Genomic DNA, 266282 nt, shown 5'->3' on the forward strand with positions numbered 1-266282 from the left:
GCAGAGCTGGCAGAGAGCAGAGTGAAAATGGTGGGATGGGTGCAGAAGTGAGCTATCTATCAATTTATCCATCTATCCGTCTATCAATCTATCATCTATCCATCCATCCATCCATCCATCCATCATCCATGCTGGCTGGGGAATTCTGGGAGTTGAAGTCCACCCATCTTAAAGTTGACAAGGTTGACAAACACTTCCTCTCTCTCTCTCTTCCCCCCCCCCCTATTGTTTTTGTACAGTGGTATTCTACTTTCTCCCTACTGAATTAAAACATCCCCATTTCTGAATGTTGTAATCAATTATCCACAACTCCCAGGCGGACCCTTCCCCTCCACTCCCTCCATGAGATCATCGTGATGAATGGTGAATAACAAGTGCATTGTCACCTGAGGCACCAGGATAAGAATGGAAGAGAAAACACATTGAGCAGCATCCCATAAATATTCAGAGATTTTTAAATATATCGTCCTATCTTTTGGTTACTGGAATTTATTACCATAAATCTCCCTTCAAAGGGCATTGCATGCATCCTTCTATCCTACAAAGCAAAAGTGAGAGACATTCAAAAGGCTGATCATATTTCAGAGCCTTGGGGAAGGGGTGTGTGTGCATCCTCAAGGGCTTCAGGATTACAATTCCCGGGAGCCCCCCAATCTATATGTTGGTGACCTCAGGTCAGGGAGGAGGATCTGAAAAAGTTCTGGGTGCAGATTCCCTTTTTTCACACACACAATGGCGCATCTTGAAGCAGAGGGCACTTTGTTTGAATTTCAGAAGCAAAGCTAGAACTGTGCTCGCTCCAATCTGGGCGGGGGTTCGCCTGCTGAATGTACCCCAATTTTCTCTCTTCATCTCTGATGCTCTTCACAGAACCCTTGTTGTACAACCAGCTGCATTTACGCCCAGGGCTCATGGCCTCATCTGGAAAAATCCCCAGTAAAAGAGGAGATGCAGGAAACATACAACCTTAGCAACTTTTAGAGATCTCGACTTCAACTCCCAGAATTCCCCAGCCAGCGTAGCCTGCCTGATGGAGGGGGGCAGGGCAGGAGAAAGCAGGAAGACCTGGGGCTCATTTCACTTCCCTGGAAAGCTGGGATATCTGTCCTGGGGGCTCTGAGTGATTCCTCTCCCCTTTCCGCTTGTTCTGCCTGCTGCAGGATACACCAAGTCTCCCTAAACTCAGTGGGGTGATTTATGACTCCCCATCAGGAGTCTGTGATAAGAGCATTCACCAAAGTCAAGTCACCTGGGCTGGTTTTCCTCCTCGCCTTGATTGATGTCCACCCCCCACAAATCTAGCTTCTTCCAGGGGGGAACTGAAAGGGTGGCTTGAAAGGGGAGGGGCTGTGAGATAAGTTGATGAGGAAGGGAGGGAGGGACGGAATTTGTTTAGGACTTATGTAAAAACTTTTGCTGATTTTGAGCATTTCAGAATCAGCCAATTTGATTTTCCACCTAAATCTACACATAAATCAGAATAAAATTATTCTGACCACGCAGTTTGGCAGTGCAATTTTCATCTAAAACACACAGAAAAAATACACATAATTTCCAATTGTTTGGAGAATGTTTTACTGGGATAAGTCCGACTGAGGTTATGGAATAGAAATCTCTCCCTAAATCCCCAAAGGAAAGTCACTGAAAGCAGCAAGTGCTTTTCCAGTGACGAAAAAGAGGTAACCAGTCGGGGTAACCGCAGAGGCCCCTCAGTCTGACTTTGGGGGCCTTTAAAGCTGGGGCTGGCGGGGTTCCTTGGCCAATGGTTTCACATTCACATAACCCATGCAATTAAAAATACAATTAGGTCTAGCTACAAGCTCCACATTCACACAATCAAATTCCCAAGAGATCCTCACAAAAAAACCTCCCCCAAGACAAAAAAGGAACAAAAGCAAAAGCTCACACCAATTCCTGTTGTGCTTTTCCCATCTCCCCTGGCAAGAAGCAAAGGCAGTAATTTTAGGTGATTTAATTAGGTTTTTCTCTGCTTTATGCCCCGTGACACAAAGATGTAATGAAATTTCAAAATGCGGTAATTTTACACTCAGACAATAGTAATACTGCAACTGGGTTGCTGGTAGCCAAACATCAAATTACCTCGTTTGCAGACACGTTCAGGATTCTCCCCTCCCTTCCTGTCCTTTTCCGAGGTTGATTAACAAGGATTCATGCTCTGGGTGGTGAAACGTGGCTTTGATCGTGAGGATTAGGGTTTGAGAAAGAGGCTGGGGGATTTCTCTGCCTCCCCTGCTCTCTTTTTTGCACAGGTGGAGGGGGGGGAATCTGGAGAAGGGGCATTACAAAGCATCCAGGACTGTGAATTTGGTGTCACTGTGCATTGGTGAATCTTCTTAGAAATTAAATCTGCACGGTGTTTCTCAACTCATCCACCTTAAGATGGGTGGACTTCAACTCCCCAGAATTTCCCAGCCAGCTTCCCCAGTTCAGCACTTCACACACAACTTTAAGGTTCTCTGTTCAAATCCTGACATCCTGAGAAGCAAATTATTGATGGTTGGATGAGAGGGTGTAATTCTTTGGCGTCACATACTGCATGCGATTCTGGAGGATTCGGTAACTGGAAAGTCTGTACAAATCAATAGAGCTAAATTGGAAAGCCTGGGCAGAACGCCAGATCAATCCAGCAGCCTCTCTGCAGTGAGGGCTCCTTTGCTTTTAGGAAAGGCTCGTTCAGCCTGGCTGAGGCCAGGGCAAGCCCCTTCCTCCCATATCCAAAACCTTCTGTGGATTATGGGTCCCAAGATCATTTCCAGATTGTCTACCCCAACAGTTGTCTTAAAACAATTAGGCTAAGATTTAGCATTTTGCACGACAAGCTTGGTAAGCATAACTAACCGGATCAAGAGTCAGCTTGGTGTCATGGAGAAAGCATCAGGCTAGAAAATAGGAGGCCCTGAGTTCTAGTCCTGCTTGCCTCAGACTCTTGCCCCTTTCCTCATTTTCTAAAAGGGCCGCCGTGGTTCCCGTAGTCTCCAAGGCCAGGGCGATGGGCCACAAAGAGAAACAAATGTTTGACCTGATATGGTTTAACTGAGTTTTGAAAAATAAAAAAATATCAGGATGTGGAGGGTCAAGCCCTCATTTACGCCTGTTGGGTAGATCCATTTGTCTGAATTCTTTAGCTCTGGGGGAAGGGAGACTTTTAAAAAGCGATTCAAGAGTTAAATGTGCGATTGGACCCAGAAATTATGCCTTGCACTCTGGTGTAATTAACGGACGGTTTCATCATAGATAAATAGAGGGTGTGGGTGTTGATGAGCTAATTTGCTAATTAGTAGAAGCCTCATAGCGACATTCCTCCCCTGCAGCCTCCTTCACCCAGAGCCAAGAGGGAAGTTTGGGCAAACAAACAAACAAACACTTCTGGAAAGAAATGAAGTTTCTGGAATCTAGGCCAGACCTTCCTCAGTGTGACTTTCAAGGTTGGGGGGGGGGAATATTCACAGCTGGGGGTGCATATTAGATGCTTTTGGTCAAGGGGGAACCAGCTGGTCCAGGACCATCTGTGTGAAAGGTCAAAAAGGCCACAAGTAAAGACATTGCTCCCCTGCAGCGGTTGCTGTTCTTTGAGGTAGACTGCCCCTGGAACCTGGAGGCTCTATCATAACTAAGCGTTAATGACTTGGATCAGGAGGAAAGGCACTTCCACTGTTGGGCAAACCTGATATATCTTCGTGCCCATTGAATAAACCAGCAGGATCTTCCTTTAAAATGCAGATTAAACAGATGTTGAAGGTTTTTTTTCCTTGCTGACAAAAGAGAAGCACAACAGCTGATGTCTTCTTTTAGCAAAAAGTTATCCACTTATCTGGTCTGAGTGCCCTACAGCTCTCTCAAGACTTACCTTGAAGTCTCATCAATGGATCAAAAAAAGGCCAGATGTTCACCTGGCAGTTCCTCATCTGAGGCTGTCAAGAGTCCTGGCGCAGATTGATGACTTGGACAGATCAGACTGGCTGAAGTTGCAAGGGCTTGAGAAGGGGCCAGGGAGATTGAAAAGCAGGAGATACCCGAGTGATTTGGAGGGGGGCAGAGAAGAAAGCCCCTCCCCAGAAGCTATGAAGACCACACATAGCAGCGAGAAGCTCTGTGTCATGTACAAAGTGTGTATCTCGTCATTAAAAACAAGACCTCCTCAAGTTTTAGCATAGGCCTGAACTGCATTCCCCCCAGCCCTTAATTCACACACTAGACCCAGCCCAGAATGGTCTTACAACTCAGCTCAGCCCAATTTTCCTAAAAGAGGAGAGAACATATGCCAAAATATTTCCAAGCTCCACCCTCCAGCTGCATTATAATATCAGAACATATTCTTTTAAACTGAACCGGCTTGCCAGTGCTGATCTAGATGGGCTGATCTCCTCTGACACCAGCAATGTGGACTAGAACCTTGATTGATTTTTTTAAAGAGGAGAGTTTAAAATCTCAAACCCCTGAGTCTGTGTGCTGGGAATTTCTGCCACTGCAAACGTGAATATCTCAAAGAAGAATCCTTGCCCAGGACAGAATCTCTTGCTGCAATGGATTAATAACAGAAGCAGAAAAAAGGTCTGCTCCCCTCTCATAAAAAGAAAAGAGGAAAAATTAGGCAGCATCAAGCAACGTCCTTCACTCTGCCCCCCCTTCTCTCTCTCTCTCTCTCTGTCCCTTCCTCCCTTCCTTTTGGCTGCCATGGAAACCTGGGGAGGGGGAGTGAGAAATATATAGGGTAACTCACTTTAAACTCACTTGCGTCTATTTTTAACCCCACCAGAAGAAGGAGAAGGTGGGTGGGTGGCAGGTCTTTGCCAGCCTGGTTGGGAAAAGAGACAGGTTCCGTTGGTGTGAATGCACCACCCAGGGGAAGCACAGACTTTGATGAGAAAAACAGAAGCTTTTTTTTAAAAAACAAATTTTATTGGTTTTTTTACTTTTACAACAGAATGCTCAAGACACACCGTGGTGGTTAGGGGATCAATCATCCAAAAACAAAATCATATAATAGCTCAGTAAATAATATAACCTATTTAACATAATCCATTTCTACATTACATATCTATAAATCCTAATCCTGTTTTGAACTTTATTAATTTACAGTTACCATAGTCCAATTTAATCTTAGATCAACGTATTATCACTTCGGGTATCCCTTCTAAAATACTAATCCAAATATATTCTAATTCATAATCTCATAGATCATTGATTTTACCACACATCTCTCTTATTTCTTCAGATAGCATTTAAATCTCATTCAAATAATTATCATGTCTAAAAAAAAAACCACACATATTACACAAAACATCGTCTTACTAACTTAATACACTCAATTAGTTGCTAAAGCAATCAAAATTTCTAAAAACCTCTTTCATATTCTTATTCTCATTCCATCACAAAATAATTTTCATACAAATAAACATATTATTCCAAAAAGTACATTCTTACTCTGTTTAACATATATATTCTAATAATCACAAATTTTCAACTCTAAAACTTAGTCCTTAAATCAATCCATATTTCTCAAAACCTTTTTAATCCATTACATATAATTTTAAATTTCTTTTTTTGATCTTATTTTGGCTTTCTTTTTATGTCAAGCAGGTTTCCATAACAAAGCTTCTATTTCAGCAAATAGATCTCCCGTTATTGCTTGTAATGTCATTTGGGTCAGTAAAAGACCTCCCATCCTCTGTTAGAAAAACAGAAGCTTTTAAACCACACAGAAATAACATGAAAGCAAGATTTGGTTTTCCCCTGAGCTCATCCCCCTCCTTATTGCTGGCAGGATTGACCCAAAGAGAACACCCTGGGCCAGAGCTTAGTCCCGACAGACTGGCTGCGCAGAATACATGGTAACTGAACAAACCATGATTTGTTTGCTCGTCTTCTGTCGTCAAAGTGGGCCAGATAGAGGTGGCAAAGACTGGAGCCCTCCCTGCCCTTGTTTCTGCAAGCCACTCTGCCCAGTCACCACACCCCACTCCCACGTGGGCTCATTTTTAGTGAGAGGTTTCTGGGGGGGGGGGCTTTGCCTCTGCCACAGCCCTGGGGCCAAGGAGACTTTCCGCAGCTCGCCATTTGACCCGAAGCTCCTCCAAGGCTTTCTTTGCTGAAAAGGGGTGATCCAGACAGGGAAAGTGTTGTGGCTGAACCCCCAAAGGCTCCCATATGGAGAGGAGAAAGCAGAGCCCTCCGAGGCGCTTGCTGCGAAAGCAGCCCTCCAACACTTTGTAGAGAAACGACAGTGACAAGAGATGCCGGGGAACAACAGATGGTCTTGGAAATGAAGAGAAAAGAGGGGGCTATTTAACACCCCCACTCTTTCTCCTTCTCCCTTCACTGGTTTTGGCAAAGCTTCTGGTGATACCGAGCATCATAAATCCATCAGGTCCTCTCACAGCTGCAACTGCAACAAAAGAGTAATTTATAATGACATAAAAGTTCTACAAATTTTCTGCAATAAACTGTACGATCCTTCTGTAAAGCTGCCATTATATCCTGGAGGATTGGGGAGAATGGAAGGGCCAGAGTGACCACAGCCAAATGCCACGGCTGCTTGCCAATTGCCAGGTTTTGTTGGCCACAATCCCTGTCCAAGGTACTGAAACCCCTTTTGCCAACCTCGGATCAGACGTTCTTCTCTGGAACATCTCGTGGATCAACGCTCAATTGAGCAATTCTATATTTTGCAGTGTGTCCGTCTCTCCCCATTTTGCTGAGCTCCAGATTTTCAGGCCTAAGCCTGATTTGTACTCCTAAAAATCTCACAGCAATATTTTTTCCTGCTTTCTGATGGATAGCTGTGGGAACTGATACGGTCTGTTGATGCAGAACATTTCCAGTACGGTAGTTAGTAAGCTGTAACTCAAGAGCCTGGCAGGGCAGCTCTCCCGGCTAAGGACATTTTCTGCACTGGGCCTCTCATAGAATCTTAGGTCTGAAAGGGACCTTGGAGGTCTTCTAGTCCAACCCCATGCTCAAGGCAGGTCAACTGGCCCTCCTTCCCTAACATCTGGAAGAAAGAGCAGAATGCCTCTCCCCCTGCAGAATCCCTGGAGGTCTCCCGAATTTCAGTTCCCACAAGTAATCCACCTGTCAATAGACCTCATTATTCATAATTCCCTCTCCTGGACAGCCGGCTGCAAAGCTCCGTTCTGGTGGTGACCAGCAGAGAAGCTGCCTCGTCTCTCGTCATCCCTTTCCGCTCTTATGGCAACGTCAGGATCCATGACTGGCTAAGTCAAGAGAGGGTTCAGGAAGCGGCTCAGCGAAGACCAATCTCAGCTGCCCTCTCTTGGCAGAAGACTCCACTGCCCCCCCCCCCCCGCAGCACCACTTTTGCTCTGCTCAATCCGCAGATGCAGAGGAAAACTTTGCCAACCAGCAATTGTGGGAATCCCTGAGTTTTAGCTATTTAAATATAATTAGTATTGGAAGGTTTTCCACTTAGTCTCACAATTGCCCCAGCGTTACTCAGGAATTTAAAAGAGCCAAAGAAACTCCTGAGCTGAGGTTTCAACAAAGATTACAACTTTATTTTGATCAAAATAGAGAGGGGCCGCCCTATTCCTCTTCGTGGCTGGTAGAGGAATGAAAGCAACAACCAGAAAAGATGTCTTCCACCTTTTATACCTTTCCAGAACAAAAAGATCAGGTCTTGGTACCAGGCATAAGATGGCACAAAAAAACCAATTCTTAGATGATGACTCATACACAGCAACCCAGGCTCCATCCCTAACTCCTTTCCCCCCTCCCCATACTGTGCTCTTTTCATATAAGCAATCACCTGTACCTAAAGCATGAAGCCCTTACTTTTCCAATATATATATAAAGCATCTGATCAAGCAATTAACTACAAAATAATGATTACCAAATAACAAAACAATGATTACATGATAACACCATAAGTATCAATATAAAATGGTTACTATATATAAAATAAATGCTAATGTCTAACTTAAACATACTAAAATCAGAAGCACAATAAAATCCCTTCACTATCATCAAGCCATTTGCAACTCCTACCAGCTACATGGATTTTTCTTTCTATATATATTTATTTAGAAAGAAATGCACGTGAAATATAGAACCGGTACATTCACTATGATACATGGATGTCACATATCAAATTATAACACACATAGGGGGCTGGACTAGAAGACCTGTCAGATCCCTTCCAGCTCTATTCTATTCTATTCTATTCTATTCTATTCTATTCTATTCTGTTCTGTTCTGTTCTGTTCTGTTCTGTTCTGTTCTGTTCTGTTCTGTTCTATTCTATTCTTGTTTCTGTCTCTACTCTATTCTAAATTATTGCAATGGTTTCATTTAATAATCAGTCCTGCCAAGGGCTCTCCTTAAAAAGAAATTTTAAAGAAGGCCACAAAAACCGAATCTCTAGTAAAAGAAGCGCGTCTTCTTGCAATTCCGATATTGGGCATCGTAAAGTCTGGGGAAATGACGTCATAATATTTTCAGGTTGCCGGATCTGACAAAGCGCTTCGCTTCTTTGCCCAAAACAAACATGGCCGCGCCGGCTTTCTGCACCGGAAGTTTTCCTATTCGGAGTGAGCGGCGCTAGGCAGATAAGGCAGCCAAAGGGGGGAAGGCGGTCTTCCTCCCGCGCCCCTTCTTTGTTTCCCCCCCCCAGAGATAAGAGGAGCAATTTGCGCCGCCAAAGCGAGGCTCACCCTCGGCTTCCCTCGCGCCCGTCTCCTTGACAACACATTGGCCGTCTTATTTTTTTAATCCGAGCGTCCCGCCTCCCTCCCCTTCCTTCCCCATTGGCCCAAAGACGACTTTTCCGATGGACATGGAAATAAGCCAATCGCGTTCCTCCACGAAGACAAGCCTCTCGGGCCTTGTGTATTCCCCTCCTCCCTCTCCCTCCCCGAAAGGAGGCGGGACTCAAAGGGAGATCGATAAGTGAGAGCAGCCAATGGAAGAAGAGGGGGCCGTCAGTGGAGGCGGGGCTACGGAAGCGAGCCCTACAGCGACCAATCAGAGGACGAGGAAAGAAGGACGGGCGCGTTGAGGGGCGGAGCCGGAAGGGAAACTGCTGTAGATGATGGAGTGGGGCACAGAGCGAGCCGGGTAAGGGGAGGGGGGCAGTTGTGGGGAGAGAAAGGGGGTCTTTTAGGGGAGGGGGGAGATAGTTGGGAGGACGAAAAGAAGGAATACGGGGGGGCAGATCCGGGGAGGGGGCAGATTGGGGAAGAACCGGGGGGGGGGAAGAGAGAGGAAGGGGGGCAGATAGAGCACTCTGGAATTAGGGGAGGGGGGAGGAGGGAGGGTCTGGCTGGGGGGGGGGTTCTCACAGCCCCCCATGGGCGAAGGGGGTGCTTCTGCCAGAGCCTAGCTAGGGGTGGCTCCCCAGCCAGACCCGGGTTTGTTGGGTTGTGCAAAAGGGGCGAGGAGAGTCACCTGGGGATGCCCTGCTAATCCCCCCCTTCTTTTCCCAGGTGAGACCCACCCCAAAAGGAGGAGGATGCGACCCTGGCTGTTCCTGGCTTGCAGATGAACCTGGTCTCCATGGCAGCCGCGGTGACGGTGGTGGAGCCAGAGCTGAAATGGGTCTCCCTCTGGCTCCGGTCCCGTTGGGCGGCGGTGCTGGCGGCAGTGCTGGCGGCTCTCCTGGTGGTGCTCCTTCCAGTGCTGCTGGTGGAGGAGCAGTGCCAGGCCGCCCTCCAGGGCTGGGCCTTCCTCAGGAGCAAGCTGGGGCTGGGCTACATGGGCATCGCCACCTACACGGGGCAGACCACCGAGCTCAGTGTGACCTCTGGCGGGTTGGAGCTGATGGTGCTGAAGCCCAAAGCCTCCCCAGGTGCGTCCCTGGACCCTTGCATGCACTCCGGATTTGCTCTCCAAAGAGGCACCAATAAAAGAGAATAATTGTGGGTTGAAGTGAGGGCGTCCTTGCTGATGATGCTTGCAGATTATAAATAAACAGTCTCACTAATATCTCTGTCCTGTTATCTCTCTGCTGACGTGTTGGGACTTCAGTTCCCAGAATTCTGACTGAGAATGTTAGGAGCTCCTCCTAAATACACGCAGAGGCACCCAGTGGAGGAAGTTAAGCCTAACCAGACACCACCCTTTCTTTTGTGTGTGTAGACTGCATTTTGAGAAGTCCTGTTTCCTTTAGTTGTTCCTGAATTTCTTAAGTCGGTTGATTTCAAACTTACCTTAACTTTGGGTTTTCTGAAGGTGCCCCAAGAAGCTGCTGGAAAGAATCCATATGCGCTTCAATACAAGGCACAAAATAACCAAAGCTAACTGAACCAGCATGAAATTCACCATCCAGCTGAGGTTAGGCTGAGTTGTCTAACAACGGAGGGTAGAAATGGTTTACCTCTACATCAGGGGTGTCCCAGCATGGCTGGCTGAGGAATTCTGAGAGTTGAAGTCTTAAAGTTGCCAAGGTTGGACACCCCTGATCTAGATGTCCTGCAAAATACATTGCTGAAGAAAATGCACTCTTTCATTTCAGAGGTCAGACTAGAAGCCAAAGCTGCGCTGCATCAGGCGTTGGAGATGAAAAGACAAGGGAAGCGTGAAAAAGCTCAAAAGCTCTTCCTGCACGCCCTCAAGATGGACCCAGACTACGTGGATGCCTTGACCGAGTTCGGCCTCTTCTCCGAGGAGGAGAAGGACATCATCCAGGCCGACTATCTGTACTCGAAAGCCTTGACCATCTCCCCACACAACGAGAAGGCTCTGGTCAGCCGGGACCGGACGCTGCCTCTTGTGGAAGAAATCGACCAGAGGTACTTCAGCATCATCGACAGCAAAGTCCGGAAGGTCCTGTCCATCCCCAAAGGCAACTCTGCCCTGCGGAGGGTGATGGAGGAGTCCTACTATCACCACATCTACCACACGGTGGCCATCGAGGGCAACACTCTGACGCTTGCCGAGATCCGGCACATCATCGAGACCCGATACGCCGTTCCCGGGAAAAGCCTGGAGGAGCAGAACGAGGTCATTGGCATGCACGCCGCCATGAAGTACGTCAACACCACCCTTGTCTCTAGGATTGGCTCCGTCACCCTCCCGGACCTCCTGGAGATCCATCGGAGAGTGCTGGGCTACGTGGACCCCATTGAGGCTGGCCGATTTAGGACTACCCAGGTCTTCGTTGGCCACCACGTCCCGCCCCACCCTCGTGACGTGGAGAAGCAGATGCTGGAGTTTGTGCAGTGGATCAACTCCGAGGACGCCATGAGCCTGCACCCGGTTGAGTTTGCCGCTCTGGCCCATTACAAACTGGTGTACATCCACCCGTTTGTAGATGGCAACGGGAGGACATCGCGGCTCCTGATGAACCTGATTCTCATGCAGGCCGGCTACCCCCCAATCACCATCCGGAAGGAGCAGCGGGCCGAGTACTACAACGCCTTGGAGGTGGCCAACGAAGGGGATGTCCGGCCCTTCATCCGCCTGATTGCCAAGTGCACCGAGACCACCCTTGACATGCTGCTCTTCGCTACCACGGAGCATTCCGTGGGCCTACCTGAAGCCCAGGACGGCAGCAGCACGGACTGCAAACAGACCATCTCGCTCAAAACTCGGACCTGAACCTTGGTAGCGAAGGACGCCCCCTACGGGAGAAGAGCTGGGAAAGCACTTTCTGTAAAACATTTCATTTATTTAATTATGTCTTCTAAGTTAAGTTGTTTAATGCAGTGACCTCTCCATATTTATTACCCTCAATAGGCCCAAAGTTAACTTTTGTCTAATTATATTGCAAAAGGGAGCAGGCCAGTCTTAGCGGCTCAGAACTGTTTGGGCTGGTTAAGTGTCAAGCGGGACTACTTTAGTTGGGAAAAATTCCTACCCACAGTCAGCTTTCTAGCCAAAGATGGTCAGATATGGAAAACGTGGCGGTTACTTTACCCAGCCAAGCCTGGCTGAGGAGTTTATTGCTGTGCTTAGTGAATTGATGCTGTTTTGGTATTGTTCAGTTTGCTAACCACGGGGAGGCCCAAACTCCACCTATTTAGGAAAGGAAGCTTGTGTGAATCCCACAAAGCTGTAATTTCACCTGCCCTCCTTTATGCTTGTAGCCGTTTCAAACCTAAAACTGAACCAGCTTCCTGCCTGCCAGTGCCTTAGTAGGGACATGTATTTGTACTGAATTGTGCCTTAGCTTTTCCCCAGCCACTTTTCCAGTAGAACCACTCCAGAAAGAGGTCTCCGTTCAGGCCAGAACCTAAAGCAAAATCTGTGGACTCTTTAAAAAGAAACAAAAAACCGTGAATAGACAATACCAGAGCAGAGTCCACTCTTTGGAAGTTGGAGATCTCTCACCATCCTATAATCCACGTTTGCTTGTTTGGCTCTGGTGTGATGTTGTCTGTGCAAAAAGCCTATCAAGCATCAAATACTCAAAGTCAAAGGGCTTCCTGAAAGCCCTTCTGTTAGCACTTTACTTCTGTTCTACTCGGAACGTGCAAAGGTTGCCTGATTTCAAAGGAGAAAAGGTTGAGATGGGGGCGGGCTTTTTGTTAAGCTGCAAACCTGGCATCCCCACACACAATCTGCCACTGAAGGAGTCCCTGTCCCTCTCCTGCTCACGTCCTCGGCTCGCCCTCTCGGTTGCCCCATGGAAGGACTCGCAGGAACAACGCAATCTTAGTCCAGACTTGAGGGAGAGGCCCCCTGCCCATCTCGGTCCATTTCTAAGGCAAGCCGGGCAGGCACAACCACGATGCAGTGTGTGAAATATGAGCAGCGCCTAACAAAGTGCATTTGCACAACCGTCTGTGCATATTTGGTTGGTTACAATAAAGAGATTGCCCGACTCTGGCTCTTTTTTAAAAAAACAGGATTGCATCTTCTGCCTCACAACTCCCAGGTACACAAAATTAGGGCCATTCTACAAGCGTGCAGAAAAGTTCACTCAAATAAGATGGGCAGCCTTGAAGTGCTGGAATTTCCTTTGTGACATTGTTTAGTTTTCAAGTAAGGGAGCAGAATTGACTACTGCTGCGAGTTGCTTTTGTGAACAAGGAATTAGGTGTTCTTTCATGCCCACCTTGCGTCCTGCTCCTTATTGACAGCAGCCCTCAGCATGCCTGCATGTTGCAGATGTGGCTGGGGGGGGGGGGTTGTTCCTTAACCAGCCCTTAACCCAGGTGCCCAGGGAGGAACCATGCAAAGGGGGGGGGGAAACTAGCAGCCCAGTTAACCCCTTCCAGCACCCAGGGCCTGCTTATCTACAAAACAGGATTATTGGATTTGAAGTCAACCACCGGGCGAGGGAGGGTCCCCCTAAGAAAAAAGATTGAAAATGCAGTTTTTTAAAAAATACCCCGGCATCTTCTCCCCATTTCTGCAAACAACAGCACCCACCACCCTCATCTTGTTTCGGCAGGTCAAATAAGCAGCAACGCTCGCTCAACTTGAAAGAACAACTTTAATGAACCCCAAGAGGGAAACGCCGCAGGCTCACACTTCACATTGTATACAACTTTTTTTTTTTAAAAAAACATTGCAAGCCAAACATCTCAAGGACCCAAACGGGTCTGGCTAGAGACCATTATAGGAACCTGGCAAAGGGAAACACGGAAGCTGCGCAGAGGGTCTGTCTCTCTAGTGCTGGGTCAATGAAAGCTCAAAAATGACCACCATGTGCTTTTCACATCCGCAAAGAGGTGTGCAGGTTGGGTCTGTGTATAAAAAGACACTCAACTCTGAGCAAAACGGTCAGTAGAAACACCTGCCCTTCTACCCCAATACTAAATTAGGCCATTATGGTGAAGTTCCTCGCATCTGCTATTTATACTCATTTTGTACATGAGAAGGAGCTGGACCGGCTCAAGGCTCCTGCGCACACGGAGGCAGTGTCACAAAGCTGCCTAGCTCAGCTCAGCGCCTGTGGTGGGATTTGTATAAACTAGATCGAGACTCAATTCACATTAAACTCTTCATTTGGAGAACAGCTGAAAAAAACCCAACTATTAAAACATACCGTGTTCAGCTTTGAAGTAAGCTCTTGTCACATGAAACCCCCAACATGAGGGAGCATTTAAAGCCATTTTTAACAAATTCCTCGCACGCACCCCAACTCAATAAATTTGCCCTCTGATAATTCAAGGTGGTGGGGAATCGACCCCTCCCCGTTCGGGCTTTCGGTGGACATAAAGTCCAAACTGGAACCGGAGGGGAGCCACGATCAGCCACAGCATCTGCTTCGGGGAAAGACCAGCTGATGACTTCCAGGGGGCTTGGCAGCCCCCCGCTTTGCTGGTCAAGGGCAGCAGTTCACTTTTTCTGCAGCAGCTTGACAAAGTCCGCGTTGGACATCATCTTGGGCTTTTCCGCAGACGGGGAGGGCGTTGTGGGTGGGTTCTCCACCATGCTGTTCGTCTCCTTGGCTGCTGGCTTGCTGGGACGCTGCAAGGCACGAGGGACCATCGACAGCTGGGTTCTTCCCTTGCGACGGCTGTGGAAGGAACAGACCACGAGGCAGCACCATTAGGGCCCTTCGTGCGCTTGGAAGATAAAGGCCTCAACGCCACGGAGTGACGGAACCCAGGCAGCCAGCCAGAACTCCGTTTCCTCCAAACAATTCTAGACCACAATCCCAATTTTAGGGTTCCTTTGGCTGCAGGGTGCTCCTTTCTGAGTAATCCACACAGGGCCTTGCTAATTTCTCAGTTTCCAAAGACACGTTGATAGCTGTGTGCCACGTGATTTCCATCTAGCTGATGCTGATAATAAATCTAAAAACTTAAAATACATAAAGCCCAACTGATTTCCGAAATGAGAAACCCCAGAGGCTTAGGTTAAATAAAAACCCTCTGCTTAAATAAGGTTCAAAGAAAACCCTTTTCCATTCTGGAGCCCTGGGCTAAAAACACTCACGCGCCCGAAGCCGGCTGAAAATCCTGACTTTGGGACGGTTTCCCCACAGCTTCCGGCCCCTCAGGAACTCTCCGAGCCGGAGGGTCGCTGATGGCAACTTTAATGATGTGGTCCATAATGGCCAGCCCATCCATCTTCAGGACCGCCTGGGAGGCCTGTGTTTCGGTCTCAAACTCCACGTAGGCCAAGCCCTAAGGGGTGAAACAAACCTGCTCTGGATTCCTTTTTCCAAACACAGCTCCCCAGCCGGATCTTAGGAAGACCAACATCCCCCTCCCCTAATTCCTGCTGGCTGGGCAAGGCAGGGCAGGGCAGCACCCCGAAAGCACACCTTGGGTTTGCCAGCTCTGTTGGTGACCAGCCGGATATCCTTCACGTTCCCGTGAGCTTTGCAGACCTGTTCCAGCTCCTTTTTTGTGCATGAAAAGGGCAGGCCGGAGATGAACAGCTTGTGCTTCTCAAGAGCGGTGCTGTACTTGAACACCTGCAGGAGGGCAAAGGAAGGAAGCTCGAGCATAGGCCCGCAGGGTGTGTAAGTGTTTGTGTGTTTGGAGGGATGGGTTCTATATTCAACTTGGTGTTTATTTTAACAAGTTTCACACTTCCCATGCTAGGCTCAAGCTTCTGATCTCCAGCCTTGTTTCTAAAGCTGGGGTCTCCTAACTTGGCAACTTTAAGACTTGTGGACTTCAGCTCCCAGAATTCCCTGGCCAGCTTTGCTGGCTGAGGAATTCTGGGAGCTGAAGTCCACAAGTCTTTAAGTTGCCAAGTTTGGAGCCCCTTGGTCTAAAGGGAAATTCCACATCTCTTCTCTATACACGGGGACAGCCTTACCACCGGCGCGCCCTGCAGTGGCTCTTTGGCTCTCCTGCTTCTGCGCAGCTCAGGAGCCGTTCCCTCCCCTACAAGCTGATCCTGCCCCCCTCCCCCCGACTCCCTCGAGCGACGGCAGGAGGGCTACCTTGAAATCCGGATTCTTGCTTTTGTCCACGTACGGAGAGACAAACATCGGCCTGCCTTCCACCACTCTCCGGTCCAGACCGAAGGCCTGCAGAGCTGACCTCTTCTCCTTGAATTCCACGTAACAGTAGCCGCGGAATGCCCCTTTGTTGCTGAAGATGGGGCGGACTTCGGCCACTTCCCCGCAGCTGGCAAAAAGGTCTCGGAGTTTTGCCTCTGGCTCGGCCATGCTGTACGGGAGGTTGCTGACAAAGACTGTGAAGCCCTCCTTCTCGCTGTCGTGAAAGACTTTGGGGGTGTCTTTCCACTTGGAAGCTGCTGCTCCTTCTCCCTCTTGCTGGAAGTCGAAGGTCTCTGCAAAGAGCGCCATCGCTTCGTCTTCCACTTCCATCGACATAACCCCGCTGCCACCTTTCGGCCTCTTGACAGCTAGTTCGGCTGCTCAGGGAACATGAAGGGATTCAGAGGTTGCTAAGGACGTGTGTGCGTCCGTGTGTTAGGGTTAAAGACGCAGAGCTTGCCCGGGTTCCAGACCTGAGTGCTGTGCAACAGGGTGAGCCCCCGTTATCTGCCCCACCTCCTGCCCACCTAGCAGTACGAAAACATGCAAAGGTGAGTAGATAAATAGGTACCACTTCAGAGGGAAGGTAACAGGAACGTGATCCCTTATGACACGATGGCTTATGGGACTCTCAGTATCTTTTGCTAAAAGGCCAGGTCAAATCAAATCAGAATTCTCCCCTCCCCTTAATTCCAGTTTCCTGGTCACCCCGAAGAATCCCAAGCACCAAAGCCCAGAAGCAGAGCGTGGCCAAAGTGATGCTGCCGCTACCTTCCTCCTCCTCCCATTTGCCATCATTGTCTGCCTTCCGCTTGACTCCGGCTTTGGGCTTCTTGGACTGCTTGACGGCTTTTTTCTTCTCCCGACTTTGCTTGCGCTGCTCCTCTTTCTTTTCCTCCTCTTGCTTTGCCAGAGCGGCCTCCTTTTCTGCCTCCTAAAAGGACAAGCAGCCTCATGAGCAGAAGCTCCAGTCTGGGCTTTTCTCTCCACACAAGACGTTCACAGCCCTTCTGGGCTGCAACTGCTGAGCCTGGCAACAGGGGTGCTCACTCAGAGGCATCGCTTTGGAGTAACGCAGGAAGGGAATACGGGAGGTCTTTGGACTGCGCCCCTCTTCCACAAGGGGAAGAGAATTAGGGTGAAAAACCCTCTGAATCCCTCCAAAGGCTAAAAGCCGCTGTTCTCATCCACGGCGTCCTCCACTCTGCAGCAGCAAAGTCCATGCGTCACCGTGAAGACTTAGGCCATCTTTCTGCTCATAACCCTAGGAGACCTCCAGAAAGCAGGTCAGACACTCACACAGAGACCCCAGCCCACTTTTACTTGCAAGAGGAGAGTTTTTTTTAAAAAATCTTCACCTTTGCCCTCTGCTCTTTAAGTCGAGCCAGTCGTTTATCTGTCTTCTCAACTGCCAGATCCCAGTCCTCTAAAGTGCCTGTGAGATGACAGGAAAGGAGGTTGAGTCTCTTGCCCGTCCTCTGAAGTTCCATCAAGGCTCAACCAGTCCTGCTGAATGACCGGGGGGGGGGGCTCCTTGAACTAAGCCGCTCTTGGGATAATCTCAGGACTCCGCCCAACCTGGCGCTTTAAGAGTTTGCTTAAGGCAAAACAGTGACCCACCAGCTTCTGGCTTCAGAAGGACTCTTCGCTGTAAGCTGGGGATGCTTCTGCGTGTGGAGCATCCACCTCAGCCTACTTGTGGGAGGGGAAATTCTAAAAGGAGCAACTTTCTCTTTGCATTAAGGCATTGTGAGAACCTGAAGAGAAGCTGCCGGGGGGGGGGGGAAGAGTGAGGAACACAGGCTTCCAAAGGATGAATTTACACAGGACGATGAGCTCCCCAAGATCAGCCCTAGCAGGAAGTGGGAGCTGCTCACCTTCAATTCTCATCGTCGTGAGCAGCACCTCACATACATGCTCTGGGTAGTCCTGTGTGCACTGCACGGCCCGGAACAACGCTCTCTTGGAGTAATAGGGATCCCCATGTGCCCTGCAGCCAGGGAGGAGAGAGAGGGAGATGCAGCCAAAGAGACACAACTGAGCCAGACTTTGACTCCTGTAGGAAGGAAAGCTGGGGAGGCCCTGGTGGGAAAACAGCAGGCGTGCAGCACCCCAACACCACTTCAGGAGGGCACTTCTTCCTCCCAGCTGGGGCCAGCAAGCAAAACATGGCTACTTTGCAGTCACAGTTTGGGAATGAACGAGGAATTCTTTCTGGCTGCCTGATGGGGACATGAAAGGAGCCCCCCCCCCCGGGCAACGGTGATGTCACCAGCTCACCCTTTCAACCGGGAAGACTTAAACAGTGCCCCCGACACAAACAGGACAGGGTCTCCACACGCCCCCTCCTGACCACTCGCAAGCCATGGAGCGCAGCAAGTGCAAAAAGCTGTTCACGTGGGCTGGAAGGAAGACTCCCTCTTACCGCTCCAGGTTGTGATACTCCAACCACATGTTGCCATATTTTGCGTTCCCGCTGACCATAATAATATCCCATAGTTCCCTAGTCTTTCTCATGTTGCGGCAGTAGACAGCCTAGGGAGGAGGAGGCCCCTATTAATATAATCTGAACGTATTCATGGGTGCCCCCCCCCCCGAGATGAGAAAATAAAAGCTAACAACAGCGTAAGTTAAGGTCACCTCAACCCTGGCCCAGGTCCGCAAAAGAACACAGGAAGGGTCTCCCTTGTCAACAAACTCTGCAGGAACACAGAATTAAGCCACAATTATTTCTGCTTGTAAACACTAATACACGTGGCAGAAAAACATTGCTTTTTAAAAAAAATAGTAATAAAAGGCAACTTACTCCGCTCAACATCTTCGTTTAAATATTTGTTGGCACGGGCAAAGGCTGACCGAAGCTCTTCCAGCTCCCGACTCAAGACTGAAAAACAGCAAGGAAATAGCACAGCCATTCAGAAGCCACCCCGGGGTACCAGCTTTGTGGAAGCAAGGTGTGTTTCTTAAACGGGGGAGCATTCAGGCCATGTTGCCCTGGGACAAAAATGACTACTTGCTGGGATTTGGAAGAATGAAGCCAAAACTAGGGGCTGTGTCAGAGGGATTGTGATTAGCACCTTCCTCAACCAGTAGTCACCTAGGGCAAAGTCAACTCTTCTCCGAAGGTAATCCAGATACGCCTGCCAAATTTCCAAGTAATCAGCGGCCTGAATGAAGCCAGCTTTCAAAGCCTCTTCGAAGGTTTCTAACAGGGGGAGACAAAAAATAAATAAGGGCAAACAGAACTTCAGCAGCCCAAGTTCTTCCCTTGCTCCAGTCTTGAATACCCCGCCTGAGCCAGGAGTAGCCCTCAAAGAAAGAGGGAGACAGCCAGCACTGTCTCCCTTCCCAGCACAGGACTTGGAGAGCAGGCAGAGTTGATCCAGGTTAAAAAAAAGTAAAACCAGCCAGCGTCTCCTGAGAAAGCCTACAGCTTGAAGAAAATCACGCAAACAGGACTGGAGCATTGTGTGACTTCCGAGGCTGTGAAGCCCCCGTTGGCCTCGGAAAAGAGAAGCCTCTCTTAGTCCTAGCAGATCTCTTGGTCCTACCTGAGATGATCTGGTGCTCAACGTTATGCCTCTCCATGGACAGTAGGTACTGGCTCCACAGCTTGACAGCCCACGGGCAATTTCTGACCGCTCGCTTGCAAGTGGAAAGTACCACCTCCTTCACCTTCAGCTTCCTGTCCTATAAAAGGAAGCAGGCAATCTTGGTTGTCTGCTCAGAGACCCCCCCCCCAGCACTTCACAGAGAAAGGATTAAAATCTCAGAAGCCAGAGAAAAGGCCAGAGACTACATTGAGTGGACAGTTATCCCTCTACAGAGCTAGCAATATCAAATAATCGGCAATAAAGCATTTCTGCAGATCTATTACTCCATGTACCCCCACAGACCTCAATTTCCCGAGGGTCTGAAATTCTTTTAACAAGAATTGCTCTGGTTAACCTGAACAACTGAAGCTCCTTCTCAGAAGGACATGAGACTGGAGAGAGTTTGCTGATGGAGGCACTTACCAAGTACTGAACGTAAGGAACCCAGAGATCTGGCACAAGGCAGTTCTCAACCAGGGCACGCTCATATATCAGCTGAATGCGAGTTGGATCCCCAATCTTCACTTCAAAGTCAATGTAAGCTTGATATTCGGCCAGCTTTGGGGTTTTAGCTATCAGCTGGAAGAACAAGAAAGGAAGAATGCTCTTTCAGGAAAGTAGAACAGTGAAAATAAACCATTAGGAACAACAACAACAACAAAAAGGTTACATTCAATTGCTCAGCATAAAACTCCCCAAAAAGGGGGGGAGGGCAGACAATCCCAGAAAGTTCTAAAAAAATATCATTTAGATACAATGAATTTGACACAGACTTAGAAGCAATTTTGTTCCTCCTCCCCTGACGAGCCTCAGGAGAAGATGCCAATGCCCAATCGCTGTCCTTTGGAAGTGAGCGCCTTCAAAGGGGACCCGCGACATTGGCCAGGGGAAGGAAGCCACCGCCGGCCTACGGACCGTGAGGGGAGCCACCTACCAGGGCCTCTTCGTAAGGCTTGTACTTCTGCAACTGCTGAACAGCCTTGATGTAGCTCTGCAGCACTGGCCCCGGGATCGGCTCCTCGGTCCAGTTTTCGTATTCCAAAAATGCCGACTCCATATCTCCAAAAAGAGAGACGAGCCCATTTCAGCCAGGAAGCGGAGCACAGACTCCGAATCCCTTCCCTCGCCTTAAGCCACCCTGAGGCTGCTTTGGCTTTTGGTGTCCCATGCCAAACTCAGCCACCAATTCCTGCTGGAACCGAGGAACAAGAAGCCAAAGCATTTTGGGGCAGGCCTGGGATGGAGAGGCAAGCCACAAAGTCTGCAGCTGACCCTTACCTATGAGGGGAACTGCCAGTTCCCGACGATAGAGCGCATGGATCCTCTCAAGTTGCACTCTGGTGGTCCGCTGCTCCTCAGGGGTTGGGATCCAGCCTGGGGGTTGCTGTCAGGGGAGGAACAAAGCACAGGCATCAGCGTTTCTCCTAAGCAGCAGAAGAGGACCGGAGTCCCAACAGCAGCTAAAGGACGCGCATGCATGGAAAAAAAAGTCTTCCAGCCCTATAGAGCACTATGAGATGGTATAAAAGCCTAAAGGCCAAAAGGCCATTGCCATCGTTGATCTTGACTTCCTACAAAACACGCCCACCCTTTGGGGAACCATCTCCAGACCAGGCAGCAGAGCAGAGCACGCTGGGGCTTACCTTCATGGTCGCCAGCAACATATTTTCAAACTCCCGATAGGCCTCCCAAATAGCAGCTCCTTTGGTCATATGGAGGCCGACAGCAGTGAGCGCCCGTTCCATGATTGAGCGAATTCTATCTGCCCCTATCGGGCCCAGGTCCCTAATGGAGAACTGGGTGTACTCCAGCCAGATTTCCGGACCTGGAAAACATCCCCAAGATGGTAGACAATCACTTTTGCCCGCTTTTGGGGAAAGAAGCTAAAGTTAACTCTGAATGTTTCATTTCCTCCAACAAGGTAAGTTCTTTGCAGAACCTGTTGTCTTGAGTCTGTCTGTTTTGGTGTTGTTAATCTTGGTTTGTTATTCCCTGGCAGTTTGTGTCTGAAAGAACATCCATTTAAAACTAAACTTACATATGTAGTCCTTTATTGCTCTCTCAAAAAGTTCATAAACTCCGTCTGTTGGAGCATCTTCTTTAGCTTGTGATATCTCATCCTTCAGCCACTCTAGCCACAGCCCTGGTAAAATGGAAGAAGCCATATCCAAAGGGGGTTAGAACGCTAACCCAGTTTAACCCGGAAAAACATATTGCTAAATAATGTATTACTAAGGCAGGTCCAAATAAGTATTTGTCTATACTTAGGTTCTACTAAATTCAACAGCTTTACGTCTGAACAGATGTTCATACAGCTACGTTACACTTACATCTCAAGAAACTAAAATCTTCACTGAAACAAATTTAATCTAAATAATTATCTAAAGTAAATGCTCTGGACTTTTGCTTGGTTTCCATCATGATGGCGTCAAACATCTGGCGGCAATTTAGTGGTGCCACAAGTAAATCACTAGTAATTTTAACTAAAATTACAGCAAAGCTGCCATTTTTAATCCAACCCAGAGAACAGAAGATAAAACATGCAACATAATTAAGAAACTTTAGCTTTCATTTAAAACCCGCACAAAATGTTTGCCAGAAAGCTTCTACTTTCTGGGGCTTTGGCGACTGAGCCAAATGTTGAATATTGCTCCCCCCTTTAAATTGCCTAATTTCTTCCCTCCCTCCCTGATCTGGGGAACGAGCAAAAGCCCAGGCACAGGAACCTTCTTTGTTTAAAAAACAGCAGCTCTTGCACATTTAACAGGAGTCACAGCAGTATAAATCACTGTCCATTTTCACCTAGGAATATATTCTCTGATGCTGTCAAAACTGGACTTGGTGTGAATGCAACACAAAACGAACAAGCCAGCTGCCTTTCTGCTAAGGTTTTCAAGCAATTCTACCCCACAGTCAGTTCAGACTGAGCCTGTACAATACAAAATTTAGATAAATGTAGTGTATGTACCCCAACCCCTAATACGTCAGTGGGATCGCACATTGCCCCAAAACAAAGTATTCTGGGAGTCTCTGGAGGTAGGAATGCAAAGTCTGGTTATTTTTACTGGTGACAGGGTCACTAAGATAAACAGGACAGTATTTTTTAAAACTCTGCCACATCAAGGGAGGTAGGGAAACACAACCACCCAACTTTTTACTCTTACTAAGTGCTCCAGTTGAAAATGCGTATTAAAAGTCTTCACTCTACATGCAAACTTTACATACAACTCTAACAATTTCATTTATGGAGGAAATCTTTCTGTGATCACTCAGTGTCCAATTTCCATTTATGTTTTACAAAATAGAACAAAACAAGACCAAAAGATTTTGCCTACCTTCAGTGAGAGGAAAATGCCGACTCATGCACTCGCGGGCTGACCGGAGCTCAGAGATCTTATATCCTTTCTCACGGAGCAGTTTTATCAGTTTTAGGTGACCGTCATAATCACAGGGATTGGTCTTCAGCTAAAAAAACATTATCAAAACATAATTTTATTTATGCGGCCCTACAGAAGCCTAGCTAAAAGCTCCTAACAAATGCCACCCAGGGATTTGGGCGGATTTTACTTATGGAATAAACAGGAACCAAGATCAGAAGGGGCCTCCTATGCAGTACATTAATTATCCTGGGTCAGGCATAATAGGCCGCTGCTTGGGAACATCTCAGAGTCAAGGCAACAAAGCACCAGATCGGGAACTGCAGATTGCACTAGAAATCCCTAATCTGGTGTTAGACCAAGAAACATGTGCAGTTTATGGACTGTTTACAGTGGAACCAAGATGGAAAGAAATCCTTTTTAGGCTGCCGAGCTAATTTAAGGTTCAATGGAATCTTGACACGCTGGAAATTGAATCTGCAAGATAACATGGTATAAACCCAAAACTCACACCAGTTAATGCAGAATATCACGGCTAGCAATGTACGCATGCCCAGCTCCCCCGGGCAGAACGTGCTCATGCAGGGAGGGCCTCCCCAGAGGGTAATAAGATGAAAGAACAGATTCACCTTCATGTTAAATTCTCTGCATGAGTCCCTGTTCTGGGGAATACACCTTCCAAAAGGGGAGGGGGGAGGGAAGCAATTCTCTTTAGTGACGGGAGCCACCTCTGTCGTGGGCTGCCCTGGAAATCCTGAGAGGAGACCGGCATCCCCGATTGATGCTCTGCATCATCAGGGCAATCTGCAGGGAGTCCTCTACTGACCATCATTCGTTTAGTGGCCGTGCGAAGCGGCAACGGCTTTTCACACTTAACGACCGTTGCAGCCTCCCCCACAGTTGCATGGTCAAAATTCAACCACTTGGCAATTGACTCGTATTTATGACGGTCAGTCTCTCTCTCTCTCTCTCTGTGTGTGTGTGTGTGTGTGTGTGAGTGAGGGTGGGGGTCACGTGATTCTGCCCTTGCAACTTTCTCACCAGCAAAGTCAATGGGGAAGCTGGATTCGCTTAACAACTATGTCATTAACTTAACCACTCTGCAGGGATTCGCTTAACCTCTGTGGCACAAAAGGTCGCGAAAAACGGTGGCAAAACGCACCTGAACAACCGTCTCGCTTAGCAACGGAAATGCCGAGCTCGATTGCAGTCGTAAGTCGAGGACTACCCGTACTAGAGACGCGGGAGGGTCCCTGCTCGCCCCCCCGTGCAATCCCCCCCAGGCAGCCACGCCGCCTTCCATCGACCCCCACCCCACCCGCTCCTCCCTCCAGGCGGCCCATCGAGCCCGCGGGGCAGGAAAGGGGGGGGCGTCGCCGGCCTGCCCGAAGCCCCGCCCCCTCGCCCCTCACCTTCAGCTTTAGGCGATCGACCTCCATGTCAATCTTGCAGTTGGAGCAGGGCGAGTCAAAGTAATCTTCATCGAGGCTGCTGTAGTCCGGGGTCGGGTCATAGTCGTTCGTGTTCACCGTCGGGCGATCGCCCCAGTCCACCCAGTCGTCCTCGTCCATCTTGCCTAGAGCCCGCTCTGACTGCGCCGCAAGGCCCCCTGCGTCGGCACGTTCGCGCGCCAAGCTCTCGGGCTGTCCGAACCGCTGCCTGAATGGAGAACACCCCGCGAGGGGAGAGCCGGCCTCGTAAACCTTTCAACGGGCGGTTTTGAGCCCCCGGGGGATTTTAGACTCCGGGCCAAATGGGTCGGAAAGAGCGACGAGGAATGAGTTGTGGGTCCCGCTTCAGACAGGCAATTGTGAGGGACAGGCGCGGGGAAGGGGCCTCAAGATGATCAGGCCATCGCTCGCTGCCGCAAAGACCCCTGGGAGGAACGAGCGTTTCCCCCCCCCCCGTGCAGGGGCATGGACTTGCCCATGCGCCAGGAGGGGGAAATGGGGAATGAGACCGAACTAAAAATGAAATAAAATCTATATAAAACACCCGAGTTGCCTCATTTGGGGGCGAGTCGGCTTCGTCCCGCGGCCAGGCTAAAGAGAACGCGAGAAATACCTGGCAACCCGCGAGCGGCTCAACCTCCGTCCTCGAAGGCGAAGGGGGCGTGGCTTGGCGGCTCGGCGCTTTTGCCTTGGCGCGACTTGATGGCGTCACGGGCGCGTCGCCCGCCCTCTATTGACGCTCTGTGCGGCGGCAGCAACGCAGCGCCTGCAAAACAGACAAGATGGCGGCGCTGCGGGCGTGTGGCGTACGGGCCGCGGTGCTCCTCAGGCCCGGCCTGGCCCGACCTCCGCCGGCCGCGGCCTACCACGAGAAGGTGGGCTAGGCCGGAGAGAGGAGGCGGGAGACGGTCCGGCGTTCCCGATGGACTACAACTCCATCAGTCCCGATAACGGGAGTCGCAGCCCCGCCCCTCGAGAGCGCCGAGCCTGCCCAGGCTGTCAAAGGACGGGCTGCAGAACGCGGGTCCCGGCAAAGCGGACACGCGTCAAGCCCGGGGATGGTGGGAAGGGAGCGAGGATCACAGGCTGGGGCTTATGGAGCGGGCGGGAGGAGGCCGGGCCGGGCGCGGTGATGTGTTTCCCTGACGGGCGGAGGAGGAAGGGAGGGAGCGCCCGGGGCTGTGCGTTTTCCTCCTCCCTCCTGGGCCCTTTTCCCTCTTGCGCCGCCTGTTCCTGGAAAGCAGCAAAGCGCGTTTGGCGAAATCGAAGCGCTTCGGGATTGGCTGGGGCTGATAGCGGGGAGCTGGGCGGAAAGGGGTGAGCCCAAGAGCCCCGATGCCCTGCAGTCACTGTCCTTGGCCTCCTCTCATAGCGATTTGGGGGCGAATAAGCCTCCCAGCCCCAGTTTTAGGGTGCTCAAAGGTCACATTTTGCATCCTCCAAACAAGCTGGAAGGTGGTAGAGAGGAGCCCTGTGTTATTTGGGGAGGCTTCTCTGCCTCTCTTCTCTATTAGGAGAATTCTCTCAGCTGCTCAGGGATCATCATCTTGGTTTTGCCCCGAATTTTCTCTTTCAGGTCGTGGATCACTACGAGAACCCCAGGAATGTCGGTTCCCTGGACAAGAAGGCAAAGAATGTGGGGACTGGCCTTGTGGGGGCTCCAGCCTGTGGGGATGTCATGAAATTACAAGTAAGCAAAGGCCCTGCTTTTCCCAGGAAGCTCAGCCTTCCCGGCCTGTCCCATCCCTTTCTGTTAGCTTTGTATGGACGGGCAATTGGTGTCTTTTAACTACCCTCAGGTCGAGGTGGACGAAAACGGGAAAATCGTTGACGCCAGGTTTAAGACGTTTGGCTGCGGGTCAGCAATCGCTTCAAGTTCTCTGGCGACTGAGTGGGTGAAAGGGAAGACGGTATGTCCTGCCCATTTCAAATCCTTGGCCCTATTTAATTGGAGTTACGTCCCGTCTTCCATCATCTTTGAGGACATTTGTGAGCCTTCAGCCTTGATGGGGCAGTCTCATGTAAAATATCGTGAGAACCTTCTTATCAGTGAGATCCTTGGGAAAGAGTTACCAAGAGCTACCCAGGCCTTGCTAAACTATCAATTTGGGTCAATTTCAGGTTGATGAAGCTTTGAAGATAAAAAACACGGATATTGCAAAAGAGCTCTGCCTGCCACCAGTAAAACTGCACTGCTCGAGTGAGTAGGATTTTCACTGTGGTTGTTGATTGCGTTCCTGGAGATCTTTGTTTCCCCTGCTGGAAGCAGCAACATCACGTGTTTGCAGGCTTTGGCAGCTTCTCTCTCTCTCTCCTTCTCCCCAGTGCTTGCAGAAGACGCCATCAAGGCTGCCTTGGCGGATTACAAGCTGAAGCAAGGGTCAAACACCTCTGGACCCGAGAAGAATGCAGCCAGTATGTAGGGCTCCTTTGCACCGCAAGACCTGGAATCCAGCTTCCCTTCATTCCACTTGTAGCCTCAGCACAACATCTAGGCACTGACCCATCAACATCTGCATTTTGGAAACACGCACAACTCATACGCACAATATTAAGACTGTACTACAGCCAACAGGATGCCGCAGCTTTTTGCCCTTGGCTTCTTTTCCTTTATGTGTGTGAATAATCTTCCTCTGAGATTTGATTTGTAGCCTTAGGATGGCCCCTGAAGGGGGATTAAAGCTGTCTCTTAGTTACAAAGAAAATTCCCAGGGCCATTTCAAGTATGATTCTTGAGTCCACAGGAACAAGCAGTGATGTATGATATCCGAAGGTTCTCCCTCCAGGGGTAGATTTAGAGCAGTACGGAAGCTCTTTGAGCTTATAACTACATTTCTGGTCCTTGATTTGGATGTAACAGCGGGGTAATTTTATGCTGCTGGCCTCACATTCCCCTGACACGAGGGAAAAACCTGATAAGTACAGTAAAGCTGTCTCTGTTTTGTTATTTTCTAGCTTGGAATTCTAAAGAAAGGAATATATATTTTATTTCACCTGATTGTTAATGCACAAATTTCAGAATTGTTTGCTGTTCAGCCTGTGGTACGCATGCAGAGATAATATATGTTTGTTCTATAGAACAATGAGTTCTTTTAGTTTGTGTTTATTTATATCCCATCTCTACTATTTTTATAAATAACTCAAGGCGGAGAACATACCTAATACTCCTTCCTCCTCCTCGTTTCCCGATAACAACACCCCTGGGAGGTTGGCTGGGCTGAGACAGGGACTGACCCAAAGTCACCCAGCCAGCTTTCGTGCTTAAGCAGGACTAGAATTCACATCTGGCTTCTAGCAACATAAAACACAAGGCCAAACTACCCATCTGCCGGCAAAAAGTTGCTTGTTGGCTGGGGAATTCTGGGAGTTGAAGTCCATACATCTTCAAGCTGCCAAGCTTGAGAAATACTGTACCAGGCCTGGAGACCACTTTATTTTTTATGTCCGTCCTAATGACTTTGGAAGTCTGGCGCTTTCCCCCCTGTTGCGTGGTGGTATCTATAAGCTTGTGATCTTTTCATTCCCCAAATCTGGTAGCTCTGGACAGTCTGGAGAACCGGCCTGAGAGAGCAGCAGAATGTACAGCAGGCTTTCATTTCTTAGCACGTGCAAAACAGCAGCTGCTGCTCTTGGTGATTTTATTAAAAAAAGTCTGCCTCATTGGAATAGGATCTATTGAAGGCGCCAGAGGGGACTGTTTTTGAATTAGGGATCAATTGACATGTCCAGGCTGGCTGATCAGATGCCTACGGCCCCAACGTGGCCATTCACTTCTGCAAAGGCTACCCAGGCAGCAAAATCTGCCGCTGCATTCTTCAGAGGCCAGGGAGAAGAGCAAGCCGGCAGATAGTGGGCGGCGGGAAGGTTTTTCACCCCTGTCAAGTGCCAGCTGCCACCCTGTGTTTGGGATAATTTATTGGCAGCTCAGGTTTCCAGCCAAAACAGTCCTCAGCTGCCGAAGCATCATCTGCTTGCAGTTGATCCCAGCAACTGGATAATCCACTCGGAAGCCATCCCAGTCAACAGTAGGCCTCCTCATTCAAAGGCAAAAAGGAGGAGATGCTTAAAAATAAACCATCCTGAGATGTTTTGGATCTGAAGAGTGCCTTCTGCTGAACAGGAGATTTGGTCAAAAGGGCCGAATCGACCCATTTTAGTCTGCCCATTTTCACCAGTGTTTTAGAATCAAAAGTTTTCCGTAGCAGATGATTTTCTAGTCCCCATTTTAAAAGCTCTCCAAGAAACAGCTTAGATAGCGACAGTATTGCTTTTTCTCTTTTAAATCTCCCTTTAGGCACCACAAAGGCATCCCTGCTCCCCTGAGCTCTCTAGTACAATTCGTTCTGAGGGCCTGTCGTGCCAGCTGGGGTAACAAAATGCAAGCCCAATTTAAACAACGCAGACCTTGCAGCAGAGAGCCAGGAAGGAGCCAGAGGCATTGCTGCTTTCAACAGCCCTGGAGGGGGGGGGGCTTTGAATAAGGGGCCACCTCAAGTCAGGCGGGCAGGGAAGGGAGGCAGAGAGGCTTCGGCTGAAGCTCTCCTTGAAGTGGGAAGAAGAAATGAAAGTAGATGTTCTCTCCAACTCCTTCTTTGCCTGTCATAAATATTGGACAGATTTCTCTAAATCTGGCCCATGTTGGTCACAGACAACCCGCAGCAACAGCTAAATTACAGCCTCCCTTTGTTCCAGGAAGCAGCCCGATCTTTAGTGCTCCAAGAAGCCTTTTTTTAGTCCTCCTGAGGTTTCTCCCAAATTCAAGATCAGCATTTTCACTTTTTTTTCACAAGCTCTGCCTTGTCGAACAGCCGCTTTGCCACGGGGTTGTTGCTTCTGCTTCTGAGAAATTAGGCAAATGGCAAATTAAGGCTTTCTCTGAAGGGGGACCTTGACATAAAGTGGAGAAAGGCTGTACAAGCAGATCAAGAATTGGGTTTTTTAAAGCAGGGCTGTGCTGGGAGTTGAGCACATGCAGAGAGGGAAGAGATGCACCCCATCCTCTTGCTAATGAAAAGGGCCCAAAGTGGCATCCGGGTTGCCCATTACAAGCCAAGGGTGGGAAGAAGGTTGCAGTTTCCCTCAGCTCACTCCACCTGGCCACCTGTTCCAAGGAAAGGGAGGCTGGTCAACTTTCAGCTAGGCTGAGGATGCCCACATCCAAACAAGGAGAGAAGCAACCTAGAACCAGCTGCCTTTTGAAAAGCACCTTTGGGACAATCCCGAAGGACAGGGCCCCAAACCTTTGGCAACTTGCTGAGGGCCACCCTTGTCCAGCAGGGGCCTGGACCACACGAACACCATCCTCAAGGCCTGTTTTCCTCCACCCCAATTCTCTCCTTTGCTGAGCTTCTTTCAGCCTTCAAAGCAGGCAGAATCTAGCCCGCCCAGTGGAAGGCAGGGGGAAAATCTCCATCTGGAGGCCTCTATGATGCTCTCCTTCTGGCCCAAGAATGCCGGCTATTTCCTCTTTTAATCCCCAGAGAGAAAGTCGTTTCACGACAGCGTTTGCTCCCCCCTTCCATCAAAAGACAGCCCACCCGAAGGAGGGCTGGAGAACCTTTTGGGACTGTTTAGGAAACGTCCAAGGACAATGACCAGCATCCCAAGAAAGCTTAAATCAAAGACCAGCATGGCGAGGTAGGACAACAGAGTTTAGCTGGCCCCTCTCCGAATAATTCAGTGAGTCGAAGAGCACGGCGCAAATCCTGTAATTCAGATTTTGAAGGGTGGTTTGGGTGTAATCTGAGACTGAAGGAACCATTTCCCAAAAAAAAAAAAAAAAACCCAGAGTTTATGAGCTGCATATTAAGCAAGAAATCTCTTTTGGCGGGGGGAGAGACCCTCTCCCACTTGTATGACAACAAGTCTTTTGCTATTTCAGATACTTCATAGGCTGTCTGGGGAATTCAGTGCACGAAAACCACCCAGTCCTCATCCACACATACACAGAAGCCTGCTTTATTATTTCTTTTTAATGGAACATACATCTATAATGGAGAAGAATACATGTGGGGTTATTGTAGGCTTATGAGGGGTCAGACAAGGGAAAGGAACATTACAGTTATGGCATTTTATTGAATTTGGGTGATTTTTTGAAATCATTGGCCATATTAACCAATTAGTTGTGCTGGCTGGGGTATTCTGGGAGTTGAAGTGCACACATCTTAAAGCTTAAGAAACCACAGTTCTAGGTGTTTGGACATATAGCTTCTGCCACACATGGACTTTAGCCACCCATGGGCTGGGTTGAAAAAGTGGTCTAAAACATCTGGAAAGCGGAGAAAGGCTGTAATGTTGCGTTTTTATCAACACGGTGCCCTTCCTCACGTTTTAAGGTTTAGGAAGCCCTAGAAAAAGATGCTGAGAGTTTCACAAAACCCTCTTCATGCTAACCCAGTTGGGGTTTAGCTTGTTGCAAAGTTCCCAGTTATTGTCATTTCCAGCCCCGTTAGAGACGCTCATTCAAAAATGGCCTTGAAGTGTAGGACTGCAGAGAATCCCAGAGAGGGTCCGAGTCTAACCCAGATAAGTCTTCAATACTACAATAAATGTTTCAGTCTGCTAAATTTATAGATGTTTTTACTAGGATTACAAGGATCACCCTGGGAGAAGCCCAGTGGGAGGAAAAGTCATAAATATCAGCTTTGCAAAGAGGCTGGGAAAAACCAAGAAGGAATTTTTGTTGCAAATAGTTTTCCTGACACACAGCTTCTTCAAGGCTTGTCATAAACCAGGTCAATCTTATTCACCTCAGCTGTAAGGCTTACCGAAATGTTTTTCTAGTTGACCCAGAAAGAGATTAGCACTTGGAAATCTGAAATCCAATGTCCTCCGTCAAATATAAAAACATTTTTTAAAAAAATGATCAAAAGTCTCCCCCCCCCAATAATTGAATTTTAAAAAGCCCCAAAATATTTTCAATATGTTTGAATGCTCAAAAATATGAGCCCTCCCTCCTCCAAAGGTTAACAACCATTTCGACAAGTGAAGAACTTTGGCGTTGAACATAGATAAAAACCCAGCTCTGTTGGGCTTCATTCACTCATGAAAGTCCTCAGTATCTTCTCCTCCACACACAGAAGTCTGAGTGTTTGAAGATCTTTAAGAGGAATAATTATAAGAAATGTCATCAGATTCTTCTCAAGGTTGGTTGTGTTGAGCGATCAGATCTCCTAAAGTGTCTGGAGAACTTGGAGTTAAGCATTCTCAGAACGTGGGGGGGGAGGAATCTTGGGTTGAGTGGTGGGATCCATTGCATATTGTTGCCATTGCTCAGATGGAAACTGTACTTAAAATCTCAAATCAGACTGGCCATTTTGAAAACATGTGGCTGTTAGTTCAGCTTTCAAAGCTGACACTAAGGAAAGTAAATGAATTAATCATCGATATAAGGGACAACTAAACAGAGTTGAGCCAAGATTTGCTTTAAAAGAAATACAGTATTGGTGTGAAATAACTTCAAGTTTGGCCCAAAGAGGATCTCGTCAGCAGTGGAGAAAGAAAGATCTGGACGACTTCGTGGTTGATAAGAAGGGGAACCAATTAGCTCTGCACACAACCTTGCTGCAAAATTGAGGGTTGATATAAATAAAGGTTGACCCAAAGAGCCCACCTCAAAAATTATGTATGTCGGTGCAGATATGCTCTCCCTGAGAGTGGGAAAGTCCTTGAGGTCTGTATTAGGATGGTTCCTCCAGAATAGTCCCAGAACCACATTGAAGAATATGCATCTTCAGCAGGTCTTCAAGATAAGTTCTATCTTACTTGCTCAGTGATATCTGGCTACATCATGACATTACGGTCACTCAGCTTCCCCCTCCCCCCTCAAGATGTGTTAAACAATTCTCATCACCTCCCGGGGCATGTTGGCAGGGAATGATGGGAGTCTGGGTTTCCCACAGCTGGAGGGCGCCAAGTTGGGTAAGTCTGCATAATTGAAGAAGGTCCATTAAAGCAAAACCACAACAATGTAGAACTTTGGGGTGTTTCCTAGCATGGGAGGTGGCTAACTTGTCTTCTTTACAGGTAATGTAAAGATCTGCTCCCTTCTATTTGATAAACAGATCCCTGTAGATTTTTATATTATAAACTGTCCCCCCACTGATGGGAACAGACCCCCTTCAGTTTTGGGACTCTTCTGTGGGGTCAAGAGTCAGTGGGATGCTGAGCGCCTCCTTCTCCTTCTCACCTTCTGAGATGGGCAGGGCAGAATTCTCGGTGGATGGGGGTTCCTTGGACTCCTCAGGAGGAGATGGATGGGTCTCCACCCCAGATGGGACCTCTTCTTTGGCCTCAGCATCTTCCAAATTGTTTGGAGCTGATGTCTCTGGAGGCAGATCAGCCTCAGCTGGTGATTTTTCTTCTTCTTCATCTTCTTCTTTGGAGCTGCCACCCTCCACTCCTTCTGTTTTTTGGGCCCCTCCCTCTTTTCCTTCAACCGGTGAGTCTTCCACAGGGGCACTTCTCCCATTCGCCACGATGACCTTGGTCGGAGACTTGAGGTTCTGGGCAGCAGCCAAGATGTCGGCCTGCAACTGTTTGGTGGAATCCACCGGCTCCTCTCGGTCCTCATCAGAGATCTTCTCAGGGACTTCGCTGAAGGCCTTGGCGCCCCCGGCCTTGTCGTTCTGGTCCACGTACTTCTTTTTGGGAAAAGATGACGGGTAATAGGCAGAGGCCTTGTGTTTCTGCTGTGTGATGACAGCTGCACACACGATGGAAAGGAAGATGAGGAGCAGGGAGCCCACCACAATGATCAAGAGCATGTACGTTTGGAAGAAGTCCACAATGCCGTCGAGGATGTTGAACGAGTGCGAAGTGCCATTGACCGAACTGACCACGAGGCTCCCCGAAGTGGGACTCACACTCAGCGTCACCCTGGCAGAAGAGGGGTCAGGGGAAGCCCCCTCACCGTCTCCGCTCCCCTCGTTTTCTTCCAGGGCCAGGTTCTCGATCGATCTCGAGGCACAAAAGGGCACCACCAAGAGAAGAAGCACACAGAGAGGGTGCATGGCCGCCATGACAAGGCTCAAAGGACCAGACAAATGTCTGAAAAAGACACAAGGGGTCTGTTATTCTTCACAGGGTTTTGAATCAAAGAAACCTTTTTTCTGGAAGGATTTCTCATTTCCACACCAAAAATAAGTTCAGAGCTAAAACAAGCGAACCCGAAGAATTGCAATCGTGCATGGAAAGCAAATATTTGCCCCATGCCCCGGTCTATTTCCTGCTTTTAATACCCATTTTACACTGATCTTGTATAAAATCTATGAGCCTCCACCAACCTGTAATGGTTTATGTTGTTTTGTTTTTACTTGATTTCTTTTGTTGTTTGCAGTTCTGATTTGTGACGGTAATAAAAATATTCATTTATTCTAAAACCCACAGAACAATAAACCAGCCTGAAGTTTCAAGTGTTAGGCAAAAGAATACAAAGCAGAGCCTCTCCATACCAGCTTTGGGTCCTTGGGGGGTCTCTGCCTTGGTTCTCAGTGGGAATCCCTGGCCTGCAGAAGGTTAGAGGGGCGTGTCAAGAGGTTTCCAAGCTGAAGACCCTCACTCTCTATCCCGATTCCAAAGGGGCAGCTAGACAGGGAGTCCTGGATCCCACAGGTTGGTGATCTGACCGGGTTTAAGATGCCTTCACGGGGACAGAGAAATGCAGCCCAAAACTCCGATTCAGCTTTAGAAGCAGCTGCATTAATTCACATCTGTCAGTTAAGTTTGGGGTGTCTCTGCAATGGGGGGCAATTAAGTTATTCTGGTCTGCCCAAACTCAGAGCCAAGCCCGACATGAGAGCAGCTCTCTGTTCAGAAAAGGAGAGGCAGAACTTTCTGTTTGGGAATCTGGGCATCACTCCGTGCCCGGAGTTGGTTTGCAGCCTCGGCTGCTCTCAGTAATTATTGGGATGGTGGTGTTTAAGTATCCCGAATTGGCCTGAGCAGAGCACAGCTGGCAGCGGCAGAAATTCCTGAGCTTGGAGCCTCTCAACAGAAAGGGCTCTCCGGGCTGAGCGATGCTAGACAGCTCAGGAACGCTGCTAGCACTCCTGTCCCTCTGGTTTACGTTAGGCCCCGTTAAGCTATCCGGTAGATCTAAATAGAGTTCAAGAAATGTCTCCATTCCTCCTCTCTCTCTCTCTCTCTCTCTCTCTGAGGACACACATCCTGGTCTTAATTTGGAACGCCCACAAGACTTTAGAAGTCCAGCCTAGAATTCTCAGGGATGTCCTTCTGCACATGACCAGAAGCTGACCTTTCCTAGAGACAGTCCAGGCTTTGAGACTTTTTTTCTTCCAAATTCCAGATGTTTTGCTAAAAGCAGCCAAACTGAAAGCCAATCCTTTCTTAGCCAGCTGAGGGCAACCCTCCCCCCCCCTTTGCCAAGCCTGGAGCCTTCCTGCAGCCCCCAGAGTGGGTGGTCTGGCCATCTGGATGTCTGGGGGGCCGGAACACCTGGAGGTTCCTGGACGGGCTGCCAGATGTGATTGGTCCCACTTTACAGCAGTTGTGCTGCTTTCAAGCACCTCTAAAACTTCAGCAGAACAACATTGTGGGTCATTGTGGATCAGAGGAGACCGAGAGCAGCCGGAGGGGGCTTTGCCAGGCCAGCCCCCACCAGGAGCTATCAGAGAGGTCCTTCCTTGAGTTCCATGGTCCAAATTTGCCTGATCTCCGTCCTCTGTTTGAATGGTTTTTCTTAATAAGGGATGCTGAAATAAAACGCCCTTCATTTTCCAGCCGTCTCCTTTTCTTTCCTGCCTCTCCGTCCACAATTTTGGGGGTGGGGGGAACATCTCGGTGCCCTGCTCTCCTGTGATCAGAGAGGCAGCTCTCTGGCTCCCCGAGCTAGCTTTTTGCCCTATCTGGCATCCCAAATCCACTGTGTTCCCAGGGTGTAAAGCTGCAGGTTGGGGTGGTGGTGGGGGTCTGCCTTGCACCCCCTCCCCTTCCCTTCAAAGGAAGTCAACTAGAGGTTTCCGAGCAGCTCAGACATCACCGTCCCATTTCTGGTAGTCACAGGTAGTCTGCTGCTGAGGGTGGAGGCTCTGCTCAGCTCTACAAACCTGATGTAAACCCCAAGCTTAGAGTACCCCAGTAGAAATTCAACTTTTTTATCCCCTGCTGCAGTATCTGGGAAGAAAGAGTCCTCCAATCCTCGGTCCTTGTTCCTGGGAATGCCTCCAACCCCGTGGCTTTGCGCAGACTGCCTCAATACAGTTGTCCGCCTCCCTCCCTCCCTCCTTCCCCAAAAGCATAACATATTCTCTAAACCCACTTTAGCTCTCTGTAATCTGAGAGCTCTCCGGTTCTCTTGGCAGGAACAAATTATCAAATGGCAATTAAATCAACAGGCCAGACTCCGGCTCGGGATCCCAGACCCCTCAGCCCCCCCCCCCCAGAGCCAGCTGCAGAATCTGGACCAAGAGGGGATATTTAATTCTACTTTATTTCAGGGGGGGTCTTCTCCTGTACTTTCTAGCCCCCTGGCCCCCCCAGGAACACGTCCACCCAATCTGTACTTGGACTCAGTGAGTCCAGTCAATAACACAAAGGATGGACTGATGGAAATAGATAGATAGATAGATAGATAGATAGATAGATAGATAGATAGATAGATAGATAGATAGATAGATAGATGAGAAAGAAGAGAAGGGGGGAGAGAGAGATGATACAATAGAATTTATGAACGTGCTACTTGAAAAGATAGGCAAATCCCTGTAAATTTACCTCTTTTTATTATTGTAAATTCAGCAAAGTCAGAAGAAGGATGCAGTCACTAAGAAAAACAACAATAAAGGCTAACAGTAGAGGTTGGTTCTCTGCAGTGGGGGGGTGTCTTCTCTCTTTAGGGCCCCCAGGCTCACCATGCAAAAGAGGAGACACCACAGGGCCTGGTTGTCAGTCAAGCGGAAGCACTTTGCACATGTACAGGAGAAAGGACCCCAGCATGGAAGTCTACCAGTTGGTGTGGGGGGAGGGGGATGAAGAGAGAAGAGAACGGGTCAAGATGAGCACCAGAAGGCTTGGACCCCCAGACCTCCCCCCAAAAGGGTGCCTGTTCCAGCCCAGGCTTTGCAGCTTTGGGGAGGCCGATGGGTGCCCGTCACGCAGCTCTCAAGGGCTGGGTGCACGAGGGCAAGAGAAGGCGGCGAAAGTGCTGCGTGGGCATCAAAGGCAAACTTTGCAGGGGTGCAAATTGTGCTTAGAGGCAGACGCAGCTTTGTCTCCCCCATTGATCCACAGGGAGCCTCATTTGGCCTCTATCGGACAACAGCATCCCTGAACATGCCCAGAGTGCCCGGCCCTCTCGCCTCTTCACAGTGGCAGCGCTCCGGATGCAAGGGGGAAAATTCTGCTGACGGTTGCTCACCGGCCCTCCCAGCTCTTTCTGAACCCCTGGAATTAAAACAGGGGCAGAGGCTGCCTCTGGCCACCCTCGCAGGGCTCTCAGAAAGTGGCACGGGCTGCCTGGCAGGGGCGGGTGGCAGGATCCCATCAGAGCCCCCCACGGCCAGGGAGAATAGCAGAAAGACCCCGACTGAGCCGAGCCAGCTGGGCCCCTGAGCAGGAGAAGGGAGATGCCTGGCATGGACTCACCCGGGGCAAAGGCTGGTTCCTCCGGGGAAGTCTCTCCTAGACGGGGTGCCTGGATGGGCTCTGCTCCGTTCTGCTCTCTGCAGCCGTCCTGGGCAGCTCTGAGCCAGGCCAGCTTGTTTGCATTAAATCTGGTTTCATGTGGGAATGGGAGGGTAGGAAGAGGGAAGGGCAGGACAGCCCCAAACAGCTCCCCTCTCCGTCCCTTCCCTCCTCTTTTCTTCTGGAGGCAGAGCCCCCTCCTCGCTGGGAGGGACCGTGCAAGGCACAAGGGGGGGCCGGGCTGGAGGGGGGAGATTCCTGTCCTGCACATCTTCCCAAAGGCAGAAGTCCCAGAAATGGCTCACCAAAAATTTCTTTCTTTCTTTTCTTTCTTTCTTTCTTTCTTTCTTTCTTTCTTTCTTTCTTTCTTTCTTTCTTTCCTTCCTTCCTTCCTTCCTTCCTTCCTTCCTTCCTTCCTTCCTTCCTTCCTTCCTTCCTTCCTTCCTTCCTTTGTTCCTTTCTGTTTCATATCTGCGGCAGTTTTGGACGAGCCATCTGGAGGAAAAAGGAATGCTGGTTTGTTTTAACTTGGAACCGTTGCTCATATTTCTCTCTCTCTCTCGGTTCCTGGCTCTGGACAGGCACTAACCAGGATTCAAATGTAAATGCAAAAGTCGATGCAAAATTGCTTTAAAGGGAGGAACCAGGTGTCAAGGGAAGGGGCAAAGAAGCCACTTTCTAAGCCCATAGCAAGTTCTGAATCCTCTTCCAAATTATTTGCCCCAGAAGAACATGGGTGCATCTGAGCATGTACTAAGTTTCCTTTCTTTCTCAAACAGCCTGTTTGGTTTTCTCTTCTCCTTGATTATGGTGTCTCACTGAGGAAAGATTGGCGGAGAAGATAAATGTTGGCATTACACTAAGCTTTAGCAAGTTGCAGAAACATGATTGTGAAAGGAGCCTGTTGTGGCTTATTCCACAATCCCTGGGCAAATTGCATAATTTAATTCAATTAGGTGCCAGCAAATGAAATGAGGGTGCTACGTTTCTAGTCAGCGCAATGGAGGAATGTCAAATTATACAGCAAATCCCTCCTCTTCCAGAGTCCGTAATGGGTGGTTCTGCTGCACAACGCGCACACACACACACACAGAGGTTTGTGGTTAAGGCATCTCCAGAGAACCATAGTTTTATTCCAGTCAAGCCTGCAAATGAAACTTGAAACCCTTCTTTGCTTTGAGTTTCTTCAGGACCCCGGGAGAGTGCAGGGAGGAGGCTGAGAGAAAGAGGGCAAGGGAAGAGTTAAGCTTTAAAAATTATTTTTCCCCTCTAAAATGCCTTATCAGGATCGTAAATACATTGCTGTCACATCCTAGGAATTCTCACTGGCGGCAGAAAGAATTCCAAGACACGAACTCTTTCCTATGAGAAAGAAAAGTCAAATGAAGCCAAGACTGGGAAGATATTTGCAAAGATTTCTGCCTTTCGGTTTTCCTGGCTTTTTTCCTCCCAAAAAGGATGTGGCAGTTGAGCAAATGCAGCTTCTCAAGGGCGCTGCAGCTGTAAGTAGAGCGAAGGCTAAAGAGCAGATCCAGAGAAGGGGAATCTCAGATTGTGGGGATCACACGGAGGGCAAAGATGTTGAGGAACTTGAAAGCTGGCAGGTCTTTATGACTCCAGGGCAGGGAGTCAAAATCACACCCTCCATGGGGCAGGCTCCAGAGATCACGTATGTATGCAGCAGGAACAGGAGACAACACACACACACACACACACACACACACACACACACACACACACACAGAGTAAGAAAAGGACGCCTGGGAATACCAGGGAGATTGCATTGGGAATTATCATCCCGCTGGCATCCAGTAACTTCCCTGGAGGAAGCATGCTGGCTGGGGGATTCTGGGAGTTGAAGTCCAGACAGCTTAAAGTAACCAAGGTTGAGAAAGACTGAACTAAGGGCTTGTCTCTGTACAAAAGCCACCTTTGAAATGGCAAAGCAGCAGGCTGGATGGCTTGCCCCCCACACGGGGGTCCCTCCCAGGCTAAAATGATGCTGCCTGTGGCTTGGTGAGCCCCAAGATCACTGTAGCTCTCTGCCACTCTCTAATTTGGCTCCTCCTGCAGCCCTGTGGAGACGCTGGAGCACAGGCCTAACCGGCAATTTAGCTGAATTCTCTGGCTGGCTCTGCTTGTAATTTGGGTTGGGTATTTTTTTATTTTATTTTACTTTCCCCCCCTCTCTTCCAGCTGAATCAGCAGCTCCATGCCCAGAGATTGCCAACTGCTAACCGGCTGCAAAGACAGTCTTTGTTGCGTAGCGTTTGCACACCTAAAGGAAATTATTTGGCTCTCAGGAGTCTGCAAGCATTGCCTGCAAGTATTGCAAGTCACAAGGGCACTGAGAAGGGCAGTCCTCGCCCTTACGACCGTTGTAGCAGCATCTCCCACGGTCACAGGATCAAAATGGGAGTGTTTGCAGCCAGCAGGTATTTGCGATGGCTGCAGCGTCCCAGGTGCAGGGGAGCGCCATTTACAATCCTCTCCACCTGGTTGGAAGAAAGAGTTGGGGGTTCCAAAGTGAGCCGAGGCTGCGCAAGAACAAATAAAAAAGAGATCCAAGGAGGAAAGAGGAAACATTTACTCCTAAAAGCAAAACAGTTTCTCTTTAGGGGCAGCTGCAGAGAAATGGGGTACAGGGGCTGACTTTTATAGGAGGAGCTTGAAGTGTCTACGTGTTGATTCTAGGGTGACACTTGAGAGGTGTGCGCGTGTCTATGTGTGTGTCTGTGTGTGTGTGTGTGTGTGTGTGTGTGTGTGTGTGTGTGTGTAGGTATGTTTATTCTTATGAACATGCAGTTCTTCTGGGAGACCTAATTTAATTAACTCTGTTTGTGTTTGCAGACCTTAACTTTTGATATGCAGATCAGGTCTGGGTAACTTACTGTATTGCGGGGTTTGAGGAAGTTTTAGTTGATTCACTGAGTTTCAGCTTGACTGTCAATTATCTAGTGGGAGACGCTGATCCTCAGGCCATTGTGGATTCTGTTAATATTTTAAGGGAAGATGGAAACAGTACAAAGAATAAAACATATGGGGATATAAAACTTCCCACAACCTTTTCCGACTCACAGATTTTATTAAAAGGCATCAGCTGCAGCTCTCAAAGACTTTTTAATAAAATTTGTGAGTCGGAAAAGGCCACAGACCGACTCCTGATGTTTTGCCCCCACAGATTAAACCGGCTCTCCCCCTACAAGGACTAGAAGCATGTTTTGAAACCAGATGCCAAGATTAGGAGGAAACTAGGCTCAATGTTGGCCTTTCTGAAATGCCGGAGGGAAGGGGTCTCCCCAGCCAAGGGCTGTCTTGAGGGTTTTCGATCTTGCGTTTTCCAGGACACCGTGCCTTCTTCTGGGGCTTTCTGCACTCTGCGGATGGAGCCAGGAGACAGACTGTTGGGTCTACTGCGTTAACCTTGACTGTCTTCTCCTGGGTTATCTGCGGCCTTGGCTTTGACCAGAAAAATCAAGGCTGTTTGACTTTGCAAGCCAGAAGCAAGGATGACGAGAAGAAAGGAGAGTTTGAAAAAGAGGGAGGAGAAGTATCTGAGTGTCTTTTCACAATAACTGGTGACTTTCCTAATTTGGGGTACCAAACAAGGCAGCCCTAAGAATACAGACAACTGAGTTCTGCATCTGCTGATCCAGAAAATCTTAGATTATCCCCTTCTTAAACTGAGATCATCATTCTTGGCAACCTTGAAAGCCTCCGTAACTCTTCTGGGCTAGGAATTCCTCTGAAGGTCTCTACCATCCCAGAGATGGGTGGGTAGATCTGAGCTGTTGCCCAGAATTCAAGGACCACAGGCGCTGTGGGGTCCACGATCCTTAAGGTGGGTCCTGGGGAAGCCCATCCTGCAACTTGCTTGGAGACCCCACAAGGAGCGGGAACGGGCTGCCTTCTTACACCCTATCCGTGCCCCAAACGGACAAAGCTGCAGGTCAGCTGAGTATGGAGATGAAGCCTTTGGGGATGAATCCAGCTTTGACCACAGCTGGCAGCAAATGAAGCTGACCCTTGGAACCGTTTGCCTCATGGCCCATCCAGGGCCTGACCTCACCCCAGGCAGTTGGAGGAACAAGCCCTTTGGGGGAATGCCTTGCCAGTCTGGAACTTGAAGGGTTAGAAGGGCCAAATGTGCAAAGCAGGGAAGGCAGTGATGGCTTTGCAGGTGGAGGCCAGCTCAGTGAACACAACACACACACAACACACACACACACACACACACACACACACACACACAAGCCTATTTCTTTGGAAGTGGGCTGGAGAAACAGAGTCTTTTGGCTGAAGCTCAATGGAGAGCCAGTCCAGGAGAGCCGCCCTCAGCCTTGTGGGCATCAGGAATGCCTCTGATGTGTCCGAGGTTGGCTCTGCAGGGTTTCATTGTGGCCACCAGAGGGTCCACCCAAATGCCCACCTTGAGGGAGGAGTTCTCTTCCCCAAACCGCTCCATCCCCAGCGCAAGTTGGTCTCCGTGGAGCCCTGCAGCTTTGCACGTGGCGATGAAGGAGGAGGTGGAAAGCCCCACAGCTTTGTTGAAAGAAAATCACCCTCCTGGGGGAACTGCAGGCCCTTTTTTCTTCTAGGAGGCAGTGGGGCCTGTCGTCCATGAGGGACAGCAAGTTGCAGTGTCCGGAAGAGTGCAGATGAAGAGCCCAGAACTGTCTGCATGGGGGCACGGCCTGGCTTGGGGGTCAGGGAACAAAGGCAGATTCCCAGACTTCTTTGGGGCAGGACTGGGTATTTCCAGCATCCGCCAGTTCTCAAGTTCCCACCTGAGTTTGCATGCAAATTAAACCCATTTGCCTCCATCATGAACTGCGGGGTGGAAAGCACCCCCAGCTGATGTCTGGCTTTGGATTTTTCACTGGCAAAAATCCTGGTGACGATTCCATGGATGGCTGGGAGAAAGAGATGCCGCAAGCAGCCTTGCCTGGCAGCAGAGCTCAAGCAGGACTCTGTGCCTCCCAGCATGGGAGAGCTGATTCATCCTGATGGAATGAAGGTTTACATTCCCGACTGGGATGTCAAGGGGGAATTTGCCTCAGATGGATAAATCCCAAAGGCAGGAAGAATGGAGAGGTGGTGGATGTGTGCCAGGTCACAGCCTTGGGGGAAAGGGCTCTGGATCTCCTTGGGATGGGCTGGCACCGGGCATCCCCATTCAGCATCAATGGTAGAAGGGCGGGCAGCTTCTGGGCAGGCTGAATTGCAAGGGAGCCCGGAGAAGGAAGATTGGCAACAGAAGCATTGGCACCCTTGCAGATCCCCTCCTTCCAAATGAGCCTTATTTGGAGAAAGTGTGCCCACAGAGGGCATCAGAAGGGGCACAAAAGGCTAAAAGAAGCCATGGGTGGGGTCAGAACCACTAACTGACTAATTTAGAAGCTTCCGCTTGGTGTGGCAACCTGTGGAGGATGGATGTTTCCTGCTCCAGTCACTTCCGTTTCCCATTTCTCTTCTTTAACCTTTTGCATCCAGGGCACTTGGATGTTGGCACCGACTACCTCTGCCAAGGAAGTGCCCCACTCAGATAAATGCCTGGAAAATGATGCCTGCTTGTGTTATACCTCAGGGAAGAAAATGTAGAATGCCAGGGTAAAGCAGACACTTTTAAAAAAATAATGGATGTTGATCCTCAGGGACTCTTTCTCTCCGTTTACAATGTCCCACCTGGACCCTTTTCCAGAGCTTTTCCTCTGCCAATTCCCACACTCTTGGCAGTTCACAAAAAGGGGCACCGGCCTGTAGGTGCTCCAGAGGGAAGGCGGGAAGGAGGGGGGCCACAAGATCCAGGATCCACACGGCCTCTTTACAAAGAGGACTCTGTGCCAGCACTAATGGGGGTTTAGGCTGGAGCACATCTGGTTTGAATTGCAGAGCAGGGATAAATCAACAACAGACAAGGAAGGAGGAGACAGGAGCTGCCAAGGAAAGATGGGACATGGAGCGCAGTCTTTGGATCTTCAAGACAAAGCAGACACCTCCTCTTGCAACTGCAACAGCAGTTAGTATTTGGGGCAAAGAGAGCTGGCAGACAGACAGAAAGAGGCTGATGCTGGGCTTTCCTTGACAGGCGGGTGGAAGCAATAATGGATCAAATTCCAGTGATTTATGACCCCCCCCATGACAGCACTTGCCAATTTTGCTCGGGCTGAGAATAAACCTTGAAGGCAAAATTCCTGCACGTTTTGGACCTACATATGTCTATATCCCCATTACATTCAGAGCAGTGTCAAATGTGCTTCTAAATTGATGCACAGTTGATGTGTTTTGTGTGCATCCACGTCTATAGAAGTCTGGCTATGTGTTTAAAATATATCAACATCTGCAAATATCAATAAATAGGATATAAATAGGGAGAGTGAAAGACCAGGTCTAAAGTGATGTTTACACTTCTCTGTCTCTCTAATGGTCTTCCTGGTTTGGGCCGCCATCTCGTGGCAATGAGGAGTGTTGTCTTTTACTATATTGTGGGTCAAGAGGGCTTTCCGTCTTCTTCAAATGCTTCTCCCAAAATGTTAGTGGTCAAGGATGTGTCACAACTCCAAGGAGCATTTTCAGGCTGGGAAGCAACAGGAGGGCTATGGTGCGAAATCTGAGCAACCCATCTGGGAACTTTTCAGTGCTTTCAAAAAGTATTAAACATTTTTTTTTAAAAAAAATGTTCCTCCGGTTACTCTAAAAAAAATAATAATCCAGGAATGGATGAGATACGTGGCATTTCTAACACATTTGCGAATGAGGGATTTTCCCTAGATTCTAGAACATATTCAAGTAAAAGAAGAGAATTGCACAATAAAAGATTTGTCTGTAAACACCCCTGAAATTTCACAGTCTAAGTGGAAAACCTTTTTATCTGATGCTACAACAGGAAAAAAGTGTTTCCATTATGAACATCTGAGATCGGTCAGCACAGAGGTAGATTTCAGTTTTGTAGGATTCTATTCAAAACCAACAACTCATCAGAAACCAAAAGCCCTTTCCTTCCTTCCTCCCTCCCTCCCCTCTCTCAAAGGGGCTCCTTTGAAAGCTGCATTTTTTTCTCTCCCTTAAAGGCAGCCCGGCTGGGCATTTGGCAGAATGGAGACCCTGCCTTAACCACAGTGGCTGAGACCTTCCTGGGGGGGAGGGGGGTTCTGCAAAACAAGTTTCCATCCCAGGTTTGCATCAGAGGCAGGCCTGGCCCCCTCTGAGTCATCTCCAAGGGCCCAACGAGATGTTTTCCTCTCGGGCTGATGTTGCAAGATTACGGGCAGAAAAGCCTCTTGAAAAGGGAACATACAGAACCTGTGAGCTTCCTTTAGAAAAACTGCCCATCTTTAAGACTAAAGGTTTGGCCATTGCTTTGAACTCAGGGGCCTGCCAATGTCCGTCCTCTCTCTCCCACACAGAGGAGGAACTTCTATGAGGTTCCTCAGAACCTGCAGGTTCAGGAGAAGTCTAGCTGAGATACATTCCTGGAAAGCTTCCACACCTACTCTGGAGATTCCGGGAGGCAGTTGAATTATCCATCAGAATAAGAGGTGGATAAATATGTTTCCTTTCTGCAATGATGAGAAATGAATTCTACCCATTTCTGCACCATTTTTTCCCTCTGTTTTGGTCAAAAGTCCACAGACAATCCATCTGCAATTTTGGCAATATTTCCCCCCAAAGTATTTTGCTGATTGTTTTCATTTAATTCATACCGTTTTTACAAGCCATTTTCCCTCCTTCCTTTGCCTGCAATGGTCTCCAATGTTTGAGGATCGCTATCACAACAATTTAAAAAACTGCACCTCAAATTTAGAGACCAGCTGGTAAAAAATGAAGGACTTTTCTGCAAAACAAGTCCTACTAAATGCCAAAAAAAGAGAGATTGTGGCTGGCAGGTGGTACCCATGACCAAGGTCTGGGTGGTGAGGAAGAGAAATCAAAACAATGAAGTAGAAATAGGGAACCAGAAGAAAGTTGAAGGTGGATGAGGAGGGGCTGAGTAGTTTGTAGATACAAGGACCCAAAAACAAATGGCAGGAAGAGAAAAATTTCCTTTATGTTTTGTTGCAAAACTGGAAGAGAGAAGAGAAAGTTTAGAACTGAGGTGAGAGCAAAATCCAAGCCAGGCACAAGGAGCCCAGATTAGGGAAATGGGACTTTCCAGTTTCTGAACATCCCACAACAGGATCTGGGCTGGGCCCAGAATACAATGTTTCTGCACTGGCCGATTGGTTCCAGGGATGCTACAACCACTGTTGCGTTTCAAAATGTTTAATTATTTTAAATGTTGATTGCTTAAGACTCCCCCTCCAGTCAACTCAAATTCAAACATAAACCCATCTCAAAAACAGTCTAGAAATCTTAATTCTCTAGCAAAATACAAAAAAGAGGAACTGTCTAGGTCTGTTCTAATGCTGAGACTTCACGCTTCAGTTGTTACTTTCTAGACATGATGGCTTCAAAAAAAGGAAACGAGAACTCTTCCTGTGGCAGAGGAGTAGCTGAATACGATCTTCAGGGTCTGGGGGAACAGAGAGGACCGAAGCCTTGAGCTCCTGGGAGGAAACCGAGTAAAATCTAACTAACAAATAATTTACATATTTCAGAATGTCTCCTTTCTTCACCCCTAACTTGATCTGCAGGCTGCAGAAAAACGCTAGGCAAAGTCTTGTTTTTAACAAGCCACAATAGTTCTCCAAGAAACGACAGTTTGCAAAATGTAAATGTTGGGTTTCTATAGCAGGCAAACACATGCATGCATGAGTCAGAGCGTTAGGTCCACCCAGATGAGAAGATACGGATGTACCGCAGATAGAGTCATCTGGGTGCAGAGGACCGTCTTGGAGAAGATCAAGAGGCTCTAAGAAGGTGGACCAGAGATGTCTGGAGCACCACAAAAGCACCCTGTTAATGCTCTGGGAGGAAGCTGTTCAGGGTTAGGTTGTCCGCCTCCGTCTCAGACGCTGTGTCCCCGAGAAGTTGTACCCGCTTCACCTTGGGATGCCTCCTCCTCCTCTCCTCCTCCTCCTCCTCCTCCTTTTCAGCAGAGAGCAGGGACGAGATACAGACCATCTCTGTGTGGTTGGCCTGGCCCAGTCTGTAGGCTCTCTTCTGACGCCACAACAGGATGGCCAGGACCCCAGAGCACACAATGAAGATGGCGGCCACCAGGGCCAGGAGAAGGATGGCCAGCAAGCACTTTCCCATCAGAAGGTTGATGTCCTTGGCAAAGGGAGATTCCCCTTGGGTGGTGGCTGAGGACCCCGATGTGGTAACACCCAAGCTTTGTCTTGGGGACCGTGTAGAAAAAGCCAAGGAGGTAGAGACCATTTCATCCAGCCATTTCTGTGTTTTATGGGGCTCAGGTGTGGCTGTTGCAAGGAGGGGTTTCGCCCTTGGATTTAGGCCTGGCCCACCTGAGTCCAAGCTATGGAGGGCTGTGGAAAAATCTGTGTCCTCCTCCAGAGTCTGAGATGTAGACAAGATTTCATCCAGATGTTGTGGCATTGCAGTGGAACCAGATGTAGCTGTTATGGGAAGAATTTTTATTTTTGACTTTAAGTCTGGCCCAGGAGAGTGTGGGATGTGTTTCTGGGTAGCTGTGGAAAACCCGGAATCGTCAATCAGATTGTGAGAGGACGCAGCAGATACCAGCTCATCCAAGAGTGCCAAACTAGGTGTGACTTTTTTTGACAAAGAAGAGAATCTGTCTTTTCTTTGGGGGACAGGCCTGGTGGTCTCAAAGTCTGGCTCCAATGTCTCTGTGGAAAGAGATGCCTGAGGGGGTTTGGAGGTGGCATCAACCAGCCACGGCCACGTCACAGTCGCTTCCTGGGGAAGAAGCTTGGATGCTTGGATGCTTGTCTTGGTTTTTGTTTCAGGCAGCATGTTCTTCGGGGAAGCTTTGAATGCAATTTTGGTCATAATCTCCACAGGAAAGGAGGTGGTCTCTCCCTGCAGAACCTTTGAGAGGCTTGAAGCTGTTGGAAGGGCTGGAGGCCTTTTGGCATGTTTTGTGATTGGTTCCTGTCTTTTTTGAAGGAACAACTGAGAGGATCCCTTACTTCCATCAGCTGCTGCTTTCCACTTCCAATCGCTTGTGTTGGCAGGAGACTCCACGTTCTTTGTGCTGGTGCCATCTTGTAGGCTCTTGAAGTCAGCAACTATGAGGAAGCCTGAGAGAACCAAGGGCAAGAAGAGCCAGCAGGAGGCCATTTTACCTGATGCAAGTAGGAGAAAGTAAAAGACATGGGTTATGAGGTGTCCACACAAATAATCACCCTCTACTTTTTCCTTCACAAAAACATCTCCAGCATAGCTAAGAAACCACGGGAGTAGGGGGCTCAACATCCAACTTACCCAGTGAACACAGGATGGGAAAAGGTCTTTTATCTAGAAGATGATGAAAAATTAAAGCAGGTCAAGGAAGATATCCGGAGCACTTGGGCTCCACCTTCCCCGTTTTAAGATCCTCATTTCTGAGAACAACTTTTCTGGCTTCATTTGGGCCAAGAGGGATGCTCACCAGAGAGAAGGAACAGTCATACTAATATTTACGTTACCCACCCCCATGGAGATACTTTTGTGGCATTCTTGCACATAGATGACGGCCAGAAGCACCACATAAGAAGCCTGGACAGTCCCTGTAAATCAGCTCAGAGTTTCAATTTCAGAGAATTCTGGAGGAGGACTGACTAAGAAAGTTTCCTATGAGTTTACCACAAGTTGCAGCCCAGCCTTGCTCTCTTTTCAGAGAGGTGGTTGTACCCACTTGCTCACTTCCGTAATGCCCCACAGCACTCAAGAAGGGAACACAAGCAATTGCCACCGGTGGAGCGAATTCAGTTCTTTAGAACTTGAAGTTATCAACCTCTTTGCACCGATCCACATATGGGAGGAGCACAGCACAAATGAAGTGAAGTTTCTTTGCTTATCTTCACTAAATCAGAGACCCCAAAGCAACTTTCAATCAGCCCCATCCCTGGGAATGAAGTTCTGGATTACACCTTCCGCAACCCAGTTTGCCTCCAGGAGCCTACCGCCTGGCCAGAACCCGAGGCTGCTTCTTCTCCCCACCACTATCATCCACCACCACAATGTCCTACTCTCAGGTGCCCCCCCTTAGCGAACCAGCTCAGCTGCCACCCAAAGGAAACTTAGCCAGGAGTGTAAACGGCCCTTTGGTCCAAGAGCTGGAGAAGACATCTGTGAGGGACAGAGGCTACCCTTAGCACTGGCTCTTCTGGCTGCCTGGTTCTCCTAGCCAGCGCCGAGAGAGAGATCCCCGCGCCTTCCCCTCCGGCTGAGACCGGCTTACCTGCTACGAGAGAAAACAGGAACCCTGTGTCAGGGCAGCATGAGAATGCGAAATCAGAAGAGCAGTTTGGAGGACACATGATGCAGCTTCCTTGGGGGGGGGGGGAGGAAGAAGGCTGTGCGTATGAGTAGCAAAAGAAGAACTGTGGTTATGAGACTTTGCACCAGATCAGGGCTCAGGAAGGGTGGCGTTGCGCTTTTATCAGCAAGGCGGTTCCGTGCTTGGTTTCTCTGCACTAAGAAGGTGCAGGACCAGCTCAGGATGGCGACACATCTCTTCACAGGTATGGAGGGGCCTAAGGCCAACCGTCTGGAGGGGGTCTCCAAGGACCACCATCGTGTAATGTCAAATTGGTCAAAATAAACCTGGAAGTTTCCAAATCAAGAGTTCCAGTGGCCAAGATGTCATATTGCTGTGCCAATCTGGAAGTGGTGCAGGTTTGGGGTGTAAGGAGTGACACTAGGCTGGGTAAGATGCACAGCATCTCGGGGTGGGGGCAAAGCCGTTGGGTGACCCCAGAGCACCTGGATTTTGAAGTAGGGCCAGCAGCTGATTTGCACACAAACAGCTGTGAGATTGCCTGCAACTAATCCAGCTGTGCTCGTCTGCTGCAGAGTTCCTGAATTTGGGGTGAAGAGCCTGCACAGCTGAGATTTCCTGCCATGCCTGGAGGGAAGTGACACCGATGTGTAATCCACCAAGTGTCACTTCCTAGAAAGGAGGCCACCTGTGAATTTTTGTAGGACAGGGAGATGCTGCATCCTGACACTCCCCCCCCTTTTCCTGGAAAGTAGCCCAGCAACCGTCTGATCTTCCTTCTTGCCTCTTCCAGAAGGGGGAGGAGGAACTACTTCTGGGAGCTGAGTGAGATCTTCTTCCAGGGGAAGAACACACGGTGTTCTCAAGCTTGTCCGTCTTGAGATGCACAAAGGTGTTTTCTCAAAACGGGCGTCCTAACTTGAGGTCTCAGCCTCAGCAGGACAGGTCAACTCCTCACTGTAGCAGAAGCCCCCCCCCCCCCCGGCCAGCCTCGAAAGGGAACACACTTTGATGGCTTGAGTTACACATTTGCCGAACCAACCAGTCACCCCCAGGGCTCCCAGTAGCCTCTTCCAGAAAAAGCTGGTGCACAATGTGGGTTTGGTACTTAATTTTCTTTTAATCATTTGAAATTGGAAGCAAGTATTTGGACATGACACAACGGGAGGTCTTCTACCAGCACACCCCCTCGGAGGCCATGGCTGGCCACGGTTTAGGCAAGAAGCTGCGGGCCCAGCATCACCCGTCCAGTTAAATGAAACAGCAATGGCCCAGGAAGCTTCTGAGGGACTTTCACCCGCCCTGCAAGAACCACACCAGGGTAACTAATACTGTTGGGGCAGAAGAGAGCACACATGTTTCTGAAAGAGAATGATCGCGTTCCTTCCCTCTTCAATAAGGAGATGCAACTGTGGCCCCTTTACGATCTGTGGACTACAACTCCCAGAATTCCCTCCACAGGTTGTAAAGGGGCCATAATTGCCCACCCCTGATCTCCAAACTTCTGCTGACTGTAAACACAAAACATGCCCGAAGGTGAAGCTGACCTGATGTACGTAACGGCTTTCTCCATCTTCGAGACTACAATTCCCAGAATTCTTGGTGTTGGCTGCGACTCTTGGGAGCCACAGTCCGGAAGATGCCAAGTTGGAAAAACTTAAGAGTTTGGCAGTGTAAATAATGAGGCCCTTTGAAAACTCTTCTCTAGCCCAAGGGAACCAGACTCCTCCAGCCTCCCCCAACTCAGGATTCACCACCACCAATATTCTCTAACTTTCCCACTCCTTCATATCATTGTTCTACACTATCTTATCTCGCTGGGTCTGCTGCCTCCAGCCCATTTCCTGCAAACGTCCCCTTATCTGTCCACATGACTTCTTTTCTCTAACCTTTTCTGGCCTTTTTAACGGCCACTTTAGGGACCCTCCCAAAACAGTGGATGAGAAAGGCAGCTCAGTGGGACTTTAACCCCCCATGAAGCTGTGTAGCAGCAGCCAGAGAGAGGTGCATGTGTGTGTGGAGGGGGGGGGTTGAACATGGTAGGCACATCATGCTTGGAGCAAAGAGACCAACTACCTTCCAGACTTAGGACTTTGAGCCCCTGGAGACTCTCTGAAGGCCCAGAAGGAATAGAATTGTTGGCTGAACAAAAGTCACAGGACGACATTAGAAATATTCATCCATGGATTAGCCTTTAAACTGCCCAAATCTATCTGTAACATTCCCCACGTTCAAAGCTGTACGACAGGCTTCTATCCCCATGAGGATCTTTCCTGAAAGGTCTCTGGCTTTTGACAGCATCGCATTCCCAGAATCCTTCTGGCGTTTTGACTCTGGGGCCCATCCAAGGTGCGTGCACGTGCACACACACACACACCAGGTTGCAATCTTTTCCCTTCTCAGCAATTGGTACACAGCACCGTGGCACGTGGCTCTCGCCCCCTGGGAACCGCTGAGGAGTCACTGCTGAGCAAGACCAGGAGCTTTGAGAAGGCAGCCTCTGCAAGACTCTGGGTGGGACGCTTGGCAAGAGGAGACCTGGGGAAGGAGGGAAGGAGGGAAGGCAGGGACGTCACCCCTCTTTTCACCGAGATCTGTTTTTGCATTCTGGAGAAGAAAGCAGCAGCCAGGGCACTGTTCCACCTGGTGGCAGAGTCACCCTCAGGGGCAGCAGCTACTTCTGCAAACGCCCCGGGTGGCTCCCAGATCCCATCAAAGGGACTGGTGAAGCCTGGAGCCCCCTCTGAGGGAAAGGGGGAAATCCCAAATCCGCTCCCCTGCAGCAGCAGTTCAGCAAGGCGCCTTGATGGGAAGGTTGGGTGTCCCAGACAAGGTCCCCCATCTCTGCTGCATTGAGACCACCAGAAGGAACGGAGAAAATGGAGAAAACCCCGTCTGAAGCCAGCAGAGAAGCCCCGGTCAACAGGCTTTGCAGGGGGACACTCTCCAAACTGCCCATGGAGCTGCAGCAGGGATGGCTGGACTTCCAAGTTGCTCCAAAGCCCGGGGCTCATGCTTGCATCGTGGGGGCACCTGAGGCAGCCGAAGGCCCTTTTGCTAGCAGGATGGGGAGCAAGGAGGGTTTGCAGGTCAGCCGAGCTTGGAGCAGAGAGGAGGAGGGAGGGAGGGAGGTGCGCATAAATAACTTCAAAGAGCTTCCCAACAGCTTGCAAAATTTAGTGCATTTGTCCTTAATGTCCCAAATTTGTCATATTTTTTTTATAACCTTGTAACACCTGGATGATAAATAGAACAAACATCTGCAGGAAACACAGACCCAGGAATCAGCAATCACAACATGCCAAAGTTTGACACGATTAAGATTAAACCAAAGCTCAACAAATGCTTGAATAAAGACTCCCCAGATTTGAGAGAGGGCGCTCTGGGGAAGGTGGGGGGGAGGGTGTTCAGTCCCTTGGAATGGCAGCAGATGGGAAAGCAAGGCTGCCTCCCCCCCCCTCAAATCCACGCAGATTTCAGGGAATCAGAAATCGGAGGGCGGAAACATTAAAATTGGGCCTTTCGGACCCGGCAGGGGGGTGACCGCCCCGGTTGCTCAAAGGTAAACAGGCATACACAACTTGTTGTTGCTCAAATGGCACAAATAGACAACGTCCTTTTAGATTAAAAACACAAAATACTGTAAAAAATGCTAGAAAGGAAAAAAAATAAAATGAAAAGTTTTGGATTTTGGCAACTTGAAAGTAAAATAAAAAACACGTGTACGTGGGTGTGTGTGTTTTCAAACAAAGTAATTTTGGTCCCCGATTCTAGGAAGTTCGGCAGGGATCCCAGAGTCTTACGGACCCCGTGGAATGGCTGACCCTCCGACCGATGGACAAAGGCGAGGATGGAAGCGGCAGTGCCTGTTCTGAAATGGCCACAAAGACGTCAGGACACAAGAAGGTTGGCTGCCCTGCTGGACACGGGCGTCCGCTGACCGGCCGTGACAGGGCTGGGCTCCCTGGCCGTGCCTGTCCGCAGCCCTGCAGGTGGCTCACAGTCCGAATCCTGCTTCCTCCTCCCCCTGCCCCTCCCCCGCTGGCTCTCAGACGGCCATCTTCGCCACCTGCTGTTCTAATCTGGAAATGCGCTCGTCCTGATACGCAATTGTGTCTTTTAGCGACCGCAACTCCTTCAAGATTTCTTCCAATTTGGCTTCGTTTTGCTGTGACAAGGAGAAAGAGACAAGGACCATCAGTCCTGAAGTGGGGATGGGAAGGACCCAGAATGGGGAGGGGGGATAAGGGAAGCCCCCAACCCAGCTCGGCTAAGAGCAGCTCAGGCTGCAGCTTGACTAAGAGGGATGGATTTGCACCAGGCCCATGGACTTCTGTCTGAGCAAAGGACAATCTCCTCTGGCGGGGAAGGGCTGGGGTGTTTCTCTCACAGGGTTTGAGGTGTCCATCGCTTTCTTTGGGGTGCTGATGAGATCACTCTTCTTGTTGGCAGCCGGCTTGTTGTCCAGGATGTTCTTCTTGACCACCTTGAGGTCCCGGTTTTTCCCTGGGATGTAGCCGTGTTTCAAGGAGATGAGGAGGGGGTCGGCGTTCTTCCCCTCAAACCACTCCTCGGCTTCCAGGGCAGCTTCGGGCCCAGCTGTGTCAGGATAGAGGTCATCCTGAAAGAGGTCAGACTGGGAAAGGAGGAGTCAAAAACAAAAAAACAGGCATCAATCCGGTCAGTTGACCTGCCTCGGGCAACTCGGTCAAATCGCACAAACCCAGAAGAACCGGGCTCACCTTCCGAGGGACGGTCATGACTATCGGTTCGCACTTCCTCTCGTGAAGTTTGTAGAACCTGGGAAGGAGATTGAGAAAACAAGCCAGCATCTCAGCAACGTCTGAAGGAGAGGGGGAGCATCCCCCCCTCCCGGTCACCAGAAACCAGGCCGAGAAGCTGAAGCCGAGCCAGGATGGTTCTGCAGTCCCAAAGCCGGGCAGATTTTTCACCCCAAGGACTCAAGGCCTCCACTGGGGGGAGGTGGGGTTGCGGTTCAGGGTTCGAGGGGCGATGGCAAGGCCTTAGGGCGGCCCAGACTCCCTGCTTGGGGCTCCCCCCGCTCCTCACCTGGCGATCTCACACTTGTTGACATCCAAGCCCCTCTTGGGCATGAAGCCCATCCCCCGCTGGGGCTCCTTGCTGCTGAAGGTGTTGAGGTAGTGCACGAAGGGGGCCTCGTCCGTGACCTCGAAGTAGCGGATGCTGCTGTCACCCTGAGGGAGGGGGGGAGGAGTGGCAACGGTCGTTAAGTGTGAACAATTGTGATAAGCCACTTTTTTCAGTGCATTGTACCTGAACAGTCACTAAACGAACTGTTGTTAACCTGTATTTACTTATTATTAAGCACGTAATGAGGAATTAGCTGGACCTTTACTCCTGCCGCTTCTGGGGCAAAATTATTCTGATTTTGGCTCACCTTCCCGCATAAGTAAAGGATGTTTGTGTCGGGGTCGTAGAAGGGCAGCAGGACCCCGTTGCTGGTGTCCATTTCATGGAGGGCTATGGGGTCGTCCATGTTTTTCTGCAACATAAAAGATGCCTTTTTATTTGAAAAAGAGGCATCCCGCAATCTGGCATCCAAAAAGGATGCTGCCTCTGCCAGAGGGAAGGAAAACAGCTTCTGAAATTAAAGCAAGCGCTTCTGTATTTAGGCTGCTAGAAACGGGGCTGGCTGGAGAATTCTGGGAGTTGAAGTCCACCCATCTTCAAGTGGGCAACGTTGGGAAGCCCTGCTCCAGGGGCGAAAGGCAACCATCAGTCTTTCTGGAACGGCTGCCCCCCCCCCCAGCCCAGCTCCCCAGAGACACTGACCGGGTTCCAGAGGGCCAGCTGCCTTTCGCTCATGCGGCTGAACCCCGTGGTGAACACGTTCCCGTCAGAGAGGAAGATGGCTCGCATTGGCCGGGCACCTTCGTGCGCCTTCTCTTTCTCCTGGAGGACGGGACGGAGAGGGACAGAAAGGAGAAGGTCATACTCCAAGGTTACACACTGGTGTAACAGGTAAAACGGGTGTCCCATTTAGTCTCTCAGTGCCGCATGGAAAACTGACATGATTTTATGGGGTGCCATGAATGCACTTTTAGGCCGAAGGAAGGGCTGGATCTCATTCACAAGACAGGCGGCAGGAAACTCTCCCTGCCAAGGCTGCCCCCGCCCCGCCCAACCCCCCGGGGAGCCCCCTGGAGACCCACCGCGATGATCTCCTGCTTCCGGGGGTTGATCACGCGGACCTTCTTGTCTTTGGAGGCCGTGCAGATCAGGCTGCCGTTGCGGTTCCAGCTTACATTGTAGATCATGTCTTGGTGCATGTCGTCCAGGTTGATCAGGGGCTCCCCTGTGCCCACGTTCCAGATGAGGATGGCGTTGTCACAGCCTGGCAGGGGGAGGAAACTGAGGCAGGGGCAGCAGTAACTGCCTGCTGAACTCAGATGCAGGGCTGGCTTTCCGCAGTTCCCTTGAAGGACCCAACTCCAGCCCCAACCCAGAAGTCCCACCGGAGCAAGCCCGTCGCCTCCCGTTTCTCAGCCTACCTGCGCTCAGCAGCACGTTGCGGGCGGTGGGGTGCCAGGCCACAATGCCCACCCTCTTGGAGTGGCCTTCCAGGATGACGACAGGCTCCGTCAGGGGGAGCGTGAGGCCGTTCTCCGGGATCTGCCAGACCTGCCAAGAGAAGGAAGAGTTACTGGAGACCTGGAAGGCTGCTGAGGGAGGGGAGTCTCGGGACACGGGGCCAACAGCAATTCCGGAGGGAGCTTTCTCTAGCCAGGCTTCCTTCCCCTTCGTGGGCTGCTGCTTCTGACGTCTCTGCAAGGAACTCAGGCTCTCTTTTTCGTCCTACATCGGTTTCTGTAGCGGTCTCGGTTCAACATGGCAGAGAAAAGAGGGGGAGACGTCCCCCCCAAAGAGGCCTCCCCTGAGCACTGGTTTCTCTTCAGATCGTATAAATCTTTCACCTTTTACCGAGCCTTAAATCTACTGCTTGCCCCCACAACGGCTGGACCAGGTGCCTGGTGGGCCACCTGCAAGGTGTCAGGTTGCTCAACCTGCCCTAGAAGGGTCTGCAGTGGTCACCGAGGGCTCCTTCCCTGCTTAGAAGCCAGGACAGTTGGGAAACCCTGGCTTAAGAAGATCTCACAAAGGTTGTCCCACCTCAGGGTAGATGCATCGAGAGATGTTCATTTGTGCCTCATGTCCAGGGTCTCCAAACTTGACAGCTTTAAGACTTGCAGGCTGGGGGATTCTGGGAGTTGAAGTCCACAAGGCTTAAAGTTGCCAAGTTTGGAGCCCCTGGCTTCTGTTCTGGCCAACCACTCAGTTGCAGGCAGGCCAGAGGGAGGCAGTGATGAGCCGTCCATCCTGCTTGCTTCCCCCTGGAGGAACGGCAGTTCCTGTGAGCGTGCCCAGCCCTGCGGCCGCCTGGGCTCCCGAGGATATCCGCCATCAGGCCAGCGCAGGAAGAGCCGTTTCTGCAGAACGTTCTTCTCCTGCTAGGCTGCACAGTCTCCCCAGACAGCCTGGACTGGAAGACAACACTTCTCTCCGCTCCAATGTTTAACTCCGGCCAGACCTCCTAATGACTTTAGTTCCTCCTCACGTCCTCTGCTGAGCATCCCCATCCATTAGCCAAGCGTCTGCCGAGCGGGGCCTTGCGATTGGCTGCGAACCACTACCTGAGCGAGCAATGAACAACGGCCAGGAACCACAGCCAGGAGCCACTCCTCCCCGAGGCTGCACTCACCATCACTGTGCAGTCCTCGGAGCCGCTGGCAATCACTTGGTCGTTGTGGGGACACCAGTCAATGTCCAGCACCGGCCCCGTGTGGCCACAAACGGTGGGGTACGATTTGTCGATTCTACCTGTCTGAAGAGAAGGGGAGAAGGAGGCCGTCAGCCGGAGGCTGAATCACAGGCACGCAAAGATTATTATCAGAAACATTTCCCTGGCAGCCTCTTCGGTTGGTGGAACTGTGGACCACAAGAACTCCATCGGGGAACTTCGGCAAGCAAGCAAAGGGTGGGCGCAGCCGTTACATCGTGGCCTCCCTGCAAAAGTCTCTACCCCCCCCCCCGTCTGAAGGCATCAGCTCTCTAAAAAGCAGAAGCTTTGTTTCACAATGTGTGTTTGTGAGGAGGCCGGGCTGCGGCACCCCGTCCAGAGAAGGACCGGCACACCCTTCCGGCTTCTCTGGGCCAGGCGGCAGCGCTTGCGGCTGGATTGCCAGAGCTGCTTTCTGCTCCTTGTGTGGAATGACCCTTGGATTGGAATTTGGGTGACTTCGCAGCCAACGCTGGGCAGGTGAGCCTTTAAAGTCCAAAGTCCACTGTGCAGCGCTAACATTGCTTCTTGCAAAGGTCTGACCTCGGAGCTGCTTGTCAAAATCAAAACCAAGGCAGCTCCTGCGGCAGCTCAGCCAAAGGGGGGAATCAGAGAGAGCCAGCAGAAAGATTAAGAGGCTGTGGATGGATGGATGGCAAGCACGTCAGTGAGCTGTAAGATGGCTAATTTCTTTTGTACCAGCCTTTCCACCCAGGACCTCACGTTTGCCCCCAGAGGCAAATCAACCGAGTCCCACTGACTGACATATTTCTGCACAGAGGTCCCACGATGAAGTCCTGTTTTGGCTGCAGGGAAATCCTTCCCAGATCCATTTCTGGATCAAAGTTCAGAAAAAGGGAAAGGGAGGATCCAAGAAAGAGGCACTGGGGGCTTACATATATTCCACCATGTTTTATTTTACAGGATGGAGCGGAGCAGGAAAGATGCCAGATGACAAAGAATGGCTTTGAAATGCAAAATAAGACCTCTCTCTTGTGTCTCTTCTGAGACTGTCAAGCCCCTGCCCCCCCCCCAGGCTGCAGACCCCAGCCACTGCTTATCTCCTAACAAGGGCCCCCACATCTACCGAGAGCGCCCAGATGGTCCCTGCCTAGGCACCAGGCTTAAACGGAGGCACTGCCGCCAGATCAGCCCTTGACAAAGGGCCATTAATCATCCATGAGGCTGGCTGGGATCACCATGACTGACCCTCTTTGAGATAAGGAGAAGCTGCCGTTCCCCAAGGGGGGGGGTCTAGCCTTGCAAGGCCACCCTCCTTCAAAGCCTCCTAAGCGCAGAGTTGATTCAGGCTACACCAGAGACTCAAAACAGGATCTCTCAGGAGAAGCCTTGGAAATGGGTGGCGACATCAGATCAGAGGATGCAAGGGTCCTGCTCCATCGGTCTCTTCAGGCAAGGAGGAGCTCTCAAGATCCGACAGAGAAAGAGAAAAGTCGAAGAACAGACGGAGGGCTGTGCACGTAGCTTTGCATCAGTTCCTAAGGTGATGTAAGAGAGGGAGATGAGATCGGGAAGCAAGACTAATCAAGACTAATGAGAGAGGGAAGCAGGACTAATGAGCAGTGACTCTCAACCTCGGCGCCTTCAAGATAGGTGGACTTCAGCTCCCAGAATTCCCCAGCCAGCCGGGAGTTGAAGTCCACCCGTTTTGAGGGCGTCCAGGTTGAGAAACACGGCAACAGAGAATGAAAGCATCTCCTTTACGAGCCTCCAGAGACATCCCTGGTCACACGCCACCCTTCTGTGTGTTCACACAAAATGCCACGCCACTTCTTAGCTGAGGGACAGCACCGATGTGACCGCCATGCGTGCTTGAGAACTGGGAAAAAAGAGACAAGGAAGCCAACTGCTCTTTCCTAGTGGAGACCCAGCCGCTGCGCCAAGGGTGCGATTTCGGTTCTACTGGCAGCTTGCGTTGCTCCGGCCAGTTTCTCCCTGAAGTCCTAGATTTTTCCAGAATAGCTCTTCCATGGGAACCACTGCAGCCACCGAGGCATTCGTCCCCAGCACTTATCTCTGCTGGCCTGGAAGCACACACAGCGGAGCCATGAAATCATCCCCAGTGCTGCCTTTCTGGCCCCGGCTGGGTTGAGATAAGACTTCCTCTGCACCAGGCAGGCCGGGTGACGTTGTGTCTTTCCTCGGAGCAGAGCCTCCCTCGTGGTTAGAGCTGTTCTAAGGGCTCCCTGGTGCTCTCTGAGCCCGCTTGTTTTCTTGCAGATTTTTCGTTACCCAAACTAGTTAACATTATCAGTGCTATGGAGATTCTGTGTCATCCAGGTCCTGGTTGTCCCAAAGGTGCTATTTCTACAGGCAACTGGACTTCGTTGTTTTTCTTTGAAGGCGTTTCCCTTCTTATCCAAGAAGCTTCTTCAGCTCTAAGGAAGAAACTGAAGAAGCTTCTTGGATGAGAAGAAAAACATCTTTGGGATCATCACTGCTAGTGATGGTGTTACTTAGTTTGGGTCATGAAACATCTGCCACTCCAAGCAGCACCAAGGAACCCAGAATCCTCCTCCCCCTCCCCACTCCCTTCTAGCACTGATGATGTCACCTAGTTGGATAATGAACCATCTGGTCTGCAAGAAAAGAATTTCTTGCACCAATTGCAGGGAGCACCAAGGACCCCTCGTTTTAACCCTGAGCTACAAATCTTCTCCTTTAGAGTTGTTTTAAGCTGCCTGCAGAGCCTGCTTTGTGTGGGGAGAGCCTGCCTGCCCTTTTCTTCCTCTTCCTCCTTCTTTCAGATGCACAGATTTCAAGAGTCTCATTTCCCCAAATTTCTGCTACGTTAGGAACTAACGACATATCAAAGATACGTGCCAAAGTCTGCATAGACATAAATAGGCAGAGGGTCTTGAATCCCTAAGGGATGCAGTTAATGTGTCTGGCTTTGTGGGATGGGAAGAAGGACAGCAAGGCCTTTGAGGAAGGGAGGCTGTGCCTTGACTTACACCACAACGGAGCCCTGGCTGGGGAATTCTGGGAGTTCACCTCCACCCTTCTTGAAGCTGCCAAGATTGAGAAAAAGGAAACGCTTCTCCTGCTCTTAAGCCTCAAGCCCTTTCCTCGCTGGGGGGGGGGCAGGCAAAACAAAAGTGTGTGGGGTGGGAAACAGTTGAGCAATTCACAGCACCACCAAACGGTGTGGATCCCCACCCTGCCCAGCCGCATGCAACAACTTGCACACCCTTCCTGTGGAAAATGTGAACTGGACCTTTTGGGAAGGGACAACCAGCCACAATAGGGAGAGAAACTGAAGTCAACTTCAGGCCAGCAGGACCAAAAGACGCTTTGGTCTAAGACCAGAAACGGCACAGCCCGTGTCCTCAAAGAGAAACACACACCGCCTGACCAAAAAAAAAAAAAAAAAGGAAACCCTCCCCCCCCAACATCATCAGCCCTTCAGTGTATTGTGCATTGACTTGTTTATTTATTTAAGGGAAATTGTTTGGGAGAGGAAAAGCAAGGATGTCCTCGGGAGCCTGGGAGCCGCCACTGTTCGGCTTTGGCCCCTCGCAATCCAGAGCTGGGTTTTTTTCAAGAGCAGTTCTTGATTTAGCACCGGTGGCTCCAAACTGAAGGGAGGGACATCTGTGTTTGCAGCACAATGCTGCAGGCAAAGGGTGGACTCCTGGCCAAGGCTCACCGATCATGAAAGGGAAACAGGAAGAAAAATTCAAGCTTAAGAGGAACTCCACCCTTTCCAAGTTTTAGCTTGGAAAGGAAAATCTTTACAACCCTTTTATTATTTCCCTGGACCCGGCTTCCAGAAAGCAATAACTCTTCCTTTTCAGGCTTCCAGAAAGCAAGAACTCTTCCTTTTCAGCAGGGCTGCAGTCTTAAAGTGACGGCACTCAGCCACGACTAGGGTTTGTGAAGGCCGCTGCCTTGTGTGAGAGGAGAACTTAGCTATTTGCCTCTGGCTTTCACTTAACCTGGTCACCCTCCAGAAGAGTCCACTTTAATTCCCAGGGAATTAAATCTTGGACAGGGAATTCTGGGAGCTGACATCCAGCTGGTTTGGGAGAAATCCTCTCTAAATCTCCAGGGCAATGAAGCTCACAGTCTGGGGAGGAGGGGTACGTTGGCCACCACTAAGGCCTTGGGTCTGCTAGGTATGTGTCTCTCTTCAGTTTTCCTGTCCAAAGTCCCTCGGTTTTACTGAAAGGAAGACCTCTGCAAAGGAAAGGATTTCCTGGCTTTGGCTGCCCACTCGCTGCCCCTCCCAGCCTCCTTCCTGGAACAGCCGGTGGCCAAACCCAGGGAGGCTTTGGGAGTTTCTCCACCTGCCTTGCAATTCCAGGCAGGGCACGTTCGCTCCGCCTGGGCTACCAGCATCACCCTTCGGGTCACCGATGGAGATGGTTGCCATCCCAGGCTGCCTCCCAGGGCAGAACGGCCCAGAGGAGAGAGAGAACCTTCCTCCTCCTCCTCCTCCTCCGCTTGGCTCAAAGCGGCTGCAGCAGCAGCTCCCCACCAGCCCTCCATCCTGTGGGCTCCGAGTGGCCAATCAAAGCGGAGGGTGGGTATTATTCAGGACGGCTGCAGCCGAAGGAGCTCTGATGGCCATATATGGTAAAAACCACTGCCAGGGCCCGACGACGGGCCTGCTGCCGGTAGACTGATTCGTGGAAATGCTGCAGCCCCTGTGGAGGCGAGGCTGAGACGCGCGGCACCTCTGAACGGAGCCCAGAGAAAAAGGAAAACCGGGCTAGAAGGGAGAGGAGGCCACCGGCAAGCCTGGGGGCCAGGCAAAAAGAGCAAAGCCCACCCCCCCCCATGATAGATGCTGCTGCTCTGGCTTCCCTCTTGCTGCTTGGGGGGGCAGGGGGCAAAGAGGAAAGAGCTTCCAGGGCCTGTTGGGGGGGAGGGGAGGCAGCTTTAGCCCCGAAGGCCTTTAGGCTGAGCTCTCCCCCTCTTTGGGGCAGGGTCCTTGCCCGCCAGGACCCCAGCGAAAAAGGCCCTGCACCCGCAAAGGGCTTCTTGCACGAGGAGGGTGGAGGAAGTGAGCCAGCCATCCCAGGTGTGTTGAGGTCCAGGGCTGCAGGTGGGGCTGCCCAGCCTCCCCAGGGCTTGGCTCAGTCTTGGGAGCAAAGGAGGGAGCTTCCCTTCCCTCTTCCCCGGCTGGAGACCAGCGAGAAGGGAGGGGGAAGCCAGCTCAGCTCTGTGACTCACTGTAAAGGGATGTGGGTTGCCGAGATCCAGCCCACACTGGCCTCGCTTGCACGGGAAGGGAAGGGAAGGGAAGGGAAGGGAAGGGAAGGGAGGGCCAAGCCTCTGAAACGGCTCACCTCTCAGTTCTAAAACACGGAGAGGTGTGGACCGTTTCCACCTGCAGGACTGGGGGATTCTGCCCCAACCCTGGACAATATATGCCCTTTGGCGGCACAGCTAGCTCCATGTATTGCTCAGGAAAGGGTTCATTGCCAGCTGCACTACCCAAAATAACAGAGTTGGAAGGGACTGTGGAGGTCTTCTAGACCAGCCTCCAGCTCAGGCAGGAAACCCTATGCCATTTCAGACAAATGGCTGTCTAATTTCTTCTTAAAAACCTTCAGTGTTGGCACACACACAACTTCAGAAACTGCACTGGGTGGGGAGAAATGTTCGGTAACGGACGACGCAGGGACAGGGGTAGATTGCTGGAGTCCCAATCTTCCCTCTGCTGTTTCACCCTTAGTGCATTTTGCATGCTCCACAGGCCGAGGGCGAAGAGGAAATCCAGGAACCTCGCAATAAGGAGGCACATTAAAGCTACGGGTCAACGCTCAACATTGCGGTAACAGAAAAAAAAAAAACCCAACCCTTACCTTGTGTAAAGGCAGAACCAGGAACGCCCCTCCCCCGCTGGCTTCGATGATGATGGCCACGAATTTGGGGTTCACTGCGCAGAAGGAGCTGTCCCACGTAACACGGGACACCCGGATGTCGTCATAACTCTGGTCATTTTTCACCGCCTGGCCAAACACGTGCCGGAACTTGCTCTGTCGCACCACTCGTCTCATTTTTTCTGCAGAAGGGAAGGTGCGAAAAAAGTCTGATTGACTCCAATCATTTTTATTCTGCAGCATCGCCAGCCAGTTGCTGTCACTGGGAATGCGAATCCTGGGCAGAAAACAGGCTTTTAAAGATACACCTTTCCTCGGTGCTGGCCTAAGGGAAAATGCCCTCTGGCTTCTAATGTTGCTTCTCCAAACCCGTCCATTTAATTATTCAAATTTTAAACTTGACTATATTTGCATCGCTGCCCTAGAAGATACACTGTAATAGATATGTTTGTTTAATATACATGAATTGTTTGCATTGGAAGAAATGTCAACAGCCTATCAGCAACAGTCAAACAAAAACACCTCGAAACCGCAAATAGCATTACTCAAAATTATTACTGAGGACATAAACTGGGCTTCTGACTCATTTAAAAACAACAACAGAAATTACCAGCTGCTAAATCAAATATTGTGGAATAATCAATATTTGTAACATTTTCATTTTAAACAGGACCAAAAAGAATGCAATTAGCTGGTTTGAGATCAACAATAACTATAAAAACAAATGAGTTAACTTACTGTGAAACAATGAAGAGCTTATTTAAATATCGCTTCAATCAACATTTAGCTAAGATTTGCACAATGAATCTCTCTCTCTCTCTTTGGCCTTCTTTAAAACAAAGGAAATAAATTGAAACAGAGGAACAGATTCTGTTCAAGAGAGTTATCTGGGCCAGTTCTTCCCTTGCCAGCATCGCGGCTCTGTGGAGTTTTTGGCAAAGCCTAAGATCCTTCCAAGTAGCTGGAATTTCGGTTTTCAGAATTCCCCACTGGGGAGTGGGATTCTGGGCTTGGCAGGGGACCCCCCTGGAAGGCACCAGGCCACAAAACCGAAGGGACCCCTGCCACTCGAAGCATGCTTACTGCAGGAGGAGCTAAGGGCCCCCTTGCATGTGGGTACACACCCCTGCATCCACGTCTCTGGCAAACAAGGATTAGGGGAGAGGACTGAATACACACTTTCCGATCAGACCTCAACAAAGATAACCTCTACGGCCGTCTCTTTTCAGAAAATCACAAGATGATAATCGGCAGCAGAGGAGGATGTGAGCCAGCCAGATTGAACAACAAAAAAAGCAGATGTCAGAAACGCTAAACCGCAAAACATCCTGCTCAGCCCTGGCTGCGTACTGAATAATGGAGCAGCTTCCCGCTTTGGCTGATCCGCAGAGTCCTCGCAACGCTCGGGGCTGCACTGCCAAGGCAGGGGGTGAAGGAAGGGGAGGGTCCCAGTTTGGACCCCCGTTTTCAGAGGGAGAGGAACATCAACAGAGACTTGCAAAGCATCCAGACCAACATCAATGGAGATGGTGCAATTATTCGGAGAGAAAACCGAATAATAATAATTCCTAAAATTGCTGCTGCCCTCTGGGAATCTCTGGGGTCCCAGCCTTCGTCTAACAAAACTTAGCAAAGGGGGTCTGCGTCAGCTGGGAACAGGAAGGCAACCCCCAGCTGCTTCCGGATAACTGCCGGACGGTCCCCGCATCCTCTTAGCAGCAGACTTTGCAGGCCCTGGGGCCACGGAGCCGGAGGAGGGGGGGGAACCCATTTCTCCCCACTCCTGAGCTGGGGACGGTGGGCTTCTCTCGGCTGCCTCTGGGATCGGGGATATTCTGCAGGCCGCCAAGCAGATGGCTCATTAGTGCTGCTGTGCCGCCTTGGGGGGGTGTGTGTGCTACTTTCCCGTGACCCTGCCTGACAGCTTGCAGCTCCTCTTGTGGCTACTGGACTGGGAAGACTTGCCTGGGCTGTGGAGACAGGGGCTTGGGTCAGCCAGAGGGGGAGCAGAAGGGTGGACGAGGCTGGCTCTGGCCTGACTCGACCTAAGTGGACTCTGATGTTCTGACCGTGTGTGTGTGTGTGTGTGTGTGTGTGTGTGTGTGTGTGTGTGTGAACCAGGTGGCTCCAAGACATGCTAAACAGGGCTGAGCTGAGTGCCGAGGAAGCCCACAATGGCAAAACTAGGAAGCTGCTGGAGGAAAGGACCCCTCCATCTTGCCAATCTCTGATTAAAGCTCTCCAGATTCTCCCCCTGCCTTTGAATCTCTGTTACGCCCCTGCCAGCATCTGCTGGGGAACCACCTTAGTTACGCGCTCCAGAGCCAGAGAAGGCGAACGCCAGAATCAGGACTCTACTCCCACCTCAATCCTGTAAACATACTGGATTGTGCACAATTTTGCTTTATTTCCCCTCCAGATTTTGCTCACGTTCCTGAACTTAAATTCGGTGCATCACGGGGGGGGGGGGGGAATCCTCCACTTTCTTAGCCAAAATCGGCAAAGGGAAGGAAGGGATGGGGAAAAGAAAGAATGGCATTCTCGCAGCATAAGCGCCCTACAAGGACGACACCCCAAAGGGCCCCCACCGGACAGTCCTCCTTCCCCGGCCGCAGCACCTCTCTCGTCCTGTGTGGGGTGAATCCCTTCCGAGTTTGTTTTGCCAGAGAGGCAAGGCAGAACCTGCGCACGGGGTATCAATGCACGGCTGGTCTTCCTCCTACGAACCATCAGGACTAAAGTTCCCCCTGAATTCACTGCCACAGGGAAAGAGAGAGAGAGAGAGAGAGAGTGAAGAACCGTGCTAACTGAGCTTCCAAGGAACGAGAGACTGCTTGCCTTCCCGAAGGCGGCCTTCTACAGCGTTTCTAAGGAACATTTTCTATATTGCACTTTTTAGGTGGGGCTGAAATGCTATGCGCATGAAGTCAGGCTGATAGAATTTAATATATTGGAAGGGCCCTGATTTACAGGGAGTCTGCAAATTAAGGAGCACTAAAAGCATGAGAAAGCTGAGCGCCATTTCTAAAAATGGGCACAAAGTTCAGAGCTGATGAGCCACAGGCCCACTGATATTTTTTTTCTTCTTCTTTTTCTGCATATATTCTGTCTCTCCACCCACATAGAGATGTCCACCTTGCCAGCCTTCCCTGCTTCTGACTACGTACTTCCTTCTCTGCAGGATTCATGCAAGGAAGCACAGAAAAGGTGGGACCAGAAGCAGAGAAGCAACCTAGAACTAAGGAGGAATTTCCAGACAGTGAGAACAATTAACCAGTGGAACAACTTGCCTCCAGAAGTTGTGGGTGCTCCATCACTGGAGGATTTTAAGAAGAGCCTGGACAACTGTCTGAAATGGTATAGGGCTTCCTGCCTGAGCAGGGGGTCGGACTAGAAGACCTCCAAGGTCCCTTCCAACTCTGCTATTCTGTTAGATGTGTACTCTAAGTTTTCCCTAAGTGACCCTTGGCTCTGGAGCACAGCTTTTTGATCAGGCTCCTTTGCAAAACAAAAAATGTAATAAAAAAGGGCGGGGCTTGTAGGAAAAGGTCTCATAACCAGGAAGGCTCTAGGTTCCAATAAAGAGTTCTCGTGAAAAATTAAATAAGGTTCACCTCCTGTCTGAAAGCAAAAGAGGGCCGCTCTAACCCCATTTAAAGCTCTGAAGGGTTTACCTAATTAGGTGTTGCAAGATGCAGATGCTGCTCCTTCTCCTTATGATAAAGTGGGGAGGGGAGTAAGGGAGCAAAACCAGCTGATCATTATGTGCTATAAATTTTGGCTCACTTTTTATGACAGCGGCTGGAAGGAAAAAGGAACCTGGAATGATTCTTGGGGGGAGGGGGGGGGTTTAATGAGAGAGGAAGGGAGGAAGGCGAGGGAGGGGCGACATATGTGGAGGCACTTCCTAGTTTTAATGAGCTCATTAATTCAGAGACTTCCTAATATTTCCCAAACCACGTTTCTTTCAGGAGAAGATAAAAGGAAATCCAGGCCTCCTTTGTTCACCCTGCACCCACAGCTTAAACGAACTGGGAGAGATAAGAAATTGACTTTATTTTGCCTGGTGTTAATTGCTCTTGAAAGCCACACTGGTCCTTCCCGTGCGGTAGGGAGGACCCCATCAAGCACTCCGGCCTGAAGGCCAATGTGGGCCATTGCTGATATCCAAAACTGCAAAAATTAGGACTTTGTGCAGTTGAAGGTCAAGGTTTGACCAGATTAGGGTTTGTCAACCTTGACAACCTGAAGGTGTGTGGATCTTGGAAGCAAATAAAATCCCCTTGCTCGGAGGGCACTCAGCCAATTTATGCATGAGGAAGTGCATCCTGCTATGGAAGTGAGCGGAAAAGACACCACAGAAGCAACACACCCCTCTTGCACTCCGAAGAGCGGATTCTTACAGGAGGCCCGGGAAAGCAAAGAGAACGTTCAACATCTCCGTTTCAACTGAAGTAACGTTCTAAAATGTCCAAATCACAAACGTTGTGAGTGAGCGAGCATCCTCCGCTCCTTGGCTATCCCAGTTTTTCGCGCTGGATATGGGCCTTCCTCTCTTTCCTACTCTGCGAAACCCAAATTTATCAGGTGGTTTAAAGCTATTACTCTGTTTCCTTACCGGTGTGCAATGACAAACCAGGAACTCAACTCCACCTCATGAGAACCGCCATTCTGCAGCTGTATTAGCAGAAGGGTCTGCTGTGGTCAGTCCGAAACCAACCAGCGAAAAAGGAAACCTAAAATTCAGCTCTTGAAAATAGACTCTGTTGACTTCCCGTAGCAAGTCAGACCACAAGCATAAAACCAAACAGCTTAGAAAAAGTGCAAAAAGCCTGTTTCACAATTCTTTGGCGAAAAAAGCAGAGCACGCATCGTGGCTCTCGCCACGTTTGGATTTAAATTGCCATGAGCACCCAACATAAGATTAGTACTGGCAGGAAAGCTCTCTGAAGGACACGCTGCCAAAGACGTCCGTGCCCCGAACGGCCTGTGCCGTGAAGCATCTCACCGACCCTCCAGCAACACGCAGAGGTTTCCAGCAATCTTGGGAAAATTGCTCCAGGCCAAATGCACGATGGAAATCAGAATATTCAACGTAAGCCGAAAAGTAGACAAGCACGGCATGGCTGAAGGGAGAAGAGGTTGGGAGCTGTCCTTCAGGAAGATTATCTGGAGACCCCCAGACTGCTGATTTCTGGTCTAAATGTTGTTGATGGAATCACCAGGAAATAAAACTGATTTAAATCAAGTTCCCAACCCATTTTAATTTACAATCAATTCAAGCATCATTGACATTGTGGCCTCATTCGTATCACCTGGTCTTCTCGTGACAGAATTGTGCAGGCTTTCCCCCTTGAGCTTAAAAGGAATATTCCCACCAACTCTGCCTAGTCCCACCAGGAGGGTCTCTGAGAACACGGCCCTAAGTCATATCTTTTCTCTCTCTAACCCTAGCCCCCTCCCTCTCCCCCCTCTCTCTGGCAGGCATTCCCCTACGCGCTGGACTACAGCTCCCAGAATCCCTCAGATCCAGCACAGCCAGCTTCAGGAGAGCACATCTGGTTGGCAAAAAGGCAAACTGATGCTGGAGGCAAGGAAGGAGTGAGATGGTGTCTCCAATGCTACGCTGAGAATGGAAAAGTTGGCACCTCTTGATACAAGGAACCTTTCCAACATGAGTGTGTCTTCTTTGAAGGACGTCTGGGTTTTTTCCATCTCTGGGCCGCGGGCCCTCCTCTAGAGAGGAGAGCGAGGGTTCAAGCAACAGAGCCTTGCCCAGCTCTGGAGGAAGACCAGGATGGTCTACGGATAGTACCCAGTTTGGGTCATGAAACGTCTGCAAGAAAACAGCCAAGCTCAGAGAGCAGCACCCAGGACTCCTCATTCCAACCCTGAGCTACTAATCTTCTCCTTTATGGAAGACCATTGCTCTGAGCACCACCTGAAGAGCGTCGGGTCCATGTTCCACCCATCTCGTTCGCAGGACAGAACCTCCTCTGCCCACTCAGCGTTTCCCTCCCAAGCCCTTCCTCACAGCCTCTCCCGCATCTGCTTTTACCAACCCTTTCAAGGCCAGCCAGACTTCCTCTCTTGAACAGGCCTTGTTATCTGTTGACTGGGAGTTAACTCCTGTTCTTCTGGCGATGGCATAACATCGGGGTGAGAATTTGCCTTCTCACCCAGCTTCTCCTCCTCACCGCATGAGGAGGAGACAATCCCACTGGCTGGGAACTGGAAATGGTTATTTAATGTACGTCTGGAGGGCACCAAAACGGGAGGGCTGAGGTGAAGTTAGGGGAGGAACCTCACCTTGTTCTGAAGTCATCTGCCTAAATTACAAAGACTGCTCCGTGCAGCACTTAAGGCAAGTTTACGGAATAAGTCTAAGAGAAAGATATAAAAGGATGCACTCCAAGGATACGGGAGAGAAGTGTGAAAGGCAATATTTAATTCGGAGCCTCTCAAAACTCAGAAAATCTACGTCCACTGGATTTGGGGAAGTTTAAACCACACGGTGCTTTCTGGGCTGACTTGGTACAAATCCTGGTTTACGGCACGGGGTGGATTGTCTTCGGCCCGTTTTCTAATCTTGCAGCCATCTCCGACCTTTGCCTGTGGCTCTGTTCAGCCTACCCGGTGACCATTAAGTGAAAAGCCTCTAGTCAACAGAGGTGTAAGATAACTCAAAACCTATTAAAAACAAAGCCCCAAACTATCTTAAGAGGGCCAGATGGACATGCCCTGCTCAAATGAGCCATTTAATGGGTTTACTATGAATATGTTCAACTTTAGCACGCCTGCAATAAATTTGAAATTATTAAGCTTCATTTGACATCCCTTCCCTTCCGGCCTGCTTCACGATGATCCGATATTAGCTTTGCCGGCCCTGCCTTTCATCGCTGCGACTTCTGCCCTCTGCTTCGCACGCTTGGAGCCTTTCCCAGATTTAACAGATGCAATAAGTAGGAAGATCACACTTGAGCAACCCAAAGATCTCCGAAAAGGCTCTTGTTCACGTGGCAGAACTGACCCAATGCAGCAGCAGCAGGAGCACCCACGAATCATCTGCAGAGAACTGCCTGGCCCAGAGAGCTGGCAGGGAAGAAAAACACTCCACTCCTGGGTTTTCGTGTGTGTGTGTGTGTGTGTGTGTGTGTGTGTGTGTGTGTGTGTGTGTGTGTAGGCTGAGCCGCCTTGATCTTTTATCTCTGTAAATACAACCTTTAGCAAGCAGGGCCCTGACCAGTAGCACTGTCATGTCAGCAAGTTGCAGCAACTTGTTTTTTTCTGAACAAATAAAAAAAGATACCACTTTTCTGTCCATCAAGCGCCTTTGTCGTTCTTTTCTCAGCTGATGCGGGTTCTTCCTGCCAGGTCCTTTCCTGGCCACCTTCCAAGGGCCTTGGACTGATCTCAAGTGGCTTCAGCCTGGGGCAGGAGGAAGGTTGACTGGGATCTACTGCTGGGTTTCTCAGTGATTTCAGCAGCAAAGATTCCCGGCTGTTGGCTGAGTGATTCAATTTACACTCAGGCTTTCTACTGAAACAAGCACTTAAACAACTCTGGAGACAGCAGCAAATAAAAGACACACACACACACACACACACACACACAGCAGAGACACATACCAATCCTAAATTACACAGCCGAAATAAAGAAAACGTGGCACCAGCAGACATGGAGTTTTGCATGCAAGGACAGCCTTTCATTCTGTTCTGGGACCCGTAATTAATTCCTGCGCTCAACATTCTTTGACTTTTGCACAAATTGCTCCACGATGCATCTTGGAATTTCAATCGGAAAAATAGGTCAAAATTGGATCTTCAGATCTTAACAGTCGGCAAGAGTGCAAACTGGGAGCTTAGTGAAATAAAATTCCAATATAGTTTTGGACTGAAACAAAATGTTGGGCTTCATAGTTAATATAGTTTTGCATACCTTGTGTCGGGTAGAGCCCACAATTTCTTCACTCAATCTCATACTCTCTTTATGCTTCCCCTACAAAGTCCCACCCAGTGTCAGATTCTCACAAACAGGTCAGGAGCTTCGGCCAGCTGGCAATCCAAAGCAGATAAACCGGAGAGGGCTGTATTCCATCATTTGGGCCCGAGCATCAGCCCCACAGCTGATGGGGCTTGCCCAGGAAAATATTTTATGCAGGAGCCAAAGACAACCCATGGGCATTCATCAGCACTGAGAGAAGGAACTAAACACACAAACAGGCTCACACTTTTCTGCAGCTCAGATTTATAGACAACTAATTACTTCGACGGCCATCTGAATTAAGCACCCTCTAGCTAACCAACTTGCAAACAGTTTATTGTTTTCTCAAGTGTTGTTACAACGTTGTGCAGCACTGTTCCGTTCCACAAGGAAATGTCCAATTGTTTCAAAATAGTTTCAAAAATCCACCTATTTATTGCTATTGGGAAACAGTTGTACAGGCCCTGCTCCCAGAACCGTATAAATTAAATTTTTGTACCAGAAAGAGAACAGCTAGTGAGATGGGAGGCTGAAGCAAAGTTGATAAGGAATAAAACGCACGTGTGTGTTGCCTCACTGTGGGTGTTTCCTCTGAAGTAAACCTCACATAGCCCAGAGAGAGCTTTACTCATCCCCTTTCCCCCTCTCTAGGGAGAAAACCGGTGACACACGCGCACGCAGGGCTGAGTAATGCCTCCCCTCGGACACAGCCGGCCTTGGAAGAACAAAAGACTCGCCTGGCATCCCACACAGAAGCCAGCCAGCCGAGGGCTGCAAGGCTGAACGCCTGGTGAGCCAACTGTTACACACGCAAGGCACGGCTGTGTCAAACATAGCCAGAGGAAAAGGCTTCTCCTCCAGAGCCCGGAACGGCAGGCGGGCGAGGCGTTTGCATCACACACCACGCTGGGAACCTGCTTCCTTTTGCAGCTGCCCTTTTATTTCCAGGCTCCTCTTTCCACCCACCCCGTGGGAAAAGGATCCCATCCGGCTGCAATCCACAAACCTTTGCAAAGAGCAAAGGCTCCATTGCAAGGCTCCCTTCAGGCCTTCTGAAGCTCCAGGCCCCACTCAAACGGCACGTTGCCCGGCCAGCAATGATGCCATCTCCGCTCTGGCTTCCTGCAAGCGGTGCCTTTGCCCGCTCGCCATGACAGAGGGCGGCCCCCTGGCCCGGGAGCCTCCCCCGTCCCCTGGGGTGCAGCCTGCTGGGCCACAGCCACTGCGGTCTGGGAGTGCCCAGCGCCCCCCCCACATACACAGCCCCCTCCTCCCTCCTCCTCTCCAACCTGCACCCAACACCTGCACGCCCCTCACCTGGCTCTGGCTCTTCCCCTGGCACAACCGCACCCGCGGGGACGTGCCAAGTTCCTCCTCCGCCTCCCTTCGCAGGCCCAGCGCCCCTTCCTCTCCCACCTGCCCGGCATGGGTGGGCAACGGTCCCTGCTCCCCCCACCCCCTTCTGCACGCGTGCCATCATCATCCACCGCGGCTCCTTCCATTGGCACAGGGGCATCGTCTTATTCCAAACGCCGCCCACCCGCCCACCCCCCCAGCCCCCGCCAGGTCCTGCCCGCAATTGTTTCTCGCAGGGTCACCTTCTGTGCCCTCCCGGCTCCCCCCTCCCCAAATCCACGCAACCCCCCAGCCCCTCTTTCCACGCCAACGCCCCCGCACGCGGCTCCCCGGAGAAATCCGCTGCCCTTCGCGGAGGCGGCCGGATCCCTTCCCGTGCCCGGCTAAACCTTCGGCCGGAGCTCTTCCCCGCCAGACGGAGCCTTTCCCCCACCCCTGCCCCAGCCCCGCCTTTGCAAACGACCCCTTTTCTTGCAGCGAGCGACACGCGTGTACGAGGGGGAGACGGTTCACAAGTGCAGCGCAAGCTTTGGGTCAGCGCCTCCCGAGGGGGCCCCCGATGACGCATACGGGGAAGACCCCCGAGGGGCAGCCCGGGCCAGGCGGACTCCAGGGTCAGGGAGGGGACCCCGCGGCTGCGGAGGAAGGGAGGGCTGGGGCCATGTGGGTCGGGCAGGAGGATGGGACTTGTAGTCCAGAGCCCGGTGGGGCTGGACGATCCCCCCCACCCGTCAAGGCGCTCGTGGCTAAGGGCAGATGAACCCAGGCCGGCGAGGGGCTATGGGAGCGGTAGTCCCGCCCGTTTCAAGAGCGCCACCCGGCTGCGCATTATGGGACCGGTAGTGCAGGCGTCCCGAGATCCGGCCGGCGCCCCCTCCACCTGCTGCCGCCCCCGGCGCCCCTCACCTGGCCCTCCGCTGCCGCCCAGCAGGCTTCCGCCGCCCCAGAAGAGCCTCCGCCGCCGCGCCCGACTCGCTCTGACTGGCCGACACGCGCCAGGACCGGCCGCCAGGGGGCGGGGGGCGGCGCCGGTACGCGCAAGCCCCGCCCCCGTCCCGCCCTCCGCCGACCGCGCCCGCGGGACGGGAGGCGCGGAAGGCCAATCGGCGCCCGGCGCGCCTCTCCAAGCGTCCAATCCCGACTGAGAAAGGGGTGGGATCCGCCGAAGCGAGCGGGGCGATTGGCTGCCGCGCGGCGATGGTTTCTCTTATGGAGCCTCTTTCCCTCTCGCGCAGGCGCGGCTACGCGCTTCGGCCGGCGAGGCGCCTGCTGTTTGTGGACGACACGCGCGCTACAGATTCTCACGTGCAGTTGGAGGCCGCTCTGGGATGGGTGAACCTCAGCGAGACATTACCCAGCCGTCTCAAAAGTGGCCAAGGTTCAAAATCACAGCCGTAGTGGGAGTCTTCGTAAGGCAACCCCCATCATCCCCAGCCCTGGCTGCTCTGGCAGGGGATGATGGGCTTTGCATTCCTGCAAATCTGGAAGAGAGCCGGTCCAGAAGAAGAGCTGAATCAATAAACCACATCCATTGAATAATAAATAAATATAACATGGTTCAAAGAACTCGGGTTGGTGTCATTTGTGAACACGCAAACACCCCAACGTTGGCCTGGAAAGGCCAACCAGACAAAACGCCCGGTCCTCCCAAAGCGAACGGCTTCCAAGGTGCTCTCCAGGACGGCAACTGGCGAGCAGATCATCCCAATTTTCTTTTTGATTCAGAATCTTAGAAGGCCAAATATCATTTGGGTTTATTCTCCGGGAAAGTTGTGGGTTTTTTGAAAAGAACTTCTTCCTTTTAAAAGTGAGCTTGATTGCCTATTGATCTGCTAGAAGCCTACAAAAGCCTTTGATGCTGCCTTGAGAAATAGCATTTTCTTTATCCAAAGAAAATGGACAATGAAGCACAGGTGTGTTTTTCCTCATGGCGTTCACTTTGTGACCAGAAAGGGGAGCTGCGGAATTGGAGAAAGAAAGAAGAAGAAAGCCGCAGGAGCATCTGGCTGACATTTTTCCAACAGAAAAGGCAGTTCCAGACAATCACTTCTGAGTAATATTACTACACATATCTTGTATACTAACCAAAGGTGACCAGAGAACGCCGTGACATCTCACCTGAGACGTCCCTTCAGCTGCCCATGGAAAGGCCGCTCATCACTACCAAGTGATGAAGCCTAGGTATCTTGAGCATGCCTACTGAAGCCATGCATTTTCACTTACTTCTTGCACAATACAAATAATCTGGCCTTTCACAATGTGTTTCTCTCCAGACCATCTGGACTTCAAACCTCCTTACTCCAAACCCAGCAAACAAGAGTGACTACGCTAAAGTCATGATTCTTTCAACCGCAACCAGAGTCAGGAGACCCTGCTGACCAAAGCAGTTATTATTTATTCCATGGTCCTCGCTGCACACCATGGATGTAACTCCTAGGAAACAAATGGCCTGAAGAAGCACTCCGTGAAAATCCAAATCACTTTTAGCTGGTATTTGAGGATCTGACATAATGCACAATCTTACCTGATTAGCATCCTCTGGGGCAGCCAGCAAAGGCTCCACCTCTGAAAGCCACCTTCATTCTAGGCTCTGCTCTCACCTTTTCTAGCAGGTGAAGCAGCCTTCTCGGCTGCCGGCTTCTGCTTTTCAAACGTCTTCTTCACATCTGCGACTTTCAGCGATTTTTCCTCCTCTTGTTGTTTTGTTCCCTTTCTTTGCTGCAGTGGCACAACAGGCTCGTCTCCCCAGGCTGCTTCTCTGGAAGCTTGGCAACTTTCACCAGAAGCCTGAGAAGGACACAGCAGCATCTCCAACATGCTTGGAGAAGACTTGGAGGTCTCCATAGGTCGGCCTTTGGTCTCAGGATTCTGCAAACTCTCTACCGGGCTACAGGAATCAAATCCCAGCTGGCCACAGAGACCCTCGTCTTCCTTGACCTCAAGGGAGGGCTTGCAGGCCTGCTTGAAGGGTTTCCTGGTCTGGGCAGAAACCAAATTGAGACTGAGAAGAGTGGACCTCTTTATCTCAAGGCTCTTGTCCACCGTGACGCTCTGAAACTCCCCTGGCTTTTCTTCACCTACGTGAAAGCTGTTGGGAGGCCAAGGGAGACCACCCGCCGTTTCTTCAATGACCACTCCTGGGCTCCTGGGAGTTTCTTCTTCCGGTTCTTGATTCCTCCGCACTGGGGAATTCTCCCTCTCTCCATTCTCCTTCCCCGCAGAAAAATCCAGCCAACTAAGGATCCCTGCCTTGTTTTCCTCACCAGGGGAGTTCAGCATGAGCCTGTTGACTTGCCTGTTTTCTGTTCCGCTGCCCTCCAAATCCGACCGTGATATCTGCCTCCCCAGGGCCCCCTGGGGAGCATCGGTCATCTCTCTGCTCCCACCTGTCACTTCTCTCTCCCAGCTTTGCTGGCGGCCAAAGTTATATATATGAACCAAGGGCCAACTGCGGTCTGTCATTTCCCTTTTCCTCTCAGATGCTGGAGAGTCAGAGGGGTGGAATCCCCCCTGGGTGGTGACAATGCTGAGTTCGGCTTCCTCCAGCCAGTACAAAAGAGCATTCACCTTCCTGCCTTCTTCTTCCAAGCATTTCTTTGGGAACACCTGCATCGCACCCGGCCCTTCTGGGCCCTTTCCCCACAGGTGCACACCTGCTCCTCCCTCCTCCGGGCTTCGGTTCAATTGTATTTCTCTTGTAGACACCTGAATGCAGCCCGTGGTGCCCCTTGCCGGGCAGCTGTCTCCAGCCTCCTGCTCCACCATTGAAGCCCAAGCGTTGTGTGGCATCTCGGAGGTCTTTCGGAAGTGAGAGGGCTGCTTGCTTTGTGTCCTCTTGCTGCTCTCCAGCAAGTGGGGCCTTTCTGCAGCTTCCATGCTCAGCAGGGGCCGGAACCCCTAGGCCAAATTCCTGTGCAGAGAAAACCCGAACAAGATCTGTGCCCCGTTGCCACTCTGTCAATTCTGCATTTTATAAAAAGCTAAGGGGAAGGCATGCACATTTTTAGAAAGCCTGTTAGAGGAGAATGATTAGCCTGACCAAAACAATTGCACCCAATAGTGGGACAAGAAATAATTGTTTTAAAAGGAAAGGTACGAGAGATTTTCCCCACCTGAACAGAAGCAGCCAGCTCCCACGTCTCGGCTGCAGAGCGTCCGTGCTGGAAGGATGAGCTGCAGATTCAAAAGCTCTCTGCTGTTTTCTCTTTCTGGAGAAAAAGGGTGGCAAGAAGTTTTTTTCTGGTAATTCCCAGCAACCTGCCTTTTTGGGCCCCAGCAGTGACGCTTCACAGCTCTTCTTTTGCATTCATTTATGGTCAAAAGAGGCTCTGCTCACCCACTTCCTAAGGAAGGGCACAAGAGATCAAAAGCAGATTGACACACCTTCGCTGGGAAGGTCTTCTTGCCCCATCCTGTCCCGTCCATGACGCTCCGGAAAAAGAGGCAGTTTTGGCCAGCAAGCGGAGGGGATGCTGATTCTATCTGTGGTGCTGGGATATGTAATTGTTAAGAGGATGGTTGTGACACGCCAGGCATTCTGGAAGTAAACAGAGTAGCCTTGTGAATCTCAGTCAATCTCTTTAAGGCACTCAACTTATCTTAGGTTCCGGCGGTCTCTGCTAATAATAAACTTCTCTCGCCTGAAGAGTGTTTTAAATAAGGATCTAAGTTTATATGCAGCCGGAGGTTTGGAGAAAGGCCGGACAATTTCAGCTAAATCAGAGCATCACTGCCCAGCTCCCATCTCACAGCAGGCTAAGCAGATGGACAGAGAGACCGTCTTCACTCTTTGCCTTTTATGGCTTGTTAGGTGTGAGGCACTGGACACCCTTCTCGGTTAGACTTCCCAAAAGGGCCAGCTGTGCCAAGGTCTCACACCAGCCTCTGGGTAGGGGAGGAGATGAGGAGGGACTTGGCTGCTGGGGGGGGACGGACAGTCCAATCTTCTGCCTTGGCCATCCCCGTCTGTGCCGGCTCCCCTGTCCTGCTTTTATAGTAACAAGCAGGACTGGCAAGGAAAGATGGCAGGGCTGCCCCAGGTCTGATTCAGCATCCCAGGAGAAAAAGGCAGCATTTAGAGTAGACCTTGCATAAGGATGAAGAGATTTTAGGAAGATAGAGCAAAGCAAAAATTTAAAAAAGGGGGGGGGGAAATAGAGCTGTTTCTCTCCGCATCCCCTTCCCTTTCTCCTGCTGTTCTGCTGTTTCTCTGGATCCCTGTCCTGAAGCCTTCCTCAACAGCAGAAAGGCTTGGCAGCCTTGGACTGCTGGAGAACATCTCAGCCCATCTCTGGAGGTTAAATCTTGTCCCAAAGACGCCAGGTACAGACCACAGAAAAGGCCGTGGGATATTCTTAGCAGGAGTGGGGGGGGGGTTTTCTGAAGCTGTAAGACTTTTGGGGGGGGGAGCGCCTCCAGATGAAATCCCCCACCCCATCAGCAGGAACCCTACGCTAGGAACTTCTCAGAGGGAAAGTTCTTCCCTTGCCGATTAACCAATGGTGGGATCTCCTTTAATTGCCGATTGTTGTCTGGCTTTACCATAGCAACCTTCATAACAGGATATAAACATCTGACGTCTGCGCCTTCCACAAAAAAAACCACAGCTGGCCAAAAGCTGGAACATGAGGCCGCCCCAGTTCTCCTAACAGCTAACGGGAAAACGTGTTTCTTCATCAACAGGAGGAGGAAAAAATAAGCCAAAGACGTGGAAGCTCAGCTCCCTTCTGTCTAGGGGGCTGCCTTGGGGAGGAGGTCAAGGGCTCCTGAATTTCAAAAAAGCATGTAATATTTTGTTCTCTTGTTTACAGGAGGAAGGGGTAGAAGAGATTTATTACTCATACTTCTGCTAAGGGCTATGGATTCATTTTCAGATGGAGGGAGTTAAAGGAGCAATTTCTCAAAGGAAGGGAAACTAGAGTCCTTCCACAAAGCAACTTTCATAGTGGGGAAAACCCTGATCTCTGCAAGGGATTGTTATTGCCCTACTAGGCTTCAGAAGATCTCATGGCTGCCGTCAAGTAGAGCAGGGGTCTCCAAACTTGGCCACTTTAAGACTTCTGGACTTCAACTCCCAAAATGCTCCTTGTTGCTAGGATGGAGCACAAGGCAAACTTTGGCACACGCAATGTTGTCCCTCCAAGATAAACATCTACCGGTTCTTTCCCTCCCGCAGGAGAACAATTCCAAGCAATCTCAAAAACTCATCGGCATAGAGGAAACAAGCGCTGACTGGTGGCCTTTAAAGGCAAAATTTGGGGAGATTTCTGGAGATGTCTCCCTCCATCCCTGAAATGGGGGGAAAAAAAGCTGACTCATCCTAAAGTCAAATCTATTGGATTAAAAAAAAAAGTCCTGCGATTTTCAAATATGAAGAGTACTAGTTGCTTTTTCTGGCTGCACACAATTCAAGGGAAACCCATGATGTGTCAAATACACACCCAACAAGTTCTACAAAAGTCACCAAGAAGGCGGGATGGTTGTGCCGCTGATTGCAAGTCGGATCAAAACCCTATAAATGCAATTTATGTTCAACTCGGCCAGTCTCAGAATAGAATCAATACTGGACCAGACATATTCAATCACAATTATTTTGTCCTTTCTTTTAAATCAGTTCAAAGTAGCCGTTGGCTAAAATTGGTTTTAGCATTTGGTTCCACCTGTCAAATCAGCGTCAAGAGACTCCAGAACCTTCTCTGAAATTCATCCCTTTCTGCAGCCCTGTGGAGTCTACCTTTCATTTTCTGTTTTTTTAGTGTCTTTCTACAAACAACTTACTGGAAGCGGAGGCTGCATAATTAATCCAACTACTGTGTAATGTGCCAAGAGAATTTGCTTGACTTGATTTTAATAACACCCCAAAACCTTTTCTGACAACTTCTCCATGGGCAAAGTTGAGTCTTCCACAATCTGATGCCCTTCGTAGGCTTTGGGCTACTGTGGTTTGTGGTTAAGCTGCCTTTGGATAATGGGCAATATTCCCCAACCTTGGCAATTTTAAGACATGCGGACTTCAACTTCCAGAATTCCCCAGCCAGCATGGGTTGATGGGTGTAGTAGTCCAAAATATCTAGAGGCAGAGGACAAGACCAACCCCACAGGATGTGTAAAAAAACATTATTAGGCACAGAGTTGTATTGACAGCACATCACAAACACCAGAAATCAAGTAGAACAAGTCTTTCACAGAGATATACAGTATTTGTAAACACTAGGCAAGGCACTCTTATTAGTTAAAAAAAAAATCACCAATATATGGAAAAACAGACAGGCTACCATTTTATGCATCAAACTTTTCCAGCTTCGGGGGGGGGGATCTGATTTCTGCGTGCTAGGTGAGCAATATTTCCTTGTGGCTTAAACAAATCTCTTTGTTTTTGTTTTTTCGAAGGATAACATGGAGTTGAGATAAAGTATCTAGGATGTCACTGTTCATTAAATAGGACAACAATCTTCCAGTGGTTAAAAAAAGGGGGGGAATTAAATGTTAGGGGACATTTTGCCCCATGCAATCAATTCTTCAAAGGTAATTCTCTGGAAAAGGAGAGAAATTGAACCTGAAAAGTTTATACATCACCCAGGTGTCTCGGAACTTAAGGATAACAAAATTATTTATCGTATCATTACAGTTAAAGGTGTGACATGAAAGGATTCCATTTCTGGACAGTCTCTTCTTACCAGCACTACAGCTTCTACTAACAATGGGCATTCAGGAAAACAGACCTTCATTTGAGGTTCAAACTACGCTATTTTGGTTTATAGGTAATAAACATGCCATATTCTGATTTATCCACAAAAGTGTTTAATGCCCCAGGAAACATACATTACTGATCCTACCTCACTTGGTAACATGACAATGAAATTTACAATTTTCAACGGGATCAGGGGAAACAGTAAACATCTCCTACATGTGACGGTTACAGCAGAAGGAAAGGAGAATCAGGAGCTCCCATCCAAGACCCCCAAACAAAACTATCAAGTCTGGAGGGAAAGTGACAGCCTTGCAGGCAACTGGTCAGTTCAGATGGGGATCCTGGCCAGCATATTCAGTCTGGCAATGGCTAGCAAAAATGCTTTCTCCCTGAAATACTGTCTTTTCAGGTGTGTTGAGTGAGCCACGAGGCCAGGGCTATAATCCTATTGACCTAGGACTATTTTTTCCTTCGAAAAAAAATCAGTTTCAGAGGAAGAACTTTGAAAAATCCTAACTACACACACGCAGAGGTGTCTGTCTGTGTATCTACGGTATGTAGATCTGAAAAACGGAGGTAGCGTTTGTGTCCCCTTTGGGTCCTTGCACAAGGGCCTCTTCAAGAGGAAGAGGAGCACTTGGATTGACCTTCCAAGCAAATCTCTGGGCTCTTTTGGAATTTTTTGGCATGGAAGGAAAGAATCCAGCCACGACACTGCCCGATAAAAGCCAAGAGGAGGCCGTGAGGGATGCCCAAGGGCCCGGCGCCTTCTCCTTGGGCCGCTCGCCTTGTCCCTCCTCTGCTGCCACTGTGCTTGAAGGACCACCTGAGAAGTGCAAGGCAACTCTCTTTTTTTCAACAAGATAAAATTGCATTTGATACAGGCGAGACTAAAAGTAACCATTAAAAAAGCAACACTGCAAAAGTGTCAGCTTTTTCCCATCCGGGGTGTGTGCTTCAGCTTCCCCAGGGTCCCCTTTGCTGAGGGCTGCAGTCCGTCTTCCGTGTTCTTCCAGGAGAGGAGGCTGCAAAGGGCTGGAGACTCGCTCGACATGGCCTCCCTCAGGTGGGTCAAGGGCGATAGGTCCGCCTCGCCCGTGAGGTCCTCGGAGGCCAGGTCGAGGCTGCCCAGCTTGGCCAGAGAGTTGGAGCGCTTCAGCGGAGAGGAGACAGTCAAGCCGGCCAGCCGCAGCCGGGTTTCAATCTCCTGCGTCCGCTGTTTCACCAGCCCGGGCTTCCCATGGATGCTGTGGATGCTGTCACTGCTGGAACTCCGAGTGAGGTTGGAACTCCGAGAAGAGGACGGGGTGTAGGAGATGGTCTTCAGGAAGTCCTTTGTGAAGGTACTCATGTGGTCCACCTTGGAGGGGACGGGCGTGGAGGTCTTCTGGGAGGCTCCAGCAGCAAGAAGGGTCTTTGGGAGCTTCTCTGAGACATCCTGCGATGAGGGCTGCAGTTGACCCCCGACCACAACCATCTCCTGGGGCTCCTCTTCCAAGATAGTCACAACGTCGGTTGGGCCTCCGTAACACTCCTTGCCCAGCCCGGCTGTGTCGGACAGCGGGGCCTTGAGGCGCTCCAGTTCCTTCGTGTGCTTGCGGACCAAACCAGCTTTCTGGAGCTGAAGAAGAGACTCCTGATGCTGCATCAGGTAACTGTTTGTGGTTGGCTTCTCCAAATCTTTGTTGAAGAGCAAGTACTTCAGGTCCTTTGTCTGCCGGGCATCTTTTCTTGGAGAAGAGTCACGCTTCAGCCCGTGGTTGAAGACCGGGCTTCTCTCACAGAGAGAATGTCTTGAGCCAAGCGAGGCACCTCCTGCGGTTTTAGGGGCCTCCCTGGGCTTTTCAGAAGGGCCACAGGGCCACCCTGAAGCTGGTTGATCAGGACTGACGTCCTGCACCTCATTTCCCACAACCATCGGGAGCAAACTGTTGGCTCTCGGTCCCTGGGATTCCTTCAGAGGAGACTTGCAGAAGGCCTGCTCCAGAAACACTGGGAAGGAGGGCTGGGTGCAGATGGTGGCACGGTGGCAAGGGGGCTCCGCTGGCAGGACCTCCAGGGCATCCCTGAAGGCTTCAGGAGGGGACCCACCCAAGGGATACATGCAGTCAGTGCAAGATTTGTAGGGGGGGCTGACTTTGTTGAGGATGCCGAACAGGGCTTCATGCTGGAAGGGAGAAAAGAGAGGATGAAAGGAAGTAGAAACACTTCTCCACCCCGTCCTTGGAGAGAAGGAGAAGGACCTTCCTCAAAGGAAAAGGGCCCAGCCAGGTGGGCTGGGCCCTCTGGACAAGGAAGAACTCAAAATAAGCCTTGGTGGTCAAGAGGGGGACCAGACCCTGGGGCCCCAAGACCCTCCCCCCAAAACAGACCCGGCCAAGCTCAGTCCTGCCCTTACTTCAAAGTCATCCGGGCAGCTCCTCTTACTGTGTTGTTATTCAGGTTCTCGCAGTTGTGCCTGCCCTCCTCTTCGAGCGACCGCCGCTTCCATCGTTCGGTGGGCTTCTCCTCCTCAGAGACTGGCAGCCGAGGAACTGCCTCGGGTTTCTGGTGGCCCTGGGGGTCTGCGCTGACCTCCAGCATTCCTGCCTGCAGCTGGCCCAGCAGGTCCCTGGTGGCAGAGCCGGCCTCCTCCAGCATAGCATCTGCCTCCAGGTCCTCCAGCTGCAGACACGGCTCCCGGGGGGCCGGCAAGGAGTTGGAGAGGCGCCGCAAGCAGTAGTGGAGGCCCACCGAGTCGAGGGGTGTTCGGCGGTCTGTGCAGATGGGGGGGGCGGGAGGGTCCAGGTCCATGTCCTCCAGGCTACCGAGCAGGAGATCATTGGGCCCAGCAGGGCTTTCTGCCCTGGGGGGGAGGCCGCCTCCCGGCTGCTGTTTCCAGAGCTTGTTGTGGCGCTGTTTGCTGGGTGGGGAAAAAGAGAGGGGAGGAACGTCCAGGGCAACGCAGAGGCTTTGTCTCCATCGTTCAGGTCTGGTTGTCCCAAAGGGGCTTTTTCTTCCAAAAGGCAACTGGACTTTCTTTGAAAAGGTTTCTCTTCTCGTCCAAGAAGTTTCTTCGGGATTTTCAAAGGAAAAAACAAGAAAGTCCAGTTGCCTTTTGGGGAAAGCATCTTTGGGACCCAGAGGTTTTGCATTCAGAGGGCCAGCTCAGCGGCTGCAAGAGCAAGGGGCAAAAGAATGCGGGAAGGACTGGGGAGGAAAGGGGATTGGACGGCCAGTGGGAATAGCCTTGGGAGATGGAAGAACTTCGGCAACAGTCAGATAAGCAGCAGTTCAGTCCACAGCAGGAATGGAGGCCGAAAAAGTAATCCTTCTCTCGAAGAAGTTCATTTCTGAGCTCAGGAACCCGACTTCTAAGGCAGGAGGCCAAGGGAGAGTGTGGCCCAACCCTTCCCCTGCCCTCCCCCCTCCCCCAGGGAGAGCCACCTTACCTGGCATCCAGGATACCCTGATATTCCAGCAGCTGCCTCATGAACCCGGCGTTGGGCCGAGCGATGCTGCGCTTCTGCCTGACGTAACTGTAGGCTTTCTCCAGGGACCATCCAAACTCCTTCATAGCGTAGGCAATGACCGTTGACGCGGAGCGGCTCACGCCCATCTTGCAGTGAACCAGACACTTGGAGTGGTTTTTCCTGGGAAAGAAGAGGGATTAGAAAGGGTCAGGACCCAGGATGGGGTCCTCAAGCACCCAGGCCCTCCTTTTATATCTCACCTCCCCTGTGCCAAGGCTGCGTGAAGAGGCTTTGGTGCAGCCCCCAATATTTAATTTACAGCCACACTGCAAATGGCCCTACTTGCAGAGACAGCGGGAAGGGACTAGAATAAGGGTGTCCATCCTTGGCAACTTTAAGATTTGTGGATTTCAATTTCCAGAACTGCCCAGCAAGCACTAGCTGGGGAATTCTGGGAGATGAAGTCCACAAGTCTTAGAGATGCTGAAGATGGACACCACTTGGTCAAAATGTCCATCTTTAGCTGCAGGACGCCTCAGATTGCCCAGTCTTGGAGGCAAGCCGTTCCCAGAGGCACCGCATAGCCTTCTGGGGAAGGTTGTCCTGGTCGCTTCAGACCAGGGAAATGCAGGCCAGCAGCGTCGCTTCCAGAAACTCACTTGGCTTTGTTGATAAAATGGTAAGCCTCGTTCCAGTGGGCGAGAAGATCGGTCGTTTCTTCATCATAGACGCGGATGTTGTGGTACGCAAACAACCCCGGGAAGAAGTTGTCGATCTCCCTGGTGACGTTTAAAATGTAGTCCACGCTGAAAGGATGGAAACAGATGGATCAGCAGGGGAAGGGAAGAAACTGCGGCATCTCGGTGAAGAAGAAAGGGCCATTAATAAATCAATACAACTCAGCCCAACCTTATATATTGAACCTTGCATCTGAGCTGATAAATTTCTGCCCATCTTTAAAAGCAGACAGACCAAGAAACAGGCTCACTGAAAAGCTAAAAATTATGTCTAAAATTATTGAGACACGATTGATTGAGGCTGACTTAGAAACACCTCACACATCTGATGGTGCTTCCTCTCTTCCCTTGTCTACACTCACGTGAATTGGGAGACATTTTCATAATATTTTAATGTTTTTTAGGGTTTTAACGGTCTTCGTAGTTCTTATTGTCTTAAACCAGTGGTTCTCAACCTGTGGGTCGGGACCCCATTTGGGGTCGAACGACCATTTCACGGGGGTCGCCAAACAACGCAGTCCGCCATTTTTTCCCGCTTTTCCTTAGCTGTGCTACTCCCTCTTATTCTATTGGCTTTTGAAAGCCAATAGAATAGACTCTCTTGAATAGAGTCTAATTCTATTGGCTTTCAAAAGCCAATAGGAATTGTCCAGGCTGTCTCTGCCCTGCTGAGCCCGCCAAAAGTCCCATTCTGCAAACGGTGCTGCACCAGTTGAGTAGTCCTCGACTTACGACTGGTTGGGGGTCGCTGCATTAAAAAGGTTGAGAACCACTGTCTTAAACTGTTTTTAAGATTTTAATTGTAATATATGTTACTGAACTGCGAGCCACTCAGAGTCGTCTGCTGAGATGGGCAGCTGTAGAAATCCAATAAAGAAATAATAACTCCCCTCAAGATCTTCCCTCCTTCTGCCAAGGTCATCCACGTTACAATTTCTGGCCCAGTATTCTCCATCTGTGGAGGCTTCTCCCGTGCAGGAGGTTCAGCTGTCCATCGCACAGGGGGGCGAAGTACATGAATTCAACTCTGTACAATGTGCAGCAGACCCAGGGACCCTCTTTCCCTTTGCCGTCTGGTCTTTTTCAACCTTTGCCATCTGAGATTCTGCAGTCACTGGCCTAGACACCCCTGAACAGGTCAACGCAGCTGGGTCAAACTCACCCGGAGCCCTGAAGCTCCTCCAGGTTCGAGGCGTTCCATTCAGAGCCCTGGAAGAATCACAGCAGAGTCAGGCAATGGTGCCCTGGGGGGAGGGGGGGGGCTCCTAAGGGAGCTCTGCCACGCATTGATGCGTACCAGGTAGAGGTGATCAAAGATGAGGGAGGGCTTGTCCATCTGCCCCAGGATGAGAAGCATCTCATTGTCAATGAATTCCTTGAATTCTTTCAAGTTGCAGTTCATCTGCTTCTCCAGCTCGTTCCGGATCTGCCGAGAGAGGCACACTGAGGAATCAGCTTTAGTAAAGGAACCCCCCGCCCCGAGTCCTCGGGCTCTTGGACTAACTTCTTTGGAAGTCACGTTCTCCAGATCTTCGCTCATCATGATGCTCCGGAGTTTGGCCTTGATCAACCATTCTGCCCTTTCCCGCTCAGTTGGCCTGGAAGGGAGGAAGGGAGGCGGGAGTTGCCGCGGGCTGCAAATCCAGACAGCTACCTTCCAAGAAAGCATTTGCAGATTTCCCCAAGATAACAGCAAGCTGGGACAAATGGTGAGCTTTTGTGCCCCCTTCTTGCTGAGGGTTCATCCAAAAACAGTTGGGATTCCACAGAGAAGCATCCCAAAAGCTGTTTAACCAAAAGTGAGTAATGGTTAGGGTAGGCGACTTCTGAAATACTGAACAAGGATGGTGAGAGACCCACAACTAAGCACCTGATTCTCTCCAACACAACACAACCTCTGGAATGCCTGGTGCCCACGCATATATATCCTACACTCCAAATAAAGGGTAGGCCTGGGTCTTAGCAGAAAGAGGCTTGCAACTACAGATGCATCTTGACCAATAAAGCCAGCCCAAAATTGTCCGGGTCTGCCTGAACATCTCAGCCCTTGTTTGAAGAAGAAGCAAATTGGTGATGCTCAGGATGCTGTGGGAAACTCAACTCCAAAGCCAACCTCTACTAGAAACTCCAGGTAGATGTTCCTCAACATCCTACCTAGTGCCCTTCCTTTGTTTCTCATCATCCCACTTTGGAGTAAGGCAAGGAGGGACACCCGTTTTCTAAAAGGCCAATGGGGGACAATCCTTCTCTGCCCAGAAGGTCCTAGCAAAGCAAAAATGGGAGGAACCCACTTGTCCATGTAGAGTGCAGGCGAGTCGGGGCGTGGAGACTCCAGGTCCTGCATGGCGTTCCACTCGTTGAGGCAACTCTGCTCGGAAGCAATGCAGCTCTCATAGTAGGTGGCCCAGACAAGCGCCATCCCCCCTGGAAAGTAGTTGTGCCTCCGCGCCATCTCGCAAGCCTTGTGAAGGATCTGTAAGGCAGACCTACAAGTGGGGAAACCCAAAGAGATATCCCTCAGCCCCAGCACCCGAGCAGAAAAAGGGCCGGTCAAGCGGGCATCACAGAGGGCAGTGGCTGAATCAGCAGGTCCATCAGAGCCCTCTTGCTCACTGCAAGCCCAAAAGCGCTGCTGATGTTGGCCAAGGACCATCTGGGTCCCTGTGATGGCAGCCGAAAATTGGCTTCAGCCTTTGGGGAGGAAGGAGAAGGAGAGGAAAACAGGAAGTTGCTCACCACATGGCTTGCACCGAGACAGGTTTGAAGATGTGCATCTTGCCCGCCGTGCTGATGCTAAACCCACTATCAGAGACAGACAAAAATCAATGCAACGCACACAGGCCAGGCTGTGGCTCTTCACAGGTAACTCACTAACTCTTTGCACAAGGGGCCAAATCCCCTGTCCCCTCCAGGAACTGATCACAACAGCCTTGTCCCCACCAGCTTGGCTGTCCTCTGCCAGCTCTCCAGATCCTCCTGTTTCTTACCCGTCTCCATCCAGGTGGATTTTCGTATCGCTCCACAGGCGCAGCACCATCCCAATGGTACAACTCTGGCTGCCATAAAAGACAACAGGGAAGGTCCAGGCTGCTGGCTGGGCAGAACGGTGGGGGAGCCAGCCTGCTCTTCAAGCATCCCCAGGCATTCCCCCTCACCTCTCCTTGCTGGAAAAGTCCACGCCCAGGAGAATGTTCTCCTCAGTGTCTTGGCGCCCGGTGCTGTAGACCACCACCATGTACCTCACACGGTCGCTCCACGCACTTTCTAAGAGCACGGCCTAAAAACCAGCAAGGCAGTTCTCAGCATTCATCCCTTTGGCCATACCTCTCTTTAGCTAGGTATTACTTTAGCTAGGTATGTTTCTGGCAAGACAAAAAGAAGAGGGTTTAATTCAATTCTCTCCAACCCACCTGGTGCCCTCTAAATATACGTTGGGCCGCATCTCATACAGTCTTCCAGGCAGCACTAGGTGGGGTAGTTGGGAACTATGGGAGTTCTGATCCAACACCCCTATGGGGCACCAGCCTACATTCTTCAGGTCTAGAGAGATCTCAGTGAAGGTAGAGGAAGGCTGGACTACAATATCTGATTTCTGGAGTCCAAGGGCACTCATCATTGATGGCTAAAATCAGATGATGGTTAGGGATACCCTGCTTCCAACTCTACTTTGATTGACAGGAATAGTTTTCTCTTCACAGGTCTACTCCGTGCTCCCAAGCAACTCCTTCCACAAAGGACTGATCTACTGGGAAAAGACCACTGCTGCAGGGGGACCGTGGCAAGGGATTATACCACCGCAAGGCTCTGGCAAGTCCTCTTACCAGCTTGATTCTGTCCTCACAGCGAAGGAGGTTGATCATCACCTGAAGGTGCTGAGGCAAATCACCTGTGGATGTACAGACAGCAAAATCATCAGATGCACCTCCTAAATTTGCTTTGCTGCATCATCTGACAGAGCGCTCCTCCACTGTCCATCCTCCATGACAGTTTCTCAACGTAGGCAACGTGAAGATAGATGGACTTCAACTCCAGCTGGGTGAAGAATTCTATGAGTTGAAGTCCACCATCTTAAAATTGCCCAGATTGAGGAACACTATTGAATGATCTACCATGACTCTCAGAAAACATTAAGAGTCATAAAGCTACGTTGCTTTTGCTGCTCATTGTTTCAGATCTCTCTGAAGCCTCCTTAACCAGCCATCCTTAGGCTTCACAAGAACTTCCTGAGGGCCAAGCATAGATTTAGGACAGCAGAAGAGATCCTTGGTCTCCAGGTAGGAATGCTTCCAAAACGTCTCCAGAACATCCTGGGTGGGGACAGGATGGGACAAGTGGAAATAGAAAGTATGGACTCCACTATCTTATCTTCCTAATTTAATGTCCTCCAGAGGGCAGTAGTTGAACAAAGACTAGCTTGGGCCTTGCTTAGCTTGCTTGGCCCCACATCAAAATCCAATCTGGAGCCATCACCCCATATCCCCGAGACGTCTCTGGCACTTAGCAATTCCCTAAATAGTCACACTTCCATCTCACCCTTCAGGGTTGATGGCCAATCATAATGGTCAATCTGAGTGCATTTTGAGAGACCTTCTCGGTACCCTCTGTAGCCACTGAACAAGATACGGGTCTTCCGGTAAGAACTGCCAAGCTGAACCCAGAAGCTTCACTACCCGCGATACTGGATCCCATCCTCCAATCTCCTCCTTCCTCTTGGAAGAACCAAACGGGAACCATTCAAAGCCTTTTGCTTCCCAGGAGGCCCACCGTCGCTTACCACCTTTCCCCTCCCCACCGGCGTTTCCTAAACTGATTCTACCCAAGTTACCAGGAGAGGCTGAGGGAACATTACCTGCATGTTTGTGGGGATGTGGGAGACTCCGTGGTGGACCTTGTGGACTGTTTCCTTGCTGCAGGAATAGCGCAGCTCCTTTGACCATAAAAAAGCTCTCACTTAAGCTGCAATACAAACAGGCAGAGCAGCAGGTCAGGCGGGGAGATGCGTGGAAGCCGTGTGGACAGACTGACTCCTGGGCAACAGTTTCAAACTTTCTAGGAAGGAAAAGTTGCCTTGAGGTTCAGCTCCATCTTGGTGCCTCCAAAGACAAGACTAGGTCATTTTCTTGGACGCCATGCCCAGTTGTCTTTCTCAGAAGGATTTTTTGGATTCCCAATGTAGCCCACAGCCTAATATTTGCTAACAGTCTCCCCTCCAAGTATTAACCAGGCAAGTCCCTGCTTAGCTTTCTCTACAAGCAGCTACATCTAGGGTGGCCAAATGGAACTACTAGCCGATTCCACCAGCCAACCAGATCCAGGTGGGAAAGAGAGCAGCCCACTTGCCAGACTGAATGAGATGCAATCCTTGCTCCAGCTTGTTCCTGTCACAAGCACATGCAAACCAAGGCTAGATTTACTTTCCAGTTTTAGTTTTTTCAGGCTAGAAAACTGATAAATGGTAATGTAATCGCCAAATAAATATCGCAAAACAAGTTTTCCTTCTTCCTCAACGTGAAAAGGAAGGATCCCTGCTCTGCCCTCTCTTGGTCAAAGAGCCGGTGGCTGCTCCTTTCAGCGGTTCTGCTAATGTTAGGACACAATTAGTGGGACCAAAGGATTGTGCCTGATCACTTCCACACACTGCAGGCCTTGTTCCGGAGCCAAAAGCCTCCGGCACCAAGCCAAGCTCTGAGCAAATGACTAACTGCTTGTCAGAGGGGGGATGAGGAGGCTTCACTGCTAGCAAAGGATTTCATAAAGGCATCTGGGTTCCCGTCAAAAGCAGACAGAGTAATTTTCCATCGGGGCTAGATGTTGGTCTGCTTCGGGAGGTGTGCCTACAAGAGTTTTGGAGGAAAAAGATAACAGCCTTCCCATAGAATTGTGTAATGACCCTGAGCTATCAGATTCCACGAGGGAGATTACTTCTTAATACGATTTTTTAAAATGTTTATCCCTCTCAGCACGTTCAGCTCCATGGGGATTTATAAAGAGCCTTCCAGATTGGGCTTGCAGGCGGGAAGAAGTTGCATCCAACCTGGAAAATTCACTGGAAACATTTGCCAAAGCAGCCCCACAGGCAGGATTTGGACTTTCAGGAGAATGGGGTTCTTCCGCATGTTTTCTAAGGCTGGCCCCAGAAAAGCTGCAAGGGAATGAGCAATTTGGCCTTTTAAAGGGTATGGAAACATGGTTTTAGCCCCGGACAGGAAACTGGTCCCAACTAACGCAGACTGATAGCAACAGTCAAAGGATAATTTGGAGGGTATTTGTCCAGGCCCCCAATTCTTTAAAGCAGAAGTGTCCAAGCTTGGCAACTTTAAGACTTGAGAACTTTAACTGCCAGAATTCCCCAGCCTGCATGAGTGTCTGGATTTTGACTTTCATTCAAATATGGTCAGTCTACCCTATTTGGAGTCTAGCAATAAGCCTTAAGAACTACCTTACTAGCAAAGGAGGACAGCTGCACTCACCTGATTAAACAGGTGTACTCAACACCCCCCCTCAGGAGCTGCTATTCCTACCTGGCAATGTAACCAATTGAATCTGTGCAAGATCCCATCAAGTCTACATTGCTGGGCTGCTAGTGGACCAAGCCTTTTATCTGATTAACAGTCCTGAACCTCAAATGTCAAACATGACTTTATTCACAGCCCCAGGCTGAAAAAAGTCAGAATGGACCTCGAGGTCAGTGTGCAATGGGTGACACTGATGTGAAGTCCAAGAAAATACACAAAGGGCTTGTGAAGTCTGACAGAACACCTTTCCCGGCATTTCCTGCCACTCGGAGACCAACTACACACAATTCCTGTTTGTGATCCAAGGGAGAGGAATGACTAACTGCCCATAATCTTGACCACGGCACAGGCTGAAGTGAGATCATCCCACAGCCACCAGCTCAAGCAAAGGAAAGCCCACTCCCACACTCCCTTCTGTGGCCGAGTATTCAACAAATAGGACAAAGGATTGGTCAAAGAATCTGTTAGCAACAAGAAATGTAAAAAAGGGGGGGCACCCACTCCCCGTCCTTCAGGGGTGACCTCAGCAATCAACCACAGGATCCTCTCCATAACAGGAGTCCAGCCACCTATTTGGCCTTAAGCCCAATAAAGAGAAACAACCACTAAAAGCCAGCTTTGTTTCTATATCACAGCTCTAAACCTCAAAGATTTCTACATCTCGGTCGGTTTGTAAACTGCCCAAGAAACAGCCGTTTCCGCAGCTGAATTCCCACCAGCTCAGGTGAGACTCAGGGCTAAGAACATGTGGGGAAACACAGCTCATCCCCAAGGAGGAGGCCTCAAGACCTTCTGAAGGTCTCGGACGCTACCCAAGCTGCAGGAGCCGCAGGAGCAGGAAGGACGCGGGATACATACGGCTTTGGATGGGGCTTCTTTAAGCAGCCGAAACACCGTGTGGCCCCAAAGGACAGGCAGAAGGTAGCAAAGTCAGATAGGTTCATAACCGACTCTTCAAGTCATCGTGCTGAGAGGTTCTTGACATTTCTTGGTGGGAATCAAAAAGCCAACCGATCCTTCTGCGCGAAGGAGGGAGGAATCTCCACGTCTCTCGGGAATGGATGGCTTTTACAGAGCCCTGCCCCCTTCCCCCCACGGAATCTCGGCCCCAAACACGAGCGAGGACCTGTCCTCGTCCACCCTGATGAAAGAAGGCTTTCAGGAGGAAAGGGGGCCTGGGCAATGCTCGTTGAGAGCCCTCCCCTCCCACCACCTTTGCTGGTTCGCAGCCGCTGAAGTCCTTTGCTTCACTGGCTGGACAGATCCTCTTGGCTGACCTTGGGAGAGTCAAGGGGGCCAGCCTGGTGGACGAAGGGCTGGCGTTCCTCACCGCCCACATCAGGACTCGCATGAGGTCCTGGGAGAGTAAGACCATCCTGGGGAATCGGATTAGGGTCCAATTTCAGTGGGCAGCATTTGAGAAGCAGACAGATGGAGACGAGACAGCTTGGAACCAGCTATTATACAAGACTTTTCCATGGAAAATGAAAGTCTTCCTAGATCTCCTGAGCTCCCTGCACTGGCAACGAGGATGGCAGCTGCTCCCAGTGTCTCAGAAGGGCCCAGGGGTGACATTTGGGTCATGAATTGTTCAGTTTGAATTCACTACCGTCCAACCAAAAGTTTAGCAGTGGACCATCTTCATTTCACATGCTGGTGGGAGGAGAAATTGAGACCCCCAAAGCAGGTTTTACTCCTCCCAACCCTCCTCCTCCCTGAACCCCTCCCTCCAAAAACTGGGAGCCATTCTGGGGTCTGGCCACCTCCCCTTCTGACCGTCTGATGGCCAAGGCTGGCCACCAGGAAAAGGAGAGGACATGCGAAACAGGCCATCTCAGCCACTTGCGAAACAGAAAAGCTAAAGCAGCCTAAACCAGCAGATGTCCCCCGATGTGCTACCACTCCCCAAAAGTCTGGCTGAGGGTTCTGGGTGTTGTAGTCCTAGTACAAGGCGCAGCGAACAAGTTTGCACCAATGCCACTGAGACGGAACGCAGAGGGTGATGGAGCATTTGCACTCCGATAATATTAAGGCCGTGCATAGATTTCTACCTACGGAAACGTTCAGGAGGGAGGGAATGGAGAACGGGGCACCTAAAGTGCTTTGGGACCCTCTGAGATACCGTACTAGTTCTACTTCTCTCAATCCATTACAGACTAATGAGGAGATGCGCAAAGGCCTCTCCTGCCCCTCAGCTGTTTGGAGAGAGGTCCCCAGCCCTGGAGGGCTCACAGGGCCTCCTTCCCAGCTGAGGAAGCATGGAAAGCCGCACCTAACTGGAGCTGCAGAGGGAAATTAAGGCACTGGAATGGAATCGCAGAGCTGGCTCTGAACCCCACAGAGCCAGCCAAAGCCCCCTTGTGAGGTCCCCAAGGCCCCTGGCAGGTTTGTGCTTGGAGGTCTGCTTCTTTCAGAGAAAGTTGGCGTTCTAAGGAGAACACGTTCCGTACGTCCCTCCTTCAGGTCTCCAGCCCTGCTCTTGCGAGGGGCTCTTAGATAGCACTGTCGTCAACTTTCAGTGCCAAGACCCTGGCCAGCTTTGAGGCCTTCCAAAATTCTGTATTCCCAAAGAAAAAACAGCGTTTTCAAGGTGGCATTTCTAAGACTCAAAATTCTGACACTGCAAGGACAGACCTCTCGGCTTCAGCTACAGCACCGCGTTCACACTGAGCCCCAAGGCCAGGAAGCTCCTTCCCTGGGACATCTCCCTTCTGGGGCTCCCCCCCCCCTGCAAAGGGTCTGGCACAAGGACTGTCAACAATGAATAAATCAATAAGGAAGAATTGGTTGATGGCCACCGTTTATGTGAGGAAAGAAAACTGCCCTGTTGGGACACTTCTCCAGAAAGGGAAGAGCTCTGTCTGAGGCTCACCTCTGAAAGGGACCCGCTTGGCTTTTCCAGAAGCAGGTCAACCGGACGGGCTCAGGAACTACTTTCAGCCCTGGGAGGGTCCCACCTTTGGCTGTCCACCCAAGGATTCTTGGAGCCAGGCCGAGGGGCATGGAGGAGCAGAGTGGCTGGCTCTTCTGCTCCTCTTCTGGAGGCATCATCTCGTTGGACCCAGGGGAAACCCAACCCCCACCCTGCCTCTTGGCGAAGGGCCGAAAGGACCGAAGACGGAGTGAGTCTGAGGCTGGAAAGCTTCGCTCCCGGGTCTGCAGAGCTGCACCAACAAAAGCTCTTTGTGAGGGGCCATTGTGTGGCTGCAGAGGCGTGGGCGCCTGGGCTGCCAGACATTCCAAGCCCCGTTTCCAGAGACCACAGGTCACTCGCAGCGCTGGTGCAAAATCTCTTTGGGGGTAAGGCTGGCGGGGGGGGGGGGAGGAAGAGAGAAGAAATCTTTCGAGGAACCCTCCAATTTCTCAGCAGAAGTAAATGGCGGGCGATGCAGGCCTGGGGATCTTGGAACCCACTTTATCGCAATTATAGTAATTGTGGGGTCAGGCCATGTGAGAGGACTGAGCAGAGGGAGGCTGCTGTGGTGGGACCAGTCCAGGGGACGGGGTAGGGGGGTTTAATCCCCCATTTCCCATCGTGCAACAGGCTTGGGAGAAACACAAAGGACTTATTTTCCAGGAGGGTCATTGCAATGCAAGCAAGAACTCCGATTTAAGTGAAGGCGGGCACAATCCACTGGATAAAAGCCTTGCCGATAACAAATGCGAGTGGGAGGGGAGAGCCAGCCTCCCCCCCTCCACCCAGCAGAGACTGTGCCATGAAATATGGACACGAGCGAGCTGACCTCAACACTTATGCTTTTGGCTTCTGAACCGGCTGAGTGTCCCGAGGACATCAGTGCCTAATTCCAAGTCTGGCTCTCTAAAGCCCTGAGGGGTCTGGAGTTGGGATCCTTCTCCTTCTGCCCCACCAATGGGAGCATCAGTGAAGTTGGCCCTGGCTGATGGGTGCTAGAGTAGTCCCTTGCAGTCCAGTTCAGCATCAGAGGACAGGGCTGACTTCCGACATGACCTCCAGGACTGGCCTTTCTGCCTTTTCCCAGGCTGGTTTGAGTAGCTGGTCCCCCTGCCCCCTGCGCAGCCCAGGCAAGGAGGCCTGGGGGAGCAGCCCACCCACCACCCTAAGAGCCCCCTCTAAAAACAGGACGCAGATTGGAGAGTTCGCACTGGGATGGGATGAACCCCCAGAAGAGGAAGCGCCCAACGTTTTCTTTTTGCAAATTAGCCTTCGGTCCCCTGGTGGTGCAGCCTTCACCCCCCGGAAGGCAAGTGCAGGCCGGTCTCCCCAGCGGCTTGGAGGGGGAGGAGGGCCTGCCGTGGGGGTGGGGCTGCTGGATGTCCCTCCAGGGGGAACCTGGAGACAGGCTGGGGGTCCCGCACGGTCACTCCAGAGGCTCCAAGAGGATATCGTCCAGTCGGCGAAGCCAGCGAGGGACCCCGCTGGAGGTGGAAGCTGCTGACGCTACCCACGGTTTCAAAAACAGGATGCCGAGTCACATCCTGGCCAGGTTGCAGGACTGTGGATTCACCACAACAAGGAGGCACCTCGGTGGGCCAGGGAGACGGTGGCCGGGAAACCAGCTGGCAACACAGAGAAGGGCCTCATGGGCTGCCTGCAGGGAAACCCTCAGCAACCAGGGGGCAACATGTGGGTAGGAAATCTCTCACGCTCGGGGTCAAGACCACAAACAAAGCTGGGCCGGGCAATGGGGGGGGCAGGAACCCTTCTTTGCAGTTTAACTTCCTTCTTCTGAGGACCGATGGCGTCTTTGGACGTTATTTTGATCCTGCTTCTTGAATTGTTTTACTCCCTGCTTAGGATAAGCCTTGCCACTCTGGATGGGGCTAAGTAACCAGCACTTACGGACAACGGGCAGATTATTCTCCCATTTCATATCCCAGGAGAGCGATGCGCTTTTGGGCCTGCAATTGGAGTGGTGGGTTGTAGGACCACTTTGCAAAGACCCTCCTGATGGGTCAGTTTGGCTGCTTGGCAGAAACCTCCCAGGCCTCCCAAGGTCACTTCGGTCTCTGCAAAAATCTGGAGAAAACTGTCATGCAAACCCCAGACTGGCTGGCAGAGGTGGAATGAGAGCGCCCCCAACAGACCAAAAGGGACAACACATCATTTGCCCTTTGGAGTAAGACCCCAGCCAGCACTGCAGCTTCACCAGTCAGGACTCCGCCGGTCCTACCACTGAGCTGATGGACGGAAGGTCTAAAGAAGACCGGCGGCTTCCACGGGCTCCATGGTAGCACAGATGCCACCTGGCTGGCACCCCCGGTCGGCAGCCAGTGCCAATATGCTCTCCTATCCCTTCCCCCTGGGAAAGATGCCTGCTTTGGTCAGCTGGTAAGGGTGCTGAGTAGACAGGACTCCCTGTCTGGGGGCAATGTTGGCACCCCCTCCCCAAACAAGATGGTAGTTCAGCCATCCCGATTATGAGGAACGTTGGAGCCCTGAATTCACTTGCTTTCCTCTCCTGGGAATTTGCCTCAAGTCCTTGTACGCTGTCAACTCTGCTCCACTTTGGGGCGGTTTTTAAAGAATGAATAAAAAAAAACATTGCAATTATATACAGGCTATAACAGCCTCAGTATCCCAGACAAAGCAAGATTGTAAAAATAGTACTGAATAGCCAGCAGGGTTCAAATTGTACCCCCAAAACCAAGGAAGATGAAAAAGGATCTTAATTATTCCTCTGAAAATGCCATTTTTTCCCCCATGACATTTCCTGCAAGCAAACCGGTCGGGCATGCGGTTTTAGCGCAGAATTTGAGCACCCAGGGAGTGTTAATCCAGCATCTCAATGTATTCTTGCATGTCTGAAAGTGAGCTAAGGCAGTTATCTGAGAACTCCACGGCTGTGTTGGAACAGCACCCCAAAGTTTACAGGGAAGATATGACAATGACTAGCAACCCCCGCGTGCCCTACTCTCCCATTTCCTGAAGGGCGCCAGGCGGGTGAAAAACTCTACGGCGAGTGGGGGAACAGTTCCTGCCTACCTTAGGTTGAGTTTGCGTTCTTCATCGCTGCCAACATCCAGCTGATGGGGAGGAAAAGCAAGAATTAAGCCCAGCACAATCTCAGTTATACTTCCAAACATCTGCAATGAAAGATGTGTTTATGGTGGACCACCGACCTTCCGAGGGCTTGGAGGAACACAAAGGCTCCCCCTGTTTATCTGAAGACCCCGGAAGGTGGGGTCTTAGGCAGATGGGGCACCTTAAGGCCTTCCAGTGGGATTTAATGGCATCTGCCACGAACTCTGTTCCCTGTGCCCCCCCAACCCCATCCAGAGCCTTTCACCCCCAAAAGCCTGCGGGGAGCCCCAAGGGGCAGAACCCACCTGGCAAACCTGGCCCGCCCACCCAGCCTTCCTGCCCTCACCTGAATTTAATCTGAGCTTTCAGAACAGGATCACCTGTAGCTGTGGGGAAGGAGACCCCCCCTTGCCCCTCCTTCCCCAATTCCTGCAGCCCACTAGCCTTATGGCACAGGGGGTCAGCAGCCCCACCATCCCCCCCCCACCGCCCCACTCATTTCAAGGCAGGCCAAACCCGGCTCAGGGTCTTTGGGGGCTGAAGTGCCCGGGGGCTGATCCTGTCCTCGCAGCCCCTCCCCCGAAAAGCCCGATCCCTCCCCTCCCCCCGGAGTTCTCCCTGGGAACCAGACCCCCCCCCGCAAGGGAGCGGCTGCCCGGCGGGAGGCCAAGCTCCGCCGGCATGAAGGGGGGCCCCGGGCGGCGGCGGCGGGGCAGCGAAGAGGGCGGGGGGCCCGGGGGCCGCTCGGGCTCTGACCTCGCTGGCGCTGGCCGAGGAGGAGGCGGCGCTGGGCGTGGGCGAGCGCTGCAGGGTGACCAGCGCCATGGCCGGAGCGCGGGGCGGCGGGGCGCGGGCGGCAGGCAGGCAGGCCGGCCGGGGAGGAGCCTGCCGGGCGGCGGAGGAAGCCGCCTCGCGCCCGGGGGCCGCCGGAAAGGGCTCGCCCCGCACCCGCCGCGGAGGAGGAGGAGGAGGAGCACCGGCCCGCCCGAGCCGGTCCTGCCGCCGCTGGATGCCGGCCGCGCATCGCTCCGGAAGGGAGGGAGAAGGAGGGAGGGAGGGAGGCAGAGCCCGGCGGGCGTCTCTCCCTGCTGCCCCGGGGCGGGGGCAGAGGGCCCGGCGACTGTCCCCCTTTCCAGGGTGCTGACGCCTCCCTCAACTCTGGGCTGCGAGACGGCTAGTCTGTGCGATTCTCCCCTCTTGCTCTTGCTCTTGCAAAAAGGATTGCGGATTTCATAAGCAGCCCCCATCTCCAGAAGGAGTAAGGAAAGGAACTAGTAACAGTACCCATAGTCCACAGTATGGCGGCAAGACATCTGGCTTGAGATTGCCATTGAAGCCTCTATTAATCCGGAGAACCTTGTGGGAATTTTCCCAGATGTGAATGAGGTGCAGATGATGAGTTGGAGAGGGGGGCAAAATAATCAGTGGGGATAATTATTGAGGATTATTCACTAGAGACATAAGAGCATTAATTCAAGATTCATAGCAGAAAATTTGCCAAATTATGTCGAGGAGAGTCTGGGGCAGTGAAGGTTTGCCGGATAAGGAAGCCTAAGCAATTGTGTCTTGGTTTTGGGAGCACCTTGTTGGATGTTCCAGCAGACCTTTCCAGAAGAATTTATTTTCATCTTTCAGTTGTAAAGCGAGGCGCTCTGGACAGGACGGAAGGAGGTTAACTGAGCTCAGAAGATTTCTGCCTCTCTCAGCTCAAAGGATCCAGAGATTGTCACATCACACCAGCCTGGATGGTGCCACGCTAAGTTAGAAGCTTCCTCCTTTTGTTTACTTTGCGTTGAGCCCCAGAGAAGGAGACTGTTATGCAGGAACTTCAGAAGGGAAGCAGACTCTGGGCTGGACGCAAGAGGTCTCTCCTGACCACGAAAGCCGAGTCTGGTGGGGGCTGGCCAGAAGCTCTGAGTTCTGCGTGGTTCTCTCTGCCCCAGAATAGCTTCTTGGCACAGGAGAAGCCTAAGCTCCACCTTGCGGCCTCGTTACCCTGTCGGAGGGAACTTTGACCATCCACAAGTTCCCAGCTTTCTTCCTGCAAATAGCCGTGTTAGAAGACCTTCCTGGGCCTGTGGACTGTCCCGGTGAGAAGGTTCGGTCTCTCGCTTGGCTTCTTTGGGGTTGTGAGAAGGAAATTATGGCAAAGCGGCACCCGGGAAATGTAGCTGCTTGGTGGTTGCGGTTCTGCAGAAACAGATTTCGGAGGTCTGGCAGAGATAGGCGCTGGCCTGCTGGGCTGAGAGAAGAGGCAACGCTCTTTTGCTGAGATTGTTAAAATCTAGCTTTTTCCCAGGAGAGGCTCGGCAGCTCTGAAGGTTTTCCGATCTTCTGCATTTATTGCAAATCATTAGAGAAAGAAAGTGGGTTGAAGGTGGAGAGAAAAAGTGCAGGGAGTGGCCCTCCTCCCCTTGAAAGCTTACAGCAGGAGTGGGCAACCTGCCGTATCCCCCCACCCACCCACAGTTCTCCTGCCTGGCCTGGATGTGGCCAGGGACGCTAGGATCTTGCTGGAGGGGCTGTAATTTGCAGCAATCGGGGGGGGGGCTGGAGAGGTCCGAGGGGCAAAGAAACACACAGGACCCATTTTACCACCCACCTCAAAGAGAAACATTCAAAGTTTTTCTTTGGGATTGGTTATTTTTAAGGTGCAAGATGGTCTCCCTTTCTGCCCCCTCCAGACTCTGCCATGCGTGTCGCCGTGATTGGAGCTGGGGTGATAGGACTGTCCACAGCCCTTTGCATCCATGACCGATGGCACTCTGCTGACCGGCCGCTGCAGGTGGAGATCTACGCGGATGAATTCAGCCCCGGCACAACCAGCGATGGGGCCGCCGGCCTTTGGCAGCCCTACCTGTATGACAAAGGAAACCCTCAAGAAACGTAAGAGCAAAGGGCCAGCTCCCCTTGCGAAGGGCGGCTGAGTTCCTCCAGGGGCTGAAGCTCACCCGCCTGGGGGCATGCCAGCTAAGGAATTCTGGGAGTTGAAGCCCACCCGTCTTCAAGGGGCAGAGGGTCAAACCCTTCCTTGGTTTTTCAGGGATTCTTTGTTGAAAAGTAAAGTGCACAGCGGATTAAATGTGAAGGGAAACATAAACAATATGAAGCTGTGACTTTTTCCCCCTTTGCCCTGGGAAAAAATTTACAATCAATCTGCTGACTGAGGAGGATCTGTGCCAACGTTCACACGTGGTTCATAACTACTGCCCCAAATGCTTCTCAGCCTTTCCAGCTGCCAACAGTTTTTTTCTCTTGCAATTTCCTAGAGCTCAGATTGAAGGAAGACGTCTGACCCTCTCTTCTTCAATATTGCAGGATCTGGAACAAAGAGACTTTCGATTATCTGCTCCAACACGTTAATTCACCAGAAGCCAAGGAGATGGGGCTCTTTCTGCTCTCTGGATACAACCTCTTCCGACAACCGGTTGCCGTAAGTGGTTGACTTAAAAATACCTGAGCTATTTTCTCAATGAAAGCATGTTCCTCTTAGGAAGGCTGGAGCAAAGTGTAAAGACAGGGATGGGAGACGCACTGGAGTTTTGCTTTCAAGGATTTTTGATCCCCCTTCCTTCCCACCGTGTAATGCAAGGAGCAAAGAGGTTTCCAGCTGGTAGGAAAATAAATTCAGGAGCTTTGCAGACAGAGAGTTCTCAATTGTGGGGCTGTGTCGCCAAGACTTCTGGCCCAAGACTTATTTTGCATTTGTGTGAGATTCTGTTTCTCCCTCGTCCCATCTGTGTGTCTTTCTTTGCAGGAGCCATCTTGGAAACATATTGTCTTGGGATTTAGGACATTGTCCCAGAAGGAGCTGGAGCTGTTCCCCGGCTACAGGTATTAGACGGCCTCTCTCTTTGGATTTGGGAACTGTTGTAGACCAGTGTTTCTCAGTCTTGGCCATTTGAAGATGGATGGACTTCCACTCTGAGAATTTGTATCCATATTTTTTTGTTTTTGTCTTCTTTTCCCCTAATTTCAGCTACGGCTGGTTCAACACAGCCCTGATCTTGGAAGGCAAAAGCTATCTCGCCTGGCTTACAAACCAGTATGTATGAGCCTCCTTTTTCCTGCTGTCTACGTTGGGCAACTCTCTGAGTTTTAGGTAGTTTGCTTTTTATTCTCGTGGTGACAGAGCTAGGAAAGCTGGTTGGGACCTTTCATGAAATCTTTCACCCATGTGGTGGCCTAGAAAGAGGAAGTGGAATCCTGGTCATTCAGCTAATAATGACTAGCTATCCTCAACCTTCCATAGTCAGAGAGACTAATACCTTGAAAATACTAGTTGTGGATGGAGAAAAGGTAGAACAGTTGCCTTTAAGCCCTGCTCCCCACCCCCACCCCCAAAGCTCAGAGCCAACAGGAGTGCCTATCAAACTCTTCTGCTGACAATCCTCCATTGCTCTTAAAAGGTTGACCTCAAGGAGGGTCCAATTCTTCCATCGGAAAATCAGGTCCTTCCAGGAGGTGAGTTGGAACATATGTGAAGCTGGCCAGGAATGGTGGAAATTGAAATCCAGCACATCTGGAAGGCACCAAGTTGAGAAGGTCGCTCTAGACCAGTGTTTCTCAGCTTGGGCAACTTGAAGATATGTAGACTTCAACTCCCAGAATCCTGGGAATTGAAGTCCATACATCTCCCAAGTTGTCTACTTGACAGATGGGTGGGGTGGGATGGGGGGGTGCCTTGTATTTCTGCAGAGCAAGAGAGGGATTGACTCTCTTACTCTCTTCTGGCAGCTGGCAGCTGAAGGAGTGGACGTGGTTGTCAACTGTACCGGGATCCGTGCCGGAGAGCTACAGACTGACCTTGAGCTCCGTCCAGGCCGAGGACAGGTCATCAAGGTGAAGCCTGAGGGAGTTGGTCAGCAGGGCTGGTGGAGTCAAGCTGGGACATATCCTAGTGGGACAGCCCACTTGGACATTGGACGTTGAGGAAGGCTGGTCTGAACCTTCCCACAAGGCCCTCAACCCTAGAGACAAACAGGCAGGGAGAGGCATGTGTCGCTTGCTGGATAGAGATGTGCAGCTCTGTTAGTTGTTTGAATTAATAAATACACACCTCTGATGACCTGGTGCTTGTCACAGCAAACCAGGAGAAAGCAGAGAAATTGTTTCTTCGGGCTGTGCATTTGCAGGCTAAACCAGCACTCCATCTGGCTCCTTCCTGACCTTCATGCTTATTCTGGACCTCTAGGTTGATGCCCCCTGGGTGAAGCACTTCATCCTCACCCATGACCTCGAAGCTGGCATCTACAAGGAGCCCTACATCATCCCTGGGTAAGGAAAATGCAGTGGAGAGTGGTGGAGTTATCAAGGTGGATCCAGCCATGGTGGGAAGTGGACCAAGAGATGTTCCAGCTGCGTCTCTAGGGATCAAGTCTTCTCCCTCTGTTGGAATCCGGTGATCCAGTATTCTTGAGATTGAAGGGAGGTTCCCACCATCTTCTGCTGATATCCTTCCATGAGAAGCGAACACAGTTTGACCCCAAACTTCCTCTAACTTGGTGGTTTCCAGTGGGTGGGACTCTGTGCTGGTTCAGCCGGATGAGAGCTGTAACCTAACACACCTGGAGGACAACAGACTGAGGAAGGAGGCCCATTCTGAAGGTGGGAGGAGGTCAGATCCTCCATCCTACCTCTTAGCACTCCTCTGACTTAAAATAGTTCAAGACTGACTGTTCCTCCCTCCTCTGCTCTTTGCAGGAGCCGTGTAGTGACCTTGGGGGGCATATTTCAGCTGGGGAACTGGAGTACAAAGAACGATCCCGAGGACCATAGAAACATTTGGGAAGGATGCTGCAAGTTGTTGCCCAGCCTCCAGGTAGATCATCTCACCCCAGGTGGGCCAAGGCTGTCGCGAGAAACACCTGCGCTCTCCCCATTTCCCTAGGCCCGGAAGGAAGTCCCCGTGGCAGCTCCTCCAGGGTTTTTGGTGCCCCACAGCCTAAAGGAACATTGGGGAAGAATCTCTGGGGTCTGCCTCTGAGAATAAGCTGCTGAACGTATTTCTTCCAGAAAGCCAAGATAGTTGAAGAATGGAGTGGTTTACGCCCATCGCGCCCTAAAGTCCGGCTAGAACATGAGACCATTCGCCATGGGACGCTCCGATGCGAGGTAGCCGTTTTTCTGAACGAAGAGGATTTCAGGAATTGTTCCAGATTCAGAGTCCTGCATCTCATCTGCTTCTGGGCTTTGAAGTTCCCATTCTTTCTCTTCCAGGTGATTCACAATTACGGTCATGGAGGGTTCGGGCTCACCATTCACTGGGGGTGTGCCATGGAAGCAGCCAAACTCTTTGGGAAGATCCTAGAAGGCCAGAAGTTGACCAAGCCACTTCGGGCCAACCTTTGAACAAGGGCAAAGGTGTAGGACACCCGTCTGTGTCGATCTATTTTTCTTCTTTCCACCTCACAAGGAGGAACTAATCTTGCCGAATTTGGGAGTCCAGTTCCTTAAGACTATTTATAACTGAGGCCCTCACTTTGAATGTCTATACAGGGTAAATAAGACTTTACTCTGGTTAGTAAGGCGTCCCAAGGTTGTGGAGCTGTTCCATTTTTCTTTTATCTTGATTTGGGGTTTTGGTACAAAAAACACCCTCATGAATGTTGGGTTTTATTCATAGAGAGGAGATGAACAAATGTGTTCAAGCAGAGGGCAAACAACCATCTGAAATAGTTATTTTTGGATTTTTAAAGAGGCAGGAGGCTGCCCCCCCCCCTTCCGCTCTGTGGGTTCATACAAGTTTCTCTTATGCTTTTTTTCTCAAATAACAACTATATCTGCTTCCCGATCCATGTTCTCTTTGCTTCTGGTTTCTAGTGGAGTTGTCCTCTATTAAAACTTACAAAATACTTTGAAAGCATGTTTGACTGAGTCTTTATTTACGTTTACTCATTACTTTCTTAGCTAACCTCTTTTTTATCTCTTTAAAAATGCTCAGCATTGTGAGGATCGGCTCCAGTAAGCTCATTACTTAGAGTGAGATTGTCCCTCTGAATAAATCGGGATGACATCTCCAGCTGCTTTCCACTGATTTTCATGCTGGATTTTGCAGCCCCAGCTGCAAACTTCCAGAAAAGGAAAGACTCTCCCTTAGGGCACTAGAGCTGTAGTGAGTTTTCACCTGATGGGGGACACTTCCTTGGGGGGACGCAATTCCTATTTTTGAGGGAGTGAGAATGCCGTAATCCTCTTCCTTATGAAAAACTATTCATTTATTCAGCATAAAATATCCAGTGTGGAATTGCCCTACCTAATGGTGTGCAATTAACGGAGACAGGAGAATATCGTACAAGAAGCTCAGGATACAGAAATCTTGAGAACAGGCATCACAGTTAGAAACTGTACATTCAAACATAGCAGACATTTAAACAATACTGGCCGCCCCCAGCCCCAAATACTGAAAAATACAAATACCATTCAACACAGCATATACAGCAAACTCTCCCCAAAGCTTTGCCAGTTAAGGAACTGGAGAACCCACAGAGTCCCAAACACCACAACTGAATGTCAAATAGCATTTTTGCTTCTTTTTTAATGAATACACCAACCGAGCTTTATGTGTTTAGAGTCCTATCTTTGTTACATATGTTGGTGATTTTCTGGTATTAAAATGTTCCTCGAATATGAGAAGGCCAAAACTTATGTCAGACAGGAAAAAAAAGTGACAGCATAAATTTCCAGCTCAACAATCAAAAGCTTGCAAAGTTGGCTCGTATCGCCAGGGAGAAATCTAATCAATTTAAATAGCCTGCAATTCAGTTTGGAAGAGACAAACTCTTCTTGATCATCATTTTTGTGTCGGCAAAAAGCTGGTCTACCTGTACAAATCATTTGTACAACTAGCAGAACCTATGTACATTTTTTAGTAGCAGTTGGAAAATGTTTTGAAATAACCACATCCCAGAAAGCCACTCGGGGACATCTCTGAAGATATCCATCGAAATAGAATAGAATTCTTTATTGGCCGAGTGTGATGGGACACACAAGGAATGAAACCATCTTAGTAGAAGCCACATAGCCCTAAACATGTTAGAAGTTGCCCGCACATGCCTCTGGCACACACACACACACACTTCATAGCTATCGAAGTACAGCCTCCTTACAAACCATCCGAGGCTTCCCAGTGCAGATACGACGTCCAGATGATGTCTTTCACCTTAGCTGAGCCAGTCAAAGACCACAAGTCACGGCAGAGAAGACATGCCTCTGAACAGAAGGAGAAATGAGGAGGGATGTCTAGCAATGGGGCCCTCTTCTCCTCCCGTCTATGAACCTTTGGCATTTGAGGGGTGCCCAGTGACAGAAAGAGGATGGCTAAGCTGGATGTCTTGGGATGACCACCACCAGGACCTGTAGTCATTCTTAGGCCTCTCTGTTGGGGAAGGTGGATATGAACCAAAAGGAACCATCACCATTGCATAAAAAAGTGATCTAGCTTGACTGGACAGAACCTGCTCCCTTCCGTTTTACTGGATGAACCTAAATTCTTCAACTGAAAAAGAGAATATTTCCTGTTATTACCTCACCGTGCATCATTTGGTGAACTTACAGATGTTTGCTCCTCCAGTTGCCTCCTGAGAAAAACACTTCAGTCTATGGGTCACCTGGGGGGGGGGAGTTTTCTGCTGCACACTCTTCCTTTGGAGACAGGGCAGTCACAGCCGTATGCTGTGTGTCCAAATTTCCGTGGTTTTTTTTTTGTTTTTTTATGCAGGATTGACTTCAATATCCAAGGAAGTTCTCCATCAGTGAGAGGAACAGCATTTATCTGAATGCCTCTCCGCCCTCACAATCCCAGTTGCCAAGGAGATTCAGCTAAATTAGTAAAGGTCTGTGGGCCTTGACAGTTCATGGTGACAGAAAGAGTGCAAGGCTGACGATCAAGTCACAAGTGTGTGTGTGAGCTGCTCTAGGCGTGAGTACACATACATATGAACCTGTTTGCTTCTCAGGGTTGAAGACATCAGACTGAAAAGCGGAGTCCTTGAAGGCAGGGGGATTGCTTGTGTGAGATGAAGACGCTCACTTGGCAACAAGAACAAAGCCTGGCCCTCTTGTTATCTGTGTCCACCGTGACAAACGTAGTAGAAATTTGCGGCTAGATCTTTCCATGGTTATATCACATCCCTCCTCAATGCACACAAACACACACACACTTTCATCTCCCAGATGGAATGCCTCTCCTTGCACGTGGGGGTGGTGAAGATGCAAGCAACAAAGGATCCGGGACAGGTTGACCATCCCTTCTTTGGGCCGAGGATGGTGGTGAGATATTGCACTTCTCAGGTGTTGGGACTTGACTTCCTCTAGGTGGGGCAATCACCCCTGAGAGCCAGAGTTCGATTGGGGGACGCCGCGCCCGAACATCTCCTGCCCCCACTCCTTGTGGGTGGACTCCTGGAGGCCGCGGCCTCTGGTTTCGATGGGAAGCAAGCAGGAGGCCAAAGCTGCCAAGATGCAGCACCCGCTATAAACGATCAGCGTCAGATAGACCGAAGACTCCAGCATTACCTGGAAAGGGAGGCAGAAGATCAGCCAGACTGGTGTCCTTGCCAGGCTTCAGACAAAAAAAGACCCTCGAGGCTTGGTCAAATCCCCCAGGGCTAAATTAGGTTGGATGGACGAGCCGAGCTTTTGGCTGTGGGTGGTTGGGGTCTTGGAACTTTGCAACAATATTGTGACAAAGATGATGTCTCCCTATTCAGAGCAGTCTAGGTGGATGAGGCGCAAATACAGGGAACTGCCCGGCTTGTATCTGAAGAGTGCCAAACTGACATGGCAGACAACCTCATTGTGATATTTGGTCTTTCGGGTGTGTCCCCACAATTGTGTTATTGAAGGGTCTTTAGAAACATATATTGCGGAAGGAGAAGAAGCCTAAAGAGCCTCTCATGCGCCGGGAGGGGTTGAGGTAAATCTAGCATGGACATCCAGGTTCTGCTATTGCATCGCTAGAGCTTCCCTTCAGAAGGTCACCAGGATCTCTGATTCATTGACATGTCCTGGGACAAGCCTGGGTAAAAGAAGCCCTGAATGGCCACTAGGAGACGTCCTTCCTTTACCTGCGCAATGAAGGGTGTGATGAGGGCGCCAACTCTGGCCACTCCGCTGCATGTCCCCAGGCCCAGGGCACGGGTGGCGGTTGGGTAGACCTATTGGGAAAGCCATGACCACCTTGAGGCCCGCTGCCCACCCCTTTGCTTGCTGCAGCCGGCGGTCACTTGGCCGAGCCCTCTCCCTGGGAAGCTCCAGCAGAGTCTCAACCGGATGAGGAGTGCCTTCCCTCCTTCCTACCTCGGGGGTGTAAACATACGCAGCCTGGAACCCTCCCGAAATAAAGGCCCTGGCAACGAAGAGCAGCACGGTGAGCATCTTCCTGTACCAAGAGAAGGTGGCTTGCTTTCACGAGACCCAGCACACGGGCCAGGGTCATTCCCTTGTAGTCCTATGGAGCCACCCCAATGGGGTGGCTCCCCACTTCTCTGGGTCCCCCAAACTCACCTTCCAACACAGAGGAAGAGCAGGAGGCTGCAGAAGGAGAAGACCAGAAAGGAGAGCGCCATCGTCTTCTTCCGGCCAATCCGGTCAATCACCCACAAGGTCACAAGAACCCCTGGAGGAGAAGGAGAAGAGGAGCCTCAAGGCCATTTCGCCACCACCAGTGTCCGGGTGGGAGCGCGAATCCTTCCAGGTTGCAGGAGGAACGGAGTCACCTTCAACACGGGAGTGTCTGGCCAGCCACTGGTTCCAGGCTGGTTTATCAACTTTTCTGAACTTGCTGGCCAAGTCAGACCAAAGGACCTGGCTTCTCTAGCAGGCTTATTCCACTTCCCTTCCCTCTCCCCCAGAGCCATTCCTAAGAGCAGAGTTTGCGTGTGCTGCACACGTCTCTCCAGGGTGACAGCACCACATCAGAAGGTTTCAGTGACGTCAAAGGGAGAGCTCTCCTTTCTCCTGACTGCACTTCCAACCTCCTTAAAGGGCTTTGGGAGAGCGAGGCGGGGGCATCAAGACCACAATCACTATTTCAATAGAAATGAGGGGAAACAACCCAAGTATTTTTTTTGTCAGAGGCCAATATTTATTCTTAAATTATTTTAGCATCTTGGGAAATGCAGCTAAGTTAAAGTATATGTTGGCAGCATGTCAGCTGTAATGGGGCATGAGGTAGAGAGCCAGGTACCCGTTGGATTCACACTGGGCACCTTATTCCTGAAAGGACGAAGGAAGGGGAGGGTCACAATATGACAACACAAGCTCCTCCTTGCGTTCCAGTATCGTGCCACCACTTGCCCCTCCCCCAGTTGGGCACCCATGCCCCCCCCATCTCCTTTCCCAAGGTCTACCTGGGAACTCGGAGAGGGTGGTCCAGAGCAGATCAATGTAGTCCTTTTCCGTCAGAATTTCACACGCCAGGCTGCATTTTGCCTTCACTGTCTTCCTCCTGCTGGACACTTGGATGGAGCAAGGAGAAAGGGGGGGGGGAGAAGGAAATGAGGTCTTGAGCTCCCACCCCTTTGCTGGAGAGCCAGCCTTGTGCCCCTGTGCTCTTTTGCTCCCTGTTGGCAGAATCCCCCTCACCTGACCACCATCACCATGGTCAAACCACCAGCCCACCCGGTGCAAACTTTAGGGCAGCTGTGCCCTGGGAAATGCTCATGCAAGTCATCCTTCCAGGTACTGAGGGGGGCTGCTACCCATCCCAGCAGGCCCCTGGCTGAATGGACATCTTGTCAATGCTCCTTCTTGATCTCAACTGAGGGACCAGGTAGAAACATCCATTGAATAATATCTGGGCATTCCGGGCTCTGGGCGTATCCTCTCCCCACTCTGTCTGACTCACAGCTGCAAAGGTCTCCTGCTTGGAATAGCTCCGTGGTCAGCAGGACGAGGCCGTAGTAAGAAAAGGCATTGGAGAACCTGCGAAGAGGAAAGGAAAAATCTTCAGGCAATGAGATGCTCTGAAAAGGAAGCATAAAAGAACAGCGGTGCTGTGTAAAACCGTTCTCTGCTCCCAAGAGAGAGGAACTACACCGCCCAGTCTCATTTCACTGGAGAGGAACTGAGATGGTCCCTGGAAGTTCTACGCCTGTCTTGTACCAAAGTTAAACTCTGATTTAATCCACCTCCTGGGATATTTTAGCAAACAGCTGCTTTACTTACTTCTTACTGCTGTATGTCTGTTTCTCCATTCATGTTTTTACTAGTTAAAAGGTCTTGGTCAATTTATCAGGGGTAAACCTTCCCAGTTTATCTTACCAGATAAACCACAGCAGAAGTGTGGTCAGTCTGAACTGTGGCGTGAATAAGTCCCTCATTTTCCCTCGATCTTCCTGTTTGGAAACAATAATCGACTGTTCAGTGTTGTCTGAACAAACAGCAAGAAGTCAGGTGCAAAAGTGCAGCTCCAGCGTCTCTTGGGTAACACTAGAACTGGAAGTCACACAGGCAAGGATCCCAGATCTGAGATTTATTGAACGAGTGAGGAATGCAGTTAAAAAAGTTTGCCAGCAACTGGCAAGTATGAAACACAAGCCCTGTTTGTGATGAAATCCAGGTTCAAATGCAATATCTGTTTTTTTCCTGCTGATGCCTGTCTTTGGATTTACTGCTGGTGGGAAGTTTTCTCAGCAGTTTAGAGAAAGGTGGGGTAGAAAATTAGTCAAACCAAACCATCATTAAGACAAGTCGTTCCCATCCCTTCCTCCCCAAGACTTGAGACGGCCATGAAGGCCTTTCTCCAAACTCACCTGCCTAGACATAATCAACTTCCCCAGAGGCATCGGGGCACCATTCTCAGTTGCAATCCTTTTCAAGGTAGCAATGGCCTTTTCCTGGTTACCGGTTAACACATCGTATCGGGCGCTTTCTGGCAGCCACTGCAGGAGACGAGGAAGGCCACAAGTTGTTGCGTAACTCAGCTTTCCCCAACCTGATCCCCAGCCTCCTATCTTGTCAAACCTGCCAGCTGAAAGCAAAGTGGGGTAGTAATCCAATACTTCTTAAGGACGTGAGGCTGGGGAGCATCCCAAAGGCTTAGATTATCTAACTACCAAGCAAGAAAGGTCATCTCAGTGCAGAAGGCTAATGTGCATCCGTTGCCAGAGACTCTGATCCCAGAAAGAATACGTACAAAACACAAGATGGCAAACAGCATAAGAGGGACGGCTGAAAGGATGAGTAGCCATCGCCAGCCAAGGGTGGGCATCACAAACACCGCAAGGAGGACTTCAAAGACAGTTCCGATGGCCCAGAAGACCTGTCCGTGGAAAGGAGGAAAAAACAGGAAGGATTATTCGAATGGATGAGTTCCATCTTAGCAGATTGAATTAATTGCCTCCGCTTTTGATGGCCATCATCTCTGGAAAAATCTGTTCTTCGTGACTTGTTCACATGGAACATTCCCAACTGATGTGGTTGCTTTGGAGCCACAAACGTCCCGGTAGTAAAATGTGACACCAACTCATCCAATGACAGACTCTGAAATCTCTACTCCTCAGCCTTTCATTTTGGATTTCTCTGACATCTGAAAACTGACTTTTCTTCACTCACCTCAATCAGCAATATGCACTTTGCTCTGGATTTCATGGGGAGGAATTCTGCATATAGCGTTACCCTGGAAAGAATAAAAGTATCAAAGAGGTAGTTTGCAAAGTTACAACAACGTGGGTCCTGATATCCAGTAAAACTGTTGACTTTTTATTGAAACTCCAGTGAGAGCTTTCAAAACAGCTTTATTCTGACTTGGTGATGGATTCAGAATTGGGTAGGAAGATGGCGGCCATTTCAAGCAAGCCTCTCCAAAGTCCAGATTGTGGTTGGACAAAGGAAGGGTATACTCACGACTGAGGGACGCCTCCAATCCCAAATCCCACCAAGCCCCTCAGGACCAAGATCCAACTGTAAACTGGTGCAAATCCACTAAGGACTCCATAATACAATGTCCAGAGCACGCTGATCTTCAGCCCCTGCACAGAATGAAGAGACACAAAGAAAAGAAAATTTACTGCTTTCCCCTTAGTGGTCACCTGCAGAATATGTAGCAGATAACCCCTGACCCTGTAAATGGGATTGAAGATGGGAATTTCAGAGGACTGAAGTGGTAGGTCATACATCTAGAAGGATGCTAAGCTGAGTAATGTTGGCTTAGTATTTCAGGGGACAAATAGCAAATATCCCAGAGGCACGTGGGAGACTTACGGTTTTTCTGCCATATTGGTCTGAAATATTTCCCCACAGTGTGGAACTGAACATCATCCCCAGGAAAACCACCTGCAAGGAATGGACAAAATGCATTTGCTAAGTGCAAGCTGAAATGGGGGTTTTCCAGGAAGACTTCCTAATGATAAAGGAACAAGATGCTTAGCAAAGAGATATTCCCCAGACTCTCTGCACAACAATTTTACAGGAACCCTTGCCACGTCTACCAACTTATTGATGTATTTGAATGTATTTCCCACCCAGGTCCAATGGTCTCCTTCTCGGAGCTTTAAAAATCACAGGAGATGATAAAGGATAGAAAGTACCAGTAAAGAAGATGGAGAAGGGTAGAAGGATCAGTTAAGTTAGCACACTTTAAAAATATCAATACAACATTGTGGGGTGTAGGTGAAATACATTTATCAGGCCAAACATGACAAATGCTTAATCACTTTTAACTCATTAAATTCAGTCTCTTATATATTTAAATGTATTGATAATCTTCCATAGGCCCATAACTTCACAGAATGGAGTTATCTGGAGGGAATCACCAGTGCAATTCTGTGCATGGGATATAACAAACACCACCGTAACAGTTCTCAATGCTGCAACCTCTTGTAAGTTAATGAGGAAAACAAACTCTTTATTCCCTGAAAACAATAAAGTAGCTTCCTTTCAGACATTGTCACAAACACCTTTGGTGGCCAAGTCCTAGATCCAAGCTGCTGAAATTAATTAGAGCAGGCCAAGATTTTCAGCAGATGTTATTGTCGTCTTGTTCCAAAAAGTAAACTGAGAATCAAATCTAATACTGAAATTCAGCCTGTGGGGTGTGACTCAATGGGTCTGACATCCTAAGAAGCATACATAAGAATGGCTTCAGTTTACTTCTAGCAATGCCAAGAATTTTGACGCTCCCTGTATTATTAAGCTTGCTCGCTGAAAACAGTGGGGCTTTCCCCCCCCTGTGTTAACATCCCACAGCAACAAGGGGAAACCCCTTAGAGAATACAGGAGGAGCTGTGTGGTATTTTCCTACCGATGTGAGCAACGCAACCTGCCAGGTGGGTAATCGCCACTCACAATGAAGCTGAGGTGCCAAGATGCTCAGAATCATCATTTCCATGGCATCAGCCATCTGGAAGAAAAAGGAGATAATATTATAATATTTGCCAAAATCCTTCAGAACCAACATGCCCCTTTATGTAGGTCTCCAAACCGACGTGCCCCATTATGTAGGACTTCAACTCTCAGAATTTGCCAGTCAGCCATGGGAGCTGAAGTCTATAAGTCTTAAAAGTTGCCAAGTTTGGAGCCCCCTATCTAAGTGGACCTGTCAAGATAAACACAGTCTTGCTTTGATCTAATACTTTCCAAGAACCCATCAAGAATGGTAGTTCCATCTACTTGCCCATGCTAAGCCAGTCAGAATGGAGAGTTTCCACTGGAACTTGCCAAACCCAATAGCTTCCACCACGTCTTCCACCATGAAAGTATCTGAAAGGGAGATAAGTATGCCAGGAAACAACGTGATTTCACCCACCATCCCATTTCCAGGTTGCTTTCATGTCCTGACCTGCCCATGCTCACTTTGCTTTTTTCTCAAGGTGATCTACTCACCATCAGTTGGGTTGGCGAAGTCCTTTGGCACAATTCCTCCATCTTCCAACTCTACAGCTTCTAAGTCAGTCTGGACACCCTCAATCTGAACTTCGTGCTCTCCTGACACAGCATCCTCTTCGGAACGGTTGCTTTCTCCTGTCCGACGGAACTTGACAACCCTGGCAAGGTGGAAAAGATTCTGTGGAGATTGGAAGAAACCAGAGTCTGCACACCTGGTTGAGCATCTCTGTTGGTACCCGACCTAAGCTGAGGTCTTTTTGACTGGGTGTCAAATTTGCAGGGAAAGATTCTATCTTTGTCTGAAGGAAGTTGTGCCAAAGGGCGTCTTAGAAGTGATAGCTCCTGAAGTCGAAGAAATATGCCAGCTATTTAATGGTGAAGGATCTTGATAGTTTGCCAGAAACTAAATCTGTTTCCCTGTGTAGATGGCAAAGAGTCCAGCAAGGTCACTAGGTGCTGGGAATGCAAATATATCTGCGATCTCAGACAATGACACTTTGGCTCCCAGCTGGCTAAATAAATACATTTGACACACATAAATAGAAAGAGCCTGCTGTGGTTGCTTTGAAAAGGATGTAGAGAGACTAAAAAGTATCTCAAAGAGAATATTTCATATTTCTTCAACTGAGAAACAGCCCTTGGAAACATCAGCTCTTTGAGCTAGGAGCTCTTGGGACAGGGATTACAAGGATAAACATTCCAATGGAAGACTGTCTCTATAGCTCAATGCTGAACTGTGGAGTTCCTGGTGTTCTCTGAGGTTGGTGGTTTCCTTGCAGACATTTCATCACCTAACTAGGTAACATCATCAGTGCTAAGGATAAACACCATTCTGTCACCTGCATCTGAAATCATCATGACCAGAAATGTTTCCCACCCTAATTTTTGAGCACACGCAGAACCCAGAGCCTGCAAAGGACTGTAGGCCTTGCATGCTTCCCATCTGTGGTTGTTCTTCACGCTTTGCCCATTCATATTTTATCAGCATCAATTATGCAAGAAGCTGACAGACAGACTGACCGCTTTTAGCAACAAGGGAGCTTCCATTTGCAGAGTGGAAAAGGAGGGCAAGTGCTTTATGGAGACCCCTACCCAGAAATGTTAGGCTACCCTGATCAGACTACCAGGCCTAAAGCACCTTTACAGCATTGTGGGAGTGACCAATTCTGTACCTCCATGACAGTCCACTTGCAGGTTAGGGAATCCATAAATCTTATCCATTTTCAAATCTTAAAACTGGACACTTCCTCACCTCCTTCATTTCCCAAAGCAAAGTGGGCTGTGGCTATCGCAGTGTAGCTTGGCCTACAGAGAGGATCTCGAATGAAGAAAAGGGCAGGACGGATTCCCAGAGCTGAATCAGGCCCTTCTGGTTCTACCTTGAGATTTTTTGGGGGAAGGGAGGGAGAGCTTTGAGCAATGCCAGATCCTGGTTCCCTGAAAGGGTGAGATTTCAGGAACGGTGCCCTGCTTTCTACTCACTACAGAAGCTTTCCAGAGACTCTCTTTCTGGGATGGGAAGCATCTTTTAGAAAGTAAGACACTGCCTGCCAGCACTAACCGGAGCTGGAATAAAAGAAAACAGAGCCATCCCACGAATATCAGGGAGGAAGTGTGCTTAAATAGGATTTGCCTAGCAAAGCTCTTGGCTGCCTGAGATGCCTCTGTGGGATGCATTTGTATGCACTGAAGCACCTCACAACTCTGAAAGGAGCTAATTAAGCTGACATGTGAAAGGTGTTTAAAAGGCTCCTTCGCCCAGAAAAATCTTGCAATTTGATCTGTGCCTGATCCACCAGCCAGCAGTCAGCAAAATAAAGGTTATTTCTTGACAGAGCCAAACAATCACAAAGAGAAATTCAGATTCCTGCAAATGTGTGGGTGTCTCTCCTCACCACACGTATCTGAGGAGGAAGCATAAACTACCCCCCCCCCACTTCTGCCTAACAATGCCATACATATTCTCCCAAGTCTTTCAAAGCCATCCTCCTCCTCCTCTCCCCTCCTCCCCCTCCCCCTCAGTGGATCTCTCTGCAAAACCTGTATTTGCAGAAGAAAGCAGAGGAATTCCTAGCCACCCCCATTCTTGCAGCATTCAGGAAGAGAAGGAAAAACATGTCCGGAATCTAAGATCTTAGCTTCCATGATTGCAAACATTTTGGCTGGGTCAAAATTCTGAAATTTTCCTTCAGAAAACAACACTTCCCACAAAGGCAAAGTGTTGATCCTGGGAGGATGCAAATGATGTTTTGGGCAGTCTTTCCCATGCAAGGACCCTCCAGTTGGTGGGATTACAACTCTCATCCATCAGTGATGGCTGGGAAGATCGGAGCGCTCCAGACCCAGGCCTCCGGAGGGCCCCAGCTGTGGGAGAGGGAAGGGGACCTTGTAAGCAAGGAATTCGGGGCAAGGCACAGCAGGGCTCTTTGCAACACCCCTCAAGGAACCGGGGTGCTCTTCCCACCCCGCGTTACTTACGGCAGTTGCCTTAGCTGGAACAAATCTTCCTCCATTGCAAAGGTGTGGCTGGAAGTCTCATCGCTCTTACATGGTGGGAAGAAGGAGAGAAGCAGGGATTTCAGGAGGCTGCCGAGTAGGACAGCTCCCGTTGCCACCAGCCAGCCTGCGCGATGAAAACCCAGAAGGAGGAGGAGGAGGAGGAGGAGGCGAGCTCTGAGCCAGCAGCAGCGGAGGGAGGGAGGGAGGGAGGGAGGGGGGCAGCTTGCTTGCCTTTAAATCCTCCCCCTTTTCTTGCTGGCTGCTCTCAGTTCGCTTCGCTGGCTGCAGGGCAGTCTTCCGCTTCTCTTGCAAGAGACCTTTGCAACGCCCAGGCAGGGATTATTAGAGGAAAACGTACAGCTCTTGGGGGCAAAACACCTCAGTCTAAAGACTGGAGCCCCGGTGGGGCGAAAGAGCTCCTCAGGATGGACCCAGCTCTCCAAAGCTCCCCCTACAGCTGTGGGATTCGCTGCAAGAGATGACTAAGAAGAGATTTCTTGCTGGGGTGGAGGGCTTCCTGGGTCGAGGGCTGGACATTTAAGCCACACATCTCTTCTTTCCAGGGCCAGGGGCTGAGCAAATGAGCGGTGGGGGAAGCTTCCCTTTTCTCCCTCTTCACCTACCACTCCGGTAGCCTTCCAGGGCTGGCTGATTGCAGGTGGAGTGATGGAGCTGAGTTGAACAGAACTGCAATACAAAACATTTTAGAAGTAGTAAGGAGCTAGACTCAGTTCAAAAAGGTGAATGCATGTGGTGCAGGCATGAAAAGAGGTGGGTAACAGCAAATAGAAGGAAAGAGCAGAAGGGTCAGACAAGATTCCGAGTTTCCTATAGGGAGAAGAAGCAACAGAACCTCCAGTTAGAATAAGTGTGGTTTGCGATAGCTTGGAGAAAACAACTGATGCAGTTATGATCTTACAGTCTCATGGTCAAATCCTCAATCTGAGATTAATGCACCTGCCTCAGAATGCAAAGCTTGATGGCCTCTCAGATATGTGTGTGTGTGGGGGGGGGTTCTGGAAGTTGCTCTCTTATCTGGAAGACAGAAAGCGAGGAAGGCTGCCTTCTGGCACAGTGGGAGGCTTGAAGGCAATGGATCTGTCTCAAATAAGTTGGCTTGGAGTACTTGCCAACTCAGCTTTTGGGTGTGTTGGCTCTTGCTGGGTTGAGTGACCTTCAGGCACAGGGAATCAGGAAAGCCGGTGCTGGAGGCCAAGGTGCAACTAAATAATGCACAGGGAGCCTGAAGCAATACGGTCTTGACCAGGATATTGAGTGTGTCAATCTTCTTGCCTCTGCCTGGATTGCTCTGGCTCGCTGCAAGTTTTGTCCACGATTGACAAAGATGCCTTAAATTCTAAATATAGTGGAGAATGTGGTAGTTTTTGAAATGACTCAAAACTGCTTTCCTTAATTTTTCACATGCTAATATTTTGCTTCTACCCCCTTAAATATATTTGAAGTGTTTGCTTTCAGTTGGTGTTTGGGATGCACAATTAATTGTGCAGCTTTATTGCCTGATGCTTTAGTAAGTTCCCTCTGGACTCAGGGGGCTTACTCCCATGTAGAACTACTCTCTTTAAAGCCAATGCTTTAAAAGTGCTTTGGTGCAATTAAGAAAACATCTCGAATGCTATTTTTTCTCCTTCTGCCTTCTCCTCCCGGGACAAAAAGATGCCCTCCTCCTGTTATCTTTCAGAGAAGTTGCTCGGCGGAACCATTTTTCATCTGCGGAACTGTGTTTTCGCAGCACCCGGGGTAGGATGGGAGTCATAGGGCGTAGAACCCCCTAGCAACCGAGGGGGTGGGGACCCGTTGCTACGAGACTCTCGGGCAGGAGCTCGACCCGGCGGCTTCCGCTCCTCCCGGAAAGTCTTCCCCGCGCGACCCGTTCCCGTGCTTTCGGTTCCGTCCGCGAGGAGCAGCGAGGCCGGGGATGCCGCTGAGCCGCTTCGGCGGGCTGGAAACGGAGCGGGCGGCGGCCGTGCTGCGGCGGCTTCTTCGGGCCGGGGGCTCGGCCAGGTCCGGCCGCGAGCGGAGCGGGTCCCGCCGAACACCTGCGGGGGGAAGTGGAGGGACGCCGCCGGCGGGATGATCCCCTGCGCGGATCCCTGCGGGCGTCTGGGCCGAGGGGCTTCCGTGGGTCGGAATGGCAAGCCTTTCCCGTGGGGAGGGACTACAGGTCCCAGAAGGCGCGCCGACTCAGAAACCTGCAAGGGGAGGGAGGGGGCTGCTCGGCCTCCCACCCGGAGGGGCTCCTTTCACGTCCCCTTCCTCTTCCCAGGGCCAGGATGATGAGGAGCTGGGGTGTCATTGGTGGGGTGGCCGCCGTCTTTGCCGCCGGCCTCTACGTCCTCTGGGGCCCCATGGCCGAGAGGAAACGGCGCAGGAAAGGTGAGAGGTGCCCGCCTGGGATGGCACCCACCACCCGGGTCCCCTCCCTGGGACGGCAGCGAGGTGGGAACTGAAGCGTCTGCCAGCCAACAACATCCAGGCTCGGAAGGCACCGGGGACCCGCATTCAGCCTGGAGCTGCAGGGATTCTCTTCTTCCGTTGGAATAAGAGAAGCGGACGAGCCTCCTACAAGGCTAATCCATGGCGTTAATCTTTCTCCCTCCCTGCCCCAACAGGGCTGGTGCCCGGGCTGCTCAACCTGGGCAACACGTGCTTCATGAACTCCCTTCTCCAAGGGCTGTCGGCATGCCCTTCCCTCATTCAGTGGCTGGAAGGATTCACAGGTCAGCACTCGGCTGGCCAAAGCAAGAAGGGTGGACAGCAGTCCCTGTCGCTGACCTTGCTTCACTTGCTGAAAGGTAGGAGCCCTTTTGCAAGATCTGGGGGGGGGGCTGCCTGTCATTTTTCTGAAGTCCTATATTTTAATCTTTGACTCCTTGTTCTGTTCATTGGATTACCTAGCAAATGGACACAGCGCTTTTTATGATACAAAGGAGGAAACGGCGATGTAGTGATAGGACACAGTTATAGAAATGGTGCTGTGGATATTGGCAACGCAAGAGGAGACATCCCGTCTGAAATCTGTAGAAAACAAAATGCAAATTCTGCCATTTGACAATGTCAGGGCAGCCAATGCATTCTAACAGCAGTGGTGTCAAGATTTTCCGCTCTTTAGACCAGTGGTTCTCCACCTGTGGGTCGGGACCCCATTTGGGGTCGAACGACCATTTCACGGGGGTCGCCAAACAAGGCTGTCCGCCATTTTTTCCCCCTTTTCTTTGGCCATGCCCCTGGCACCCAGTGATGTATAAGTGGTTCAGGGTCACCACAACATGGGGAACTGTATTATGGGGTCATGGCATTAGAAAGGTTGAGAACCACTGCTTTAGACTGTTCCGAAGCATATGAGTTTAAAGCATGTTCTTTAGAATCAGAGGCTCCAGGACTGGGAAGGGAATAAGTTCGCTTTTCTGGAGTCCGCATTAACTTTTTGGGCCATTTGTTGTTTTCAGCTTTATCCTGCCAAGAGACAGTGGGGGACGACCTCTTGGATGCAAGCTGCTTGTTGGAGGTTTTAAGGCTGTACCGCTGGCAGATCTCCTCTTTTGAAGAGCAGGTAGTGTTTGGAAAGAAGGGGATGTCGCCTATTGCTCAGCTTCTCAGTATCTACACATAGACAGTCTGGTCTATGATATTGGGCACATAAAAACAGGAGCAAGAATTGCCTTCTCCCCTGTTCATTGCAGTCATTTTTCCTGCTGTTGTTGACCTGGCATTTTAAACTCCCGTCCCTTTTTTTTTTTTTTTGGCTAGGATGCTCATGAACTGTTCCATGTTCTGACTTCTTCACTAGAAGAGGAACGAGATGGTCAGAGCCAGATTCCACATTTATTTGATGTACATTCACTGGAGGTGAGTGAAAGAATAGCTAAGGAGTACAACTAGAATTAGAAGAGGAATCAATCGCCTGTCCTCCACCTGCCTGGGAATTTGCCATCTTGAAGTTTTCAGGATTTATTTTTCAGTAGCGTACATAGGGCTGGGCAGGGGTGAATTTTATCTTTCTTTACATTGTTTAAATCTCCAAGAGAAATAATTCAAATAATCAAAAGTCTTGATATTTCTGGCTTATTTTCATAATACACATTATTTGTTGTTTTTCCTACCTAGGAGCCTGAAATACCTCAAGAACAAATATGCTGCCGAACAAAAGGTTAAAGAAAAAAAAAGCTTTTAACAGGGTTGGCAAATTTATTACACAACAGATTGTGGCAAAAGAATTGTATTTTGTAGGTCCACTTTATCCCTTGCCAAATCGTTGGAAAAGTCAGCATCCTTTTCATGGGAGACTGACAAGTAACATGGTTTGCAAGCACTGCAAGCAACAGGTACGTAAGAAAAATAAGTGCAAGTTTTTGGATCCATTGTGTAGACATATATGATCATTCTGGGATCTACCAGAATGGAAAAGTTACCGTGAAACTGTCGGACTTGGGCAGGGCAACGGAGGTGCTTCTCCATCCTTGCCTGTCTGCTGGGAGGTGGGATAATGTCCAGATGGAACCCAGTGCTCCTTTTTCTTCCAGAGTCCCCTCAGATACGACACCTTTGACAGCCTTTCCTTGAGCATCCCGGCCACTGTGTGGGTAAGTCCGTTTCCTTGGAGGCCCAGAGCGATGCTTTAGGCACCTGCCGGAGTTCTGACTTCCTTCCCCTGTCCACAGGGCCATCCTTTGACGCTGGATCACTGTCTTCGCCACTTCATCTCCTCTGAGTCGGTCAAAGATGTTGTATGTCACAACTGTACCAAAGTAGGTCTTCTGAGTAGCTTGGGATCGTGTGGTGGTGATGTTTCTGTATTTCACCCACCAATTTGCAAATAGGTGTAAAAGTAGGGTCCTCCAAGCCTCATTCCTTTGTGAATCGTGTCTTGAACGCACCAGAACCCCGAACGTCTTTGAATTTTTTTGTTTTTTCCTCTTCTCTAAGATTCAGGCCGAAGGGACAAAGGGCCTCCAAATTATGGAGCACCAGAGAACGACTTTTGTTAAGCAGTTAAAATTAGGAAAGGTAAGAACTGGGGCATTGGAACTGTTGGGGGTTTACTCAGAGGGACAAGGGACCCTCTCTTGCTAAGCGTCCTGCAATCTCCGGAGCAAATACTGTTCTCTGTCTCATTCCATGACAGCAAACATTAGAGGTGGAAGATAGCAATGAGGGGTAGGTGGCTTCCTAAGCCAGATTGGCAAAAAAAGCATTCAGGCCCTTTTTGAAGATGAAGTTACTATTTGTCTGTGAGAGGCTAAATTCCCAATTCACGTTTATTTTTCTCTGCAAGGGCCATCCACCTGTAGCATGTAGAGGATCAACCAGTATCGCAGGCTGACTGAGATATCTGACACTGGGTGGCCCCAAGAATGTCCTAAGAGCTGGGGATTCCCATCTGGGGAAACCCTGGGCTTGTGTTTTGGCTACATTGCACATGGGAATGCCTCGTCCTGCCACCAACAGCCCCATTTCCCTCTCTCCCTCTTGCCTTTCTAGCTCCCTCAGTGTCTTTGCATCCACCTGCAACGGTTGAGTTGGTCTAGCCACGGCTTACCCCTGAAGCGGAATGAGCATGTGCAGTTCAGTGAGTTCCTCATCATGGATCTGTACAAGCAGCACTTTCCCACCCATAAATCCAGCCCCCGGGACGGTCTGCAGGCAGAGCCAGGCTCCAGGGAAGGTAGGAACTCATGGACAGGAGCCCTGCCTGCTCACCTGTATTGGGGATCTTTAGACATCCAGAGTCCGCTTCCTTTTTTTTGTTTTTTACAGGCCTGGAACAAGCAGGGAACAGCAAACCCATTCTCAGCAACGGCACATACTGCACTCCGTGGCTGCCTCCATCCATCGGTTTCCCTTACATGGCTGTTCCTGGCTATGGGTAAGCGAGAACAGGGTGGGCTGCTGCTAGACTTCATCAGAGACGAGAGCAGCCTGTAAAATACTATTTGTCTGCATCTTTCACAGGCTGCTGAGCTTGTCTATGAAACATACGAGTATTGGTTGAGCCTTTGGGTGAAATGCCACCCTATCTTGGCTCAACCCTGCCATAATGGTTCTAGAGGCAGCTCAGCTGTTGTTCCATGAATTTAGGCAATTGCTAGAAAGAGCAGAGTTTGCTAGCTTCTCTTGAGCTGAAAACTGAGATGGGAGGATGGATGTGGATTGGACACCTCTGCCTCTTTTTTCTCTTCGGTAGTTCCCCCGTCTACGTGTACCGCTTAATGGCTGTCGTGGTCCACCATGGGGACATGCACTCAGGGCACTTTGTGACTTTCCGCCGTTCTCCATCCTCTTCCCGGACTCTGCCCTCTGCCGGCAGCCAGTGGCTTTGGGTTTCCGACGATGTGGTGCGCAAGAGCACCTTGCAAGAGGTCCTGTCCTCGAGCGCCTACTTGCTCTTTTACGAGCGCATCTGCTCCAGGCTGCAGCCTCCCAGCCGAGAATTCCAAGCTGAGGAATGATAGAGACCAGGCTCTGTGTGCAGTAGCCGCCGCTCTACCCTGGGGGAAGAACACACCCGGAGGTTTCTGCCCTGGACACCCCAGGATGCAGTGGAGGGGGTGCCTCTCGACAGGAGCCGGCAGACGGTCCTGCCCAAAGATGTGATTTTCATCCATTTCAGAAAAACCTTCATGTGCTCCAGAATACTTTCCGATCCAGGAATTTCAAGTAGAGGCCTCTTAGGTTCTCCTCCCTTGTGGCTTCACCTCTGCTTCCTTTGTGGTGATTGATTTACTGCCAGTCTTTTCACATTTCACACCTGTAGCAGATTCAGTCAAGACAACAATCTGCCAAATCCGGAGGGGAGGGTGAAAAAGTCCTTTTAAGTGCCTTGATTGTATTTTAATTAGCGAGGACCACTCACTTGTGGCTGGTGCGCTGGGATTCCGGGGGAGGCCAGGGGGAGGCCAGCGGAGCAGAGGAAGGAAAGCAGGCGGATATCTTTGTACTGATGAGTCTGTTGTAATTACGTCAGATTTCTTACCAGGCTCTCCTTCAGCAAAAGGAGGATCCCTCTTTCCTATAACTTGCTAATTCTACCACCAGAATTTGCCGATTTAAAATATTTTGTACATAATAAAATTGCTGCTAAAATTCCAAATGTGTTTAGACCCACGTCTGGCTTTGTATATGTGACAGAAACCCTTTTCTCATCTTCCTGCATCAGCTCCTGTGGACTCAAAGCCAGATGACGAGTGTGCTAACGACACAACCTTTGTGTCCTATTAAAGTCAGCAGTCCAACACTGATTACAGAGACAGAGCTTTTCTCCCATAGGAAACAAATAACTTTATTTATTTCAGGGTATGTAAACAAGACACAAAGCAGTAGAGTTTGTGGACCTCAGGCAGGCTGCTGCTTGCAGAGTGATTTCTACTCTGGAAGTTTGCTTGAATGGAAATGAGTGGGGCAAAGTATAAATAGGCCCTGGGAATACACAGGCCCCTCCTTAGCTCCAAGCTGGGGGGGAGGGGGTTCCCCACCCAGAAGCAGGCCTGCATTTGGAGGGGCCTCAGCGTAGAGACACTTTCCTTGACAAGACAGTAACGTCTCCCCACTACTTAGAGAAGCGCCATGGATCTTGATCAACTCCTTAAGGAGCAAGCAGATTGAGATGTTCCAAACATGCGCTGAGCCAAAGATTAGGTTTGTGCAGCACACTTTCCTATAGTTAACTGAAGTCTGGTTTGTTCAGTTAACCCTATTTTCTTGGTTCACAGGATACACTGTGCCACAGGCCAGGTTCACACAGCCAGGGGCTGCATCAAGTTGTCCAAGTAGAGCCTGTGACTAAAATAGCTCAGTTTTGAGTCCAGATAGGTTCCAAAAAAAGGGAGCTGTAAACCCATGCTGCAACCTGTGTGAAATAAGGAGGTTCCTTCAAGCATCCAAAAGGGTAGAAAGACGCTCACCCCTGCTCCGTTCCTGGGAGCTAAAGAGTCCTAATTTTCCGAAAGGTCAGATTGATTCTGGGCGCCAGCACTTTCTTGCGGATGGGCAGGCTGTGGTACCAGTAGTGATTGGTGGGGAAGTTCATCACCAGCAGACTTCCATGATCCAACTGCAACTTGACTGGTGCGATTCGTCGGGAGGGGTTTTTGCCCCGAGAAGCTCCATGACGGAGGATGAAGTCCCTGCTGGCACCGAAGGACACAGAGGCAATGGGGCTGCGAGGAAGCAACTCCCTCTCGTCGTCTCTATGCTCTCCAATGTGGTCGTGGCCATCTTTATACCTGCAGAGGCACAAGAAAGATCTTGGATCCGTCTGCTGGGCAATACAGCAGGGCAGCTAGAAACGGCCCAAGCCCCATAGGTCAGATTGATGGTGTTTCCTACTGTCTGAAACACCCTGGGGAATTACCTGTTTATCAAAACAAAGTTGAAGGTGTGCCCAGTGGCAAGCTGGACACGGTCCCTGATGCGATTCAGAACTGGAATCCAGGGCTTGGGAGAAAAGGTGACACCAGAATAAGTGTAGGTGAGCCCAGCATCCCCGTAGGTCACCTGCTTCCTCGGGATGTCGTGCCATTTCCCAAAGATGTGCAGCTTGGTGAATTCACCTGTTTGGGGAAGAAAAAGCAGAACTGCCAATTCTGCTGCAAATAATGGTTAGGGTTCACTTACAGATTTAAACCCCAGAGGCTTCTCAGGAGGGAGAAGAATCAGTAAGGGAGAAACAGCTTCTGTGGCCCCCTTCCAAGCCGAGGTCAAGAAAGAGAGCAGGGATTATTATTTCCTGCTGCTCCAGGTGGCCCCCCCAGCCCTACAAAGGACCAGCCAGGTGCCTGGAGCCGCCTTCACCTTCGAAGTACTCCACCTCCTTTTCCAGCTGCTGGAAGGCCTCGTCCGCCTGGACTCTGCCGTAGAGGACGGTGTAGTCACAGCTGAGCCCCTCGGCCCGGATTTCCTTCCACGGCCCGCCTGGCAAGGGGGGCACCTCTTGCTTAGCCCTCTCCGCCTTCTCCAGGCTGCCATGCCGGGCAGGGCCTGCCTCCCCCTCTGTGGCCCTGGGCCCCGGGGCCTCCTCTGAGCTGGGGGCAGGGCCTGCTGGGAAAAGGAATTTCTTCATTGCTGACTTCGGGCAAAAGAGGGGGGAGAAGAGGGGCAGCCCGCCCTGCACCCCCTGGCAGCGGAAGGGCCCCGGGGCCTCTTTGCAAGGCTTTCCTGCAGCAGCTCCTTTACCGACCACGGGAGCAATCCCGGCAATAATGGCTAACGCTCCCCCCAACTCCCTCCCCCCCCATCGGCCTCTCAGAGCCGCTAAGGCTGGGCGGGCCAGCAGGGAAAACCTTGCGGGCGCCCGCGGGCGCCAGCGCTACCCAAGTGCTCCTTCCTCTTAATTCAGGGGCGAAGCGGGCAGGTAGGGAAGGTGCCTTGGCGCAGCACGGAGGCCAGGGGCCCCTCCCTCCTCCCGGACCGCTCGCCAAGAAGAGCCGCCGCCTCCGGAGCGGGTTGCAGCAGCACCCGCCGCCCGAAAGTCCGGTTCCCGGTTCGATGGGGTGCCCAGGGCGCATGCGCCTAGCGCGCCGACATTTTGCTCAGGGATTTCTCCCTGGTCAAGACAGCGCGCGTGCGCGGATTGACCGGGGGGGAGGGCGGTCCTTGGCCGCGCGTGCCCAGCAGTTTCGCGCCAATTTTTTTCGGGGGAGATTCCAGAGCTCTGCCGCGGCGACCGCTCCCGACCTGCAGCGCCCCATTGCCCCTGCGAGCGGTGCCACCATGATCGGGCAAAAGTCTCTGTTCTCCTTTTTCACGGAGGCGCCCGGCAAGAAGAGGACTCGCTCTCCGGAGTCAGCCGCGGCAACTGAGGTACTTTCTTTGGGGGGGAGTTATTGGGAAGAACCTTATTAATAATAATAATATAATTATTATATATAATAATAATAATATTAATGCTTTATTAATAGAGCGGGAGGCAGTCTGGTGATTTGGAGGGAAGAAGTGGGGCATGTTTTCACTTACCACGTTCTAAAGATAAAAGTTGCTGCCTGAGGTGCTGACCAATGAGAAGCCTCCGAAGGCTTTTGGCGGGAGGGATGTTGGTGGACGCTTACGGTCACGTGATCCTGTAAACCAATGAGAATCCATGTTTAGCAATCCAAGAAGGGGGCGGATCTTAGCTCAAAATGTTGCTCCCGATTGGTCACAAGGCAATGCAATTAGAGGACGAGGCGGGCCAAGGAAAAAAGGAAGCAATGGACGTAGACCAATAGGGTAAGGCGAAGGGGCGGTGTCTTCAGGCTAATGAGCTTGGGCGGCACGCTGGGTTTGTTTTTCCCGCGAAATGTGTACGTGTTTCTGCTGGCCGGAAGTGCCGGATAGGCGGCTGCGGTTGCGTCGGCTCCATGGCAGCGGCCTCGGGAATGTGGTGGTCTCCCCGCTGCCTCTTCCCTGCTTCCCCGCCCCCGCCCCCGCTCCTGACCCGTTCCTTTTCCCTCTTGCAGGCCGCCAAAAGATCGAAGATTGATGGCTGCTCGCCGCGATCTCCCCCACTTAGCCCGGAACTGGTGGAGCGCATCCGCAAAAACAAAGAGGCGGCGCTGCAGAGGCTCGCAGCCCGCACCGCCCGCTACATTCCCGCGGAGCTGGGGCAGAGCTGGAAGGTCTCCCTGGCCAAAGAGTTCTCCAAACCGTATTTTGCTCAGGTGGGCGAGAAGCCAGGACTTTTGCGAAGGGATCAGGTCCCCCCCCATCCCCATTTTCTTGGCTCTGAGGCCTTAGTCCAACTAATTAAAGAGACGCGGTGCTTAGTTTGTTATGACCTTTAGTTGAGCTCCAGGTCATTTTTTCTCTTTATATAGCTGATGGCATTTGTTGCTGAAGAACGCAAGCGTTGTACAGTTTATCCACCCGAGCATCAGGTCTTCACTTGGACCCAGCTGTGTGACATCCATGATGTAAGTCAACCTGTTGCAATTAGTCTGTATTTATCTTCTTGTTCCTTTACAAATGGGTGGTGGTATCTTTGTTTGGGTGTTTACCCTTGGTTATTAGCTGGGTTCGCCTGACACAGGTAGCCATTGTGATTTTTTTTTTCAGTCATTCATGTTTAAGTAAACCCTACCTTAATGCAACTCAGCTTTGAAACTCATAATGCCTGTCACCCTCTGTATTTTACGTAATGCGATTTGCTGCCTTTTTGGAATACTAGTAAGAAAAAGCATTTTCTGTCTCATCAAGTAGAAGCATAAATCTAAACAAAAATGATGTGAGAACAGAAATAACGAATGTGGAGTGTTTTGAGTATTTTCTGCTCTTGCTTTCAGGTGAAAGTTGTCATTTTGGGCCAAGATCCATATCACGGGCCCAATCAAGCTCACGGGCTCTGCTTCAGCGTCCAGAGACCGGTTCCCCCTCCGCCCAGGTAGGCTCAGCTGTGGCCATGTTCTGTTAGGTTCAGGGGTGCCATGTTGTTATAGCATTCTTTGGAACAGTTGACTGTGGAGTCTACATTGTGAGAAAACATAGAGTGTCTGAGACTTAGGAGGAAAAAACTTGTTTTTTTTTGTAGCCTGGAAAATATTTACAAAGAGCTTGCTGCGGATATAGAAGGCTTTTCTCATCCTGGCCATGGAGATTTGACTGGATGGGCTAAACAAGGTGACCCAATGTCATTTTTTCCCCAATTGCTTTCATGCTTTTGACTGTGCTGCATTCATGCTTCAACTGCTAGAGTTACCCAGCCTTTGTAACCAATCTTAAAATTGAAGGTTGCGTATCCAGACTGGTTGAGGTGTCTCCCCTAAATAGGTTTTTTTTTCTAACCTCTCACAATTGTGTTTCTCATCAAGCAACACAAGTAATCAAATCAATTGCAATCTTTCAAATTAGGCTTGTAGCAAAATCTATAATAGTGAAAAAAATGCAATTATTGTATTGAGGGACTGTAATTGAAATTGTACAAAATTATGCTTGAAAGCCATGTTTTCTCATTAACTGGGAGAAGAAATAGTTCTCAGTCCGCTCTTCTGTCCCATCAACTTTGGATGGGCATATAAAGTGACATTGATTATCTAGCTTTGGTGGGAGCAAAAATGACTTTATTCCAGGGTTCCTACCAATGGCATCCTTTTTTCTTTCTTTAACAATGTAGGTGTGCTGCTGCTTAATGCTGTCCTCACCGTCCGAGCTCATCAAGCCAATTCCCACCGGGAGAGGGGCTGGGAGCAGCTCACAGACGCTGTGGTCACCTGGCTGAACGAGAACCTGGACGGCCTGGTTTTCATACTGTGGGGAGCTTATGCTCAGAAGAAGGGCAGCTCCATTGACAGGGTAGGTTGGCTTCTGACAGCACTGCTGTTTGCATGCAACTTTAAAAGGGGATTTGAGTGAGCTACCCACACTTAACCCTCATGCGGTTTGCTTGCAGTAAATTATGAACCTATCCGTGCTTTGCTCCTTACCACGGTAGGAGAGCCCAGAGAGCTTGTCTACCAAATGAGGATTAAAACCAAACCTTTGCACGGTGGATGAATCTAGACAATGAAACTATTCAATTTTTAAAAGTCAACCCACCTTCTAACTCAATAGATGTAGAAATGTGGCCTGCTTGTAGGATCTCTTTGCTTAATTCTGGCCACGGGACAGTCGGGATACTTCGGGCTCTGCTAACCTTTTACTCTATGCCTTTAAGTCAGTCCGGTTCTCCAATTGTGGGGCTGGGCAGTCTAACGCCTCTGGCTTCTTGCAGAAACGGCATCACATCCTGCAGACAGCACATCCCTCGCCCCTCTCGGTGCACAGGGGGTTCTTTGGCTGTAGGCATTTCTCCAAAACGAATGAATTCCTGAAGAAATCCGGGAAGCAGCTGATCGACTGGAAGGCCCTGTAAGGATCCCACAACTCCCTGGAGACCATAAGACCAGCCCTTTTTGTCCCCGTCAGGCTGGAGAGGCTTTGCGGAAATATTCTTGGAAGCTGAATAGCTAAACTATTCTTTTCACTTTTAATTCAGGGGCAACCTGAGTCAAGGTGCTTACTCCAAGCATATAATTTTTTTTTTATTTTGGAGCAAAGGGAGATTAGCAAAGGAGCCCTGCCCTGTTTTTCTTTGAATTCTTTATCGCTATCAAGAACATCGTGCCAATCTGTTCTTTGAAATAATAGCCTCAGGATTTTTGTTCTTCATTTCTCTCTCTTATGCTCTCTTATGCTTCTCAAAGGAAAATGGAGATATTGACAGCCAACAAGGTGCCTGTCATTCAGGAAGCTGCTTATTTCATCCAAGCTGATGCCTGGTCTTCATTATCTCAGCGTGTCTTTTTTTTAATCTGCCAACAGTTTAAGACTTTCAAGAGGTGCTATGAAAAATAATTTTTAGTTTTTTGACTTGCAGGAAGTGGATCAACAATCTGAAAGTATTCCATTTTGGGGATCAGATTTAAAAGTGTTGCCAGAATTCTGTGAGAAATATTACTGAAGTCATGGGAAGGAGAGCTGCAGTTGGTCAAAAATTATGGGCCGAAAATTTCCTAGGAAACTAGTTTGTGTTCGGAGTTTGTGTTCGCATGAGGGCTAAGTGGCCTGCGAGGCATCGGACTTATGTTGCAATCAGTCCCTCTGTGCGAAAGCAGGTTCTGGTGCCAGCCTCAGGTGTTTCACTTCTGCCAAACTCAGGTGCCCAGGTGTGGCCGTGGCCAAAGGGCTCGCTTATGGGTTCTCCCTATAGGAGCCGTTGCTGAACGCCCATCAACTTCTGTTTGTGAGAAGAAGCCTTTGGTCTTGTTCTATGCAAATTGCATAGGGAGAATTTCCAGCTGGTATATTTAAATACCAATTTAAGACTTTTTTTTTTACTCTTTCTTGTAACACTAGTTCCCTATGTTGACTTGTTCTAAAGTTTTCAAATAAATGTTTCTGATACGTTTCTGATATTTACTTGAAGCCCGTGCTGCCTATCTTCAAAAGATTACTTCCTTTAAAGGGGATTGTAGGGAAATGTTCCTTTGCATATACCGGTTTCTAAGGCGGGGGGGGAGGTTGGGGGGGGCAAAAACACTGCCAGACCTGCCCAGGAGGGAGGGGGGTTGCCTTGCAGCAGGCAGGGCTGCCAGGAGACGGATGCCCAATGGTAGGGAGGGGGGGTGGGATGGAGAGGGGGGGCAGCTCTCGGCCAACGGAGCTTTTAAGCCCTTGAAGAGCCAGGTGCGCTATTGGTTGTGTCCCCGTGGGGGTGGGGGGTTCAGGGCCGCGTAGGATGGACTTTGCAGTACTTGCAATATGGGTCTTTAACCCAGAGGCCACGTTCGGCCGACAGCATTCCTGCGTTTCCAAATGCCCCTGGAGGCTCCCGGCTGCGCTCGAGCCCGGGAACCAGCGACCCCCGCGGCTCGGAAATCCCGCGCGGGGGACCTCTCGGGCTGCTCCGGTTGCCGGTCCCCGGAGAGGGAAGGGGCGGGCGCTGCGAGGCTTTGCGCGTGGAGCGGAGTTGCCCGCGGGGACGAGCAAGGAGCCCGCCGGCTGCTCTGAGCGGCTTTTCTAGGGACGGGCGGCGTTCCCTCCTGGGCAGGTCTGTTTTCTCGGGGAGGGGGCCGAGGCTGGGCTCCCAGCCTTCGGGTCTTCCTGTAGCTTCTGCCCGGACGAGCCCCGGACACGGCGCCCGCGCCTTGCTCGGCTCCACTTTTGAATACTGCAAAAATCAGGCACACAAGGACGGTTCCCTTCAAACTGTACATAAATGCGCGCATGTGTGGTTTGTTTGCAAAGGAAAAGATAATCTTAACGCACAGTGCTTCCAGTCCACTTTTATTTTGTTTCGATTTATCTTTGCCAGCAGCAAACGCATCTTTGGGAGATGCTAGAAGCTGTTAGGGATTTTAGAGCTATGTGTGGTATCCAGCAACCTTTGGAGGCGTACAGCAGTTGTCAGTTTTTATACTGGCAAGTGAACTTTACCCCAGTTAAAGAAACTGCCCTATTCGGCAGACACCAGAATGCCTGGAGCGGTGCCACTTGGCACCGGCTGCTCCAGTCTCCCAGGGCCAAGAAAGAAATTTCCATACAAACATAACACAAGGGTGCGATCTTCTTTCAGGCTGGGAAGCGTTGAATTCGGGTGTGCTCAGTTTTGAGTGGATTTAAGGTTGAGATGTAAGTAGCACAAAAGCCAAAATATTTATGAGGTGGTGCACCAGCAAAGAGAGAACTTGTTTTGAGCTGCTTTTTCTAACGTTTTGAGCTTGCACTTTGTCTCAGGCAGAAGGCTTTACATCAGTTTGCTGGCTGTAATAAAGTTGATTTAGTTATTATTTATTAGTAAGTTTCTACTCATGAAGACTTTGCATGTATTATTGGTGACTGCATTTTGTTTGTTAGAGGCAGAACTACCGATCTGCTAATTTGCTCAGCACTAATGATGTTAACATGCAAATAATTGTGTGTGTTGCGTGGTTGTCTATGTCCAGGCAGGATCCAGTTAATCTAACATTCCTGGACTTGCAGCTGCTGAGGAGCAGTAGCTAATTCGCTTGTCAGAAAGTGAGTTTTTGTAGAAAGTGTATTAATGGACTAGAGAAAGCTGGAAAAGAGGGCAGTTTTAATTAGTTAAAGCAGCTTTAGATAATTCATTAGATGCTTTGCATGATTTCAGTCCCTTAAAATGTTGATTGTTGGTTGTAGTTACAAAAGTGGTTGTTGTTGTTGATCCCTCGGCCGGTAGGAGAAAGGTCACTTTCCTAGATGTTGGAATGTTGGAATTGCAGGCAAGGGTCTTTCAGGGTGGAGGGAGGGTCTCGCCAAAAGGGGCTGGCTTCTGGTGGGCCAAGGGCCGGGGCGTTCCTCCTCTTCACTTTGGGGGTCTTGGGGCAGGACCGCAGCCAACCCAGATGCTGCTAGTGGAGGGTAAAAATAGCAAGCTCCTTTATAGCTCAGGCAGAGGAGCTGCCTGGGCAGCCAGAATCCGGGCCTTGGAGAAGGGGGGGGGATGAGGTGGACCTTCTGAAGCTCTGAGCATTGAGGTGCGTTTGAGTCCGCAGCTTAAGAGGCAGAGGAGTGACTTCATATAATTGTGTGACTTCATAATTGTGTGGGAGCCTAACTCGCTCCATTTCTACCCATGGCCTCTTTACTCAGCAGCAAAATCCCACTCTTGAGTTGTGAAAGTATTGATGTTTGAGCCCCTGAAAGCTCGTGATGGATGCATTATTGAAAAGGTTAGTATATGTCTGAGCAATTGGCCGCAAGCCAGGAGAGTCGGGCTTGCCCTTCTGCTTGTTAGGTGCGTCACACGGTGCCCCTTCTCCAGGGTCCAAGCGGTCTCGTGCAGTTTGAGGGAGGGGCATCCCCTTCTCTTCTACAAAGTTGCCGCCCTCTCAGGTCCAAGGCCCCAATTCCGAGTCCCCAAACTCCCCGTGCGCCCAAGTATTCCTTCCCCCACTGAGTGTTGCTATTCTCTTGTTTTCAGGATTCCTGAATGGTTCTGCTAGCGCTCGTGGCCTTGTTGCTTGGACTGTGGCTGGTCTGGACCATGATGGCCAACAATCCTCTACTTGGTTTAAAAAAAGCGAAGCTTGAGCAGCCTGTCCCAGAGCAGCTGACCACTCCCAAAGTCCAGCAGCTGCCTTCCAGCGGGTTCCTTCCACAGTTCCCGGTGGATGGGAGGGAAGCGGTGTCTTCAGAGCCCAGCCAGGCCCCTGCAAGCCCATCGCACCAGCCCCTTCCAGGCCCCCAGGCGTCCACCGACCCCTCCTGCCAACTCAAGCCCCCCATTCCTCGCTCTTCCTCCGACTGCGTGCTGTCTCCGGCTGCCGATTCCTCCAGGCCTTTGAGCCGGTTTGTCCGATCGTCCTCAACGCAGCTCTTGAAGCAGATGCACTCCCTGTCCTTTGAAGAGCAGGCCGCCAGTCCTGCCCAGAGGAAGCAGCAGGCCATGGCCAAGTTTGTGCTGGGCTCCTTCGAAGACAATTCTTCCGATGAGGAGCTTGTAGCCGGAGGAGCCTTTCCGAGGAGCAGGAGGAGACGGAGAAGCCTGGCCTGTCCCGGTTCATCCTCCTCCGCGGACTCAGATGCGAGCATCGTCATGAGGTAGGCGACATGGCGTGGCTGGTTCGGCCTCTCTGCCCCAGCCCTTCGGGAGGAGCCAATCCAGGGAGGGTCAAGGCGGGCCCTGTCTTGTTTTCCCAACATTTGGTTAAGTGTGACTTATTTCAGGAGACTTTTGGATTGAAGCTTCTGTTCTGCAGTCCCCTTTTTAGTAGCCACATTTTAACCATTTTTGTTTGTTTGTTTTCAGTATTTGTATCATTGCCATTCAAACTTATTTCCTATTTATTTATAAAGAGTGGTTGACTGCTTCTGCGTACAAGTTGAAAACCTGTCAGAATGCACGATGTCATGAATTAAAAGGCAACGTGTATAACTCTGAAAGATAGATTGGTGCAATACGGTTTGAGTTTGATAGGCAAAACAGTCCCTGCAAGTTTCAGCAGCCAGAATATCCTGATATGATATTCAAAGGAATATGCCAGCTCCTCTCAGGTAAATGCACACCAAGCTACATTGGTCTCAGGTTAAGCTGCCTTAAATGCAGTGGGGTGCCTTTAGTATTTGCCCCGTGGCTTCTTGGCACATTGTTCTAAAAATGCAAGTGGTTGAACTTGGGAGTTTTCTACTGCGCTGGAGAAAAGGAGCAAGTAGTGCTCAGGAAGATGGAACTCCATGAATTCTGTGACTGTCTGATAACATGCTTTAAAAAAACAATGGAAAAGCTTATCTATCTGTGTCATTTCTCCTGGTTGACTCAGTAATCTGAACAAACCCCATTTTGGCTTCTGTCCTAATGTGTTAGATTTACCCCCACGTGCTCTTTTACTCTCTTTCAAGTATTACAGACGTCCCATATTTGGTGTATTAAAGCCAGAAAGTGGCTCTGCCGGGACAGTCACTCTATCTGCAGCAATTGTGTTTAGGTTTGCTGAAGTCCTGGGCCAAAATGTCCGGGCACCAGTCTGAGGAAAAGTGGTAGAAGGTCTCGACCTCTCTCGCTGGATGGGGAGGGAAATCTTCAGCCCGGCTCTTGGATCTGCAGTTCTTTGTGCAGGCATTAAGGACTTAACAGTGATTGGTCTTGGGATGAAAACCAGAACAGCCTGGTATTTCCCTCTCTGAGAAATACTCCCAACCCTTTTATAAATGGCTTTTTGAAGTCTGGGAATCGATGTGCAAACTGATATCTGATATCGTGAGATCCCCGGAAGCCATAAGTCCTTGAGATGGGAGTGCAGAGAAATATTGGCTGGTTCTTTCCATTGTAGATATATTCTGTCCCTTTCACGCCCACCGCATACTATTTTATGTGTTGATATCTTCCTTTTTCACTTTCCTTAAAGGCCTTTGCCTGTACAACCAGGGCATAAAATACAAAGAAAACAGATCAGTTGCTGATGCTGTTGCAGTGCTGATAATGAATGTTTATCAGCCGTCTGAGCGCCAGAAGCTGCTTGGGATCAAGGGCCAAGGATAGTTTTTCAGTTGATAACTCAGGGGTCTGGAGACCGAAGTATTGTTGTTTTTATGGTCTGTCACACAGCCGGCCAGATATTTTTTCTCCCTTGAGCCACCTGGGGGTGCTGCTGGAGAGCTGTCGCCCACGGGGAAGGGAAAGCCAAGAGGGGGGGGGGGAGTCACAGAAATGGAGGAGGAGGAAGAGGCAGCAGGGCTGGCCTCCGACTCTGTTCCTGCCTGCCTCTCTGGGGGTCCCAAAGCCGCAGAAGAGGAGAGGAAGAAGCAGCAGACCGGAACTGGGCGCAGCAGCCTGGAGGTCAGTACCGGCCAGCAGGATTCTGACTTGCTTTGGGTCTGGGCGGCTGAAGCCTCCAATCTGCTCAGCAGCATAAGAGGAAAGGAGAAAGGGGGCAGCTTAAGATAACCACACAATCCTTCCTTTCTCCTGTTCTGAGCTTGTGCAGAGTCCGGCAGGGAGGGGAAGATGTTAGCAGCAGCTGCTGGCGGCCCTTCCTTCCTTGTCATTTGGGGGCTGAGAATCGTCTCCTCCTGGGAGGGGGCAGAGAAAGCAGCTACCGAAAGGAGGGAGTAAATAACGTTTCTTGGGCAGGTGTTTCCAAATGCTCTAAGCTTAGATGCCCTTTTGTCCTCCAGCCACCAGAGACGGGCACAACTGTTTGAGGAGAGTCTCTCAAAACAGTTTCAGAAGCAGATTTCTTCTGAATGAGGTCTTCACTTTTCAGGGGTGGTTTTCTAAGGATGTTTCCATGAAATGATACCCAGCCAATTTCAAAAACAAGCCCATCTTGCACAGCTAAGCATTGGAAGTATTCCTTCCTATCCTCTTCGTAACTTTTGCCTGCCCTAATCCATTTTCTCTTTTGGAAATACGGAGCTTTTGAAAGATCAGCAGCCTAACAAAATGTGTTCCAGAGGGAAGACAGATGGTTAGTTCATTAGATGGGTGTGTTTTGTGTTAGATGTGTCACCTTTTACCAAAAGCCTGTTAACTGAAAAGGTGGGAGGAACACTTGACATTTAAATGTCAGGGCAAGACATACAGACGAGAGCAGACAACTGGTGGCACAAAGTGGTGGAACAATTTCACCTTCACTCAGGAACTTGTTCCGACGTCTTCTGCCCCCCTGCTTGACTGTTGTTCTCCAGCAGTCTCAGTAAGAGCTTCCGAGTCATCTGAGGTCCGTCTTGTATTCTTCCCTGAGGAACAGACTCAAGCGCTATGGATTGAGCTTACAGAAATATTTCCGCCTCCTTCCAGAACCAGCATGTCAGGGATGTACCTGGTTAAGAAAGGGCGGGAGCACAGGAAACTGGACCTCCACAGGGACTTCACGGTGGCCTCACCTGCTGAATTCGTGACTCGTTTTGGAGGAAACCGTGTGATTGAAAAGGTATTGGCCACCGAAGAAGCAGCGATGCTCCCCTTTGACCCTTGTGATGCAGCTGGGATGGCTGCCTATTAAGTATACTTCCTTGATGTAAAGCCCAATATGTGTAGAGAAACTTTATATAAAGTCAGGCAGATATTCCAGAAGCTTGGTGGGAAAGCTGGATTGTCTAACTCGTCTTCTGTGCGCCGGGAGGGCAGGGGTCTCTCACTGAGCCCTGATCCTCTTTTGGGAAGCTCCGTTTCAGCCCCCTCTCCACTCTGGCGGGGTTCCTGGGGAGTGACCGGCCTGGGCGTGCCTTCTTCCCAAACCCAGGTCCTGATCGCCAACAATGGCATTGCGGCCGTGAAGTGCATGCGCTCCATCCGCAGGTGGGCCTACGAGATGTTCCGGAACGAGCGAGCCATCCGGTTCGTGGTGATGGTGACCCCTGAGGACCTTAAAGCCAACGCAGGTCGGTAGCGGAGGCCTTCGCTGCTTCCCCCAGGGCCTGGGATGGCTCTCCACCCCTTGACTGACAACCCCAACCCTCTCCTAGAGTACATCAAAATGGCGGACCACTACGTGCCTGTCTCCGGGGGAACCAATAATAACAACTACGCCAATGTAGAACTGATTGTGGATATCTCAAAGAGAATCCCAGTGCAGGTAAGCAGCCGGGTTCTCTGTCCATCCTGGGCTGCAGCAAATTCTGTAGCAAAGAATGGGTGGGAAAGTGGGACGTCTGTAGAATGGGTGGAATAGAACGTATGAAGATATAGAACTGCCGAAGTGATCCCTTTGGGATCTGGTGCAACACATCACTTAAACCTTCTTTCCTAGGCTGTCTGGGCTGGTTGGGGACATGCCTCGGAGAATCCCAAACTTCCAGAGTTGCTGCAGAAACACGGGATTGCTTTCCTAGGTAGGTGTTTTCTCTTGGCTCTGTGTTGGCGCGTTCAGCTAAGCACCAGCTGGAATAGGAAGACGCTGGTCTCTGCCACCTGCAGACTCACCTTTCCCCAAGTGGTGTTGCCAGGCCTGAATCTGGGTGTGTTTTCCATGCAGCCTCCCTAGAAATTTCACCCCATGCTTTGTTCTTGCTAAGTGAAAAATAGATCTTTTTTCCCAGATTTCTGGAAAGAAATCTCATCCCTTAGGGCAGAGATCTGTGTTTCTGCCACTCTGTAAAGCCCCCGCTAGCTTTCCTACCAGACTAGAGGGACCTCCTTGGGCGATCAAGGTTAAAGTCCTGGCCAGGAGAACAGGTGCGAGTGACCTCACAGTCGGTGCTTCTAATCCTGCCTATGTATAGCCAGGCTGCTCTGCTTTTGTCTGGGCCTCCGGCATTCCAGCCGAGCTCACGTAGGCCTCTCCCAAATGTATTTTTCCCAAATGTCAGCTGACCCTCTTTTCTCTGGTTACTAGGCCCACCCCGTGAAGCCATGTGGACCTTGGGGGACAAAGTGGCTTCCACCATTGTGGCCCAGACCATCCACATTCCAACATTGCCGTGGAGTGGCAGTGGTAAGAGGACTCCCCCCCCCGCCTTGCTGTTCTCTGCCCGCTTTTGACTTGGCATCTTGCAGCTTCCATCTTGGCCACTCCAGGTCTCACAGGATCGAGAAAGGGCTGCATGACTGAAATCTCTTCCCTTTTCTTGCCTTCTGATTTATCCCTTGCATTACTTTGGGGCACGATGGAGCCTCTGCTTCGATCATGAAGAAATAGCTGTTGCCCTCAAAGTTTTGTTGCGGTTTTTTTTTCTAGACTTGGTTGCTGAACGGACCCAAGAGGAGAAGCCGCAGGCGGAGACCCTCACGGTTCCCTTGGAAACCTATCAGCGGGGCTGCGTGTGGGACGTGGAAGAAGGCCTAGAGGTAACTGGAGGCATCCTGGATGCCTTCTTAGGGGTTAAAGTGTTGTTGGTAACAATATTATGAGAGAGGGAAAATCGCAGAGGCTTAGGCAACGAGGCATGGAGGAGGAGAACAGGTTTTCTTAATTAAGTTGTTCTACCTTTGGGCTTCCTGTTGGATCCTGCACTGGCTGCAGAATGAAACAGAGCAGGCAGATTTTTGTTCCTTAAAAGATTCATGGCCCTCCTTCATGGAAGGGGAGAATTGGCAAACTCAGTCCTGTGTGAGTCTCAGCTTGTGTGGAATTTTAAGCGTAGGACATTATTTTTCCTGCTGAATACAGTAACAGATAAATGGTAAAATTTATTCGTGTCCGAAGCATCAGGGAGCTACAGAGATTACGAAACGGTTGGCAGCCACGCAGGTCGGTTCGTGCTACTTCATCCCTACTAGTTTAGGTATTAGAGGCCAAGCATACAATCTAGCTATTGAGGGACCTGCCCATTTTAGCAGGTGGCAAAGCCGAAAGCCTCTCTGCACTGAATGCCAAGGTTGCACGTCATTTGGCTTTGGAGCAGGCCTGGCCAGGCCCATTTTGAGGAAGGCTGAGTTCGCCTGGGCAGCTCAGGCTCAGGGCTGGGATTCCAGAGGAGCCTTCTTCACCCCTTGCTTCTTCCTTCCCTCCTTTCTCCTCCTCCTCCTCTCAACTGTCAGGCGTCCAAAAGAATCGGCTACCCGGTGATGATCAAGGCCTCCGAGGGGGGCGGCGGCAAAGGGATTCGAATTGTGGAAGGGGTGGAGGAGTTCCCTGCCCGCTTCAGACAGGTAAAGGAGGGGCTGCTCTGGGGTTCTCCTGGGCCAGATTCCCCGTCATTTTGAGGGTTCCCTGCACCCGTGTGGCCCCTCTCGTTCGTGTTCCTCCAAAGAAGGTACCGTCGTAGTTTATGAAATCCTCTTTCCTCAGCTTCCTTTCAATGCCACACTGAGAGGTAATCTGGTTGTTTGGCTTGAACTAATTAAGGGATTTTTATCCTTGTACTCTTATAACCCGGAGTGCTTTCCCAATGCATAACTCCCTGGGTTTTAGCCAGCTGTTTGGAAGCTCTGGACAGTCGGTGCTCCGTTTGATTTTCTTGCCCTTCGTCCAATAGGTGCAGAGCGAGGTCCCCGGGTCCCCCATCTTCGTGATGAAGTTCTTGCAGCACGCCCGCCACCTTGAAGTCCAGGTCCTGGCTGACCAGTATGGGAACGCCATTTCCTTGTTCAGCCGGGACTGCTCCATCCAGCGGAGGCACCAGAAGATCATCGAGGAAGCCCCGGCCACGGTGGCACCTCCGGCCGTCTTTGAGCACATGGAGAAGGTGCACATCTCCTGCCCTGCCCGGAGCTCTGCGTGAAGCCCTGGCAAAGAACACAGACCAGCTATGGATGTCATTTCTTGGAAGGGAGCCCCAGAACAAGCACTCAACGTGGAGGGCAGTTTGGCCCTTGCAGCATTCCACTCAGTGCTGCTCCTCTGTTGTGCTCTCTTTCTCCATGTGGCTGAAGATGATGGTTCCCCTGTATTCCCCCCCCCCCCCGTAATCTTCTGATTGTGCTATAAGCTAAATTGGATGTGAGAAACCTTGACTGGCCCCGAAATAACCAAGGGAGCCTCAAGGATAGAGGGAGGGGGGATTTGAATCTGGGTCTTGTTCCTCCCTGGGGCTTTTCTGACTAAAGGAGAATGTTTATAGCTCAGGGTTTCTGTTGTGACTGTTTGTGACATTCATAAAAAGGAAGAGCTTTTATAGGCACTCCATAGCATATGGTCTACGCGTATAGTAATGATTTATTTGAGATTACATCCCCTGCTATGTTTGGAAATACAATCCCTCACTCCTCGGGAGCCGTCGAATAACCTCCCAAGAAGCTGCCTCTTTCTGACCCAGCTCTGTTGCGTTTTCTGTCCTCAGTGCGCTGTGCGCCTTGCCAAAATGGTCGGCTATGTCAGTGCCGGGACAGTTGAGTACCTCTATAGCGAAGGAGGGCGTTTCCACTTCCTTGAGCTGAACCCTCGCCTGCAGGTGGAACACCCTTGCACGGAAATGATTGCTGATGTCAACTTACCGGCTGCTCAGCTCCAGGTATTTTGTGTTCCCAAGTCAGTTTCTCCAGCAGCAATTCTGGAGAGTGTCAGAGAGAGAAGAACTTAGCCTATGTTGCAAATAAGCCAAGCAGTTTCTTTGTAAGCACCTTCTTCTCCAGAAGAAGCACCGAGACATCTAACGAATTCTTCTCGACGTGTTTCTCTTTCTGTTTTTTCCTTCTTTCAGATTGCCATGGGGGTCCCGTTGCACAGAATAAAGGACATCCGAGCTCTCTACGGAGGGTCCCCCTGGGGGGACAACCCCATCGCTTTCGAGGGCCCCAAGAGTGCTCCTGTTCCCAGGGGCCACGTCATAGCAGCACGAATCACCAGTGAAAATCCCGATGAAGTCAGTGGAGTTAAAAATCTGTCATCTCTTCCTTTTAAGGAGGGCAAATGCCTAGAAAGGCTGGGTGACCCCATAGCTGGCTGGGCTCTAGCTTGCCGTGTAAGAGGATAGAATCCTTCTGTTAAAATGGTGGCAGACATCTCTAAAACACATTGTAGATATTAAACAAACCTCCCCATTCTTATTTGTTTAAAGTATTTGTTCTCTGCCTTTCTTTTCCATGTTCTCCCCGTGACTGCTTCAACTGATAACTAAAAATAACGAGCATGGCTTAGAGCAGTAGTGCAAATATCTAGTGCAAGTAAAGGGACATGGTGTAAAAGACCACTGATTATTTTTTTCCCCAATCAGTGCAGATTCTGGTGCTTAATTGGTTTAAATGGCCACGAAGGAGACAGTTTGTTTCCACCAGGCCTAACGGACCAGGAGGGGCCTTTAGATTAATTGCTGCCTGCTCAGAAGCCTTCTCTCTTTTGGGTCTGGGGCAGGGCCAGGCGCTGCCTGTGTGGCTCTTAAGTGCTTTGATGTGGCCTCAGTTCTGCCAAAGGTGAGCGAAGTCTGCCTTTCCTGCCCCCCCCCCTCACCGTTACCTGTCTTTTGCGCTCCCCCTGCAGGGTTTCAAGCCCAGCTCTGGCACCGTGCAAGAACTGAATTTCCGCAGCAGTAAGAACGTCTGGGGATACTTCAGCGTGGCGGCCACCGGTGGCTTGCACGACTTTGCCGATTCCCAGTTTGGACACTGTTTCTCCTGGGGAGAGAACCGTGAGGAGGCCATCTCGTCAGTATTGTCTTCTCTTGGGCTTTCGTGGGTGATGGAAACCTTGCAGGGGCTTTCCCAGAAGGCAATTGGGACTCTCCATTGGCTCTCTTTTTATGGGAGCCACTCCTGGGTTCTACTTCCTGCCTTCCTAAAAAGACCCAATTTCACTGGGATGGTCGCACATCCCAAAAGGAACCTAATCCTGTCAGCTCACCTCCCTTTGCAGGGGCGCCATTTTCACACAGACCCCACCCCGGGAATTGAAACAGGCGGCTAGAGCAGGCTGGGGCTTTATGCATCTGGCTTCTTGGCTTTCAGAAATTTGGTGGTGGCTTTAAAGGAGCTGTCCATCCGTGGTGACTTCAGGACGACGGTTGAGTACCTGATTAAGTTATTGGAGACAGAGAGTTTCCAGACGAACGAGACCGACACCAGCTGGCTTGATCATCTGATAGCTGAAAAAGTGCAGGTAGCAAATCTCAGAATTGCACTGCTGGGCAGATTTGCCCGAACTGATGCTTGCATCCCTTGAGCCTTCCTTTTTCAAAAGATTCCTGAGTCTATATTTTCTGTTTTAGATGCCACATTTTTTAATCTGGATTTACTCTTTATTTATGTTTGGGAACCTTTTGCATTGAAAGACTCATCAATGTATGAGCAAAGTGAGCAAATTCTTCTGCCATTGGCAGGCGGAGAAACCAGACACGATGTTGGCTGTGGTCTGCGGTGCCCTTAACGTGGCAGATGCCTCCTTTAGGACCTGCATGGACGATTTCCTGCATTTGCTGGAGAGGTGAGCCGTCATCCAGGCCTGACCGTTTCATGCAACCCATTGCGCAATCAGCAGATCTCTGGGAGACGCCCCACAAGTGTAAACGCTTTAAAATGTATTCATAATAGAGTTCCACCGATTAAGATGTGCTGGGGTGATTTGTGGAAAGTTGTCTTCCTAATATCTAGCGTCTCTATTATGTTTGTCAGCCATTCTGGAGTCTCTTAGAAAGAGTTACAGAGGACGAACGTGATGTGTTCCTCTGAACAAATTTGAGAACCCTTTTCTGACCTTCAACAGAGAATTAACTGAAAGGCTCAGGAGACTTGTTGGTTCAGAAGTGTAAAGGCTTGGCTGGTTTTTCAGGGGCCAAGTCCTGCCAGCAGCCTCTCTCCTGAATATTGTCGATGTGGAACTTATTTACGAAGATACCAAATATGTGCTTAAGGTATGCTTGGCCCAAATTTTCATTGACTGAAATGAGAAAATTCTTTTTCCGGTAGAATGGGAAGGGAGTTGTTGAATTTGGCCCTCCCTCCCCCTTTTTAAAAATGAAATAAAATAAAAAAGCAATCAGCATTTATGTCTGAACCTGCCTTTGGAAGGAAAGCAAAAAAGGCTGTTTCTTTTCATTTCCGTGGCCTCGGGCAGGTGGCCCGTCAGTCCCTGACGACCTACGTCATCATAATGAACGGCACCCACATTGAGATCGACGTGCACCGGCTGAACGACGGAGGGCTCCTCCTGTCTTACAACGGCAACAGCTACACCACGTACATGAAAGAAGAAACCGACCGGTAGGTGATGAAATGGGTCTCCTTCCAGCCATGCACAAAAGCTCACACTTACTACGTATCCCAGACCTCACAAACCCACTTCCTTCCATTGCACAACCGTTTCTTAATCTCTGTGATGGGCTACTTGAGCAAGAATGGAATGAGGGGACCCGGGAAGTGTCCAGTTGATGAGCTCGACTGAAAGGAGCAAGGTCCGAGGCTCTCTCTTCTTCAGAGAGGGAAAGCCAGCATACAACAACGTTTTTATATTTTTTCCTTTTTATGGCTTCTTCATTCTCGGCTTCTGACCTCCAGATACCGCATCACAATTGGCAACAAAAGCTGTGACTTTGAAAAACAGACAGACCCAACCTTGCTCCGGGCACCCTCTGCAGGAAAGCTGCTGCAGTATATGGTGGAGGACGGGGGCCACATCTCTGTGGGCCACAGCTATGCAGAAATGGAGGTAACGCCTGCTCCGGCCGGGGGGGGGGGAATCTAGATTCTTCACGGTGGAAAGTGGCTCCCACTAATCGGCTCCTGACTTTAACGTGCCTATTTTGGGAGCGCTCTGGTTCTGCTAGCTGGCTGGCAGTGAAGCGACCAGCTGGCTCAGCCTTTTCCTCCTTCGGACCCTCATGCTGGACAGCTTAGCTTTGGTCCACTTGCCGGACGCTCAAAAGCATAATGGATGATGTTAGGATCATTTGGAAACCACTGACCACATGCAGGTCTGTTGCTTTCCAAACAACAGGTGATGAAGATGGTGGCCTCCTTGACAGTGGAAGAGTCGGGCATCGTCCACTACGTGAAGCGGCCGGGCACGTTGCTAGAGGCCGGCTGCGTGGTAGCTCGGCTTCAACTGGACGACCCCACTAAAGTCCACTTGGTGAGCAACAGAGCGGCTGGAAGCCACTTGGGAGAGAGCAAAAGCCGCCTGGCAGCGCTCGGAGTTTGCCAGACACCCAGGAGGGATCCAGGAGGCCACCTAGTGCATCTCCTCAGGGCTGCTCTTGCCCCCCAGAAGCGACTGGGCTGCCTCCTGTGTGTCCAGGTGCTTCTGGGGACGAACAGCCTTGTGCTAGAACTCCTGTGAAGTCACTTCCAGATCACAGGAAGCTCCAGGATGGTGGATTTTCTGGTTATAACGTTCCGTTTATTTTTCATGTTTTGCCTCTCTACCCGCCAATGCTTCCCCCAGGCTCAGTTGTACATGGGGGGGCTCTCCCCTCAGCCGCCCCTGCCCATCCTTGGCGAGAAGCTGCACCAGGTCTTCCACAACATGCTGGAGAACCTGCAGAATGTCATGAACGGCTACTGCTTGCCAGAGCCTTATTTCTCCGCCAAGGTAAGACGTTGCTGGGGTTTTCTTTTTCACCTTTGCCTATTAAAAATCGCACTTGGAAAAAGCTAGCTTGGGATATCCTGAGAATACATTCCTGACCTCAAGGAAACGCTTGGAAGATTTTGCTTCGACTTGCAAAGAGGAGGAGGAAGGCCTTGAAAGATGGCAGAATGAGCTGCTCCTAAATCGATGCAGGTTGCAGAAGGAGAGACTAAAGGAAGAGGGGAGCTCACTTCCCTCCATCAGCCAGAAAAGAAGCTGCTTCTGTGGGAAAATCCTAATTTCCCCCTTCCAGCCAGTCTCCATTGCTAATCGCCCCAAATCTCCTGAGCCGAAGGGAGGCCCCTTGCCCTCCCATGTTCGGTTGTCTGCTACCACGCAGAGGTCCGGAGCCCCCTTGCTTATGCCTTCTGTGGTTCAGTCATACGATCCCTGAATCCTTGAACTTTTTTTTTCCAACTCAGATCAAAGAGTGGGTGGGTAAACTGATGAGGACCCTCCGGGATCCCTCTCTTCCCCTGCTGGAGCTGCAGGAGATCATGACAAGCACACTGGGCCGGATTCCAGCTTCTGTGGAGAAATCAATCCGAATAGTGATGGCCCAGTACGCCAGCAACGTCACCTCGGTGCTCTGCCAGTTCCCCAGCCAGCAGGTGAGGGTGGGGGAGTGAGAAAGACTGATGATACGGGCCCGCTGGGGAATTCTGGAAATTGAAGTCCACGTATCTTAAAGTTGCTAAGGTCGAGAAACACCGGCTGCTATAAAGGATTGTTTTTTCCTGGTTCTCTTTCTCTTCCAGATTGCCAGTATTTTGGACAGCCACGCAGCCACCCTGCAACGCAAAGCTGACCGAGAAGTCTTCTTCGTGAATACCCAAAGTATTGTGCAGTTGGTTCAGAGGTAGGTTTGTGTGCTTGTCCTCCATCTTTGGGACAATCACATCGCAACACTTCCTGCCTGAGCATCTGCTGGGAGAGGCAGCCTCTTTCGTTGCACTAGCCGAGCTGAGCTTCCTGCCTAGACGCCGGCCTGCTCTGGTCTAGGCAGGCCCTGAGCCAACAGTGAAGAAAGCAGACAGTGTTTCTAGCAGCCATGAAGGTGATTTGAAAAGGGGAATGCATCCTCCTGCATTGATACTCTCTTCAGCAGGGCTCCTGCAGTAAACAAGCTGAACAGATTTTCTGCTTTTGTCACAAAAATTGTGCCCCAAATGACGAATCATTTCCGACCCTCTTGCCCCACTTTCTCCATCGTTTGCTGCCAAGACTGGCAAGCGACTCGTGCACAGCATCTTCTCTCCTGCCTCCTGATTTCAGGTATCGCAGTGGCATCCGAGGCCACATGAAGTCGGTGGTGCTGGACTTGCTGAGGCGATACTTGCAGGTGGAGACCCAGTTCCAGCAAGGTAAGATGGAGGAGGAGGAGGAGGAGGGGCTGGCAATGCCTCCTGCAGAGCTTCCCGGAAGAGGGCAACTTCTCTGCAACTCGCCTCTCCTTGGGTCTCCACTCTCCCTCCAGCTCATTACGACAAATGTGTGATCATCCTGAGGGAGCAGCACATGCCCGACATGACCCCCGTGCTGGAGTGCATTTTCTCCCACGCCCAGGTGGCCAAGAAGAACCTCCTGGTGACCATGTTGATTGTAAGTTGAACAGGAGGCGCTTCCTGGAGAGGCTGAGCAGGAGAGGAGACCTCTGGCCCCTCTCCAGCCACGCCCCTTCCCCACCCGGCCCATCCGGGAGGTCAAGCCGGGGAACGCAGCCCTTCCTTACCCTTCCAGAGAACACCAGCACAGTGACGCAGCTGAACAGTTGTTTTGTTTCTGATGCCCAGGAGCAGCTTTGTGGCCGAGACCCGACCTTGACCGATGAGCTGATGGCCATCCTGAATGAGCTCACCCAGCTCAGCAAAACGGAGCATGCCAAAGTGGCCCTAAGGGCCCGGCAGGTCAGGCCAGGGGTTGCCAGTCATCCTGGCTGATTCTCCCTGACTCGCCTGGGTGGGGTGGGGGGGGACTCTGTTGACCCAGCCCTCCTTTTCCCCCAGGTGCTGATCGCTTCCCACCTCCCGTCCCACGAACTGCGGCACAACCAGGTGGAGTCCATCTTCCTCTCGGCCATCGACATGTATGGGCACCAGTTCTGTCCTGAGAACCTAAAGGTGACTTCTTGAGCATCCAATTCCCTCAGAATCCGAGGTCCGAGCCACCTCCGCTTACTCGGCGTGGGTTCCATCTTTTATAGAAACTCATCCTTTCGGAAACCACCATCTTTGACGTCTTGCCCACCTTCTTCTATCACGCCAACCAGGTGGTGCGCATGGCAGCCCTGGAGGTAAGGAGAGATCTGGAAGGCTTTGGTGACCTCTCTCTGGCCAAGGGGGGGGAGTGGGCGAGGGGAGAGGCTTTGCCATCAAGCTGCTGAGTACAGAGCTGGAACCGTTTCCAGGGAGAGCGGTGTTGCCTGCTGGGGCTCAATGGTCACGTGGCCCTGCCGCAGGTCCTTACTGACCCTTGCCCATGATTAACATTGAGCTGCTGCCCCACTTCCTTACCCACAGTGCCTCCTTAATGGATGTGTCGGTGCCCAACCTCTGGGCTGTGCTTTCCCTTTGCCAGTTTTGTTTCTGCCTCTGTAGCCAAAGGTGGTTCTTGCTCTAAAACAGGAATCTCCAAATGTGGCAACTTTAAGACTTGTGGACTTCAACTCCCAGAACTTGTCAGCCATCCCTGCTCTAGAATTTTGCATCAAAACCATGCAGATAATCCAGAGTCCTGAAGTTGGACACTATTTTCCTGCTGCTTTGCTGATCCACCATCCTGCCCAATCCAAGTGGCCCTTTTGCCTGCTGTAATAATATCTGTGCACGGAGAAAATCATGAAAAGGCACCTTGGCCACAGATTAGCCAAGATTAGGTCTTGCTTCTTTCTGTCCTTCCAGGTGTATGTGAGGCGAGCCTACATTGCCTACGAACTGAACAGCCTGCAGCACCGCCAGCTGCTGGACGGCACCTGCGTGGTTGAGTTCCAGTTCATGCTGCCTTCCTCGCATCCCAACAGGTAGGGCACAGGTGCCTCGGCCTTTCCAGTGTTCACGAGGGGTTGGGGGAGGCCGAGGAGAAGCAGGAGAGGGTCTGCCTGGGAGAGGTTTCAGGATCGCTTGCTGGTCTCCTGGGGGGGAGAAGGCCGAGGGGTCTCAGTGGGTCTGTCTCGGAGCAAGGGGGCTATTTGTGTTCCTGTCTCTTTTCAGAGGAAGCAGCCCCACTCTGAGCAGGTAGCATAGCGTGTCGAGTTCTTTTGGCTCTGCAGCATGACAACAGTTACACAAAAACTCAGCTCCGCCATAACTGCCTCCTTGACCTTTCCCTTAACTGCCCCGCTCCAAGCCCTTTGGATTTGCTACTAACCTTCTGTCTGAGAGCATGTGAGGGCAAAACGGGCCCCTTGCTGGACCCCTGTAGCAAGTGGGTGATGGAGAGTGGCAGGGGGCTCCCTTTTGCAAAGGGGCTGCCTTTTTTTAAAAGCCCCTTGAAAAGAAAAGCGCCAGTTCCTAGCGGCCTCCGGGCTTGTGTCTGTCCAGCTGGACGTGCCAGTTCTGTCAGCTGCTCTTGGCAGCAGAGGACCTCAGTTCTACGTCCATGAATTGGCGGCCTGCTCCCTCTGAGGTCTGCCCCCTTCCTTGCGCTTCTCCCCTCCCAGAATGTCCGTGCCGGTCAGCATCTCCAACCCAGACTTGGCCCGGCACAGCACGGAGCTCTTCATGGACAGCGGCTTTTCCCCTCCCTGCCAGAGAATGGGAGCCATGGTGGCCTTCGACAGATTTGAAGATTTCACCCGGTAGGTGGCCCTCCTGGGAAAGGGACGAGGGGTGGGGGGGCTCCTGGGCATGGCCTTGTGGCCCTCACTGGGGGGGGGCTGCATTGCTGTTCCGGTTGGGCTTGACTATGGGCCACTCCAGCTGCTCCTGTCCGGAGTTCAGTCCTCTGTGCTCTCCGTGGGCGAGGGAGCTTTCATCCCTTCTTCCTCACTTTCTTCCATTTGATCTTTCTTTTTTAGAATTGTTTAATCTCACCTTTATTATGTTTGAGATCTCTTGACTTGTTCTCCAACTAGATGAGTGCCAATTCATCTTGGACGAATGAGTTACCTGTTTGGGGGGGGGGAATAGAAAAACAATTTTTTTGGAAAATATCAGCCTGGTTTAACCTGTCCCTGCAGGTAGAGAGCTGCCAAGGTGAGGTTGCAGCCCTTTCGGTTCTTGATCCAGAGACGCCCTTGCAGGATTAGATTTAGCTTCTCAGTAGTAAGCTATTTGGATCCCAGACGTTACGTCGGTTTAACTTCTCACTCCGGCCTCTCATTTTTTTTGTGCCAGGAATTTTGATGAAGTCATTTCCTGCTTTGCTGAGCCCCCTGTGGAGAGCCCCCTCTTCAGCGAAGTGAGATCCACCTTTTATGATGAAGACGACAACAAAGTGAGTTCTTCTAGGCTGCAGACTTCTCTCTGCTGCCTTCTGGCTGAGCCTAACCTGTGTGGGGTTGTGGCTTCCAGAACGTCCAGGAGGAACCCATCCATATCCTGAACGTGGCCGTACGGTGGGCAGATCATCAGGAGGATGAGGAGCTGGTGCCGATCTTCAGGGCCTTTGCCCAGTCCAAGGTCTGTTCTCACGACACCCTGGCTTCCTCCCCTGGGCTGCTTGGCCCCCGGCTTGGCTGAAAGGACGCTTATTCGTTCGTTTGCCTGCGTCCGTGCTTTACAAGCGGGCCTTGGGAACCCTTCACTCGGCATGCCTCCTTCCTTGTTTCGTTCCTCTTCTGTCCCGGTGATAGGAGGGCAGTTGATCAGATTTCCTTCCGAGATTATTCAGGTATTTTGTCTTTTCTCATCTTCTTTCCCCATCCAGAATAATATCCTTGTTGACTATGGGCTCCGAAGAATCACATTTTTGATAACACAGCAGGTCAGTGAAAATGAATAAGTGAAATAAGCCCGTGAAATAAATAAATATGTTTGTGTGTATGTATGTAAAAGTTCTGTGTTCTGTTGCAGAGGGAGTTCCCCAAGTTCTTTACTTTCCGAGCACGGGATGAGGTGAGGGGTGACTTAATGCTTACACTATGCGTGATCTCGGTTTTAACACGTGGTGGGTGCAAGCGTAGCTTCAACATTAAGTCTCACAAGGTTTTGCGGCGCTTCCTCTCCGCCTCCTGCAGTTTGCTGAAGACCACATCTATCGCCACTTGGAACCAGCGCTGGCTTTCCAGCTGGAGCTGAATCGGATGCGCAACTTCAACCTGACCGCGGTGCCCTGCGCCAACCACAAGATGCACCTTTACCTGGGTGCTGCCAAGGTGGAGGAAGGCACCGAGGTCACCGACTACCGGTTCTTCATCCGTGCCATTGTCAGGCACTCCGATCTGATCACCAAGGTGAGTTTAGGGCTGAGTTGCAGGCAGCGCTTTCTGCTCGCGAGGGGCCCTCGGCGCTCTCTGAGCTGGGCTGTTTTCTTGCAGACGTTTCACGACCCAAACTAGGTAACCTCATCAGTGTGGTTTACCCCTACTCCCTTGGGGTGAAGCGACATGGCAGATTTAGAAGCCTTGCCTTTTTTCTCCCCCTTCCCTCCTCCTCCTCCTCCTCCGTCTTTCCTCGCAGGAAGCCTCTTTTGAGTACCTGCAGAACGAGGGTGAGCGGCTGCTCCTGGAAGCCATGGATGAGCTGGAGGTGGCCTCCAGCAACATCAGCGTTCGCACCGACTGCAACCACATTTTCCTCAACTTTGTCCCCACCGTTGTGATGGACCCCTCCAAGGTCTGGGTGGCTTCCTCTCTCTGTCTCTAGAAGGCCTGCCACGCTTGTGGCATAAGAGGTTCCTCCCCCTGACCGCATTTTGCTGGGCCCCCAGATCGAGGAGTCTGTGCGGTCCATGGTGATGCGATACGGCAGCCGCCTCTGGAAGCTGCGGGTCCTTCAGGCAGAAGTGAAGATCAACATCCGCCTGCTGCCGACAGCCCAAGCGGTTCCCGTCCGCCTCTTCCTCACCGACGAGTCCGGATACTACCTGGATATCAGCCTCTACAAGGAAGTCAGTGACCCCAACACTGGAAGCGTAGGTGCCCTCCAGCAGCTCAAATACTTCCAGCCTCCTCCAGCTTTGCTTTCCTTCTTCTCCCAGGGGTTGGTGGTCCTCCAGAGTTGTATTTCCCAACTAAGCTCCCCCCCAGGTGCTTTGGGTCCATACAGACTTCGTCACATGTTGAGGGGGTCTGGGAACCACGGCCACCTCCAGACCGTTTATGCGTGCATTGGTGAAAATTCTGGATTGCAGAGTGAATGCTGCTGCTTGATTGACTTGAATTGCCTGGTCCTTTTTTTCCCCCCGCTTTGTGTCCTGGGCTAGATTATGTTCCACTCCTACGGAGAGAAGCAGGGGCCCATGCACGGGATGCTGATCAACACGCCCTACGTCACCAAGGACCTGCTCCAGGCCAAGCGCTTCCAGGCCCAGTCGCTTGGCACCACCTACGTCTATGACTTCCTGGAGATGTTCCGGCAGGTGGGCTGGGTGGCGGCTCCAGGCGCTCCTCTCGCCTTGCTCTTTCGGCCATCTGAGTGGAAAGACACTCAGTGCAGCTGCTGTTCACTGGGCTTCCACTGTGACTGTGGACGGGCTCCAGATTTAATGTTCGAGAGGCCCCAGAGGAGAGATTGTGTGTTGTAGTTTGTCTCTTCATTGGAGCTCTGTCTTCCTGATGGAGAGCCCACTGCTCATCCTTGCAGAGAAGGATCTCCAGGTCCCAGGAAAACGTCCTCCTGTCTGCCGCTAAGGATCGTTCTGTGCGTCTTCCTCTTCCTTCTCAGGCTCTGTTCAAGCAGTGGGGATCCACTGAGGACGCCAGCCCCACCGACGTGCTGACTTACACGGAACTGGTGCTGGATGCCCAGGGGAAGATGGTGCAGCTGAACAGACTGCCAGGAGGAAACGAGGTAAGCGCCAAGACAAGCCAAAGCTTGAGGGAGAAGTGGGGATCGCCGGGGAGGCCTGAAACGGCTGGGTGCCCTTGCAGACCGAGGGACGTCCTGCCCCTTTTCTCCTCTGCTAAGAGAGTTCAGCGGCAGAATGGCAGAACGTCCTCCAGATTAAGAAATGCAGCTTGTTTACTCTGCTTTTGATCAGTTCCTCTTTCCTCCTCCTCCTAGATCGGAATGGTGGCCTTCAAAATGAAGCTGAAGACCCCCGAGTACCCCAAGGGCCGCGACATTGTGCTCATCAGCAACGACATCACCTACAAGATTGGCTCCTTTGGGCCTGCCGAGGATCTCCTTTTCCTGCGGGCATCCGAGCTGGCCCGTGCAGAGGGCATCCCGCGGGTCTATATTGCGGCCAACAGTGGTGCCCGCATCGGGTTTGCCGACGAGATCAAGAACAAGTTCCAGATAGGCTGGATAGATCCAGCAGATCCCTACAAGGTATGTGGATTACCGTGGGAACCCAGCGGGATTCCATCACGGCCGAATCGCCACTCGGGAAGACGAGAAGATGCCTTTGTTCTCAAGCGGAGCCTCCTTGCCTGGCCAGGGAGAATTCCATGGCTTTTCCAGGGCCTCCTCCGTCATGTCTGAAGGTAGAATAGCAGGCAGGTACGAAACACTGGCTCCTTAATGAATGAGCAGAGAGGCTACCGTTCTCCAAATCCTCATTGTGGAAGAGCAGGAAGGACTTACTGCCCCAAATCTAAGGGGGAAACAAGAAAATGTTTTTCCCCAGTTCCTGGTTCCTTTTTGAGGAGGACCACCAAAACGATCAAATTCTATGCTTATCTGAAGGCTTTCTAGCTGTCTCGCCTACCAGATTTATCCAACTAATCCTGCCCACCCCTCCCCTCTTTTCCAAAGGGATTCAAGTACCTGTACTTAACGCCGCAGGATTACACCAGGATCAGCTCCACAAATTCTGTTCACTGCAGGCATGTTGAAGAGGCCGGTGAGTCCAGGTGAGCAGGTGGCTCCCCTCCTTTCAGACTTTCTCTGCAGCGGGGGGGGAGAGCAGGGAGAAGGGGTGTGCGTGTGTGTGTGTGTGTGTGTGTATGTTCATCTTCTGCCTGCTCTCGTCTTCTGCAGGTATATCATCACTGATATAATTGGTAAGGAGGAAGGCTTTGGGGTGGAGAACCTAAGAGCATCCGGCACCATCGCTGGGGAGTCCTCTCTCGCCTATGACCAGATTGTCACCATCAGCATGGTACGGCTACGCATCCCTTTGTTTCAGCTGCGGTGAAAACGGCAGCCAAGAAACACTGTTCCAAATAGCGGCTTTTGCTTCCTCAGCCATAAAGTGGTTCCTTTGCTTCCGTCATGCAGGTAACCTGTCGAGCCATCGGGATTGGGGCTTACCTGGTCAGGCTCGGCCAGCGAGTGATCCAGGTGGAGAATTCCCACATCATCTTGACCGGGGCTGGCGCTCTGAATAAGGTAGGAATGGGGTTTGTTTGGGCTTCCGGTGTTGTCTTTTGTTTAAGTTTGCCTAAGAAAAGTGCCTTAAAAAAACAAAGAAAAGCTCCCACGTTCTGACTAGGTGCCAGCTGTGTGAGTGAAGAATCGGCCGGTGGGAAATGATGCCGGCTTCTCCTTGTATGGAAAACAATATATCCCCATTAAAAAGAACTCCCATTCGGAGGAGAGGTTGGTGCTGGATTACAGCTAGGAAGCTGCGCTTGGAGTCTGAGGAAAGCGCTGTTTTCATGAGCCTTTTCATCCTCCTTTGTGGCAGGTCTTGGGCCGGGAAGTCTACACTTCTAACAACCAGCTGGGCGGAGTGCAGATCATGCACAACAACGGGGTCTCCCATGTGGCTGTCCCCGATGACTTTGAAGGTGTCTACACCATCCTCCAGTGGCTCTCCTACATGCCCAAGGTACCTCAAGGGCAGTGGAGGAGTGCCAGGCTGCCGATTTGCAAATCCTCTCCCTCCTTCAGTAGAGGATGGTGAGGGCAATGGTGCCAGCATTTAAATAAGGAAAGAATTTGCTCTTGTGGATCCCTCGCCTAATATCTTACACTCAAGTTCTTTTATTTCATTTCAGCAGTCTTTCCAGCTTAATTGGGCCACAAGTTTTTTTTAAATTAAGTAATCTATGTATTATAATAGAAAAACAAGCAGCTTCTATAATTGGGTAAGAATGCATGAACTTTGCTTGTTAATGTCACAATCAGATTTTTTCAATTACTGGAAGAGCCCGTTTCTTCCCTCCCTGACTACCGCCACGTGGGCCACCTCTTTCTTAAAACTGGCCTTGAGAAAGGTTTCTTCTTACAGGATCATCATAGTCCATTGCCTGTTATCCCTCCAAGTGACCCCATTGATAGAGAAATTGACTTTGTCCCTTCTAAAGTCCCCTACGACCCACGGTGGATGCTGGCGGGGAGACCCCATCCGAGTGAGTATCTTACCACCCAGGGTAACTCTGGGCGGCTCGCAATATTCGTAGGCCTCTCCTGTGGATTCTCGTGGTATGTTTGGGTTTTCCCCTTCCTGAGTATTCTCCAGTTTTGCATAACAGAGCAGCAGAGGTTAGAGAGCTGCATGGTTTAGAAGATTTTGCCTTGAACTTTCTCTCCCTTTTTTTTTTTTTTCTCCATCTTGTTGTACAGCTGTGAAGGGATCTTGGCAAAGCGGTTTCTTTGATCACGGATCATTTGCAGAGATCATGCAGCCCTGGGCCCAGACTGTGGTGGTTGGCCGAGCCAGGTATCGGCAAAAGGCCGGAGCTGGCTGAGAAGCAGCTGGGAGCTGGGAGGGGACAAGGGAGCTTGGATCTTAACGTAAGTGGGAACTTCCTTTCCTGCCCCGGCTGGTGCATGTCTGCCTATAAGGCATAAGAAAGAGTTCAGCAGCCCCCAAATCTTTGTTCCCAAGTTTTAAAATGTTAAAATTCCTATGCTTGTGAAATATACAATGACATATTATTTATTGACTGGTTGCATTGAGTACGTGTATCCCTAAACTGAAGTCTGGACTTGTCTTGGCAGGCTAGGAGGCATCCCAGTGGGCGTGATAGCCGTGGAGACCCGGACGGTGGAACTTGCCATACCAGCTGATCCAGCAAACCCAGAATCAGAAGCAAAGGTTGTGCCTTGCAGAATTCAGAACCTTTTGTCTTGCAGGGCATCTTGTCAGTTTACCTGTCCATCTCTCTGCCTTGCGTTTCTCAAGCTTCCTAGAATACAAATCCACATCACATTGTCGTCTCCAGTAAAAGGACACCTCTGTGAAATCGTCCCTCCCCATACAATGTGTCAAGGACCTATTTTTGCATAATGCCTGATTGGTGTATTAATTCAGGGTGACCCGTAAATTTTTCCTTCTCGTCTTCCCTAGATAATCCAGCAAGCCGGGCAGGTCTGGTTCCCAGACTCAGCTTTTAAAACTGTCCAGGCCATCAGGGACTTTGACCGCGAGCACCTTCCCCTCTTGATCTTCGCCAACTGGAGGGGCTTCTCTGGCGGCATGAAAGGTACTCTTCCTGCACCTCCTCCCATCACATCAGTGGCTGCCAGAGAGAGAAGGTGGGGGTGACTTCTCGGCCTCTGGTTGCAGATATGTACGACCAGGTGCTGAAGTTCGGGGCGTCCATTGTCGACAGCCTCCGGCAGTTCAAGCAGCCAGCCCTCGTCTACATCCCCCCACATGCTGAGCTGCGGGGGGGCTCCTGGGTGGTGATTGACTCCACCATCAACCCCCTCCACGTGGAGCTCTATGCAGACAAAGAGAGCAGGTGAGTGCACGGCTGCATCCTCACCTTCTTTGTGGTCACGTCTTGGGGTGGCAATCCTGGGCTACTGAAATTGGCCTGCTCTCCAAAACATCTCCTAATCTGTGAGCTTCTGCCTGGCTAGAATGACAGCTACAGGTGTCTTTATTTTTGCTGAAGACCTTGAGACATTTTGTGTACTGATCAGGGTGTCAGTGGAAAAGGTTGTAAGTTTTCCTTACAAAAGCAACTTGTTCCTTAAGTTTGCCTGCTTCCAGGGCCCATGGTGAAATGCTGGCCAGAGACTCTGGAGGCCCAAGGGATCAAGACACACACACACACCGGGTTACCTGGGGGGAGGCTTGTTCTGACTGTCCAGCGCACGTCAGCACAAGAGGAGGGGCCGCTGAAGACCCCTCGGGAGCTTCCCTGGCCCATCCCAGTTGGCAAAAGAGCTCTGCTTTGCAGGGGAGGCATCCTGGAAGCGGAAGGAACCGTGGAGATCAAGTTCAGGAAGAAAGAGCTGCTCAAGGCCATGAGGAGGGTCGATGTCACCTATGCGCGGCTGGCGCAGCAGCTGAGTAAGCGGAAGGCCAAGCAGGCCTGCCCTGCTCCCCTTTCCTCCTGCTGCTGCTGCTGCCTGGTCTGCAGCTATTGGGGGAGCAGGGCTTCGGGTGGGAACATCGTCCTTGGGCTGGCGGGGCTCTCCTCCCCAGCCCACCTACCCACAAGCCTCAGGCTTACGGGGCCCTCCCAGAGCGGCTCCTTTCCGATCGGTCCTTTCTGTGTTCTGGGACAAGCAGGTTCTCCGGACCTGCCACGAGGGGAGCGCAAAGAACTGGAGCAGCAGCTGAAGAGGCGAGAAGATCACCTCCTGCCCATCTTCCACCAGGTGGCCGTGCATTTTGCTGACCTCCACGACACCCCCGGGAGGATGCAGGAGAAAGGAGTGATTGCAGTAAGCAGCCGGGCCTGGAACCCTGGAAGGGATTCTGCTTCCCTTGAGCTTCTCCCAGCCCAGCCAGGGGTCTTGGGGGCTGTTTGGGGCTTCTGGTCTCTCAGCCTCAAGTTCCTGAGCAGCTCTGCAGCCGAGGGGCAGGACTGCCCTGTTAACTGCCGTCTGGGGCCACTCGACTGCGCTTTCTCTGCAGCTCTGAGCTTTTAAGGGTGGAGAAAAACCAGAAAGGGCTCCTTAAGGGATTGAATAAACGCCAGGCATGTCTTGCAGAGGACAGGTGGGTTAGGAAGACCTGAGTCTGTGCGCAGTAACAGTTGTGGGAATGTGTCCCGCAGTGATTTGGCGTGTGGTCTTCCATTTCAGGACATTCTTCAGTGGAAGGACAGCCGCATCTTTTTCTACTGGCGGCTGCGGCGGCTGCTGTTGGAGGAGGTGGTCAAGGCCGAGATCCTGAGTGCCCACAGCGAGCTGAGCAACAGCCACATCCAGTCCATGTTGCGACGCTGGTTCCTGGAGATGGAAGGCGCAGTCAAGGTCTGGGAGGGGAAGCGGCTTCCCTCGTCTCTCACTGCTCTTGCTCTCCCTCCTTCCCAGCTGAGGGCAGCTCTCCATTTCTCCCTCATGTAGGGTTACCTCTGGGATAACAACCAGGTGGTGGTGGCATGGCTTGAGAAGCACCTGAGCGAAGAGGACGGAGCCAAGTCGGCCATCCAGGAGAACATCAGATACCTGAAGCGCGATTATGCCCTGAAACATATCCGGAAGTGAGTCCCCAGGAGAGTTCCCTTCCTGGGGGGGGGGTGTTCTCTGAGAGGGCCCATGGATCGGTCATTCCGGGGCATCGGAATTGAACGGTTGGGATGGCCTAGGAAGAGGCCTGGGAGCCCCGAGGGCATTTCTTGGAGCTGGCAGGAATCAAACACTTTGTATTTTCTGCTTCAACGAGAGCGCAGAATGAGTGCGTCCTTTGCTCTCTAGAGATCGTAAGATTTAGGCTGCCTGCATTGCTTCGGTATGCAATACGTGAAGAGGACGCGAGAGGGCATTTAAAGGCTTCCGATGAAAGAGGGAACTCTTCGTCTCCGGATGCTGAGATGCCAGGATATTACGTGTTTCCAAAGTGCGCCTCTTTACTGGCCTACTCGCTTCGACTTTTCTTCTTAATTTTTGCTTACCTTGAAATAGTTGCTGAGCAAAACACCAGTTGTGTTTGTGACTCACAAATTCAGAAGAGGAAATAAACTTTTTGCATTAAATCCTGGTAATTAAATCCCTCTTCTCTCTTTCAGCTTGATAGAGGCAAACCCAGAGGTCGCCATGGATTGTCTCATTCACATGACCCAGCACATCACAGGTGCCCAGAGGGCGGAGGTGGTTCGCCTCCTGACCACGATGGACAATCCTTCCCCCTCTTGATTTGTGGCCCTGGCAGCAGGAGAGGGGGCCAGCCCCTTGAGAAGCCAAGGAGATGGCAGCGGTAAACCGTCTTCAGTTGGTGAGCTCCGTCCTGCTGCAGCCTCGCAGTGCAGCCCTGGTTTGTCCTGAACTGGGACGGCCAGAACCTCCCAGTTCCCAGGATTTTCTGTCCTGCCACACTCGGCGGCCCATATTTTCCCCAGCCATCTGTGCCTACCGCATAATGTCCGAGGAAAGTGTTTGCATCACCCGGTTTAGAGTGCGTATGTTTAAAAGTAAGTGCATTTTCAATTATTGCCCAGGGTTATCTGTTAAATTAACGAATTCTCTTTCAAAAGACTCAGGACATGCTTTTTGAAATGGGTGTCGGAGAAAAAAAATGTCTACCAGCGAAGCCAACATGGGGTGGTTTGAGGAAACTCCCAAACAGGACTTCATTGCACTCCAATGCAACTGTCTAGACTATTCTGCTCACTCCCTGAAGCATTTGATGGATTGGTGGAAGGAGTGGACTTTGATATAGGGGCAAGACAATGAAAGTATGTGAAACATCAGATGCATAAAACACTTTAAACTGCCCCCCCCTTCTGCCCTCCGATCTTTTCTGAAGGAGACCTGGGACAGAGGAGGTGAAGCTGAAGGTAATTTACATTGTCCGGCAGGTCCTCTGTTGGGCTGGAGTTCTTGGCAGGCCCGCTAATCCTTCATGGGAGTGTGAGCGTCTCTGCCTCTGGCATTAATGCTTGAGTGCGTCTGGTCTGGGGTAGTGTTTCCCCCCCCCCCAGCAAGAAAATAGGGTTATAAACTCCTATTTCAGGGGAGGAAGAACCACATCACAAGATCTTGCTTTTTCTGGCTGGAGAGCTGTTAGTAAATCTGTCTTCTCAGGGAAGGGAGCCCCCCCCCCAGAACGTACTGCGGAGGAGGTGCAAATAGCTGTTGTTGTTGTTTTTTTTCAATAAGAGCAACTCTTTGACTTTTGATACCGACTTCAGCGTTTGTTTTACCTTTTGTGAGTTGGAGATTCATTAAACTAGTCTTGATTTTCTTAACAGTCCCGATTGCATTTCTTCATCCTCCACTCCACCCACCCCAGGAAAGATGCAAAATTGCTCTCTAGATCTGATTTGCTGGTGTGGATGCTGCCGCCGCCACTTAACCGTGTCTCTGTCAGTAACACATTTTTATTGTCGTTTGTTTCCCTACAAAGCTGACAGTAGTAAATTATGGGATGATCAGCACATCAAATCATCAGAACTGAAAGTACATTTTCAAGGGGAAACCTTTTCATAGACCATTTCCACTTCTGTCTGCGTTTTGCTTTTCTAGCCTCATCAGGCATTACAATGTCTGTAAGTAGTCTTATATTTGCTTTTTAAAAAAAATATTTGTGTGAAACAGTTCCTGAAGAACAGCCCATGAGGTCATCCGGTAGGAGTTACACCCTGACTGCTTTCTTCTAAATGATCTAAGTTACAAGCTGGTCCCCAGAGCCAGCTTTAGGCTAAGGCCACACAGGCACGGTCCTGGGGGAGCACCAGGGCTTAGGGGGCACCACCCCTACCCCTTCTTCCCAAAACAAAGGCGGCTCTAAAAATGCACATCTTCCCATTGGCGGGAGGTGGCGCCATCGGACAGCATGGCCTACGGGGACCCTCCTCTCCCCTTGGGTCAGCACCAGCGGCCTGTACATATCGGCCTCGTGGAGGGAGGGGGGCGCCTAAGTAAACCTTTACAAGTGCAAATGACCCCTAACCTTTTAAGAAGACAGCAGGCCTCTTCCCCACTTTCCCCCCCCCCAGGCAGGAAAAAAAAGCCAGCGTGCTATAGCTGTTCCTGATCTCTGGCAAGATACAAGAGAGGGCTACAGCAGAGCCATCCTGTAACTCTTGTTCTGGGTCAGGGGAGCTTTGGGGGGGGGGGCCTGGGGAAGGCTGTCGTGGGAACAGCATACTTGAAAGGCCCTGGGCTTTGCTGGAGAAAATGGTGCTGTCCCCATGGAACTCGGCTCCCCTTCGCTAAGATCTCCAGGGCGACCTGGAGGGTGAAGAGAGCCTTTGCACTTTCAGGGGTACATGCAATTTTCTTGAACAGTATTGTTTGGCCTCATTTCTTTCAAACTGAAGTAGGTGCAATTCTGAGACAACAGAAGAAATGATTAAAACCCTATTCACAGTAAAAAGGTGTTTGAAAATAAATATTAAATCAAAGTTAACCTGGTATTGATAGCTTACATGCTAAATCAGAAGGTCTTAACTGCAATGTGCAGCATCTCCTATTAGTGGTTATTTTTAAAACAAACAGTAAACAAAGATTAATGCATGATATATTTCTAAGTAAATGTTCAGGGCTGAGCTGCAAAAAAAAATAACATTTTTATGTCAGTTGTAGAAAAGCTTTCTGCCTAAAACTAGGCTTGGTCTTTCACAGAAAATGTTACGACTACAGTGAGTACATCCAAAGTGCTTCTTTTGAAATTGGAGTTTAAAAATGTCCAAAGTATCCTGGTGATTTTTAAAACAGTTTGCTGCAGTTTGAATAATTAAGTAAAAAAATATTACAGTGTTTTTCAAAAGTCAGTGCTGAGCATAAAAATCCCCTTTTTGTTCTCATAAAAATAAATTATAAATAAAATTTACAAACAGTAATACTGCTTAGCCCAAGAATCAACAAACTTCCTAATCCTAATCTCTAGTATTTTTTTTTTCAAAAAATCTATAGTAAGCTTGTTAATCCTAATAATCTATTCAAGGTAAAAAAAATTCTCATTTAGTATATCATTTATCCTGGAACCCAGGACTTTTTCTGCTCTTGCTATTAAAAACATCCTTTTTCCAGTCTGCAACTTTTACAGTCAAAGCTCGAAACAGGGTTAATGGTCCTGCGAGGGGAGGGGAGGCGGGCCTAGTGGGTATGTCTAGGACTAAAATTCCTCTCTCGTGCAGAACTTCCGAGGCCTGGAAAGAGGACTCTGGGAGGTAGACAATTCAGCCGGAGTCAGCTGTGAATCTGAGGAAAAGCTCCCGAAGAACCTCTGGAAAGCAGGACTGGACAGGCAGGGCAGCCATGAGCGACGGGGGAGGTGGGAGGGGAGGGGGGGCTCGGAACAATTTCACAGTACTTACCAGTAGGAAGGAAACAAATAAGAGCTTAATCAAGACACAAAGTCCCAAAAGTCCCCCCAAAAGATGTAGCCAAAAGAAGAGAGGCTTGGCTGATCTCAAGGCAAGGGGGCGAGGCGGGGGTCTCCTTCGGATAAGGAATTGGGCAAGGGGGCTTTGATGAGCTCAGAGAGCATCAGAAACCTAATGGACAACTAAGAGCACCTGGGGAGGAGGGTGTATATTTCATATTTCCTTTGGATAGAGTTCATTTAAATTTTCTAGCCCCTTTTGATTTTGCTCTTCTGAGAAAGGCTACTTTTCTGTTCTTGCTGCCCTCCCCCCTCCCAAAAAAATCCCACAATAAATTAAAATGCTATCTAGGTTCTGATGAAGAAGCACGCTGCGTGCTTCCTACCAGTCCAGTAGCGAAATCAGGTCTGTGTCGAAGCTGCCCACCCCCACCGGATTTCTTAAAAGATGGGCTTTTGTCTTAAGAGTGCAGGCTGCTTTCGTTTAGTACTCTCAAGACCATAAGGTGGTCTTGCAACCTTGGTTGATAGGCTGAAAATGGGGGAGGCCTGGTTTTCACACAGTCAGCGTGACCCCCACAAGACCTGGCACTCACTTGGGGGGGGTCTGCGAGCACGACAAGGTTGCCCAGTCCGGGTGTAATGGGGCTTTCAGAGCAGAGCGATGGGTTTGTTCCCTTGAGGGCTCCGGTACTGTGTGGGGGAGACGGCATCCAGCGTGGCGTAGGTTGTGTAGAGGCCCGTCACCTGCAAGTCTGCAAAGGAGTGGTGGCTGGCACTGGGGGCAGGGGGCAGGCTGGCAGGCACCAGGTCGCAGTCGGAGAGCGCCAGGGGGGAGTTGCTGAAGGCACCCAGGGATTCCAGGTTGAAGCCGTCCTCCTCCTTCTCCTCCCAGAGGTTCCCTTTCAAACAAAAGAGATTGTGATCGGATCTCTACTCAGACGAGACTGAACTGGACGATTTTAGCAGCGGGACGCATAAGGGCGTTTTCTGATTCCAGACTCCCTCTTTTCCTTGCCTGCTGTTGTGACTTTCCAGAGAAAAAGAGAAAAATGTGGCATTGTTTGTTTTTTTTTCCCCAGTAGACATTTAAGCAACTTTATTCTGGATCAGCCGCTTCAGTCGTCCTCTCGACTAGAGCCATTAAGCTCAGATCACCTGAGGATTTAAGCCTAGCCTCTCCCCCAGGTGTCCCTCACAAGGTGCAGGTAAAAGGAACTAAAGGGAACCATAATGTTACTGCCAGAATATTTCCCTCCATAATCACATTTTCTGGGCCAGCCCTTGAAAAGACCTTCAGGTAGAAAAGCTGGCCTGCTGGGAGCTGTCCACACCGCCACTGTTTCCTCCCACACAAGCAGCTTGAAAGTAGATTGAGGCAAGAATTCCTGCAGATGAGGACCCCCCCACCAAACTTGACCCAGCTGCCACATCAAAGAAAAACAAAAAAACAGCAACTCTAGTTCCAGCCTCTCCGACCTTCTCTCTTACCTTGGAGTGCAAAGTCCATAATGCTGGGATCGAGGGCGTCCACCTCAGTGCTCAGGTCAGTCATCACGTTGAGAAAATCGGGGCTGCGGCTCACCAGGTGGTGAGGGAGGGGGCTGTGGTGGACGCCAGGAAGGGCGTGAAGCGGGGGTGTCTGTGCAGGGGCCGGCGAGTCTGGGGCCAAGCACGCCTGGGGCTGGATCTGCCGGTGAAGCCGGACGGACTGCAAGGACGGCATCCTCATCGGCTGGGGCTGCACCTGCAGCAGGTGGCCCTGAGCAGCCGCTGCCCCGTGGCTGCGCATGGACACTTCGGCCTCCGCCAGCTTGCCGGGCCTCCTGCAGCCAGCAGGGCGGTCAGTGATCAGCTTGTCCAGTTCGTCTGCAGGGAGAAACGGCTGTCTCAGAGCAGAGGCAGGATCGTCGTAATTCCACCGAATCACAACACTTATTTGCATGGTGTGCTTTTTAAGTGCAGTGTGGCTAGTCCTCAAAGTGACCCTTTGAACGGCACTGAAACAATTGACTTATAGCCCTTTCCCAGACTTAACGACCGTGGCAGCATCCCCAGGGTCATGTGCTCAAAATTCAGACAACCGACTTATGATGGTTGCCGTGTCCCAGAATCAGCTAATCTCCTTTTGCGACCTTCTGGCAAGCAAAATCCACCAACTTCACTTAGCAACCATGTGACTAACTTAAGAACCAGCGATTCATTTAACAACTGTGGCAAAAAAGCTCATAAAATGAAGGAAAATTCACTTAACAAATGTCTCACTTAGCAACAGATAACATGAGCTCAGTTGTGGCCGCACTTCCACCGCTTTCAGAAGGCCAAGGAGGAGGGGAGGAGGATGAGAGGGCTGCCCGCCCAGGTTTCCTGCTTGTCGAACGACTTGCAGGATTTCAGCCTGAGGGAGGGAGAGGCCCCTGGCAGCCCCAGCGCTCACCTGGGTTTGCCATGCTCCTGCGAATGGCGGCGGGGTCTTTCCTCTTCCACTTCTGCATCTCCTCCTCCATCTTGTCTATCTTGGCGGGATTGAGGGCCCAGAGGCAGCCCTTGCGTGAGGAGCTGCTCGCCTTGTTCTCGACTTTCTCGAAGCACTTGTTCAGGGACAGGTTGTGCCGCACGGAGTTCTTCCAGCCATCGGGGGCTGTCTGTGAAGTGCAGGTGAGCCTTCACACTTGCCCCCAGACACACAAACCTTGCCTAGAGCCCCCAAGTCGTCCTGGCTGTGCTTTCCCACTTCTGTGACAAGGGCCAAAGCCTGCTCTGTGTGCCGCGACTCCAGAGGCCCCCGTCATCCTTCACCCTCGGACCTGAACATTAATGCGATGCTTGTCCGGCCTACGAGGGACTCGTTGGGAGATACCTGTCTGCCTTTCTGCAGGTGGCTCAAGTTGTCCTGTCTGCCTGGGAAAAGAGCCTGAAGGGTGGCCGGTCGTGAGAAAGCGAAGATTCCCACGACCCAAGACTCCGATGTTGGTCAGTGGAGACCTCTGTTCTTCAGTGGGGTATTTCGGCATCCAGTGCTCTCCTGCACACACACCCCTCGATCTGTCTGAACATGGGCCCACTGCGGGATCTCTGGGTCTTCCCCCGAGGGCTGGGGAGGGGCTGCAGAGGGCCCGCTCTCCTGCACCCCGTTGGGCTCAGCCTTCCTCACCTTGAAATAGGGGAAGTGCTCCTTCATGAAGCCGTAGATCTCGCTCACAGGGAGGCTGCCCGTCTTGCTGTTCTTCAGGGCCATGGCGATCAGGCAGCTGCCGGAGGGGGAGTGGGGGGTCAGCTGCCCTGCGGCGTTCCTGAACCCCAACTCTACCCTTTCCAATAAAGGGGGCTCCCCCCCCGAGTCAAGGGCTCTTGAGTTTTACTCACCTGTAGGAATAGATGGGCTTGGGGTACTGCTTGGTGTGCAGCTCCTGGGCTGCGTGAGGAGCCAGGCGGGGCTGGGGAAAGTGGGCGGGGGAGCCATAAGAGGTGCTGTAGATGGTCACTGGATTGCACTGTGGCCGAAGCGAGAAGGAGAAGACCGAGTCAGCCTCTCAGAGGAAAAGGCAAAGCGGGGGGGGGGAACGTGGGCTGTGGGGATGTGATCCCACCCTGCAAATGCTGTTTGGGACACTTCAGTGCATCCATTGGCAAGGGGCTCAACAGTCCCCACAAGTTATTTTGGTGTCCATTTAGTCCAAATGGAGGGGGGTCCTGCCTCTGGTAGCTGAGAAGTTTGCAACTGGGGGAGTGGGGGGGATCCACCTGCACCTGACCTGACCAGTCTGCAGTTGACCTGCTTTTCTTAATCAGGGAACAGGGAGCAGTTCGCACAGAATGGAAGTCTGTCTCTTTTTCAGCTGTGCCAGGAAAGGGAGAGACAGGCGAGCACCTTTGCCCTCTGGGTGTGGCCAGGAGACCCATCAGCCTTAGGCAGTGGAGAGTAGCCTAGCCCAAAGGCCGGGGGCCTCTGTGGTACAAGTGGCAACCAACACCTCAGCTCAACACCGGCTTCAAGAACGGCCTTCAGGTGCCCACACACTCTTTTGGCTGCATTCCCTTCTGAACCCCCATTTTTGACCCACGGTTTAAATGCTTCTCGTTGCATTGCCTGGCTGTTCTCACGTGCACAGCTAAACCCACGGCCACTCTGTGTTGTAAACATTAGCAAAGGACAGCAACTAAGCACTGGCAAGGTTCCTTAAAGTTGTGCTGGGACCCCAAAGTCGAGACTGTACCTGTTGTGTGCTGTGGGTGATGGTGAAGATCTGCTGGGTGTGGCAGGAGGGAGTGGGGAAGAGCGGGGCCAGCTGCAGCTGAAGGCTGGGGGATGACTGCCTCCCCACCACATATGGACTTATCTGGTGTGGAAGGGAGAGAAACAGGAGCATCAGTTGCGCAGGGCTCGAGCCCCCCTCCCCGGGGCCATTAACGAGGAAGGGAGCCTGTCTTACGTTGCTTTCGTGGGGCGAGACGGTGTTAACTCCTAGAATGTTTGGAGACGCGCTGGCTTGTACGTGAGGTGTCGCTCTTGGAGCCCCCGAGGTGTGCATGGCACCTGTCATTGAAAAGCAGTATATGATACGATTCCGGACTGTGGTGAATCCCCCTCCCAGCTCTCTGTGGAATCCACAAGCTTGCATAGGCTCTGATCATAACAACCGGGCTTATTAAACCCAAGTCAGTGCTAGTTTTACACAATTCATTTGTCCTTTGTGTTTTTAAAATGACCACTAGGTATCACAGCACTGAGGGGGTCAATGCAACGGAGGCCAAGAGTGAAAGGGTCACAGAGTTTTCTACCTGTCTGCTGCAGGACCACATTCTGGGAAGTGATGCCAAAATCCATCCTTCCGTTGGTCATCTGCTGCAGCCGAGGGACGTCAACGGAGGTCAGCCACGAGAGAGACTGCAAATCGCCGGGGAAGTCATCTTCGCTCAGACGGGAGGGGTCCGAGCCCAACAGTCTACGGAGGAATAACTTTGTGGGTTTTGTGGCTGTGTTGCCCTGGCCTGCTAGCCTGAAGGTAAGGCAGCCGCCATGGGCCGGCAGCCCCTGTTCTGGCTAGGTTTTATTCCAGTTGCCTTCCCGCTCCGTTGTACGGGACTCTCGTGCATAGGAAAGAAAGCAAAGACAAGAGGAAGGAGCAGTTTTCATATCACGCAGAGGAAGATAGTAGTTTGCACCTTCCTACTTTCTTAAAATTAGAGTGCTGGACACCAAACTCAGCTTGAGAATAAAGCTTTTGCAGATTGTTCCTAAAACTCTTGTTTCCTAAAGGGAAGGTGGTCGGTGTTTCTGTTCTACCAAAGTCATGTTAATGCAAGGTTCACATGGCGCTTGGAGCCTGCTAGAGTTGCACAACGCAGCAATGGCAGAAATAAATAATTTTAAAAAGTGAGAAGGATTTAAAATAAATCTAGAATATTACAATGCCTTCTTTGCAGTTTCCAAGGCTTTGAAATGCTCTCTTCAACTCTCTTAACTGCAAAGCAAAACTTTCCAATTCAAAACTTTTTGGCAGTTTCCCTCCCTTCTCGGAGGCCGAAGGGACTACAGGATCGATTGTTGTTACAGCAGCGGGCGCTTGGTATCCTGGCTAGTCCCGCCTGTCCTCCTGCCACCCTTCTCCGAAGCCTGTTTTCTTTTTAATGTCATGTATTGATGTGGCAATAACCAACATCGCCATGGTTACACTTCTACAGTTATTTTGCAGAGCCAGTCGAGTCCCATGCCTGAAAAAGAACATCAGGTGACCGGTCTCCCTGCCCGGCCATTGGCCCAACTGTAAGTAAACACCAGCATCAGATGGTTCAAAATCGGGGAGCAGCCCTTGTCATCTGCAGGAGTTGGTGGCCCTGCGCATTGTAAGCCGATAAGCCATTGTGTGGGGGAGGCTGTTGGCTGCCGGCACGTGGCGACCTTTTGTTTTTGGAGATTCTGGCTTAATTGTTTCCTTCTGCCCACCCCGCCTCCCTCCCCCTATTTACCAGTTCCCCATTAATCTGCCTGAATGACGGGAGACACTCCACCCGTGCCATCTGCTGCTCCCCAGCCCCACACAACAAGTGCAAGGGGTCAAGGGGGCGGGAAGGGTCAAAACCCACAGCAGTGGCCTCCTATCAGGGACCACATGCACCATGGGCCCCCGCCATCCGATGCGCTTCGGCACCTTCCTGGTTGGAGATGCTCTGGTGGAAGCTGATGGGCACCCGGCAACTTCACTCCCTGCTTATTTGCCTGGGCAGCAGCCTCAAGAGTTTGCCAGTGGTCACTGCACCCCTGGTGTGTGGCAGAGAGAGAGAGAGAGAGAGAGAGAGAGAGAGAGAGAGAGAGAGAGAGAGAGAGAGAGAGAGAGAGAGAGAGAATGAATCACAGCCTTCCCCCTAGCAAACGTCCTGGTATGTGAGGAACGGGGCACAGGTCCCTGTGCTGCGGATGGCCACCTCTTCCACAAAGTGGCACCCTTGCGGACTTAGCTGGGGGTGTGAAGATACAACTCTGGAAAACAAATACTCCTCATCTTTAAAAACATGCCCCGCTTTCTTCCTTTAAAGTGACCCTTAATTATTTTTCTTAATTCTTTGGAGCTACGTATAGGAAAGGATTGGGCTTCTTAATTTTGCCCTCTCCCCTCGAAAAAACAATCCCCTTTTGAATAGGGCTGTTCGTAAGAAGGCATCTTGACTAAGCTGGCTGATGGGCCCTTCCAGGGATGTTTTCTGGGAAGAGCCATGCCCACCTCTCCCGACGCTCATTTAAATCAATTGTGGCTCTGATCAGCAGGCTTTATCCGATTTCCCAGAAGAGCTATGGAAGTGGAATGAATGGGTTATTTCTTTCCCTGAGAGAGTTCTTGCTCCGATTATTTACCCCAAGAGATTTGGGGCCGTTTGGCTGCCTGTTTCCAGCCAATCCCTGCCTCTTCATTCTTCCTGCTAAGGGAGCCCTCCCGAGGGATTTGGGGGAGTCGGCAGAGAAATCTGCTTGCCAGGTCGGTCAGTCGAAACTGGCCAATACAGGGCACAGACTGATGACCCAGAGCTTGTTTCCAAATTTCCTTCGGAAGAGGGTTACCTTAGCTGTTCACACACACACGCCCTGCCTTTTGGAGAATGAGAGCACCCCATTGCAAGGAATGCATTTTTAAATCTAGAATGCTTTTGTTCTCCACATTCTGGACAGCCTTTTCCCTCTCTTTTCCTGATCAGTGGTAGATGAAGAAAAATGGTGCTCAGCTATTCATTGCTCAAGCACAACTTTGCCACTAACTTTTCCACGGGCAGGAAACGGTGCTGCCTTCTTGGCTGGGCAGAAGGACCATCCCAAGCCCCGGCCCCAACCAAGCCGTCCAGAGCAGCCTTCATGCTGAGCTGATCTGTGCTTGTTTGCTGCTTCTGAATGCCGGAGAAGGACAGGAGCCCCCATCAACGCACGCCAGCCAGCCAGCCAGCCAGCGTAGCCTCTCAGGCCACTGAGGGATTACAGTCCTTGGCTGAATGAAAGACTCGGTTCCGGTGGCATTTCCTTTTGAGGATCCCTCCATTTTCTCACCTTGCAGCCTACTCTTTATGGAGATTATCCCCATCAATTCTATTTGCTAGGACTCCCTGGAACAGAGGCTCCTTAATCCCTCGTGTTCCCACGTTTCTGATTTGTCACATTGTGGTCAAGAGAGATCTCAAACTGGAGAGGCTGCGGGCTGCCTAGGCCCTTTGGAGCAGATAGCCTGGCAAAATCAGACTTGCACACATACAAGTGCACCAGCATGGATCCTCAGCCTGTTTGTGCCTGTTTGATAACATGCAGGAGAAAAAAAATGCTCATGAGGAAGAATGCCAGGGCTGCTAAAATTTTAAGTGAGCAATTTAAGTGAGATTTAATGAAGAATCTGGCTGGACTCTACCTCTGGCCATAAGCTAGAGAAGAAGTATTTGCTTCCACCTCAATGGCACTTGGATTCAGAAGGATTCTAGCACCTGTCCATAGAAAGTTCCAGGACAAATGCAGAGTTACCAATTTTGCAGCATCCTGACTCAGTCTGGGATGGCCAAGAATTGATCTACTTCTCTCAAGCTTTTTGGTGTGTTGCTTTTCCGCTTCTGTTTTTTAACCCTGACTTTGAAATCTGGCTCCCTTCGTGTCTACCAGCCTCAAGTGAAACAGAAGCTTATTCTCAGCACAATTACCCCTCCCTTCCGTTAATTGGGGGCCATTCCTTCATGCCCCCCCCGCCCGCCCGCGGAGCACTCAAGACCTCGGGTTCCCGTCCTGCACTGTGGTGACAGGAAGAAAGTAAATTGACCTGATAGAATTTGACAGGTCTATTCTCTTCTTAAAAATCGGTCAGTCTGGAAGATTTTCTTTTACATAATCCAAAGTGGTTTCTCATGGAACAGAACAAATGCTACAGCGCACTTTGGAGATAACGGTCTGGATCTGTATACATTTTTTTGTCACTTTTTAAAGGGGTCATGCAATTCATGGGTGGAAAAATGACTGCGGTGATAAATTACAACATTATTTTTGAGGTAGGGTGAAGGAACAAGAAGAATTTGGGAAACGGGTCTATTTATAGGAATAAGCATTTTGTAATAACTAAAGTGACTTGTCAAAGGCTGCCTGAAACTCCATATAAACTAAGCTATAAGTGTCAATCTTTTTTTCTTAAGAAATAAGTTGGACTTAATTGGCCAAAGGACTGCGTATTTGATCTAAGCAGTCACTCACGTTCCTTATGCTAAGAATTAAAAATTCTTGCCCACATAATTTTCAAATGCCATTTATTCTCCCAAAAACTACCCTTATCAGATTTGGCAAGTACAGATAATTTACAACCTTCACTTAGCAGTAGGATTTCTTTACCAAAGTTAGGTTTGTTAAGGGCAGCCTGCATAAGTTCACCGTGGGAGATCCCGCAGTGTAATGGCGGATACTGGGGCCCGGACCACTTTTGGGGGGATCGGCTCTCTTGTGATGGGGATATTTCAGGGTCTTGAGTCTGCAGGACCTAAATCCCTCTTGTTCCCCTGACATCTACCGGAGCAACTTCAAAACTGGGCCATGCCGGAGTGAACAGTTAATTCTCTCCCCACTGCGTTGTGTCAGTGGGATGTGGTTGCTTTTGGGGGGGGGGGAGAAGGACTGCAAAATTTGGACAATGTTTCCCCCAGTCAAGTGTAGCTTCCTTATCCCTATTTGCAAGACAGAAAAGCTACAAACAGAAGAAAAATCAGAGGGTGAGGAATATCTTTAAAGCAACTCCAGAGACAAGCGGATCACACTGAACACTCCACAGGAAGGTTGCTGTCCTGAATTTGCACCTGGAGGGACCTCCAGCCACCCAGCAACAGCCAGTAGGGCAGAATGAGGCTTTTCGGGTATCCCGATCTTAAATCACAAATGGTTTTGTAAAGAACGGCCAGGTCAGATTGGCAGCTAGTGACTTTGGCCCAGGAAGACTTTTGCTGTCACTGACCACAAATTTGCCAAGAAAGAAAGTGACCGTTTGCCCCGCCTGTCGCTTCTAAGACAGCCTTCAAGGTGAAACCCAAGATTATGTTGCAGTAGTCTAAAAAGATGATGGCTCACAGTGACTCAGCACACCAGGTCTAAGCAGCACGAAGGGGATCCTGGCCAAAGTAGGCCCCTGACTCTCCAGAAGCACCCCTAAACCGCAATCTTGGATTTCCCAGAGAGTGGAGCTGTGTTCAAATCAAACCAGACATCCAGACTTGGATAACTTATCAGCAGCACCATCTCTTTCTCCCTGCTGAGTCGTTTCTAGGGAGCCGCAGAAGCACAGGACCTCCCCCTTCTGGGAGGGGGGGAGATCCAACCATCTCCCTCGACTGCCAAGCCTGGATTCCCAGAGGGAGAGCTGGCACGGCTCACCCGCCCCTCCCCTCCCCACCCCGCGATCCTGGCTGCCGATGGTGGTTTCCCACCGTTTGTCTGTTTGCCCCAAGTGGACTTGGATTCAGAAAGGGGGCGGGGGGCCTTTCATTCCAGGCAAGGCAGACAGAGGCTGGGGGCGCATTTCCTCCTTGGGATACAAAATAGACTTTCCGGGGAAATCAGAGTTTGGAACAAAAAAGTTGAGGGGAAGATAAGCGGCGGGGGGGGGGCTTCTGCTGCTGCGACCCGCAGCTAGGGCTTCGGAGCCTGGGGCGCAGCTCCGGCCTGGGCGTTGGGGCCGAGGCTTTGGGGGTCGCCTGCGCGGAGGCTGCGCTCAGTGAAAGCCTCCGCGAAGCCCCCAGGCGGCGGGGGGCGAGGGGTGGGGCGGGGGCGGCTCTGGCGGGGAGCGCTCACCTGTAGTCCGGCGGGGAGGGGCGGCGGGCCGGTCCCGGGTTCCCGACGAGGCCGGACATGGCAAAGGGGGGGTCGCTCTCCAGCATGGCCTGCCGGGGAGAGGCAGTCGGGTAGCTCTCCAGCATTTCAGCAGGGAGGCGGGGGGACTCCCGGCCGGGCCCCTCTCCAGCCCCCTCGGCCGAAAGCGGCGCCCCCGCCCTGCCCTGCCCTGCCCTGCCCGGGGCGAGAGGGGGCAGCGGGGCAGGTACCTCCGGGGCGAGCGGGGGCGGCTGAGCGGGGCGACCCTCCGGAGGCTCCTCTTCCTCCCTGCCTGCCCGCCTGCCTTGCTCCTCTCCCGGGACTGGCCCGGGCCCGGCGGACCTGCGGCTGCGGCTGTGGTTGCGCCCGGTCCGGCGCGGAGCAGCTCGGGGGAGGCAGCTGGCGGGGCGGCCGGCCGGCCGAGCAGCGTTTTTAAATTTCCCTCTCCGGAGCTGTCCAGCTGGAGCATGCGCGCCCGGGGGCCGAGGGGCGGGGGAGCGGCCGGGGGGAGAGGGGCGGGGGCGCCGGCCAGGAGCGACCCCTCCCCTGCCCGGAGTCGCGGCTTGCAAAGGCGGGCGGCGCAGCCCTCGACTCATTGAGGACTAGCCGCTTTCGAGGTCTGCGAGGCCGTGGCCAAGAGGCGGCGGCGGGGCCGGGCGAAGGCGGCTGCTCGCCCTCCCGCCTTTCTTCCCGCTCTCTCGCCCGCCGCAGACCGCGGGAAGGGGCCCGCCAGCCGCCGCCTCGCCCCTCTCGGCCCCGGCCGGGCCTTCCTCCGGAGGGCGCTCCCCGGCCGGCCGGAGGGGCTTTTTCTCGAGGGAGCACGAGACCCCCCCTGGCAAAGGCTGCTCTCCCCCCTTCCCTTCCCAACCGCCATTCCCAGTCTATGGCGCCCCGAGGGTTGGCTGGGGATGCTGGGGGCTGTAGTCCCGTGCGGTTGAAAAGTCCTGCTTAGGGAAAGCTGGCGGATCTCTGGTTCCTCCAGCCCCCTCCTCTGCGGGGCTCTCGGCCAGAAAGGACCCCTCGCCCTAGCTTTTCCTTGGGGGGGGGGTGCAGTGTGGCTGAGGGTTACTGCCCCCCTCCCCTTTATCAGCTGTATTGACAGTCTGCTCCTTGATCCGGAGTGAACTCCTGCTAACTCCCAATCTGGTCACCCAGTCTGTCTCTGCCACTGGGAGAAGCCGGAACGAAAGTGGGACCTCCCCAAATCTCTGGCCGTATCTGCTGAGCCCCCCCCCGTCCCCAATCTGCCGAGCCCGGAGGCTGTCAGGCTTGGCACCCTCTGCGCACTCCGAGGAGCCCAACGCAGACAAGCAGGAGAGGGCAGCCCTGCCTGGGCTGTGGGCTTCCTCTTTCGGAAGACCAGGAGGGGCTCTGGCTGTGGGGTCAGCCTTGCCCTGCCCTTACAGGTGAGATCAGCCCTCTGGAGTACCTCCTTCCAAGGGAGAGACCCATCTGAAACTTCTTGGTCCTTTCTCTGGACTTGCTCTGTAGGAAAGGATGAAAACTCATCAACACATCGTCTCTTACGATGGGACTCGTCCTGCTGCTGGGTGGAAAGGGCATAGGAGATGCAGCAGAGAAAGACTGAAAAGAAAGAAAATAAATACTGAACAAAAAAGATCAGGTCTCGGCATCACTTTGTACTGAACGCCAAAATGGGCTGCAGAAACAATGGCAGTTGTGAGACAACACAAAAACAAATATTCTTTAAGTAATACTGTGTTTAAGTTCACCTCTCCTTAGAATTTGAAATGTCCATTTCATCTACGTGAAAAACAATCGCATAGATATTCTTAAACCTGCTTTGTGTCACTTGTAGGCAGGTCTCTAAACTGAAATAGATACAGTTATTTCAGTTTTATAAAACCTAACTCCCCCCACCCACCCGCCAGTGTACGAAAACCTTGTGTCAGTAACACTTTTATCTGTGTAACAAATTGTAGTTAAAATCATTATGTGTGAAATTACCAATTAATCCCACGGGGATAAGGCCTTTAGTAGAAATCTACTCACTTGGGACTGTACAGATGGTGAATCAGAGTTTTACAATAGACTCAACTACTGATTAAATGCAGAGATGTAACGGACAAAAAAAGCCTTCCTCAAAATTTGGCTAGAGAATAAAATATCGGGTCCTAGTGCCCGACAAGTTCAGCATAGTACAGTCTTTAAAACTTTACTCTTTATTCTTTTTCTGCAGTGGATCCTCCATGCTGCAGGAAATCGTTTTTGCACCGATATTGTACAGCCTGAAAGAAAAATGCAGCAAAAGTCTCTCGAAAGCAGAATATAAGGCAGCAAGCAGAGGACTAATAAGAAACTCCCTGTGAAAACTGCTTTACTGCTCTTTTGGTGATACTTTGGTGTTGTAGAGTTTATTTCCCTTTTTTTTTTTTTTTACATTTTCAGCAAGAACATTTTGTTTAAATGATGCACATTGGCCGGTTGTTGGGGGCAGATATACCAACTTTCTGTCTGGCGTGACCTAAGACCTGGTTTGGTATTAGCAATTACGTCCTTTTGTGTATCAAATCCTTCCTGTTTCTAGATTTTATATGCTCTGGGCAGAATCATAAGACTCTTCTTTTGGCTGGAATTACCAAGACTGCCATAATTAAAAGATGTTAATTATTATTTTTTAGTGCTAAGCCGTGTTATTCTTTCTTACTTTAATAGGACAGATCCACCTGTGGCCTCAACATGCATTTGCGTTTAGTTTCAGTTTTGATATGACTTGGAAATCCCATTAAACCATTTTTTCTGGCCTTCTTGGCTAGAAACTGATAATTTCAAATAATGAGTAGAAAGCAGTCCAGTCCCCCCCCCCTTTTTTTCCTAGTCAAGAGCCGTGCTCCACAATTTAAAACCAACTTTTCCCAAAGCACTTTGTGGATTTGGGAAAGGTCAATTAACTTCTGTTTCCTCTGAGTAACCCCGGGAAGAGGTAACCCTGTGAAGAACAGGCAACAGTTGTGTCCAGTGACCTTCAGGGGCAGGAAGTTCACAAGTGCAACTAACAATGTCACCTCAAATTTGTTCCTGGGCTGGTGTATCGCAAGAGAAGGAGCAACGGTTGTGCTGCCTCTCCTGCTTCTGCAACACTCAGGTTCCTAGCTTCTCGTTGAGAGATTTTATTTACTATTTATTAAGCAAATGTATATGGGCGCCCAACTCGCAGGCAGGGGATTCCAGGTGGCTTGCAACATTAAAAATCCGCAAGGTTAAAAACCCACATTGCCCCTCCTCCCCATGGCAGCAGCAACGCAATCCAGTCAGCCACTCAGTGGACTTTATTTCCATGGGTGGCCCTCAGGCCCACGGACAAAACCACGTCTTCAGGGCCTTTCAGAAAAACAAGAAGATGGGGGGGGGACAATCGAGCCTCAGGGAAATGATGTTCAATAGAGAAGGGCCCTTTTTCGTGGTCCCACCAGATTTCATCCCTAGCAGATCCTTCCTACCCGATTAGGTGTGTGCCACTTAGTCACGAGACCCAAAGAAATGTGTGTATCTCGCATGTGTCTTTTTCCGTTTCTCTCCCTTCGTAGAATCCCTATTGTTGTGGTGAAACAATAGAAAATTCAAAAGCTGCACACCGAGATTGGTTTCCTGCACAAAGACTGAAGAAGGGGAGCTGTATTTTTTTAGGGGAAGCTAAGAGAGGGTGACCCTCGTGTTTATTTCTTGAAGTAACAGTCTCTGCTGCTGATTATTTTGTAAATCAATTTCTAAAGGAACCAGGTTTGGTTTCTGTTAAAATTACCATTGGACAGGGAAAAATGTAGTCGCCACATTCCTTAAATGATATCGCTGGATAGAGGTGGACACATACCCAAATTATGTTTCTCCAGCTTTGTCAGATTGATCTAGTTTATCCTAAATAGGATATTTTTTCCTTTTAACAGAAGAAATGAATTGAGGAATGGCTGCAGAGAAAGTGCAGTTAGAAGCAAGCCAGAGGGGAGGGGTTGGTTGATGTTATTCTTGGTTTTTTATTTGATTCACTTCCTCCTTCCGTCTTTAATAACCAAGTTCCTTAAGCTTGGATGACCCAGGTTTTGTTGCCAGAGCTGTGCCACTGAATGCTACTGACCCCAGCCAAGACCCCAGCCCCAGACAAAGATGGAGCTGTGCGAGGACCAGTCAGCCTCCATTATTGCCGAGAGAGCCTAGCAGGAAGAGACAGGCTTCATTATTTTTAATTGGGCTCTACAGTTAAATAATACACAATGGCCACCATCGTCTGGGAAGTTATATTGTGGAAGGCCATTGAATGCAGGGAAGCCGGGCTGGAGCCTAGCAGAATTCCCATTCCTTTCAATGGGTGAGGGCCGGGTGGACCTCCTGTCCAATCCAATGTTGGTTGTTTATTGATCCTGGTGCTGAAACGTAAGAGCAGCTCTGTGTGTGTGGGGGGGGAGGGTTGTTAGACATTCACCGTTAACAGAACTGCCTTGTGTTTCATAATCTGTCAGCAAAAACATATGCTATCCAAACACTGGCGGGTCATACTGATTAAATCCCATTTCTTTTTTATTCCTGCATTTCCTCTATTGCCTGCTCCAGGTCCGGATTAACCCTGTTTTGCCTGGAGTCCCCTAAACTAGAAGCTGATATCTGAAGTAGTCCAGACATGGATTGCCATTTTAGTCTTCCATTGCGGTGAGTCCAAAGCACCTCCTTCCTGGGAACAATCCTGTCCCTGAAAGTTGGGCAGTCTACAGAGCCCCCCTCCACCTCCCTATATTCTCCCCTAAAGGAAGGTTGAAGATCTCACAGCCCCAACGAGGCCTAAATTTTAGCCCATTCGTCTCTTTCCCCCAAGACGACCAAGGCAGCTGGGGATGAGGAGGACCTGTGTCGTTCAGACGTTAGCTGAACCTGGGTTTAAGTAAGCAGATTGAAGAGGGGGGATCGAGAGACCTACATCTGCTGTGCATTTGGTAGCAGTTGTGAAATTCCTTGAAGTTGGCAGGGCTCCGGCGCAACAGAAACCTCACCTAGATCCCTCTGTTTCATCAGCTTTAAAAAGTGGGGATTAAAAAAAAAGTCTTCCGTGTAGAGGTTATAAATTCAGCTTAATTTGTTTGCATGGAGGCCCTGTTAAAATTATGTCCAAAAGTGAGTGCACCACTCTGCAGCGCTAGAGTACAAGCTCAGCACGTCTTCTCCAAGCCTCTCCCAAATGCGGAGGGTGTTTAGGATTGCAATGTTAAAACCCCGCATAATTCATGGCACTATAAAATGCAGTGCCATGTTTTATTGCAAACCAGAGAGCATGAAATTATAGCTGTAATGCAATGTTCTGTTCCCTGGAGATGCGGGCAGGGAGAAGACACACCTGTCACTTTGCTGGGAGGCTTGGCTTCTCTGAGGAAGAAGTTCAGGATACCTGGTGCCAGCTCTCAGGTGTTGAATTTTTGAAGCTCCCTCAAGAAAAGTGAAAGGGAGGGGAAAAATAAAATGAAAAGTTGGACAGGGACCAGAAAGTAAGCGGTGGTATCTGATATAAATGGGCAGAGAAGAGAAATCAGTGTTGGGTACCTTCTATTCTTGCAAATGCAGGATTGGAAAACAAGCCTTTGATGGGATTGTCTTCAAAACACCTAACCTCTTTCTTACAACTCATTTAATATCTATGATTTGTAGACACTTAAATTGTTCAGTCAAGGTGGCATCACTAATCAAAAGAGTATGATTAAAAACAAGCATATATATATATATATCTGCTTGAAACCCTAACAATGCAGTAAAACCCGACTTATTGCTTGTAATATTTAGAATTAATGAATGCAGGACTGAATAATTGATGACTGTCTTAGCACAAGCAAAAATTCAATTAAATTTGAACAAGAAACACCAAGGCACTTGGCAAAAAAATAATATCCTCTTTCCATTTTTTCCTACTGCAAATAATACCATTCACTTCTGCTCCTTTAGGGCTGCTGGCAAAGAAACAGGTGTGTAAAACAGGAGCAAAACAGGTATTATGTTGCTTAAAAGTCATTCATCCCATCAGAGAAACCCAGACACCTGGGAGAGCTCTCCGCTTGGATGTCAGCTAGCAGGAATAACAGCCCATTTGCCAGGGGAAGGAAGGGGGGAGTTGATTTTTCTTCTCCTTCGGGGGAGAGCCGAAGGGGATTTGCGGGTTACGTTTAGCCATAATGTGATTTTAGCTTAGTGTTTTTTAAAAGTCAGGGCCAACCAAAAGGAGAATGACAGATAGGCGAATGTGCTATGAATTAATAAGTAATAGTAACAATTTCCAACGAAGCAAATCAAGGAGAGAAGCAACCTAAAACCAAGGAGAAATTTCCTGCTTTGCCTCCAGAAGTTGTGGGTGCTCCATTACTGGAGGTTTTAAGAAGAGCCTGGACAGAATGGGAAAGGGCAGGAGTATCCAACCTTGGCAATTTTAAGAGCTGTGGACCAACTCTCAAGAATTCCCCAGCCAGCATTCTGGGAATTGAAGTCCACAGATCTTAAAAGTTCTCAAGGTTGGACACCCCTGGTCTCAAGTAGGGTCTCCTGCTTGAGCAGGGGGTTGGACTAGAAGACCTCCAAGGTCCCTTCCAATCCTGCTATTCTGTTAAATGCCAGATGCCTTTCCCTTATTCCTGGACATCAGCAGCTTACCGCCATCTACCTGGCTGGAGTAAGCCATGTTTTGGGGTGGGAATCATAAACACAGTTCTACATCACCTAAGTAGACATTTTTACAACCAGGAGGTGACTGACCTGCAGTTACTAGGTATTCCTTATTCGGTCTCTCTCTAGCGTGAGGCATCTCTGAATTATTAAGGATATTTAACATAAATATATAGTCGTAACATCAGCCTGGTTCTTGTTAGTTTTAATTTTTAAGCACTGCCATCAGTCTCGGGCTAAACTCGTGAAAAGAGATCCTGTAACTCTTTGCTTACCTGCTGCTATGCATTATTAAGTGTAGAGGTTACCCTTACACTGACTTCCATACACTCCTGAAATGGGACTTGTCTGTGGAAGGGACCCCCAGGGGCCTAACCAGGCGAGCAGAAGGAGCTGCGGGAAAGCAGGGAATTTTCAAATGCCTTCTCTCATCCCAGCTTTGTTTTTGTCCTCAGTAATTAGTCTGTCAAGAAATTGCAGCAATCAAAGATCAGGCAGTGCCTGCTGCAACCTAATCTGCAGGAAGGTCCAGTGTCTAATTCTTACCAGGAGAATGAGCCAATACCAGCATCCCGGACCCAGAGGCTCAGCCGCCGACACGCAACATGAATTATTAAGCGTGCTTCACTGGGACGGAAAAGTCTTTTTGCAGAGCTCCTGGCATCGTGTTCTGCTACGCTGGATCCTAAACAAGCCAGCTCGCCTGTCCTGGATGGCTTAATCGGAACCGTCAGCATTCAGGGTCAGCATTCAGGATGGCGACCCAGGTAACGGTCAGGGCGGCGAAGGAGGAGGAGAGGTCATGGGAATAAAAAGCCTGGGGGAGTCTGAGAGAAGCTTCCACAAATTTGAATAAGAAAGATGCTCCCAGACCTCCTCTGACGTTGGGGAGCAATCTGGGTGCCTTGGAGTTTCCATGGTTAAAAAATCCTGAGCTGTTGGGTAGGACAGAGCCCGAGATTCAGGCCTCAGGATGCCCCCCTTTTGCATTAATTGCATGAATGGGGGGCAAGGCGCTTCCGAGTCCATTCAGGCTCACGAAGTAAAACGTAGATGCTGTGTTCCATGCGTAGCGGTACAGAGAGACTTTGAAGAGCTAACATACCAGAGAGCAAAAGGTGTCTCTACTCTTTCGTAAAACCAAGAACCAAAACTTTCATTTAAAACTTTCATTTAAATAAGCCAACAATGTAGAACCAAATCTGTCCCCCGGAACAGGGTGTATCTTGGCGGCTGGAGGCAAGAACTGTCACCCAAAAGGTGCACCAAGTCATCCCACCTCAGGCTGTGAGCTGCCGCTGTGGGACACATCCATAAAAGAGGAAATTACTCCTAGTTTCACAGGACTGAATGAGAAAAACAATCTGGAAAACCAGTTAGGGCCAGTGGCTACCTTCGCTTCCTCCAACAAAAAGGCAGGCAGACAAGGTGTTGATCCTTCGAGTCAGAGCCCATCCCTGAGCACAACAAAACGGCACCCTAGAGCATCGTGGGAAATTACAACGGATCAGGGATCCGCAAATTCTTGGGGGGCACCAGAAGAGAGAGGGGCTGGACCGGTTCCTGAGGGGACCAGCTCTATCCAGGCCAAGCAACCTTTGCCTGGGTGACCAATGTGGTTGAGGTGGATCTGTTTCTAGCCCCTTAAAGACCTCATTGTGTTACTCTAGCACCATGTTTTTCAAATGTGGCAACTTTAAGATGTGTGGACTTCAACTCTCAGAATTGAAGTCCTCCCATCAAAGTTGCTAAGTTTGAAAAGGGGGGAGAAGGAGGGAAGATTGGAAGGAGGAAGCATTCTAGACTTCAGTTCAACAGATGGATCCGTCATTGTCAAGGGTGTTTTTTAACACAACACTTCTTTAAAAAAAATTGTCCTCGTATGTGCAAAGCCCTAGAGCTGTATTCTGGACAGGAGACGGCAACAGGGAATGACTTTGCTGCAAGTGGCTCTTTTTCTCTCTCCCACCCCAACGGACGGTTGTCCTCAAAGGGAAAAGAATTTGTTGTCCCGTGGCTTTTTTGTGTGCCAACAATATCTGGCGGAGGACAAAGCATAGTTGCAGACCAGTCCTTGATTATAATGAAATGTTTATATGGAAAAGACAGCTTTGCTTTCAACCAGGCAAAAGGAGCGTTAGTTCGGGTCCTTGTGAATTAAGTAGGTTTGGATGCTGGCCTGAACGTTGCGCTCTGTTTAAATGGGTGAAGCCACTGCGATTCTGATTACCAAACAGGATTTGTAATTATGCTGAACTGGAAGTCAGAGATGACACGGCAGTAAATTTAAAGAAGGGTCAGGTCATTTATTTGCTGTTTCATTTTTCTTTCCAATGAGGCTGTTATAAAAATCTAATTTCCCAACGCAGTCAGCTGTGAAGCAGCCCAGAACAGAATCTGTTCATTCGTTTATTTATTTGTTAAGCAAGGCAGGGCCAGAGGGGGGGGAAGCTTGTTAGGGGAAGCAGGGTTTAAAATTGAAGCGGTGGGTCTCTCTGCGGCCTGGACAATGTTCGCAAAAATAAAGTTCCTGCCGGGCCGTAGAACTCTTGCTTCAGAGCTGGGGGAGGAAAAAGGCTTTACCTGTTTCATTTCCAGGGCTTTGGCTGCTACTGAAAGCACACGGGAGGGGGACGATGTGGGGAACCACATGGGCGACATTTTGGTGAGAGAGAAGGTGGAAACTCAGTCTCCTCAGAGTTGGGATAACAGGAGGCTGCCGAGTTGGGAAGCAGATTGAGAGATTAATCAGCAAATTCATGTTGAAATAAATGAGTCGGCTAGAGGCCCTCTCACACTTCATGAGTGTTCATTGCCCAAGACTAGAACAGTTGACTTTCTAACATTCTCTCTTTTCCCTCCATGAAAAAGCCTCGTTTGGGGCCCCCAATGCTGAGCTGGGCGGCTGGTATGGGATCCCCCCCCCCGCCAAGACCACCTTCTGCAGAAAAGCTTCAGAGCCGCCTGACGCAGCTTTGCTGCTGCTGCTGAGGGCCCCTCCCTTGAATTAGGCCTTGGGAATGACCAGCGTTGCCTTCCTGCTGCTGCTGCTGCTGCTGTGGGATCCCAAACTTCCTTTGAGCAATTGCTGCTTTCCCTCAACCCAAAGTGAAACAGCTGCACCACTCACCATTGGTGCAAGCCATAAAAGGGGCCTTTGCACCACCACCACCACCACCACCACCACCACCACCACCACCGGCTGCCTGGATGAGGGAGGGCTGCTGGTAGTTTGTGCCCCAGGATGGAGGGGCTGCTGGTGGTGAGTGCTCTCCAGGCCCCTCTGGGGCAGCTTCAGGAGGGAACGGTTTGCTCCTCCCTCTCTGAACCCTTCGGCTTTCGTAGGGTTAAAAAATACGGGGATCCCTGTGAACCTCTACGGGGGAAACAAGGGGAGAAGAGTGGGAATTGCTGCAGTTGTGGAGTCTGGATGCTCTTTTATGCTCTGCTAAGTGAACTTGGGGTGCAGTGAAATGCCGAAGAAGGCACAGGAGAGACCTGGAATGGGGGAAACCGCCCGGCTGGCCTCAGGGGCTTTGCTGCTGTTTTCACTGGTTCTGCAGACCTAGACGGTCGCGTTCCTCGGGAGTAAGTGAAGCCGGAAGGTTAGCAACAGGCCCGGCTCCCCTCTTGGGTGGATGGCTTTTTTTCCCACACACGCAGCTTGCCTGATGCTTAAAGATACAAGGCTGTGTGAAAATATAATTTCTGAAGGGAGGCACCCATTCCTGGTGTTTGCTGTTTGCTTACTTATTCTGAAGGATTCTCTCCTGATTTTTCAGCTATTCGGGCTTGCAAAATGATACGCAATTAAATTAAGGCCATGTTGCAACAAAGTGTTAAAAGATCTGTAGACTTAGAAAACAAACCAGAGGCACTTTGTGGCAAGCAACAGCACAATTGTAGCAGTCCTAAATAAGCAGACCCTTGTTGTTATTTCAGTTTTGAGGCTACCCAGCTGCCCGGTGACTCTGGGCAGATTACAACAGCCCTCTCACGCCAGGCTATTGGAAAGAGGTTGCCAGAGGTTTTTCCCTCTTAGAAGTCAAAGACCTCTGTCAACACCAGAAAGAGAGGCTCTTAGGGGGTGGTGAGGGAGCTTGGCTTTCTCTTCCGGTCTGGGAATAAGCAGCTCATAAACCAATTAGTAAAACCATCTCACAAAGTAACTTATATCGGAGGCAGATAAAGCATAATTATAGTCTATTTAAAAGTTATCAAAAGAGAGGGATTTGTCTATCCAATTGAAGGATGTTCTAGGCACCACTCTAGAGGTCCCGCCCAACCCCTCCAATCCTCTCCCTAAATAGCAAAGTGTGTGTGTGGGGGGGGGACATGTTAAAATTGATTGTCATAAATTGAATCACTGCAGTGTTTGCTTCCTGGAGTGTCTGAAGGGAGAAGTATTTCAGTTTGGATAAGAGGATGCAAATAGGCCTGTTTTGCTAGGGTGGTGGAGTTGTTTATTGGCCTCTGGAAGGGAATTGGAAGTGCTGTTCCCTGGCTTGGATCATTAATCTCCTGAAATGTTTTGACAAGGGGAGCCGGAAAAAGGCCGAGCGTTTTAAAAGGGGGGGGGGAGAAAAGGACAACTCTGTCCATTCACCCCTCCTCTGCCAGAAACCGTGGCTGTGACAAGGAATGGGGCTCTTCCATCCACCCTGCTTTTCCCAGGATAAAAACGGGTGAAAAGCCGGCTCTGTTTGCTTCCCCTTTGGGCCATTCTGATGCCCTCAGCAGCCGCCTTGGGCTCTGTTCTCAGCCCTCCTCCTCCAACGTCTGAACCTTGCCTTCCCCTCCAGCCCAGGGCTCCGCACTGGGGGTCAGCAGTCCACCAGTTTGGGCCCCTCGTCTTGACCCAGGGCTGGCGGCTTCCTTCTTCCCGTCTTTTAAGCGATGCTGTTGGCCTGCCTCCTAGACCGGGAGGACCCCCAAAGAGTGGGGTCTGGGGGCTGGAGCTGTCCTCCGGCAGGTGGGACACAGGAGGCCCTGGTCTCCAGGTCAGAGCTGGCCTGGCGGAGCCGCCGTGGTCCTGTCCAGCAGGAGGAAGGGCCAGGAACAGATCTCCATTGTTGCTGTCATCAACCTGAAGTGCGTCAAAGGAGGCAGGGGAGCCCTGACCGTTGGCCGCCCCATTTATCCGGGCTGTTGTGTCCTGCCCGGCCCTGCCCCTCCCCGCCGTTTCTCAGATTAGCTCGGGACGAACGCGCTCTAAAAGGCTCCTCGGCCGCCGGGCTTTTGTGCCCAGAGTGCCCAGTGTGAAATCTGCAGTGACGTTAAATGTTTTCTAATGAATAATTATTGAAAGGAAATGGAGGGATATCGGTGTAAAGGATTGTAGCGTATTAAAACGTTTTATGTGATGGGTACAAAAATGTTGTCCTTCACAAGCACTTTGGGAAAAAGGCTTTCTTTTCCTTTCCTTGTGAAGGGTTTTGATTCTCAGGGGATTATCCCTAAGCTCTTTCTGGCCCGTCTCCTGAGGGCGGTGAAGAGGGCCAGCGGAGGGTTTGCGAGGTGGCACCCGTGAAGCCCCTCGGAGGGTTAGGAGTTTGGGGGGTTTCAGAAATGTTTGAACAACGGAGGGCCTTTCCCCCCCCCACTTCTGCTTTTGATTTGGGAGGCTGAGGTGCAGCTCCCCTTTGACCCTTCCATTTTCCAGGGATTGTCCATGGCTCTTTTGACTAAGGCTGGGCCAAAATTAGAGACAAGGCACTGTCGAAATTGCCCACCGCCCAGCCTCAAAATCTGCATTTTCTGTGGCTTCAGAAAGAAACAAGGCTAAATAAAGTCTGGAAAAAGTTCTGTGGGATGCAAACACATTTAAGATTTTCTTGTTTCTAGGATTTGGTGGTAATGTTCTTTTCCCAAGCAGCAAAGCAAATTATCAAATGCACATTAGCCTTTGGAGTAAAAACTTTTATTAATATGAAGTTTAAAACCCTAATTAAAAACCCCATAGATGAATGCAGCATCACTCGGCCAGATAGATTCTTGATTCAGATAAGAATAGTGCATGCTAGTTCATAGGCATTTTTTTTTCTTTCTTGCCATTTTGATGTGGTGAAATGATTCTAGAACTCACACTTTTGCAAAATCCACCCCGCTTTGAGGAAAGGCAAATGAAATGGGGAAGGGAAGGTTTTGCGCTTGCCTTGAGAGCAAAATGAAGCCGAGGGAAGAAAATGCAGAGGAAACTTGGGAGACGGGCATGCAATGTAGGTTACTTCCAGGCTGCGGGTGGATTTCGCCAGAGGCCTGAGTGACGGAGCAAATCCTGGGCAGATGGTCTTGGACCCTCTGATGTAATGTTTACAGCGGATGAAATTAACTGCAGCGCCAGAAGTTGAATGGCTAGGAGAGTCAAAGGCGGGAGGAGGAGCCCCTTCCCCAAATTGCTACAGTAAAAACTCCTTTGTAGGTTCACATATTTTGATGAATATATTCATGCCATAATTCATATGAATAACATTTAAAATATTCGTAAGCCATAATGTGGTTTGTTTGCTGTGGACTTAGTTCAAATTCTGCCATTGTGGTTTATTCAGACCATGGACTAGTTATGGACCTCCTTCGTTTCACAACTGTTTTTCTTTCCTCTCCTTGAGGTTCTCTTTGTGTGTGAACTTTTTAGCTGTCTCCAATATGTGGGATATTGTAGCGTTATACACTCATTTGAACTGGCCAGGCTGGAACAGATGCCAAAGTGGTAGCAAAGGATTGGCGTTGTCTTTCTTGGTTGTCTAAATGTTTGTAGCTGAGGGGGATCCCTAACGCAACCCGGATTGTGTAGAATCTTTCCCAGCCTGTTGTTGTGTGAAGTTCCAGAAACAGCCTAAATGAACAAACCGTCTGATTCTGAAGACAGCAGCGTTGATGTTCTTTGATGGGGCCTCTTGGCTTCCTCCCCACTAGAAAGAGCAGAAATGTGGATGCTTCATGTGAGAAGGAGCTTAGGGTGACCTCTTGTGGAGAAAAGGGAATTCTAGTTTGTGGAGACGGCACTAGCAAGGCGCATTTCTCCTTCGCAGCATCCTTGCAACAGGTCTATCATTGGCTGCGCCTCTCCAGGCTGAAGGAAATGAGCTGCAAGACACACTGGGCGTGTTTGTCCTCACCTGTCAGACGGTTGTGGGCTTCCTTCTCTCCATGATCAGCCTCAAACTCTCTGCTTTCTAAAGGTTTTCTCTGTGCTGCCACCAAATGATGGTAGACCCCTAAGATCGACCCAGCTCTCCTGCCTCCCCAGCACTCGATGTTAGGAAAACACACCTGTGCTTAGACATCTGCCTGTGACCTGCAATTTCTTTCATATTAAATGGATGAACGAGAGGACACGGTTTGTTCTGCAGTCATGCAGCATAAGCTCTTTCGGATAAAGCCCTGAGCCCTGTGCCAGGACTGGGTGTCTTTACTATATTCTTGGGGTTAGGCTAACATTTCCCAACCCTGGCAATTTTAAGATGGGTGGGCTTCAAGCCCCACCTGCTTCTGGGGAATGCAAGGTTGAGAAAGGCTGTGTCTGACTGCAGGGCCCAGTGATAAAATACTGTTGGATGCCCTGCTTTGCTCTTGAATTAGCTGCTTTTGGGATTTTCACCCACTGAAATGTTCCCCAAGATGCAGCAGAGCATAATTCAAGCAGAGCTTTCAAACTTCAGTTGATGTCCTTAGTAAGGGCTGCAAAACATCCAGGCCCAACCACTTCCTGTGTGAGGATAAGACGACTTGTAGACACACCAGTCTGTTACAGTAGGAGGAACCAGCTGAGTGATCCATGGTTGCTACCAGACACCTTCTGACTTGGGATGGCAGGATGAATCTAAGACTGTTAGGTACCAAAATTGATGGCCCTGTAAGGAGAAACTCTCCTTCCTTCCTTCCTTCCTTCCTTCCTTCCTTCCTTCCTTCCTTCCTTCCTTCCTTCCTTCCTTCCTTCCTTCCTTCCTTCCTCTCCTCTCCTCTCCTCTCCTCTCTCTCTGTCAAAGATCTCTTTTCTGAGATGTTACATCAGAGAACGATTCAGACAGTTTCTCTCTCTCTCTCTCTGGTTGGGTGAGGACAGGGGTCATTTGAACAATGCTGCGTTGCGTGGCCAAGAGGTTTTTTGGTTTTTTTTTTTTTTTTTGGGGCTTGAGCTCCTTCCTCCCTGCCAACGAGATGGAAGCGAGATGCTGGCTACAGCGGGAAGCGAGGTGAAGTGAGAACGGAGTGTTCCGAGGGGGTTCAGGGCAAGGAGGAGAACTTTGTCAAGCGGAAAGAGAGGAACCTCAGGAGGGAGAGTTCAGGTTGAGGAACTCAAATCCCCAGGCAGCTTATTCATTCTCTCTCTCTCTCTCTCTCTTTCTCTCTCTGGCGTCAGGAAAGGTAAGGCATCATTGTTATTATTGATGTGGTGGTGGTGGTGGTGGTGGTGGTGGTACTTGTTAAAAGGGGTCATCTGCAATTTCACAGCCTAAGACTGGTAGGAGCGTGAAAATTTAAGGACCTAGGCATTACTAAGGCAACCCCTGAGATTTTGTTTGTAAAACTAGGGTGTTCCAGTCCAATAAATTCTGAGTTTCCAAACATTGAGGGAGTTCAGTAAGTATTGCTGCAGTCATGATTTGGTATAGCAATGGATGTCTTTTTTCATGAGGGTGCAACTGTGATCGCTGTAGTTTCCCCAGTAGTTTTTCCTCAACCCTAACATCGCTCAATATAGCAACATCAATGAACCTGGATTTTTTTTCCTTTCCGTGGCTGTGATCCCAGGCATATTATGGCCAATGGGATGTTAAGCCAGACCTCCTAAGATTCCCTGGAATGGGAAGCAAGATTTCATTTTAACTTGCACCTTTTCCACGGTAAGCATTTTCTCTGCCGGTCAAGGGAAGAAAGCAGCCATTAATTCCTAAGAAGAAAATATTTAAAAGGCTCAAATCTGTCACAGCGGTAGACCCAGATATCTTAACTGGCTAACGTAGTTATTCACTGGAATTGCAGAGGGGCTCACCGCCCCGTGATGGATGTTCACTCTGTGCATGCATATAGGTTTTCCATTGACTTTTCCTGATATAAAAGCTGGGGAGACGCCTGCAGCTTATTTTATTCCCACGTCCTACAGTGTTTGGCCAAGCAGAGGGGGTCTCCTTTTTCATTGTCTCCCACCACAAAAGAGACGTGGGAAAGATAGGATGGTGGCCGGGTTTTCCCTAGACTGGAAGGTCCAGTTGACTCTGAGCCCCTCCCAGAGGAAAGTGGGACGAGGTGGGGGGAGGGCTGCAAAGTTCCAGTGGGAAATGTGGAGTCTGGGTCTCTTAAGGGGGGCCTTTTGCATCTCCGTCTATGGGCTTAAGTCATTCTGGTCCGTCAGGGAAAAACTGCAGCTCAGCCAGAAGCGGCTCTCTTGACCAGGCCTGAAAAGGTGCCCAAACCTCACCATTTCAGAACAAGCGTCCTCAAAACTTTGGCAAGTTACAGGCTGGGAGAATGATGGGAAATATTCTCACGATTCGTAACAGTCCTCCAGGCAGGGCCAATCCTGCCATAATAGGTTTAAGTCCCAGCCGGCAAAACTCACAAAGGCTTCCTTTGTGAAATCAGCAGAGGCGAAGCACAAGACCTGAAACCTGGCAGGTATGGAGGGGGGGGGGGAGAAGGTGCCGCCATCTCAAACAGGGAGAAAAGGTGCCAGGAGGACAACTGTTAAGAGGATTTTTCCAGCCTTTTGGAGCCTCCTCCATTTGTACATCATGCTTAACCACCTCCCCCTCCTTCTGCTCCTCCGGCTCCTGCTCCTCCTCCCCCCCCCAGACATTCCAGAATTAAATAATAGCAAAGCTTCTTCTGCAAGGAAAACTTTGACCTTGCAAGTCGAAATCAGTATCTGGGTTGCGGGCTTCGGTAACTTGGTATCACGAAAGAGAGAGCCAGGATCTGATCTTTATCTACTCTGAGCTGCAGCAAAGGAGAGCGAAGAGCTGCTTCCGCCTCAGACAGGGCAAGTAGCCAGGCCAGGCTTCGGCCAATGTCCAGCTGCAGGATAGCGGTGGGGCTGGGTCTCCTGAGAGGGTCCAGATACCAGCTCTTGGGCTTCAGGTAGAAGGGATGGCAGCGTAATTCTAGGACTGCAGCTATAGCATTTTGTATCCAGCATGCGTGAAAATATTGCAACAGAATTCCTTGGCTTCAGGAAAAGAAAAAGGCCCAGCTCAATGTATCCACAGAGAGAATGTCATAGATTTTTGTTCCCTTGTTTTTGTGAAGTTACTCAATGTGCCAACTTGGCTACATTTATTAGAATAAATCACTCTCCAATTTTGTAGCCTGGGAAACTTTAAAAGGCATTCCTGTGTGTAGCTTGCCAAGATTTCTGGTTTCTGGTTATCTGAAAAGAAAAAGACAGCCTCCCCATCACTTACACGAATGTTCCCAGGACCAGAAGGAAAGTCTGCTGATTTATCCCCCTAACGAGGTTGTTTCCTTGTGGACTTGCAGAAGGAGGCAGTGTGGAAGAAGCCCCACCAGCTGAACATGGAGGGGGCTCTGATCGCCCGGGACAGGGTCGGCGTTCAGGATTTTGTTCTCCTCGACTCTCACATGAGTGAATCGGCTTTCCTGGACAACCTGTGCAAACGATACCGGGAAAACCTCATCTATGTAATTAAACGCGAAGCTGCCAGTCCGTTTGGAACAGGGCTGCTGGGAAAGAGGGTGCTAAAATAATGTTAGACCAGACGTGTTGAACTGGATCAAATGGGCTGCTACCTTTTGAAGGTTCAGGGGAGAATTTAGAGCCAGAACACAAGTCTGCAAGGGATGTGAGAAAATGGGAGGCTGTGGCCCTCTCCTTGATGGACAGCTGGTGCGCCCAACCAGCGACATCTCTGTCTTTCCCTCTGGCCCTGGGGAAGGAAGTGGGGAGGGTGACTCTTGTTCCCAGAGCAGTGAGTTAGTCTGCCCTCCGTTCCTGGCTGCTGCCCATCCTCTCTCAGTGTCGCCCATCTGAGGGTGGCCTCCCTCCTCCTGAGGACGGAGCTGGTCCTGAAAGGGCCTCTCTCTCTGGGGCACTCACATCCTCCAGATATGTTCTCAGGAGTGAGGAGCACCTAATATGGGTTGACATTGGATTGGGGAGGGCACCATCCACTTTGTCCTGAAGATCTCGCAGGCCGTGGGGATTGCCAGCCTGAATTCCTCTTGCTTTTCCCTCCTAGACCTACATCGGCACTCTTCTCGTGTCTGTGAATCCCTACAAAGAGTTGGACATCTATACAATGAAGCAGATGGAACAATACAAAGGGGTCAACTTCTTTGAGCTGCCACCACACATGTGAGCAAAGATGCCGAGCCATTTCCTGCTCTGTGGCCTTCTTTGTGCCCAGATGGGATCCTCGTCTCATATTGATCCATCCATCCAAACTTTAGGGGAATTAAAATACAAAAAGACAGCCCCCAAATAATTATACACGGGAGGTAGTCCCGGTACTGGCTGGGGAGCTGGAAAATACCCAGTTGTGTTACTCTTACCCTCTGGGTAGGAGGTCCTCACTCTGTCCCTCTTGCATCTTCTCCAGCTACGCCATCGCTGACAACACCTACCGTCTCATGTGCAGCGAGTACAACGACCACTTCATCTTGATCTCTGGAGAAAGTGGAGCCGGGAAGACGGAAGCCTCCAAGAAGATCCTCCAGTTCTTCGCCATGACCTGCCCTACCACAGAGCAGCTGCAGGTTGTCCGGGATCGCCTGCTCCTCTCCAATCCTGTCCTGGAGGTACCAGAGGACCAGGGTGGTTCTCAGAGCTGGCGTTGTGGGGGTCTCCCCAAATCCCATGGAAGCGGTGGGTGAAAACGAGGGGGCCTCTAGCACGGGCCTTTCCGAATGTCCGGTCCTGGGCAAGGACCATTCAGCTGAGCAAAGGTGTTGTCTGTTGGTGGTGGTTTGGTCATGTATTGTTCCCTATTGATCTGAGCAGGTCTTCAGTAACTTCTGAACTGTTGTTTGAACATCTTCCCTGTCTTGCTTATTTTCTCCCTGGCAACTGGTGGAGGGAGGCTTTGTTTTCTGAAATGGCAAACTTTGTTTGAGATGTGGGGCTGGCTGGCTTAAAAAAAAAAAAGGCTTTTGGTCAATCCCAGGAAGTCCTGGGGATCCAGGCTGTTGGTCTTGATGGTGGAGGGACTTCCTCTGAAGTCCTCTGCCGGGCAAGAAGGGGACAGGAGAGGAAAGGAAGCCCCTTCCACTCTTAAATCCCCAAAGTCTGTTTATCCCACAGGCGTTTGGAAATGCCAAAACGTTACGGAACGACAATTCAAGCAGGTTTGGGAAGTACATGGACATCCAGTTTGATTTTAAGGTAAAGCTTGCAAAATGGTTGGGGTTAAAAAAAAAGACCTCGCAGTTTTAACTCTTTAATCTGGAATAATGAAATTTGGCCACCTTGTAGAATCTTTTATTTATTATGTTTTTATTATTAGAGGTTATATTCTTTTTTTTTTTTGTCAGAAAATAAAAGTGTGACACCCATGCCTCCTTTTGCTTTTATTTCCACAATGCCCCTGTGAAGGAGGCCAGGCTGGGACTGAGAAGAGCTCTCAGGATCACCCAGCAGTGTCCTTTCAGGCGCAGGGGGGGGGGGAATGCACCTCTTTCCATCAACCTGATCTGACAGCCTCAGCTCTGGGTTTCACACTTAAGGGTTTCCTCCCCTGGCGGCATCTCTCCAGGGGCCTTGAGAAACGGCCTCCCCCATTCCCCTCTCCCCCCCCCATACCTGGGGCGTCCTTGGCTTGGGGGGGGGATGACGTGCCTGCTCCCTTGCTCCCCGTCAGCATCTTTGGTTCTGCTCTCTCCAGGGCGCTCCTGTCGGTGGACACATCCTGAGCTACCTGATTGAAAAGTCCCGCGTTGTGCACCAGAACCCTGGGGAACGCAACTTCCACGTCTTCTATCAGCTGCTGGAGGGGGGAGAGGAGGAGCTGCTGGAGGGGCTGGGCCTGGAAGGCAGCCCTCAAAAGTACAGCTACCTAGTCCAGGTCGGGGAGTGGGGGAGTGCAGCTTTATGTCTTCAGACTGTAATTTCCAGGTATCTGGAGGCCCCTCCAGCATCAACCTGACTTTGCAAAAGGCGCCACGCTGTTCTTCTCTTCCGCTGCAGGGAGGCTGTGCCAAAGTGTCTTCCATTAATGACAAAAGTGACTGGAGAACGGTCCAGAAAGCCTTTGTGGTTATTGACTTTGCCCCAAGAGATATTGAGGTAGGAACCTTATGAGGTGGCAGAGAGGAAAAGAGAGTTTATAGAGAGATATAAAACAACCCCTTTCCCATAGTGACCAGATTGAGTCGTGCTGGAGTTTGCAGTGTTCTTTGTCTTCATTCCCAGAATCTCTTGGGGATAATTGCGAGTGTCCTGCATCTGGGCAACATCCAGTTTGAAGAAGACAGCAACGGCCACGCCATCATCACCAACACCAACGGCACTCAACTCCACTGGATCTCCAAGGTGCCGGCTGGGGGTGCCAGTGACTCTGAATTAATTGGGAGGAGGCCAGCCCTGGGTGCAAAGCACAAGGCGTCCTTAAAACATTGGCCTCCCCCACTGGCACAGGGCACTTACGGGCAAACATTTTGTTCTGTTGAAATTCGGCCACAAGTCCACACACCCTGGACTGCTTCCCTACCCTGCGGTGTGAATGCAGCATCACAGGAGTAGCTTTGAGCATGGGGTACATGTGAAAGCACCCCCCCCGTCTCCCTGAGGTTTTGAACTGCAGCACACTCCTTTCTCGGGTGGCCTGCCGACCTACACCCGGTGATGTCTTTTTCCCTCCTCTCTCTAGCTTCTGGGCGTCCATCTGTCCATCCTTCAAGAATCCCTAACGCACAGGAAAATTGAGGCCCGGTTTGAAGAGGTGCCAGTCTTTCTCCCTGCTCCTTTGCCAGACAATAATGAGGAAACCCTCCGCCATGTATGCCCACTGTGCTTTTCTTCCTCCCTCCCTGAAGGTTTTAAGCCCCTTAGATGTGGACCTGGCATTTTACGCTCGGGATGCCGTAGCGAAAGCCATCTACGGACGGACCTTTACTTGGCTGGTCAACAAAATCAACACTTCTTTAGCCAACAGGGTTGGTCGTTCTTTGCTTTTTGTAATACTCATTTGTGTAAATGCCGCATCTCTTCGAGTCCCTGGTGGTTTGGGAAGGCTGACGGGGGTTGCTTGGGGGTCGTGTGCCTGGGCTCCAATTTCTGCACAGACATTCAAAGGACTCTCCTGTCGGGACCCCCCACCCACCCACCGCTTGTCTTCCTTTGGTAGGACTTCAGCAGGAAAACCGTGATCGGGCTGCTGGATATTTATGGCTTTGAAGTCTTTGAGACAAACAGGTAGGTCTCCATTCAGCCTGGATCAAGTCACTTTTTAAAATGATTTACGTGCTTAAAAAAATCAGATGAACTAAAGCGATACAAGAACACAGAATCTGGAGGAAGAGGAAGAGCAGGAGGAGGCTGTGATCCTGCAATCTCCCTTCCTCTACTTGTGGGGTGGTAAAAGTGGTTCAATCCAGAAACACTCCTAGAAAGCGCCTGTTTTAAAATGACTTTGTTTTTTGTTCTTTTTTCTGTGCCTGTGTTCAAGTTTTGAACAGTTTTGTATCAACTATTGCAATGAGAAACTCCACCAGCTGCTGATCGAAATGACCCTGAAGGCAGAACAGGAGGAATATGAGCTGGAAGGCATTGAGGTAGTAGCTCTTGCTCTGCCTCCCTTCTTCCCCTTAAACTGCCCCCCACCAGGCTCTCGGAAGCAAGAACTTACTAGGCTTGGCAGCCCCAGGGCTGGAGAGAGGAGCCAGAATGTCAGCTGCAGTTGTCAAGCCACCCTGGAGGCTACCTTGGGGGGGGGGGGGAGGAGAGGGCCTCCTGCTTCTCAAGTTGGATATAGATGCTCCTGTAGGAGTCAAGAGGTGCTCCAAGGATCAGAAAAGTCAATGATCTTTTGCAGAGCATACATGGTTTGGGAGAAGCATTTTGTTTTTACACAATGCATAAATTTACTCATTTTATCCAATCACTGAGTTTGGTCAAGCAGATCTCACAGTATGTTTAAAGCCAAACAAAATCCTGTCAAATTTTACCAGACCAGGATCCTTCTTGGTGTGAAGACAGTGTGTATTCTCAACCCAAATTGTGGGAAATTGTGCTTTCCCCCAAACTTTTAAGTTTTCTTCCTAGTGTTCATCTAAATTCTGTCTCCAGAGGCGGGTGGAGATGGACTCACTCTTTTAAGTAGAATTTTACTTGGCCAAATACGGCCTTCCACTGCCTTGACCTCCTGTGTTTTGTTCCTAATTGTAGTGGGAACCGGTCCCTTACTTTAATAACAAGATCATATGCGACCTCGTGGAGGAAAAGCACAAAGGCATCATTTCCATACTGGTAAGCAATCGTTGATTTTTGAGTAAGTTTACCCACTGCAAAAATAACTTGCCCTCTAAAGCAATTTTGGGAACTGAAAGGTTTTTTAATGGCTAGGGATTTCTATCGAAGAGCCATACACATTCTCACAAAGCTACAATTCTGTTTTTGTAGTAGAATGGCAGAGAAGGGAAAGTGGACCACAGGGTGGTTTTATAGAACCTGGGGCCGACCTGGGAATGAGGAACACTTTGAAAGAATTTTCTTTGAAGTTTGGAGATGCTTCCAATATCCACTCCAGATGTGCTGGCTGGCAGCTGTAAATATAAACCTGGTTTAGATTCAAGAGCCAGTCACATTGGCTGTGCCCCACACAACCATTGACCAGGATTTTTCAGTGGGAGTCATTGAACAAGTTACAATAGCCTGGTTCACACATTACCTTAAGCCAGAGGCATTATTTATTGCTCAGGTGGGGACCCAGCAATGGTCTTTTGTCTGTCTTCTCCAAGGATGAAGAATGCTTGCGGCCTGGTGAAGCCACCGACCTGAGCTTCCTGGAAAAACTGGAGGAGAAAGTAGGAGATCATGCCCATTTTGTGACGTAAGTGCCGGGCCCGCCACACCAGAGGGATGGGGTTGCCTCCCAGGGGATGTTCCCCTTGGCCCTTCTTGGAGCAGGTTCTAGTTCAGCCCCAGCATCCTGGCTTCCACGTTTGATCCTGGCCCAGCAGCCGGTGAAATGCTCTCTGAGGGGAGAAATTTTCTCTCTGTTTCTCTCTGCAGTCGAAAGCTTGCAGACCAGAAAACCCGGAAGTCCATCGACTGGGTGGACTTCCGCTTGCTTCACTACGCTGGCGAAGTGACCTACTGCACCGTGGGTAAGAGAGGGAGGCCATCGTGGGAACTGGCTTGGAAGGGACTGGAGCACTGCAGTCCCAAGGTTTTAACTGTTCAGACTTGTTTCTCAGCGTAGCAACTTCCAGATGAGTGGACTTCAACTCCCAGAATTCCCCAGCCAGCTGGGAGCTGAAGTCCAGGTACTTCAGTTGTCAAGATTGAGAAACACTGGTTTAGGGCAGCAGTGGCTTTGCTAAGATCATCCCAGTTTCATTTCCAAGAAGATTTCTCTTCCATGTTCCTAATTTTATTAGCATTGTTTTAACCTTGTTTCCTGCTGCCCTTAGGATTTTTGGAGAAAAATAACGATCTGCTTTACCGGAACCTCAAAGAGGTAAGAGTATTTTGGATCAACTGAGGTGGACTTTTATCTTGCCTTGGAGTTAAGGAATGGAGATAGAAGTAGAAAATGTGCAAATAAAGGAAGAATTGCAGGAATTCATAGAGTGGGTGGACAGCTCTGAGTGAATTTCAAAATGGAAAGAAATGGGCGTGACAAGTTCTGTGTGCTTTATCCTGTTTCAAGGTGCTGTGCAATTCCAAAAACGGTATCTTGAAAGAATGCTTCTGCCCATCGGAGTTACACAACCGGAGGAGGCCCGAGACGGTGAGTGCTTTCCTCGGCCCTTGAAATGTTTTAGTTCGGAGCCAAGCTATAGGCTGGCATTTTGTAGAATTTGGGAAGCACCTTTTATGGAAGGAGAAATTCCTTCAGCTGGAAGATTGCATTTCTTGCTCACGATTAACCATCGGGGACAATGTGCCCATGGAAATGGGGCTCGCAGAGGTCTTTAGCACACTTTGTCCAGAGTACGCACAACACACATTTTCACACAATTGAGGACCCCTTTTCAATATTTAACTGCCTGGGTAAGCTTGTAACTGTAGGGTGGGCGTCCCCTCCCCTCCATGCCCGTGACTGAGGTCTTCTTGCATGCACAGGTGGCCACTCAGTTCAAAACCAGCCTGTCCAGTTTGATAGACATCCTGATGTCCAAGGAGCCCTCCTACATCCGGTGCATCAAGCCCAACGGGGAGAAAGAACCTGGTATGGAGACCCCTGGGCTGGAAAGGGACAGCGGCTCTGCTTTCCGCCTGTGCTTCCCTTGATTTGTCCTTGGCCCAAAAGGCCTTTTGAGGGCAACCTAAAATCTGGGCTGCCCTGAAAACAGCAGCTAACCTTTCTCACCCCCCTGGAGAAATTAGAGCTGGTGGAAGTGCTGGTGAGGCCAGAGCCCTGGGTCTCGGGCAACAGGGAGGAGACAGGCCCGGGTGGTAGAGATGGAGGCTGAGATTGCCAGGTGGACCCTGGGAAGCCTGTAGGTTTTAGTTACAGGGTGGCGGAAGAGGGAGAGTGCCCTGAACGGGGTGCTGTTTTTGTTGCGCAGACAAATTCGATGAGTCCTTGATAAGGCACCAGGTGAAATACCTGGGGTTAATGGAGCACCTTCGAGTGAGGCGAGCTGGCTTTGCTTACCGTCGGAAGTACGAGCACTTCCTGCAACGGTGAGACTCCTCCCCATCCCCACACCCCACTCGTTGCCAGGGCTTCAGTCGTAACTGAGAACACAAGAGGGGGGGCACCTAATTCCCCCCAACCCCCAAACATTCTGGTGGAGATTGGACATCTGACTGGCACCCTTCATCTAGTAGCGTGTTAGGAAGGCGTAGCTCACCCATGGAGCGGTGTGGTTGCGCAGCCCATCCCTTTGCCGTGGGGCTTATGGAGAGGAATTGGAGTTAGCATCCTCTAAACAAGCTTTGCCCCAAATCACGAATTCTGGGCGGACACCTGGATTGAGAAGGCAGAGGTTAGTTTAAGTTTTGTGCTGGGCAGGAATGATTATGGTTCCCCCCCCCCGACCCCTTCCTCTGTTTGAAATCCATTTCTCCCGACTGAATCTAGATACAAGTCGCTCTGCCCAGATACCTGGCCCCAGTGGCGAGGCCCTGCAGCCAAGGGGGTGGAGAAGCTCATCCATCACATTGGCTACAAGCCCGAAGAGTACAAGATGGGAAGGTAAAATCGGTGCCTGCTGTGTGTTTGGGACCAGTTCGTGCAACCGACGACTCGTCATTAAAACACGGCTTCTCTCTCTCTCTCTCTCTCTCTCTCTCTCTCTCATTTAGGACCAAACTCTTCATTCGTTTCCCAAGAACGCTGTTTGCCACCGAAGATGCCTTTGAATATAGAAAACACCTCCTAAGTATGTGCTTGGATCATGTCCAGAAACATCTGTTTCTACCTGAACATTTTGACAAGTCTTTTCTCTGCAAATTCTCTCCTCTGAGAAGGCAGTGGAGATTGTGGAATCCCTTTGGCTTGTAGGTCCCTTTTCCCCTTAGAATTGCTAGAAGCAGATGGGTTTGGCAGCTCTTCTTGGGCCCTGGATGACCTCCTCTGAAATGCAGCTTTTAGGAGCTAATGTTACAAGGCTGCATAAAATCCCTGCACAAAATCCCTGCACTCTCTTCCTCCCCAGCTTGGGCCAAACAGACGTCTCCAGGCTTAGCATTGGAAGCCAATGGTCAGGTCTATTTAGGGTTAATTTTGGGGTGGTCTCCTTTGCATTGAGAGGGTCCTACGCTCAATCTCTGGTTTCTCTCACTGAAGAAACCAGGTAGCTTTGGTGGGAAAGATAGCTAAGAGCTACTTCTGGTCCCGTGAGAACGTAATGATACTGTTGACGAATCAAAGTTCTTGATTCAGTTTCGAAGAGTATCTAGGCCAGAAAGTCCCGGATTCTGTTCCTGGAGTTTCCAGTCAGAAGTGATGTCAGATGGCACCGCTGGTAAAGACAGGGGAGTTACACCGCCAGGCTTAGAGGCGCCTCCTTTCCCCACTGGAAGTCCCCAGAGGCTCCCCAAAGAAAGAGAAGCCACTTTCACCTGGCGAAGTCCTCAGGGCAGGGGGCTTTTTCCCTCTCTTTCAGTTTCCAGAATACAAGCCAAATTCAGAGGTTGCCTCGGGAAGCGAGAATTCCAGAAGATGAGACAAGCCGGTAAGGATCAGTTGGCAGGAACTGAAAACAATCTTGACCAGAACCGTGAAGACACAACACTTTACAACAAGTGCTGATTCCGAAACTCAGTTCCTGGAGGCACTTTTTGAAAACTCGCCCTGCTCGCCCTTCACCTGCTGATAAGGGGGCGCCGCTGGGTGAGCTGGGGACTCTTTCTGTCTTGCAGCCATCCTGTTGGAGGCGGCCTGGAGGGGGGTCCTGGCACGCAGGCTGGCCAAGAAGAGAATGTGGGCAGTCGAGACAATCCATAAGTAAGTTTCCTCCCTTTCCGTTGCCTCTCAGCTCGGGTAGGCAGTCAGGGGGGTCCCTGCTCATCTGGTTATTCTGTCTTGCATGGATGTGCACACACACACACACACACACACACACACACACACACACACGTCTACACCTGGGAAGGTACCTGGACAAGATAAGAAAGATGGTGCTGAATGTTGCTTTTCTCCCTTCTGAAGGTTCTTAAAAGGCTTCATTCACCGGACAGAGCCCCTGAACTCCAGCAACGTGGATTTTGTGAGGTTTGTGCAGTACGCCTACCTCGTGAAACTCAGGGATCACATTCCAAAGACCGTCCTGGACAAAAGCTGGCTTAAGCCTCCAGAGATCATGCAACAAGTGAGAACGGGCTTGTGGGAAGCCTCCAGGTTCAGGGGCAGTTTGCTGCAGAGTCAAGGGAGGGAGCCTCTGGCCTTCCTGTCTGGCGGTAGGTTCTCTCTAGGCTGCTGGGAAGGGGGAGGCGCTCTGGAGATGCTGGGTCTCGCCAGCTCTTCTGCGGTTAGCTGAGGAATAGTCAGAGTAAGAAGGTGTCTTAAACTGACATCCATATTTGACTTGTACAAAACTGGTGATTGTGAGTTGGAGCACCATCTGCTGTCCCAGGAATGGAACCCGGGTGCTCCAAAGGGGTCTGTGACTGATTCTTGTGTCCATCTCCTTCCCTTCTCCCTCACAGACCTCTGCTCTTCTGAAGACAATCTGCAAAAGGAATCTTGTCCGGAAATATTGTTGTGGAATCACTGCGGAGAAGAAGGCACAGGTAGCAGGGTGGGGCCGTGATGAGACCTTCCGATGCAGAATCCAGGAGGGGATAAAGGAGGACATAAATTCTTATTTGACTTCCAACCAGATGGAGCAAAAAGCTGTGGCCAGTGCCATCTTCTCTGGGAGGAAAGTTGGCTACGTGGAAAGCCTGAACGAACTCTTTGTGGATAGCCGGCTGAGTGAGTAACTGAGAGTTGGCAGACCCAACCGAGAACTTGCCTTGGCTCAAATGAAGGATTCCCCTTAGTTCACTGTCTGGATATACTTTGGGGGGAGTTTTGGGGATAGCATAGAATGGTGGAGTTGGAAGGGGCCCCAAGGATCATCTGAGGGGGTCAACACATTTCCCAAAGGACCTGAAGGCAGGACAGGAAGTAACGGGTGGAAACTGATCAAGGGGAGAAGCAACCTGGAACTAAAGGGAAATTTCCTGATAGTGAGAACAACTAATCAGTGGAACGACTTGCCTCCAGAAGTCGTGGGTGCCCCATCGCTGGAGGCTTTTAAGAAGAGACTGGACAGCCATTTATCTGGAATGGTCCAGGGTCCCCCGCCTGAGCAGGGGGTTGGGCTAGTACATCTGCAAGGTCCCTTCCAACTGTTTTTCTGTTATCTGGTCTAGCAGGAAAAGAAAGTCCTTATTAAAAGCTCACTTTCCACTTACCTTCAGGTTGCTCTGTAGCTTTCAGGAACTCAAATATCGGTCTTGAATTGTATGTTTTATATTATAAGACCACTTTAGAAGAACCCTTAAATGAAATAACGAAGGGAAAAAAAATAAAAGCATTTCTGGCATGCCAGAAGTTTCTTCGAAGGCCTCAGAAGAGCTTTCTGCCCCCTTCGCTCCCAGGTGAGAGCGAGCTGTGCCCGAAAGTCCTGCAGATGATCCGCCACGAGAAGGTCCAGGTAAGGCAGAGGAGGGCGTCCCCCAGGTGAGCGGTGCAAGAGCTCCGAGCGACTCTCCCGGCCTCCGAGGCTGCAGGGCAGACCCTGCCGCTCTTCTGGAGCTCCCTCCTGGCAGTCCTAGCTAAAATGTCTCTTGTGCTGGTTTCCAGTATGTCACCCCAGTGGTGAAATATGACCGGAACGGCTTCAAGCCCCGGGAGCGGCTGCTGGTCCTGACCCGCCTGGCGGCTTACGTGGTGGAGACGGCCAAGATCAAGCAAAAGATCGAGTACGCCACCCTCAGAGGTAACCTTTGAAATCGCTTCTCTTTGGCCTCGACTGGTCCTCATCCCCGACACCGACCCGGTTGTGTCTGTGGAGCGAAGCGTTCGTGCACCCGTGGGAGGGAGAACGTCGCACCTGTCCTGATCCTGCTCTTAGGCAGGCTGCCCCGGGTCTAGAAGAGCCGGTGCAGAAACTAGAATTTCTCACCAAATTAATTCAGAGCTTTGGTCTAGGTATAGAGGACCTTCATAAATATCTGGAAGGGAGCAAGGCCGATGAAATCAGGTGCTTTTCAATGACCAGAAAAAGGAATGGCCAATTGCAATAATAATAATAATAATAATAATAATAATAATAATAATAATAATAATAGATGCACAAAGAGATTAAGGGGTGGGTGGGAGGGGGCTGGAATGGGGAACCTCGGGAAGAGGAAGGCTCCAATATGTTGGGAAAAGACGGAAACCAGAGAATTTGTGGTGGAGAAGAGCGTAGAGCTCCATCTTTGCAATGTCACCAAGGGCACCTCACAAAAGAATCAGGGGTATGAAAGCATTAGCTTGATTAATGAAACCTTTTTTAAAAAAAGAAAAAGTAGAAATTTGGTCCTGCTTTTTCCACATTTCCGTAAAATTGACCCCGTGGGACAGAAGAAATATTGCTTCATCCGAGTTACGTGGTCTCCCCTTCTCTGTGCCAGGCATTTCCACCAGCAGCCTCAGCGACGGCATCTTAGTCCTCCACGTTCCAGAAGACCACAAGCAGGAAAAGGTAACAGGAATTTGCTCCTTCTGGAGGCCCTCCTGCTTCAGGAGGCGATCAGAACTGACAGTCCTCCTCGGGCCTTCCTTGCAGGGAGACGCCATCCTGTGGTGCAAGCATGTGTTTGAGGCCGTCACCAAGCTCTGCATGTTAGCCAAGAAGCAGGACTTGGTAGCCGTGGTCCAGGGAAGGTAAGTTGCCTTTGCTTCGGCAGATGCGGCCGTCTTGGGGTGCTTGCCTTTTTGGAATAAAATCTGCTGAAGAGACAGCAAATGATCTTCTAAGGCTTCCCTTTCATAACACACAGCAGTTAAAATCTGAATCGCTTCCTCCTTAAATGTTCCAAATGTTTGTTTTCTCACCGAGATCTGTTCTGACTCAGAGTCATGCCCGGTGCCGCAGATGAGCCCCGGGTCGTCTTGTGCTGCTGAGCCTGGTCCTTGGCAGAGGCAGCTAAAGCCCCCAGCCTCTGGAGCCCTGGTATCATTTCGGTGGCTTTTACCTGTTTTATGATAGCCTCCAGTTCCAAATCAGTCCAGGGAAGGAAGGAACCATGGTTTTCACCACCGGCCAGGAGCCTCACATCTACAAAGCCAAAAATGGACAGCTGACTGTTGTAAGTCTCTGGAGGGCAAACATCCAGGGTGCTTTGGTGCCTCCAGGCAAGTGTGAATATTATTTCCCTCCCTGACCAATCGTGGTTGTTTTTTTCTCAAAAGACGGAAGGAGGTTCTGCAGAGGCAATCCACCTCTGCTGACTCATTTAGCTAATGCAGTTTGCTTTTTTTTAAAGAAAGAAAACGTCTTTCTTTAAAAAAAAAAAAAAAAAACAGCCACCATTTTTTCATATGTGTTTCTTTGGCTGCAGGAGCTTTCTGGCTGGCTACAGGTCGCCAAAGTGTAAAGAAGCTATTTAGAAATAACTCTTTTATGTTTAAACCCCAAAGGTGTCGACCAAGACAAAGTCCTGATGGGGGAAACCAACCTCAAGGGCCATCCGTTACTCTTGTCTGCCTGAAAAGAAACGTTCCTGAAATCCCCACCACCTCTGGGGAAGAGTTCGCGTGGCCTTCTTCGTAAAGCTACTCAGAGGCTGATGGAGTTGAGGTTATTTGCCTCTTTTTTTTTAAAGCACAAAGTTTGCCCTTTAATCCTAGACCCTGTGACAGCCTCAGTGAGCCTCTTCCAGAAGAGATGCAGAGATTCAACCTTCCAGTTGGCAATAATTGAACCATTAACTGCACCAAACAGCCCCAAGCCACGGTTTTAGAATGCAAAACTCCGGAAAAGAATCTCAGCATAAAAAATGAAGGATTCCAAACGCTGTTTCTAAGCAGGACTGGGAGAGGAGCAATAAGGCCGGCTGTGAAACTCTGCCCTGGGTCTGAGTGAGAGTCTGTCTTCAACCAAATTCTCTGCAAAGTTAACTGGGGCCGGTGAGCCTCAGCCCCGTTTGTGAAAAGCAAAACACTGAGGTTCTTCCCTCTGAGACAGAGCAAAGAAGTCCTGGAAGGCACTTCTGTTCCTGGAGAGTGACGACCCACTTTATTCTCTGTATTAGCAACCTGTGATGTATTTATGAAAAATTAAAAAGGTGAAAGGAAAATTAGCTTTCACTGGCCTGGCCTCTCCGTGTCTGCTAGCCACCTCAGCCCAGAGGCATTTTTTTAAAATGCCAGACCAGTTTCTAAGAACGGCTACCTCCCTCCCCCTCATTTCTCAGTGGCACTCGGAGGGCTGAAGGGGGTCTGCAGAATCGGTCACCACACACAGACCTCCTGATCCTTGAAGTGTCATTCGCAGAGGAGGATGGGGGGGGGGGACATGCAGAAGCATCTCAGCAGCCCAGGCTGTGTAGCAACACTGAGGACAGGAAACACCCCCCCCCCAGGTCTTTGGAGAAAGGGGCTTCTGGTTTCCACTAGCTAGTAGTAATGCTGCGTTCTCTCCCACAACAATCTTTGTAGTTTCTCTTCTGACGCTTGTATCCACGCTGACTCCTCAGTCACAAGCATATCTGGGTACGTTAGTGACTCAACAGCACTTGAGAACCGCCCTTAGATCAGAGCCGGCTGCTGGTCTTTGTTCCACCCAAGAAATTTAGGGTCTACTTCAGTGCTGTGGCTCATTTCCCTTGTGGGGCATTTGCTTCCTGCTAAAAACTGTGATTTTGCTCCCTGACCTCTTTCAAAAATGATATGGACAAGACAGTCTTAAGTGAGGACACCAAGAGAAGCTGGAAATAGGAAGCATGTCTAATTTATTTCCCATATTTAAAATCTATGTCAAATGCGAAACACTTACAAACAGAAGAAATCACATCAACAGAGAGGAGGAAGTGATTCTGCACAGACCGATTCCTGCACGGCTCCTTTAAGAAGGCTTGGAGAAGGCAAGGCTTGACTTCACATGTCAAAGCAGGGGGGGGGGGCTTGTTCTATAACCGGTTTGCTGCTCTTCACAAGACCCGCGGCTGCCTTGAGGCCAGAAAGCAAAGGCACTGCTGGGGGGGGGGCAAACTTTTCCTTTGGCCAAAATTGTTTTTGGAATTAGAATTGCACAAGGACAGTCTAGAACACAGATGCAGGCACTCCTGTCCACTCTGATCCCTCGCTGGAGGGGGGGGGCTGGTCAAGAGTGGTTAAAATCTGATTCAAATACCTCACCGACAGGCTAAAGAGATGAAAGCTTGGAGCTGCTCTTTCTTGGGTTGGGGTCCTGGTCATCCCACCCCAAAAACATTTCCTCACTGGTCCCCTTGACCATTTCAGGCGATTCCTTTTCTGGGAGCTGATGGTCCTCTCTGCCTGCCTGGACCAAGAGCCCCTCCCTCACCCAAAGAGGAAACGGAGGGCGCCCCCACCCCTTCCTCTGGGCGGGAAACATCCAGAAAGACATTTTCCAATTCCACAGCTCAGGAACAAACACAACTCCTGAAAATAAATATCCCGGGGAGAGCCTTAACAGGCAGCAAAGGATCCACTGAACGATGTAATATGATGCCGCCATTTTGGTTTGCAGCATCTTTCAACAGTTGTTTTTTGGCTACGCTGGTTTAGCTCCCTAAACTCTGAAACGCACAAAATAAACACTCTTTTTCCTAAACGGAAACAGGAATTAAGCTAATTCTGGACTTTGGTCTGCAGCCTTGGACACTTTGCAGAACATCTTAACTCAGCCGATCTCCAGTCGCAGCTTAATCTTTGGGTTTTCTGCTACTCACACTGCAAATTGCAAATAAGATTTCTGCTGTCAAATAAAGGCTCGGAGAGATGCAACAGACATCGATTAAAGCATGAAGGAATAAAGGCCTTCTCACTCCCACCTGGTGCAGCAAGATGGATTCTGTAGATTCCAGCCAGCCAGGCACTTTCTCACTTACATAGGGGCTTTGGGGGTGGAGCTGAGGGGTCTCTGGGTGGGAGGCTGAGAGTGGCATACTGTATGGAAGCCCTGGGCAGAAACAGCCGCCTGTTCTCCCTCCTTAGGCACCTTTTCCAATCCAAGGGGCTTTAGTGCCTCTTCTGAACTTCATGGGGCCAAGGGGAGACGCCTAAGGAGTCTTACTGGTGGGCGCCATCTTCCCAGGGCCTCAGGGCTTTAGTTCGGCCCATATGCAAAATGGCTTCTAATTTAGACGGTACAGCCGGGGAGAGCCTGCTGGTCCCAGAATAAGGAGACCGAATCACACGTGGACACGGCCAGAAGATCATTGCTTGGCAGATTGAGCCTTTGGTCTTGGATCAGAAGGTGGGACTCGTGAATGGGGAGGGGGCAATGAGAAAGAAGGCCACAGGTGCACTTTGCAGCATCTACTGAAGGCAAGATGGGAACTGCCATCCTTGGGGAAAAGTGAAGAAAACGGGACCTTCCTGCCTGGTCCTACCACTGTTTTTCCTCCTGTAACAGGAGATGGAACACCTCCCTTGGGTGGCAAAGGGGTTTAGCCACAGCTTTTCTCCGTGGGAATGAGGGCTCCTCCAGACTTCTAAAAAGGCTCCCCTGAAGGAGCCCACTCCACCGAGAGAGAGGCTGAAGCCGAACAGAGGCTGCTGTGTGTTCCTACCCAAAGAGCAGTTTTCTCCAAGCTCAGGACAGGAATTCAGAAGTGCTGCAAAGCCCAGACCTGCACCCCGGACTTGGTCACAAGGGATAATCTTTGCTTACAACACGCTGCATCGTCAGATACCAAAAATACTCTCGGTAGAAAAGGACAGTCCTGGCAGCGAGCCGGAGGCCGGCCGAGTCGGAGGGAAGGGGCCGGCCCACTACAGCTGCTCACTGGTGCAGGTGAGTACGGTCATCGGGGCGCTTGATGTGGATCCGGCGGACCCTCTCGATGCGCTCACGCTCCTCATCCTCCTCCAGGTGGTGGGAGCGCCCGGCTGCCCCCCCGGTGGCCTCCAGCAACGCATTGTCGGGACCTCGGCCATCCTGGGCTTCGTAGAGCAGGATGTTCAAGGTCTCTTCGTAGATTCGGGCTTCTGGGAATTCAACCTGGAGATGCCAAATGGAGGGAGGGGGTGTTAGACAGAGCCCTTGCGTGAACCTTTCTGAGTGGAGGGAGGGGCAGAGAGTCAGCCACTCACTTTGGTCTGCTTCTTCTCGGTGGCGTACACAATCGAGGTGCAGCACACTTCTGCAATCTTGCGTCCCTGGCCGTAAAACGACCAGCAGCAAATCTCATCTCCCAGCACGTCTTTGATGAAAAGGACCCTCCCATTGAAGCGCAGGGAGAGTTTGTCAAACAGCTCGATGTTTTTCAGCATGTTGTCGTCTGAATTGCTGGGGGGAGTCGAGCCCAGAAGGGAGAGATAGGGCAATGCTCTTAATTAGCCAGTTCCCTCCCCCTCCCAGCTGTTTCACTCCCCTCCTTTCTGCCTAACGAGGTAACTGCCCCCTTCGCCCCCTCTCCAGACTCTCTCCTTGGTACTGAAAATACTTTACCTGGTGTAGGAATATTTGTTATTGCTTCGGTTGTAGAGCAATTTAACCGCTGGCTGCAAAAACACAGAAGACAGATATAGGCCTTTAGTTCCATGGGTCACCACTAGGTGTTGAGGGCAAGCTGGTCCCCTATAGGGGATGGTTGGAACCGCAGAGTTAAACATGTGGAGACCAGCTGCTCCCCTCCAAGTTGGCCACCATGAAGATCTGGTGGAAGGGGGAAAGCACCCCCCCCACTTCGGAACCCCCCCCCCTTAATGTGAGGACTTTTACCTTGTTGGACGTGGCTATGAGTTTCTGCTCTTCCTTGGAGGACGTGATGATGGGCACTTTGCAAAAAGGCTCATAGACATCCTTGTTCTGAGAAAGGAAGAGGACGGACTGAAAGGGAAGCAGGAGGCTCGGGCAGAAGCAAGCCCTTACTTAGAGTTGGACAAGTCCTCCCTGGCCAAGCTCAGGAATCTTGACAGACTCTGGAGTTGCAGAGGTTTCTCTTTAGAACAGTGTTTCCCAACCTTAGCAACTTTAAGATGGGTGGAGTTCAACTTCCAGAATTCCCTCGGAGTTGAAGTCCACCCATCCTAAAGTTGGGAGAAAGTACCTTGGAAGCACCAGCAGCAATACCGAAAGGGGGTCCAACCCACAAGGCTGCAGTTCCTCCTGCCTCCCTCCACCCCTTCCAGGTGGGAACCTCCTCCACTCCCCCTCGGAGGGGTCCACAGGGGGGGGGGCAGCAGAGTGGGGAAGGCCGGCTCCTGAGCACGCACGGCGGATTTACCTGAAGGGCAGCCTGGCACTCATCCACCAAGCCTTGGACCAGGTAGTACTTGGCCTCGGCCAGCAGCTCCTCAATCTCCCGCCGGCTCTCCGGGAGGGGCACGGCACCATCGCGCAGGTAGTTTAAAATGGTTCCAAAATGCTTGCCACAGCGGTCTATCAGGATCCAGCCTAGGAAGAGACAGAAAACAGCCAAGATTGGAAGGAATGCAGAGTCCAAGCTAACCCTAATCCTATCCCTGGCTTGCTGGCTGCCGTTGTTTAAGTCTGAGCTTCATCATGTGGCCGGCAGCCTCAAGAGCAGCCAGCTCGGAAGAGGCCAGATCTCACACAAGGGCGCAAGTTTCCATGAGCTCAACTTGTTTGTGGGCAGAGAGACAAGAATGTTTAAGGGAGGGGAGAAGATCAAACACGTGTAAACACGCTGATCTTTGACAAATAAGGGCAATGCTGGCTGAAGAATGCAAGGGCGGTCTTAAATAAGGGGCTTACAGCTAAAACCTGATTAAGCTCAATTCTGCAAGCTACAAATTTTATTCCAATGGAACCAGGAGTCTTTTTTTTTTTAGTCAAACTATAGTAACTTTTTGATATTTGAACACATTCATTCTTCTTAGTTTAAAATCCTCAAATGCAAATGGTTGAAAAATCTGTTCAATTCAGAACAGTATCTGGAAGCTCTTCCTTCCGGCCATTTGTATCTAGGTGAAACTGCAGGAGTTTAATCACAAGGACCGGGCAGGAAGTTGGCAGACCTCCTGCCGGAAAAGCCACCGTGCGAATGGCTCCTCATCAAACGACTACATGTCAGCACACGAAGCCAAGGGCAGCACGTGTATCATGGCATCAGCTGGCGTGCTTCTGTCTCCTGGGGAAGCAGGGGCCACAGAAGCATGACCTTTGAGGAGCAACCGCACTCTCAAAGCAATTCTGAAACCTGGGAAGGCCGTTCTGGAGGGTGGCCAGAAGCCACTTGAGCCCCAAAGCGCCCCTGGCAGAGCTGGCCCTCCTGGGACCCTTTCCTCCCCCAGGGCTTTACCTTCGCTGTCCGTGAGGACCTCCATCCGGCCACTGAACATGGCCTTCAACATGGTGTCCTGCTTGGTCAGCGTCTGCATGGTGGTGTAGTACAAGGCGCCGCCGATGTTCAGCTTCACATACTTGGAGCTGGGACTGCCGCTTTTGAAGGACGTGGTGCGGGTCGTGGCTGCTGGCACGGCGGTGCTCACCACTGTCTCTCCGGACATCTCTTCCTGGAAGAGCAGATCCCTTCAGGGAGGCCCAGCAGCTCAGGAGACCCCCCCACACACAGCTGGACCGGGGTGCCCAGGGTGACCCCAAGCCTAAAGCCCTAAAGCGGCAGCGGATCAGGCTGGGTAAGCCCCCCCCCCGTCTTTTGAAAGGGGCTGAGGAGGGAGGGGAAGCCCCTCTGGCCTCTCTCCCAGGGTGTGAAGCCCACAATCTTCAGGGGCCCCCTAGGAGACCCCCGCCCTAGAGGCCCCAGCAGCCTACCCGGGACCCGGCAGGGCTAAGGTGGGCTTGAGACCCAGGCAGGCCAGTGGCCGGCCAAGGTCTCGGCTCCCCCCCCCCGCCGCCACCCCCCGGTCTTTGAGGCTCTGTTCCCCCCCCCTTTCCTCCCCTTCCTCTCCCAGTATCGGTCTCGCTTCGGGCCCCGCATCTCTCGGCCGACCGGCCGGCCGTTAAGCGAGTCCAGCTTCCCTCCGGGCGCAGAGGCGAGGCGGTGGGCGAGAAGATCCCCCTCTCCCCGCCTGCCACCCCTTCCTTTCCGGTTCTCTGAAGCCGCGCCGGCCCCTGCGAGCCCCGACGCGCAAGGAAGCGGCGCCGGCTGGGCAAGGCGGCCTCCCCGGGGAAAAGTCCCAGGAAAGCGAGCGACTCCCGCCCCTTCCCCGTGGGGACCGACTAGATGCCATTCGGGAACGCCTCGCTGCATTCGCCCAGCCTTCCTTGGACGCGATTCGCCCCCCAAGTCCTTCCCTGCTCCCCCCCACCAGGGGACCCCGCCCGCCAACTGCGGCCCGCCTTCCCCGCCGGCAGGGGAGACCCCCGAAAGGGAGGGGGCGAGGATTCCCCCCCCCCGCCAGCGCCCCCTCCTCACCATGAACAGCCCCGCGCGAGGCCCCCTCCTCCCCTCGGCCAGACGGTTCTCCTGGGCGGGGCGAGGAGCGGCTGACGCGACGCGCGGGGGCGGTGCCTCTCCCGGCCCCGCCCCTTCCTTCTCCGCAGGTCGGAACTCGGTCTCGCGGGGCGCGTTTCCAGACGGGCCGCAGCCTCCGGAGCGCTTCCGCTGCAACGGCCGGAAGTGGGTCCGTCGGCCTGGTTCTATGGTCCTGAGAGTTCCGCGGGCGCTCGGCGGGGGGAGGCCGGGGGATGGGGGGGCGCGCCGTCGAGGGTCACGACCTGTAGCAGCCTCGCCGCGCGGCCGGAGCCTCCTCGCCCTTCGCAGGCCTGGCCGCCAACGCGCCCCCTGCCAGGTAGGACGGGGCCGCGGAGAGGCAGGGGAGGCCGAGGGGTCCTCTCGTGGGGGGGGGGTCTCTGCCCTGCCTCGGCACCCCCGAAGGGGCCACGGCGCCAGCCCTCCCTCACCCGGGCCTTGTGATCCAGCGGAACCTCAGGAGACCCCTCCCCAACTGAGCTGGGGCTCTGCCCCTCCAAAGGCCATCCCCGGGACCCCTTGCTCTGCAGGCCGATCAGAGGCCCCTCCTATCCCGTCTGATCTTTCTTTTTCTCTCTCTCTCTCCCTCTCTCTCTCTCTCTCTCTCCTTCTTTCCTGCCTGCCTGCCAGCCTCTCCAACTGAAGCGGCCAAGAAATGTGATCTGGAGCTGCCGGGCATGAACTCGTTGCTCTCCTCTACAGCCAGAAAAAGCTGCAGTTTGGAGCGAGTGTGAACCATGTTTGTCTACGGGTGACTTCCGGGCTCTTCTGCAAAACACACTCGCCTGGGGTGAGCCCCACGCCGGATCTCCTTTCTGCCGGAGACAGTCTGAGCGGTCTTTCCCGGACCCATGTGCAAAGGTTTTGGTGCTCCTGTTTCAGGTCTTCTCTTCCTTGCCTCTTGTTCACAGAGGCCAAAATGTTCAGTGCAACCCAATCATCCAAGGCCGAGTTCCTGGACAAGGCCCGGCAGGCCCGGGAGGAGCGTCGGGAGCAGAAGGAACGTGAGCAGGCTGCGGTGCAGATCCAAGCCCTCGTCCGAAGGTTTCTGTGCCGTTGTCGGCTGCAGAGGAAAATCAGGTGTGCATAGCTATGGCTACAATGAAAGTTTATCTGGGCATATGGAAAAATTGTCTGTTGTCATCCTTGAAATCTTCCAGTCCCAGAACAAAGGCCTGGGAGATAATCTGAGTCAAGATACAGAAGCCCAGCAGCTTCCTGGGTTTCTGTCTCCAAATTCAACGCCTTGCCTGCTGCACTACAGGCACCTGTTGCTGGGACTTCCTTGTTTCTTCTCTTCTTTGGCCCAGGAGCGAAGTGGATAATTTCTTTCACACCAGCGGTCCTGCCAAGAAGACGGCTCTTTCGCTGTTTAAAATTTCCCGAAAGCTGCTCTTTATTTTCAAGCTCCCTCAGGACAAAGAGGTACAGCACATCTCGCTCTTTTGTAGACTTTTGGAATCTTGGCTACTCTTGATATTAGTTGGGAGGGGCATCTATAGGGGTGGACCCCTTGATCTCCCAATTCTGGAATGGAAGAATCCCTCGTGATTGCCCTTGGACAAGCAAAGGAAGGCAGCAACGTCAGAAGCTTTCCGTTGTTTCAATAGCCGTTTAAATTTAGTTCTGGGGAGTCAGAAATAAAGGTGGATGCTGGCAGTTTGGGAAAGGCTGATGCCATCTCACCTTGAGTCTGTTTTTTCCTCTCTGCAGAGATTTGAAAAGCTGTGCCGCTGCATCCTTAGCAGCATGGAGGCAGAAAATGATCCTAAAGTAAGTAGGTTCGCTTTTCATGAGATGAGAATGCAACTGTGCATTTGGCTATTTATTTTGCCAAAACCAAAAGAGAAGCCCGGAACTGTTTCAGTGGCGAAACCACAGCTACAGCTTTTCCTGGGACTGGCTGTGGCTGTTTTGAGACATTTCTTTGTCTCAGTGGCTTCAAAGAGAGAAAGTTCCTCTGAATTGCAGGATTGCAGCATTTTGCCCTTTGACCTCTCAATCCCGTGAAAGGAGGGGGGAACCTTCCCTCCCAATGTGCCAAGTTACTCTTATGGTTCTTTGGTTTTGCAGGTATGGTACGTATCACTTGCACTCTCCAAGGAGCTGACTCTCCTATGGATCCAGCAAGTAAAGGATGTGCTGTGGACTTGCTGTGAATTTCTGAAGTTGCTCAAGGTACAGATTGGTCCAATTTCTGTGGCAGGGATTTTTTTAGGGGTATGTTTCCCCTGCTCTTATCCCCTGCAGTATGTTTCCTTTTCAACTTTCTGGGGGTTCATTTTTCTAGCCAGACATCTTGCAAGATTCAAAACTGGTAAATTTGCACCTCACAATGCTGGTGACTTTTACGGACACCTCTACCTGGAAAATCCTGCAGGGAAAAGGTGTGTTTGCAGAAATCTGCCTCTAAATGCTGCTTTGTTTGCCCCTAAAACATCACTTTGTCTGGCCGCAAAGGGAAGCTGAGTTATAGAATCTTTCTCTCTGGGTCTTTTTGCAGGAGAAGCCCTGCGCCACGCCATGAATCACATCTGTGCAAATATCATGGGACATCTCAACCAGAAAGGGTTTTACTCTGTGCTCCAGGTTTGTTGGTGTCTGGTTGCCTTTGCTGTAAGTTCCTCTGTGTGAATCTCCTCACTGGGAAAAGATGGAAAGAGCTTTATGGGGATTTATGCTCATCTCTGGTTTGTGACATCTAGCTGTCATTCATTCATTCATTCATTCAGAACAGGGGTCTCCAGCCAGCTGAGGAATTCTGGGAGTTGAAGTCCACAAGTCTTAAAGTTCCTGAGGTTGGAGACCCCTGCTCTTGACCCTTAAATGCTTTTCAACTTTTTTTTTTTTTTTTTTCAGATTTTGCTGACAAACGGTTTGGCAAGGTCTCAGCCTTCCTTTTCCAAAGGCACCTTAACAGCGGCTTTTTCTCTTGCACTGCGGTGAGACAACTAGCTGGGTCAGGAACCCTTTAAGGAGACTGTGGGGGGCGCTCTGGACTTCTCGAAACCCTTGTGATGTTTTTCTCTCCCCCAGCCCGGTGGTTGCGGCTCAGTTTTCTGACAATCTCTTGCGATCCTTCTTGATCCACATCATGTCCGTGCCAGCCATCACGAGCCATCTTGCAACACTGACACCGGAGGTAGGTGAGAAAGAAAGGAGGTGACGGGTTTGAAGCTTCCTTCTAGAATTCCAGAATGAAAGTCTGGTTGTCCTGCACCCTCTGTAGAGCTGGGTTTCTCAGCCTTGGCCACTCTTCAGATGTGTGGACTTCAACTCCCAAACTCCCCAGCCGGCAAAGAGTTTGGAAGATGACGTCCACGTGTCTTAAGAGTTAATTGCCAAGGCTGAGAAACCCGGCCCTACAGACTTGTTCCGGCCATCTCCTTTTTGCCAGATGGCTCCTCCTTGATCTTATCCCTGTGAATCAGGGCTGGGGTTTTTCAGGAGATGTAAGAATGAGGGAGAAAGGGGTTAGTTGCTTGCAGAGCGCTGTAGAGAAAAGCTGACAGGAAATCTTAAGGGCCTGTTTGTTTCCCTTTCTCGGCGAGAGCCAAACAAAGAGACTAAACCTTAATTCCAAAAGATCTGGAGACCTCAGCTTGCTCCTCGGGTGAAAGTCTGCTTTCCTTTCAGCGCCTGGCAGTGATGGAATCCCAGGATCTCCTGCGCAGGTTCCTGTTGTTCTTGAGCCGGGAAGAACAATGCAGAGACGTCTGTGTGTGTCTGGAAGGAAGCCACACGCTCTGCCTTCTGGGTAAGATCCCCAGGGGACGTGAGGCCAGAGTTTGCACCGTGCCCTGCAGAATGGGGGGGGGGCTCTAGGAATTTGGGAGGCCAGGTTGCCCTCAAAAGAGTTTCCTCCCTCCATCTATACACCAGGCAGCATCTGGCCACAAGCATCATTTTTCACAGTCATATTTGTGATCCTCGGTCACTGCAAGACTTCTTCCAGATGTTGCAGGGGACAGGTGTTGGGGCTGCTTTGAATGCTCAGCTGCGACTGTTTCCCAGGCAACCTTGTCTACTTGGGCTCGCTGAATGAGAAGGTGCTGCAGGAGGAGACCCCCCACTTTGTGAGCGTCCTGACGCAGACGCTCTGCTACTGCCAGAAGTACGTCTCGCAGAAGAAGTCCAACCTCACCCACTGGCACCCGGTCCTTGGCTGGTTCTCCCAGACGGTGGATTATGGGTAAGCACCCCTGGCGCAGCCTTGTTCATCGGAACCTGCTGTCTTGGGGTCCCTCCTTGCTTTTCTGAACTGGAGGCCTGCTGGAGGCACCAGGTTTGCCCCTTCGGGCGCCCAACCGCGGCCGCTCCCTTGCTCCTCCCCGCCTCTCTCCCCCCAGCCTGAACGAGTCGATGCCTTTGCTCACCAAGCAGCTTCAGCACCTCTGGGGGGCCCACATGATCCGGATCCTCTTCAGCGACGTGCTCAGCAAAAAGCTCCTGGAGAGCCAAGAAGCTGCTCGCCAGCCCCCGCCAGCCTCCTCCCCACAGAGCAGCCTGCCCGTGAAGAGTGAGTAGTGATGCAGACCCCCCCCCAGCATTCCCCAGGGCTCCCTGGGTGGTTCCTAGGTCAGTGATTCCCAAACTCTGCAAGCTGAAGAATGCTCCAGTCAGTATTTGTGGGCTTCAGTTCGTAGAATTCCCCAGCTGAGGAACTGTGGGAGTTGAAGTCCACCCTGCTGCTACCTCTGAACTCGAGCAAGGAGCAGCTTCCCTCAAGCTTCCCTCAGGGTTGGTCCCACCTTCCTTGTGTCTCCGTCTCCCGCCAGGTCTTTTCAGACGCGCCTTCCAGAAATCGACCTCGGTCCGCAACATCCTGAAGCCCATCGGTGGCAAAAGGGTGGATTCGGCGGAGGTGCAGAAGGTGTGCAGCATCTGCGTCCTGTACCAGATGGCCCTGACCACCTTGACGCAGATCCGGCTGCAGATCCTCACAGGTGGGTTTTGGCAGGGGGGGGAGCTGCTGGGGGTCACTGTCAGGTGCTCCGTCGGGTTATCCAGAGAAGCAAAAGTAGCTGAAAATCTCCTCCCTCTCCTGGTCTGGCTGTTCGTTCCCTTCCAGGCCTCACCTACCTGGATGACCTCCTGCCCAAGCTCTGGGCCCTCATCTGTGAGCTGGGCCCCCAGGGGGGCCTGAAGGTCTTCCTGGAGTGCTTGAACAACCACACGGAGGAGTCCAAGCGGCTGCTGGCCATGCTGATGCTCTTCTGCGACTGCTCGCGCCATCTGATCACGTAGGCTGGGGGGGGGAAGAGGGGCCCGGAGGGGGCCTGGCCTCCCCCTGCGTGGGTAAAAATGCAGCCTTTTTCCTTCCCCCTCTCACCCCCCCACCCCCCCAGGATACTTGACGACATTGAAGTCTACGAAGAGCAGATCTCCTTCAAGCTGGAAGAGCTGGTTACGATCTCCTCTTTCCTGAACTCCTTTGTCTTTAAGATGATCTGGGACGGGATTTTGGGTAAGTCCCTCGGGGGGGGGCAGCAGTGCCCTCTTCCCCCTCCTCCTTTACAGGGCTGCTGTGTTTGTGGGGAGACGGGGAGCCTTCTCTCTGAGGCTGGCTTTCTCTTGGCCACAGAGAATGCGAAGGGGGAAACCCTGGAGCTCTTCCACTCGGTCCACAGCTGGCTGATGGTCCTCTACGAGAGGGACTGCCGGCGGCGTTTTGCTCCCGAAGAACACTGGCTGCGCAAGTGAGAGCTGCTCTCTTGCCGGGTTCCCTCCTTCGCCCGCCGGGGGAGGCTGGAGCCAGCCTCAGCTGGGGCTTTTGTTGCCCACCAATCCCATCCGCTGATTTTTCTGTGCGGTGTTTTTGTGTGTGTGTGTTGTATTGTTTAGGGACCTCAAGCCCAACTTGCTGTTCCAGGAGCTCGACAAAGATCGGAAGCGAGCCCAGCTGGTCCTGCAGTACATCCCTCACGTTGTCCCCCACAAAAATGTGTGTGGAAGCTAAGCCCGGGAGGGGGACAGGGGGTGGAGGGCGAGGAGCAGCGGGAGGTGACAGGCCAGGGCTGAGCGGTGGGAAGGCCCGGACCCTGAAGCAGACTCCGGTCCAGATGCAATTCAGTAGGAGTGAGACCAAGGCAGGAAGCCCCGCGGCCCTTGGGAGGGCTCTGCTAGTGGGTTCAACCCGGTTCTTTCCCCCAACATTTAGCGGGTTCTTCTCTTCCGGAATATGGTCACCAAAGAGAAAGAGCAGCTGGGCTTGGTGGAGACCAGCTCTGCGTCGCCTCACGTCACCCACATCACGATCCGTCGGTCCCGCATGCTGGAGGTGAGAGCGGAGCCGGCGTCCCTGGAGCGCTTTGAGGCGGAGGCGTCTTCCCTTCGCCTCCTGATCCCGGGGACCCTCTTGCCTCCCCCAGGATGGCTACGAGCAGCTGCGCCAGCTTTCCCAGAACGCCATGAAGGGCGTCATCCGGGTGAAGTTTGTGAACGACCTGGGCATGGACGAAGCGGGCATCGACCAGGACGGCGTCTTCAAGGAGTTCTTGGAGGAGATCATCAAGAAGGTCTTTGACCCAGCGCTCAACCTCTTCAAGGTAGCTGCTCCAGGGCTGGGATTTGGGGACGACCCGGGGGGACCCTGGCTTCAGCTTCTCAGCTCCCCCGCTCTGTTCCGGCACAGACCACCAGCGGGGACGAGAGGCTGTACCCGTCCCCCACTGCTTACATCCACGAGAACTTCCTGCAGCTCTTTGAGTTTGTCGGGAAGATGCTTGGAAAAGCTGTTTATGAGGTAGGCCAAGCTTCACAACCAGCGGGTCTTTCTGGATCACAGCTGCAGCCCTGCTCACCCAAACCAATGGGGGAAGATGAGGGCAGGGAAGAAGGGCACGCCGGCTGCCTTGGGGAAGGGGGGGGGGAATGCTGGTGGCTCTGCAGTTCTCCCTCAGCCTTCCCTCCCATCTCCTAGGGAGGGGTCCCTGGTGCTCTCTGTGCTTGCTTATTTTCTTGCAGGCGTTTCTTTACCCAGACTAGGAAGGGCTGTCGTTGCTGGCGATGAGGCAGCTAGTTGGGCAATTGCTCCTTTCAGCCTTGAGCTGCAAATGTTCTCCTCTTTTGGCCCCTTCCAGGGAATTGTGGTGGACGTTCCCTTTGCCTCGTTCTTCCTGAGCCAGTTGCTTGGCCATCACCACAGCGTCTTCTACAGCTCAGTGGACGAGCTTCCCTCCTTGGACTCCGAGTTCTATAAGAACCTGACCTCCATCAAGGTTCGCTCCCAATTCGTGTGGCCTGCCTTGGGTCCCGGGGCAGCTTCTGCGGGAATGCGAGAGGCCGCAGAGGGCAGGGAACAGCTAGGAAAGCCCCTTGTTGTTCCTCATCACGCACAACGGGGTGCAGCAAGGGACGTCCGGGAGGTGTTCAGCTGTGCCGGGGGTTCTGCCAGCAGCAGAATTTGCCTCTCTCTGGACTTGGCAGGATTTTTTGAGACTAAACCAGCCTGCGTGTCGGGCAAGTTCTGGTGACGCATTTTCCGGCACTCCTTAGCAACGCAGCTGCTTTCTCGTCCTTTTGCAGCGCTACGAAGGAGACACCAGCGACTTGGGCCTAACCCTCTCCTACGATGAAGATGTGATGGGCCAGGTAGGCTCAGGGGCCCCGCGAGAGGCACCCGCTTGTTAAAGGCTGTCGGCTGCCCGCTTGTCCCGTCCCCATTTCTGCAGTAGGGGCTAACCTCTTTCCTTCCTCCTCTCCAATTTTTGCTTTTCCAGCTTGTGTGCCACGAACTCGTTCCAGGAGGAAAGACCATCCCCGTGACCAACGAGAACAAGTAAGCCTGACTTTGCTTCGCCCCCAAAGGGCCTTCGGAAAGGCCTCTCTGGGGGGAGGGGAAGTGAGGCCAGAGCCCAGGGCTCAGCTTTGCTCCCCGTTGGCTTCCTCCCTCTGGCCAGGATCAGCTACATCCACCTGATGGCCCACTTCCGCATGCACACCCAGATCAAGAACCAGACGGCCGCTTTCATCAACGGCTTCCGGTCCATCATCAAGCCCGAGTGGATCCGTGTCTTCTCCGCACCTGAGTTGCAGCGGCTGATATCTGGAGACAATGCTGAGATCGACCTGGAGGACTTGAAGTAAGGCAGGGGCCGGGCCGGGCCTGCCGGTCCTCCCTGGGCCACTTGGGTTGCCCGAGCGGCCCAAGGAGGCTCCTTTTCATTAAGGAGGTGAAAGAGTTAAGAAGCTGCCATTCTTGGGATAAGAAAAGGCCAGCCGGCCTGGTTTTCCTCATAGCCTGGAAGCCTCATCCTCGGAGGCAGGCCGGGAGCGTGTCTGGGAGGCGCTGGGCCGTGTCCAGTTCCAGCAGGAGAGGGGCTGCAGAAGGGGTCTCTGGCCCTTTCCGGGGGGGGGGGGACAGAAAGCCAGGGATTCTGTTCCGCCTGACATGTTTGGTTCCCTCTCGCTTGTCTTCTAGGAAACACACCGTCTACTACGGGGGCTTCCATGGCAGCCACAGGGTCATCCTCTGGCTCTGGGACATCCTTGCCCACGATTTCAGCCCCGAGGAAAGAGCCATGTTTCTCAAGGTAAAGGCAGTCGTGTCGCACACCCAGGGCTCTGCCTGCACCGGTGCAGCGAGCAGGAAGAGCTCCGGTCCTGGGTGCCTTGTTGTAAGAAAGGCTGAGGGAACCAAACGGTGGTGGTGGCGGCATTCGTCTCCAGACTAAGAGCTACAGTCTCACCCCTGGGGGGAGTCTGTGGAGCAGCCCTCCTCTCCAGCGACATTGCTGTGCCCCACCTCCAGAGGCCCTTTGGCGAAGCCCCTTCGGCTCACGGGGGCAACTGCCCTCCCTTAGACACCCCTTCATTGCTCTGTTGTCTCTCAGTTTGTTACCAGTTGCTCCCGGCCGCCGCTCCTGGGCTTCGTCTACCTCAAGCCCCCCTTCTCCATCCGGTGCGTGGAAGTGTCGGACGACCAGGTGTGTGTGGCTGGTGGCAGGGCAGGGACGGTGCCTCCCGGGCTGGCATTCCTGGGCAAAGTGCAGCAAGCTGGTGTTCTGTGGGGCAAATCCAGAGCCCCTGGGCAGCCTGGCCTTGGGGGAAGGAAGGGCTGCCGGCATTCCTGGGGGAGCCTGGCTGGTCTGCCATGTTGCACTCTGCTCGTGGGATTGGGGTTCAACGTCTTTGGCTGGTAAACGGTCCCCCCTTCTGCCTCTCCCAGGACACAGGGGACACCCTGGGCAGCGTTCTGCGGGGCTTCTTCACTATCCGGAAGAAGGAACCGGGGGGGCGCCTGCCCACCTCCTCCACCTGCTTCAACCTCCTGAAGCTGCCCAACTACAGCAAGAAGAGTGTCCTGAGGGAGAAGCTGCGCTATGCCATCAGCATGAACACGGGCTTTGAGCTCTCGTAGCAGCCCTGGCGGGAGAGAAGGGACCAGGACCGGCTGGCCAGACAAGCAGCGCCCTCCCGGGGCCGTGGGAACTCCGGGGCCCTGCCCAGGTAGACAAGGAGCTGCCTCCAGCGTTGCTTAACTCCTCTGAGACCGCAGCTGGCCTGCCATTAAACGTAGCCTTGCCTGCAAACCTTGTGCAGTTACCCGTTGCGGGCAGGGGGTCCCTCGTGTTAAGGGCCACCCAGACTGCTGCAGGGGGCTGGGCGGCTGTTCTTGCCATCTTGCTCTCTTCCCCTGCATTGCTGAGACCCTCCCATCTGTCCTGGTCAAACTTCCCAACTGCCCTGGGCAGACCCTTCCAGGGCACTCTCGTAAGGAGCCACCTGGGCCGGGCTCTGTCCATGGCATCCGAGGCCTGGCTTGATCAGAGGAGAGATTTGAGTTGGAATCTGTTCCTTGCTGATCGTGCAAGGCTGGTTTTACCTCTTGACCCGAAAGTGGGAGACCTTGTTCAGCCAGTTTTGTTATCTTAAACTGCTGGCCAAACTAGTTTGGCTTTGAATCAACTTTTCTCCAAAGGCCCCCGGGCCCTCCCCAACAAGGAACAGGTAACTGTTTCCAGCTTACTGCCACAGCTGTCCCTACGCAGCCTCTAGTTGCGGGACTGGAATCCACCGGTCGGCCGTCGGTGACCAAGACACAGGGCAGCCCGTCTCCCTTGGGTACCAAGAGGTCCTTTGACCAACCTCCCTGTGGGAAGGCCTGGCCCAGAAGGTGCACTCGGGCTGAGGGGCAATCAGTGGGGTCCCTCTGACCCTTTTAAGCCCCAAGAACTGGCAGGTCTGCAGAAGTGAGGGGGAATCTGCTGGGCAGACCAGGGCGGTCCTGTGGCAGTTCTCTCAGGGACTTTGTTTTTTTGAAATTTAGTTTGGCTGCTTGTTAAAGGAAGCACTAATGGCATGTGGCTGCAGATGGGTGTAGACCAGGGGGGCTCCCAAGTTGGCAACGTTTAAGACTTGTGCAACTCCCAGAATTCTCCAGCATAGCATAGCTGGCTGGGGAATTCTGGGAGTTGAAGTCCACAAGTCTTAAACGTTGCCAACTTTGGAGAGCCCTAGTCTAGACTGAAGCAGGTGTTTGCACCAGCCATTTGTCGCTCCCAAACCCCACAGAATGACCTTGCAGCCTGGGGAGGTTCTGCTGCCTGTGGATCTGGTTGCACTGGTCTTTCCCAGGAGGGCGTGTGCATGTGTGTATGTACAAATGAGTATTTTGAGCAAACACAACATGCGGATCAAGAAAGGCTACCCAGTGTTTGTCTATCTTTTAAAATAAATGGGATGGATCTGTCCATAGGAAAACATCTCTCACTCCCAGTCCGGCTATATATTAAGTGGCGATTTCCCACAGGGGTCTGCAGCTCAGCATGTCCAGGACCTAATTATGGCCCTGCTCCCAGGTAGCTGTACTGCTTGTGTGAGTCTGATTATTTTAGAAAGACATATTATAAATCTCAAGCGTGTCACCCTTTTGCACAAATGTTGTGAAATATGAAGAGTTGGTTTGTAACAAACTAAAACAGGACAAGGTATTTTGGGAATGTTGCTTTTATTAAGTCCAGTTTTTTTTAAATTTCAGAACAGTGCTACTGCCTTGAAACACCTCTCCCCCCCCCCAATTAAGGGCTGGGCCCAAACAGGTTCATAAGTAAGGAGCTGTTCTGGATGCTGGCTCACCCCGTTTCCTTCCTGATTTTCCGTTAGGGATTGTGGGGTGTTGACCTGTGGCCGCTGCCGCAGGCTGCCCAGAGAGCTGTTTCAAATTGCCCTCTTGGAGGGGGGGGGTGCGGCCTCTCCACTTCTGGTGCCCTCCCACCCACTGGGATGCAGGAGTGGACAGTCCCAACAAGCCTGGCATTGCTTCCCACAGCCTTCAGGGCGCAAACGCAGAGACCCCCACGGATTGTCTGGGTGTTTGTGTCACCTGGAGATCCTTCAGCAGGAACCTCAGAAGCCGTTGCTTTTCTCCTCTCCCCAGCACTGCCCTGCATGCGTGTTTTCCGAGGAGAGACTTTTGGCATAGGAAATCAATAAATTATTTTGCTCTTTTACCACTTAGTATTTTTTTAGTTACAGCACATTCTTCTCACTGGAAATTCAGGAATACAGGAAATAAAAGTTGAAAAATTGGTTGAATGCGGTCGCTTTTCTTTTTTCAAAATGCATGACTGGCAGAGAACGGAAGCCATGTGCCGCTGAAAGAGCTCAGCGTCAGGCTCAATTCCGGCACGTTTGCCGACAGCGTCCCTCCCTCAAAAGTTGCGCTTTTCAAGACTGTTGACAAGATGTGTCGGTGGACTTGGCTGAGGGAAGAAATCCAGACCCTCCCTCATTTTGATCGAAGGAAACTGGCAGGCAGGGCCACGCTAGCTGGAGCCAGCGGGACTGAACTAAACCGCCTGCCTCAGTTCCCTTCAGTGTTCCAAGATGCAACAAAGGCACCTTCAGGCATCACAGTTGCTCTGAATTCACGTACGCAAGCTGGACTCCCAATAACATGGTCAGAAACCTGAATTTCTGTGGGTTTCTGTTGACATTCCAGGTGGAGATCTGAGCATTTCAAATTTCCAGCGTTTTACACTTCATCTTGTTAGTTCAAACGTTGTACACCTCATGCATTGGTGAGCTTAGTCTTGGAGTTCCACCCGTCTGTAGATTTTCTCCTCCTTCCCTTCCTGCTTTGCGGCGAAACGGGCCAAGACGAACAGATAGTCGCTCAGCCTGGATACAGGGAAGAAAAGAATCACTCTCCATCTGTGGGCAGCAGGCCTCGTTTGCCTCTTTAAACACACAGATCCAAGTTACCTGTTTAAATACTTGGCCACGTTTGCATCCGCTTCTCCCGCTTTCACCAAAGGAACGACACTGTGAAGGCATAAGGAGACAAAGGCCCAAACATCATGATAATACAAATCAACTGAAGTTTACAAAAGGAAAACTTTAGTGAGCGTCCAGATCAGGAATCCTGCTGACACAACTCTGTCCCTGCCCTACCTCAAACACAGATGTCTTAATTGGTGAGTTTTGTTTGGACAGGGACAATTTAGGTGATGGCTTCCTCTGTCTCTCCCACGGCGGCATTAATTCTAAACCCACAAATCCAGCAAGGGTCTCCTGAAGCACTTTTTAGATGCTTCCCATGTGCCTTTACTCTAAAACCTGCCTCCGGGGTCTTGCCGACAGAACAGACCCGTCCCTTACCGCCTCTCGGCTCTGCGACACACGGCTCGGGAGAGATGGAGCACAGCGCTGCTTTTTCCACCAGACTGAAATGATACAAGCACAAGACGCACAAAAGTCAATTTGCTTGGCTCAAGATCATAAGGTTTAGTGGCTCACTAAGGAAGACCCCAGTGGCTGCCTGTCCTTTTTTTTTTTTTTAACGTAGGATGCAAAGGCATGGTGATCCTGGCAGGAAAGGGTTTCTAGAGGTCTAAGTCCAGTGATTATATCCTGACTCCAGGACTGCACACAAGGATCTTACCGGTAAAATGAAGGACGTGAGCGGTGGAAGCTGATCTGAGTATTTGTCTATCCAGCTTTCCAACTCCAGCACAGGTTTCTCACTGAAGGATGTTCGCCCTGAAGAGGAGGAGGCCAGTCACACAAGGTGGGCCTGGAGGAAAGCCACTGGCTGAAGGCCTTGGCAAAGCCTCAAGCCCCTTGGAACATGTGCAGAGCGTTTTCCCCTCTCCCACGGAGAGTCCTGCATTTATCTGCCAAGCCTGACTCCCAGGTGTCAAATCAAAAGCAGGCTGCCCTCACCCGGGGACCCTGCAAGCCTCTGAATTTCAAGGAAGAAAAGTGGGCTGTCAATGCAATCAATGAAACATCCCACAGGAGTTGTCTAGCTATCACCTCTCAGCAGAAAGGAGAGGCAACTCGTTTGAAAAGCATCTTCCTTACAAACCTTCAGCTTCGCAGAGTCCTACTTACTTATGTGAGACTCCCTGGCTGAAGAGATGGGCGTTGCCACATTAGAGCCGGCATCTTGCAGCACACACTGGACCTAAGAGGGGAAGTGTCAAGACAACACATTTGGAACAAAGAAAGGTGGCATCACCTGGAAGGCAGTCAAGCCTCTGTTTTAATCCGGTTATGCACCTCTCAGAATAAGGACTAACAGCTTGGCTCAGATGGAAAGGATGATTTCTAACAGGTTTTACATGGTCAACTAGAGCAGAGCCAATTTATTTCTCACCTTGTGAAGTTCTTCCACAAACGTGTGGCCACTTTCGCTGCCAAATTCAGCACTTAAGCTGCAGCAAAAAATAAAAATGGACTCGGTCTCCAGTTGTGACTCCCCCCTCTGCTATGGAAAGTAATATGTAAGAACTATTAAGCCAGTCTCAAATCTATGGAACTGCCACATTAAAAAAAAAATTATAGAGTTGGTGTGCTCCGAGAATGCCGGTTACTTTTAGATTATTGCTTTGCAAGATTTGCATTTCTAATTCAAAGCCAAATGTTGCCTACTTCTGCCCAAAGTGCAAAGCCCCAATTGCTGACCGGCAACCAAGAATACTTGATGGGAGCAGAAGGAGGCAACACCTTTATCTGAAATATTTTGGCATAGAGGCTGAAATCAGTCTTGCAATTACCCTATAGCCGAACTCAGTTCATCCAGGGTTCCCAAAGCATCGAAGACCTGATCATCTTTGGCTCTCCTCTCCCCGGTGAAGGTGCTGGAAAACCCTTTAAATCCAACAAAAGACAGGAAGTGGGGAGTCGGCTGAGAAAGGGAGGCCCCGGGGCTTACTAAGGCCAGGGGCCCTCCTGCTTAATTATTGTGCAATCGCGAGTTGGGGGGGGGCTACCTTTGTCTCCCGTCTTGGTGTAGATCTTGGGAGCTCCGCTGCTTTTCTCGGGCTGGGAATCCGGCCTGCGGGAAAGGGAAGACGGGGCGGGGGAAGAAGGCAGCGATCTCAGGGGAAAAGGGCGGCCCGGCTTGGGGGTCCCGCAAAATCCTTTTCCCCCCTACCCCCCGTGATGCAACCCGGCCGTGCTGCCACCGACCCTCCCCACGCATTTCGCGAAATCCGCGTCTCGGGCTGCGAACGTGCCCCGCGCCCGCCCGGCTGGAACCTCGCCGCGGACCCCGCGCGCGTCCTCACCCGGGCTCCGGCTCTCGACCGGCTGCCCGGCTCCTCGCCCCGCAGCGGGCAGCCGCCACCCGCCCCAGGAGGGCTCGCCCGCCCCACCAGCCCGCCCCAGCCATGTCCGGGGGACGAGGACGAAGCGCCCCGACAAGTTTGTCCCTTCTCGGCGGCCGTAGTAGCCGCCGCCGGCTTTCGATTGGACGCGCGTGTTGCGAGGAGTGGCCAATCGGGGGAAGGAAAGTTGGCGCTACTATAGTCCGATTGGGCGGGAGCGGCGTATCGGCCACGCCCCTTCGGAATGATCGCCTCACCTGGAGCGGCGGTAGGGACAGGTGAGGGTCTCCCCGCCGGCCCAGCATGCATTGCGCGGAAAGACCCCCCCCCCACCTCCACCCCGAGGGAGAAAGGTAGAGTGCCTCGGGCCGAGGAGGCTCAGGGGCCCCGAGTGGAGCGGCGGGGGGGGGCGGTGAGCGGCGGCCTCTGTGCCCCCCTTGGACGGACGGCGCGTTTCTCTCAGCAGGGAGGCGATGTGGAAGCGGAGCCTGGTGGTTTCCGCCCCGGGGAAGGTGATCCTGCACGGCGAGCATGCCGTGGTGCACGGGAAGGTAGGGTCGCGCTCGCCCCGGAGGGCCCCCACCGCCTGCGGGGTCCTGGCCGGCTTGTGCTCTGCGCCCCAAGGGGCGGTAAAGGCCGGGCGCTGACAGTCAGCCAGCCGAGGGAGGAGGAGGGCCTTCTCCTACTTTTCAGTACTTTGTCCATTATTCATTTAATTAGTTAAATAATTAGCCCCAGAATGATCACCAAGGACTAACACCTTGCGGCTTTCCTCCGATGCTCCCGGCCGCAGGTGGCTCTGGCGACTGCCCTGGACTTGCGAACTTTCCTTCGGATGACTCCGCGCCAGGATGGGAAGCTCTCCCTGCAGTTGCCTAACCTCGGGAGCAGATCGAGCTGGGAGGCTGCTGAGCTCCAGCCCCTGCTGGCAGCGCTTTCAGGTAGGCCCAAGACGCCTTGCGGACTTCTACCTTCCTGCCCTCCACCCGGATCCAGATCAGCTGTCGGGGAAGGGGCTGGTTTGCATCCAGAAAAGCAGCAAGGGGCAGCCTCTCATCCTCCTCTCCTGCTGTCCTCAGTCTACGATGTTTCACTTTCTTTGCGGAGCTCCAAAAATCAGCTTTATCTTAAAGCTTTTGGTTTGTGGCCCCAGAGAACAGTGCACAGGGCTAGGTTTTCCATTGACTCCTGGGCCTGTTAACTCCCTTTGCGAGCCTCTCAACGATTTCATGAGAGCATCTGATCGTCTTTACCTTACAATCGGGCTGCATGTTTTCAAAATTGTATCAGTCAAACTCTGTCCCTAGAGAAACTGATCTGTGACTTGTCACTGGTGTTACCCTGATCCATTTGAAATAATTAGAAAGGGTTGTTCAAAGATACTGAAGGAAGTGTTTCGCCTCCCTTTCCGGGCATAGAAGGTGATATCTCCTGCTGTTTGTTCTCTCCTCAGCTGAACTATCTGAAGCGCAGCCGCCCAGCACCGAACAAGTGGAGAAGCTGAAAGCGTTTGCGGGGGGCGATAACGGACACGAAGCAGTCCAGACTGTAGCTGCTGCAGCCTTTCTTTATTTGTACTTATCTGTGGCATCTAAATATGGGTAAGAGTAGGGGTCTCACCTTTGCTGTGTGGCTCTTTTGCTCCTGGCAGTCAGGATTGCCAAACCTGTCTTGCCAATTTCCACATGAAGAATTTGGAGGCGTTGATTGAGGGTGTGGAGCTACCCTGCCCTCCTCTGGGAATGTCAGGAGGGTTTAGTGAATGTGTAGATGCCTGTTAATAGAGATCCTAAAGAACATGCAGTACAAGATAGATCGGGGTACAGTATACTAAGGCTGACAGTGAAAGACAACAGAGGAAAAATAATGTTTTATTATTGCATGAATTTAAAATCAGGCTGCAGATTATATCTACTTTAAAAAACTTCAGGAAACTAGGAGTGGGCAACCTATAACACTTCTTACAGACTAATTGTTTCTAAGGCACCACATCTAGAAAAGCACAGGAGAAAATAAGCAAAGGAAAAACTGGTTCTGTGGTCTTACTCTTTCTGTAAGCCTGTTGTGACTCATCATGAAACATGCAGAGACTATTTAATTCTGCTCAGTGTGAGGAAAGTAAGGAGTGAAATTGCAAAACTTAATTTTTGCCGTGTTCTTATCTTTCAGGGTTCTGCCATCTGTCGACATCTTGGTCTGGTCTGAGCTGCCCACCGGCGCTGGGTTAGGCTCCAGTGCAGCGTACTCGGTCTGCCTGGCAGGGGCCTTGCTTTCTGGAAGCGGCGCCATCAGCTACCCTCTACAGGAGGGCCAAGAAGTAGCTAGGTAGGAAGTGGGAAAGAGAGGAGCTGGGAAATGGTTTCCACCTGTCCAGGTAGGACTGGGCATGTGTTATGGCAGCTTTTTGTCATTTTAAAGCTCTCCATTTGTTGCTCAAGGAGAGGATTCCAGTTCTAGGGACCCAGGTGCAGTTTTCAGCCTGTCCAGTTTAAAGGACCAGAAGCAGCAGGTCAAAGGAGGGCCAGGAGGGCTGCTAAAAGGGGGTGGGGACAGGCTGATCTCGACTGAGGCCTCTTCTGCTCTTCCAGATGGACCGAGGAGGAGCTGGACATGATCAACAGATTGGCCTTCCGAGGAGAGCAAGTGATCCACGGGAATCCTTCTGGAGTGGACAATGCTGTGAGCACATGGGGTTGGTGTTCTCTTTCCTTCTTGTGCATTTCTGAACTAGCTCAGGCGCAGTAAGGGGATTTTGCCCCTCTCTTAAGTGCTGTACTGGCTGCCGAAGAGAGCCACCTTAAATGTTCCTTATGATTCCAGGAAGGGATTTTGGCTCCAGTAGGCCCCAGGGCCTCCTTTCTCTTGGTTCGTGATAAAGGAATAAATGGCCAGATGTTTTTCTCTTGCTAGTTCAGGTGAAATTGAGCAATTTTGCAGAATATGGAAAGAGGAAACTTCCCGGGGAATTGTTATTTTTTCCTTCTTTCCCAAACGTTTAGGTGGAGCCTTGCGGTATATTTCAGGAAAAATCTCTGCACTGAAAAGGTGAGGTTCATTTGAGCATCAATGTTCAGTTTTAACAAGAATTGGTGGCTTTATAAAATCATTTTTTAAGATTGAGTTGTATTTTTAGCATGATCGTATGTCTTGGTATTTCCTTCATGAAAAGATAGTTTTCTTCAATGTTTTGACTTACAGAATGATCAGTGTGTTAAAAAGCTTTGATTTAAAAACACTGAAAAGCCTTGATAGGCTGATTAATTTCTTTAGGCAGAAGGGCAGAGCCCAGCAGCCTTCCACGGATCTCACTCTGGGTCCGAGGTCCCATGTTGCCAAGGCTGCCTTCGGCAAGCAGGGATCCCATCGGAGAGTTTGCCTGCTGAATGTTGCCAGGGCTCAGAAAAGAGATTGCCGGAGAGGCCTCGGCAGCAGCTCCCCCTCCCTCCCCCTGCTTTCCGCCAGCTTGGCCTAATCGGACTTCATTAGAATCTTTCGCAGGGCGTGAAATTGCTCCATTAGCAGCTAATGTTAGACACCAGTTATTCTGTTGGCAGTTATTAAAAAACAAAGTTATTTTGGGTTGGAAAATGTGGGCCTTGGTTGGGTCTTTCGGAGAACGCTTAGGACACGCCAAGCTAATTCTGACTAAAGCGTGGCTCTAATTGGCGATTAAGCTCAGCTAGTGACGGTCCCTTTCTGGAGCGACACTGGCTGGGCGGCATTCGCAGAAGTGAAGGCTACCAGGTGCTTCAGTCATCCTGGGGAGGGGGACGATGGGGCTTGTAATTCCAGATGCCTGCAGTGGAGATGCTTGTGGAAAAAGACAAGAGGCAAAATCCTCAACCCTGTCCCAGGCTGCGAACTTCCAGGTCCTATAGGGAAAATAAAAGGCAAAACTTCCTCCTTTGGCTGTGCCTGATGGGTCTGCATTCTTAGTTATTGCATAGCAATTTGCAGACTGTTGAATTGATTTTTAAGAGTCTTTTTCTTTACAGGGTGCCCACTTTACGGATTTTACTGACTAACAGTAAAGTTCCACGCAGCACCAAGATCCTGGTTGTGGGGGTTAAAGACAAGCTCCTAAAGGTACCTGTTCTTCTGGTTCCTCTCCGAGGCTTTGTGACCGCCTAGAATTTATAGCTGATGATATGTCAAAATACGTTAAGGTTTGGAGAGAATGATCTGGAGAGGGGCGGTAGAAGAAGCACAGCTTGGCGGAGTGTCAGTAAGCAGGAGACAGCTGCTGTGTTTCAGGTTGTTTGAGATGGTCACCAAGAGTTCTTTAAAACAGGATTGCTTGGGTCTCTGACCCTTGACCTTCTGGGCATCATTTTAGCCAAATATTCTTTGCAGCTCTGCCTAAATAGGCCATTCATGAGGGTCCCTTTCTTGCTAACTTTAATAGAAGCGGGTGTTTTTTAAAAAGTAAATCCTATAACCCTGCCAAGATAGCTTAAATACTAATAAGACTTCTTTCAGATTCTTTATGCTTTTTATTTTTGCTGTCCCCCCCCCATTCTTCCCTGTCCCCTGGCCCATCATTTTTCCTCCTGCAGTTTCCCACTATCATGGAGCCTATGCTCACTTCCATAGACGCAATTTCTCGGGAATGTGAAGGTATTCTTGAGGCAATGACTGAAGAGCCATTGCAGGAACACTACTCCAGGCTGGAGGTAAGCCCTTATCTCTATTCCTTCCTTTGTCCTCATACCATTAGGACCCCGCTTTTAAAAAAGAAAAAAAAACAAGCTAAGGTTTTTTTGCCACACTCAGTTCTGTCCGAAGCATGTTCCCTCCTTGAGCTACACACGTCTTTTCTCATCCGTGTCTCTGCTTTTTTTTTCAGGACTTGGTGGACATCAACCAGCATCTCCTCAATGGCATCGGGGTTGGCCACTCCCTGCTGGACCGCATCTGCCAGGTCACTTCCTCCCATGGGCTGCATAGCAAACTGACCGGGGCTGGGGGAGGCGGCTGCGCCATCACTTTGCTGCGACCAGGTGAGTCCTCCCCAGCTGGCTTTTGTCTTCCTTTGCCCAGGCTTCCTTCTTGCTCTTGAATTCTCTGTTGACTGTGGGTAGGTTGAGTTCATAATCAAGCGTGTAAGTGAAGGAGCCCTACAGATGTGTTGCAGTATGGCTGTTGGGGGCACGTTGGCTTTCAGCTGTGGGTGCTGCTTTCAGTGGCTTATGAGTCTCCTTTAGAGGAGTGCTTCTCCACCTTGGCAACTTTAAGACCTGTGGACTTCGATTCCCAGAATTCCCAGCCAGGATAGTTGTCAAAGTTGAGAAACACTTCTTTAGGGGATAGATGACTCTATTGTGAAGCATCAGTGAATGCCACACTAGCATAAACCATGCTTAAATTCTACTTGAATGCTGCTGAGGCATAACTCAGAGCACCTTCCTGCACGCTGCTCCTTAAAAGCACCTGTCTAGGTGGCTTTCGCTGTTTGTGTGAGATGCAAACTCAGCGTTGGCTGTTCGCACCTGTTCCCGTCCTCCTCTGCCTGCATGCGTGGCTCTTTGGTTCCACTTCCTTTGGCTGCAGCTTCTGGGCACCGGTCGTTCTCAACTGCTTGGTAACCAAGTCTGCTGTTTGGGTGTCTAACTGGGAGGGCACCATCTCTTGGCAGGCACCGCTCCTTCGGCAGTGGAAGGCGCCATCCGAGACCTGACCCGCTGCGGGTTTGAGTGCTGGGAGACGGTCATTGGGGCGCCTGGCGTGAGCGCACACAGCCTGCCGGGCCTGAAAGTGGAAGCGCAGAAGGCTTTGACGGGCAGCTGACGGTGGCCATGAAGACCGAGTCTTCCTCCGCCTGGGACCTGCCCTGACTTGGAGGGGACATCCAGGCGACATCCAAGGCGGCCTGGCGGGACTCGGCTGGTCAGTTTGGGAAGGGGGCAGGTCTACTCTGCGGGAGTGGGGGCTGCAGAAGCACCAGGGGGCCGAGGGGCAGGTAGCCGTGGTCTTCCTAGCCCCTCCCCTGCCGTTGACTTGACTCTACTGCTAACAGAGGGGTCTTTGGGCACACTTGTGTAAATCCTTCCTTGCACCTTTTGCACACTGCCAGGTCTCCTGAACTCGCTCCTTAGCGGCTTTCCCATAATACCAAGCTCCTCTTAGCCCTCCCCCCAATTGACGAGGCCTGGCAAGTTTGCTTTGGGAATGTGAGCTATTAACTGTCTCTCTTCTGATTTGCCTCTAATTTTTAATGCTGCCTGGGAAATATTCCGAACAGGGCATTGTTGCGTTCCCTGGCCTGTGGGTGGGTGGGGGTGCAGGTTCCCCCGTTAATGAGGTGCTCAGTGGCTTGAAAGCAAACGGAAAAGGTGGCTTTTAAATCGCCTTGTAACAGGCATGTTTCTCTCAGGGCTGGGTTTTTTTTCCTTAATTGTATTTGGTCAGTTAATCAACTGGAGCCTTGGGCCCCAATGGGGTTGCCAGGGATGCCCTTTTCGGGGTTCTGAATAAAGGCTGGTTTTAAAGATGGCTCTTCTGACCACAGCTTTTGTGTCGGGGCTTCCTTCAGTCCTGGGCTGCAGGGTCTTCCCAGCAACAGCCACTGTGGGGGGTCCTGCAACTGCTCTGAGCGAGGTTTCTCAGTGGGCGCAGATCCTTTTCTGAACAGCAGAGGGCGTCAGAGACCGACTTACTGTGGGAGCTGCAGTTGGGGGGCTCTCTTGATTTTGGGTGGTGGGTGAGGGCAGCTCCTCCCCATGGCCAACAGGGTCCCACCCCTGAAGCAGAGACCGGCCAGCTGGCTGGGAGGGTCTCCGCTGGTTCTCTCGGGCAGGGAAGTGACTGTTCTTGCAGCTCGGCAGGGCCAGTTTTTCTCAAGCGTCACTCTTCACCTGGGGAGCTTTGCGGAGGGAAGACTCGCGATTCTCCCCATTGGTTCCTAATGGCCAGAGCAGCCCAGAAAGGCGGGAGAGCAAAAGGACCGTGAAGGAGCAGCGGAGAGCCGGCCTCACCTCCGGGAGGGAAACGCTGGCAGAGCCAGGCCGGGTTTGGCACTCCCTGGCAGAGATCAATTGTGCAGGGATGTAGGAATGTGGATCAGTGAGACCATCTGCTCTGGAAAGCTAAACAGGTGCACTTAAAGGGCTGAAAGCCTTCTACTCTCCGGTCGGTCTCTTCTGGACCGGCAGGTTGCCCAGCGCTCCGAGGCCAGCAGCCGGGAAGAGAAGCCAAAGCATTGCCATTAACCGTGAGGCTATTTATACCCTTCCCAATGATTTGCTCAGCTACTTTAAAAATGCATAACCTTCCTTTCGGTTTAAAGGTAATTTTCAGCTACGTGCCAATAAAAGCATCAAAAGTGTAAAAAAAAAAATGTTGACCCTGTAGCACTGAATAATTGAGCAACAGGCTGGTAAAGAGAGTTGTATTAAAATCAGTCTTAACTCTTAATGAACAAGCTGGGCAAATGACGTTGTTTTTACATAACCTGTGAAACCATGCTCCACTGCCAAGAGGATGGGGGAGCAGTCTTCCTCCTCCGGCATAAGCTGGCTGGACTGGGGGGGGGGGCGCAGCCCATCTGGTTGTACCGGCTGAGTTGTTTTCTGTCCTGCTGGGACTCAGACCAGAGCAGCCCGGCACAGGGGTGCTGCTCTGCTCCTCGTCCTGCCCCTTCTTGGGGTCGGTTTCTAGCAACCTTTGGGGGCCCTTCCTGCCTTGGGCCTCACCGCAGCACCCTCCCTACCCTTTCAACCCTGGTGGGGGGGTCCCTTCTGCCTTCCCCCGAAGTGGCAGGTGTGGGAGAGCCAGGCTGGGCAGCGCAGATGGTTTTATGCTCAACGTCAGCAGCGGCTGCTTTCCGCTCGGTTGAATAGATGCTTGGGAGACAATGGCGTTGGGGAGATAAGAGGAGAAAAAAGGGGTCAGGATAGAAAATGTCAAAGCAGGAACTGAAAAGCAGGCCGCTCTCTAAGATCCGAGGGAGGCTGGCCGAGAGAGTGTGGCCCCCTCCCAAAGCAGCAGTTTGTTCTCTATTTCTTAATCCTGCTTTGGGGGGGGGAGGGAAAACGGCCCCATCAGTGGAAAACAATGTCTGGGCTGACACTTTGCATCAAGCCTTAATTGCCTGACTTTGTACACACACTTAAGCCACAATTTACAAGCTGCAGTGGCTGGTTCACTGTCTACCCTCTGAGCCAAAGCCCACCCAGCTACTTAGGGCTTAGCTTTGAGAGTTGGTCAGGATTTTCCACCGCGGAGCAGAACAGAAATGGGTCACCCTCACCCAAAACTCACTTCTGGAACCCTTCTAGGGGGCCTGATCCACCTGGTCCCCAGAGTGGAAGGACCTGCGACTCTTAACTTTAAGAGTGTGAAATTTTGGTCAGAGCCAAGTTAATAAAGATCAGCTCTAGGACAAGGTGCCCTCTAAAACAGCTGGGCACGGTCCCGGGAGATGACTTGCCATTTACTCCCTTGTCAGAGTGTTTCCTTCAAGGGCCAAGATCCGGCAAAGGAGGAAAGGCCACATTACAGGATCCAAGTCTCTGCCCCCCCCCCACCACAGGGAGCCTCCCTTAGATGGAGCCCCTGGGTCTGGGAAGCCCACCCTCCGCCCCAGATGACCTCAAAGCTCTCCAGGGGGGAAGAAGCCACGTGGCCCAGTTGTCCACCAGGGTCTTGCCCAGATGCCTGGAATTAGCTGTGCCGCCTTGAGGTGCAGTGAGAGCAGAATTGGGTGTCATCAGGCAGCACCGCCAATAATTGTTGAGGGTGTGTAAATGTTTGCTGAGAGCCTGTGAATTTCTGCATCTTTTTGACAAGGGGACCGCTTTGGGCAGACGCTCACTCTACAGTTGGGGGGGTGAGATGGGCCTGGCCTTCCTTCACCCAGCGTGGAAGGGCACCCGTGGCAGCCTGTTACTCCGTGATGGATTTAAGGCATGAATCCCCTCCCAGGAGCCCCCCATGGCACCGTGAAGGTTTTGAAAGTTAAGTATTACTGTCGGCTTTGTTGTTGCCGAACTACGACAGACAAATTGAGAACTAGTTGTCAAAATGTCAGTGCACAACAAATCAACATTCAAAATGAGTCTCGGTGCAATGTGGTGTGTAATTAAAAAAAAATCCTTTTTAGAAATTTCGGCAAGCATTGGCTTGGCTTTATATTTGTCTGTGTGATTAATAAAGGCAGCTAATTTTCAGACTTTAAAAACCGCTAGAAAATAGCTCCTAATTACATATTAGGCTCCGAACGTTCCCCGCTGTGCTCGGCTGGTATTGGTGGGCCAGGGATTTTGGCAGGGGCTTAATTACATTCTGAGAGCTTCATCTAATTTTAGTTAAACGTAATGTAATCAGCAGCAGATGTCTTGAAATAAAATATGAATTATGAATATGAAGAAATTCCTTTAAATAATTCTTTAAAAAATAATTTGCCATTGAGTTTTCTCCAAAGCGGCACAGAGCTCAGCTGGAACAGGTTGGAGGCTAGGAAGTGGGGTTCAATTACCGGGGGGGGGGCCTGGGGACTTCAAGGTTGAGTAGGAGGCACGGAGGGCAAACCAGCAGTGCCACCGGACAGATGTTTCTGGGGGGGGCATCCAAGGGAGATTAAATGTCGTTGCACCGCCGGGTCAGCTGGATTTCAAAGCAGGTCAGGTTTCTTGGGTTGCTGAGTTAGCGTTCTGTGACATCCATCCTCGGCTTTATTGAGTTTTCCAAGCAATTTGGGGGTCCTGCCACTCCTGAGGGAGCCTCTCCACCTCCGCCTCCCCCTCCTGCAACAGCCTGAGATCAGCTTAAATCTCAGCGTATATTGCATTTTTCTGCTGACGCCATCAGGATTGTGTGTTTGCATCCCTGTCTTTTTGCTGTCTTTGAAACCCGGCGCCCCGAGTGGGCTTTGGGACTGGAGAGGCATCGCTGCGCTCTCAGGCTTAGAGCATAACCTTAAGGCTTCTTCGCTTTGCAAAAGAGTACTTGCAGATGTGTTCGGAGTGAAGGAAGGGAGAGTCCTTCAGGGTTGGTGTGATGCTGGGAGGCTGCCCAAAGAGTCGTGAAAAGTGAGAAAAGGTCCGTGGCCAGCCGGGGCTCACCTTGGTGGTAGAGCTGCCCCTCATTTGGAGGATGGTAAGGAAACTGGGGCGAGCTAGCCTTCCTGCCGGGTCGGGGGCTCCCTGTGCTGCCCACCCTGCCCGTCCCTCGTGGGGCCACCTGGGCCTCCGAGAGGCCCCCGCCAGAGCAGGCCAAGGCCTCCAGCCGATGCCGCGCGACTGCATTTCAATCTGGCTTTGCCCAGGCTCCCCCTTCCCCGCCTGGGTTAGCAGCCCCGGCTATTCAATTCATCAAGGGAGTGACAGCTAAAATTCATTTGAAGATGAAGAAAATGCAGGCTAATCCTTTCTGGGAGACATTGATAGACTAGCGGCCGGGGAAGAATTGCACAGCAGTAATGAAATTAGGCTAAAACTACTGGTGGATAACAGATAATTGCCCTTGTCTGTCATCAGGAATAACATCTCCCCAAATGCAGCAACACGAGGACGGGGGACGTTGAAGAAGCACATTTATTTCTCTGATTCACCTTCCGCCTCCTTCAGGAAAGCAGGGACTCCCTCTCCGCCCTTCTTGGGCGCCTCAGGATTAGCCGTGGGCTCCTCTCCCTTTTCGGCTGCACGTGGATCCTTTCCTCACATGTTGCTGATCTCCCCTGAAAGGTGAACCAGGATGGATGGTACCTACGCTGCCAGGCGAACCGAGGAGGGGAGAGGCTCCCGGCTCCAAGGGCTGGAGAAAGGGGCTGCCGCTCGCCCGGGCGCTGTGCTGCTGGGGGAGCAGATGGTCCCGGCTGCCAGCCCCTATCTCAGGGCTAGGGATGATGGGCTGGGAAAACCAGGCTCTCCCACTAAGGAAAGGAAGCTCTGCTGATCCTACACCTGTGCTGGGATCCTTCAGCCACAATCTGCACTAGGGCAGGTGATCTGTCAGCGAAAGCAGCCCAGCAGTTCGCGGGATCAAGTTCCTTCTGGAAGTGGAAACTGAAACTGCTATCAGGGCCCAACTTGATGCTCCAAATATTTGCTCCAGGGCATAAATTGCCCCGTAGTCCTGCAGAGTCTCCAGCAGCAGCAGTTGTGACTCCAGGCTTGGAGTGACCAGCAGCCGTTTGTCGGCTGATTTACCGCCAGAGGCAGAGAGGCTGGTGAGGGAGCACGCGGGCCGGCCAGCGCAGGAATGGTTTATGTGCCCGGGCCAGTGGGTGTAATTTACTGCGGACAGTGAAGGAATATTTCACTTCCTGTCATGCGGATGAACATTACTTGTGTTTGAAATCGCCCGAGTACATGGTGGAGTCCACTTAAGCAGCTCCACTCGGCTGAGCTGGGATGATGCCCTCCTGCCTGGCTCGGCCCCTCAGGTTAGGCAGTGGGTGAGCCGAGAAGGAGGCCCCCCCCCCAGCTGCTTTCGGTGCCCACGTGAACTGGCCTCTTCTGAGAATTGGCATGTGCTGCTACCTCTGAAGTTGCAGCAGGAGACGGCCTGGCTGAGCACGTGGCATCTCAGCCCCAGCTGATGCTGGAGAGAACCTCCAGCTCAGAGGCAGCCGTCTGAATTCCAGGTGAACGTCTATACCTCCTCTTGGGGGGCTTTACCTCTGCTTGTATCTTTCCTCTGATTTGTAAAGGACCTCCAAAGGGAGAGAGCCCTTTGTGGCTGGCATGGCTCTGCTTTCCCAGCCTCTGGACACCGCCCAGCGGTCAAAGGGCAGGAGAGGCCAGGGAAGGCTGCGCCATCTGCTTCTCCCCCAAAGAGCCTCTGAAAGGGCCGGGCTGGGCTGGTGCACTGGCAGCTCTGCTGGGATGGCCTCCTGCACCAGGCCCTCCAGAACCAGCTGGTCTTGCAGCTCTGAAAGCTTCCCTTCAGTTGCAGGCAGGATAATGCTCCGCTCACTCCTCCACATCGAAAAGCAGTTTAGCCCAGGAGACGGGCCAGTTGTCTGGGTTGCAGCAAAGTGTCCGGATGGATCACCTGTGGCCGGCACTTTCCTTCCGAACCGTCCTGCACCTGTCCAGACCCAATGAAGCGCTTGGTTGCCAGCTAGCATCTGAAAAGAGGGCACCGGGTGACTCCCGGGTTGCGTGTGTATGTGTGTGTGCAGCTGGTTTAGGCCATCTGGTTCCCTCATCTCAAAATCTGGGGCTGAGGCTAAGCCAGGCGCCTGAAAGGCAGTAGCGGCCCTGACCAGCCCCCGGTGGCTGTGAACCTCGAGGGAGGCCAGGAGGAGCAGCCCAGCCGCCGTGTGCTCTGCCAGATAAGGCCTTGTCTGTGTCTGGGCCTGACACGTTGCTTCCGAGACGGGAGCCTCTGGCGTGGGAGCGTGTCCTTGCAAAGCCAGCAGATTGGCCTCTTCAGCCGCCCACTTATTTTCTGCTGCATAAGCCGAGCAGAGCAGATTAGCCAGCCTGCGCCTGGTCGCCAGGAGGCCTGGCCCGAGCCCAGCCGGTCCTGGGCTGTGCCAGTTGCTGAGCCTGGCCGGGACCCCCTCCCTTGCAAGGAGGGGAGTGTGCAGGTAGATTGCCTCTGAGCAGGAGGCTCCATCTAGCACTTTTGGAACAGATTCCTCCGTGGGGGAGGAGGAAAAAAGCAAGCTCTCCACCTGCTTGGAAGTCACCGGCCAGCCCCCCCCCCCAGCCTCCTTCTTTGCGTGGGCCGTTTCCCTGGCGCTTTCTTTGACACCCATCCCTGAGTTTTATGGCATAATGGAAAACTCCTGTTAACACTCCACCAGACGGCAAACAGGAGCGAACATTATGAAGCAGCTGACAACCAGTGCAGAGGAGGTGTGAAATATAATGGCTCTAATATTGCAATTAGACAAGGACAACTCTTTTCTGTCTCTTTCATCCCAGGCCTTTTTTTAATTAGCAGGAATAATAACATCCAGGCACAAAAGCCTGAAGTGGAGGGAAGCTGCTGGGGGGGAGGGGGGGAGGCTGGCACACTGAAAGGGAAGCAGCTTCAAGGCTTTTCTGGGGGGCCCTGAGGCAGAGAGGGCAGGATGGGCAGCCTCACTGTCTTCGCAAGGACAGGAGAGGAGGAGGCGAGCAGTAATCCTGCAAAAAGGTAAAAAGCATTCCTTGAACAAGCTGTTCTCTTTTTAAAAACAAAAAACATCCCTCCTGTTGCTGCCTTTTCCAGCAAGAGCCACTTGACTGCAGAGGAGGAAGAGAGCCCGGCTGTTCCCAGGCCTGCTTCTCCCAAAGGAAAGGCTGGAAAGGCCTGAGAAGACGGCCGTGGGTTGCCTGCCTGCCTTCCGATGCCCGCTGAGCCAGAGGGCATCGCTTGGGAAAGCCATGAGGGCTGAATGTGGGTCCAATCCAGGGGCAGAGTGTCCCAAGGGTCACATTATGGCCACGAGAGGGGTCAGAGCCAAGGGGCCCTCCTGGGGGTGAGCTGGTTTTGAGGCAGGTGCAAAAGAAGAGGGGGCTATGTGAGTTACTAGGGCCCCAAGACCCTTTTAAGGCTGAAGCCCTCGGCTGAATGGCTGCCTGCCTGCCTTGGATTCACCCTCTTCCATAAGCATCTGGTAGCTTAGTGCGCACTTAAAGGGGGGGCCAAAACAAAATAATTAAAACGCAGGCGGAGGCAGTGAAATCATGCAAAGCCAGAGCAACTTAGTCATATGCTGCTTAAATGGATAAGTTGGACTTAAGATTTATCTTTTTGGATAAAAGAGGATGATCAATTAAATGAGTATCGGCTGGAAATGGACTCACCGATCAACCCTAAGTGGATGCCTATAAAAATGCCGGATGGGAAGCAGCAGAGCAAATGGGATGGTAAATGAGGAGATGAGACCCAGAAGAGCACAAAGATGGAAGGAGAGGGTAGAAGAGAAGAGGACGTTACCAGGAGGAATTTTAAGCGTAAGTCACATAGAACTGCCATGAAACACATCCGGGAACCCAAGGTTCATCTCTGTGTGCAAACTTAAAAACTGAGTTTTCAAAACATGGGTTTAAATGCTCTTTGAGTCCTGAGGCCCTGGGGGAGGGTCCCTCCCTCCCCCCACCAGCAGCCTCATTAAGACTTGAACAAAAGCGTCCCCCCCCTTTTTTTTCTCAGCCTTACTGGTGTTCAGTTACATCGGCCATTGACAGATCTGAAGGCCCTTCCATCAGCAAGATCGTAAGGTCTGGGAGACGGCTTTTAAAACAAAGGTAAAGCTTGAAAGAAAGCAGGCAAGGATAGATGTTCTTAATTTAAAAACTCAAAAAGCATCAGTGGACTTTTTCCAAATAACTTTTTAAAAAAATCCTAGGGAGCAGGAACAAGTGTTTGGCCTCTTACTTAGTTTGCTTAATTCTGCTTGATGTTGAGGGTCTGTGTGTGGGGGGGGGGGGTTTACCTCAAGAAGACCGGCTCAGCCCTTCCCATCCAGCCAAGAGGGCCGGGCTGCCTCTCCCCTTTCCCTGAAACCTTTGGCCTGGGCTTCGTGCAGGATTCACCCACCAGGTGTCCATCAGCCCTTCTGGCGAGGCTGGGGACAATGGGAGCGGTAGTTCTTTCAGCCTGTTGCAGGGGAACTGCGCTGTTTGCCTGCATTGGCAGCCCTCCCCCCAGCTCCATCCAGGAGAGGCCACCAAGGGGGCTCCCTTGGCTGCTGTTCTGGAGTCTCCTTCAGAGCCCCCCACCGCTTGGAGCCCCAGGAGTTAATGAGCCTCTTTGCACCCTTCTGAATTATTTAGTGCTCTGTTTTGATGCACTTTCCTGCTAATTAGCCTTTATTAATGGAAGGCGACCTCTTCCCCCGTGGGTCACCTGCCTCTTGTGCCACAATCTGTCACTTGCCAGGCTTCGTGTGCTGCAGAGAGTGCCCGGTGTGTGTTTGTGTGTGTGCACCAAAGGAGCAGTGGAGACAGATTTTAGCTGTGGAGGGGAGCCATCTGTACCACCCACAGCCAACTCCTGGCCTCCCTCTCTCTTTGCATTTTAAGGGCATCCTCTGGAAGCAGCTACAGCAGCTTCCTCGACCCCCCCCCTGCAGTGGAGGATTCTGTGCTGGGTTGAGGGGCACCAAAGGGGTTCTGGTGCCAGGCCTGGTTACAGCTCAGCAAGCCAAGGCCGCCTCCGTCTTGCCAGACCCCAGCTGGTTCTGCCTCCTCCTGGATTGGGGCCATGTGCCTAGAATTGCAATTGCAATAAATAAATCCTATTAAGGGGGACTTTTTCCTCCCGCACACACTCATTACCATGTGCCAGAACTCCTGGGCTCCTGGGATCATGACTCTAATGAGGCCAGGATGTATGTGTAGCTGGAAAATTAATGCTTATGCAGGTTAATTTGTTTTTATTAACTACATCACATGAGCAGCAGGGCTGCCTCCCAGGAAGGGAAGATGCCACTCAGCGCACTGGGGGGGGGGCTGGAGAGGGGTGGGCAGAGGGTCCCAGTGAGGCCCGGTGGTGGACTTCCCACCGCTCAGTTCCAGAGCCCCATTGCTCTTTCTGTCCCCAAGGGACCGTCTCCCAGGTCAGCAGGGACGAGGCTCCCTCAGCCACAGAGTCGGGAGGATCTGGACACCTGTAGCCACTGCTGCCCCCCTCCCCCCCGTTGAGCAGTGGCAGGAGGGAGCAGGGGAGATCTTTGGGGCGGTTGCACAAAACTTTCTTGCAACTGGATCTTCTTCCCTCCTTGCTTGGCCACCGAGTGGACCTGCTGACCTGTGGTGGCCATTTCTGCCCCACGGGCCAAAGATGGTTCCCCTCCCCTGCTCAAAAAAAAAAAAAAAAAAAGGCCCAGCTGGTCCCAGCGGAAGAGAAGCAAGGAAGAGGCTAAGAGCAGCCGGGCAAATGCTCTCTCCACTTGGAGCTCATTCGAAGAGCTCAGCCAGGATGGGTGGTTGTTTGGGGGGCTCATATACTCCAGCACCCCCCCCAAGAATTCAGGGGCAGAAGCCCCCAATTGCTGGCCCTCTGTTCCAAGGCTAACAGCTGGGCGTTGACGGCAGAGCTGTGGGCCATGCGCCTTGCTGGTGGGAGGCCCTGGGACTTCTAGCTCAGCCGCAGCTCGGGAGCCAAGTTCCCCACTGGCGAGCCCGGAGCCCCTTTAACCGCAGGGCTGAGGGGAGTCGCGCTCCTGGGTTCCTCCATCCAGGAAGGGGAAGCAGAGGAGAAATGGAAAAAGATATTTTTGTCCTTGCCAACTTCAGCTTCGCTTTGGCTCTCCCGCCTTCCCCTCCTTTGCATTGTTCTCCTCCTCCACCGAGGGAGATTCGGCATCCTCCTTTTTCCCACTGAAAAGGCTAAATGATATACTGACACCTTAATTACACACCATTGTCACAATGTAGCTTGGAAATTGCATTACTGATATGAGAAGAAAGGGCTCTGGCGTGTGCGTGTCACTGCCTTTGATTCACGGTGGCAGGTGGGGAATGACACAAATAGGAGCTTAGAGGAGTCACACCCTGCTTTGTCGGCAAAAAGCAAAGTGGTGGGGAGCAGCCGCTGGTGCGGTGGGGCCTGAGGACCGGAAAGGATGGGGCAGGCCTGGGGTCGCTTCCGGCACACAGGCCAACGTGGCTCACGAAACAGTTTTGTGTCTTGTGGGATGCTCAGCCGTCTGAGGGATATGACATAAAGGAAGAAGGGACGGGGAGAGGAAAACTCAAGCATCGGGTCTTAAAGTGGCTGGCCAGTTCTTGCAAGGAAAGTGGTTCGGTGGAGCTGACATGACGGGTGGGGAGAATTTTGAGGGAGGACTTGGGACAATAGCTGCCTCCAGGACATGGTTTCGGGACAGGTTGCTCTTGCTGTGTGTTGTGTGTGAATTCCCATCGTTGTGGTTTTTGAATCACTGCTTAGCAGGAACATTGAACCTGATTGACCAGGATTTATCAAAGAGAAAATGGTTTGTATCCTGTCAGTATATGACCTGACACCATTCTGGTCTCAGATAACATTACTAAACGCGTTTTAAAAATGCTGCTTGTGAGAGGAAGAAAGAGCTCTGGAAATAAATATTTAGAGGAGGATATTTAGGCAGGCTTTTCTAAACAGGAATGTGTGATGGGGCTTGTAACTTCCTGATCTCAGATACTGGAGCTCCTGTCTTCAATGGTCTGCTTTAAAACGGATTGTAGGGGAAAGAGTGTCTTGAGGGGTGGGGTCTCCCACCCCTCCCTGCCAGGCTGCCTACCTGCCCTCCAAATCTGAGAAAGGGACGTGGAGCCTTTGGAGGTGCGCACAGCCAGGCCTCTTGGCTGGAGGCTCGTCCCTTGAAGGTTAATTGGCTGTTAACATTTCATTGATTCGGGGCCTGGCCTGGCTTTGGTTGCAGATGGTTGCTGGGGGGGGGGGGAGAAGTGGCTGCCAAGAGAGCAGTGCAGAGGGCGGAGTGGGGCTCACAAACAGCCCCCCCATTTGTAATTCAGACCTTCAGCTCTTGAATTCTGGGTTGCCCACAGGCTGTCCTGGTGCAGTTTGCAGAATTCTTTCACTTTGCCAGAGGATTTTGAAGGGAAAAGGCCAGATCCACTTGGGGAGGGGAGAGAGAAGGGGGTCTGGACGGAGGGGAGGGAGAGGTTGGTGCTCCTGGCTCTGCCACCCAATCGCCTCCTCCCTGGACTGGAAGAAGCCAGAGTAGGTGGCATCTTTGGCTGAGGCTGCTCTGCAGCTCGGAGACCTTTTCCCGCCCCCAGTAAATCTTTCTTGGGGTATTTATTGTAATGGATCCGCAGGAGAATCCATGCATCATCTCTGCCGCTGGGCGCAGTCCATTACCCTGACAAACCTGCGGCATTTAGCAGAGGCCACACCCTCTGGAGAGGAAGCGCCAGTGCCCGAAGCCCGATCCTCTGGCCCCAGGGTGTGCGCCCAGGAGTTGGAGGGCTGGGAAAGAGGGAGGGAGGGAGGGAGGGGGCTGAGATCTGTGGTGTGGAAGCCAGTCCCGTCAAACAGCTCCAGTAATGATTTAATTAACAAAGCAGTTAAGGAGGGAAGATCTTTAAGCGAAGCCACCAGCCTTTTGGGGGGGGGGCTCATCAAAGCTGCATTGGCATAATCACCTTCCTGATGTCAGGAAGCGCGAGGGACAGGAGTCACATTTGCTGCCGGCCGGGCTGAACCCGGAGCCAGATTCTCTCTGCCACTGACAAGACCAGCATCTGTTTATTAACAGGGACCCTCCTCCCTCCCCACATCCATGGGGCTGGCCGAGAGAGGGGCCGGCTGCAGGAAAGCCAGCAATTCTGAGATGCTGCCCTTTGGAGAGGCTCCTTGGGGACTCTGCTGGGCTGGGAGGGGGCTCTCTCACGTCGTGGGAGACCACCCACCACACTGCCTCGTGCAGGGGAGGGCAGTGCCAGGGCCCCAGGCTTCCCCTCCTCTCGGTCTTTGAGCTGCCTCCCCCCACCCTGGGGCCCACCAAGATTTGAGCTGGTCCCTCGTGATGCCTCCCTTCCTCTTGGGGCATCCAGGGGGAAGCCCCTCTCTCTGCCCCTGTCTCCCCCCACCCTCTTCCCCCTAGGGAGCAAAGTTGGGGGTGGGGGGAGAGATGGAGGGAGAGGAGGAGGAAGCACTGTTTGCCTGCGGAGGTGGGACGCTTGCTTGCCCACCAAATGTGGGAACGGCCTTCCAGAGATAGCGTCATAAATCACGCCGACACCTCCTCTTGGCAGGACTGGGGACGGCTGACAGTGGCTATTCATCTGAATGTCACTGGCAGTAAACTAGGTAGGGGGAGCACAGCACAAATAAGCCCCAGGGAGGGAGGGGGGCTTTGCAACATTGCGGCTCAAAAATCTCCTCCCTGGAGGCCTGAATATCGGGACGGAAAGGGTGAAAGTGAATCGCCAGGAAGGGCTGGGATCACTTTTTCACCCTTGGGTGAAAATTTAATGCTGGGGTTATTGAAATGCCCCAGAAGAAGGAAGGGCAGAGATCAGCAGCAATCACCCTGCCATTCTGGTTTGCAAGAAGTGGGGCCCTTGGAAGGACAGGCCGGTGGAAGAAACTCGGGGAATAAGAGGCCAAGAGTCCCCCCCCCCAACTCAGCAGGCTCCTGGCTGAAACGCAGCAATCACGGCAAGACCAAATCGCTTCAGAGGAAGCTCATTCCTTCTTGGTAGTGCTGTGGGTGCTTGAAGCCGAGGTCAGGCGTGGGGCAGACCTCCTGGGCAGAGAGGTCAGCCGTTCGTCCTGGGGTGGAGGACCCCCTCCAGAGACAAGCAGAAGACAGAGAGAATGGATGTTGAAGAGAAACTCTGCAGCTCAGGGCTGAATGTGGAGTCCTGGGTGCTCTCTGAGCTGGGTGGTTTCCTTGCAGACATTTCATGACCCCACTAGGGAAGGTCATCAGTGCCGGTGGAAGTGGGAGGCCGGGTTCAAGCGCTCTACAGCTACTTCAGGCAACCGACAGCCGCTCTGCTTTTGGCTCACCCCAATGAAAAGAGTTTCAGGAAAATGTGCAGATTCAGGAGAACAGGACCACGGAGAGCTCCTGGATGAACCTCTGGCTCCAAGGAGCCCCACCTGGGAAGCAAAGCCTTCCTGGGGGCAGCCATGGACCCAACCGGTAGAGTTCAGCCAGCAGCCACTTTCCCATCACTGAGAGCTAAGCCTGAAATCTGTTTTGTTTTTCTTCTTTTCCGTTTTGGATAGTAAAGTTGCACTAATCCTGGAGAACTTCAGCTTTCACACTAGGGGGTGGGACAGTTGTCTCATTTTTGTCCATCTGAAGCCACAACTTTTCTTCCTGGTTGTTGAGAGGTCTGGTGGAAGCTGCTTTTCACAATGGAACAAGGCAGGGATTGCCTTGTGGTGATATTTCCATCAGATAAAAGGGTGGTCTGTTCTTCAGGTTGGAGAGTTGCAGATCGATAAGTATCCGCACTTGGCTTCTAGTGACGGGTGGTATGTGTGTGTGTGCGGGTGTTTGTGTGTGTGAATTCCCACTCTTTGTCTGAGATGGGAAGCCTTAAATGTTATTACGAAGAGTTTCCCCAGACAGAATCTGCACCACTTTTCCTTCAGGCGCTGTTTGCAAATATTGGTTATTAAATTGATTTTTGGCATGGTGCTTCCATGCTCAATGAACATTAAAATTAAAGTTCTGCTTAGCTTCTCACTAGGTTAAGGGTGAGGGAGCCAGAGGCTGCGTGTGGGGAGGGACACAGCAGTGGATGGGGGTCCCCAGAAGCACACATGCAAAGCAGAGCTATTTCTCAAAGCAGGCGGGGGGGGGCAGCCCCTTCTCTAGAATGCCTCCCAAGTGAAAATCCTGGTGGGGGTCTGTCTCTCCCAGGTGGCCCTGAACTGCGAGGTGTTTGCCTTGGCATGGTTATGGCAGCAGGCTGCCTGCATCAGCCTTGTGAAGGTCATTCAGCAGCCAGGTGAAGGAATCCGAGGTGGGCTGGTGCCTGACCCTCAGCCCTGGGTGGGGGGTTTCGCCCCCGGGAGGTGGAAAAAGAGAGCAGCGTTTCAAATGGCTTAAGTTTCTCTTTAATGTGAGAGCCTGTCCCTAACCGCCTCAGAGCTGGGAAAAAATTCTGGATTTGGCCAGTGTATGTTCAGCCCCTTCTTAAAAACGGAAGGAATTTTTGAGTTTGGTGTGCACACACAAACACCCCCCCCCCCAGGAGCCCTGGAGAGATGCTGCTTTCCGGGACCCCCCCCCAAGCCTGATGCTGGGCCAGTCCTGCAAACGGATGGGCTCCGTGGCCAGGAACGCTTGCCGGTGCCTCTGGCTCTCCTCCAGGCGGCGCTGAGCCCAGGGCAGCCCTGTCCAGCTGCTTCGGCCCGGCGATTGGCTGAGCCTGCAGCCTGAATCGCCAGGCGGAAAACTCTCCCCAAGTCGGAAAGGCCGCCTTCTCCCCAGCAGGGTTTGTAGAGGCGGGTGATGGAATTGACTTTCCTCTAGTTTTACATGCTCAGTGAACATTTAAATTAAGGTTTGGCTGCCTCTCCTGGAGGGCGAGGAGGGACGGGTGTCGCTGTGAGCTTGGAAGCGAAGGGGGGGGGAGCCTTTCCTTGGGCCTTTGCTCTGGACTGTCCACTAGAGATGGTCAGATGGATCCAGGTGGGGAGGACTCTGGACTCTGTGTGTGCTGGGACAGGAACAGGGACAAAGCTAGAGGGCGGGCGGAAAACGGGGGGGGGGGGTCAGAGTGCACGGCTCTGTGGAAGAGAGCCTGGGAGGCATAGAGAGGATTCCGGGTGTCTTCAAGGGGGGAGGAGAGAGACTTGCTCCCTGGGCAAGGAGGGTCCATGCTGGGCTTCTCCTGCCTTGAGAAAGCAACGGGGGGGGGCTCTTTGGTGCACCCCAAGAAGGGTCCTTGTAACAGGGAGACTCTGAGCGCCTCTTAGCAGAAGTCGGGAATCAACAACGTGCCCTCCTATCCGTGTGTTTCGGTGCATACAGGAGCGCCTGGCTCCCCCCCCGCCCCCCAGTCTCTTCAGCAATACTGTCAGAGAGCCATTCATGCTGCACTGGCTCTTTTTATTGGTTTTCATCACTTTTGACATTGCCAACCGTGGACCTTGAAGTAAATTTTCAGAAACGACTGTGTGGGGCGAGGAAGCGACGTGCCGTCATTTTTCTAAATTAGGGGAGATTTCCAACCTGCAAAGAGGAAGGTGGCAAAGACTCATTGGGGGTGGGGAGGACCAGAGATGGGCCAGAAGGATCCTCCCCAGCTTAGCTGCTCAGGAGGGCAGCCGGACAGGTGGGGGGGCAGATAATTTCTCCTGAGGCGGCTGACGAAAACTTTGGCTTGCAAAACGGACCAGTATGGCTCCCAGGAAGCCAAAGGCTGAGTTGGAGACCTTAAAAGGGTCCTTTGCTTCTTCCGTAAGAAGATCCCAGAAGATCCCTCCAAGTGGGGCCCTCGGATCCGATCCAATGGGGTCCCGTTCCCCCCCCCCAGCCCAACTGTGAAAGTTGCCGCTGAAAGGAGACTTGAGGAAAAAGGGGCCCCTTCCTTAGTGATGAGAAAAGGCAAGATTGAGTTTGCCTAATCAGCCCAGATTACCGGCGTGAGGCCTGGCTTTAATCTTGGCAGGGGAGCTGAGCCTGGGAAGAGCAGGATGTGATTTTGAAGCATCTTCATTAAGTGGCTGTTGGATTTCAAATCTGATTTTCTGTCCCTGATATTAAAATGTGTCACATGTAACAAAGATCAAAACCCCTCAAATCAGGTTCCAGGAAAACTGGAGGGCTGCTTCAGCTAATAAGAGCAGGTGTGGGAGGAAACAGCACCTGGATGCAAAGCGGGAATAAAGGGAACAAATAGAGGTGTTCCTGGGCATGTACAAAGTGCCTTTCCCTCACTACTGACTCTGTTGTCTAAGAAAAGAAGTCTTTCAACCAGCCAGAGTCCCTGAGAGTCTGATGGCTAACAAACTGTAGGAGTTCTTGGTATTAAAGCTTTGTGCCCACCTTCCCAACTTGGAGGCCTGAGAAGTGTTGCACTTCAATACCCATAATCCTGGGCTAAGTGCCTCTCCAAAGCAAAGTGCTGCCTGCCATTCTGCTGGGGGGTCAGACTGAAGATGTCTGAGCTGGCAGCTCCCAGATGCCAGCCTGCCCTTTCTCTTCTTGCTTCTGCCCCGCTTGGGGAGAAGGGGGGGCAGGGTCTCCTGCCCGGTGGCCCCTCGTGAGCTGCCCCTCGTGGCAGAGGAGGCCAGGATGAATCGCCTGGGTGTTCCGGAGAGCAATGTCAGGAGACGTGTGCCAAGAAATACACCTGGGAGAGAGAGGGAGAGGGAGCGTTCCCAGATGGCACCATCCATTTTGATGTCAAGCCCAGTTGCCAGGGAGGCAGATGTATTTCATGCTGACGCCCATCATTCATGGGGGGGGAAGCAAGAAGGGGGAGCTGAACTTCAGGGAAGGGTGTTTTATGGACTTCCAGGTGAACAAGATTCACAGCGGTGAAGATCCGTGTGTCTCCTCCTGCCTTTGTGAAATTTACTGCCACCTCCTGAAGTTGTTGGCAGAAAGAGTGGTGGGGGCACTGGAGGTGGGTTTTCCTCCCCTCCCCATCAGCTTCCCAGGCAGAGGAATAAAAGCTGCAGTTGGGATGGGATCCAGATAAAAAGATGAAAGTGCATTGCTGCCCTCCCCCCAAAAAAGCTGGCAGTCCTCCGAGATGCAAAGCCAACCTTGGGTTGTTGCGTTGCAACCGCTTAAAACATCTTTATCCTTTCAAGGAGACAAAGGGCGAAGGATGGAGGGGGAGAAGCCCAAGGCTGGAGGTGCCAAAACAGGAGAATCTCCCGGAGGAATCAGCCAAGACACCCACAGGGGAAGGAATTGGCGCTGGAGTCTGCACATCAAGCTTGAGTAGATGGCAAGGAAAGCACCAAGCTGGATCAGGCCCAGGCTGGTCAGAGCCCTCCTTCCAGGAAACGGCCCCTCTTCTGCTGGGGCATCTTCTGCTCGGCTTTGAGGGGTGGCCGAGAGCCTCAGCAGGGAGGCGGGTGGACCGCTGCTTGGCATGGCTGCCCACTTCTCGGTGACCACTTCAGAAGCCATCATCATGGTCTGTGGTTTCTCTCCCCTTCTGAAAGTGTGTTGAAGACCAGCCGTCTCTCTCTCTCTACCCCCTCCCCCATGGAAGCCATTTGCCTTGGTCCCTTGTCCATCACAGCTGCCCGGGAATCCAGAGCACAATGCCTCAAGACGGACATCCCCCCGCCGGCCCTTTGGCTCCCCCAGATGCGAGATCTCCGTACCCCTGCATAAGCCAGAGGTAACATTTATCTCCTGAATCGCCTGCCCATTTTCACTGACATGGACAGTTTTTTAATGCACAATCGATGCCTGATCCCTCTTTATGGCCTGTGAGTGCACAGCCGACCGGCTCCGCAGGCAGAAGACCCCTTGTCATTAAAACCGGATCTCCTCTGCATCTGCTGCTTGGAGCCCAGAATCGCTGGCGTCTTGGCAGGTATCGAGTATCGGGGGGACTCTTCTCCCCCTCCCTCCCTCCAGGATGGGCCCCACTGGCTGGCTGGCTGCCTCTCCCTGATGCCCAGAAGGATAACGTTTCTGCCGGCCTCGTCTCCTCCTCCTCCTCCCCTCCCCTCCAGCTTAATGGTTGCCATGTCTTCTTTGGTTCACAGCAAGGCCAGCTCAGATCCGACTCCCAGCTGGGACTCCTCTGCCACGGGAACCCCATCCATTTAGACCCAGACTGACAGAGGAGGGCCTCACCTGTGAAATGAGCCTGCATCGTGGTGCCACTGAAAATATCCTTGCTGGCCAGCAGGGGGAGCCACTGCTCTTTTGATGGACCTCTGATGCCCTCTCTGGTCAGGGACAGAATTACCCTCCGGTCCCACGATGGGGACCTTCAAACTGGGGCAGCCTTGGAGGAGTTGATGATGGGGGCTGGGGAGGCGAGAGGGTTGCCCTTCCGTCCCAGAGCTATGCCGGTTGGGAATTCTGAGAGTTGTAGTCCTGCTGTCTTGGAGGCTCCCCTCATTCCCGGCTCCTTTTTTTTTTAGTGCCTAGAGCCTCTAAATTTGGTTGGCATAGCAACGCTGCAGGTGAGTCTCATTAAGCAGCAGCCTGATTGCTCCCCCTTCAGTCCTGGGTAATTACTTGGGGATCGGATGCCCCTCCTCGGGAGACACTTTCTGACTTGGGGGTCTGCCTCCCCATCCCTCCTTTGCCCCAGCCCCGCCCCCCCCGCCACTTGCGCCCCCCGCAGGGCCAGCTTTTGTCTTCTGCTGCGACTCATCCCCATCATTAAGCCGAAGGTTGGTTGCCATGGCAATTAATCACTCAATCCTTCATCAGCAACTTTTGCCAAATGTCACCCTGCTCTTGATCAAATGAGGAGAGCAAATTAAGCCCGGCGCCCACCCGCACCCTCCTTCCCAGGTGCCTTCTCCAATCCCTGGCAAAGCGGCTGCAGATGCTAGCAGGGAGGCGGGTCCCGCAGGCTGGAGCTGGGGGGGCCGCGAGAGGTTTGACCCCCTGGCAACCTTCAGGCTTTCTTGCCTGTCCCCGCCTGCCAAGGACCCTTGGCCAAGGGCAGGGCCCGGGGCACCCAGACTGGCTCCAGGCTGCAGCGTGGGGCTGGGGTGAGTTTTGCCCAAGGCCGAATCCTGGATCGGCTCCTGGCCTTGGAGCTGAAGGGCCGCTGCTGCTGCTGCTGGTGCTGAGCGCTGAGGAGCCCAAGGAGTTAACCCTGGCAGGTGCTGTGCTGAAGGGAAGGCTTTCCCTCCCCTCTTGCAAGCAATTCTTCCTAAAAATCATTTCCCTCCTCGCCCTGCAATGAGCGGAGCCGCATGCAAATGCCGGCCTTTCATTGTCAGCTCTAACCTTGAGAAAAGCTGCTCCCCCCACCCACCCTGGTGAGCCTTTTGCCTCCCGTCAACCTTGGCCAAGGACGCTGGCCCTGCGCGAGGGCCCTCCTGGCACTGGGAGGCCCCTCGGGACTTTGTTGGAGCCCCCCCCTTTCCCCCATCTAGACTTCCGTCAGGTGGGGGACGTAATTGCTCCTGGCTGTTCTCTGCTGTTCAGGTTTCCTCTTTGCTCCATCGCCAGCCACCTGCTCTTCCCAGGGACCCAAAGTTATAGGCAAAGTCTTACAGCGTGCACTGGTCTTGAAAAGCTAAGCACGAATGGAGCCGGTTAGTCTTTGGTTGGGAGACCACCAGGAGATCCCAAGTCTGGCATCCTTTCACTCCCAAGAAACTTCAAGAACTGCCTGGCAGGAGGTGCCACCTTTTCTCTTTGGCTGCCTTGAAGGAGACATTAAGACAAGCCGTGAGGAGAAGCTCCAGTCACCCATGGAAGCCGTTTCTCATGTCTTTGGCCAACCCACCAGGAAGATATTCTGGATTCAGGGGCTGTAATGGCTCCCCCATCGGATGTGGTGTGCCTGAACAAGACAGTTACAAGGGGGGTCACCCCCATGGCAGGTGCTTTGAGAGGCTGGAACAGCCCCCCCCCCGCCACGGGCGGCTGGGGGAGAGGGCAGCCCTTACCCGCTTCTCTCCCCTGAACACCGTTGACCCAGTTCCAGGTAATAAGCAGGGAGAAAGTGAGAAAACTTACACAGTGACTCAATTATAGGAAATTGTAAAATTGCATTAGGGAAGGTGGTGTTTAAGGGCTGATGCCTTTGGACAATTTGTCTCTTTCTGACTCAGGGAAATTGATTAGCCAGCCACGGCTTCCCTTTCCGAGGCAGTTTCGCTGTCCTGTCCTTGGTAGCTCTGGGAAGGCTGCAATCGGCCCCCACTGGCGCCTAGTGGAGGTTTCTTGCTCCCACTGGGACATGGGTGGTCCGCCTCCCTTCAGCTTATCGACCTGGCTCAGACTCGCAACAGAGCTTGCCCATCCACCGACACCCCCATGTGAAGTTCAGGGACGTGGGTTGCCTGTTAACCAACCTGACAATCTACAGAAGTTGCCTTTAGTTTAGGGCCTCCCTGATCTCAGCAAGAGATCTTAGCTGCAGCTTCGGGGACAAGGGAATCCGCCGACTTTGCCCTTGGTCCACAATAAGAAGTGGCTCCCATGGATTTGCCCTGGAAACCCCCCCCCCCAAGAAGGGGCACCCTGGCGGTTGCCAGGCTTCTGCTGCCTGATCCCAGGGACAGTTGGGTGCCATGGTGCAATTGACCTCTGCCAAGGCTGGGGATTAGTGTTCCTCAAGCTGGGGGGAGGGGGGCGTCCCCTTTGCTAGAGCCCAAGTGGGGGGGGGATGGCACAGCTGTGGGGGGGATGAGGCTTCCCCAGGCTTTTCTGTCTTCAGTGCCCGGAACATCTCCTCAGGCCCCTGCCCCTTCCCTGTCCAGGAGTTGGACAGCTCTCTCTGCTGTCCAGGACCCAGAGGAAGGTCCCCCACCTCACCTCCACTGAGAAGGGCAGTTTGCATCAATGGAACCCCCTGCCCACCAACTGTTTGGGGGCCAGTCCAGCCGTGGATGACCCTGCCTGGCCCACGGCTGGGGAGATTAATTCCCAGAGGTTTCCTTGCAGAGAGAAGAGCAGTAATCCTAGCAGCTCAGGCTGATTAGGGAGCTGCAGGTTGACCCACGGATTTCCAGAAGTGATTGACAGGCCTGTCCGTGCGCCCTCAGGATCCTTTGAGCCCACCCTTGGAAAGCTCCAGACCTTCCGGCTTGGGACTCGGGGACGACACACCTGGATCTTGGGGGCCTGTTGCTGTCCCCCCCCCCCCCCGTGTAAGGCTGGTTCCCTTTATGGCTTTCTAGTAGTCAAGGCCTGCCGGTGGGGCTGGATCCCCTGGGTGGCCATCTTCAATGGGCTACCCGGCCCTCCCTCGTCCCCTCCCCAGGCCTCTGCTTGCTCATCAATGCTTGATGGTGGGCGGCCTTAATCGGTTTCTAGGGCCCACTTAATATTCCCGGGGACATAAAGTGGAGGCTAATCAACTCATTTTAGCCAGAACGGCCCCCACCCCATTGGGGCTGCCGTAAAACCCTCCGGTGCTGTAGAAGCCTCTGTAATTAAGGCCTCCCTCCCGTGAATCCATTTATAAGGCGAGAGTTTCCCGAGTGCCCAGCCTTCTAGGCAGCTTCCTCCCGAGCGCCAGCCAGCCACACTCTTCAATTAAGCAGCTGTGGATAATGGAGGCTTCTGAGGAGGGAGAGGGAAGGCGAGAGAGAGAGAGAGAGAGAGAGAGAGAGAGAGAGAGAGAGAGAGGCCCACAGCTTGCCGTTTCCCAGAAGGGATGCACGAAAATAGCTCTTTCCCCTTTTTGTGAAACACACACACACACACACACACACACACACACTCAGAGAGACAAATAAAGCCACATGCATAGTTAATTGTGCTGCTGCTTGGTTTGCCCAGAATTTTTGCACTGAAGCTAATAAGAGGGGGGGGGATGCTAAAATGGGAAGGGGGGAGGATTTCCACAACCCTCTTTGGTGAAAGCCAGAGATAAAAGGGGGAAATTGCTGGCCACGTTAATGACCACAATCAAGTTAATCATAGGCCTGGGGAGGGGAAAGGGTCCTGAGCCCCCTTCCCTTTTCACCTGTAACTAGTCCCAGAAGTTCTCCAGTCAATGTCCACCCCCCCCCCCGTCCTCTCCTGGACCAGGTGGCACCAGAAGCAATATGTGGGCTCTGCAAAGGAGATTTGGGTCTGGTGGGTCCCTGGGTTCCTCTGAGTCTGAGGTTGGCCCTTCCCCATGGCATGCCACCCCTTGCTGTGCCTGGAGGTGCCATGGAGGGATCGGTGCCCTGTCTGGGGAGCTTTTACTGCTGTTATGGCTGCCTGCCAAAAACCTGGGGGGCCAGCAGGCAAAAGGATGCAGCATCACGTTTTCCCCAGCTGGCTTTCTCCCCCTACCCTTTCCTGAGAAGCAGCACGGAGCCTTTTGGGGGAAGAGTTCACAGCCCCTCCCTGGGTGATCAAAGCAGCCGCTTCTGAGTGGAGAAAGGGGCTCTCCCGTGGCCTTAATCCTGATGGAGGGCTTGCTGAAAGCCTTTTTTTTCAGAAAGGGGACAGCCTTGCAGGGATGGGGGAGAGCAGCTCCAAGCCTGGGGGGCAGAATGGGGATTGGGGGGCAGCTGAAGGTGGCCGATTGAAAGGACCCCGAGCCCAACCTTCAGCGCGGTGGCCCTCCTCTTTCCCTGCCAGTAAATAGAGGCCCGCTTGCCAAAGAAATCTTGGAATTTGTGGCTCTGTTGTTTTGGCCTTGTTATTCCTAGTCTCTAGAACCGTTTTTTAGAACTGCCAATATTTTTCTCGTTTCCATCTGGAATTTCAGCAGCAACACACTTGTTTGAAAAATGGGCAGCGTCCCAGCAGGAACGCAGCCAGGAAGGCTCCCGCCTTCTCCGCAGAAGCCCCCATTCCCACAGCCACATCGGGCACCGTGTCAGAGGGGACGGCGCTCCCCACAGCCCCCTCTAAATGTCAGAGGAGGTTTGGGCCAACCTGCCACGTGGGAATTCTGTCTCGATGGGAGCAAGGTGCGGGGCCAAGTTTCCCTGCACCTGGCTCGCCCTGCCCGGCTGCTTCTCCCAGCTCTTCCGTGGAGCATCCGTCCTTCTTTCCCCAAGGGGGGCTGTGGCTGCACAACCGAAAGGTAACTGTCCATTAATTTCCCTTCCCCCCCCCCGATTTGGCACAGGCCTTCCCGGGGTGGGGCCATTCTGCAACTTTGTGCCAGTTGCAGAAGGGAGCCGCTCTTTCTGAAAATGCTCCAAGGACATTTTATGAGCTTTCTTAGGCAGGAACATTCGGAACGGTCTCTTTAGGTTACGGAATACCCTTGGTGAGTGAACCGGGTGTGCGTGTGTGTCTCGCTGTGTCCTTGTGTGAAGGAGGTGTGACTTTTATGGGGCAAGTCTGGCTCTTCACTGGCCCCCACTCCTCTGAAAACACCATCAAAGGCGGGCTGCAATTTCCCTTTCTTTATTGGCTGAGATTCCGAAGTATCCCTCCCCCCCCACCGCCTTCCTTTGCAGCCATAGAGCATCAGAAGTCCTTGCAGGATGTCCCCCCTCCCATTAAAGATCAAAGTCTTGTAGGGGTCACTAATCAGAGGTGCCAACCTGTTGCTGCAGGAAGCAATAATCACAGGGGCCCTTTGCCCCCCTCTGGTGAATTGCTCTGCCTGTCAAATGGCATCTCTTTGATTTCATGGCTGCCCTGCAATTTGGGGGCGGGGGAGGTGGCAGCTTGTCCTACCAGGTGAGACCAGCAGCCTTGCCTGGGAGAAGAGGCAGGCTGACCTCCCTCTCTGCCCAGGACTGGCCTGGTGGGAGTTGGGGATCCCTGGGTGATAAAAGCAGATAATGTGCTCCAAAATGGAAACACTTTAATGGTGTTTAAATTGTTTTTGAGGCAGAGTTTAATTGGGACACTTCACTGGGGCATTGAGCTTGTGTGGAAATGAGACCAGCAGGCACTTCAAGTTGTCTTCAATGACCCGACCAGCGCCAGCCTCAGAGATCGGCTCTCTCCAGATGTTTCATCCCTGCTGCCCTGCAGTGTTTGAGCAAGAATAAAAAGGTCAGCACAAGACTTAGAGCACACATGATGGTGGCTTTGGAAGGGAGAATCTCTCCTCTCCTCTCCTGGGACAAGGCTTTGGGCCCAGCTGGGACGGAGAAGAACCAGCAGGGTTTCTGTGCCTACATCTCCCCTGCAGAGGCAAAAAATTGCCCCCAATCGGAAATGGTCAGCCTCTTTCAGCAAACAGGAAATAACACCCCATTTATGGGCCCAATTGCAAAAAGTGCCCCCCCCCCAGGAAAAGAGGCTGGGGAGAGGCCCCACCAGCCTCTTTCACAACAGGTGTTGACTTTGTATTGCATTTCCTTTGCTGTCCCTTAGATCTGTCCCAGGAGCCGGATGGACTGGCTGTGCCATGTGATGGGGTGAAGCGCCAGACCCTACCTGGGTCCGTGCTCCTGTCTGTTAAAGGGCTCCGTTGGGGCTTGGAATGGATGACCTTCAATCCCCTTCTCGGGTGAGGTATGGTGAGATGTGGTGAGATTGCAGGAGTCTTATTTTGTATTTCGCTCTTTGGGTGGGTGGGCTGGGAACCTCTAGCATCTCTCTTGCTCAGGCAGGTGGTAGAAGTTGGTTCCCTCTTTGGGCTGGGAAGCAGGTTTCCTATCTAAAGAATAAAAAGCTTTTCCTGGAGGAGGCTAGAAGAGCAGAGCAAAGACCTCAGAAGAAGTTCTATTTTCCTGACCCAGAAAAAGTTCCTGCCTGTCTAACTTCAGGGCTGGTTTTCCTTTGACTTTGTCACTTTAGGTGGTTGGTTGCAACTTAAAGGTCTGAAATATTTGGGGATGGGGGGGGGTGAAGTAAGGGTTTGGAAAGGACCCGTTCTCCAGGGGATGCTTGCTTTCAGCTTGCACTCGATGGGTGGTATAGGAAACACCTATGAATCCAGCTAAGCTGCAGCAGAGAGTAAGGGGCAAGTATTAATTAAATTCTGACATCTGGAAAGGCAGATTCTGAGACGGGGACGTGTTGTCGCTCTGCTTCCCTCCCTCTGTCTTTCTCGCTGTCTTTCAGCCTGTCCTTCAGCCTATTGTTTTCTCACCCATGTAGGAAGGTTCCTGTAGAGGGCAAGGAGCCCTGATCTCCACCTATTGATGGCTGAGCCAATCAATGCTATCTTCTCTTCCCATGCCTGCACGGCCATTGATTTTTGTTGTTGTTGTTACCTCTGTTTATGTAATGTCTGAACTTTGCACAACTCAACCGTTTAATGTGCAGAAAAGGAGGCCCGTTGCCATGAAAACACGGCTCCCAATGACAGCATAATGCGGAGTGAGCCCTCTTTGCTTGGACTGTGCCGAGCGTATTTTAACCTTGATAAGTCAATAACTTTGTAGAAAAGAAAGCCGGATCTGATGGGGCTTTCAAGGCATTGAAGCCGGAGGAGAAAGGCCGGTTTTTAATTCCCAGGAAATCTCTCTCCCTCTGTACGATAGCGCAGCAGAGCTGTGAAAAGAGAAAACGCACTGCCCTTGTTGTTGTTGTTGTCGTTGTTGTGATTTGTAGGCTCTATAAACAGCCAAGTAGAAAGAAGTGGATATGTTTGTGGCTTCTAAGGGGGATGAAGATGGTCGGTGCACCCTATGGGGCAGGGAAGCCCAGGGTTACCAGGGGGCAGAGAGGGTTCTGGGGACAGGCGGGGGGGGGAAAGGGGGGTGTGAAGCTGCCCAGGAGCCAGAGGTAGGGTCGGATGAGAAGTCAGTGGGAACCGGAGCCCAGCATCGCCTTAAGACTTTGCGGCAGAAGCCCTTTTGTGGAAAGCATTGACCAGCCCGGACGGGGACGATGGGAGCGGCTTGAGCAGAGTGGTCTACTCTAGGCCGGTAGAACTTCAGCCCAAACCTCCCTCGCACCCGGACGATGAAGCAAGGCGCGCTGAAAAGCGGAGGCAGGAGCCTCAAGTTGCCCCCCTGCAGCCAGAGCATCCCAGGGCCTTTATTTGTATGAACGGGCCAGTCGCGCAGCCCCCTCCTTTGGGGACGCACGGACAGACTCGTTAGAAACCCGCATTAAAGTCTCGTTAGCGCCGCAAAGGGGGCCGGGGCCGGGGAGGGGGCCGGACGGGGCTCCGGGGACGGGAACCGGGCCGAGCGAGCCCGCTTTCGAATTCGGCCGCGTGGCTGCCGAGGCCCCGCCCCTTCGGCGGGGGGAGAGGACGCTTCGTGGCGTCGCCCGGGCAACCCAGGCCCGGGGATAATGGGGGGCGTGGCCGGGCCGCGTGCGCCGCGAGACGCGGGGAGCGCAGGAGGCGCGCGCGCTGCGCGGCTCAGAGTCGCCGGCGCCGCCGCGGAGGGAGGTCGCCGCCGGAGCCTCCCGCTTCGTGGAGCCGGCCGGGCCAGCCGCCGGAGCCGCTTCGCCTCCCGAACCTCCGCAGCGCCGCTGCCGGCCGTCGCGCTCCCCGCTTGGAGGAAAGGAGCCGGCGGAGCGGCGTTCCCGGGGCTGCTCCCTCGCCTTCTCGCCGGCCCGGCGCCCGGCCGGACCGAGCCGCACTCCGCGCCTGGCCGGCCGCGACGGTTCCGGGCCGCCTCCTCCGCCGGGCTCTGCCGCGCGGCCCCCGGGGACCCAGAGAGCTGCCCGCTTCGCCCGTCCGCCGCCGCTCGGGGCCGGCTGCTCGGCGCGGCGGCGGCGGCGGCGGCGGCACACAAAGGGACCAGCCTCGTCGCCCCGCCGCCCTTCTCCATGTCGTCTGTGCTGCTCCGGCAACGGCACGCGCGGCCCGGGCAGGATGTGAGCCCCGCTGGCGGCCGGCGACCCCCGCGGAGCCCCGGCCGGGCCCCGCCGCACTCGGGCTGCCCCTGAGGATCGCGGCGGGCGGCGCCCTCTCGGCTGCGAGGCATCGGCGACGCTCCTGGCTCGGCTCACTTCATGGCCGCGAGGACCCGGAGGCGGCGGCGGTGGAGGCGGCGACGACTGCTGCTCTCGGCCGAGGCGCCCTGAAGCCGATCCGGGGCCGCACCGAGATGGTAAAGCGGGGCGAGGGCCGGGCGGGTGCAGGGGCGCGCGCCCTTGGCCGGGGATGATGGGCAAGGCAGTCTGTCCGTGTGGCTGGGACGGCCCGCCCCGTCCTTGCCTTGTCCGTCCCTTCCCCGCCCGCTTCCCTTGGCGATTTGCCCGATGGCACAGGTTCTCCCCCGGGGTGAAGCTTCCTGCAGCTGGTAAGCCTCCCCCCCCCAACACCGAGCATCAGGGCGGGGATGGGGCCCTTGGAGAAGGCGGGGTGCCTGAGGGGTGCTGCCCCCCCCAAGCCTGCTTACGCTGGTTCCTCCTGAGCAGGCCTGGAGCTGTCTGGTTTTAGCCTTCCCTGAGCCCAGATCCTCCCCCCCCAACTGAAAACCTTGATGATGGCGTTGTGAAGGCTTCGAGAGGCAAGTTGGCACAAACGTAACCAGGAAGATTAAGTCCCCTCCAGGCCGCAGAGTCTTTCTGGAACACCTGCCTCCCCCCCCCCATTCCCCATCTGCTCCGGGGACGCTCTCTGGTATGGGTGGGGTGAATCCGGAGGCCTTTTCACAATGGAGAAAACGCCATTCGGAGTTAAGTCTGGGCACTCGAGTCCAGCGGTCAAGCGTAGGCTTTTGCTTTGGGACATCAACGCCTCATTGTGCAAAGTGTGTCAGGCATAAGACTTTTTTCCCACTCTCTTTCCCTGCTTGCTTGGAAAAAAAGTTTTCAAGTTTCAGACTTTGCAGGGAATTTTGTTGGAGAGAATGAAAAAGAGTCAGAATTTCAGCACCAGAGCAAGGGACCTGCTCTTTGGCCTGAGTTTAATTGTTATTATGATGTGTTGAAATTTCCTTGAAACGCTGAAGGTATCCGTTGCATGAAACAAGCTGGTTTATGTGTAACTGCACAGACTTTTTCTGGACGGACCAGCATGGAAAATTCTGTGAAATGTTAAAATCTGCACGCTTTTAATGTCAGCCCACTCAGGCGAAACCTTTGGGCTGCAAGCACCCTCTCCCTGGGCACTGAATGAAAATGCCTGAGTCGCCTTGACCTAGGCGCTCTTTTGAGTCAAAATTCTGAAATTGGAGCCTCCTTGAGCCTCTTTTTTCTCTTTTGGTGCCCTATCGAGGGAATGACTTTCCCCCCTGGAATTCTACATCATTTGCCCGATCAAGAACTCTGCAGAACTCAAAAGCTTGCACAATTGGCCAGCGCTTTGCTCGATCAACTGTAGGTCCCTGGTGTTTTTATCTTATGGACCAGAAAGGGTGCCTGGTCTCCTTTTTGGGGGGCATTGATTGGGAGAAGGAGGGGCTGGGAATCCTTTGTGTCCTCCCTGCCTTTAAAAGCCTCCCAGACTGGCCTCCTCTGCAGATCCGCCACTGCTCGAAGAGGTCAATAAATCTCCATTCTGCCGCCTTCCTCTCAGTTTCACGCTGCGAGATATTTCAAGTCTAAAGGGAGCTGCATTAAAAATTTAAGCCTCTGAGCCACGGTGGTACGTCATGCAGGCCCTTTCGAATGGCTTCTCCCGGCATGGGGTGTATGGGCTGGGAGGCGGAGAGTGGATTTCACTTGGATTGTTAGAGAGGCGTAGAGAGATGATGTGGGCTGTTTTCCTGATGCGGGGGTCTGATTCTGCAACGTTACTCACCCCTGGAAGAGGTGTTTGTGTTCCGGTCAGTATCTTCAGCTTGTTTGCATAAAGTGGTGAGTGCCGTCCTCCCCCCAACCCTAATTCCCAGCTCTGAGGCTGTCTGTGTAGGTTGATACACCTGGCTAAGGATTGCAGGCTGCCTGAGTGGGGCAGGTATTATTGTTACCAAAGGTTGGGTCCACCTCAGCTTGGGTGTGTGAAAGATCAAAAAGCAACCTGTTTCCAAAGGTCCACTTTCACGTTGTGGACTGTTTTTCCTCCTTTCTCTGCTTGCCACAGCTCACGGTTTGTAGAGTAGTGACTTCCACACCTTTGCAGAGAAGTCCTTGAAGGAAAGGGGTGCCTCTCTGCCCAGTAGAAGAAGGTGAGGCTTTAAAGGGGGGGCAGCTGCATGGGGATCTTTTCACCCTAGCCAGGGGGAGGAACCACTAGGCCTTCCTGCCTGGCGCATTCTTGGGGAAAAGCTAACATTCACGCCAGGTAATTCAATCAAAGGGCAATTCCCCCTCTCTCTGGCTAATGCCACACACAAAAGGCCGGCTTTATTACCTCCTCCTAGCCAGGCGAATTGCTTCTCTCCCTGGAGTGAGCCGCTAAAGCTGGCTTTATTATGTTAACCTATTTGCGTGTCAAGAGCTATTGTGCGGCTGCCTATCGCTGTTTGAGCTTGCCTGGCACCACCAGGGAAGGGCAGGGGAAAATGGCTGGTCGCTGGCCACTCCAGGGCGCCGCTCGGTTGCTAAGTGACTTGCTCCCCTGCGCCCTCCTCGGGAAGAGATGCCCTCCATAATTATCAGCTGGCTGACATTGGTTGAGGGCTGCCTAACACCTCCCTCCCCCACCCGCCCTCTCCCCTCCCCTTTGGAAGAAGCAGAATCTGCACTGGGGAGGGGGGATCGGGACCTGCACTCGCCACACCTTCAAGGGAGCCACTGCACGGAGGTCTCGCCCGGGGCCGCCAGGCCTGGTGGGCTGGCAAGTTTTGGAGGCCTTTTCTCTGATAAGAATTGAAATGGTGAGCATCCCTCACTTTTTGAGTGAAATGCATCCCCTCCCTCCCTCCCTCCCTTCCTTCCTTCTTTGCTTTCCTCCCGCCAAACATACAGGTAATTTAGGATGATAGAAAGGGCCTCCAAGCCTAGTATTTCACTCCCACACACACCCCTTCACTGTCACTCCTTTCAGGAAGAAAAATCAGCCCTCCTTCCCCTCCCACTGATCTCTCCTTGCACTCAGATCCCCCCCCCCCAGTCGTCCCTCCAGCCCACCTTCAGGAGCCCTGCAGGAGAAGAGAAAGACCTTCTTCACTCTATGAGGAGACCCACATTTTGAAAGCTGCCCCTCCTGAAAAGGATGGGACAATTCAGGGGGGTCCCCCAGAGATGTGAATATTATCCTAGGAACTGCACAGAGACACTGAAAGTCGGGCGGCATGCGCGTTAAAAATTATTGTAATTATTATTATTATTATCCGTGCCATCTTAACAAGTGGCAAGGAAGGGGCTTGTGGTGGCTTCCCTGTCCCCCCCCCTCAGCTCTGCGTCTGCAGTGTGCTTTGTGTGCTGCCAGAGACGGCAGCTGGCCCCGTGGGGGGGGGGTTGCGCAGAGCAACCGAAGATGCGTGCAGGTGTTTGCTTGGCTGATTTAGTTATTTATTGGTTTTCCAAGGGGCTTTCTTGTTTCTTCGACCAGCACAGCAGCTTCCGGTACTAAAAGGATAGAAGCAACATTCTTGCAATTAAAAATCAGAGTTAAAATTAAGCGTTGAAATACAATTAATCATTAAAAGCTTATTCTGCTTGCAGTTTTTCTATTCCATATAATTATCTCTAGGCATCCTTCCCACATCGGCTGCATCTTAGAGCTTGCTTATCAGATTGGGATTATCAGCCACCCCCCGGGGAAGTTTGGTTGGAATTTCCTGTTCTTTGCGTCCAGAGCTAGAATTTTTGAAACCACCTTGTTCAAATTCCGCCTGGACCACCAGAAATCGCCTCCTTCTGCCCATCCTTTGACAGCCACGTCCAGCAGGAGCCGGGAAAGCAGCCGCGCCTCCCAACTGCTGGCTTCCTGTGGTGGATTTGATCCAGAAGGGGAAGCTTGAATCCTGGGATCTGAGGCCTGGATGGGGTGAGGGGACCTGTTTGCTCCAGGATGTTAGGCTTCTATGGTGGGTGATCCTTCTCTTCCCCTTCACTCTCTGCAGGTCAGGTGGGTGAAGGGGCTTGAAGCCCCCTCCCACCAAGACACGGCAGAGGCACCAAGGTTGTCTGTGTAGTTGCTGGCGAGACCCTCTGAATTGTGGACCTCTTCTGGTTTTTCCCGGCTTGGCTGGCTGTGAGCGATTTCTGCTGCCCCTCAGTGCTCTGGGCCCCTCTTCCCACTCTGGGTTTGAACTTTGCTTTCAGGTTCCCCCCCCCGTTTTTGAGTGGAGGGATTGAAACATGCAGGAGATGCTTTTTCTGGTGAGCCACTGGCGTTATCCAATCCAGAGCAACTTGCTGGAAATTGTGCTTGCCTGGTTGGGGAGCCCCCTCCCCTTTCTTCCCAGCTGCTGCCCGCCCCCCTTTCCCGGGTCTCACGATGGCTCTTTGCTGGAGAGGCACAGAAAGGAATCTATTTATGACTGCTGTAAACAACCTTTCAATAAAACAGGTTAATGACCTGAAACCGACAAGAGCCTGCTGGGAATTTTTTATTGCCCGGGAAGACAATATTGGCACTTTTGAGCCCCCTCCCAGGGCCGGCTGCACTTGGCCCCCAGCCTTTCAGCCTCCTGAACTCCACACGCCCCCCAGCCCCGCTGCCCTGGCCGGCCAGCCAGATGCCGGAGGTCCCTGCAGGGCTGGGGGGAGCTTCTGGGCTCCCTGGGAGCCAAATGAATTTTGCCTGCTTCTTCCCAGGAGTAGCCTTGCATAGAGTGGAAGGAAGGGGGGGGAATGCTCCTCGCCCCAAGATCTTAATTGCTTTGCATTTTCCCTCCTGCAGATCAGCGAATTGGCATTTTAATTCCAGAGAAAGGATCCTGAGATGCACAGGGTTTTCCTGGAGGGGGGGGGCAGTTCCTGATTAATCAGCTGCTTTGTGAATTCTCTCCTCCCCCACTTCTGTCACCTGCTGGCTGAACTTTTGGGGTGTAAGCTTAAATGCAGCTGGGTAATTGCTTCTTTGTGGTTCTGGTGGAATAAAAGAATCACTTTGTCTTTTGAGCCGGGTGCCCCCCCATCTAGTTTGAAAAATGTAAAGGAAGGGTGAGCAGGGGGAGGGAGGGAGATTTGGGAAGGCGACCTACAGGCAGCTACTGTGAACTAATGGGGGCAGGCTGTGCTCCTCCTTGTCCCTAATCCTTCTTCATCTCTCGCCCGTCAAGCGTGGCTTCCTTGCACCTCAGGGGTCTTAGAGGGCACAGCGATGGCTGCTGGCTCCCCTCAGTGTAGAAAAGAAAGGGAAGAGATCGAAGTGGGGTAGATTCCCCCCCCCCAACTCCTTGCGCCCGCATTATCTGTATGAAAGCTGGGTCTTGGTGGAAAGGTGGCCTTGGGCAGGAGAGCGGGCAGACAGAAATGGGCACCCTCCCTTTGGAGGCAGCTGAATGAAGGCGCAAAGGATTTGCACGCCAACCTGCTTCGGGGATTGTGAGTGTTCAACTGATTTCAAGGGGAGGGGAGCTGTATTTCAGCCTTTCAGCTGCCTGTTCATGAAGGGCACCTGTATGTTTACAGATTTTGCTTTTGAAGTGCTTGAGGCTCACTGTGCGGCAGGTAATCGGCCCACCACTACTCAGGTTTTAAGACTTGGGCTGGGGGGGGGCTCCTTCATGCAATTTCCATGTCACAGCCACCTTCTGGGGGTTTGCAAACCGGTTCGGGTGGACAATTTCCTCTTTGTAAGAAGAGATCTACGGTTGGTGCTGTTATGGATGAAATATCAGGATGTTCTCCAGCCTCTTTCTGGAGATAGAAGGCCTGTGGCTGAAGGGTATTGTAGTCTAGCCCGTTTGGAAGACACAGGAGGGGGCTTTCTGAAATGATGGGCTGGCCAACAGAAAGAAAAGACTTATGTTCTGTCTTTGCCTGGAAAAGAATGTTGTTTGAAGCAGCTGACGTCAAAATAGGAGTAAAAGAGACCTGGTGTGATTAAAGCATTAGCTGGAGTAAAAACACATTAAAGTCCTCTTGGCAACAAGTTGGCTTGATTGCCGGAAGCCTGTTTGAATGGAAATCTCTGCATTGGTGCTTCGGGAAATAGGAATATTTAGCAGAAATTTGGATACATCTCGTTCCCTGAAGCTTTGGGGTTTGAAAAGGGGCTGACGGAGTCGGCTTGGTGGTCTCAAGTCTAACTTTTTTTGGGGGGGGGTCTTAAAGAATAAAAAAGATTTTGGAATATTGGCTTGTCTCAGAGTGAAAAGAGAACAGACATGTCCTCTGCGGGTTTTCTGCGTTCGAAGGTGGGACCGAGACTGTCCAGCCAGGCATGGAGAAGCTCTAGGAAGTCTCCGGGTGGTGAGCTGGACCATTACTGGACGTGGCCACCTCTTTTTGGTTTCTGGGCCCTCCGGAAGAGCTGGTGCATCCGCTGCGTCCCCTCCTGAGAATGAGGGGAGTGGGGACTGAAAGGCTCGTGATCCTTTCCCTAACTCAATAATGGCCACGGCAAGCTGGAGTCAGCTGCTGACTAAGAGAAAAACCTTTTGCACATGCTCAGAGGGTTTCCCTGCTTGGGCCAACTTGCCTTTGGATTGCGTCTCCTCCAGCTGAACAAGACAAGCTGTTCTGCCCAGTTACAGGCAACATCCCGGCTGGGCCGTGGAACTCAGATCAGAGACCAACTGGAGCAGGAGGGCTCGCCTCTCCGGCTGCAGGGTGGAAGTGGGGACCAGTGTCCTGTCTGGGGAGCCTGGTCCCTTCTCAGCACTCCTCTGGACAGCTCTGCCTTTCAGCCCTGCGGCTTCTGCAAGTTTTTTTGCAAGCCAGAACGAACCCTCGGAGGAGCCCCATCCCTGCCTGTGACTCTTCTGCGGGAGGATGGGTTTCAGTGGTGCACACACGTGAGTGAATGTGTGTTGCACAGGCAAAAGGGCGGACCCTCCTGTGCAGCTCCCCTCCCTCGGCCCTCCCTCCCTGCCCGCCTCCCCAGCTGTTCCTGAGTTATTAATGCGCAGAGCCGATCAAGGGCTCCCATTGTAATCATTAAAACTATTAGAAGGGAAATGCTCGCTGGGAGCGAATGTCAGCCACTCTCCGCGTTCTGCTTTGCAAATGCTCACAATTAATGCCAATCAGAACTCGGGATGAAGCCAACTTGAAATCACGTCTGTTTGATCTCATTTGTCAGCGGTTGCCGATCCGTGCTGTACACTTTCATACAATTGCTATAAACATGGAAGGAAGGAGGGATGGTGGCAGGGGGGGCTCTCTGTGTGCCTTCTCTCTTCCTCCCCGCCCTGACACCATTTTTCCCATCGCACTATTGTTCCGCCGGTTCATTTTTATCGCTTGGCATTTCTCTGCCTGTCATCGGACTCTCGCGCGAGGAAAGTGGCCTGTGGGAAACCAGCGACCGACAGAGGCCTCGTTTCCTGGCCCGATGGGGAGGTGAGGTGGGCTACGGGCGGCTTGCAATGGTCCCCTTCTGGTGAATTTCAGCAGGGCTCTGAAGCACTTTCCCGTCCGACCTTCCCCTCTCGACCTCCACCCTGTACAAGATATTTTTTCTCCCCCCTGTGTTCTGCTTAAAGGCCGATAGACAAAGCCTCCCTATGGGGAGGGGGCAACTTAACTTGGTTCTAAACTCTTGGGGGGGAAAGTAAATACTAAGATAAACCTTGAATGCTGATTGGCTGGCCTGCTGTGACATCAGATAAGGTAGAAGGGAAGGGAGGAGGACGCTGGTATCTGCAGGAGGAGGGAGGGAGGCCTCACAGGGCGTTCAGGGCATTGGGGGTAGCCGAGTCTTTCCTTCCCAGTGCTTGTCCTTCCAAAGTGGGTCGCAAGGGCATCTTGGCTTAGCAGAGAGAGAAAGACCTTTTGCACATGCTCAGAGTATGTCCCTGCTTGGGCCAACCTGTTTCTGACCCACAAAAGGAATGGCAGCCCGTTCTAATCAACCACAGAGTCTTTTAAGTCATGCCCAGGTACCCTTAGTGAGGATGCTCGTCCTAGCAACTGAAAGAAGAGGCTGAGTTGTTTGCTTATCGCAGGATGACCCCCCTCCCCAAAGGAGCAGACCCTTTGCCTCCTTGGACAGATCTGGGCCTAGGGAGCCCTGCCTCTGCCCGTGAATCTCCAGCACTTGATTGATGCTCAAGGTCTTGCCCCTCATTTGGGGCAGCTGGAGGGATCAAGCCTGCTCTGCCCAGTGCCACAGGCTGCCTTCGGTGCCAAAGGGGCCACGTATTTTCTTGGCCCCCAGTTTGATCTGCTGGGAACAGACTTCACTGGCATCTGATGTTGCCCTGGAGGGCAGGAGACCCTTTTCTGGCCTGGGGAGGCTGCGTGCTGGGTGACCCCCCCCCTCGCCCAATTATTTGCCTTGGCTTTCGTTCAAATTCTCTGCCTGCAAACCGTCTCTGTACATCTTTTCTTCCTCTCAAGCTCTCATTTGAAGCAACCGCGTCTGCTGTGCTGCCTCCCTTCTTCTTCTTGCGCTAAGACCCCCATTGGATGGAGACCTGGGGTCTTTGCAGGCCTTGCTCTCCGCCCGGGCCTCCCGCTGACGGCTCCTTATTTCAGCCCCAGCAAGAACAAAACGCTTGTCTCAGAGTCTTGTTGTTCTAACAAGAAAGGGGCGGGGGGAGAAAATCCATAAATTGTAGAGCAAACACAATAATGGCACAACAGGGCACTTTATGGTATTCCTTGTTTGTTACAAGATAAGAAATTAGCCGAGGCTGTAGAAGCTGATAATTTTCTTATTTGTTTACTTTCAATATTTGCGGACCCTCCTTCAGGCAGAAAATTGTCCGGAAGCCAGTTTGCCAGCATTTAGGAAATGCAAATGAGCTGTAATTAGGAAAATGTTTCTTCCTCTGTGCTGTGAAAATCTGTGTTCAGATTGAGTGGACTCTTGGTGGGGGGGAGCTAAAATTAAAGAGCCCTTATTGGAAATCAGCACCACGAGGCTGAAATAGAAGTCACAGAATGTAGCCAGATACCACAACTTTGGCACAGGTTTTGGGGAAGAAGGGGAGAAGGCTGGATGGAGCGGGGGGGGGGGAACCGTGACCTTAGAATTTGGGCTTCCACTCCCAGAATTCCCCAGCCAGCATGGTTGCTAAAGCCCACGCATCTTAAACTTGACCAGGTTGAGAAACACTGATCTACATCAATGATGGAGCACCTGTTTGGCCTCTGGGTCTGCCGGGGAGCCCTCCCTCCCGCTGCCAAGGAGGAGGAGCTGAGAGGGAGCATGCCTTTGGGGGTGGCCGGGGGTGCAAAGACTGGGGGGCTGGCACAGAGGAGCCTGCAATCAAAGTTCATGCAAGCTTTTAACAAGTGTTTAAACTTGGAAGCCCCCCCCCAAATGTCCTGGCTGGTTCCTCCCTCCCTGTTGGGTCCCCCCTTTTAATCAGCAGCCTATGTGGCATGAAGCTGGCTGGGCTCTGGCTGATCACACAAGGGGTGCGTGGAAATTAACCTTGGCTCTCCTGCATGCTAATATAATCTTAAACCACATCTTATGGGCTGCAGCTAAAATTGCTTTTTAGATTAACATTTAATTATTAACCGGATGCGTTCTCTCCTCCACTGATTCCCCAGCAGGCTCCGGGCTTGCTCGTGATGGGGGGGGGCAGCCAGTCAGGCCTCTTCCCCCCCCCCAATGTATTAGCTGGGCTTCATGGAGACATTTGCGAGCACGGAAAAGAGGTCACACCGCCCCACCCCAGCAGCCTGCCTGCTTTATTAGATGCCTTTGGCAAGGTGCTGGTGAACTTTCCTGTTTGGGGTTTTATTTATTTGCCATAATTTACAGAAAGGTGACCCTTCTCCAGATTAACTCATTCCAGCACCCAAACTGTCAGCTTTGCTAATTGAGTTGCAGCCCTTTGGGGTTTTCAAGGTTAAGCATAAATTATTTGCAAGTTGCCTGAGTAGCAGCTCACAGGAACAGAGGAGACAAAGCACAGGAGGGTGTCGAGAGAGGAATGGCATGCTTCAGAGCATAGGCAGAGTGCATCCGTGTCTTGGGTGCGAAGGGGGAACTGGCTTTGTCTAATTTTACATCCTTTGGACGGACCCAGAAGGAAGTTAGATGCGATGGTTTCAAAGCTTGGTCTGTAGTTTGCTGGATTAGGCTCACCTTTGCACCAGGGTTGTGATGCCCCTGAACACAGACCATGTTACAGCTCACCAAATGGAGGGCTTTCTGTTGAGCAATCGGACTTAAGACGGGTGAGCGTAAACCCCTGGCAGGCTGGCACGAGCAGTCTCTGACTAGGTGTGTGGTGCCTTCATCCTTCCTGCTTTCCACAACACCACCTGGACCTTCATAACAGCCCTGCAAGGTAGGGTGGGGGAGTTCCCAGGTTATTAAATGATGTGCATGGCTGGGGAGGGGAATTTGAAGTTGGTCTTCCTGTGCCCCCCCCCCCTCAATTGCAGGCTTTCAGAGTTATTAATTCCTTACGGCTGGTGCTCAGTATAATCAGATCACACGACCACAGCACAAATAGAGAAGAAGCCACGTGGCCACGTGAGACAATTCACAGCAAAGTTCCCAACATCAGTCGAAGATTGTTTGAAGCGCTTCCGAAAGAGCAAGTAAAGCCCACGTGGATTATGTCCAGCTGTGCCCCTCCAGCATAGCCACTGAGGGTGCTTCAGAGGAGCTGTGATGGGAATTGTAGTCCCAACAGAGCTACGAGCCATCATGTCAGAGGATTGCCGCAATGATGGCTTGGAAGTTGGAGCAAGCCTGGTTTTAAAATTCTCTGTGCCGCCCCCCCCCCTGCAGTCTCTCATTGGGACTCAAGGCCCCTTTTATCAGCAACTGGAAGGTGCCAAAGAGCAGTCATTCCCCTTCAGGGACAGGTGATTTTGGGAGGGGGGAGGATTATTAAAGTTGCAGAGACCTTGGGCTTATAAATAGCCCTGTTTTTCACGGCAGGCTTTCAAAATTAGCAGGCGTTAGAGAAAAGGCTGTGAAATGGGTACTTATATATTGAGAAGGGAGCTATTTTTAAAGGCCCTGCAGTGGGCAGATGTTGTGTCCTGGGCGTGGCAGTTTGCAGCCAGGAGGCGAGAGCCAGGGCAGGGCCTGATCCAGCAAGTGGGAGCATCCTTTTCTAGCTGGACGGGCTCTTTCGAAAGCTGGAGAGAACAGGGTGGGTGAGCAGCCAGCTGCCCTCCACCAGGGATGGAGTTGGCAGATGGGCAAAACTGCTCAGTCCGGCCGGGCTCTCTACGGACCCGGCTGCCGGTGAAATCCAGGACGGGTGGGATTTAACTCAGATGCCGAGGGACCTAAGTAAGCTGAAACTTTTTTGCTGAGCTTTGGCATTAGAGATCCTCCATGACATCATAGCAGATTAGCCAATAAGCTGGGGAGATTTGCAAGCAGGTTAAAAACGGGTTGCCCCTTGGGGCTTTGGAGAAAGAGACCAAATGGGCCGGGATTCGGCTTCGCTTTGGTAGGTGAAACTCTCAAAGAAAGAAAGTGCATTGTTTTACTCTGCAGTTCTGAGCTGTTCCCACGCCAGGCAAAGCTCTGCCATCTGGGCTGGGCAGGAGTCCCTCCCTGGTGGCCCAAATCCCGGTCCAAAGCCCCGAGCGGTGCCTTTGGGGGGCAGAAAGGGGCTGTGGATCTGCTTGCAGGATTAACCTCAAGTGCCAGGAGGAGAAGCCGGGGCAGGAAGTCGAGGCTGGAGGCCCAGATGGCCAATCCTCCTTAAGACGGGCAGAGCAGCTGAGCAGAGCCCTGCGTGCTCTCAACTGCAGTAAGAACCGCTGCCCATCCAGCCTCGCAGGCAGCGGGGCACAAAGAGACCCACGAGTGCACAAAGTCCCAGGTCCTCCGAGTCTACCTCCTCACGGACCGTGCCCTGCCTGGTTCTCTCTTGCCCTGCTCGTAAGGAGGGGGGCAGGAGCCACCCCCAGAACTGCAAAGAGGGGCTCAGCTGCTTCCCTGCTCAGAGTCTCTGGGGCCAACCTCAAAGTTGGAGGGCTGCGGGCACCGTCGGAAGGAGCCCGGCTCCATCTGGGTGGGGGCCTGGGCCTGCTCCCCTGCAGCCCCTCACTTTGGACCGATCCCCTTGAATGAAATTACTAGAGAGGAAATGGCTCTTGCATTAAGGAGGGCTCCATAATCAAGGCCCGTTTTGCTAGCCTCTCTTTTCTCTTCCAGACGGTAATAGGCGAAAATTGGCTGCGAGACGGAATAAAAGTCTCTTTCAGAGTAAAAAATCGCTTCTTTCAAGGTAGCTGCACGGAAAATAAAATAGCTGGTGATGATGAAAAGTGCCTGTGTTTCAGACTTTGCTTTTCTTTTCTTTCCCCCCTCTTTAGAGAAAGGCTGGTACAGATGGGGGGGTAGAACCTAGATTGAGATAATTACGTAGTAACGAACTCTTGTTGTGAAATTAGCATCTTAAGAAAGATAGTTGAAAAGGGCTTTTATGCCTGAATACTTCATTAGTAGGAGGAACAGGAGTTTGGCGACTCCAGGCGCATGTTCAACAGGAGCAGCTCCCTGGCGAGAGGGCCGGGTTGCTTTTGGCCCCCTCCGTGGGGTGTGCAAACTCTTGGGGACCAGATTGTGCGTTCCCTGCTTGCTTTCTCAGGGAGGCACAGTGGCTGGGCTGGGGAAAGCCGGAGGGCGTTGTGCCGTCATTTGGGGGGGCAGGGGTGCTCTGGGTGGAAATGGAAAAGCTTTCCCTCCTTCCTGGAAGATTTAGGCAGTTCCCTTCTCTGAGGGTAAGAAGCCACATCCGTCATTTTAAGATTTCTGTGCCAGGATGAGAGCGCGGGGGGGGGAGGCAGGAAGGAGCTGTTTGCAGGACTCCCCTTTGCTCATTTAGCAGCCAGGGGCTCCTTCAAGCCACACACCCCCAAGGTTGTGAAACTCTGGTCTAGAAGCTTGGAAGTGTTGATTGTCCGTAGAATTTTGCTTCTCCAGAATGCACAGCACCCTTTGAAGCCGGAACCCTGCATGGATCTTCCTTCCCTGATGGTTTGTGATGCTGGCACAGTTTCGGGCTGATGGATTGACCTCGTTTCTCTTCTCTGGGATGCCTTGCAGGGTCTTCTGGAGTGATGCCACCAGAGTCGTCTCGCCCTCTCTTCCGCCATGTTGGCCTGCCTGCAGAGGACCCAGAACCCACCGAGGCAGCCTCTGGGTTGTCCGAATAAGGCCCTGGAGCCACGCAAGGGTGAGTTGCTCTGGGCTGGTGGCTGCAGCCAGGCGGGCAAAGGAGCCGATCCCCTGGGAGGCGGCCACCCCCCCTTGTCTCTAGTGGTGACCCCTGGTAGAGGAAGGGGCTCTTGGCATGAGTGCCGTGGGGGCCCCTGTTGCAGTTCCCCTCCCCTGATTCCCACTCAAGCCCATCAGGGCTTTTGGCGGCTGAGCGGAGGGAGGGGGCCTTTTGCAGGAGCCGTAAATGAGTTACCTTAAAATAGGTCCCCAAAGGTCACTGGGCAAAGCACCTGTTCCTGGCGTTCTTTGTCTCTAAATCCAAAGCTATGATTAAATGTAAATTTAATGAGCCTGGTTTAGGCGGGCAGCGTTGACCTCTTTGGCTGCAAAGGCGCATTAGGATTCTAAAGTGATTATTGTGTGTTTTAAACTGGAGGAATTTTTTTTTTAATGATTGTTCTCCTTTATACCAGCGCTTCCTGTCTGCAAGGACACAGCCTGGGCTGGGCTCTGGTGGC

The 266282-nt window shown here is 51.5% G+C and overlaps 20 protein-coding genes and 2 long non-coding RNA genes across 57 annotated transcripts in view; 11 read left to right on the top strand and 11 right to left on the bottom strand.

Moving 5' to 3' along the window:
- The first annotated feature begins 9019 nt into the window (after positions 1-9019).
- On the top strand, positions 9020-12799 carry FICD (FIC domain protein adenylyltransferase). The gene is made up of 3 exons (XM_039362762.1): positions 9020-9093; positions 9462-9823; positions 10490-12799. The coding sequence occupies exons 2-3, from the start codon at positions 9517-9519 to the stop codon at positions 11572-11574; spliced, it is 1392 nt and encodes a 463-aa protein (XP_039218696.1). The 5' UTR covers positions 9020-9093; positions 9462-9516; the 3' UTR covers positions 11575-12799.
- Positions 12800-13395: 596 nt separating this feature from the next.
- SART3 (spliceosome associated factor 3, U4/U6 recycling protein) lies at positions 13396-25015 on the bottom strand. 2 transcript variants are annotated; one of them, XM_039362643.1, is made up of 20 exons: positions 24921-25015; positions 24269-24515; positions 22815-22944; positions 21518-21622; positions 21123-21304; positions 20758-20863; positions 20414-20538; positions 19903-20058; positions 19438-19576; positions 18984-19091; positions 18693-18770; positions 18527-18585; positions 18312-18421; positions 17764-17876; positions 17245-17321; positions 16658-16820; positions 15827-16263; positions 15197-15349; positions 14866-15056; positions 13396-14443 (listed from the first exon to the last, which is right to left on the bottom strand). In XM_039362643.1, exons 2-20 carry the CDS (start codon positions 24425-24427, stop codon positions 14263-14265), a joined length of 2772 nt encoding a protein of 923 aa, XP_039218577.1. In that variant the 5' UTR covers positions 24428-24515; positions 24921-25015; the 3' UTR covers positions 13396-14262. The 2 variants fall into 2 exon arrangements, with proteins under 2 accessions (XP_039218577.1, XP_039218578.1); XM_039362644.1 differs by having other exon boundaries at positions 14304-14730.
- Positions 25016-25026: 11 nt separating this feature from the next.
- On the top strand, positions 25027-27390 carry ISCU (iron-sulfur cluster assembly enzyme). Its single transcript, XM_039362649.1, has 5 exons — positions 25027-25182; positions 25884-25997; positions 26107-26217; positions 26429-26507; positions 26633-27390. Exons 1-5 carry the CDS (start codon positions 25090-25092, stop codon positions 26728-26730), a joined length of 495 nt encoding a protein of 164 aa, XP_039218583.1. The 5' UTR covers positions 25027-25089; the 3' UTR covers positions 26731-27390.
- Positions 27391-30259: 2869 nt separating this feature from the next.
- On the bottom strand, positions 30260-37268 carry TMEM119 (transmembrane protein 119). 3 transcript variants are annotated; one of them, XM_039362646.1, is made up of 3 exons: positions 36908-37228; positions 36038-36265; positions 30260-33355 (listed from the first exon to the last, which is right to left on the bottom strand). In XM_039362646.1, the coding sequence occupies exon 3, from the start codon at positions 33325-33327 to the stop codon at positions 32428-32430; it is 900 nt and encodes a 299-aa protein (XP_039218580.1). In that variant the 5' UTR covers positions 33328-33355; positions 36038-36265; positions 36908-37228; the 3' UTR covers positions 30260-32427. The 3 variants fall into 3 exon arrangements, with proteins under 3 accessions (XP_039218580.1, XP_039218582.1, XP_039218579.1); XM_039362648.1 differs by lacking the exons at positions 36038-36265; positions 36908-37228 and adding an exon at positions 37252-37268; XM_039362645.1 differs by lacking the exon at positions 36038-36265.
- A 7924-nt stretch (positions 37269-45192) lies between these two features.
- Positions 45193-48352, bottom strand: SELPLG (selectin P ligand). Its single transcript, XM_039362686.1, has 2 exons — positions 48255-48352; positions 45193-47157 (listed from the first exon to the last, which is right to left on the bottom strand). The coding sequence occupies exons 1-2, from the start codon at positions 48331-48333 to the stop codon at positions 45845-45847; spliced, it is 1392 nt and encodes a 463-aa protein (XP_039218620.1). The 5' UTR covers positions 48334-48352; the 3' UTR covers positions 45193-45844.
- A 3097-nt stretch (positions 48353-51449) lies between these two features.
- On the bottom strand, positions 51450-73925 carry CORO1C (coronin 1C). 3 transcript variants are annotated; one of them, XM_039362705.1, is made up of 11 exons: positions 73904-73925; positions 61947-62146; positions 56035-56157; positions 54827-54956; positions 54488-54669; positions 54108-54227; positions 53713-53817; positions 53364-53509; positions 53036-53093; positions 52684-52929; positions 51450-52461 (listed from the first exon to the last, which is right to left on the bottom strand). In XM_039362705.1, the coding sequence occupies exons 2-11, from the start codon at positions 62139-62141 to the stop codon at positions 52342-52344; spliced, it is 1425 nt and encodes a 474-aa protein (XP_039218639.1). In that variant the 5' UTR covers positions 62142-62146; positions 73904-73925; the 3' UTR covers positions 51450-52341. The 3 variants fall into 3 exon arrangements, with proteins under 3 accessions (XP_039218639.1, XP_039218641.1, XP_039218642.1); XM_039362707.1 differs by lacking the exon at positions 73904-73925 and adding an exon at positions 72210-72317; XM_039362708.1 differs by lacking the exon at positions 73904-73925 and adding an exon at positions 71265-71286.
- A 1176-nt stretch (positions 73926-75101) lies between these two features.
- On the bottom strand, positions 75102-75928 carry LOC120316700. Its single transcript, XR_005559038.1, has 3 exons — positions 75687-75928; positions 75416-75511; positions 75102-75213 (listed from the first exon to the last, which is right to left on the bottom strand). It is a non-coding gene; the product is annotated as an uncharacterized LOC120316700 (long non-coding RNA).
- A 4875-nt stretch (positions 75929-80803) lies between these two features.
- Positions 80804-96574, bottom strand: SSH1 (slingshot protein phosphatase 1). 4 transcript variants are annotated; one of them, XM_039362671.1, is made up of 15 exons: positions 96458-96574; positions 95663-95703; positions 88032-88138; positions 87004-87068; positions 86338-86459; positions 86170-86238; positions 85919-85984; positions 85474-85668; positions 84687-84780; positions 84480-84608; positions 84345-84391; positions 83105-83251; positions 82425-82625; positions 81392-81895; positions 80804-81160 (listed from the first exon to the last, which is right to left on the bottom strand). In XM_039362671.1, exons 1-15 carry the CDS (start codon positions 96524-96526, stop codon positions 80950-80952), a joined length of 2067 nt encoding a protein of 688 aa, XP_039218605.1. In that variant the 5' UTR covers positions 96527-96574; the 3' UTR covers positions 80804-80949. The 4 variants fall into 4 exon arrangements, with proteins under 4 accessions (XP_039218605.1, XP_039218606.1, XP_039218607.1 ...); XM_039362672.1 differs by lacking the exons at positions 95663-95703; positions 96458-96574 and adding an exon at positions 90556-92981; XM_039362674.1 differs by lacking the exon at positions 80804-81160 and having other exon boundaries at positions 81773-82046.
- Positions 96575-97653: 1079 nt separating this feature from the next.
- Positions 97654-102563, top strand: DAO (D-amino acid oxidase). 2 transcript variants are annotated; one of them, XM_039362677.1, is made up of 11 exons: positions 97654-97791; positions 98386-98587; positions 99020-99134; positions 99459-99535; positions 99681-99746; positions 100111-100165; positions 100439-100543; positions 100896-100978; positions 101405-101522; positions 101717-101815; positions 101921-102563. In XM_039362677.1, the coding sequence occupies exons 2-11, from the start codon at positions 98394-98396 to the stop codon at positions 102050-102052; spliced, it is 1044 nt and encodes a 347-aa protein (XP_039218611.1). In that variant the 5' UTR covers positions 97654-97791; positions 98386-98393; the 3' UTR covers positions 102053-102563. The 2 variants fall into 2 exon arrangements, with proteins under 2 accessions (XP_039218611.1, XP_039218610.1); XM_039362676.1 differs by having other exon boundaries at positions 97662-97799.
- A 111-nt stretch (positions 102564-102674) lies between these two features.
- On the bottom strand, positions 102675-114206 carry LOC120316733 (SV2 related protein). Its single transcript, XM_039362675.1, has 16 exons — positions 114008-114206; positions 111527-111687; positions 111318-111403; positions 110946-111044; positions 109907-109978; positions 109550-109674; positions 109259-109322; positions 108840-108965; positions 108457-108585; positions 107966-108039; positions 107550-107626; positions 107053-107160; positions 106208-106319; positions 106001-106082; positions 105769-105858; positions 102675-105217 (listed from the first exon to the last, which is right to left on the bottom strand). Exons 1-16 carry the CDS (start codon positions 114040-114042, stop codon positions 105026-105028), a joined length of 1632 nt encoding a protein of 543 aa, XP_039218609.1. The 5' UTR covers positions 114043-114206; the 3' UTR covers positions 102675-105025.
- A 1686-nt stretch (positions 114207-115892) lies between these two features.
- On the top strand, positions 115893-121140 carry USP30 (ubiquitin specific peptidase 30). 2 transcript variants are annotated; one of them, XM_039362717.1, is made up of 13 exons: positions 115893-116050; positions 116313-116422; positions 116659-116841; positions 117496-117599; positions 117797-117895; positions 118154-118196; positions 118277-118371; positions 118570-118629; positions 118708-118794; positions 118973-119053; positions 119528-119615; positions 119804-119912; positions 120231-121140. In XM_039362717.1, exons 1-13 carry the CDS (start codon positions 115965-115967, stop codon positions 120493-120495), a joined length of 1410 nt encoding a protein of 469 aa, XP_039218651.1. In that variant the 5' UTR covers positions 115893-115964; the 3' UTR covers positions 120496-121140. The 2 variants fall into 2 exon arrangements, with proteins under 2 accessions (XP_039218651.1, XP_039218650.1); XM_039362716.1 differs by having other exon boundaries at positions 115894-116050; positions 119528-119711.
- A 159-nt stretch (positions 121141-121299) lies between these two features.
- On the bottom strand, positions 121300-123592 carry ALKBH2 (alkB homolog 2, alpha-ketoglutarate dependent dioxygenase). Its single transcript, XM_039362718.1, has 3 exons — positions 122837-123592; positions 122397-122595; positions 121300-122268 (listed from the first exon to the last, which is right to left on the bottom strand). Exons 1-3 carry the CDS (start codon positions 123102-123104, stop codon positions 121968-121970), a joined length of 768 nt encoding a protein of 255 aa, XP_039218652.1. The 5' UTR covers positions 123105-123592; the 3' UTR covers positions 121300-121967.
- A 64-nt stretch (positions 123593-123656) lies between these two features.
- On the top strand, positions 123657-127908 carry UNG (uracil DNA glycosylase). Of its 2 annotated transcripts, XM_039362779.1 has the most exons (7): positions 123657-123844; positions 124480-124680; positions 124837-124932; positions 125302-125399; positions 125547-125635; positions 126129-126307; positions 126726-127908. In XM_039362779.1, exons 1-7 carry the CDS (start codon positions 123755-123757, stop codon positions 126864-126866), a joined length of 894 nt encoding a protein of 297 aa, XP_039218713.1. In that variant the 5' UTR covers positions 123657-123754; the 3' UTR covers positions 126867-127908. The 2 variants fall into 2 exon arrangements, with proteins under 2 accessions (XP_039218713.1, XP_039218712.1); XM_039362778.1 differs by lacking the exon at positions 123657-123844 and having other exon boundaries at positions 124333-124680.
- Positions 127909-128523: 615 nt separating this feature from the next.
- Positions 128524-156034, top strand: ACACB (acetyl-CoA carboxylase beta). Of its 8 annotated transcripts, XM_039362698.1 has the most exons (55): positions 128858-129124; positions 130109-130185; positions 130437-131056; positions 133755-133887; positions 134200-134338; positions 134423-134532; positions 134707-134788; positions 135292-135390; positions 135634-135743; positions 136437-136547; positions 136874-137083; positions 137678-137848; positions 138038-138199; positions 138814-138977; positions 139278-139428; positions 139649-139752; positions 140098-140179; positions 140383-140528; positions 140823-140973; positions 141262-141396; positions 141709-141855; positions 142317-142505; positions 142653-142753; positions 143170-143258; positions 143372-143496; positions 143688-143801; positions 143901-144014; positions 144098-144187; positions 144795-144913; positions 145104-145127; positions 145553-145690; positions 146229-146328; positions 146406-146513; positions 146761-146817; positions 146907-146948; positions 147071-147286; positions 147513-147668; positions 147763-147966; positions 148258-148413; positions 148719-148844; positions 149058-149327; positions 149754-149851; positions 149979-150099; positions 150219-150329; positions 150628-150771; positions 151174-151294; positions 151509-151605; positions 151887-151983; positions 152236-152371; positions 152455-152632; positions 153077-153189; positions 153409-153566; positions 153930-154100; positions 154194-154330; positions 154856-156034. In XM_039362698.1, exons 3-55 carry the CDS (start codon positions 130446-130448, stop codon positions 154980-154982), a joined length of 7365 nt encoding a protein of 2454 aa, XP_039218632.1. In that variant the 5' UTR covers positions 128858-129124; positions 130109-130185; positions 130437-130445; the 3' UTR covers positions 154983-156034. The 8 variants fall into 8 exon arrangements, with proteins under 8 accessions (XP_039218634.1, XP_039218632.1, XP_039218633.1 ...); XM_039362700.1 differs by lacking the exons at positions 128858-129124; positions 130109-130185 and adding an exon at positions 128524-128543; XM_039362699.1 differs by lacking the exon at positions 130109-130185.
- An 871-nt stretch (positions 156035-156905) lies between these two features.
- FOXN4 (forkhead box N4) lies at positions 156906-168621 on the bottom strand. The gene is made up of 9 exons (XM_039362777.1): positions 168407-168621; positions 162898-163061; positions 162549-162652; positions 162333-162455; positions 161482-161609; positions 161270-161366; positions 160553-160760; positions 159607-159984; positions 156906-159017 (listed from the first exon to the last, which is right to left on the bottom strand). Exons 1-9 carry the CDS (start codon positions 168529-168531, stop codon positions 158767-158769), a joined length of 1578 nt encoding a protein of 525 aa, XP_039218711.1. The 5' UTR covers positions 168532-168621; the 3' UTR covers positions 156906-158766.
- On the top strand, positions 161809-164011 carry LOC120316771. Its single transcript, XR_005559052.1, has 3 exons — positions 161809-162124; positions 162911-163121; positions 163812-164011. It is a non-coding gene; the product is annotated as an uncharacterized LOC120316771 (long non-coding RNA).
- A 7108-nt stretch (positions 168622-175729) lies between the features above and the next one.
- MYO1H (myosin IH) lies at positions 175730-198980 on the top strand. 7 transcript variants are annotated; one of them, XM_039362773.1, is made up of 32 exons: positions 175730-175842; positions 185555-185716; positions 186274-186389; positions 186634-186832; positions 187335-187415; positions 187915-188094; positions 188217-188315; positions 188442-188561; positions 188899-188970; positions 189065-189184; positions 189376-189443; positions 189697-189802; positions 190416-190496; positions 190988-191079; positions 191262-191356; positions 191663-191709; positions 191902-191982; positions 192318-192423; positions 192764-192881; positions 193282-193395; positions 193506-193582; positions 194309-194377; positions 194565-194649; positions 194854-195013; positions 195351-195434; positions 195525-195618; positions 196110-196345; positions 196495-196630; positions 197310-197380; positions 197465-197562; positions 197888-197987; positions 198319-198980. In XM_039362773.1, exons 1-32 carry the CDS (start codon positions 175831-175833, stop codon positions 198340-198342), a joined length of 3303 nt encoding a protein of 1100 aa, XP_039218707.1. In that variant the 5' UTR covers positions 175730-175830; the 3' UTR covers positions 198343-198980. The 7 variants fall into 7 exon arrangements, with proteins under 7 accessions (XP_039218707.1, XP_039218705.1, XP_039218704.1 ...); XM_039362771.1 differs by lacking the exon at positions 197888-197987; XM_039362770.1 differs by lacking the exon at positions 198319-198980 and having other exon boundaries at positions 197888-198254.
- Positions 198981-199614: 634 nt separating this feature from the next.
- KCTD10 (potassium channel tetramerization domain containing 10) lies at positions 199615-205365 on the bottom strand. Its single transcript, XM_039362598.1, has 7 exons — positions 205212-205365; positions 204135-204348; positions 203097-203266; positions 202592-202678; positions 202319-202371; positions 201961-202156; positions 199615-201868 (listed from the first exon to the last, which is right to left on the bottom strand). Exons 1-7 carry the CDS (start codon positions 205212-205214, stop codon positions 201650-201652), a joined length of 942 nt encoding a protein of 313 aa, XP_039218532.1. The 5' UTR covers positions 205215-205365; the 3' UTR covers positions 199615-201649.
- Positions 205366-205422: 57 nt separating this feature from the next.
- On the top strand, positions 205423-216800 carry UBE3B (ubiquitin protein ligase E3B). 2 transcript variants are annotated; one of them, XM_039362596.1, is made up of 28 exons: positions 205426-205587; positions 205899-206058; positions 206180-206348; positions 206579-206693; positions 206982-207041; positions 207342-207446; positions 207559-207655; positions 207772-207857; positions 208128-208210; positions 208305-208410; positions 208905-209025; positions 209283-209460; positions 209618-209787; positions 210047-210214; positions 210340-210511; positions 210617-210735; positions 210853-210967; positions 211113-211212; positions 211429-211548; positions 211640-211816; positions 211903-212013; positions 212351-212488; positions 212796-212861; positions 212990-213048; positions 213170-213352; positions 213691-213802; positions 214103-214195; positions 214438-216800. In XM_039362596.1, the coding sequence occupies exons 3-28, from the start codon at positions 206188-206190 to the stop codon at positions 214627-214629; spliced, it is 3207 nt and encodes a 1068-aa protein (XP_039218530.1). In that variant the 5' UTR covers positions 205426-205587; positions 205899-206058; positions 206180-206187; the 3' UTR covers positions 214630-216800. The 2 variants fall into 2 exon arrangements, with proteins under 2 accessions (XP_039218531.1, XP_039218530.1); XM_039362597.1 differs by lacking the exon at positions 211903-212013 and having other exon boundaries at positions 205423-205587.
- MMAB (metabolism of cobalamin associated B) lies at positions 216203-219923 on the bottom strand. Its single transcript, XM_039362600.1, has 9 exons — positions 219785-219923; positions 219488-219552; positions 219272-219365; positions 218872-218929; positions 218607-218679; positions 218155-218252; positions 217872-217936; positions 217476-217535; positions 216203-217391 (listed from the first exon to the last, which is right to left on the bottom strand). Exons 1-9 carry the CDS (start codon positions 219886-219888, stop codon positions 217298-217300), a joined length of 711 nt encoding a protein of 236 aa, XP_039218534.1. The 5' UTR covers positions 219889-219923; the 3' UTR covers positions 216203-217297.
- Positions 219924-219990: 67 nt separating this feature from the next.
- MVK (mevalonate kinase) lies at positions 219991-229182 on the top strand. 4 transcript variants are annotated; one of them, XM_039362833.1, is made up of 11 exons: positions 219991-220101; positions 220287-220374; positions 220617-220764; positions 221277-221424; positions 221993-222148; positions 222412-222515; positions 222823-222868; positions 223819-223909; positions 224380-224496; positions 224670-224823; positions 225459-229182. In XM_039362833.1, exons 2-11 carry the CDS (start codon positions 220297-220299, stop codon positions 225608-225610), a joined length of 1194 nt encoding a protein of 397 aa, XP_039218767.1. In that variant the 5' UTR covers positions 219991-220101; positions 220287-220296; the 3' UTR covers positions 225611-229182. The 4 variants fall into 4 exon arrangements, with proteins under 4 accessions (XP_039218767.1, XP_039218768.1, XP_039218766.1 ...); XM_039362834.1 differs by having other exon boundaries at positions 220020-220101; positions 220290-220374; XM_039362832.1 differs by having other exon boundaries at positions 220061-220176; positions 220290-220374.
- Positions 225606-266282, top strand: part of FAM222A (family with sequence similarity 222 member A) — a 50452-nt gene continuing 9775 nt past the window's right edge. Inside the window, exons 1-2 of one of the 8 annotated variants that reach the window (XM_039362826.1) lie at positions 225606-225709; positions 265651-265780. In XM_039362826.1, the coding sequence (XP_039218760.1) occupies positions 265699-265780 (82 nt within the window). In that variant the 5' untranslated portion in view covers positions 225606-225709; positions 265651-265698. The other 7 variants (XM_039362823.1, XM_039362827.1, XM_039362829.1 and 4 more) reach the window with 7 other exon arrangements.

This window comes from Crotalus tigris, unplaced genomic scaffold (assembly GCF_016545835.1).
Source record: "Crotalus tigris isolate CLP2741 ecotype Arizona unplaced genomic scaffold, ASM1654583v1 scf7180000019478.12717781048:2074007, whole genome shotgun sequence".
Classification (NCBI taxonomy): domain Eukaryota; kingdom Metazoa; phylum Chordata; class Lepidosauria; order Squamata; family Viperidae; genus Crotalus; species Crotalus tigris.

Excerpts from the sequence above, each read along its gene's own strand:
- LOC120316733 (XM_039362675.1), bottom strand. The coding sequence starts at position 114,042 with ATGGAGGAAGATTTGTTCCAGCTAAGGCAACTGCC. Across the intron at positions 108,966-109,258 it reads AGTGCATATTGCTGATTGAG|GTCTTCTGGGCCATCGGAAC; the intron begins GTGAGTGAAGAA and ends TTCCACGGACAG. Across the intron at positions 107,161-107,549 it reads AGCAGGAGACCTTTGCAGCT|TGTCCAGCAGGAGGAAGACA; the intron begins GTGAGTCAGACA and ends GCTCCATCCAAG.
- SELPLG (XM_039362686.1), bottom strand. The coding sequence starts at position 48,333 with ATGTGTCCTCCAAACTGCTCTTCTGATTTCGCATTCTCATGCTGCCCT. Across the intron at positions 47,158-48,254 it reads CCTGTTTTCTCTCGTAGCAG|GTAAAATGGCCTCCTGCTGG; the intron begins GTAAGCCGGTCT and ends TACTTGCATCAG.
- DAO (XM_039362677.1), top strand. The coding sequence starts at position 98,394 with ATGCGTGTCGCCGTGATTGGAGCTGGGGTGATAGGACTGTCCACAGCC. Across the intron at positions 99,747-100,110 it reads CTCGCCTGGCTTACAAACCA|GTTGACCTCAAGGAGGGTCC; the intron begins GTATGTATGAGC and ends TGCTCTTAAAAG. Across the intron at positions 100,166-100,438 it reads AAATCAGGTCCTTCCAGGAG|CTGGCAGCTGAAGGAGTGGA; the intron begins GTGAGTTGGAAC and ends CTCTTCTGGCAG.
- KCTD10 (XM_039362598.1), bottom strand. Across the intron at positions 203,267-204,134 it reads GGTCCTCACGGACAGCGAAG|GCTGGATCCTGATAGACCGC; the intron begins GTAAAGCCCTGG and ends GTCTCTTCCTAG. Across the intron at positions 202,157-202,318 it reads AACAAATATTCCTACACCAG|CAATTCAGACGACAACATGC; the intron begins GTAAAGTATTTT and ends GACTCCCCCCAG.
- SART3 (XM_039362643.1), bottom strand. The coding sequence starts at position 24,427 with ATGGACGAGGACGACTGGGTGGACTGGGGCGATCGCCCGACGGTGAAC. Across the intron at positions 21,305-21,517 it reads AGCAATAAAGGACTACATAT|GTCCGGAAATCTGGCTGGAG; the intron begins GTAAGTTTAGTT and ends GATGTTTTCCAG. Across the intron at positions 16,264-16,657 it reads CAAATGGGAGGAGGAGGAAG|CCGAACTAGCTGTCAAGAGG; the intron begins GTAGCGGCAGCA and ends TTCCCTGAGCAG.
- TMEM119 (XM_039362648.1), bottom strand. The coding sequence starts at position 33,327 with ATGGCGGCCATGCACCCTCTCTGTGTGCTTCTTCTCTTGGTGGTGCCC.
- MYO1H (XM_039362770.1), top strand. Across the intron at positions 185,717-186,273 it reads ACCGGGAAAACCTCATCTAT|ACCTACATCGGCACTCTTCT; the intron begins GTAATTAAACGC and ends TTTCCCTCCTAG. Across the intron at positions 188,562-188,898 it reads AACTCCACTGGATCTCCAAG|CTTCTGGGCGTCCATCTGTC; the intron begins GTGCCGGCTGGG and ends TCCTCTCTCTAG.
- ALKBH2 (XM_039362718.1), bottom strand. The coding sequence starts at position 123,104 with ATGAAGAAATTCCTTTTCCCAGCAGGCCCTGCCCCCAGCTCAGAGGAG. Across the intron at positions 122,596-122,836 it reads GGAGGTGGAGTACTTCGAAG|GTGAATTCACCAAGCTGCAC; the intron begins GTGAAGGCGGCT and ends TTCCCCAAACAG. Across the intron at positions 122,269-122,396 it reads AACTTTGTTTTGATAAACAG|GTATAAAGATGGCCACGACC; the intron begins GTAATTCCCCAG and ends GTGCCTCTGCAG.
- UBE3B (XM_039362596.1), top strand. The coding sequence starts at position 206,188 with ATGTTCAGTGCAACCCAATCATCCAAGGCCGAGTTCCTGGACAAGGCC. Across the intron at positions 209,461-209,617 it reads TCCCAGACGGTGGATTATGG|CCTGAACGAGTCGATGCCTT; the intron begins GTAAGCACCCCT and ends CTCTCCCCCCAG. Across the intron at positions 211,213-211,428 it reads ACGTTGTCCCCCACAAAAAT|CGGGTTCTTCTCTTCCGGAA; the intron begins GTGTGTGGAAGC and ends CCCAACATTTAG.
- FOXN4 (XM_039362777.1), bottom strand. The coding sequence starts at position 168,531 with ATGCTGGAGAGCTACCCGACTGCCTCTCCCCGGCAGGCCATGCTGGAG. Across the intron at positions 162,456-162,548 it reads TCTCGCCCCACGAAAGCAAC|ATAAGTCCATATGTGGTGGG; the intron begins GTAAGACAGGCT and ends CTTCCACACCAG. Across the intron at positions 161,610-162,332 it reads TCACCCACAGCACACAACAG|TGCAATCCAGTGACCATCTA; the intron begins GTACAGTCTCGA and ends CTTCGGCCACAG.
- UNG (XM_039362778.1), top strand. The coding sequence starts at position 124,381 with ATGGCAGCGGCCTCGGGAATGTGGTGGTCTCCCCGCTGCCTCTTCCCT. Across the intron at positions 124,933-125,301 it reads AGCTGTGTGACATCCATGAT|GTGAAAGTTGTCATTTTGGG; the intron begins GTAAGTCAACCT and ends TCTTGCTTTCAG. Across the intron at positions 126,308-126,725 it reads AGGGCAGCTCCATTGACAGG|AAACGGCATCACATCCTGCA; the intron begins GTAGGTTGGCTT and ends GGCTTCTTGCAG.
- USP30 (XM_039362716.1), top strand. The coding sequence starts at position 115,965 with ATGCCGCTGAGCCGCTTCGGCGGGCTGGAAACGGAGCGGGCGGCGGCC. Across the intron at positions 116,842-117,495 it reads CTTGCTTCACTTGCTGAAAG|CTTTATCCTGCCAAGAGACA; the intron begins GTAGGAGCCCTT and ends TGTTGTTTTCAG. Across the intron at positions 118,197-118,276 it reads AATATGCTGCCGAACAAAAG|GTCCACTTTATCCCTTGCCA; the intron begins GTTAAAGAAAAA and ends TGTATTTTGTAG.
- CORO1C (XM_039362705.1), bottom strand. The coding sequence starts at position 62,141 with ATGAGACGAGTGGTGCGACAGAGCAAGTTCCGGCACGTGTTTGGCCAG. Across the intron at positions 56,158-61,946 it reads TGGTTCTGCCTTTACACAAG|ACAGGTAGAATCGACAAATC; the intron begins GTAAGGGTTGGG and ends CCTTCTCTTCAG. Across the intron at positions 54,670-54,826 it reads CAACGTGCTGCTGAGCGCAG|GCTGTGACAACGCCATCCTC; the intron begins GTAGGCTGAGAA and ends TCCCCCTGCCAG.
- SSH1 (XM_039362671.1), bottom strand. The coding sequence starts at position 96,526 with ATGGCGCTGGTCACCCTGCAGCGCTCGCCCACGCCCAGCGCCGCCTCC. Across the intron at positions 87,069-88,031 it reads ACATCCCCACAAACATGCAG|GTGATTTGCCTCAGCACCTT; the intron begins GTAATGTTCCCT and ends GTACATCCACAG. Across the intron at positions 86,460-87,003 it reads GTGAGGACAGAATCAAGCTG|GCCGTGCTCTTAGAAAGTGC; the intron begins GTAAGAGGACTT and ends GCTGGTTTTTAG.
- FICD (XM_039362762.1), top strand. The coding sequence starts at position 9,517 with ATGAACCTGGTCTCCATGGCAGCCGCGGTGACGGTGGTGGAGCCAGAG. Across the intron at positions 9,824-10,489 it reads GAAGCCCAAAGCCTCCCCAG|AGGTCAGACTAGAAGCCAAA; the intron begins GTGCGTCCCTGG and ends CTTTCATTTCAG.
- ISCU (XM_039362649.1), top strand. The coding sequence starts at position 25,090 with ATGGCGGCGCTGCGGGCGTGTGGCGTACGGGCCGCGGTGCTCCTCAGG. Across the intron at positions 26,218-26,428 it reads AGTGGGTGAAAGGGAAGACG|GTTGATGAAGCTTTGAAGAT; the intron begins GTATGTCCTGCC and ends GGTCAATTTCAG. Across the intron at positions 26,508-26,632 it reads AGTAAAACTGCACTGCTCGA|TGCTTGCAGAAGACGCCATC; the intron begins GTGAGTAGGATT and ends CCTTCTCCCCAG.
- MVK (XM_039362832.1), top strand. The coding sequence starts at position 220,127 with ATGCATTGCGCGGAAAGACCCCCCCCCCACCTCCACCCCGAGGGAGAA. Across the intron at positions 220,765-221,276 it reads CCTGCTGGCAGCGCTTTCAG|CTGAACTATCTGAAGCGCAG; the intron begins GTAGGCCCAAGA and ends TTCTCTCCTCAG. Across the intron at positions 221,425-221,992 it reads TCTGTGGCATCTAAATATGG|GGTTCTGCCATCTGTCGACA; the intron begins GTAAGAGTAGGG and ends CTTATCTTTCAG.
- ACACB (XM_039362700.1), top strand. The coding sequence starts at position 130,446 with ATGGTTCTGCTAGCGCTCGTGGCCTTGTTGCTTGGACTGTGGCTGGTC. Across the intron at positions 142,506-142,652 it reads GCCAGTTCCCCAGCCAGCAG|ATTGCCAGTATTTTGGACAG; the intron begins GTGAGGGTGGGG and ends TTTCTCTTCCAG. Across the intron at positions 144,015-144,097 it reads TCTGTCCTGAGAACCTAAAG|AAACTCATCCTTTCGGAAAC; the intron begins GTGACTTCTTGA and ends CATCTTTTATAG.
- MMAB (XM_039362600.1), bottom strand. The coding sequence starts at position 219,888 with ATGGCTGGGGCGGGCTGGTGGGGCGGGCGAGCCCTCCTGGGGCGGGTG. Across the intron at positions 219,553-219,784 it reads GGTCGAGAGCCGGAGCCCGG|GCCGGATTCCCAGCCCGAGA; the intron begins GTGAGGACGCGC and ends CCTTTCCCGCAG. Across the intron at positions 219,366-219,487 it reads CACCAAGACGGGAGACAAAG|GGTTTTCCAGCACCTTCACC; the intron begins GTAGCCCCCCCC and ends TTGGATTTAAAG.